The following is a 288,358-nucleotide window of genomic DNA, read 5'->3' as shown; positions in this document are numbered from 1 at the left end:
ATTTTGTCTTCCAATTGTAAAATGTTAAGAGGTCACACTCTTATTATTTTGCTTAGAAGAATTAATAATGCCATGGGAAATGAAAGCTTCACCTCAATTCCTGTTTTGCTTTTGGTGGTTGTTGCTGTTACTTGTTTTGCATGGAACACCATCAAAATATACATAGAATAATAGACCACTTAAATATGTATCAGTCAGGATATTGTAGGTCATGTACAGAAAAATAAAAATATCTAAATGTCAGAGGCCCGTAACACTCAATGTTTATTTTTCTACTCTTATTTCCTGTCCATTATGGATCAACCTGGGGCTTGGATTTATGTCATTTTTGCTGCAGTACCCAGGAGGCTGATAAAGAAGCCTTTTTCTAAGACGTTGCTACTGTCATGGCAGTGGAAAGTAAATGATGGTAAAACACTAACTGGCCTAAAACTGCTGATCAAAATTGATACATGTCACTTCTGTTTATCTTTCTCAAAACAAAGCCAGATGCATCGCTAAAACTAATATCAATAGGGTGGGGACATATGCTTCCACACAACGGGCACTGCGAGGAGGGACTGTGAATATTTTGACACTAAATATAGTAATCTTCCACAGTCTTAGAGGATAAAATATGTAGATTACTTCAGCCATACTGTGGTATTTGTAGTTTCTCCAACTGACCATGTGTTCTCTCACATTTGCACCTGATATTTGTTATTTTTTTCCACCTGAAGCTATTTCTCTCCCTTCTTCACACAGCTAGTACTTATACAACTTCCAAGTCTCAGACTAGATAATACATCTTCTTAGAACTCTTGCTTGACTCACTAATCCCATGCTTTTCCTGAGTATTTCCATAGTTAACAGTTTTCAAATAGATCTTAACATCTCCACAAATATTTCTTGCTTTATTTTTTGTTTTGTATTGTATTTTCTTTTCCATTCCTTTTGTTGCTTCACCACTCAAAGGTAAGCGCTTTGAGAGCAAAGAGTGTATCTGGTTCACCTAACATAAAACCTGGCACGTATTAATTAATCAGTCAATTAATATTGTTAAATAAACATTATATTGACAGCTTCATGCAATCAATTTCTGTTGTGTTGTGAGGAAATATGGCATGGAAAAATAAAGACTACTAAATATTATTTGCCAGTCACATAAGTGAATCATCTTGGATATCCCACCAGTTGAGACGTCAGTTGACTCTAGTATCACCTGACATCTAACTGCAGTGATATGAAAGATTCTCAAGGGAGAGTGTAGAAAAGGCAGGGACCACTGGTAGGAATTTGGAGTTGTGATTGATTATTTGGGGATGGTTGGGAAATGCTTCATATAAGCAACCAGGCCTTCATAGGTTGAATAAAATAAGGTTCCTGGTTATAATTACTACTTTTTCTACTTCTCTTCTTCACTTGTTGGTAGCTCTTCATTAATAGACACGTATGTTTTGGCTAAATGATGCAATTTAGATAAAAACATTAATTTATTTGGACTAAGGTGCAGCAGTGTCACTTAAAAAACACGTATGTCTGTACACGCACATATTTGTGCTGAAACTGGCAGATATCATGAACAAAGCATCCTTGTGTATAATTAGCATGTTTTAAAGATCAGTATAGGCAAGGAGATATCAAAGGAAATAAGAAAGAAAGGTACTAGAATCATTATGGGCAGAATATTTCTTAACTTTTTAACAGATAACTAGAACAAAAAGTTTCTGGTGAGATAGAAAATCTATGTTGTTAGCAGTATTTTGACATACTTCTTATCACCTGATCTACCTGATCTGTGTTTTTGCACCCTGGTTTCACATCAGAATCACTTGGTAGGCAGGCATTTAAAAAGTACTAATGACAGGGCTGGGCGCGGTGGCTCACGCCTGTAATCCCAGCGCTTTGGGAGGCTGAGGCAGGTGGATCACAAGGTCAGGAGATCGAGACCATCCTGGCTAAAACGGTGAAATCCTGTCTCTACCAAAAATACAAAAAATTAGCTGGGTGTGGTGGCGGGCACCTGTAGTCCCAACTACTCAGGAGGCTGAGGCAGGAGAATCGCTTGAACCCAGGAGGCAGAGGTTACAGTGACCCGAGATCACGCCACTGCACTCCAGCCTGGGCAACAGAGCAAGATTCTGTCCCCCCACCCTCCTCAAAAAAAGAAAGAAAGAAAGAAAAAAAAGTACTAATGACCACACTCTGTTAGGCTGGGACAATAGTATTTATAAAAAATTCCTTGGGTGTGTATAATGTTTAGCCAGGGAGGAGAATTGCTAGTGTAAATAATCAGGCACTCTAGCTTAATCATTTAAAAAAAAAATGAACTTGTATCTAGTAACAAGAGGGTCTAAACTTTATTTTGCCCCAGATGCATATAAAGTAAAACTAGAGAAGATGCTTATGTTCCATGAAGCTTTCAGATATCCACTTTAAAATGTCTGCTGACAGCAGCCAGGTTTAATTCCAAGAGACTAACCACTTCTGGCAACTGGATTGCAAAAGAGAGAAAGGATATGAGAAGAAAGTCCTTTGTAATAGATTATGGCTGATATCTTTGCCTGGGAAAAGGATGATCACTGCCTCATCGTCATGGGCACATAGTGAGAACAGCATTGACAACATCCCGAGTATGTAGGGAAAGCTTTATGTGGATTTGGAAAACATAAATAGTGAAAAAAGAATTGCAAAGCTTTTGCTGCAGCTTTATTGGCATTATTAGACAGGCATATGTGTTGTAAACTATTTCCTTCCACCTTCCACATATATTATGTAATATAAACTGCATGGAGATAAGTATTTGCCCTGATATTTTTCTTTGCTCAACAATGCAGGTCATCTCTTTCTCAACAATTCTCTGTATGACATTTCATCACAATGCCTAGTATCCATAAATTTCAAAAATCCAAGTGTTTGATGCAACTTTTCATTCTGTAATCTATTTAGTCAGATAATACCTGCCAGGATCAAAAATATAAGTGCTACTTTAATCACCATAGCATTACTATGGCAATTATTACTATATAATAATTACACAGTAATAATTAATAATTAATATTAAAAATATCAGGGCAAATACTTATCTCCCTGCAGTTTAAGTTACATATTAATATATTAATAATCACTGTGGTAATTACTACATTGCCACAATTTTAAAAATATATTTTTGTTCTTTCACAGTTTTGAATCTGGTGGATTTCAGACACAGTTGGAAGTTATTTTTGGTGAGCTAATTTTCCTGGGAAGATATAATAACCCTGATGTTGAAGGTCTTGTGGCTGATATGGGGGCATATCTATTTCAATATTAGCAGCATTACTGTCTGTTCAAGTTACCCACTTCTACTTTTAAGATACCACAATATATAGGCTTGTTTGCCTACTCCTCTTGAAGGCAGCAGGTTGGGTTAGATTGAGAAGATGGTATGAAGGTGGAAGGGGCAGACATAGTTGAATTCTTGGTATCTCTGTAAATTTTTTTAGGGATTTCAAATTCTGCTTCCAGTTCCCAAAGTTCAGAGATCAATGCCATTATTAAAAATTACCATTAACAGCACTTTGGGAGGGCGAGGTGGGCGAATCACGAGGTCAGGAGATCGAGACCATCCTGGCTAACATGGTGAAACCCCGTCTCTACTAAAAATACAAAAAAATTTGCTGGATGTGGTGGCGGGTGCCTGTAGTCCCAGCTACTCGGGAGCCTGAGGCAGAATGGTCTGACCCCGGGAGGCGGAGTTTGCAGTGAGCTGAGATTGCACCACTGCACTCCAGCCTGGGCGACAGAGCGAGACTCCGTCTCAAAAAAAAAAACACAAAAAACAAACAGACAAAAAACACTATCATTAACAGTATAGAGACTTTACCTAGAGTCTTCTGCTTATGCTTCATTTGTTCAAAGTAACACTTTCCTTAGATTGTTTTCTTATATCATTTTAGAAGTTATAATTATTTCTTTCCAAGAAAAAGCTTGTTTTTTGGAGGGTTAACACTAGAATTTTGTGATTCTGTATTGCTTCAGTAATGACAGCAAAAAAGGAACTTTATGGAAAAATAAGAGGGAAGCTTATGGGAATTGAGGGATAGCTAGTGAACCAGGTTTGGAACAAGTAGGTCATTTGTCTTCCAGTTGCCAAAAATGAGGAAATGAAACTTTACCATTTCTTCTGTCTTTGCAACACTCTGATAAAGATTCAAAGTTGGGGAGGAGAGAGTAATTGACTGGATTTAGTTCTAGGCCTAAAGCAATCTATAGAAAAGAATAGGAGGGAAAGCACCTAGCTTATAACCCCACCAGCACTGCACACAATGGGGAAAAGATATTTCCCCAAAGGAAATAGCATACTGATAAGAATGGAGAATGGCTGCTGGATGGCCAAGAAGCAATAAATGCCCCCGTCTGTATTTTTGCTTTTGTGGGATAGATGACAAGACTTCTACCTCTCAGCAGGGACATACACTGAAGAAATAGAAATAACAAATCTTATTAAATAAACTTGCAGATGAAGAACATGGTGTTTTCATGTTAAAAATAAAAACCAAACCAAAACAAAATAAATCAAAACACAAAACCTACCTCTGAGTTGGAGTAATTTCCTCAATTTTAATATCACAAGCATTTTCTTTTTTTTTCCATCATTCTTTTCATCATGTGATTCTGGAACAAAACTTGGCAAAGCATGAGTCTAAAGGTATTTCCAATTTGCTTGGCCGGTTAGGCTATGGTCCTTTGCGGTACCATTCATGTCACTTATTTACAGTGGTCCCTCCTTATCTGCAGTTTCACTTTCCGCAGTTTCAGTTACCTGCGGTCAGCTATGGTCCAAAAATATTAAATGAAAAATTGCAGAAATAAACAGTTTACAAAGTTTAAATTGCTCACTATTCTAAGTAGTGTGAGGAAATCTCATGCTGTTCCACTCCTTCTTGCCCAGGACATGAATTGTCCCTTTATCCAGTGTGTTTATGCTGTAGACACTTCCTGCCCTTTAGTCACTTAGTAGCTGCCTTGGTTATTGTATCAGCTGTCTCAGTATCACAGTGTTTGTGTTCAAGTGACTAATGATACGTAATAATGGCCCCCAACTCAAGAATCATAATGCTATCATTTTGTTATAATTGTTATATTTTATTTTGGTTGTTGTTATTCTCTACTATGCCTAATTTATAAATTAAACTTTATCATAGATATGTATATACAGGAAAAATATAGACATGTAAGGTTTGGTATTATTTGTGGTTTCAGGCATCTACTGTTGTGTCCTGGAACATATCCCTTATGGATAAAGGGGAACTACTGTACCTCTATTTTTAAGCCATGATGATATAGTTTTGTTTGTTTTTACTCTACTTCTGTGACAGATTAATGATGATAGAGTTTTGAAGGCTGAGTAGACTTCAGTTGAGTGGACAATAGACAAGACTGGGTTTGGAAGACCCCTCTAGCTCCAGAAAGTCAGTGCAGTTGGAGCATGGAGTGACGCCTAGGAGATCTTGGGTTTTGAACTGAGATGTGATGAGAGAGGCTAAAAGCACAAGTAAAGAGCAAATCGGAAAAACATATGACAGAACCACAAGATCTTATGGTCATCATAGAATCACATTGATTTGGGATAGCAAATACTTGGCTCATAAACTCATCTGATCTCATCTTCTTACTCAAGATGCATCACCAATCAATCAATACACTGCAACTGATGAGCTACAGAGAAATTTACCTGTGGCTCTGTCCCTTTCAAGCCATCTATTTATAGCACTCTTCTAATCATCTTTTTAGAACTTCAAAGTGGATCTCTAAATCTTCTGACAGTCTTGCTCCAAAAACATTTATCCCCCAACCCATACCCTGAACACTCATTGTTTCATGACTTTATGTATATAGTTTCCTTTTCTCAAATATTCTTTACCTTCTTGCTCATTGGTGAACTCCTTCCTATCCCTCAAAACATTTTGTTCCTTTCTTACACACCTTTCTGATTCCACCAGGCTAATTATTCTAGCCCTCTGTACTTTTAGAACACTGCATTTATCTCACTTACAAGATAACTTTCCTTGAATTTTAATGTTAATATAAACCGTAATTATCTTTGCACCAACCTAATATGTCTGTATTTTTCGTTAGACTTCACACCACTTGAAAGCAGAAATACATCTTATTCTTCTTTTTATTTGCTCTAATTTAATCCCAATTTTGGCCCCATTATAGATGCTTAGTAAATCATTATTGGTTGAGTAAATGAATGTCAACCAAGTTTTGTGGTCATCCTGTCATAACACTGAGAAATATAGGGCATTTTGACTCAATGTTGTATTTTCTGTATTAATTAAAAGTTTATGTTTTGGGACTTCGATGTAGTGTATGATCTACCTTCACTTGAAATATTAAATTGAAGTTTATAGTTTTGCTTGTTTCATCTTGCTTTAGCCTAATTTGTGCATTGCTCCTTATAAATGTAAATTAATTAAAGTTTTACACTATTTAGGGAAGCTGAGATTAATCAAAACCCCTGTACTCTAAAAAGAATATCCATAATTATTATTTGAATTATATTTAATTCTGCTTATTTTAACATTTTTCTGCATACACTTTTGAATCTCATTGACTAGATGTCCATTTTCAACCTCATCTCATCATGCAATATTCACAGGAGTGTTTGTTTTAAAAATGCACAAAGGTATCTTATTAAATAATGTCACAAACATGAAGTTCATTATTATGCAAATGCCATCCTTGGAACAGATTTGTTAATTGCAACTCATTTGCATAATTAATGAACTCCCAAATGAATTATGCCTTTGCAGATTTGTGCAGCATTGTTTTAAAATAAATTATAAAATACATGTCAAAGGAAGAGTGCTTTCTGGGTTCCCATAGCATTGTTTGAAAATTAATTACCAAATGCTTGTCAAATTAAAATGAGTTTGTAGTTTTTACAATGTTATTTTAAAATTAATCACAAAATAAAATGTCACTGCATTAAAGTAAACAACTTGTTATTTTCTCTAAAAAGAACCACAGAAAACAGCATTTTAACTTCAATTACATTGTTTGGTATAGTGATTCTAGTGTTTTATTCATTTCATCTTTACACTGTGACTTAACAAAGTTGATAGTTGTTATTTGATAAATTGAGATTTAATTTAATTTTATTACATAGCTTATTTTATATGGCAGATGATTAATACATTGAATATGAACTCAGTATGGGTTTGTTCATGATAAATTAGAATTTAAAAAAAACTTCAAGGTCATTTAAATCTATTGTTATAGCAGTATTCTTAAGGTTTATTTTATTTGAAGTTTTGACTGCTGCCAGTTAAAATGATTAAAAGCATATAGTTTAATCATTCTGCCTCTTCTGACTAATATAGTAGTGTAATTCCTTTCTTTGATACAGAAAAGACTTTGCCCCTCATACTACTTTCTTCACACTATGGAAATTCTCTGTTCTTGCACAGAAGCCACGGCTACTCCCCAGTCCTAGATTCCCAGCCCACAGGGACTGTCTATTCCCCAGCAAATTAGATGGAAAACCATTAGACTTATAAAATGATTTGGCCAAAATAATTTCCAAAACAATAGACTTGGTAGAGAAATTTCAGGAATTCAGGTTGCTTAACAAATACCTTTTCAAGATATAATAATAATAATAATGAATTATTATCCCAACCTAGTAGTATGAGAACATTTAATAGTGAGACACCCACTCTCTTAAGAAGTCCTTTTTTTTTTTTTAACGATAGTATCCCTTCTGCTCACCTCTCCCTCTCCCCATCCTCTGAGAACTACACCAATTGTCTGTGGTTTATATTCCATTTTGTCAGTTCTTGAACATGGAATGCAAATCCATGGGGCAAGGTCTTTGTTTGACATGATTGCAACTGTGCAGACTGACACCAACTAGACAATAATTCTTAAGTAAAATGATAAACCATTTTGCCTCTTAAAAAATTCCTGTATATATCTGCCTTTCTAAATGCCTGTGAGTGATTTCATGTTGCCCTTTCTATAAACTGCTATGCATAGCAGCCCTTTTTGAAGAGGCAATATTTCTTCCACTTCATACCTGGTGTGTGAATAAACCCAAGTGGTTCATGCAGATACATAGATTTGACCTTTTGCCATTCTGTATTTCAGTCTGGCACAGATATTACTCAAAGACTTAAAACGTGTTTTACAAAAAAAAAAAACAAAAAAACTCTACTATTGTTTAAGCTTTGATGCTACCCTGTACTTATTCCTTTGTTTAAATTCCTTAGGATATTCCAACTTGACATTCTCTTCTGAAATTCTAAATCATTATATTCATAAGTATAGGACAATAAAACACCCAACACAGACAAACTGCCCTCACGGCAAAAAAATTTTAGTGGACCAATAACTACATACGACAGTCTAAATTATTTTGTACAGATGCACCATTTTTCATTAGGAACATCACTTACTTGGAGAGGGCGCCCATAGAATTAAAATAGCAGTGTTCTAAATGACAGAATTTGATCCACAGATTATGTTCTTTAATAAGCTACAGTCTGAAAAGCATTCCAGTCTTTGGAAAAATTTCACATTCGTGAGAACAAGAGTGAATAAAGCCACAGTTTTTGTTGATTGAATGTAAACCTTTTGTGAATCTTTGTAAGGGTTACTGGTCTACTCTGGATATAGTCTTCATGGCTACTTTCCTTCCAAACTGCTTTCATTTCTGTATTTTACTATACAAAGTTCAGAAACATGGGTAGAATGGACAGCCTATAGAATAGATCAGCATCTACATTTTCTTTATTAAAATCATGGCTTTTTTTTCCCTTCCAAAGGGATTCTCTTTCCTTCTTTTATGCTTTTTTATTTTAAAATATTTAACTGAAAAATAAAAATTCTATCTATTCAAGGTATAAAATATGATGATACATGTACACGTCATAACAATAACCACAATAAAATTAATTAACACATTCATTACCACCCGTAGTTACCGTTTGTGTATGGTGGGGTGTTAGGACACTTAAAATCTGCTCTCTTATCGAATTTCAAGTAAATAATATAGTATTATTAATTATAGGCACCATGGATTAAAAATGTCGTATATATAATGGAATATTATTCAGCCATAAAAAGAAGAAAATTCTCCCATTAGTAACAACATAGGTGAAACTGGAGGACATTATGCTAAGTGAAATAAGCCAGACACAGAGAGACAAATACTGCATCATTTCACTCATATTTTGAATCTAAACACATAAAACTCCTTAAAACAGAGAATACTACTGTGGTTGCCAGGGGCCTGGGGGTGGGGGAAATGGGGAAATGTTGGTCAAGGTAACAAAGTTTCAGTTATAAAGTTAGTAAGTCTGAGGATCTGATGTGCAAAATCATGGTATTTTAACTGAGCTTCAATGTCAGTTTGCACAGACTGTCACATAAACTGGATTTAAGAAAATAAAGTTTGCTTTCAACTTCCTTTGGAGATCTTTTCAGTTCCTTCCAAAAAATATGTTATTGTTTTTTCTGGAGCTTTTTCCAAGTAGCTTTGTTGTCCAGATCAAGATCAAAGACTATAAAACCCAAATCTACCAATCCTTTATTTAGAAAAATCTACCAAAGTGTAGTAAGTTTAATGGTGCTTTGTAAACCAAAGCTATCCTTGAGGTTGCAATATCTAAAATGTCAATTTCCCATAATTTCTGTTTCATTTATTGAAAATCCATTGTTTTCTTATTTTTTATGATGGTATTCTAGGCACTTCATATACTATTCCAATTTGTAAGTTAAATATATATTTTATGCTACAAGCAGAAAAGTTTTTATTTCTCCCAAAACAAGTGCTAAAAGCTTTTTTTGTATTATCACTGGGCATTAACAATCACTTTCTTCAGAAACAGTTTTGGTAAAAATAATAATTCCTTCCTAGAAAAGATTCTCCTACACAGGGTCTTTATACAATATTGAATGTGTTCAAGTTACTAGAAACTTGTCTCTTTAGTAAAGGGAAATTTCTAAAATTGCTCAGTATTATATGGCAAAACAATTAAACTGCATTCTTTAACTTTTTCAGTTAGATATATGGGTAATGTAGATACATAACCCGAAAGAATAACAGGCATTTTGTGGCTTTGACAGTAACACAGAATTTCATTTTATTTGTTAATTTTCTGATTTGTGAATACCTATTCTCCTTTCTGAACATTAACTGTGACTGAAAGATTCATAGGCTTGTTGAATATTCATGCAAATAATTTGAGGTCTTTCTTCCCTAGAGTCCAAGTTGAAATACATTGTTGATGTATGTCCACTGTGACATACTGTGACATTGTTGTGCAGTTATTTTTAATTAGAAATAAAATATTAATCTATTTGAATTTGTATATAGAATGTATTTGGAGGGAGGAAGAACTCAGAGAGGTATACAGTGACAGAATTTTAATTAATTTATTTTAAAGAGAAGTCACTTTAACTTGAAGGTTAGCCCTGTTTGTGATTTACAGAAGGGAATTCACCATGACTACAACTTACAGAGAAAACTGAAATCACTTATGGCTAGGTTCCTCTTATTAATACAAAATGAATAAAGGGCTTGTTTTCCTCAAGGCTCAAGAAGTGAGAAGCTGAAATTGTGAACTGTTCTTTGGATCTCAGATTTCTGCTATTAGAGCTACTACTCTGTGCTAAGTTTCAATGAAGAGCTTCTAAAGCTTCTGAAGGAATAATTGTGGTGGCTGGGTTCATGTCATGCAATTTCAGGTTTCCTTCTGAGCAGAGTTCCAATTCTTGAAATTTAAGGAATTTGTCAAGTCTTCTCTGCTGAAACTATTAGATGACTAATATTAAGGAAAAAGAATCACTTCTATCTCAATGCCATTTTAGATATGTGATTATTTGGAACCCCATCTTGTCAAAGTTTTTGCCCTCTTAAATCATTGAACAGCATCAAGAATGTCACTAATGTAGGCTACATGCACACTATTAAGACTCTCCATGAATTTGACAGTAACAGTTGATTCATACATTCTGATTCTTAAAAGTTTGTTAGTTTTTTCAATTTGGTGCTCTCTACTAAAATGGTGGGGGTGCAGGGATGGGGGAAGCAAAGGTCCAATCACTTCTCCCTAGAGAAACCAATAACCCAAACTGCTCCAAACTCTACACTTGTATTCGATCCTTTTTGGATTGCTGGCCTTAGGATTTCCGACCTTGTGGTCATAATGGTTCACTGTCAAGTTCTGACTTTCTTGGAGACCACTTGGATATTTCCCTAGTAGCCTATAGTTTATTAATCTTAAAATGTGAAGGAACATTCAGTTCTGTTCAACTGAAGTTCAGTTCAACAATGGTACCCTTATTCTGGGCCAGCTACTGTACTAAGCACTGGCACCACCCAGATGAATAACACATAGTTGATGTCCTTAAGAACCTGACAATCTGTGGGGCAGACAAACAACTGAAATGGGCAATTGTCATCTGAAGCAGGAGGTTTAATAATGGTGATGTGCGGAAAGAAAGCCTCCTAGCACAACTTGTAGAAAAATGAGTTGGAGATGCCCAGAAAGTGTTCCCAACTGTTCCAGCATCCTTGAAATTTTCCCTGCAAAATATGGGGAAGTCATCCGACCCATCTGACTATCTGATGCCATACAAAAGGATCATAGCAGAAAGCTAATGTAAGACTGGTGATTGTCTTGTGCCAAAACCCAGCACCCTGCTTCACAGGTAAATGTGGAAATAAATTTTACTCTAGTTCATTAAAAACAAACTCAGCCAAACCTTCCCACTGATTCGTTTACATGATCCTATGTGTTTTATACTTAGAGCTCCCCAAATAATTCTGAGTGGGAGTTTTATGGAGATTTACTATAGATTTCATCACTGAAGTGGTTTTGACCCTGTTTAGTCATCATTCCAATTTCTCCCCTGATTAAATGTTGAAATTCATTCTTCTTTTATAAAATCAAGTCAATGCAGACATATACACTATTAGTTTTGGACTGAATCTCCATGAGAAGGAAACTATAATGGCCACTTCATAAAACAATGAATAGCTAAAATATATCACGATAGCTTCTTAGGAATAAGTGCCTAAGTGCTTTGGGTACTTAATTTGAATTGTAATAATTCTAATTGATAATTACTATTATGCCCATTTTACCAGGAAAATAATCTAGCCCCAGAAAGGTAAGAACTTTGGCCAAAGTCATCAGCAAGTAAGTCATACAAGCAGTATTGTGTCCTTGAATCTGTACTTGTAACCACTGTGCGACTGGTTAGACAAAATAGCCATACCAACCTGCTAAAGAAACTATTATGTTGTATTTTGCTTCCCAGAGCTCTCCTTAACTTTAGTATTTTTTAATGATTTAAGTAGTAGAATGACATATCTAAATATAAAAGAAATTAAAATCCCTATATTAACATAATATGATTAGACATATTGTATGTCATATGCTTCTGATATTCATAACTTCACAAAATGTGCTAGGTATCTATTGTCATTCAGTTCCAGTCTTGGCATATTTTTCCAGTAAAGGGGCAGAGATCTCTCCACTCCAGTGTTCTATGCTAAACTTTCATGTTTTTGTTTGTTTGTTTGTTTGTTTGTTTGTGAGCCCAGACCAGAGTCCCACAGACAGCATGAATGATGATTCCTTCATGTACTCAGCAGATACCTATTAACTATTTGGCATGGGGATTATACCAGTGAACAGATCATTCTTACCCTCCTGAGTTTATGGTCCAGTAGAGAAGACAGATACAAACATGTATGTGGACATCAGTGTTTTAATGGTAAAGTACATACAACCATGGCTGGGTTGGCTTTCCTAGAAAAGTGACGTAAAAGCTGAGCTCTCAAGTCTGAGTAGGAGTTAGCTAGATGAAGGTGGGAAAGATGTAGGAAAAGGGTAAAAACTATATTGAGAAAACTGAACATCTGAAGCTTCAAGAATGGAAAACCGTGATGTTGCTATGGTCTGGAGTAGGCTGGTATGGTTGGCACTAGGGCATCCAACCAAGAGAAGAAACTGGAGAGTTAATAATAACCCTAATAGCTGATATTCTTCTGGCATCTACCTATTTTAAAATGTACTATCTCATAAAATATTCATAACCACCCTAAGAGGGAGATATTATTATTACCTCAATTTTTCAGACGAAATAACTTAAATGGTCTTATCCAGTGAGTAAGTGGCAGAGCTTTTAATCAAAGAAATCCAGTTCCAGAGCTCACATCCTCCACCAGCAACCTTGTATCGGATCATGATGGGCCTTGTAAGACATAATAAGAACTCTAGTGTTTATCCTATAGTCCAGAATTCTCAAAGTATGTTCACCACCCAAGACCTACTGAACTGGAAACTCTGGGGCAAGGCCGAATAATCCACGAGTTCAAAAACCCTTCAAGTAATTCTGATGCTCAATAAAGTTGGAGAAACTCTGATAAGGGCAATGAGAAATCCTGTAACATTTTAAAGCAGAGAAATACGACTTAACCAGATGAGGTTTTCTGAAAGCTGATCATTCTTTCCACATGTGATCCCTGCAGAATGAAGACTCAAGCATCCTCATTGCTGCTCTGCACCCACAGTTACACACTGACTCCCCTTGAGTTATGGAGAATGAAGTTAAGAGTAAAAGCCACCCAAAGTGGCAGGACTAACGAGTGATGCAGCCTTCTATTAGGGAGCCCTAACCTGACTGCTAAATTGAAAGAGATAAAAATATCCTTTGTAATCTGATTGCAAGAAAATGCTCCTAATTGGATAGTTGTGACTTAGATAAATTTTAATCTATTAGGCTTGCTTAGTTTTATGGGCAAAAAGTGTGCATATATAACAGTTGTTGAAATTTATCTTTCTCTTTGAGGTATAGTTTTTCACTAGGAATAGTTGCATTAATAACAATGACTAACATATGTGCATATATTTCTTAATTTCAAAATATATTCCATGTATCAGAGTTACATAAAATTTTCACTTTTCTAGAAAGGAGCCAAATCATAATATGAATAAAAATACAGTAACTCTACCTTATTCACTGTCGACTAAAGAAAGATTGCCGCAGAATAGTAATCTTTAATTTTAATCATTTTGTTTCTTTTCAACTAAATTACCCCTATTTAATTAACTTGTAGTAAAGGCTTCTTGCCCTACCAGTTTTAAAAAATATTTTAATGCCCTTTAATGTTACTTTTAAGTATATTTATACTACTATAATTTATATACTGAAATTTCAATTACCCTAGAAACCAGAAATTGTGAAAAACTTTTCTAAAAAGCAACTATTTAAAGGTTGATTAAAATCACTAATATGAAAATGATTAATAGTGTACATTTTATTGAGAATATATTTGAAAATCCAACAGAGGCAAGGACTAGTTTTTCATTTAACTTGACCTTGAAATACTCTTAAGGATAAAAAATAAAAAGGATTTTGTCTGATGCCTGCCCCTGCCCCAAGGTGTAAGCAAAGAGAGACTTCCAATTTAGTCATATGGCCAGGGTTCAACATGTTGCACTTTATTTTTAATTCAAGGGAAAAAATATAGGCTTTAAAACATGTATACAATTTTATATTAATGTATTTTTGTGCTTTATATTTAATGAGTCAATATCTCTTTAAGCTAACCTAACAATTTGAAAAAAAGGAATTTTCATTCTCATTAACCGATAGATATATACAGTAAGCCAAAGAGAAGTGACCACTCAAGGCCACACATTTGCTTTCTTCTACCTGGAATACTCCCCCCTCTCTCTCTCCTTCCCCCAGCCCTCCCTTCCTACTAGTTTGTCATCATGACTCAGTCTTAACACCATTTTTTCAGGTGACCGTTTCCAGACCACCAAAACCTATCATCCCTTTCCCAGAAAACTAGGATAGATTTCTTTAAGCTCCCAGAGTTATCTGTACTTCTTTATCTATCCAACTTTTATAATAGTTGGAATTAAAATAGTAAAAAATAGTAGTTTAATGTCTGAATCTCTTCTAAGAGTGTAAATTCTAATAGAACAGGAAGAGACACTTCTGACTTGTTCCTCATTATATCTTCAGCAAGTAGTATTGCACCTTGCATAGGATGGCTGTCAATAGATACTAGCGGAGGGAGGATGAGAAGGGGGGAGGAAAGAGGGTAGGAGGGAAGGAAAGAAGGAAAGGAGGAAGGATGTTGCAAAATAAGAGCTCCAACAGAAAAAAACAAAGCACAGATTTGTGTTCTAAGCTAAACTTTCATGTGACTAAATACCACCGTATTTGGCTACATGAACTCAAAATATGCTGGCTTAACCAACACCTCCATGATTAGGTGAATTATTATATGTTTATTAATGATAAGTGAATGGAGACATAGTTATTCACTTAAACACAAAGTGATTAAAATGTATTTTGGAAATCATCACATGAAAAAGGGTATTTCTAAAGGAGGAGGCACATGGCATATACCTCAGAATGGCCAGAGAAAAACCACTTAGTTGTGGGAGAAATGGTCTAATCCATCCACACCACTGAGATGGAACATTTCCAAGTGGAGGCCTCTCTGATCTGGCTGTGGTTCCTGAAGGAGACATGCCTAAGATAAAGTGAAATGGGGATTGTGGAGAAGATGCCTGTGTCTACTTAACCTGCCTGTTTTTGCCTAGCTTAACCAAGAGTGGACATTGCTTTCTACTTTTTCTTAGCTCTAAAATCAGCTCCTGGAAGTTTCTGCCAAAGAGTCAACTTTTCACTCAAAAATTATGAGAAGTTTTACTAATCATCTATCCAACCACATTCAACAAATATTTACTGACTTATTATGTGCCAGATAGTGTTCTAGATGTTTAAGATATCTCAGGAACAAAATAGAATCAATAGATATGGAGCACTGTTCTGAGACTGACAATAACTACTAAATATATAAATAGTACTAAAGGACAGTAAGTACTAAAATGTGTAAAATGTGATCTCTGCCCTCAAAAAGTTTACAATCTTGAATGGGGGTATTAATAGTTGGTAAATATAAAAATGGTGACCTACCACAAGGTAGCACATGAAGACTCGAACCTTTTAGATGTTGAATACATGAGTTTTTGTCAGGGAAGAGACAACTTTGAACTCAGGGGTCACGGAAGGCTTCATTAAGGAGCTAAGTCTTGAATGGGGACTCAGAGCCAAGTTTAGAAAAGCAAGGAAGGAAACTGGGGGAGAAAAGAGAAGGATGGAGGCTCTCTAGAATCTCATGTACAAGAACTTTTCTTGAAAATTGTGTACTGTCTACATTTATCAATTGAGCACCTACTGTGTACTGGATATTATAATAAACTGTATGGAGTATGCCATCAAAAAGAAATTGCACTCTCAAAAGTTTATGAACAAATGAGGAACTTAAAAAAGTATATTAGTCACTAAACTACAAAGTAGAAAGTTCAAAGAGTCATAAATAAGAGAGGTGCTGAAAAAATTCTATGGCAGTTCGGTGGAGGGAGACATTACTTAAAGGTAGCTATCAGAGAAGACCTCACAGAAAACAGTTAGCATTCATCTGGGCCTTAAAAACTATGAATATGTGAAAAGGAGAAAATGACTTAAACACAGAGTCAAGAAAGGAGCCTGATGGACTAGCAAAGAAATCAGAAATGGGAAAAGTCATTTCAAAGGTTATTGCAGTAGTTGACACAGATGAAAAAGACCAAGATATTTTTTGATTGATTGACTTTAACCGGCCACATATACTTTCTTATTCTTCTACCATCTCTTATAAATTATTTTGTTATAGTATTTGAATCACCAAGTCATAATATGAAATTTTCTTTATATTATTTATCATTTAGCATTTCCATCCCATTAGGAATTTTCTTGCTTGATTTTATTTATTTATTTATTTGGACAGGGTCCTGCTCTGTTGCCCAGGCTGGAGTGCAGTGGCTCCACCTCGGCTCACGGCTCACTGCAACCTCCACCTTCCAGCCTCAAGTGATTTACCCACCTTAGCCTCCTGAGTAGCTGGAACTACAGGCATATGCCACCACCCCTGGCTAATTTTTGTGGGTTTTGTTTCATCATGTTGCCCAGGCTGGTCTCGAACTCCTCAGCCTCCCAAAGTACTGGGATTACAGGCATGAGCCACCATGCCTGGTCTGAATTTCTTAATCTTTAGGTATTTTTGAGTCCACATTCCATCATCAGATTTGATTACTGTCTTCCTGACTATTTAATATTATTTTTATTATTACAACCTGATTTTTGACATACATTTCCTTAAATAGTGGTTAATGCTCATTTTAATGTATTTTCACCTTGTTTGTTGAAGCCTCATATCTGCTTCATCACTGGACCCACCTAGACTTAGTATGTTACATATATAGTTTTAATGATTTGTTTTAAGCTGTACTGTATATGGTGAGTTATTTATGTTAAATAATCAGAATAAAACAGTAAAATATAAAACTCTGCTAGAATTGTATTCCAGCCATCTTATGTTCTATTTCTGACAATGACACTAAAGAGAATTGGGTGAATTATCCTGCTGGTTCTCCTCCCTGAGGTGAACTTCAAAAGGTTGAGGATATACTCAAAGTAGTATAGTTGTCCACAATAAATTTTGTCTACAAAAGGGGCTAAGTGTGTGCTACATAAATGTTGGCATGAAGTGTGACAGTGACCTTGACCATGTGCATAAGAAAGGAGGTAATGAGGTGGGGTTTTTTTTTTTTTTTTTTTTTTTTTAAATTTTGGCAGTGCACCAAAACTTTGGCTAGTCTCACAGTAATCATATCCTCATCTGTGTATGTCCACAATGGCAGGATATTTGACACCTAGAGCCAAAGTGGGAGGGATTGAGGACAGATTGAGCAGAGGTTTTGGTGGGAAAGGAGCTTGCTGCCTGGGTCCCCTCTGCCTCCTTTTAGCCCCAACTACTCACAGCAGTCCTAGAAAAGCTAAGGCAAAGAGTAGAGGAAAATATGGATTCCCCACCCCTGTCTATCCATTCTTTAATTTTAAAAAATATTCATTGATTACCTGCTTTGGGCTGAGGCCATAGCATGAGTTAAAAACTTCTGCCATGAACCTTGACTGCATATCGTTTATAATATAGTAGTGGTGACAAATATAAAATGAATCATTACAGGAGTCATTATACCATTATAATTGTGCTAAGTGCTACAAGGTGAAAGTGCAGAGGGCTAATAGGAGAGCAAGGCTAGGGTGCTATGCTTAAGCAGCATCCTGTTCCCCAGAATAGAAGACAGTAGAGGCGGTTTTGTTTAAGCATAATGATTGTCAGAATAAGAGCTAAAATTTTATTTTCTTAGAATAAGTGTGATATAGGTAATATTATAACAATGGCAAGAAATTTAGAAAACTGTTGGCTATTTGATAAACTATGCACAAAATCTCGTTATTCTAAAGGATGACAAGGAACCCATAGAATTTCCCGCTATAATCTTTTAATAGTACATATTCCACACAAAAGAAGGAATTTTCATCTGAAATCTTATGCACCTGTGTGGCTAGTCAATTATTCACAAAACATCATGGATCTGATATATATTTTCCCTACTTAATTTTGTTAGACAATCAATTCGTAATGCTAAATAAAATATGCATGAGAACCTTAAATATAGCATGGCAGATATTTTCTGAACATTCACTTCTTCATTTACTGTGGGCTGTTTAGAAAAATCAGGTGTGCACACTGATCATCTTAGCACATGTCCATCTGTCATCTAGAATTGCCAATGAATACATTGTTTAAATATTTGTGGTTAAGAATAGAGACCCTGAGAATGAGAGAAGCTAGTAGTAGATTATGTAAATAATCAGAGAGCTACACCAAGATAACTTCCAGGTCAGCCACAAAATTATAATGACATGAGTAGCCCTCGCTTATTTGTTCATTTGCTCCACTTCTAAGGATTCTTGAGGTACATCTTATTGTATATGATTGCTAAATAAATAAGAAAAGAGGAAGTTAGTAAATGCATATCACTGGAAGCAACTTAATCCCAGAAAAAAAACAAAACAAACTCTGAGTATAAAAAAAAATCTTTTTTTTTTTTTTTTTTTTTTGGTAGAGCAGTTTTAGGTTGAAAGCAAATCTAAGAGGAAGCAAAACTATGACAGAAATTTGTTATATACTCCCTGTCCCCACCCATGCATAGCCTCCTCCATTATCAACATCCCCCACCAGAGTGGTACGTTTGTTACAATTGATGAAAATACACTGACACATCATTATCACATAAAGTCCATATTTTAAATGTGCACAGTCACACAGAGTGTGTTTAGACAAATGTATCAGAATGACATGTATCATCATTATACTTCATACAGAGTATTGTCATGGTCTGATAAATCCTCTATGCTCATCCTATTCCTTCCCCCACCCCCAGTTTGGTAACCACTGATCTTTTTTATCATCTCCATAGTTTTGCTTTTTCCAGAATGTCAGACTGTTGGAGTCATACATGTATTCACCACCGGCAGATATGTAGCCTTTTCAGATTTCCTTCCCTCAGTTAATAAAAATCGTGTAAGACTCTTCCATGTCTTGTCGTGGTTTGATAGCTCATTTCTTTTTAGTGCTGAGTATTATTTCATTATCTGGAGGTATCACAGCCTATTTATGCATTCACTTACGAAAGGACATCTTGGTAACTTTGAAAAAAGCTGCTATAAACATCTGTGTGCAGATTTTTGTGTGGGCATAAGTTTGAGTAAATAGTAAGGAGCCTGACTGCTGGATCATATGAGAAGAAGATACTTAATTTTGTAAGAAACCACCAAACTGTCTTCCAAAGTGGCTGTACCATTTTGCATTCTCAGCAGCAACGAACGGAAGTTCTTCTTCCTCCACATCCTCACAGCATTTGTTGTTAGTATTCTGGATGTGGGTCACTGTAGTAGGTACATAGTGGTATCTTGCTTTAATGAAACCCAGATTTTATGAGCTCCTCTTGGTCACTCACTGGAGGTGGAGGCTACTTTTTCTCAATATGTTAAGTTCTTTAGTTACATCTGTTGAAAAGCTGAAACTAGATATATTATTATTGCTGGCTGACGTCAGCCTCTTATGTGCGACCTTCCAGTGAGGAACCAGGAAGTCTTGCTCCCCAAGAGGGTGTTCCTAAATTCCAAGCACCTCTGGCTGATATTCCTTTCTTAGGCTATAAAAGTGAGCTAGTGAGAGAGGCCTGCTTTAGTCAGAAAGGAAACTCTTCTTGTCTGAATTAGGGTCTCCAGGATAATGAGTGTAGAGGGAGCAGCAGTATTTGGAAGTTTCCTGTTCTTGCTACACCTACCGTTATGATCAGAGAGAGTAAAAAATAAAACATGAAACACCTCTGAAAAGCATCCTTAACTTCTGGGTTACTTTAAGCAGAAATAAATGTGCTTCTGTCTTTGCACTGTAGAAGAAATAAATCAAAGGAGCAAATAATACATCCTTCCAGAAGAGAAAATGATTCCAGATTCCTGTATTGTAACACTCTTTCTGTTGTCTCCAAAAATTACAAAAATATAACACACACACACACACACACACACACACACACACATATATATATAACACTTTCATTATCATATATAATCTCAGTCATACTCTAACAGGGCTAGAGCTAGTGATGTAGCCACTCTACACTTGGATAGTAACAACTTTCCTATATGTTAGAGCATGAATACTCACATTCTTTATAGAGTAAAAGAATTCTTATAAGATAGGTACCAACAATCAAAGAAGTAGGTTAAATCAAACCTACTTTAGGTTTAATCAAGGAAGTAGGTTAAAACTAAAATAATAAAAAGATACACACATATCATAACATATTAGTTTAACTTAAGATATATATCTATTCATTTGCCAAACTTCAAATGTAGGGCCAATGCCATTTCTTTGGTATAGGGCCAGCGGCTGGAGATCTGCATTGACATGTTACACAAACAAATCCATTATGTATCCTCAATAAATGCCAGTTGTTTTATTTTATTTATGTGAATTAAAAACTTAAAGCCATAAATGAAGCAATCCAAAGCAGAATTCATTTAGGTTTTCATGGTATTTCCCCAATATTTTCTGTTTTCTTACCTGTAATTTATTTGAAAGCAATTTTAAAGCAATTTTCAGTACTTTCCAAAACATTAAATTTGATTTTTATCTAGATCATAGCTTTTAAACAATTAAATTTCTTTATTTGATAATTAAATTTTTAAAATTACAAAATGAGAAATAAGTAGCATAAATAAGTTTGAGAATAAACACAACTGATTCATGTTAACAACAAAACTCAGTAAGTGGCAGCAGAGGTATGCATTTTATCCTTAAGAAAGCCCATTTCCACAGCATCTGGGTGCTATAGGTCAGGGAGACTTGACAGAGTTGGCAAGTTTAGCAATTTGGTCAAAGGGGGTGGTCTCTTAAGAAAACATTCATGGTAATTTTATTCCAGCATCTTCCCAAGAATTATTGTGACATGCAAATTAGAGCTAAAGTTGCTTAAAAATTATTTCATATTTTCATATCAAGTATACTGCCTTAAGACAGAATATTTTAGTATTATTAGGCTTGCTTAATATGACCCAGTGCTTTTCTTCATAGAATCAGTGATGACTTGCCAAAAAAATAGTAGACTCTGGCCTATTTATTATTATTGGTAGTAGTAGTAGTAGTAGTAGTTACTTTATTTATTTTAGATTCAGGAGGTCCGTATGCTGGTTTGTTACATAGATGTATAATGGTGATGGTTCTACTGAAACCATCACCCAAATAGGTTATAAAAACACAAATTATCTTTTGGGTACAAACACAAAACTTTGAACTCAATTCAAAATACTATCATCAAGGCTTATTCTCTTCCTTTCAGCCAGCCTGCATTCCTTTCGTTCCTGGAACAAACTATGATCTGCCCCTCCTTAGGACCTTTCTATACACAGTTCGTCTTTCAGGAAATATTTTCCCATGCTTTTTTTTTTTTTAACTAAAGTCAACTTCTTCAAGTGTAAACAGCATTTCCCCAGGGGAATCTCCTGCCCTGTAGACTAGGTTAGCAACTCTTGCCATACACTCCACCATCCTCTTTAGCTCTCCTTTCCAACAGGTAGTACTCTTGTTCAGTGTCTGTTTTCCAACCTGCCCCGATCTCCAAATCAGCTCTATGAAAGAACATACTATGTTTGTATCTGTCACCATTGCATCCTCATTTCTCCCCATAGTGATGGGCAGAGTGGCCACTCAGCATTATGGAATGAATGAATAAATGAAGGAATCTTAACATGCAAGTTTTCTATGAGAGGCAATACTACCGGTAGTTACTTCTTTAGCTGTCTTTCAGATCTATTTCATAAGAACAGGATTTTATAGGGAAGAGGATAAAGGTATATATTTTAAGAGTTTTTATTTTCGGAGAAGGACAGGAGGAGGTGAGCTCAAAAGGAAACACAAATGGCTCACTCTTCCATTTACGCTAGAGCTTGACTTGAGACAAAACAGTACTACCTATATTTAGCTAGGTTGTAAAAAGTTTTTTTATTCAGTGCTTATTTATGGTCTGCAGATCATTCTTTGACGGCTACTTATCTTTATCAGAAGAATTTCTTACTATTAAGAATGGTTAAGGCTGGGTGCGGTGGCTCAAGCCTGTAATCCCAACAGTTTGAGAGGCCGAGGCAGGCGGATCACAACGTCAGGAGATCCAGACCATCCTGGCTAACACAGTGAAACCCCGTCTCTATTAAAACTACAAAAAATTAGCCGGGCGTGGTGGCGGGCGCCTGTAGTCCCAGCTACTCAGGAGGCTGAGGCGGGAGAATCGCGTGAACCCAGGAGGTGGAGCTTGCAGTGAGCCGAGATTGCGCCACTGCACTCCAGCCTGGGCGACAGAGCAAGACTCCATCTCAAAAAAAAAAAAAAAAAGAAAAGAAAAGAAAAAAAAAGAAAGAAAGAACGGTTAAACACTAAACAAGTCAGGGCATCAGGAGAGGCTGTGGAAATTATTTCAGGACAGCTTGGGACAAAAAGATAGGCCACCATCTCTAGGATGATTAATTACAGGTTAGTTCATTGAATGGCCCTTTTTATTTATTACACATAGAAGCTCTCAGTTAAGGCTATTAGCATGGTATCTAAGTACAACAAAAAAAGAGAGAAAATATTTTCAATGACTTCTTTATTCATGAAACCATCCAATAAAGATTAAATAAGCCTCTACTGAGTGCTAGACACCAGGGATTTAATAAATGAGTGAAACAAAGGCCCTGTTCCCAAAAAGTTTTTAATTTGGTTGGTGATTGTGTAACAATAACCCTCACACCTCAGTGATATACAATTATTTTTCATGTGTTTGTGAGGTTCAGCTTATCTACACTGGGTTCATTCACGTGTTTGAATGTTATCTGAGGGCAAAGTAATCTAAGCTGGTCTTGACTGGGTAATTGTAGGTCTACTTCACATGTCTCTCACCTTCATTCTGGGGCCAGCAGGCTAGGCTGGGACTGCAACTTCATGGCAATTGCTGCAGCAGAAAAGAATAAACCTAGTCTCTGGAGTGCATCTTCAAGTCTCTGCTGCATCACATTGTCTGATATCCCATTGGCCAAAGCCAATTACATGCCTGAACTCAGAATCAAGAAGTAAGGAAAACACTTCACATCTTGATAGAGAAACTGCAAAATCACATAGCAAAGGATGGAGGCATGAGGAGGGGAAGAGCTGGGGCCGTCAATGCCATCTGCTATAGTAACATCAGCAAAGAACAAAAGATTAGGATCCAGTAAATGCTGACGGGTATCAGGATCAAGAAAATCAAGCTTATTCCTTAATTTCTATACTCTGTTTTTAGCATAACTCTGGAGACTTATTTTAAAACATTAGTGGCAGGCAAATATGTTTCCTTACACATTCCTAGTTGGTCAAATTTAAAATCTATGTGAGAGATCAAGAACTCTCCATAAAGCCCTTCAATCTAAAGCTTGCTCAGCATTAGAAAAATAACAAGGAGTAAGAGGTTTACCACCACTAGACAACAGCTATAAAAGAAAGTTCCTTAGTGCTATTTTAAAACTATTAGGCATGAGAAAGCACAAGGAGGATGTACTGAATTGTGTTTCCATTCTTTATTAAGATGCTTTGTGTAATTAGTAGTGTTTCTATCTGAATAAATAGTAATTTGGAATTCATCCAAATTAAAAGCCTAAATGAAAAAGGAACATTAGTGGTGACTAGAATGTTAAAAGACTCAAACTTCTCTAGGGCAGATATGTCTCTGTAAGTTGGTGTAATTTAAATAAAATCTCTAGAATCAACATGGAGTAAAGGCAGCATGAATAGGAAGATGGCAGAAAGAGAAACCCGAACAGACTTCTAGCCAGAAGGGTAATTCACTTCTAGTTTTCTGAAAACTCTGAAAATCCAACTAAATTCTTTATATGCCATTGTGAAATCTGCATTGATTTAAAATATAAAACAGCAAATATATGTAAAATAAGGCATTATGCATTTTTGTGACTTAGTATCTTGCAGTTTTGATGAAAGTAGATGTTACAAAATGAAGAGAAGCTTTTTTCATAAAACAATACTAGGACTATGGATGCTGCCTTCTATCAGGGAAGTTGTGAAGGTATTGCCAATATCACTAACCTGAGTATGCAAGAGAAGAGACTATACCACATCATCTAGATCTAATTTCCTACGATATTACTAGCACCATCTTATTTCAGTGTCTGTTGGTCACAGAACAGTGATATGGCACATTGCATCCAGGTAATGATGACAAGTCTGTGATATCTAAAATTAGGGTTACTCATAATGTCTAGGAGGAAGTCAGTATGATAGTCCTGGCCTATGCCTACCATAAAAGCAAATAATTTGGGGATCACGACCGTGTAAACAAATGTGGATATTAAATACCTGTCAGCTCTTACAAATCAGATTTTTGTACAGTGGAAAGGAGTATAGCCTAGGAATACATTCTTATGCAAAAAAAAAAAAATGAACCTCTAGCATTATATCATACCATATACAGAAGACCTAAAACTATACAACTTCCAAGAGAAAACACATGAGAATATATTTGTGACCTTAGGTTAGTGAAAGATTTCTTAGGGCAATAACAACAACAAAAAGTATGAGTCATAAAAAAATTGATACATTGGACTTTACTAAAATTAAAAACTACTCTTTGAAATATAGGAACAAAGATAAGCCACAGACTGTTAGCCAAGCAACTACCTCTTAAAGGAATTCATCAGAATATATAAAGAACAATTATAACTCCATAAGAAGACAAATAACACAATTTTTTAAAATTTCCAAAAGATTTGAACAGATACTTCACATGAGAAGAAATACAGGTAGCAAAATAAGGACACAAAATTTTTCTCAACATTATTATTGCTAGTTAAAAGCATAATGAGCTAGTACTACATTTCTACTAGGTTAACTAACATTTTAAGAACTGAAAATGCCTTTCAGATAAATGGTTTTCTACTAAAAAACACCCTGAAAATACCAAATGTTGACAAAGATGCCGAGCAACTAAAACATGCATATATTCCTGGTGGAAATACAAAATGGTTCAGAGGCTTTGGAAAACAGTTAAGCGATTTCTTGTAGAGTTCAATATACATCTACCATATGACCCAGCAATCCCATGTCTAGATATTTATTGAGAAAAAACATTTGTCCATACAATGATCTGTATGAGAATGTTGATAGAACCTTTTTTTGAATAATACCCCCAAATTAAAAACAATTCAAATATCTATTAATCGATAAAGAAACAAATTCTGGTTTATCCATAATAATATTATTCAGCAATAGTAAGGGAAAAAACAGCTGCTACATGCACCAAGATAGATAAATATCATGATTATTATGCTCAGTGACAAGCTAGTCACAAAAGGCTACATACTTCAAAATTCCATTTATATGAGATTCTTGAAATGGCACTACTACAGGGCCAGAGAACAGACCAGATATAGCCACTGACTGGAATGAGATGAGGGAAATGGCTACAAAGGGGCATGAGAAAGCTTTCTGAAGTGATGGAAATGTTCTGAATCTCAGTTGTGATGATGGTTATACAGCAGTTCACATTTATCAAAAGTCATCAAACTGTGGAACTAAACATGCAAATTTTATTGTATGTAACCTGTATCTTAATAAACTTGACCTAAGAAAAGAAATGATGGTAGTTTACACCAGGGTCATAAGAGAAGAAATGGAAAGAAGTGAAGGAGTGGATGGATTTTGAATATATTTTGAAGGAGAGTTGACAGTACTTGCTAGAAGCAGAGTGAGGGAAAGGGAAAAATTAAGAATGACTGCCATTCTTTTGGATTGAGTACCTAAGATTAAATAAGATAGTACTTGTAAAGAATTTAACATGATGCTTGACCAACATTATAGATTCAATAAATGTTAGCTATCATCATTTGTAGTGAGCCTAGATTAAAGTGTGTTTAGTAGAGTGCCCAGTATGAACAGTACCAAAGTACTGTACAAATTGCATTAAGGAGGTTTAATGTGGCTTGTGGCTGATTTGTCTAGTGACACTAGTTCAGTTTTTGCTTCCTTTTAAACAAAACTTTATAGAGGAATGCATAAAATGTCTATTATTAATTAATTCCTCCAACAGACATTCATTGAGTGCTAGGTATCATGCTACATGTTGGGGATATATCTAATGATAAACAAGATACCATTTTTATTCTCAATGAACTTGCAACATTGTGAGTGAGAGGTATAAGTAAACATGCAATAACAATAGAAAGAACACTTACTACCACAGTAACTGACCCCCCACAAAAGACTTCAGCATATGAGTCAAGAAAGTCTTTATTGTGGAAATCCCAAGTAAACTGAGGACCTGGTGAATACTCTGAGTAAGTTGGAAAGGCAGGTGATAGCAGGTTGTGGAAGAGGAAAGGAATATTCTGTTTAAGGACATAGCTTGTTTGAAAGCCCAGAAACAAAGGGTGCCCAGGTACATTCCCAGTATTACTGCAGCTGACATGGAGGAAGGAATAGGGCATAGAGTCACAAGGGGTGTGCTGGAGAGGCAAATGAAGTCCAGGTCCAGCTGGGCTTGGGAAACATTCTAAGGGTTTTGGACTTTATCCTCAGGATAATGAGGAGCCATTAAAAGGTTTTAAACTAGACGTGATCCATTCTAATTTGTGCTTCAGGAAAATTACCCTGGCTTCTTTATGTAGGATTAGAGAAGGAGAACACCAAATTGATGGAAAGACCAATGGAAGTAGTGTAACAGGAATGAAGAAAAGAGAAAGGATTCACAAATTCTTATAACAGTATAAAATTCAGGAATTGATTGGGCATCAAGGCTGAAAGAGAGGAAAGAATCAAGACTGGTGACTACTTTTCTGACCTGGATGACTTAGAGGATGGTGATAACAATGATTGGAACTAAGAAATATTGGAGAGGGAGCATGTTAGAAGGGAAGATGATTAAACATACTTTTGTCATATTGTGAAAATACAAGAAATATGATATATTCCACCCTTTATAAAACAAATGCTTCTTATAGCTTGAAATGTAATTTCTAGAATTTTTTAAATCTTTGAGGTTTTTCTTTTACAAATTATTTTCTTCTTAAGTGTATGTGATACTTTCATTATCAGCAATGGATACAAAGGATATGGGCAGCAACAATGGTGGTTCATGGATTATGTTCTTCCTCTTCCTTTTTGTGCTCATGAAAGAAATCAGTCATATATCTGAGTTTTAGGTAGAACCAAGTTTTATTTTCTAGTAAATTACCCTCTCCTTTCTCCAATTTTATCTATGACTGTTTTCTTTCTACATAGCTTTGCAAATATTGTAATAACCTGCTTATACTCATATCATTTTCTGTTATTCAGTACTACTATGTCCTTCTATCTTGAGATCAAAGATCATGTTCAGTTATTTCAAAGTACCCAAGTACCTTGGAAAACGCTTTGAATTACTTGAGTAAGTAATCATTTTTGCTACATGAATGAAGAGTTCCTATCCTGCTTCCTCATTTAATATTTGGCTCCAAAGTCATTCCATTTCCTTATACTTTTTGTCAAATCCTTTGGTACCAATCTATATTATTAGAACCGATGAAGTCTTTAAAAATAAATCTTTGCTGGGTGCGGTGGCTCACGCCTGTAATCCCAGCACTTTGGGAGACCTAGGCAGGCAGATCACGAGGTCAGGAGTTTGAGACCAGCCTGACCAACATGGTAAAACACCATCTATACTAAAAATACAAAAATTAGTCGGGCATGGTGGCACACACCTGTTATCCCAGCTACTCAGGAGACTGAGGCAGGAGAATCACTTGAACCCAGGAGGTGGAGGTTGCAGTGAGCTGAGATGGTGCCATTGCACTCCAGCCTGGGCATCAGAGTGAGACTCCATCTCAAAATAAAAATAAATAAATAAATAAATAAATAAATATTTTATCTGTTTGTCCTTATTTTCTTTCTACCCATTTAACTATAGTCCTTTTAAAAAATACAACTTATGAGAAAAGACAATTTATTCTCCAAAATGCCTAATTGATCACATGTTAAAAAACTTAAGCTGTAGTTGTCTAAGACGTGAGTGAATGGGTGCCCTTTTGAGTGCTGATACCACAATATATTTTTCCAGTTGCAAAAGCACTATGAAACACATAAACCATGAAAACCAAAATGTATGACTTTCCTCAACCATCACACATCAGTTTTAAGCAGTCAATGTGCTCAGGTGAAGCCACAGTATGACATTATCAGAACTGGATGAAAATGCTATAATCTGGATTTGAATCGTGTTTGAACACTGGCTATAAATGTGAATCGTGGTATAGATCAAATGGATTCATTTCACATTTGCTGTATTTACATACTGACATGATACCTGATTCTTGGTTTTTAATTTATTCTATCTGATTAAGAAAAAATGCTGTGTGATTTGGGTTCTAGTAAATGATTTGGTTTGTTAATATACATGCTATATGAAAAAAGATACTCATAACTCATATCTTCTATCCTAAATGAAAGATACAAAAAGCAAAAGGACACTGAAACCCAGTGTAAACCTTGAGTCACTACTGAATCGGATACAGCAATGGGAATGACTGCAGTGGCATCAAGAACATGAATGTTATTTGAGTAGGGCTTTACCTAGCAATAATGCAGAATGTTTGACTCATGGAGGAATTCATTTTGGTATTAAAAATATATATATTATAGAACTTCTACCTATTAATATTTGTTTTAAATTGATAAAATAGTCCAGAAATTAAGAACATATGGGCAGCCAGGCATGGTCACTCACACTTGTATTCCCAGCATTTTGGGAGGCCAAGGCAGGAGAATCACTTGAGCCCAGGAGTTTGAGACCAGCCTGAGAAACATAGCAAGACTCTATCTCTACAAAAAATTTAAAAATTATCTGGGCATGGTGGCATGCTCCTTTCGTCCTAGCTACTTGAGAGGCTGAGGCAGGATGATTGCTTGAGCTCAGCAGTTTGAGACTAGCCTGGCCAAGATGGTGAGAACCTGTCTCTAATAAACAATTTAGTAATTAGCCAAAAATTAGCCAAAGTGGTGGTGCATGCCTGTAGTCCCAGCTACTTGGGAGGCTGAGGCAAGAGGATCCGTGGAGCTCGGGAGTTTAAGGTGGCAGTGAGCCATGATCGTGTCACTGCACTTGAGCCTGGGTGAGAGAGCAACACTCTGTCTCCAAAAAAAAAAAAAAAAGAAAGAAAGAAAGAAAGAAAGAAAGAAAGAATGAACGGGAAAAAAGGAAACTATGGGCAAAATTTTGTTGTAAAATATCAATGAACACCCTTCTTATTTGGAAGCATCTTTTTTCAATATTATGCAAGTTTTTTATAACTCATATGCCTTTGAATAAGAAAACATCAAGCATTATTTGACAATAGTATAGCAATTATGAACAATTGGTATGTGTGCTTCTTTCCTAGAGTACATAAATGCATAAAGATGACCCCAGAGAATTCATGCTTCAAATCTTTAATAATTCAAAATTTGGTCCTATTCCAAGGCTTACAGGTCTTTTTTTGGTAAAAACCCAATGGCCCCCAAATATATAACATATTGGGCTTTTTATAGAATGGAATGTGTCTAGTGATAATTTTTCTGTATTTGAGAAATTATATATTATAAAAATATGATTTAAGAGTTGGTGAACACTGAGCCAGGTATTAGTTGCTTGCCTCCAAATTTCATAGATGCAGTTGGATTCTGAAGTTATACCAGCCAGGAATGGACAAAGAACTAGCTCATAAATGGGAACCGCTTATCTTCTACTCAAGGGCAACACTTACAACAAAAGAAAGAAGGACATGGGAATTTGCTTCTTTGTGAAATAAATTAGGTGTTTGCCTACCTCTAGTTTGGTTCTATATGAAATGAAGAACCTATATCAATTATTTTCCCATACTGTCAGTTTTTCTCTGTTAAGATAAACAATCCTGGTTTCTGAAAATATATCAACTTTTTAAACGGCTCTGTGCCCAGAAAAGTAAACTCTTTGGTATTTAAATGAGCACTAAATATGTGGAAACAATTACCTGATGATTTCCAGGAAACATGGAATAATTGACAGTTTATAAATGGAATGAATGAATGATGTGATTGTGATATCTGAATATGCTAGAGAGTTAACGCAAAAAGAATGCACTTCTGGATAAGCTATTACAAGAGTAAGGAAGACGAGAGAAGACAGGAGTAAAAAGAAGAAACTGAGAGAGACCTTATCTCTACAAAAAACTGTTTTGTAGCGGCACAAAACTGTGATCCTACCTACGTGGGAAGCTGAGGCTGGAGGATTGCTTGAACCCAGGAGTTTGAGGCTGCAGTGGGCTATGACTGTCCCACTGTACTCTAGCTTGTGTGACAGAGGAAGACTGTCTAGTTTTTTTCTCTCTCTCTAAAAAAACAAACAAACAAAAATAATACAATTATAAAATAGAGCAACTATGCAGTCAGTCTGAGGAAATTTGCCACTACTTTGTGTCCCAGTTTAGCATCTTTTAAAGGTATAAAAACATCTACTTTGAATGCAACTATGCACTTGAGGCAAGAGAATAGGGTCTGGAGGTAGGGAACCTATGGCCAATTCATGCTGACTTCCTAGAACTGAATCAAATGGCAACACTTCAGCTAAGAGAGGTAATATCTTCTTCATTTACACAGGGCATACACCAAGTAAATGACTTCGTAACTTTACTTCATCCTGTTCATTTGCATAAAGTGTACACCAAGTAACCAGTGGAAACCTCTGGAGGGTATTTAAGCCTCAAAAACTTCTGTAACAGGGCTCTTGAGCCCCTATGATTGGGCCCCCTCCCACCATGTGGAGTGTACTTTCATTCAATAAACCTCTGCTTTTGTTGCTTCATTCTTTCTTTTGTTTGTGCGTTTTTTCCAATTCTTTGTTCAAGAAGCCAAGAACCTGGACACCCTCCACCAGTAACATGCTGATATAGGGGCCTGCCTAATCTAGAGTCTACGTATAAGTAATAGCAAAGAAAAAGCAATTAAAATGAATAATTCTGCACATAAAGTGTCATCAGATGACACTTTCTCATAAAACTCAGCCACTCATTCTCAAGAGAGCTAGATAGTCTACATTTAACTTATTTAGTAGTAATACTGAATATTTATTAAGCTTTTGGACATAAATTGGGTTGAAACATTTTGTATCTCTGAAACTTTTTGTCAAATTAAAATGTTATGTAACAAATAACATCTATCTGAAACAGGTAAAAATGGAGTTTCTTAGATTTGGGGTAGGAGGAGAGGTTGGTGGCCCAATGATCCACCTACTAGCAGCCTTTTTATGTCTTTTCCTATGTGGTAGTTCCCCAGAGAAGTGCTGTGGAATCTCTATAACTCTGAGGAGAAGGGATTAAAAATTACTGAAACATTTATAAATAAATTGGGGAGTTTCCATTATATAGATTGGAAATATTTTCTATTCCCAGTAGACCTACTATTTGTTGACTGCCCAAATGCTTGACTAAAAGACAAAGCTTCAAAATAATCAACATCTAGTTAACATAGCAGACAACAAATCTGTTTATCACTGCTTCATTCCTTACTACTACTGAAGTGATAGATAAAATCATTGTCATCATGATGCACAAGGACAAAAAGAAAGAAGAGGAGCCAATGTTAACAAATAGGAAGATGGAAAAAAAAAGAAAGAAAGAAAAAAGAAAGTTGAAATCTCTAAGTCCCAGGAACATGAATTGATTCATGACACAGAGACCCTGAAAAGCTCAGAAATTAGAAGCACCAGATACTGAAAGCAGCAGTCAATGGTAGAGTTAAAAACAAGAGGATTATTTGAGTCGATTATTAAGCAACTACCTCTTAATTATTCTTCCAGGAATTATAAGTTTTAATCTCTAGAGAGGGCTCAGACTCAAGGACATCTTCCTATAAAGAAGATGAAAAGAAAATCTATATGGTTTCCTCTAACTCTCCTTTTCTATTTAGCTTTCAGAACACTGGAAATGGGTGATTCAATACAGGGCAGAGGCCAAAGGAAATCCTAAAAAGGCAGATCTGTACCACTCCCAGAGAGCAGTCAGTCGAGACTGCAACAGAGAACAGAGGGCTGCCAGAAGGGCTTCTCCAGGAATGATCTTTATTAGCTTTACTGTATTTCTTTAAGTATGCATATGTGCTAGTATGATAAAAATATATGCCATTAAAAATAAAGAATACTCAATGTTTGAATATCATTCAAGTGGAGAGAAACAGACCTAGCTTTTAAAAAACAAATGCTTATTTCTTCTTGTCCTTTGAAAAATAGTTACCTTACAAATTATGTCTTGTCTAGATTACTAAAAAAATTCTGTGTTTTATATTAATACTTTGGAAAGACAGAACAGGAAAGTTTATGGGAAAGCAACGACTAGCCAGTGTGTAGTAAAAAATTGTCGTGGATGATTCATCCACAGATAATTCCAGATCTTCTTTTACCATTCAAGTAGACCCTTCAATTGTTCACGTATTGCCTGAACTAAATGTTTGGACACATGATATTATCTTAGAGTACTAACGTAAAACCAAATAAGAAAATATATAACTGAAATTTGCTCTTTTTAAAGTCTAGGAAGGCTACCTACTTTCTGGCAAAACCATCTGCAAAGATTTCCAACTGGAAATGTATTTTGCATGATAACAGGTTGAAGTCATGAATCACTTGGTAACTCATTAGAGTGACTAGCATCAAAAGATCCCTTAGGAATTTAGGGAAAAGGTAGTTAAGCAATTAATGAAGTTATTTAAAATCCTGATATGGTTCAGCCTGCTTTGAAGACTGCTAGGGTTTAATATTTATTTAATAGATTGTCAGTTTCATGCCAAAAAAAGAAATGTGACAGAAGTCACCCTAGTCTAAATGTAAAAAAGGTAGCCCATTTGAAGCATATTTTATTGCGGTAGTTGACACTATTATAGTCTGTACCATTATATCACCATACAAAAGCCATCATTCTCAAGCTGAAATTAACATTGCTGTTATTTTCGATTAGAAGAATTGGCTCTAAATCCAGTAATTCTCTACAGTGATTTATATTTTAGTAGCTGCCATCTTGCACCTAGAGGGAATGTGTCAGAGTATAACCGCTCTCTGATGAGACATAAGGTATTAAAATTGATATGAGATGACAAAATGAGAGAATAGCATTTTAGGGGTATTGTTTTCACTTGTCATGGGCAGTTTCTGTTATGGCTTCATTCCTGAGACTATCTGTTAATCTTTGTGTTTGATTCAGAATCTAATACTTCAGATGGAAATGTACAGGATGTGAGCCTGGTATTATGTAATGAGCTCTTATCTCTTATAGAAAGTACTGAAAATGTATTAAGTGCTAGAAAGATTTTATTTGTAAAAATATATGATGGCTGAATTGATGACAGAATGAAGTCACCTAAAGACAGTTTAGTATTTTCCTTAATTTCATTAAGTTTTATTTTCATATGTTGTAGCCCCACCTACTTTTATATGTTTTAAAGAGCAATATAATTTGTGAGTTTTACTCTGAAGTTCAGGACTCTCACCTCAGAAAATTTCATGACATGTAAGATCATATTATTTAGTTTTTAAAACTATTTTTATCCCTGAAAATACTCAGAGGCCTCAAAAATCCCTAGTTTGGATTTCTCTTGCTCACCTATAAAGCACTCTGAAATAAGACCTCCACTAAATGATAACATATATGACTTTAAGCTTTGGAGGGCAAAAAACATATCTTCTCCTTAGTACAATGTCAGATATATGAATTAATGAACAAAGTGTCACAGTCTTTAAAATGTATAACATTATTATTATTTTACATAAATATGAAATACCAATAAAAAGATGTTGGATGTGATTCCTATCTCTAGGTCATGAAGAGAGTGTATTTTGGAACTGGGATGTTCCCCATGCCCTATTGCTATGGTTTGAATGTGCCCCACAAAGTTCATGTGTTGGAAACCTAACCCCCAATGCAACAGTGTTGAGAAGCGAGGCTCTAAGGGGTGATTAGGTCATGAGGGCTCTGTCCTCATGAATGGATTAATGCTGTTATCATGGAAGTAGGTTAGTTACCATAGGAGTGGGCTCCTGATAAAAGGATGAGTTCAACTTTCTTCCACTTACTCTCTCTCATGCTTCTCTTGTCAAAGGCATTAGTTAAGTTGCTGAGAAGGGTGTGAAAGGTAGAAACAAAACATTTGGCAACAGCAACCAGTCATCAGTGAACCACCTGTAATGCCTACATCACAATAAGGTCAGGATCCTGAAGTGTGTGTTCAGTGCTCTGTGAAATGCCCTACACATGTAAGACAAGTCAGACAAGTCAGACAAACAAGTTGTGTAAACAAGAGGTCTTAGTTATGATGACTTATACAAAAGACACATTTCATGCGATAGCATCAGGTTATGGCTCGCCATCCTGGAATAATCCTATGCGCAAATGCCAAAATGATGTTACCTATTAATAAGTTAGAGAATCTATTAGGTTCATCCCATGGTAATCATTTTTCTCACATGTAACACTACAAATACTGTGAGAATATGGGATAGCTAGCTATGTGTATGCTGTCCTCTTTACCCTACTTCTCACCATCTCCTTTCCAAATTCTCATTTAAAAATAGATAAGCCAAGAGTCTAGTGTTATTTTCCATGAAAGATAAAGTAATTTTGTTCCTAGGGAAAGATCATTGTGTAAAAGGATTATCTAATTAATATATTCAAGAGGAAAGTTCTGAGGATGATTTTCACCAAGTTTGTTAGGAGGCTTTATACCATTCACCAGTGACTACTAAGAAAACTTAGAAGACATTTCAACCTTTCTGCTCAACCTTTGACAGCCCAGGTCTCTCACAGGTGTAGCTTCCTCTTCTCTATGGTTGTATCCCTCTTGATGATCAAGCAGCTGGCACCTATAACCTAGTCTACTTAGAATAGCACTCAACATGTTTTCCCGTTCTCATCCTCCAAATCCAGTCTTTCTCAGACATTGCTAATATTTCTCTGTATAATCACTATATTTTTTACTTTTATTTTTGGTTTTGGAGTACATGTGAAGGTTTGTCATGGGGGTTTGTTGTACAAATTATTTCATCACCTAGGAATTAAGTCCAATACCCAATAGTTATCTTTCCTGCTCCTCTCCCTCCTCCAACCCTTCACCCTCAAGTAGATCCCAGTGTCTGTTGTTTCTTCCTTTGTGTTCATAATAAATTCTCACCATTTAGCTCCCACTTATAAGTGAGAACATGCAGTATTTGGTTTTCTAATCCTTAATTAGTTTGCTAGGGATGATAACCTCCAGCTCCATACGTGTTCCCGCAAAAGACGTGATCTCATTCTTTTTTATGACTGCATAGTATTCCATGGTATATGTACCACATTTTCTTTATCCAATCTGCCATTGATGGGCATTTAGGTTGATTCCATATCTTAGCTATTGCAAATAGTGCTGCAATGAACATTTGCATGCGTATGTCTTAATGGTAGAATGATTTATATTCCTCTGGGTATATACCCAGTAATGAGATTGCTGAGTAAAATGATAGTTCTGCTTTTAGCTCTTTAAGGAATTGCCAAGTATGATTGCCAAGTTCCATAATCACTGAACAAATTTACACTTGCACCAACAGTGTATAAGTGTTCCCTTTTCTCTACAATCTCGCCAATATCTCTTTTTTAAAAATTTATTTTATTTTATTTTTGAGACAGAGTCTCGCTCTGTCACCTAGGCTGAAGTGCAGTGGTGCAATCTTGACTCACTGCAAGCTCCGCCTGCCGGGTTCACGCTATTCTCCTGCCTCAGCCTCCCGAGTAGCTGGGACTACAGGTGCCCGCCACCATGCCCAGCTAATTTTTTGTATTTTTAGTAGAGACAGGGTTTCACCATGGTCTTGATCTCCTGACCTCGTGATCCACCCACCTCGGCCTCCCAAAGTGCTGGGGTTACAGGCGTAAGCCACCGTGCCTGGCCAGCATCTCTTATTTTTTGACTTTTTAATTATAGCCATTCTGAATGGTGTGAGATGGTATCTTATTGTGGTTTTGATTTACATTTCTCTAATGATCAGTGATATTGAGCTTTCTTTCATATGCTTATTGGCCTCATGTTTGTCTTCTTTTGAAAAGTGTCTGTTCATGTCCTTTGCCCACTTTTTAATGGGGTTTGTTTTTCTCTTATAAATTTGCTTAAGTTCCTTATAGATGTTGAATATTAGATCTTTATGTTAGTTTGCAAATATTTTCTCCCATTCTGTAAGTTGTCTGTTTACTCTGTTGATTGCTTCTTTTGCTGTGCAGAAGCTCTTAAGTTTAATTGGATCTCACTTGTCAATTTCTGCTTTTGTTGCAATTGCTTTTGGTACATTTGTCATGCAATCTTTGCCCATTCCCGTGTCCAGGCGGGCATTACCTAGGTTATCTTCCAGGGTTTTTTTTAATACTTTGGGGTATTACATTTAAGTCTTGAATCTATCTTGAGTTGATTTTTGTATATGGTGTAAGGAAGGCCTCCAGCTTGTTTTCTGCATATGGCTAGCCAGTTATTCCAGCACCATTTATTGAATAGGGAGTCTTTTGTCCACTGCTTTTTTTTGTCAGCTTTGTTGAAGATCAGGTGATTATAAGTGTGCCTTATTTTTGGGCTCTCTTTTGTGTTCTGTTGGTCAATGTGCCTGTTTTTGTACCAGTATCATGCTGTTTTGGTAACTGTAGCCCTGTAGTATAGTTTGAAGTTGAATAATGTGATGCCTTCAGCTTTGTCCTTTTTGCTTAGGATTGCCTTGGCTATTTGGGCTATTTTTTGGTTCTGTATGAATTTTAACATATTCTTTTCTAGTTCTGTGAAGAATGTCATTGGTAGTTTGATAGGAATAGAATTGAATCTGTAAATGACTTTTATTAGTATGGCTATTTTAATGATATTGATTCTTCCTATCCATTAGCATGGGATGTTTTTCCATTTCTTTGTGTTTTCTCTGATATCTTTGAGCAGCATTTTGCAATTCTTTGTAGAGACCTTTTACCTCCCTGGTTAGATGTATTCCTTGGTATTATATTCTTTTTGTGGCAGTATGAAGGAGACTGCCTTTCTGATTTGACTCTTGGCTTGGCTGTTGTTGGTGTATTGTAATTTTATCTTTGTGACTCCTTTCTCTTGATGGATATTTTTAATTAATGTCTGAACTATTTTCAGGCTTCCATTATTCCTTTTCTTTGGTGATTCTCCTCTGAAGGGCATTCATATTCCTCTAAAGTAAAAAGTTGTTACTTCAGATATTTAAGGTTCTTCATGATTGACTCCTATCTAAGCCAGCACTGATTAGGTGCCAGGCCCCAAGTTTAGCACTTTACATATAATATTTCATATAACTCATTACTTTTTATGACAACCTAATGAGGAACACTGAGGCTACAAGAGGTTAAATAATTTACACTAGCTCACACACCAACAAAATGGCTAGAACTAATTTCAAAGCCCATACTCTTTCAACTACACCTGATATTTCTATCCTTTTGTTAGTTTTTCTTCCTGGAGATGTTTAAAAATATGTTCTGTATTCTATTAACCTTGAGATTCTGGAATGCTATGCCTTTCTTCATCTGTGGGTTTAGTTGGAAATAGGGCCTTGGGTGCCTGGGAAAGATTAAAAGCACTGAGGAAGGTATTTCAAATTAGAGAGGATGCCTATTTAGTCACACTCATTAAAAAATCTAGACCATTATGGAGAGGGGAGGCAGGTGAATGTATCTATGCTATGCTGGACATGGGGTTTTGTGCCAAAGGAGTTTCTGAGGCTACAGCAAGTCTATCAGCAAGGGATTGTACTTCTCTGTTAAAGGACAAGGCAAGCCAGCACATGTAAAAGTGTCACAGAGGGTAAAATATTTATTTCTCCCTACTTGTGGGCAGTAGTGTCACTCAGTCACTGAGGTAACAAATATTAGGACCCTTCTGTCCTGACTTTCAAACTTATCTCATGATGTTTCCATTAATAGATGGCAAAGCTCCGCAGGAGCTGTAATAATCCCAGGGGCCTGTGCAAGTCATTCTAAAGAATGTGTGTCGGTAAATGGCAGAAACAAAGCAGAAGCAAAAGCTCATCAACAGTCTTGGGCAGATCCAGCTTCTAGGGCAGAAAGAGGTTTTGTGTTCAAAGATTCCTATTATCCTCCTATTTGGTTTGTTTAAATGGAAAATCTCTCTTGGTAGCTATACAACTTTCACTAGACATAAGATTTTCTATGTGTTACTTAGAATAAGGACATGCAAAAGTTTCCTAACATGATATTCTTGTAACTTGGAGAAATTAGTAACTCCCACCATGCCACCCTTGTAGGATCATGTGCTAATGAAGACGATGCTCTAATAATTAGGCCTAGAGCCCACTGAATGTAACACCTTCCAATTAGCACTCCCCAGCATGAATACTGCCATTATCATTAAACAACAAAGACAAAAATGGGTATCAGTCCACATAATAGAAAATAATTGATGAAGTTGGAGGGCGTGATTATTTGTGATTACTTTACAGTCATGCACAGAAAGTAGGAGAACCACAGCTAGTGGTTAATCTCTGGCTACCTCTTTGAAGATAATGAAATTGGCTTCCTACTGATGATTATTCATTAACAATTAATTCTTTCTCAGTGATCTGCCTCATTTTCAGCTTCTCACTACAAACATGCAATGGAATAATTACAAGTGGAAATGAAAAAGCAATTAGTGGCAGATAATGCCAACATCTGATTAAAAAACAGTAGAACAGATTAGCAGTTCCGTAACTGCAAGTCTGCTGCTTTCAGCAGGGAGGTGTAAGTCACCCAGTTATACTGCACTTCAAGCTGTGCTTTCTCTTTTATTGCCTCCCCTCCATCATGGTCTGCCACATTAAATGCTCTCTTTTATTCTAGGGGGCATTAGATTGTTGTAAATACTTTCTCAAGATTAACTAGCATTCCAGATGATTTGTGGTCCCACACACTGAAATTCTAAAAGGCACTATCTCATAACATAATGGCTAAAACATATGGCTGTATACTTTTCTTTGGGGATTCACAGAAAATATCATCATACACTCACTCACTTGAGTTTCAGCTTAACTCTTGTTTAGTTAAGTGCCTTCAGCAGAAGAACATCACTAAATCTAGGAGGCCAAAAAAGAGCACCTTCCTTGCATACTTTAGCTCTTTTCCTACCCGCATGCGCAGTTGCTTTGGTCTCATAGGCTGGTTTCTCACCTTTCATAAGGTGGAATATAAACTGTCAGTTAGTGGATTTTTATTTAACATTGTCAAGGGCTAAGATAGTTCTGAGTTCTGTATAAATAATCTTTCAGTAAAAGGCTTATAATTTCATTGATCTCAGCTGTGTCAGAGGCCAGAAAAAAAGCACTTCCTGTAAGAAGTACAGGAAGAGTGCCAAAACCCTCACTTTAGAAATGGAAAAAGCAATGATCTTTTAAATAATTTGGAAGATGTGTTAATATAAAGGTCTGGTAAGATTTTGTCATGGAATTTGACATGTTATAAAGGACAGGAAAGAGAGTGTAAGAGTGTAGACCAGCACTGTTTTTGTTTTTGTTTTTTTTTGAGACAGAGTCTTGCTCTGTCGCCCAGGCTGGGTGCAGTGGCGCCATCTCAGCTGGCTGCAAGCTCCGCCTCCCGGGTTCACGCCATTCTCCTGACTCAGCCTCCCGAGCAGCTGGGACTAGAGGCGCAGGTCACCATGCCCTGCTAATTTTATTTATTTATTTATTTATTTTTTAGTAGAGACAGGGTTTCACCATGTTAGTCAGGATGGTCTTGATCTGCTGACCTCGTGATCCGCCCGCCTCAGCTGCCCGAAGTGCTGGGATTAAAGGCGTAAGCCACCGCGCCTGGTCAGACCAGCACTGTTTTTTAAAAAATATGTTTTGAAAAGAAATATGTATTTAACTATAAAATCATTGGTTATATATTATTTCACCAGATCCACAGAGATCAAAATTATAAAGAAAGAAGGAATGAAATGAAAATAAAGTGAAATCTGAAGGGCTGAAATTAAGCTGATATGCCCCAGTAAGGTTTCCCTTTAGATGTTCAATTGATCATTTCAGATTGGTCATTTCTTGTTCAGTATTGAACAAGATATTCAAAATTTTGAACTAAGCTTTGGAGGAGGAGTAGAATTTTTTTTTTTTTTTTTTTTTTCCCACAGGAAACAATGAGGCCAAGAGCATTCCAAGAACTGGGGAGAATACGAATAAAGGCATAGAGGTAGAAAACAGCTTGGTATGTTTAAAGAATGTGAGTAATTAAATACACTGGAGAGCAGGGCATCAGCATGAGACCAGCAAAGAGAATGCTGAAGATTTAGGTAGGATTCAGCTCATGGAGAGCTTATATACTATACTTATGAATTTAAATTTTAGGAAGTGAAAACCCTCTTGTTTCCTCAAGCAGGTATTTACTAAGGTAAAATTTTTATATTTCTACGGAATTCAAAACTCACAGATCACATACACATGTGCCAATAAGTTATCTATAAAATCTAAGCATCTGTGAAACATGGTTGTGAATATTTTAAAGTAATCTTACAACATTATTGATGATGATGATGACATCTTGGATTTTTTTGCCCCTTTATTCTAAAAAACTAAAAATTCTGTCACATCAACAAAAAAAACCTGAAACATAAGAATAAGAATATTATACCTTTTAGAAATTAATCACTTTTTGTGACTCCGTGGAAAGCAAAGTCTAACAAGGTCTCACTTATTAGCTATGTGATCTTGATGAAATTTACTTAACATCCATATGCCTCTGTGTTTTCACAGGCCGGTTGTATCTATTAAGGAACTTAACTCAGTGTCTGACACCAGGGAACAAGATTAACAAACCATATACCTAAATGAAATATGGCTAAATATAGCAAAGATAGGACCAAATGGAATAAAATATGACTGATCTTCTTAAGAGAATAATGAATTGTGAATGAAAGTAATGACATACATTTTGGCAAAACCAATTAGGTACTCATTGAAATATCTAGATTAGGAGAGGTGAGAGCTGACATGAGGGCAGGCCACGGGAGAGATAAGAACCACCAACCTTGGAGAACTTTTCCTTCTGTTGTGGATCAATAGCATTCTTAAACTCCCTATTGGAGCTAGAAGAAGAGAAATGCATGGCCCCCATCCAACTCAAAGCCAGGGGTGGCATAACTTCTCTTGACTTGGATTTTCAATATTGTGAAGGGTCTGGCTTATATTAAGAGACTCTTTCGACATCATTAAGTAAGCCTGTAATACGAAGAAGTGGGGACTAAATTGTAAAGCTATGAAAGAAAGTTGACCAATCCCCTACTTGAAGGTGTATTTTCTTTGTCTTTAATAAATACTAATCAGAGGTGGCTGCCACAAAAAAAGAGGAAGCCCATTTTGTACCAATTTTCTTTGCTTAGTGTTTGGACCTCTTTTCATCTTTGATCTACATTGACTCCTACATGTTTTAAATTATCATCTATATATGCTGATGCCTCCCACATTTATATCTGCTTGTCTCACCTCTACTCTGAACTTAACTTGTAAATGCCAATGCCCACTCAGCATCTTCACCTGATGTCTAATAAGCATCTAAAATCAGCAGATTTTAAACTCAACTCTTGATTCCAGTTCCTTCCCCCATGTGTCTTTCCCTCTAAGTTTCCATCACTAGAGATTGATAAAATCTCATGAGCTGTCTTGGATTTTTCTCTTTATCTCATACTCAACATCTAACCCATCAACAAATATTCCTTACTTTACCTTGAAAAGGTATCAGAATCTGACCACATCTAGTCTCTTCCATTTCTACCAGTTTCTTTCAAGCCTCTGTTATCTATCACCTAAGCTTCTGTGATATATTTCCTACTGACTTCTCTTCTCCACTCTTGCCCATACTATTGACAAAGGAACCGTTTCATACACAAATATTATTACTTCCATATTCAAAAGTTTCAAATGGCTTTGCATCTCAAGGTAACATCCAAAGTCCTTGCCATGACCTCCAAGGCTTGTCTTGATCAGGTGCTGGGCAACTTCTCCCAGCTCCTTTCCAACTATTCTTTTCATCACTCACTCTTGGCTTTCTCAGAGCTCTATTTGTTCAGGGATGAAAGAATATGTTGGTTCAGGGAGAACAATCAAGAATTCGGTTATGGATGCATTGATTGTAAGGCACGTTTGACAGTTCCTTGAGATGTCAAGAAGGCAGTTGCAAGTATGAATCTGGAGTCCTGGGGTGGGCAAAGAGGAGGCCTGGGACTAGAGATATCTATTTGCAAGTAATTTGTATATAGTGTCATTTGAAACTCTTGGCATAAATGTCCCAGAGAGAAGAAATAAAGGACCTAGGATTAACTCTTAAGGAATTACACACATCTAGGTCTGGTGGAGGAGGATGGCATTATAAAGAGGACTGAGAAGCAGCCTCCCAGAGGTAAAAGGAAAATCCAGGGAGTAATGTGGCAGAAGCCTAGGGAGGTGAGAAATGAAGACAGCTAGAATTGACAACTCTTTCTAGAAATGTGGTAGTGAGAAGGAGATGAAGCCGTTGCAGGACAGAGATGTACAGTCAAGCGAAGAAGTTTCTTTTTATGGATAAAATTAGAACATACTTAAAAACCGATAAGAACCATACAACTGAAGAGAGAGTGACAATAAACAAAAAGTGGGGAGTCAAGAGGGATAAATAGTATCACTCTACTGAGAAGGTGGGATTGCCGTGAGATCACAGGCATAGCTAATTAATTTTTAAAGTTAATAATTTAGAAAAATAAACATTTAAGGCCTTTTTCAAAAATGATTTAACAGTTAAACTATCTAAATACAAACCTTATACTTTAAAATTACTAAAGAAGAAACAGAAAATCTGAAATAATACAGTTTAACAAAAATAAAATGAAGAAATAGTGAGATGTAATAAATTAAAAGACAAAAGTAAAAGAAACGAGACACAGAGAGAAAACAGTCTATAAAAATGATAAAAATAAGTAGGATACCTTCATTATTGAAATAGAGATTCCCCAAATTTGATCAAAAATGAATATCTGTATGCTACCCTATGTATGAAAGAGCTACAAAAGATATATAAGACAAAGTCAATTCAGAGTAGACAAAAAGAAAATGTTGGATAAATGTATACATAAAAGACACAAAAATAAAGCATAGGAAACAATACTAAAATCGAACAATGTAGAGCTCAAGGTTAAACATTCTTTATGAACAAAAAGTTTAACTTGTTATAAAGATAGCTACAGTCTAAGATGAAGGTAGCATTATTGTAACCTTAATATGCTGAGTAACTTAGCAAGTATTTACAAAGCAGAACTGTTGAGTGAGTGAGTGAGTAAATAAGAAAGAAAAAACAGAAGAGTAAAGGGAAACTTGAAACTTGACCATTAGCTCCCCCAGGCTTTGAAAGAACAACCAGATAAAAATTCATAATATAGAAGTCATGAATAATATTATAAACATTTATTTAATAGCTACATCATGAGTGCTATACTCTACAAAGAGTGGATTCACCAATTTTTAAGTGTCTATGGAAAATTTACGAAAAAAATTGACAACAGGTAGTAACCTCAAAATCTTTACAAATATCCTAATGTGGACATAAAATGAGCTACTTCATAGATCACAGTGCAATAACATTCCATAACTTTGGCTCAACAGACTTTTAGTAGAAATTCATTTGCAGAATTCATTTTAATATGAATATTTCAGTAATATTTGGTAATATGGAAAAATGCGGCACTCACCCATTCGCCAAAGTCATTCTCTTTGGAGATATTTATCAAGTTAATATTCCCAATTTTCAGAATACTTTCAGTTACTTCTTTTCATGAATTCTTAAATAAGTTCATTCAGAGCAATATAATAATTCAGTTTACTCCAATCAGGGTATGTGTCCCACAGATTCATATCTTCAACCACCACATTCATTTTCAATTTCATGTGGAATAATAGTGAAAATTTGCTTACCTTGAAATGATAAGTTTATGAGTTATTTAAAGGACAAAATATAACCTCAATATGCTGATTGGCAAAGTTAATTAAATTATGCATGTACTCTTTTACATTGTGAAAGTTTTGTTACCAAAGACATGACACTTTTTTTCAAGTTACTGTGAGAGGTAGTAATTGTTTGTAATCAATGCTAATATTTTCTCAAAACAGAGAAAAAATAGAGAATTCAATTTCCAATCCTTAACATGGTTAATAGTCTTTATATAGCTTCATCATGACTGTTTCTTAAATTTTAAATAGCATCTCTGGTGGTGAGAGCTTCCCCTATGCATGGATAGTGAGTAGATGTTGTTTCCAGTACAACAGCTTGAATACATGGAACAAGTCATTCTTATTGGATACCGTTGCCTTAGCACCATCTGTGCATACCCAATATATTACTTGCATGTCATTGTTTCTCTTGAAATTATCAATAATTTTAAAATCTCTTTCGCAGTTGTAAGAGTTAACAAAGATTGGCCAAACAACATGTCTTCTTGGAACCCATTATTCAGCTCATATCTGACAAACATGATAGGATCAGCTGAATTGCTATTGTCAATCAATTCATCTTAGAGTCTCCAGTGAATATCATGGACTTCATTGTACTCAGGATAATAAACACTGCTCTCCATTTAGGTCATATCTGTCACTGTCTGATGAATTGTTGTATTTGATGGAGTTGCCCCAAAAGATATTATTTCCCCTTGCTTTGTCCCACTCAACATCACTTGCGACTGTTTTTACAGCTGATTTGGTGTCTCACCAATTGAGTATCACTATCCTGGGCAATAGAAACCAACATTATAAACAGTGCTTCTGCAACAATGAAATTTCTTCTCCCACCACCCTGTATGATGTTTCTGTGGTGCCTGAATATCCACCTGCTTGGCTTTTAAAAATTCAATGCTTCCCATGGTAGTCTTTGTACATTTCAAAACTGGTGTTTGAGACAAAATGCTTTCTAACTAGAACTTTGAGTGTCCCCCAAACACACTATATCTAATGAAGAAGTTTACACTCATTGACAGTTTACTAAAATCCAAATTTCAAATAATTTTCAATATATTTGTCTATTTTTATTTTCTTTGCAGCTGGTGATTTTATAACAGTAACATGGTTTCAGGTGATTCATTAATTTGGTCTTCCTACCATTCTGAAAGCATACACTGATTTCACTGCAATAGCCATAGCACCCATACTTCCATCAATGTCTTCAGTATTATGCCTTAAAGGACTTATTTATAAAGGACTGGTCTATGATAGGTTTAAGAGAAAAGGAAGTCAAAGAGTGTATAGTCCCAACTGCAATTTATAATTGATACTTTGCATATTAAGTGATATGTAGTACATCACTGAAAAGAACTGCATAATAACATGGAAATTCAGTATATGAAAATTCGTATTAGCAACCAAACAATCTACATTATACTTACATCCTAATAGTTTTACTTGTAAAGGTTTTAATAGGTACACCTGAGCACCACCATGAAATTTATTTGGCTTACATAGGGCATATTGCCCACTGGGCTAGCTACCTTAGCCTCATCCCACACAAAAATATTTTGAAATCATGAGTTTCATTAAAAGTTTAACTTTTAAAAACACAAAGTTAAATAAATAATCTGCATAACTTCTCTAAGCTTTAGTTATTTTACCAGGAAAGGAATAAAAATAGTACTTTTATCAGAGTTATTGTAAAGATTAGATGAAACTATTCATGCATAGTACCTGGAAGATCACAAATTCTTGATAAATTATAACATAGACACTAGATTTTTTATAGACTTTTTTGTTAACTAAGAGTATCAGGATTCATATTTGAATATTAGTTCTCAACCCCAGTAACTAGGTAATTAAGCAGCAAGCAATTCAGAGAACAAAAGACAAACTAGTCTGGCTGTGCAAAAACATCTTCCAGCCAGAGGAGTTAATGGCTAGAGCTGAACTTTTTATTGCCAAGGATTTTGCACAGTTTTATTTGCATACACAGTTATATACTTTTCCATAGTCAAGCAATCATTAATATTGATAGCTCATACTTAATGAACACTGGCTATTGTTTCATATCTATTATCCAAATGAATTTCTACAACAGCCCCAACATTGAGTGTGTATTATTACTTTTCCTGTTTAAAAAACAAGGTATCTGTATGTAGGGTAGAGAAGTCATGCTACTTGCTCATAACCACATAGCTAGGAAGGGAGAGAATCATGATTCAAACACAGTTCATTTATAATCCCAGGAAATGAGGTTGTAACTATTTTGTGGCCACTTAGCAGAAAACAATGCCCAGAATTCAGCTGCATATTCCCTAGGATTTAATAGTTTCCAAAATATTTCCAAAATATTGAAGTTTCTAAAAAAAGTTCTATTCTATAATTAAGAGATAATTTTATAGTTTTTGTTTTAAATTTAATACACGCATGAATTTCTCTTTGTTGAAAGTTTTACTCACTTTGAAGTACATGCATACAGATATATTAATGATAAATGACAGAGAGACTTGAATAATTCCCAGCAATCATTAGGATTATTTTGCTAAGCATTTTGTACTCCTGGGAGATGTCCCTTCTGCAAACAATTATCAAGTTTCTGACTTCAAACCTTTGCAAGAGGCTAACTTGATCAAAAAATTATATTTTTAGCTGATGTGCTGATAGTTTACTAAATCAGTCAAATCCTGCCTGCCTTGTTTTGCAAATTCCACTTCAACTGAGTTCTGCATGCCCCCTTTCACAAATTCAAATTCTTTTCAGCTATCATCTACACAAAAGAATGGAGTTTTTTTTACAAGTGTCTATAATTTACATTCATATGTTTTTTTTACGAAGGAGTATTTCAAGATAATAAGATCTTGCATGCAATCTACTGGCAAATATTTTAGTCTGCTCCTATATCCATGTGTTCAATAACAATGGAGCTAGTTCACATAGCATTTGATTCTGAACTACTGCCCATAAGTTCAGAACTAGGCTGATGCTATCATAACAGGCTTTACAGGATGAAGTGACTGTAGCACAGCTCACAGGCTTTAACTGAAGGTGTGCTTGTGGAATGCTAGGTCCTACTCAGTACAATCACCCAACTTCTATAACATGGGTAAATATAGTACTACAATTTGTCTGAAAGTTACAGTAGCGGTATCTGTTTCAAAATGTTAAATAGCTGCCATGTTGCCATTGCCAATGGAAAGAATACTTGGTGGGCCAAGCTTACATTATAGCTTGAAAATTTTCCCCAAATGTGAAAATAATTTTTGGTTTTAAAATTATTTTATATTTTAAATTAATTCAGTAATCTAATTTTAGAATTATTTGGGAGTAAACAGAGACAGAAAAAGGACAAAATTCAGGGTGATTGAATTACAGCTTCACTTTATCATTAAGGAATTTTACTGTAACAGAGCTATATTGTACTTTGAAATATTTTGTTATAAATTTCTATTTTCTTTCATTAAAAAAAGTGCATATGAGCCAGGCATGGTGGGTCATGTGTGTAATCTCATAACTGTGGGATGCTGGAGCAGGAAGATCTCTTGAGTTTGAGAGGTCAAGGCTAGGCTGCAGTGAGCTGTGATTGCAACCCTGCACTCCAGGCTCATTGACAGAGTAAGAACCCTGTCTCAAAAAAAAAAAAAAAAAAAAAAAAAAGCATGTTAGTTATTTTACTGGACATTGAAGAAATGTAGTGAACAAGGCAGATTGGTGCCTGTCCTTAAGGAACGTATTTTCTAACTTGCCAATACTGCCAACTGATAAGAGAATTTCAGTATTTTGGAAAAAATAAATAAAATCATAAAGGAGGTAACTTTTTAATAGCTTAAATGTTAATAAAACTTTGAGAGCTGTATGGTTTAGGTTCTGATATCTTACAAACAGAATACAATTATGTAGCTGATACCAAAGACTCCAGAAAAAAATCCCATATTCTATGAGTAATTTTTTCCTTTTGGAAGTTGGGTAATTTTATAAGCCACAATTTTATTTTATTTCATTTCCTTATTTCTGAATCACCCATATTTTATGACTACCATCCAATCAGCAATGAGTGTTGAAATATGGAGCTGAACATTGTGACAGAAAATAGAATAAATTATGAAAAATGATAGAAAAATTGAGAGGCTGAACATTGGCTCCATGGAATACAATGACGTATAGTAAGAATCAACTTTTAGTGGTATTTTATAAAACTAGAGCTTATCCAGAAGAGCACAAAAATTTTATTAGTATGTTTATCACAGTTCACTTTTATAGCACTGAGAATATTAGGGGACAAAAAGATCTATTTTTGTGACTTGTAAAGGCATATTCTTTAAACCAGTACTGTTGGTTACCTTTAATTTATCATAGTCATAATATAAACAGATTTACAACTTCTATTTGCTCTATTCAAAGTGCTTTAAATGCTTCTTCCTGGCCAAAATTGGAGGACAAACAGGAATATGGATAAGGCTCTTTGTTCCAAAATTTGGTGAACAAATTTAACCAAGCAAAGACTAAATTTTTTTTTTTTTTTTCTTTTTTTTGAGACGGAGTCTCGCTCTGTCGCCCAGGCTAGAGTGCAGTGGCCGGATCTCAGCTCACTGCAAGCTCCGCCTCCCGGGTTACGCCATTCTCCCGCCTCAGCCTCCCGAGTAGCTGGGACTACAGGCTCCCGCCACCTCGCCCGGCTAGTTTTTTGTATTTTTTTTAGTAGAGATGGGGTTTCACTGTGTTAGCCAGGATGGTCTTGATCTCCTGACCTCGTGATCCGCCCGTCTTGGCCTCCCAAAGTGCTGGGATTACAGGCGTGAGCCACCGCGCCCGGCTAAATTTTTAAAAAATATTCCTTTAGTTAAAAAGTCCAATCTTCCAACATATTTGGCATCATTCAACAAAATAAATGTCCCTGCCTAGTTAAGAAATGCAAAACTTAGCATCAACATATTATTAAAAGAAATACCTTTTGAAAAATTAAGTTTCTTGCACAACCCAAATAGGCTCAGATAGTTAGAGCAGTTTTTCTCTTCAATGGCTTCGTATTAGAATGCAAAATTCAAAACATTTAGAAAGAAAGAAAAATAGTGATGCTGGGACCTCAGACCAGAACATTAATTTAGAATCTCTGGTAGTGGGGCCCAGGTATTGTTTGAATGTTTCTCAGGTGACTCTAATGTACATGAAGGACTAAGAACCTCCATGCTAGAGAAATCATGCTGGAGGAGAAGCAAGTTAAGTACAATGAAACATGAAAGCATTCAATTATTGTTGTCTAATAGAAATATAATTTGAGTAATCTTAAATTTTCTAGGAGCCACATTAAATAAGTAAAAAGAAAAAGGTTATTTTATTTATTTATTTTTTTAGACAAAGTTCTGCTCTTGTTGCCTAGGCTGGAGTGCAATGGCATGATCTCCACTATAACCTCTGCCTCCCAGGTTCAAGCGATTCTCCAGTCTCAGCCTCCTGAGTAGTTGGGATTACAGGTGCCCGCTACCACTCCTGGATAATTTTTGTATTTTTAGCAGAGATGGGGTCTCACCATGTTGGCCAGGCTGGTCTCGAACTCCTGATCTCAGGTGATCCACCTGCCTCGGCCTCCCAAAGTGCTGGGATTACAGGCATGAGCCACTATTCCTGGACAATGTATTTTAACAATATATTTCTTTAATCCAATAAAATCAAAATATTATGTCAACATGAATCATTATAAAAGTGTTAGTAAAATATTTTACATTCTGTTTTCAACACTAAAGTCTTCAAAACCTGGGAAGAATTTTACCATTACAGCATATCTCAATTTGGAAGAGTCATATATTAAATGTTGAAGAACAGCCTGTGCCTAGGGGCTACAATATTGAAGAGCACAGAATTTTACAAATGCTTTGCCATGCATGACTTATAGAAACCCTAACTTCTAATTAAAAAAATACTTATTTATTGAATATATTAGAAAAATGTTGTGCATTAGCAAATAATAAAATACTTAGGAAGGCATATTTTTAAAAGAATTGTATTCTTTAAATAAATTAAGAATGCAGATTCTGTCCTTTTCCTTCTTTCTTTCCAAATGTATTTCTCTTACAAATGGACACTCACTCTGTATACCTGATAGTTGTTTATATAGTATAACACAGTATAAAACTACCTGGGTTTTTATAAGGGCCTACCTGCATTCTATCTTGATCACTATAGGAAACATCTCCATTTCTCTGTCTTCTTAACTATAAAACAGGATTTATTTTATATATATATATATATATATATATATATATATATATATATATATATATACACATCATAGGGATATTATGAGGGTTAAATGAATTTATATATTTATTTAATAAATTCTTACTACTCAATAAATATTAGGTATTGTAATTTTAATAGCTGCATCATTTTATTTGTTTTATTTATTTTTTTAATATGTCTATGTCATTCCACACTATGGACATAGAAAAACTTATTTTACACATTTTCTATTAATGACATTTGGGTTGTTTCTAATTTTTGGAATTATAAAAATGCACAAGTAAATATCATCATATATGCATCACTGTGCACATAAACCTGTATATGTAGAGGTTAAATAAATATCTAGAAGTGGAATTTCATGATTACATTTTATGTGCTTTTTCCCTTTGATCTATGTTGGCAAATTGCTCTTCACAGACATTCCAACAATTTATCTCCCAACAACAATATATAAGAATGCTTTTCTTTTTCCCCAGTATGTTAACAAATGAAAGGCTATTTTTTACAATGACATATGAAATGCAATTGGGTTTGAGAAACATTCTGTGCTTGATGAAGAAAACATATTGAACTGACTTTGAATGAAAGAAAATCATCGAATATTCTCCATTTTAAAAATGTAGATCTTGGAATTCCTGGAGAATTAAGCAAAAAGAAATAGGAGAAAAATAAGAAAAAAAATCATCACTTAATTTGTCCAATATTTTTTTCTATCTGAAGAAAAAAGAAATAGGAGAAAAATAAGAAAAAATAATCATCACTTAATTTGTCCAATAGTTTTTTTCTATCTGAAGAAAAAATAGGAGAAAAATAAGAAAAAAAAATCATCACTTAATTTGTCCAATATTTTTTTCTATCTGAATGGAGAGTACTAATATTTCAATGTCTCACAATAATTAGCAAGTTAAATTCACTAATTTATCACCTTATAAAGTTTAATTATTTCTATAGATCATTTTAGATCACTTTACATCCAATTAGAAAATAAAAGTAGTGGACCTCTGGTATTATAATTTAATTTATACCACATTATGGTTTTATAAGTAGCTCATATTATTAAAAATAAGTTGTCTCAGAATTGGACTTATGATTACTGATCCGTGGATTCCTACAGACTATGATTATAAAGGACTAATGATGAAGCCCCTGGGAGGCCTCTTTGTCTTTATTCTAGTTAGGCCCATTACCCCTGGGTCAGAGCTTGAGCTGTGCCATAGGGGTTTGCTGCCTAGGGCTTCCCTCTCATTAGGAAGAATGAGAAAAAATAGTATGTCCCAGAAATTTTCTGGCAAGTCTGCAGGTAGTATGCACTCCCAGTTAAGCAAACTGAATAAACCTACAGTATAATATCTAGGAAGGCATATTTTAAAAAAGATTATGCTCTAGATAGATTGGGGGTGAAGATTTTTTTTCTTTCTTTTTTTCCAGTTGTGGCCACTGAAGCTTTGAGCACCTGCTTCCCCTTCTGGCTTTGTTACTCTCAATAAAGAAAGAGATTCCTGTTGAGAAGGAGGGACAGGTTAAGTGTCCAGAAATACTGCACTAAAGCATGAAATTATAAAGGGAGAAAATCAACTAAAAAATAGCTTCACTTAAAGAGCTATTGTTGAGTGGAGGTTTCATTTTGGAATTTGTCCAAATAATGTCTTAAAGGAAAAAATAGAGGCAAAAATTCAGCACTGAGAATGAATGTCTTCTCTGAGAATCTTCCTTTATGATTAATATTAACCTTATCATCCTATAAGTTCTTTCTGAATATAATGAATGAATAAATAAGTAACGTATGGAACAGATACGAGACGAGTGAGTGAGAAAGGGAGTGAGATCCTAAAAATAAAAAAGTAAGAGGAACACTGGGGAAATAATAGCTAAAGAAAAGGGTAGTGAGACCAGATGACTCACTGAAAAAGAAAGCACATTGTTAATAATATTTACAGGTCTAGAGTCTCTAATAATGGATAATGATAAAACTACCCATGTCATATGCCTTCTGGGAGTGATCTGTGTGTTCGTCTCCAGAGTGACATAACGGGGTAATATCCCCAAATTTGGTAAAATATCAGTTGTATATTCTTTTCTTTGTCATGACATACACATAATATTTAGGTTACATTACCTCATAACAAAAATTATGGTTCTTTAGTTTGTCTTCTCTTATATTTTATTATATCTGAATACCAGACCTAAAATTATTTCTCATTACATAAAATTGTAGCTGAGCTAAAAAAAATAAAATTCTATATGAGAAGATTAACTTGACACAAGAAAATGTTTGTAGATGTTTAGCTATGTAAAATTAAGTACCCAAATCAGGAAACAGGGGAGAAAATAAAATGGATTTTATAGTTGCTGTAAAGTAACTCAAAAGCATAGTCAAATCTGAACAAAACAAATTTCCAAATTGTATGACTTTAGGGAATTTTCTTTTTAGCAAATATTTGATCTACACATTGATATTGCACTTCTGCACTGTACTATAAAATACAAAATTTCATAACTGATGTAACTATTCTTTGTCTGTAATGTGTAATTTCACAAGTCCTTTGTCACAATCAGACATCTCTATGCTGTGTGTTATGATCACTAAGAGAAAAGACAATGAAGCTAAAGAGGTCACTCAGAGAAAGAAAGAGGGAAGGGAACAGAAGGGGAGGGGAGGGGAGGGAAGGGGAAGGGAGAGGAAGGAGGAGGAGGAGAAGGAGGAAGGTAGGAAGGAAGGAAGGAAGGAAGGAAGGAAGGAAGGAAGGAAGGAAGGAAGGAAGGAAGGAAGGAAGGAAGGAAGGAAACCCTGAAAGTTGTTTGTGTTCATTGGAATTTAAGATAAGCCAAAGTGCCGCATTAGAAGAGGGAAAACTGTAGAAGACTGAACAAAGAGCTTGTCTTCCTACTACATAATGTTGAGACTTTTTTTTTTTTTTAACGTAAAGTGATTGTAATCACTTGCTCGAATAAAGAAATCTCACCACTCTGGCAATACATTTAACAAACTAAAGAAAAACAAATATTGGAAATTACAGTGTGAGAAAGCTGAACTTGAAATATGTACTTGAGTGTTAGCATCTCTGAACTTTCAGCAGAGTCCCAATTTTGAAGGTGGTGACCCAGAGCATGGAGCAGGTGTGAGCCTGGTGACTTTTCCCATGTTCTTTTTTAAGAGTCTGCTGCTGGTATCACTTTTGTCTTTGTTTCTTTACTCAATTTCCTCATTTGATTGGGTGGTTTCTAGAATCTTCTCCAGCTCTCACGTTCTTTAACCCTGTATGACAACCTCTTTGGGGTAGCTATAGTGTGGCAGGAAACACTAGTAGAGGGAAATTCACCTCTGCTGACCATTGACCCACAGTTCCATCCCCGGAAACCACACTTACCCAATAAAACTCTTCTCTTTTTGCAGATAAACGAGCTAATGCTCAGAGAAGTTGAGTAGCTTTCCTTACTCGGTTGAGGGATTGGAAAAGCGGAAAGTCCAATCAGTCATCTATGCCCCCATAGAGCATTTGCTGTCTCTATACCAGCATTAACATTTTATTCGACTTTGCCCAAAATTGTCTCCGAAGATCTGATTTAAATAATCTTTAGATTATGAGAAATTCTTATAAAATTCTAATTTCCTCCTTTTGTTGCTGTTGAGCCCTCCATCTGATGTTCTGCTTTCCTGAAACCAGTGTTTACTTAAACCATTGAGAGTGTATGTTTCCTCAAAGACATATTTCTCCAGAGAAAGGCTGAAAATACTATTTTAAGAAAGCTCTCATTTTCTTGAGGCAGGTGAATACATATGTTTATGTCTGCTCTTGTTTTTTACTCCCTATTATCTAAAAACAATACTCCAAGTTTTATGTAAATTAGAGTGAACTTTTGCAGAGGGAAAAGCCTTTGCAAGAAATACCTATTACAAGCTGCAGTTCTCCTCCCTGATCATGCCCCATCCTACCCCACCCTTAGCAGCTGCTTCCGATGCTTCTAAGCATCTACATCCAGCACTGGGGCATTTAATCTTCTGGTTTGGAGCTGCACATCAGGGTGCAACCAGCCCTCCTGCTATACATCTGTAATAGAATTAATATGGATTGGAAATAAAAAGACCAGTCATCCCTCAGGCACTATGCTAGACACTGATGTGAACTAAACAGACTTGGACCTCTCCTGGAGGAGCTTAGAGTATAGGGTAGGATCATCCAGTAGCGTCCCCACACACCTTGTATGACTATTTAAACATAAACTAATTCAAATTAAATAGGATTTTAAACTAAGTTTCCCAGTTACACTAGCTATAATTCAAAGACTCAATAGTCACATATGGACAGTGACTTCCCTAATGGACAGCCCTGATTTTAGAACATTTCCATCAATACAGAAAGTTGTAATGTACAATGCTGGTAAAATCGATCACTAGAAGCATGGAATAAAATCAAGGTTCACCTGCCAGGACAGTAACACCAAGTCAGTGCAGGAGAGAAATTCCCAAAAATGGGTTTTCAGGTTTGGCAGAGAACTTGGAAATATGCACAAATGTACAGACATGCACATACATACCCAAGTTCAATATGTACCTGGATCTATTTCTAGAATTTCCACTCAGTTCTGCTCATCAGTCTTTTTATCATGAGCTGGTAACACATTGTTTCAATTATAAAAGATTTATACTAGGTTTTAACATTTGTTATAACTACTTCCCATTTATAGCTTTTCTTTTTAGTGTTTTTTTGTTTGTTTGTTTGTTTTGAAACAGGGCATCAATCTGTCACCCAGGCTGCTGGAGTGCTCACTGGCTGCCTCACTGCAACCTTGACTTTCCAGGCTCAAGTGGTTCTCCTGCCTCAGCCTCCTGAGGAACTGGGACCACGCTTGGCTATTTTTTTTTTTTTTTAATGTTTTGTAGAGACACGGTCTCACTAATGTTGCCTAGGCTGGTCATAAACTCCTGGGCTCAAGCAATCCTCCCACCATGGCCTCGAAAAGTGCTGGGATTATAGGCATAATCCACCATGCCAGGCCCTATTCTTGTATATTTATTTTTCTGCATAAACTTTAAAATAAACTTGTCTAGCTTCACAAAAAATGCATGTTGATATTTTTATTGTACTTTTCATTTTTTCACATATTTTTGTTTGAAATATTTTTCCCCATTGTAACCTGATTTTTTTTTTCAGAGTATCTTTGGTTATAACATAGATTGCTATTTTTCTTTATAAAATGCAACTTTTTAAATAAATAATAAATTAATAAATACATCCATATTATGAAATAGTTATTTTCTTTTTTCATTTTACAAAATTTTAATTGAACTAAAACAACAAATATACCATTTTATACCTTTTTAAGTGTACAGTTTGGTAGTTCACTATACTAATTCCATAGAATTATGAGAATTTTATATACCATCATTAGGATGACAGTCTTATATTTGTGTATATATTTGCCTTTTATAGAGAGCTTTATATTTTCATATGGTTTCATATGAAATCATATTATTTCATTGTTTCATTTTTCAACATGAAGAATTCCGTTTAGCATTTTTTTCTTTTATCATTATTTATTTATCTATTTTTAGTTCTGGGATATATGTGCAGGGGTGCAGGTTTGTTACATAGGTAAACGTGTGCCATAGGAAATAGTTGTTTTCAACATCAAAATTATGTAAATAATATTTATTGAGCCTATTTTATATTAAGAACATTATATGTATTCTTAAATCCTCACAAATATAAAACACAAATTATTATCTATTTTATAGATGGGAAATCTGAGGCATGTAGAGATTAAGCCACTTGTCTAGAATATTTAAGCTGGGTCTATCTAAAATTAGAACCCTGCACATATTGAAAATGTGAACTATTGTTTATTTTATAAAGTAACATTTATCAGAGTCCAAGTCATACAAGATTCCATAAAGAGAATGCATTTGGTTTCAGTTGTGTTATAACAAGCAGAAGAAAGATATAGTAATTATTTTTACTGAATGTGATTTTAAATGGTCAGTGACCACTAAAGTGCATATGATAGTCTACAGTGAAATAATATCAGACTCAAGAAAGTTGTGTTCCAGCCTGGTCATTATTACTGCTTAGCCAGCCATGTTTTGGGGGATAGTTAATCCCTCTCTGTAGCTTCTCTACTTTGAAATGGCATTGAATGTCTGTTTATCTCTCAAAGTTCTGTGGCAATAAAATGAATGACAGTACATAACAATATATGGAGATAAAAGAAATACAGTCAGGCCAATGATACCTAGAGACCATTTCAAAAGTTGGCCTGGTAAATTAATGAGCTTCAGGTTTTTAAAAAACCCAATTTAATTACAGGTCAACGCTTCTTCCTAGATCATTCTGCTTCACTTAGTACTTTTCATTTTATTTGTATTAAGCCAGAAAGGGTGCCTAATGGTCATTTAATGTGTTTCTAAGCCACTACGCTTAATTTAAAAATAGCTGCACTAATATATGCTGCCATGTAGATAGTATTTATCTAAAAGTCTAACAATTTCAATTATTTTGCTGTAGAAAAAGTATACCAAGAGAATTTGGAAGGACAAATTCTTACAAAACGTATGTGGCTTTCATTTTCAGTACTTCCTATTTTCATTTGACTTTTTTCTCACGGGACTTACACACTTCTGCTTCTTAATAGGAACATTTAAAAACACTAAGTAAACTTTCAACAGAGTCATTTCTTATTTTGCACAAATTGGCTCATGAGTCTCTAATTTGATTTTTGAGTTAGTGGAGTCGGTTTTGAGGGAAAATACATTAGTAGTCTTTGGGAGGTAGCTGAGATTTGTTTTATAAAATAGCAGCTTATTAATTCACAGTGTATTTTATTTATAAATTTTTGAATTATTATTTTTCTAGGACTATATGTGAAGCATATGACTTGCTTTTGTTCCCTTTTAGGCACTTTCATCTTCTTGTTTCTGTGGGAACACCACCATTTTCCCATTCATCTTTAACTCATCTCTTTCTTTCACCATGTCCTTTTGTCCCCACACCTTATGAGAGAGCTACTTGGAGTAGAATTATTTTACATTTTATAGATAAGAGGTCTAAGGCCTATAGAGATTATGCAACCTTTCCCGGGAGATTTAAGTTGGGCATATCTAAAAATCAAAGCCCACGTATATGAGAGAGCTGCATGTCTATTACTTCCATTCCCATCTAGGCCACTCCAGTCAGGGACTTTGTTACGACAACCTTAATCTAGACTAGCTTCAATACAGCTCCCATTTGAACCACTATACATCCTTTCAAGGCCCTATACACAAATCATCCCCCATTACTATCCCTCTTCCCCTAAATCTTCCTGGAATTTCTTCTCTGTCTTCACTGACCATTTTATACCAGAGATTCTCACCTTGACTGAATATGAGAATCACCTCTGTAGCTTTAATACCACATAAAAGCCTGGGCTTCACCTCAGACCAATTAAATAATATTTTCTTGTGGTAGGATCTGGGCACTCACTATTTTAATGTGAAACCAGAGTTGAGAATGACAGGCTTAAATTTATATATTCTTTAAATATCAGCCTGAGCCCTACATTGTGAACTACATCAACCCATTGGCTCTTATCTCCGGAATGCCTACCTTACAGTGCCTTAAATTGCTATTATCATTTATAATTATTTCAGATATTTTCACTCAATCATTTCAAGTACTTCAGCGTTTATTAAGAACCTGTTATGTGCAAAATATAATCCCTATGTCTGTTATATATGTGGTCTTCTCTCTTCAACTAATTGAAACCACTCTGAGAGCATGGGTTACATCTTATATTTCTTCTTCAATCAAAATAGACCTAATGCATTTATAAGCTCATATTAGATCTCAATAATATTTTTTGGTGAATATCTCTAGGTTTATATTTTATTATTTTAGTTACCCAGTTTTTTTCAGCAAATATTTATTGAACTGCTATTACGTGGAAGATACTCTGATAGATTTAATACATAATTTAGGCTGGGCATGGTGGCTCATGTCTGTAATCCCAGCATTTTGAGAGACCGAGGCAGGTGGATCACTTGCGGTCAGGAGTTTGAGATCAGTCTGGCCAACATGCTGAAACCCTGTCTCCACTAAAAATACAAAAATTAGCTGGGCGTGGTGGCACACACCTGTAGTCTCAGCTACTCAGGAGGCTGAGGCAGGAGAATCACTTGAGAATCACAGAAGGCAGAGGTTGACGTGAGCTGAGATCATACCACTGCACTCCAGCCTGGGTATCAGAATGAGACTGTCTCAAAAAACGAATATATATATATGTGTGTGTGTGCGTGTGTGTGTATATATATGTGTGTGGGTATATATATATATATATTCATTTTAAGAAATAATCTTCACCTTTGATTACAAACATATTTGTTTTTTAAATGGCTTTCTGTTTTTATGTTTTGAAGTGATGTTTACTTGTTTCTACATTGGATAATGTGTCAGAATAACATATTTATTAAATACTTCTTTTATGTCATCCTTCTGAGTTCTTTGCATCTGTAAATTTATTCTATAGTTCAACACATGAGATAGCATCTTCAAAGAGAGTACCTTCTCAGAGGAGAAATGACTTTGCCCAAGGTTACCTGGACAGTAAGGGGCAGAGCTGGGACTCCAGCCCAGACAGTTTGGCCTCAGAGCACACCACTTTACCCCTCTGCCACAGTGCTGCCAGAGACAGTTTTCAAGTAGACAGACGATTCTCCAATTCAGGGAACATATTCATGGTTTCCTTAGATGTATTCTATTTAGAAATAATTCTAAAATAAAAATGCCATTAATGGTACTAGAAGTGGCTTTCACTCAAATGTCATTAATATCACAAAATATTTTACAGAGTAAGTTCTAAGAAATCTTAATAGCCAGTAAGAATAACCTAATTGTATTAAAGTTTTTTCAGTTTAGGTTATTAAAGAATATTTTGAATCTCTATTCTGTCCCCAGATGAGGTTTACATTTTTAAGTAGTTAAGAACAAACTTCTCCCTTCTAACTTTATGTTTCATTGTTCAAAGAGGAAAAAAGCAAAGGTTTCAGTTACTAAGTAAACAGTCTATAAATGTACATCCTGTCTAAAAAAGCAGAGAATATGAAACCAAAGGATCCTCAACATTGAAGAAAGGGCAGATTTATAACCATTTTACAAATACTTTTCTTCTTCTAGACATTTCTCTTTTACCTTTCTTATATAATTTTTATTCCTCTCATTTTGCCCTTTTTCATAATTCACTATCATTTCTATTTTTTCTTCTCTCACTCATTTATGATTCTCTTTTGTAGCTGTGAACAAAAATCTCCTTAAAATGTGTCTCTATTAAAGACATTACAAAAATTTTTAAAGTAATAAAGTTTATTTTGTTTTCCTTATTTATCTTCTTTACCCACCCTACTCTGATCATCTCCTTTGTTTCACAATACATCCTTTATTTCACAATAAAATCTCTGTCTCTAGGTCTCTACATACGTGAAATCACAAAGCATCTCCCTATTATAAATGCCAACTCCTAATTAGGAGCACTTAACTTATTAAAAGTTATTAGCCAGGCACTTTTCCCTTGGAGAGATGTTAATACTGTCTTCATGTATATTTAGTTCACAAATATTTATTAGACATTTAATATGTGATTTTCTAGATACTGTTAGGTTCTAAAAATCAAGTTATCTTGAATTTCCCAAGTTGCCCTTTAGTACTATGCACTGTTAACTATAATAAGAGTAATAATATTTTTGCGACATTAACTCAATAATATTTTTGCAGGGTAAAATTGTATTTGTATTTTATTTGACCAGGGAAGTAATAAACTTTCTACCATTTAGTGGTAATTTGGAACAGCCTTGCTCACAGCTGTCAAGAGATTGAGAAAAAGAATAATAAATCCATAATTTATCATCTTCTAACTGGCAGGTTCACATCACATGCAGGCGTTAACATTGTTCACTATTAATACTCACATTGCCAACTGAACACAAGCTACAAAATGAGGAAATGTCAAAACTTGTACTTTCCTTATAGGGTCCATTTTATCAACATAATCCAACTGTTTTAACTATGGTCTTGAAGATAAGAAAGCACACCACATTACAGATATACATGAGTACATACACTCGTGAATTGCGACAACAGCCTCTAACTGTCTCTATAGCTTCCCAAACCACAAACAGTGCCTCCACTATGCACAGAGAGCAACTGAAGTATTTTAAGCAATTCTCTCATACAAGGGTTTCCATTCTGTTGACAGCTACTCTGAGTCTCCGCCTTCGACTGAGGGTCAAGGGCACTGTGAGCTGTAACCTTTGATGCCTCTCACCTGCTGATTCCTGTGTAATCCCGCCCAGCCATTCGTAAGAGGGCTCCGAGGTGCAGGCAACTGTACTTTGTGCATTGGGTCCACAAGGAGGGGACGACCTTTGTGGGCTCAGGGTGTAAAGGTTCACATTTCACATTTGGGCTTTAATCTGCATTATAATTGTTTAACAAGGAAGTATTTAAGCCACTAGTACTTAGTTTTAACCACTGCACTTGCCTAAGTAAGTTATGCATAATATTCTGCATAATTTCTATGCCTTCAACCGAAAGAGTAAATAGCTCCCTCTAAAAAAAGCTCCTCTTTTAAAGTACATCATTGATGCTGGTGAATTGAAATGTGGAAATGATCAATATTTTAAAAAGTTTATGGTATTGTGATGGGCAAAGCACATTATTTTTAGGTCAGAATAACCCCAGTTTGGACTCCTCTTAGAGCCTGTGTAGCCTTGGGTAATTTGTCTAATGCCTCTGAGATTCCATTTCTTCACCAATAAAATAAAGAGAAGTAATATTCACCACATATACTGAGCATGGGCTTAAGTGAGGTAAAATGCCTGGCATATGCTGGACCCTCAGTAAATATTAGCTCCTACCCATAGTATGGTGGGAAAAAACTAAGTGAACATGTTTTGTTGATTTTAGGACAACTTTTCTATTAATCTTGAGGGAAATTACCAAATTTCAATTATAACATAAGGAAATAAAATTTCTGAGGCAATTTTTAAGGCTCTTCATTTTCTGAAATAACACATATGGTGATCTTAGGGAGTTCGAATACTAATTCAAGAGGCAAGAATAATTTAAATCCAAACAACTGCTTACGTTCTATTATTCAAAGTTCAGTGATAAAATTAAAAAAGAGTTAGTATGGTTACTGTCTTTTAAAACTCTGTTTTCTCCTGTAGCATAATTAGCCTTCGTTTTTGACCAGAAAAGTCTAATGTGTTTTCCTTGAGCTTGTGAAGAAGTATCTACAGTTCATCATCACTACCCAAAGAGAAACTAGATTTTTTTTGACTTAAGCTCTAGAAGATGAGAAAAACATCCTGTAGTAGTAAAGAGCAGTCCCAGTCCCTTGCTGAAGAAGCAAGCTCAAACTCCAATCTGTGAAGATCTGTATTTAGTTACACTCCCAAATTTACACTGTTCCTAGGGCAACTGAGAGGCCTTGCAGAGGTTTCAAAGAATTACAAAAGTCCTACTTATCATCAAAACCCAGTCTGTAACCAAGGCTAACCTAGTACTAAGGTAGCTGTGGTCAGTCAAAAATAACGAAAGGGTCATTTCTATGTTACATAAAGAGAAGGGCTGCTGTTTGATGCTAATTTCTCTTTATTGCCTACTGTCATAGTATTCAGCAGATAGGGCCCCGGGAGGAGGCAGGTAAGGCATGCCCCAGCTCCAAAATATCACACAGAGGGACAGCTGAAAGAGAGACTCCAGGGCCCTAGATGACCTGCCACTAAGCTACCAAGACTTGGCTAATCTTTTCCATGCCTTTGACCTCTAATTAATAAATAAAACCTGCTCAGATATGGCTGAATATTCTTTTCAAACAGTAACATAGACTCTGGAGTCATTTTGAATCCTATTCTGCCACTTTGTGGTCTGACCTTGGATATAAGCTACTTAACTTCTTCATTTGCAATTTGGGCATCACACTAGTAGATCCTGAATAGAGTTGTCAGTATGATTATCTGAGTTAATATTGGTAAAGTATTTAGAATTCTGCCTGGTCAGCAGGAGGTACTTTGATAGAGTTTTAAAAATAAAAGTAGTACATCCCCCCATATATGTCGCCAAGATATTCAAAAAATTATCTCTGATTTTTGCTGAAATCTTAATTCAGTTAGGCAATAAGTCACATAACCCAGTTTTTAAACATAAATTTAAATAAATATATCAATATAATATTGATATATTACTTTTATTATTTTAATAGAATTATTAAATATCTAAATGTATATTAGTATATATTTAAAATACATAAATACACAAATATATACATCACATTTACTATACAATGCTTATCTATTTTATTTAATATGCTAATGTATAGGGTTCTACTTTTTTTGATTATTAGCAAGCGGATCTTTTTTTTTATAAGAAAGAAGTTTTTTTTTATTATTATTATACTGTAAGTTCTAGGGTACATGTGCATAACGTGCAGGTTTGTTACAGATGTATACATGTGCCATGTTGGTGTGCTGTACCCATTAACTCATCATTTACATTAGGTATGTTTCCTAATGCTATCCCTCCCCTTCCCCCCTCCCCGCAATAGGCCCCAATGTGTGATGTTGCCCTTCCTGTGTCCAAGTGATCTCATTGTTCAGTTCCCACCTATGAGTGAGAACATGCGGTGTTTGGTTTTCTGTTCTTGTCATAGTTGGCTGAGAATGATGGTTTCCAGCTGCATCCATGTCCCTACATAGGACACAAACTCATCCTTTTTTATGGCTGCATAGTATTCCATGGTATATATGTGCCACATTTTCTTAATCCAGTCTGTCACTGATGGACATTTGGGTTGATTCCAAGTCTTTGCTATTGTGAACAGTGCCGCAATAAACATACATGTGCATGTGTCTTTATAGCAGCAAGATTTATAATCCTTTGGGTATATCCCCAAAGGAGATTCCCTTGGCTAGGAAAAAGAATTCCCTTCCCCCTTGCGCTTCTCAGGTGAGGTGATGCCCACTGACCAGCACCAACTGTCCAACATGCCCCAGTGAGATGAACCCAGTACCTCAGTTGAAAATGCAGAAATCATCTGTCTTCTTTGTCGCTCATGCTGGGAGCTGGAGGCTGGAGTTGTTCCTATTCGGCCATCTTCGGTGCCCCAGGGTTCTAATTTTAAGTGTAGTTAAGTTCCAAGGTATGAATGGAAAGATGTTTACTCTCTCGTGCACGCTCTCTCTCTCTCTCTCTATATATATATACATATATATATATATGTGTGTGTAAGAAAATAGATTGTTCTTGTATAATTCATAATGCTTTTTTTTTTTTTTGAGACGGAATCTCACTCTATCGCCAGACTGGAGTGCAATGGCACCATCTCGGCCTCCTCCTGGGTAGAAGCAATTCTCCTGCTTCAGCCTCCCAAGTAGCTGGGACTACAGGTGCGCACCACCACACCCAGCTAATTCTTGTATTTGTAGTAGAGAGGAGGTTTCACCATGTTGGCCAGGATCTTGACCTCATGATCCACCCACCTCGGCCTCCCAAAGTGCTAGGATTACAGGCGTGAGCCACCATGCCCAGCCAACTCATAACACTTCTACAGCTAAATCACTAAAGTTATGATTGACCTGTCACATTATACCATACTATTTTCAAGTAATATCTGATTTTAGAAAGTATCTGATTTTAGAAAGCAGTCTGTGCAAAGTAGAGTAATGCTCTAAAAAATCTACATGCAAAGAAACTAAATTATGATGTGGTTTCTGCTTGAAATAACAATATTTGTGGTCCCCAAGAATTTTTTTCTTTTACGATTTTTGGTGACATGATACAGTTCTTTCATAAAAAATATCGTAAGAGGATGATTGGTAATGAAACATAGGCCATAGGCACTATCATAATTTCCAAGAACCTTCACTATGTGTTTGCACATGTAAAATTCAAAATTCTTCAGTCTTGTTTTCAATGATTAGTACCACAGAGCTGGCAATTGATGCAGTTTTTCTCCTCTGCAAATGAGTGTCATGTTTCTGTTGATAGACCTACTGGTGGATATTTGAACATCTATATTTGAGGCATCATGGGATATTTTGCTATTTGTTTTTTAAATGTATGTTTGAAACTAGATTATGCCTAGAAAGGGAACAATAAGCAATCATAACCTAAAGATCAATTTAACAATAAAAAATATCAAATCAATAACTTTTATTCAAGACCATATACCACAACACCAGTTTAAGTGACTATTCATTTTTTTTACTCATGTTTGGTTGAACAGACTAAACTAACTTTTGGTTTCTAAAATATATAAAATATATAAAGCTCTATGCCTGGTGTTTCAAAAGCAAAAGCTCTTCTTTTAACTTATGGACAGATTTATAGAGGTGAAGAATACGGAGTAAGTGTGTTCTCATTTGGTACTAAATGAAATCAGTCCACCCAAGTGGTCTGATATTTTTCTTATTGATTAGAAGGGCATGCTGCTATCTTATTCTTCATTTTAACCAATTTTTACTTTAGTTTCCTCCGGAGTAGGAGTCATGTCTGATTTGTATTTAAATCTCCCCAGAGTATTTACCATATATTATTTACTAAATAAAAGTATATTAACACAAATTAGGCAAATTGAGAGTCCAGATATGCAGCTCACTATCAAAAGTGCTGAACAACACAGATATACTGAAGTGATGGTCATGTTATTTGAGACATAGTTGTATGGTACTAAATATCTTTATTTTCGAACATGAGAAAGTAATCATTTAGAAAGTTGATATATTCTTACATGTTGATAAAAATTATACGCTGAAAAATTTAGTGTTATTTTCTATATCGAACAATAAGAAGTACTCCTTGAGAATTATTCGACCCTCGACTTGAGTAGATGCACTATTCCTTAAAACACACACACACACACACACACACACACAAATAGTTGTCCTACCTAGTTTCCTCTTGGACTGGCATTTCTTTCATAAACTGAAAATGGTTCTCTAGCTATTAAAGCAGTCTAACATTGAATTAGAACTTGAATTAAAGTCAAAGCTCTAAAATGGCATATTTTGGGAAACATCAATAAGCTCATTTCACAGTTCAAATGTGGGATCACTGATGTGTAATGTACACACATTATACATATAGAGGTTTAGCCATATGCAGGGATAGGTTTTGCATGCCTGAATTTGTCATTCACAGCGAAAGACCAATACCAGCCCTGTTTATAACCAAGGCATAAGATACAGTTTCCTTTTGGATAACTACGTAACATAATAATAACTGCCTCGTTATATAAGCATCCTTAACAATTATATGCAAATGGTATTTTCAACAATTAGAAAACTGCTATAATGATACAGGGAAATTGGATGAGGGCCTGAACTACTGTAATGGTATTAAGATTGGAGAGAGACACTTTAGAGTCACAGTTTGGTGTTAGAATTGATAGGTCTTGGTGATCCATTAGGCATGTAGAAAAGGTGGAGAAATTAAAGATGATAATCAGGTTTCTGCTTGACTGCATGTGTAGCAAGTGATATTTACTGAGGTCAGGAGCATAGGAAGAGGAGAAGGTTTGGAGCTGAGAAGCAAGAAGACTGAGAAGATGAGTATAGTTTGGGAAGAGTTGGGGGTGTGCATGGACATCCAAGTAGAAATATTCAGTAAGCAGGATATCATTGATATGATAAGGAACTAGACCATGAGCATAGATCTCCAAGTTCAGAACATATGCAATCACTGAAGCCATGTGTGTGTAAAAGGTCACTCTGGAAGACCATGTAAAGTAAGAAGAAGGAAGAGCATAGGAAAATGGTCATCTGTATTATTAAACTGGTCATTAAAAGGTATTGCTTTATTGAAATATTAACAACGTGCTATGATAGCATCAGGTGGTGGTGTTTTAACAACAATGTAAAGCTGGCATGGTTGTAAATTAATTTTGCTTTCTAACCCCTTCCAACATCCTTTGCTACACTGTGTGGTTTCCTTAAATTACCACACGCACAACTCCATGGGCAAACAGACCCAGCTGGTTTCACTTTTTGCGACACAAACAAGCATGTGGCATGAGGTTCAGTCCTCCTAACCACACGTCCCGTTATTTACTCATGTTTTGTCAAAAATAGGCCTGTATAACCAAGTAATTCAATTGGAATTATAAAATCATTGAATTTCTCATAGAAAAATTACCTGGGAAATGATTGCTTAATACACATTTCACGATTACATTTATCAACTTCCTTTCTTTTTATTTTATAATTATTTTATTTTTTTCTTTTATTTTATTTTTGTATTATACTTTACATTCTAGGATACATGTGCAGAACCTGCAGGTTTGTTACATAGGTATACATGTGCCATGGTGGTTTGCTGCACCCTTCAACCCATCATCTACATTAGGTAGCTCCCCACTCCCTGACAGGCCCCAGTGTGTAATGTTCCCCTCCCTGTGTTCATGTGTTCTCATTTTTCGACTCCCACTTATGAGTGAGAACATGCGGTGTTTGGTTTTCTGTTCCTATGCTAGTTTGTTGAGAATGATGGTTTCCAGCCTCATTGATGTCCCTGCAAAGAACATGAACTCATCCTTTTTTATGGCTGCATAGTATTCCATGGTTTGTATGTGCCACATTTTCTTTATCCAGTCTGTCATTGATGAGAATTTGGGTTGGTTCCAAGTCTTTGCTGTTGTGAATAGTGCTGCAATAAACATACGTGTACATGTGTCTTCATAGCAGAATGATTCATAATCCTTTGGGTATATACTCAGTAATGGGATGGCTGGGTCAAATGGTATTTCTAGTTCTAGATCCTTGAGGAATTACCACACTGTCTTCAACAATGGTTGAACTAATTTACACTCCCACCAACAGTGTGAAAGCGTTCCTATTTCTCCACATCCTTTCCAGCATCTGTTGTTTCCTGACTAAGCAGTTCTTCTGAATCAGCCAAAAAGAAAAACATAACTGATTCAAATTTTTGCTTTGTTTCTAATCTCATGTGATGAAGACTTCTAAGAAAGTTCAAGAGCTCACTGGACACAGAATCTTTATCTCTGTTCTTTGTCTGATTACAAGAGACATATCTTTAAGCTCTACATTGTGCTTTACCAAAGCAGCAGGATTCCATATATGTCTTATGAATGTTAAATTAAACCAATGTGCCACAAACAAAATAATCCAAGATCATACATATCATTTTATGTAATTCTTAAACTATTTTCTGAGACCATTAAGCATCAAAATAATTGCTATATACCATTAAGAGGTTGGTTCATTTTCTTTTGGTAAAATTTAAAAAAAAAATGTTCAAGAGATCTGAATTGACTCATATCTTATTTACAAACCATTCCTATCCTATGTTATTGAAACCAGGTCTCCAAGTAAAAGAAAGTTACCCCTCTAGCCTGGTGACCTTATGAAAATACTTAACCCCCCTACACAGAAATCTTCATTCATAATTTCATAGATTGTAACATTCTCTGTTGAAAAGCTATTGGACCCTCCTTCTCAGCTATAATATCATTAAATTCTATGACTTAAAATGTGCCTATAAGAAAGTCATATTGATTATTTCTGAAGGGAAAAGCTACAAAGAGGGCATAATACTCACCATAATGGCAAGGGGAGAACACATGTCTGTGATATCTGGTGTTTTAAAAACATCCCTGCATCTAAAAGGAAACCAAAATGGCATGTACCTTTAGGATATTTAAGAAAGAAACAGAATCTGAAAATCTTAAGCTACAGCAGTGTGAAGAAACTATTAAGGTAGGATAAATTTGAAATATCTTCCTGGCTGTGTTTCTAATAAAACGTGAAGCTAGGTAAAATTTTTCAGGAATTGTCTTTTTTTAAATATAGTAATATTCAAACTCAGAAAAATGGTAGAGAAGCTATTACCTTGGTTTGATGCTAAAAAGGATTGAATTGCTTCTTCATAATCAATAGAAGTATTTATTCCATAATAAAAACAAGAGAAAAGCATATTAACTATGCCCCATATACTCCAACTGGGTTATCTTATTTAGTATCACCTTTCTGTAATGGAATTTCATATGGCTTGATAAATGATGATGATGACTGTGAGCAGGTCTGAAACCCAGTAATTTCAATTGGTTCTGGTGGTTCAATGTTTCTTTACTTTCTATTCAGTCCAAATTAAGCGAAATGTTTTCTCTGTCCTAGATGTTAAATGATTTTTAAAATTTAAAATTTAAATATATTTACTTTCTATTTAATGTCAAATATTGATCAGCTAATTTGTTATAAATATTCCACTTCTAGCTTCCCACAGAACTGTTTATATGGCAGTTTTTGTATTACAACTTAACAGTTTACTTAACTACTTTCCTTTGAACCAGCACCTCAGGAATTAGGAAGTGTACAGTTCTTTAAATGTTTGGTAGAGTTCAGCAGTGAAGCCATTGGTCCTGGGTTTTTCTTTAGTGGGAAATTTTTTACTATGGCTTTGATTTTGTTACTTATTATTGGTCTGTTCAGGTTTTAGGTTTCTTTCTGGTTCAATCTTGGTAGGTTGTATATGTCTAAGAATTTGTCCATTTTTTTCTAGATTTTCCAATTTATTGGCATATAGTTGCTCACAGTAGCACTAATAATCCTTTGAATTTCTGCAGTGTCTGTTGTAATGTCTCCTTTATCATTTTTTACTTTATTTATTTGTATCTTCTCTCTTTTATTCTATTAAGTTTGTCAATTTTGTTTAACTTTTTTTAAAAAAACAAGTTTTTGTTTCATTGATTTTTGTATTTTTTTTTTCATTTGACTTTTATTTATTTCTGCTCTGGTCTTTACTATTTCTTTTGTTCTAGTAGTTTTGGGTTTGGTTTTCTCTTGCTTTTCTAGTTCTTTAAGGTACATCATTAGATGGTTTATTTGAGGTTTTTTCCTCTTTTTTAATGTAGGCACTTATAAACTTCTCTCTGAGTACTCTTTTTGTTATATTCCGTAGATTTTGACATATTGTGTTTCCATTATCATTTTTTTCAACAAGTTTCTCAATTTCCTTCTTAATTTCTGCATTGACTTACTAGTCATTCAGAAGCATATTGTTTAACTTCCATGTATTTATATAGTTTCCAAAATTCCTCGTTACTGATTTCTAGTTTTATTCCATTGTTGTCAGGGAAGATGCTTGACATATTTCAATGTTTTGAATGTTTTAAGACTTGTTTTGTGGCCTAACATATAGTCAATCCTTGAGAATGATCAATGTGGTGAGGAAACAAATGTGTATTCTGCAACCACTGTATTAAATGTTCTGTAAATATCTATTGGATCCACTTGGTCTGTAGTGCAGATTAAGTCCAATGTTTATTTGTTGATTTTTTGTCCGGAATGTCTGTCCACTGTGAAAGTGAGGTGTTGAAGTCTCCAGTTATTATTGTATTGGGCCTATCTCTCTCTTTAGTTCTAATAATGTTTGCTTTATATAGCTGGGTGCTCCAGTGAGGGTTGCATATATGTTTGTTTATTCTCTTGCTGAATCGACCCCTTTATCATTATATAGTGACCTTCTTTGTCTGTTACAGTTTTTGTCTTTAAATCTATTTTATTTGATGTAAGTATAGCTACTCCTGTTCTTTTTTGGTTTCTGTTGGCATGGAATACCATTTTCCAACCCTTTATTTTCAGTCTATCTGTGTCTTTATAGGTGAAGTGTGTTTCTGTTAGACAAGGGGTCAATGGGTCTTGTTTTTTCATTGATTCAGCTTTTCTATGTCTTTTGATGGGAGAGTTTAGTCCATTTACATTCAATCATATTGTTGATAAATAAGAACTTACTCCTGCCATTTTATTAATTATTTTGTGGTTTTGTAGTCTTCTCTTCCTTCCTTCTTTCCTTCCTGTCTTCCTTCAATGAAGATAATTTTCTCTGGTCATATGATTTAGTTTCTTGCTCTTTTAATTTTTTTGTATCTATTGTATGTTTTTTGGTTTGAGGTTACCATGAGGCTTAAAAATACTATTTTATATCCATTATTTTACCCTGATAACAACTTAACACTGTTTGCATAAACAAGCAAACATATAAACAAAAGAAAACTAATAACAACTTTATGCTTCAACTTTGTCCCTCTCCTTTTTAACTTTTTATTGTTTCTATTTATATCATATTGAACTATGTCTTGAAAAGTTTTGTAGTTAATATTTGTGATTGGTTAATAACTCTTTCTACTTAGGATAAAAGTAGTTTACATACCACAGTTACAGTTGTTCTAATATTCCATGCTTTTCTATGTACTTACTATTACCAGTGAGTTTTGTATCTTCAGATAATTTCTTATTGCTCATTAACATCCTTTTCTTTCCAATCAAGGAAATTCCTTTAGCATTTCTTATAAGACAGGTCTGGTGTTGATGTTAGCTTTTGTCTGTCTGGGAAAGTCTTTATTTCTCCTTCCTGTTTAAAGATTATTTTCACTGGATATACTATTCTAGGGTAAAAGCACTTTTTCTTCAGCACTTTAAATGTATCTTGTCACTCTCTCCTGTCCTGTAAGGTTTCTATTGAAAATTCTGCTGCCAGATGTATTGAAGCTCCAATGTACGTGATTTGTTGCCTTTCTCTTGTTGCTTTTAAGATCCTTTCTTTATCCTTGATCTTTGGGGGTTTGATTATTAAATGCCTTTAGGTAGCCTTCTTTGGGTTAAATCTGCTTGGTGTTCTATAATCTTGTACTTGGATATTGATATCTTTCTCTAGGTTTGGAAAGTTCTCTGTTACTATCCCTTTGAATAAAATTTCTACCCTGTCTCTTTCTCTATTACCTCTTTAAGGTCAATAACTCTTAGATATGCCCTTTTGAGGGTATTTTCTAGATCCTGTAGGCATGCTTCATTGTTTTATCACTCTTTTTTATTTCACCTCCTCTGACTGAATTTTCAAATATCCTATCTTCAAGCTCACAAATTCTTTCTTCTGCTATCAACCAGCTATTAAAGGATTCTGATACATTCTTCAGTGTGCCAGTTGCATTTTTCAACTCTAGAATTTCTGCTAGATTTTTTTTAATAATTTGAATCTCTTTGTTAAATTTATCTGATGGAATTCTGAATTCCTTCTCTATGTTACCTTGAATTTCTTTTAGTTTCCTCAACACAGCTATTTTGAATTCTCTATCTGAAAGGTCACATATCTCTGTTTCTCCAGGATTGGTTCCTGGTGTCTTATTTACCTCAACTGGTGAAGTAATGTTTTCCTGGATGGTGTTAATGCTAGTAAATGTTCTTCAGTGTCTGGGCATTGAAGAGTTAGATATTTATCGCAGTCTTCACTGTCTGGGCTTATCTGTACCCATCTTTCTTGGGAATGCTTTACAGATATTTGAAAAGACTTATGTGTTTTAATCTAAGCTGTATCTGCTTTAGAGGGCATCCCACCCCCAGTAACACTGAGGTTCTTACATACTTGTAGAGGTACCTCCTTGATGGTCTTGGGCAAGATCTGGGAGAATTCTTGCGATTACTAAGCAGAGAATCTTGTTCTCTTCCCATACTTTCTCCCAAACAGAGCCTCTCTCTCTGTTCTGAGGCACCTAAAGCTAGGAGTGAAGTGACAGAAGCATCCTTGTGGCCACGACCACTGTGGCTACACTGGGTCAGACTTGAAGCCAGCACAGTACTGAGTCTTGCTCAAGGCCTGCTGTAGTCACTCCCTGGCTACTGCCTATGTTCACTCTAGGCCTTGAGGCTCTATAATCAGCAGGTGGCAAAGTCAGCCAGGCCTGCATTCTTCCCTGGGTCCAGAGGTGCTGTTTGGGAGTCAGGGACTAGAGTCAAAAACCTTAGAAGTCTACTTGGTATTCTATAGTACTGCAGCTGAGCTGGTACTCAAACCACAAGATGTAGTCCTTCCACTCTTCCCTCCCCTTTCCAAAGGCAGAGGAGCCTCAACCCTTAGCCACCATCATCCAGGCCATGAGGACTACTGCCAGATTACCTCCAAAATTACCTTATGGCTCCAGGACTTTTAAGTCAGCTTGTGGTGAATGCTGCCTGACCTAGGACTCACACTTCGTGGCAGTGGGCCCCTTCTGGCCCAGGGCACGTCCAGAAATGCCATCCAAGAGTCAAGACCTGGAACCAGGGACCCTAAGAGCCCACTTGGTGCTTATCCCACTGTGGCCATGCTAATACCTAAGGTGTAAGACAAAGTCCCCTTTACTTTTCCCTCTGGTTTTCTCAAACAGAAAGAGTTTTGCCCCATAGTCACCACAGCTTGTAATGTACCAAGTCTCATCTCAAGCCAGCAAGTCTCAGAGGCTCACCTAATGCCCTTGGTGTAGTACCTGGGTGTCACTGCTGCTTATTCAGGGCCCAAGGCCTCTTCAGTTAGCAGGTGATAAATGCTGCTGGCACTGGGCCCTTTCCCTCAAGGCAGCAAATTCCCTTCTGGCCCAGGGTGTGTCTAGAAATATCGTCTAGAAGCTGGGGCCTGGAATGGAGGCCTCATGACTCTAACCGATACCCTGTCTTGCTGTGGCTGAGCTGGTCTCCAAGATGCAAGACAAAGTCCTCTCTACACTTTCTGCTTCTCTCCTCAAGCAGAAGAAAGGAATAAAAGGATCTCTTTTGGAGTCACTGTGCAACCTGCTGTTAGAGGAGGGGTGATGCCAGCACTCCCTTAGCCATCCCAACTGATGTCTCAGTACGTCCTGTGCACCCCGACCCCACCCAGTCCACTGTCTCTGGACCCAGTTCAGCCCTAGACTTGCGTGAGAATTGCAGTCTTTATAGCTTAGACTGCTTTTCAAGTTTACTTGGAGACAGAGAGCACTGTAGCTTGCAGTAGTGAGGTTTGTGGGAACTCAAGTTCAGACCACTGAGACTGCAATTCCCCTCTGGCTAGTGCTGGTTTAAATGTTCCCTCCATGGGCAGGTGGCGGCTGAGTTAGGTCCCATTTTCCTTTTTGCCTTAATGGGACAGTGCTGAGTTCAATGCCTCACAATTGCTGTCTTCTCCTTCCTCCAGTGCCCAGAGATACTATCTGCATCAATTGCTGTTGCTGGGGTTGGGGAAAAGGTAGCATCAGTGATTCAGGACTTTTTTGTTTGTTTGTTTGTTTACCTCATCGGTGCCTCTTTCAGTGATATGAAGTTAGAACCAGGTGCCATGAGTGCTCACCTGATTTTTGGTTCTTATAAAAGGTGCTTTTTTCTCTGTAAATAGTTGTCAAATTGGTGTCCTTGGCCAGAGTAGGGGGATCAGCGAAGCCTTTTATTCTGTCATCTTGCTCCCCTTCCTTTGAAATTCTTCAAGAATTAGGACGTATACAGAGACTGCCTTATTCATCTTTACAAATACAACATCTAGGAAACTGCTGAGTTTACAATGGCAATAAGAAGTATTTGCAGCTAAATGTACTAGAAATAGTAGACCAAATGGATAATGATGGCATTAAGTTAGAAAGAGAATAGAAAGGCAGTATGTAGAGTGATTAGAGTATAGCTTCTGGCAACAACTAACTATAGGTTTAGTTCTCAAATCCGTTATTTGCTACCTGTATGATTTGGACAAATTATTTAGCTTTTTGAAACTTTAGTTTTCTTCCTTATAAGAAGGGGAAGGTAATCTCTACCTTTGAGGGTGACATGAAGATTAAATGAGAAAATGCATATAAAGCATTTATCATTGAGTATAGTTCCTAGCAAAGCCCTCAAAAATGACAGAAAAAATATGAATTTAAATAAAAAACATTTCTGAAAGTAGTATGGTTTTTTCTTCCCTATTCTTTGTTGTTAAAAGGGAACTGGACTTTTGGTTCAAAATGGTCGACTGAACACCCAGGTGTATTTCACTTCTTTCCCATGATGCCATTCAGTGACAGTAAAGCTATACCAAAAAGAACAAATCTGTAGATAGTGCTGAAAATAAGAGTGAGCGTGACATCAACAAACAGCAGCTTCCTAAACTATGTGGAAATCTGAAAACAAATGGGTTCATATTGATGTGCAAGCCACAGAGGAACTTTATCCTGGAAAATGTACCTGAGCAGGTTACATCAAAGATGTGAGTAAATCTAACCCATGGAGCTCCCAAGAGCTCTAAATTTGGAGATGAAACCATGGAGTCAGAGATTATATAACTAGGAGAAGAAATTGGAAATATAAGTATTAATATATGTGTAAACATTCAGTAGTCATTGCATTTTGAAATCTGAAAATATGACTATTACATTTTCTAAATAGTAAAAGCTGAATAATAAATTTCACAAACTATTCAAAAGAATCCATTTATCCATTTATCACTCCAGGTCTGTAGAAATCAATGTATAGATTGACCTTCATCATTTTGATTTCCATGGAGAAGCAATTAATCATTAATAATTACCTAGTTTGGAACTGTAACCATTTAGAATGTTTAGTTCTTTTCATTGCTATGCTTAACCCAAGATCGAAATGGGAACATTGATTTAATTTTACCCCTCATCCTATGTCTCTGGACACATATTTTCAACCCCCAAATTATAATAAATTTGAATCCTACAATTAAAATAGAGCCCCAAGAAAGTTTCCAAGCAGTGTCATGTAAACAAAGAACAAAAAAGAGATCTTATATCAGAACAAGATAAGGAAGAAATCTGAAAACCTTTATTTTCTTGTGTTTACCAAGCCAAGCCAAGTCAAAAAAAAAAAAAAAAAGTAAAGTAAAAATTAACATTAAGTAAATGGATATAAAAATAGAATCACTTTCAAAAGCAATCTCAGTTTGATATAAAACTTTGTGAAGACAAAGATTTGTTGTGACATTCTAGGTTTGTTAATTCCAATTTGCTAATTTTTGATGAGATTGTGGAGGCAGAAGTCATGAATACCAAAGTGGAGAGAAGAGGGAGGGTGTCTGGTTTAAAGTGCATTGATGGGGATGAGCTAGTGCTTTAGATGAATCATAGTTTTGGGAAAGAAAGAAGAATTTAGTATAAATAAAATTCTCTTACTTTTTCTACCTAGCATCTCTTGTTTTAGAACTCAAACCCCACCCACAGCATTCCTGCTCAGACCCGTAGTTTGGATTGGGTTGGCGCCAACCTGTACGCCCTCCTTTTCCCTGGCTTCACTCGAGGGCCTCACTGGACCTAGCCAAATAGAACACTTCTTTCCTTTGGCCATGATGATTTGTTCAGAGGGGAGGAAAGTAACCAAAGCTAATCCTTTCCAAGAGTTTTGGCAGGAATATCTGCAGAGATATGATTTCAGAAATGTTCAAAAACCACACAAAGAATTAGAAAGATATCTAAAAAGACATAAAGGAAAAGTTAAATACATGAAAAGGCATAGCATATTTGTTATGGGTAGGAAGATTTGGAATTGATAAGATACTAATTATCTCAAAATTAATTCATATATATTATTCATTTTGACCAAAAATCCAAAATGGTTATTTTATCTGAAGGCATAAATGCATGAGCATAGTTCTCAGATGAAACAGATGGGTGAGATTTTAGCATAAAAATATAAAGCTGTAAAAGTAATGGGAAAACCATAAGAATAAGTATTATCTAAGTCTTGAAGTAGGAAGCTTTCTAATTTGACATCAAAGGTTATAAAACATAAAGAAAAAGAGAGTTGACACATATCTGCATGGAAGAATATACCATATAATATAAAAAATCAAAAGACAAATGATAAATTGAAGAAAAAAGACTTATAACTTATGTGAGAGAAATGGAGTTAATATTCATAATATGTAAAGAAAGAGCACATACCAAAAGCATACAAAAATTTCATAAAAATAAATGGTTACATGACATAGAAAGGCAATCTCAAAGAAAACCAATGACTAATAATCACATCAAAGACAATCAACAAAAATGCCAGCTAATTCAATCATGTGATATCATCTGTCATTCCTCAGAGTAACAAAGATAAGAAAGTACTAGTAATGCCAAGTACTGATGAGAGTAGAAAGAAATCAGTTTTCTCATATTTATTGGTTTTGGTAGTATAAATGAGTTCAATATTTTTGGAGAGCAATATTTATTTTAACATTGTCATTTTTGCAAAAATAAATTTAAACCATTGAAATGACCATCTAGCAGAACTTATTAAAACAAGTTAAGATATAACAATAAAATGAATGCAAAATATTCATCAACACACATGAGAGATCTATATGATTATATGTGAAAAAATCCCTGCCACAGTATATAAAGAGTAAAAGGCATGTTACCAAAAAAGTTATGAGACCAAATATGCAATCGAGTCACCTATAAATTATAATTAAACTTGCATCTATTTAGTGCTTGTCATGTACCAAGCACTAAACTACATACCAAGTGCTACAGATGTAAGCACACACATATGCAAGCACACACCCACACATACATGTATACACATGCATCCAATTTTTATCTTTATGAAGTAGGAAAGCTGGAGTAGAGGGTGGGTGGAGAAGGAAGGTAGGGAGGTAGAAAGGTTCAAGAAGGGGTAAGGTTCAGCAGGATTGCCTGAATTTTTTTAGTATGGACATATATTTGCTTTGTTATCAGGAAAAAATTGATCAAGATATTTCCATTTGGGGAGAAAGAGAGAAAAATATGTGATATTTTGTCTGTTCACCAAAAATATTACTCATTATTTTCACAAGATTAACTATAATTTTGATACGAGCCACTTTACCAAAAATAGTGCCTTTTTCATCTTGGTATTTCATCTTAGATTTTTCACATGAAAAATTATTAATACACGGTGGCTCAGTTGAATGACAAGTTACTTTTATTAGACACTTTTGGGAATGATAAGGTTTTGTAAGTTGACTCTAGTTCCCATTATGTTAAGAAATTAATGTTATAAAAATATGCAGTTTTAAAAAATATGTTTTTCTTCATAAAATACTTATTTTCAATAATATGCAAAAGTACAGTTTTAGTTTTTATAAAAACTCTTTGGACATTTAATATTTTCAAACATATACATAATATTTATTCGATGTCTTTAGTGAAGTTCAAATAAATTTATAAACTACATACTATACACAAGCATGTATACACACACATATTTTGGACACCTTGAACATATATATTCTGAAATGGATATATTCTAAGATCATATAAGAAAAATCATTTGTTTTACAAGAATGCCTCCAGCAAGGAGGCACTGGGCCACTGCTTCCACCATGCTGTTTTAAGATATATTTGGGCTCACAAACACATAATTAAAAGCTTTGTAGGGTAATAAAACACTTTGACACTAGGGCAGACCTGTTGACCAAGACTGAAAATATGGAGAATGATGAAAAGGGGTCTTAAATTCAATTTTTAAATTCACAAAGGGTCACCGCCATAGAAACATTTATAACTCAAAGTTTGACTTTCAGCTTTTCTGTATTGCTATCTTTTGCTGCCAGTTGGTGTAATGAAATATGACCACCTCAACACTAAAGGGAAAGATCATCCCATTTAATCAAATGAAATCAAATAACAAGAAAAGTTCTCACCTCTAGGGGTATAGAACTGTCCTCCAACTGTCAGGTGGATATGTTTCAAGGATCCTCTTGATTAAGGCCTCCAATATCTTTAGAAAAGAAATATCAAAACCTGTCATATAATTTGCACTGAAGTCATGTACAGAAATATGTGGATTTTAAAATCACAGATACAACAGATTGAAGGTTTCAACGTTTGACATCAATTCACCCTCCTAAACACAGTGCTCTTAGTGTGAAAGTGTCTGTCAAAAAACAAACAGTAATGTTTTCTTTGTAAATTTCTGTACTATCTTCCAGGAATGGTCTGCTAAAACAAATGTGGCTATGCATTCAAGGATATGGGAGTCCAACTTGTAAATGAATTATTTTTTATGAATATGTTGCACTTACATGCTACAAGATATGTCAACTTCTAGCCCTAAAAACACTGCCATTTTGATTCAGAATTCATGTATTAAGTAGATATAAATAAATATAATTCTTCGTCACTAAACACTGCTGAGTCGCAACATAAGATTTTGATGAACTGAATGACTAGCTACAGTCCCTGCTACTTAGTACTAAATAAGAGTATCCAAAAAGAATGAATTTATTTTTACTATAGAGAAAAAAATCAATTAAAAACTGAGCATACCTACATGAAAAAAAGATCTTGTGAGTTAGAAATGTGAGGTAGATCTTGTTCTCCTGACATTATTTTTGCAAGGCATTGTGTAGATACTTTGTAAAAATTAAAGTCTTGCTTTCCCATGCCCACATGTTATTTAAAATTAAAGGTAGATCTTTAGCAGAAAAATCACTTTGAAGAAAAACATAGAGCCTATAGAAACACCATATTGAGTTGCTAGCTGTCCTAAATGAAAAGGTCTGACTGTGAATTTTTAAATATGATCTTAAAATCCTATCATACCTTAAAAAACTTAAAATGTGCAAAAGTTCTAAAATGAACTAGAAGCCAAGAAGTAAATGTTTGATATTCAGTAGTACCTGAAAATACAATGTAAAAAAAGTGAGTGTTTGGAAATTATTCCAACATCTTATGTCCTGTATCCATTTATTATGGAAAATGGCAGGCCTATCCCAATGTATTAAACGTAAAGCCAGAATTAACCAAATTTTAATCTTCTATATTTCCTTAAAGCTAAGCGGAGGCCTCGGCAACATGAACCCCTGACCACAGGAGTTGTTAGTGAAGAATATACTTTAAAAGTCTTGCTATTCCAAAACACAGCAGAGATCTATGCAGACTGTAATCTAATGAACTCTGCATGTAGGAGGAAAAAGAAGACCAAGTGTTGGTCATGATATTTTGTTGGAGAATATGTGGATTGTTCTTTGGTTCTGAAAGGTGAAAGAGTAGGGAAGTGGAGGAAATGATCTTCAAAAGCAAAGATCATCTCCAAAATGTTTCTGAGAAGAATTGACTTAGTCCGATGTTTCAAGACTTGTCTAATTATAAAACAATTACCTACACTCTTGTTAAAAATACAGATTTCCAACAACATTCACCTTGCCCAAATTATGATCCAGTAGGATTGGAGTAGTGGCATAATCTGTATTTTTGAGGAGCACCCCAAGTGAGTCTTATGATAAGATAGGTTTGACAAACACTTTCCTAATCTTAATTGCTCAACCTTGCACTTTACCAACACAGCCTGATAACTAACCATTCAGTGTTGAATAAAGAAAACCATGTTCATTTGACTAAACAAGATCGAAGAGAAAACAGATTTCACATTACTTTAATGGGTACAAATAAAGCCAAAAATAGATTAATTTATGTCATGTGCTTTTTAAGTAATCTACTATTATAATTTTGTCAGTGATGATGCTAGGAAAAATGGACTACTGTAAGTCACAGCATGTCTTTATACTGCTATTATCTGATAAAGATGTGTTTTAATTTAAATAAGTAGAGAAATACATTTGTTTTTTTTTTTTTTTTTTTTTTTTTTAATTTATTTATTATTATTATACTTTAAGTTGTAGGGTACATGTGCATAACGTGCAGGTTTGTTACATATGTATACTTGTGCCATGTTGCTGTGCTGCACCCATCAACTCGTCATTTACATCAGGTATAACTCCCAGTGCAATCCCTCCCCCCTCCCCCCTCCCCATGATAGGCCCCGGTGTGTGATGTTCCCCTTCCTGAGTCCGAGTGATCTCATTGTTCAGTTCCCACCTATGAGTGAGAACATGCGGTGTTTGGTTTTCTGTTCTTGTGATAGTTTGCTAAGAATGATGGATTCCAGCTGCATCCAAGTCCCTACAAAGGACTCAAACTCATCCTTTTTTATGGCTGCATAGTATTCCATGGTGTATATGTGCCACATTTTCTTAATCCAATCTGTCACTGATGGACATTTGGGTTGATTCCAAGTCTTTGCTATTGTGAATAGTGCTGCAATAAACATACGTGTGCATGTGTCTTTATAGCAGCATAATTTATAATCCTTTGGGTATATACCCAGTAATGGGATGGCTGGGTCATATGGTACATCTAGTTCTAGATCCTTGAGGAATCGCCATACTGTTTTCCATAATGGTTGAACTAGTTTACAATCCCACCAACAGTGTAAAAGTGTTCCTATTTCTCCACATCCTCTCCAGCACCTGTTGTTTCCTGACTTTTTAATGATTGCCATTCTAACTGGTGTGAGATGGTATCTCATGGTGGTTTTGATTTGCATTTCTCTGATGGCCAGTGATGATGAGCATTTTTTCATGTGTCTGTTGGCTGTATGAATGTCTTCTTTTGAGAAATGTCTGTTCATGTCCTTTGCCCACTTTTTGATGGGGTTGTTTGTTTTTTTCTTGTAAATTTGTTTGAGTTCTTTGTAGGTTCTGGATATTAGCCCTTTGTCAGATGAGTAGATTGCAAAAATTTTCTCCCATTCTGTAGGTTGCCTGTTCACTCTGATGGTAGTGTCTTTTGCTGTGCAGAAGCTCTTTAGTTTAATGAGATCCCATTTGTCAATTTTGGCTTTTGCTGCCATTGCTTTTGGTGTTTTAGACATGAAATCTTTGCCCATGCCTATGTCCTGAATGGTACTACCTAGGTTTTCCTCTAGGATTTTTATGGTATTAGGTCTAACATTTAAGTCTCTAATCCATCTTGAATTAATTTTCGTATAAGGAGTAAGGAAAGGATCCAGTTTCAGCTTTCTACTTATGGCTAGCCAATTTTCCCAGCACCATTTATTAAATAGGGAATCCTTTCCCCATTTCTTGTTTCTCTCAGGTTTGTCAAAGATCAAATGGCTGTAGATGTGTGGTATTATTTCTGAGGACTCTGTTCTGTTCCATTGGTCTATATCTCTGTTTTGGTACCAGTACCATGCTGTTTTGGTTACTGTAGCCTTGTAGTATAGTTTGAAGTCAGGTAGCGTGATGCCTCCAGCTTTGTTCTTTTGACTTAGGATTGTCTTGGAGATGCGGGCTCTTTTTTGGTTCCATATGAACTTTAAAGCAGTTTTTTCCAATTCTGTGAAGAAACTCATTGGTAGCTTGATGGGGATGGCATTGAATCTATAAATTACCTTGGGCAGTATGGCCATTTTCACAATATTGATTCTTCCTATCCATGAGCATGGTATGTTCTTCCATTTGTTTGTGTCCTCTTTGATTTCACTGAGCAGTGGTTTGTAGTTCTCCTTGAAGAGGTCCTTTACATCCCTTGTAAGTTGGATTCCTAGGTATTTGATTCTCTTTGAAGCAATTGTGAATGGAAGTTCATTCCTGATTTGGCTCTCTGTTTGTCTGTTACTGGTGTATAAGAATGCTTGTGATTTTTGCACATTAATTTTGTATCCTGAGACTTTGCTGAAGTTGCTTATCAGCTTAAGGAGATTTTGGGCTGAGACAATGGGGTTTTCTAAATATACAATCATGTCATCTGCAAACAGGGACAATTTGACTTCTTCTTTTCCTAACTGAATACCCTTGATTTCTTTCTCTTGCCTGATTGCCCTAGCCAGAACTTCCAAAACTATGTTGAATAGGAGTGGTGAGAGAGGGCATCCCTGTCTTGTGCCAGTTTTCAAAGGGAATTTTTCCAGTTTTTGCCCATTCAGTATGATATTGGCTGTGGGTTTGTCATAAATAGCTCTTATTATTTTGAGATACGTTCCATCAATACCGAATTTATTGAGCGTTTTTAGCATGAAGGGCTGTTGAATTTTGTCAAAAGCCTTTTCTGCATCAATTGAGATAATCATGTGGTTCTTGTCTTTGGTTCTGTTTATATGCTGGATTATGTTTATTGATTTGCGAATGTTGAACCAGCCTTGCATCCCAGGGATGAAGCCCACTTGATCATGGTGGATAAGCTTTTTGATGTGTTGCTGAATCCGGTTTGCCAGTATTTTATTGAGGATTTTTGCATCGATGTTCATCAGGGATATTGGTCTAAAATTCTCTTTTTTTGTTGTGTCTCTGCCAGGCTTTGGTATCAGGATGATGTTGGCCTCATAAAATGAGTTAGGGAGGATTCCCTCTTTTTCTATTGATTGGAATAGTTTCAGAAGGAATGGTACCAACTCCTCTTTGTACCTCTGGTAGAATTCAGCTGTGAATCCATCTGGTCCTGGACTTTTTTTGGTTGGTAGGCTATTAATTGTTGCCTCAATTTCAGAGCCTGCTATTGGTCTATTCAGGGATTCAACTTCTTCCTGGTTTAGTCTTGGAAGAGTGTAAGTGTCCAGGAAATTATCCATTTCTTCTAGATTTTCCAGTTTATTTGCGTAGAGGTGTTTATAGTATTCTCTGATGGTAGTTTGTATTTCTGTGGGGTCGGTGGTGATATCCCCTTGATCATTTTTAATTGCGTCGATTTGATTCTTCTCTCTTTTCTTCTTTATTAGTCTGGCTAGTGGTCTGTCAATTTTGTTGATCTTTTCAAAAAACCAACTCCTGGATTCATTGATTTTTTGGAGGGTTTTTTGTGTTTCTATCTCCTTCAGTTCTGCTCTGATCTTAGTTATTTCTTGCCTTCTGCTAGCTTTCGAATGTGTTTGCTCTTGCTTCTCTAGTTCTTTTAATTGCGATGTTAGAGTGTCAATTTTACATCTTTCCTGCTTTCTCTTGTGGGCATTTAGTGCTATAAATTTCCCTCTACACACTGCTTTAAATGTGTCCCAGAGATTCTGGTATGTTGTATCTTTGTTCTCATTGGTTTCAAAGAACATCTTTATTTCTGCCTTCATTTCGTTATGTACCCAGTAGTCATTCAGGAGCAGGTTGTTCAGTTTCCATGTAGTTGAGCGGTTTTGATTGAGTTTCTTAGTCCTGAGTTCTAGTTTGATTGCACTGTGGTCTGAGAGACAGTTTGTTATAATTTCTGTTCTTGTACATTTGCTGAGGAGTGCTTTACTTCCAATTACGTGGTCAATTTTGGAGTAAGTATGATGTGGTGCTGAGAAGAATGTATATTCTGTTGATTTGGGGTGGAGAGTTCTATAGATGTCTATTAGGTCTGCTTGCTGCAGAGATGAGATCAATTCCTGGATATCCTTGTTAACTTTCTGTCTCGTTGATCTGTCTAATGTTGACAGTGGAGTGTTGAAGTCTCCCATTATTATTGTATGGGAGTCTAAGTCTCTTTGTAAGTCTCTAAGGACTTGCTTGATGAATCTGGGTGCTCCTGTATTGGGTGCATATATATTTAGGATAGTTAGCTCTTCCTGTTGAATTGATCCCTTGACCATTATGTAATGGCCTTCTTTGTCTCTTTTGATCTTTGATGGTTTAAAGTCTGTTTTATCAGAGACTAGTATTGCAACCCCTGCTTTTTTTTGTTCTCCATTTGCTTGGTAAATCTTCCTCCATCCCTTTATTTTGAGCCTATGTATGTCTCTGCGTGTGAGATGGGTCTCCTGAATACAGCAGACTGATGGGTCTTGACTCTTTATCCAGTTTGCCAGTCTGTGTCTTTTAATTGGAGCATTTAGTCCATTTACATTTAAGGTTAATATTGTTATGTGTGAACTTGATCCTGCCATTATGATATTAACTGGTTATTTTGCTCAATAGTTGATGCAGTTTCTTCCTAGCCTCAATGGTCTTTACATTTTGGCATGTTTTTGCAATGGCTGGTACCGGTTGTTCCTTTCCATGTTTAGTGCTTCCTTCAGGATCTCTTGTAAGGCAGGCCTAGTGGTGACAAAATCTCTAAGCATTTGCTTATCTGTAAAGGATTTTATTTCTCCTTCACTTATGAAACTTAGTTTGGCTGGATATGAAATTCTGGGTTTAAAATTCTTTTCTTTAAGAATGTTGAATATTGGCCCCCACTCTCTTCTGGCTTGTAGAGTTTCTGCTGAGAGATCTGCTGTTAGTCTGATGGGCTTCCCTTTGTGGGTAACCCGACCTTTCTCTCTGGCTGCCTTTAAGATTTTTTCCTTCATTTCAACTTTGGTGAATCTGGCAATTATGTGTCTTGGAGTTGCTCTTCTCGAGGAGTATCTTTGTGGCGTTCTCTGTATTTCCTGGATTTGAATGTTGGCCTGCCCTACTAGGTTGGGGAAGTTCTCCTGGATGATATCCTGAAGAGTGTTTTCCAACTTGGTTCCATTTTCCCCCTCACTTTCAGGCACCCCAATCAGACGTAGATTTGGTCTTTTTACATAATCCCATACTTCTTGCAGGCTTTGTTCGTTTCTTTTTCTTCTTTTTTCTTTTGGTTTCTCTTCTCGCTTCATTTCATTCATTTGATCCTCAATCGCTGATACTCTTTCTTCCAGTTGATCGAGTCGGTTACTGAAGCTTGTGCATTTGTCACGTATTTCTCGTGTCATGGTTTTCATCTCTTTCATTTCGTTTAGGACCTTCTCTGCATTAATTACTCTAGCCATCAATTCTTCCACTTTTTTTTCAAGATTTTTAGTTTCTTTGCGCTGGGTACGTAATTCCTCCTTTAGCTCTGAGAAATTTGATGGACTGAAGCCTTCTCCTCTCATGTCATCAAAGTCATTCTCCGTCCAGCTTTGATCCGTTGCTGGCGATGAGCTGCGCTCCTTTGCCGGGGGAGATGCGCTCTTATTTTTTGAATTTCCAGCTTTTCTGCCCAGCTTTTTCCCCATCTTTGTGGTTTTATCTGCCTCTGGTCTTTGATGATGGTGATGTACTGATGGGGTTTTGGTGTAGGTGTCCTTCCTGTTTGATAGTTTTCCTTCTAACAGTCAGGACCCTCAGCTGTAGGTCTGTTGGAGATTGCTTGAGGTCCACTCCAGACCCTGTTTGCCTGGGTATCAGCAGCAGAGGCTGCAGAAGATAGAATATTTCTGAACAGCGAGTGTACCTGTCTGATTCTTGCTTTGGAAGCTTCCTCTCAGGGGTGTACTCCTCCCTGTGAGGTGTGGGGTGTCAGACTGCCCCTAGTGGGGGATGTCTCCCAGTTAGGCTACTCAGGGGTCAGGGACCCGCTTGAGGAGGGAGTCTGTCCCTTCTCAGATCTCAACCTCCGTGTTGGGAGATCCACTGCTCTCTTCAAAGCTGTCAGACAGAGTCGTTTGCGTCTGTGCAGAGGTGTCTGTGTGTCTTAGTTTACTGTGCCCTGTCCCCAGAGGTGGAGTCTACAGAGACAGGCAGGTTTCCTTGAGCTGCTGTGAGCTCCACCCAGTTCGAGCTTCCCAGCAGCTTTGTTTACCTACTTAAGCCTCAGCAATGGCGGGCGCCCCTCCCCCAGCCTCGCTGCTGCCTTGCCGGTAGATCACAGACTGCTGCGCTAGCAACGAGGGAGGCTCCGTGGGTGTGGGACCCTCCCGGCCAGGTGTGGGATATGATCTCCTGGTGTGCCTGTTTCCTAAAGCGCAGTATTGGGGTGGGAGTTACCCGATTTTCCAGGTGTTGTGTGTCTCAGTTCCCCTGGCTAGGAAAAGGGACTCCCTTCCCCCTTGCGCTTCCCAGGTGAGGCAATGCCTCGCCCTGCTTCAGCTCTCGCTGGTCGGGCTGCAGCAGCTGACCAGCTCCGATCGTCCGGCACTCCCCAGTGAGATGAACCCAGTACCTCAGTTGAAAATGCAGAAATCACCGGTCTTCTGTGTCGCTGGCGCTGGGAGTTGGAGACTGGAGCTGCTCCTATTCGGCCATCTTGCTCCGCCCCCCGAAATACATTTGTTATCCCATCCCGTTATTCCATTTTCCAAAATCTTCTCCAAACCAACAATTTAATAATTCTTAACATGCAGCACTGCTACTTATATAATTAGCATATAGTGGTTTTCAGGTTTTTAAATTAACTTATTTATGTATTTATTTTTTATAATTTCAACTTTTATTTTAGATTCAGGGGGTACCTATGGCAGGTTTGTTACATGGGTATATTGCATGATGCTGAGGTTTGGGATATGAATGATTATATCATGCAGGGGCTGAGCATTGTACTCAATAGGTACCTTTTCAGTCCTTCCCCATTCCCCAGCTCCTTCCTCCATTAGTCTCCAGTGTCTATTGTTCCCAGTTCCCATTTATAAGTGAGAATATGTGGTATTTGGTTTTTTGTTCCTGAGTTAATTTGCTTGGGATGATGACCTCCAGCTGTATCCATGTTGATGTAAAGGATATATATTTGTTCTTTTTTATGGCTGCATTGTATTCCATAATATATTTGTACCACATTTTCTTTATCCAATCCACCATTGATGGGCCCCTAGGTTGATTTCATGTTTTTGCTAGATCCTAAATTAACAATGTAACATCTCAGTTAAAGGAACTAGGAAAATGAAAACAAACTAATTCCAAAGCTAGCAGAAGAAAAGAAATAACTAAAATTCAAGCAGAACTGAACGAAACTGAGAACCCAAAAATCCAAAGGATCAAGGAAAAGAGAAGACTCAAATAAGCACAATCAGAAACAACATATGTAACATTACCACTGACATCACAGAAATACAAAAGATCCTCAGAGATAGTATGAATACCTCTGTGCATACAAACTATAAAACCTAAAGGAAATGGAAACAATCCTGGAATACACAACCTCTCAAGATTGAATAAGGAAGATATTGAAACCCTGAACAGATCAATATTGTGTTCTGAAATTGAATCAGTCATTAAAAAAGACCCTACCAACCAAAACAGGCCCTGGACCAGATGGATTCACAGCTGAATTCTACCAGATGTACAGAGAAAAGCTGGTACCAATTCTACTGAAGCTATTCCAAAAAAATCAAAGAGGAAGGACTCCTCCATAACCAATTCTACAAAGCCAGCACCACCCTGATACCAAAACTTAACAAAGGCACAATAAAAAAAAAAAAAATAGGAAACTGCAGGCCCATATCACTGATGAACATAGACACAAAAATCCTCAACAAAATACTAACAAACTGAATCCAGCAGTACATCAAAAATTTAATTTACAATGATCAAGTACGCTTTATCCCTAAGATGTAAAACTGATTCAACACATGTAAATTAATACATGTGATTCATTACATAAACAGAATTAAAAACAAAAACCTGATGATCATTTCAATAGATGTGAGAAAGCTTTTGGTAAAATTCAACTCTTCATGATAAAAACCCTCAACAAAAAAGACATCAAAAGATTGTACCTCAAAATAATAAGAACCATCTGTGACAGACCCACAACCAACACCATACTGAATGGGCAAAAGCTGGAAGCATTCCCCTTAGGAACAGGAATGGCCGGGCGCGTTGACTCACGCCTGTAATCCCAGCACTTTGGGAGGCTGAGGTGGGCAGATGAAGTAAGGGAGACCCTCCTGGCCAACATGGTGAAACCCCGTCTCTACTAAAACAACAAAAATTAGTTGGGGGTGGTGGTGCATACCTGTAGTCTCACTTACTCATGAGGCTGAGGCAGGAAAATTGCTTGAACCCGGGAGGTGGAGGTTGCAGTGAGCTGAGATGGCGCCACTGCACTCCAGCTTGGAAACAGAATGAGACTCCGTCTCAAAACAAAACAAAACAAAACAAAAAACAAGAAGAAGACAAGGATGCCTACTCTCACCACCCCTATTCTACACAGTACTGGAAGTCCTAGCCAGAACAATCGGGCAATAGAAAGAAATAAAAGGCATCAAAATAAGAAAAGGAGTCAAATTATCTTCCTTCACTGATGGTATGATTCTATACATAGTAAACCCTAAAGACTCTGCCAAAAGGCATCTAGACCTGATAAATGACTCTGTAAAGTTTCAGGATACAAAATCAATGTACAAAAATCAGTAACATTTCTATACACCAGTAATATTCAAACTGAGAGCCAAATCAAGAATGTAATTCCATTTACAGTAGCCACACAAACACATAAAAACATACCTAGAATTACATCTAACCAGGAAGTTAATAATCACTGCAAGGAGAATTTTAAAACACTGCTGAAAGAAGTCAGAGATAAGACAAGCAAATGGAAAAACATTCCATGCTCATGGATGAAAAGAGGTAGTATCAATAAAATGGCCATACCCCACCCCCATGCAATCTACAGATTTAACATATTACTATCAAACTACCAAAATCACTTTTTACAGAATCAATTTCACCAAAGCAGCATGGTACTGTTACAGAAACAGGTTTTTTTTTTTTTTTTAATGAAGTATCCCTGTTGTCTCATATTGAGATTCTGAAGCCATGTACATATTCAATTTAATAAAACAGACTTTATATTAGAAAAAAATTCAGAAAACAATATTTTGCTATTTTAAAACTTTTGAAAAGGCTAGTTTTCCCCTCTGTAAGTAATTCTTCTTATCCATGATTATTAAAAGTATTTTATATTGAGTAGTCCACTGAGGATTTTGGTTGGTCCTCTTAGGAACCCAATCATCCCAATTGCTCCTTTGTTCCTAAAGTGCATGAATCTACCCTCACCTCAGACGATGGGTTCACAGCTTCTGCCACCAGCTGTCATCAGAAAGCCAATGAAAATGTTGTATTAAATAAGATAATTGCATATTCCAACTATCTCTCAAGTTGCTCTAAATTCTTCCTTGGATCAATGAACTGGACTACCAAAAACCTACATAGTTGAATTCCATGAACTTTATCCTTCATGGAGTTTGCATCACTGAATTGTCCACTGGTGGTAGGACGGGCTTTTATCAAAAGATCAAACAGAAAACAATACATTAATATTTTTGCTTCAGCAATCAAGTGTTTGAAACCATAATGTGTATTTACTGTAATATGCTCTCTATATAAATCCTCTTATAAGAAATCCCATTAACAAATTATTGTTAAGAAAAATATTGCTTTATCTGAATAATTGGCATACTTTTCCCATATAGATACTGAGAAATGACATGACTGAATATATTCTTCTTTTAAATTGGCTGTCATGAATCTTAAAGCCAAATTTAAAGCTTAAATTTGAAAGCTCAAATATACAAAGATACCTCTCTCTCATATTTAATCACACAGATATACATAAATTCACACATATTGACTCTAGTCTTTCCTTTCTTAACTCTTATATACTAAGAAAAATATCCTGATTATTTTCTACTATCATTTTTTAAGTTTTAAAAATAATTCACCTCAATTATTTTGTGGGACAAAAAAGATTTCCTACTTCTACTACTGTCAATACTAATACTATCCAGCAACTATTAATGAGAATTACTTTGAGCTCAATTGCTAGGACTATTTCAATATTAAAAATGAAGTCATTAAAGTTTAAGGGGTTAAATAACTGATTCACAGCCTCACCACTATTAAATGTCAGACTCAAGTTTTGAAGCTAGGTCTTAGATCGAATTTAATCTCATATATTTAACCACTGTGGTATGTTATAAATAACAAACATAGAATTTACTAATTTCTCTAACAGAAATTAGTAAAAAAAAATTCTCTAATAGAAATTTTAACAGTATACTGATTTGAAATCATAAACCATTGTTATGTGTCAATCTTTATTTTCCATTTTTAGTCAGTGATATTTGTATCTCACAAATAGAGCTTAATACTCACTCTATTGATTACAGGCTGATATATTAGGTTAAGCACAATACTTTTGCACCAACCTAATAGTTTGGATGTCCCATCCAAATTTCATATTAAGATGTAATACCCAGTGTTGGAGGTGGGGCCTGGTGGGATGTGTTTGGGTCATGGAGGCAGATCCTTCATGGCTTGATTCTGTCCTCATGATAGTGAGTGAGTTCTCATGAGATCTAATTGTTATAAAATGTGGCACTGCTCACCCAGCTCTTGCTCCTGCTTTCATTATGTGACATATCTGTTCCCAATTTACCTTCTGCCATGAGTAAAAGTTCTCTGAGGCCTCCCCAGAAGCCAAACAGATGCTGGTGGTATGCTTCCTGTACAGCCTGCAGAACCATGAACCGATTAAACCTCTTTTCTTATAAATTACCTATCTCAGGTATTTCTTTATAGCAATGCAAGAACAGCCTAACACAAAGGCCATCCCTTCTATCTTTGTACCTCACACCGTAACAATTCAGGGGCTTATACACAGTTGTAAGGCAGAAAATTATCAAAAAGTTTTTAACTTAACAAAAACAACCAAAAACCTAGTAATTAAACAAAAAGAAACTATTCTTGTGTTACTCGACTATTAAAGACTGAAACTTAATAACCCTACTCTGCTTCATTGGCCTCCTTGGTCACTAGCAAACTCATACTGTGTTAGATTCCAAAATCAAATGCCTGAAAGAGATGTCAGAAGTTATGTATAGTGTTTCTGCCTCACTTGATTTCCCTCAAATCCTAGCACCTAATTCTAAGCTGCCATGTACAAGAAGTGTACTCTATTATATCAGTCTTAACATAAAGTTAGTTTCCTTGCAATAGTCTTCCTTTGAAAAATGGATCTGAGAATGACAAGAAGAAGGTGGCTGCCTACATTTCCTGCTAGTGGTAAGCATAATTTAGATTGTGGATTCTTGGAAGACTGCCATGTAGACAGGTGGTTCTCTACATTTTTATTCAGAGCTCATATTTCTAAGTGCTGAGAAACCACAATGATAGATGGTATAAAATACATGGCTAGATATTCAAGGAATTAGTTTAAGTCAAATATTCATCAATTCTGTCTTCTAACATTTGCTCTCTGGAGTCAGGAACTAAATATTCAGATGCCCTAGTCTATCAAATCATGGTATGTTAGACCTCAAAGCTTTGTATGGAATTTTCTATAAGTGCTGTTTCTCATTCCCATAGGGAAGCGAAAGCTATCCTTTAAATATAAACTATAGACTGTCAATTTAGACCAGCTTTCTCAACCTATTTATTAGCAAAAGTGAAACAACAAAAACCAGTTTTTAAGCTTGTTTGTATCACATACACAGTCTGAAAATGTACTTTGTTTACATGTATAACTTGATAGACAAAGTTAATAATCTTTAACGATTACTTTTACTGTTATAAGAGCAAATTGAAGTTATGCAAGGTTCTGTATATGCTTTATTTTACAAGTCAGAAATCAATATTATTATATGGATCACTATCAAAGCAGGCTTCTTTCTTGGCCTCCAAATCTAATCAATTACAAGCGAACTTCCTCACAATTTCTCAAACCCGTCCTTTCTCTCAATCACCACTGACATGGCCTTTGTTCAGGCAACCATCATTTCTGGTCTGATTAATTACCATTGTCCTAACTGGGCCAAGTTTATCCTCTTTTGATCTATGCCTCACATTACTACCAGGGTGTTATTTCTAAGACCTAATTATACCACTCCCTTGTTTAGAATCCTTTAATAACACCCAAAAGACTATAAAGGATAAATCCTAACTGCTTATTATGTCACACAAGGCCATTTTAAATCTGGTATCTACTACTCATCCAGCCTCATCTCCTATCACTCACTCCCACTCCTTCATCCCAGGAATTAGCAAAATGCTTTGCATGTAGTTGACAATCAGTATGTTGAATTAATGGTTGAATTGTTTTAAGTCATTGATACACAGAAAGGTTAAGTGACTTGTTCACTATCAATACAAGCTGCTATGACTACTGAACCATTTTTTGCTACTTTATAAATCCACCAAATAATAAAAGAGGTAAGCAATTGCCTTGCTCTCTACATGATACATCCATTAGAGCACACTTAAAGTATTGAGTGTTCAACCCTGAGTAAAACATTTTTCTCCCTTAAATAATACAGATTATAAAAATTGGATAAAAATGGGGTTGGTCTCTGCACCAAGTTAAGGAATTGTTCCTGTATTCATATTCTTCATTAATACCTTCTCCCAGTCTGGTCCTTCACTATATAGGCACATCTATTCAAACCATATGCTGTCAGTTGCCTTGCATATGCTTCCCCTATGGGCTATTTCAAGGAAATTACCAGCTTTCAAGTGAGGTCTTGGAGTAATGTGTAGGCTTCAAGCAAATGTGTGCTATTTTACCATTATCCCTTATGTCTTTGACAATTTGCAATTTCATAAATCACAACATAAACATAATTTTAAAATAATTTTAGTCATATGTTTCAACTCTCATAGGAAATTCTGCTATGCTTAATGTATTTAATAAATCATTAAATAAACCAAATGAAAGTAGAATGTGATATAAATAGACATGAAAGGCTTTCCCTGGATGAAATTTAACTTTACAAATGAGTCAAGAGACTCGACCAAGGGTAAGGCAGCCAGAATGTCTCAAGGGGGAAAAAAAGCAATATACAAACAATTGCATATGACTCCATGTTAAAATAACTCCAGTCTTTTCCCCCTGTCATATGGATGCAACTATTTTGTCTTATAAGTTTATGTATCATTCACTCTGAATCTTAAAACTTTTTCATTTCACCCTTTGACAAGGCTCATCATAGAATAAATTTCAGGCCCACATAAGTTTTAAACAGTGAATTATGATTCTCTCTTTCTGAAATCTTTAAATCTCTCTTTGCTTTTCTTCTGTTCTTGCTAGCCTCCCCAATATTTTATAAACATACAATAAATTATATGTGATCTCTGTCCTGGATATTCAGTGCTAAATGTGATGGAAACTAAGGCTTGTACTATTCTCTTCCCTCTTGAATCTCCAGTTCTGGTTTGGTAAAAGTCAAGGATATCATTTGTTATAAGCATCCTTAACAATATAAGTTTTAATTAATTTTATTAAAAAGCATATACTATGCAGTGCTTCATGGTAGAAACAAAGTTACTATGAATAAAATAATTTGTTCATAATTTGTTTATATGGACAAAGAAGATTCAACAATTTTCTCTCTCTTACACCCTTAAGTGATGTCATATTGATGAATTATTGGGTGAACAATAATTTCTAAGAAAGACAGAGAACATAAAGATTTTAATTTCCCTGATTTACTTTTTAAGGCAAGATTTTGCTATTTTGCTTGTATTTGGAATTACAAGACCGAGCACTAGCTCAGATGCAAACTAATTTTTAGAAAGCTACCTAATCTCCCCTAACCTTCAATTTCTTAACCTGGAAATTAAAAGGGTTGGATTGGACCATTTAATCTCTGAATGCTCCCCAAAGCCCCTTCAACTTACAGCATTCTGCAATTTCATTTTGCTTTTTGTACATAATTTCTCACTTCCACTGTGGTACTTTTCATATATCAGAAATGTCTTATTTATTTTGTTTGTGGTTCAATGTTAACATAAATATTTTATTTGCATAAACATTCAGGGAGCATAACATTTTCTTCTTATTCAGAAAGAAGAGTACAACCTCAGGGGGATGAGATACACCATAATATCTCTCACAATTATTGTCACATTTTTATCATGATCATACCTTGAGAATGGGAGTCTGAACCCTTTATTTCAGATGGATAAGGAGACCAAACAGTTATCTAAAACAAAGTTTTTTTTTTTTTTTTTTGAGATCTCACTTTGTCCCCCAGGCTGAAATTGAAATGCAGTGGTGCCATCTAGGCTCACTGCAGCCTCAACCTCCCAGGTTCAAGTGACCTCCTGCCTCTACCCCCCAGGTAGCTGGGACTACAGGCGTGTGCCACCATGCCTAGCTAAGTTTTGCATTTTTCTGTGGAGATGGCGTTTCGCCAGGTTGCCCAGGCTGGTCTTCAACTTCTGAGCTCAAGCAATCTGCCCTCCTCAGCCGCCCAAATTGCAAGGATTATAGGCGTGAGCCACCGCACCTGACTAGAACAAACACTTTAAAAAAAATAATTGGACCTTAAAGACAAAAAAATTAAAAGACTTATAATGGCCATAAATAATATTTATATAGTACTTATCATTAACAGACTCCATGCTTTCAAAAATAGGCTCCAGAGTAGAAATAGGTTTTCTACATGAATTAATGTGATGGAGCTGAAGCACCAAGAATTACCTGCTTCTTTGCTCAAGAACAGCAACTGAATCCAACTGCTTTCCACTAGGTGAAGAGTCAAACATTGTAAAGTGGAAAATATCCCAGGATGTCTGCCCATCCCACTTCTCCTTCTTTGAGAAGGGTCACTCACTGCCCTTAGTAGCCATTTTTGTACTTTGCTCCCTGTCCACAGCTGATTGGACTGTAAGTGGAAACCCTCCCCTTGCATAGTCAATCCATTGGCTGAATTATAACAAAGAATATTTCTAGTAATTGGGTGAAGAGACACTAGCTAGTTGGTCAGTGGCACTCAAGCTGGAAGTCTATGTAAGCTAGGAGTGGGTACCACATGTACCCTGAACTATCAAGAGAAAGATGGAGGAAGGGAGGGAAACAGAGAATGAGAGGGGTAAAAAGGGAGAAAGGGGTGTATAAGAGACAGGGAGAGTAAGAGAGAGAGGAGTGAAAGAGACAAAGATAGGGGTGGGGATTCAGACTTAAAAAGAAAGATAAAGAGCTATATCTCTACTCTTGAGTTGTATTTTAAAAAGTATGCATCCCAATAAATTCTCCTCTTTAATTCAATCTAATTTGAGTTGATATTTTTTTCTTGTAAGTTATCTTTCCATAAGACCTAATGACTCTCGAATCAGTTCATGATTCTTTCCCTAAACTCTCTACTACTGGGTCAGTGTGGTATCTAGTAACTACTACTTATATTTGCAAAAGTAGATAAGTGGGTTCCACTAACTATGAAACAGTTATCTATTTCCATAAATGATAGCTCGGCACCAAATACATTTAAAAGTGATGTGATTTTTTTTCTTTTTCTTTCACTGTGAAAGATCAATATTCTTTCTAGTCAACTTCCAAAAATAAAAAGAAGCCAAAGAATGACTTTAGTGAGATCCTGGATTTTCCCTTTCTCTACTTTTTCTGCAGAAAGTAAGTTTTTGCTCTACTAGTTGTGATTAGGAAAAATATATTATGTAAAAGTGCTGGAAACTACAATTGATTCATAAGAGTTTTTGTTATTTCTAATAATTTCTTATGCCCTGAGAGTACAAAACTACTTAAAAATGCTTTTTGCATTACAAATTTTAATACACCAGCATGGGAATGATTTGGGTTGCATTGAGTTTGAAAACGTGCAGAAATATTGCTTCTGACATCAACAATTGATCCCCTAATTTTAAATCCTTTTTCTGTATATATCTATCAGGTTATTTGAGTATACATTGGTATATGACATCAATTAGAAAAGGAGAACCATTATGAGTGACATAGAATAAGAAAAAGGGTAGGCAGCGGTAAGGAAAGATGGACCTCAATGGAGAGCGGAAGGCAAGGATAAACTGGATCTGAGGCCAGCTTCTCATGACCTTCGACTTCAATGCTGTGGGCGTTCTGTGATGGAAACTACAACTGATTCATAAGAGTGTGTGTTTTTTCTGATTATTCCCTAAGCTCAGACAAGCACAAAACTACTTAAAAATGGTTTCTGCATTATAAATTTTAATAAACTAGTGTGGGAAAAGCTGGTGCTCATTATCACAGAGCTCAACATGCACCTTACTTGGGAGTCAGAAGTTGCAGGCCTTGCCAGGAGCTGGAGGAGCTGCAGGCCCACCACTGCTCAGCACCAACAAGGTGAGCCCTCAAACAAACAGCAACATTAGAAGGCTGCAAACAGAGAAGTGCCCTCAATTGACCTTCCCAGCATAAAAGAACATGCTTTCTGCTTTGCTTCCACTTCCACCTACCACATCTCATGCACTGTGTCTTTTGCATCTCACATTAACCTGGAAGTATGTGGCAAAGAATAGAGGGAAATATCCTTCCAGCTTAGTTAACTCAACATCACGTAAATCTACCACACTGTGGTTCTTGCTTGCTACCATCCTCTTATTGGTGAAATACCAACAAAGCCCAAATCTTCCTCATTGATTTGACAAGTTATTCTTGGGTTAAAACAAGAAAAATTATAACATTACAAAGTTTCAAGTTTAGCTTTTTTTTTCTCACCAGAAACACAGTATTCTGCATACCGTAAGTGCTCATAAATATTAATAAGTTGAATTACATGAAACCAGGTGTTTACAACCCACAATATGTGCTTGACCTAATCCCTCCTTGTTACCTATGTTATTGTCCCTTGACCATCAGATTGAGCCACATATTTATTTTTCATTTACTGTCTCTTGCCAGTTCTTTCTTGAGCACTTGCCAGTAATATGCAACATAATATAACCTATGGTTAGTTCCCATGGCTCTTGAAATTTTTCAGATTATAGAGAGAGAGTGTCTGATGACAAATAGCTGGATTTATAGTAATAAATCATGTAATTTATTCATGTAAATAAAAACTGTATGACTGGAGTTGTTGTGCTATACTTTTCTGAAGGGATAAACAAAGCATTTAATTCATTTTATGCTTTGGCTGTTTGCAAAGCTTTCCTGGGTTGCATGGGTCATTTTTATGTAGGATAAATCGACATGTCTCCTGCTAGTAGAGCTCTGCTCTTTTCAATGGTTTCTTAATGTTTGCAAAGTCATGGAACCCTCATAAGAATATATGAAAGTTATGTACCCTCTCTATGTACACATATATATATAAATTACATATGTATATATATAAATTACATATGTGTATATATAAATTATATATGTGTGTATACACACACACACACATATATATATATATGATTTTATACAATTGTAAAGGAGTCAGAGATCTTCTGTAGCCATCTACAGATCCCTTCTGGAAAGCAAATAGACCTCAAATCTAAAAACTTCTATTCTTGTCTAATGATGATGGTTATGAAGAAGATACTTGAAATCTCTAAGATATTAATTCAAATATATCATAACTACATTGAAATCTCCTCGTGGGGGTGGAAATACTTTACATTTAAAAAAAACGCTGCAAGCCTCTCCACCAGGCAGTGACTCTGTGTCTCTGACACTGTTTTGGTGTTTACAGGCTGCCTTTTCCATACTATCTGTGTTTTTATTTCATTTCATTACCATTTTGACCACCTGCTTGGTGTTCTAACACAGTTCTTTCTAACTTAATTGATGCCCAATTCGTGTGTTTTAATACATTTTAAATTACCATATATTATATGGATCTTATTCATCTTTATGAAAATGTTCTCAAATTTTTATATCATGTTTTTACATTTGATGCATGAACCTCAAAGTTATTTTCATTCCATGTGGTGCTGATCTGCTGGTAAGGTTTGGATACTGTTGACAATCTCCAAGCAAAAGAAGAGATTTCTGTTTTAGTAATTTTGAGCCCAGTTGATTTTAGAAAGTAGATGCTCACAATTTAAAAATGTCCAGTTTCACAAGGAGAATTTTTTCAGCCTACACACATCTGTATAGATTGTCCATTGTTTAAATCATAAAGCAAGATTCTGATTTTTAATTTGTTCTGGCATGAAATTAAGTGCAACATCTGTTTGGCACATGTTTTACCTTTTTTTTTTTTTTTTTTTTTTTTTTTTTTTTTTTTTTTTGAGACGGAGTCTCGCTCTGTCACCCAGGCTGGAGTGCAGTGGCCGGATCTCAGCTCACTGCAAGCTCCGCCTCCCGGGTTCACGCCATTCTCCTGCCTCAGCCTCCCGAGTAGCTGGGACTACAGGCGCCTGCCACCTCGCCCGGCTAAGTTTTTGTATTTTTAGTAGAGACGGGGTTTCACTGTGTTACCCAGGATGGTCTCGATCTCCTGACCTCGTGATCCGCCCGTCTCGGCCTCCCAAAGTGCTGGGATTACAGGCTTGAGCCACCGCGCCCGGCCATGTTTTACCTTTTTATCCCTTTTGCTCATTACTGCAGTTTTCCTACCCAAAGATTTCCAACTGAAAATGTTTTTGAAACCTTGATTTGTATTCTTAAAGATAAGAAAATTTTTAAAATAAGTTTTCTGTGCTTAAAAACTAATAAACATGTTTTATTGCCAAAGTGAGTAAATCTTCACTTTGGTAAGGTGATCCTCACTTGGTAAGGTGATCTTCACCAAATTAAGAAAAAAAAAAAGAAGCTTTTCTATATCGCTGTGTCTAAAACTGGCTTTTCTTTAGCAAGGTGGTAAGGAAGATACAAAGTATTACTCAGGTGTTACCATGCCCTCCTGACATAGCTGTAGTTTTGCCTCGGATGAGGCAATGTGGACACCATACCCTCCTGCATGCGTTCTGCTTTGGGGGTTGGCCAGAGCTCTGTCTCCCTGAACTCCATCCAGCTGAAGTCTGTGACTCCCAAAAACGTAAGAAAGAGGCAAAATGGGTTGAGAGACTTACTGATATGCTGCATTAGAAGATGAAAACTTCATAGTAAAATATCATAGGTGGGGACAAAAGAGAACAGTATATTCTAAAAAATTTTACTGAATCATTTTTTTCCACATACAGTCAGGCAGCCATGGGGATATGTTCTGAGAAATGCACTGTTAGGTGACTTCATCTTTGTGCAAACATCAGAGAGTATTCTAGACAAACCTAGATGATATGGCCTATATACACCTAGGCTATATGGTATAGCATATTGCTCCTTTGGCTGCAAAATTGTCTAGCATGTTACTGTATTGAATAATGTAGGCAATCCTAACACAATGGTAAGTATTTATGTATCTAAATATAGCTGAACATTGAAGAGGTACAGTGAAAATACAATATAAAAGATTTAAAAATGGTATGCCTGCACAGGGCACTTACCACGAATGCAGCCTGCAGGTCTGGAAGTTGCTCTGAGTGAGTGAGTGAGTGAGTGAGTGAGTGAGTGAGTGAGTGGTGAGTAAGTGAGTGAGTGATGAGTGAATGTAAAGGCCTAGGATATTACTGTACACTACTGGAGACCTAATAAACACTGTGCACTTAGGCTACGCTACACTTATTTTTAAAACTTTTCTTTCTTTAATAATAAATTAACTTTAACTTACCCTAATTTTTAAATAAACTGTAATTTTTAAAACCTTTTGACTCTTTTGTAATAACATAGCTTAAAACAAAACACATTGTATAGGTATACAAAAATATTTTATTTATATCTTTATTCTATAATTTTTTTCCAATTTTTAAAATTTTCATCTTTATACTTTTAAACTTTACATTTAAAATGAAGACACAAACACACACATTGGCCTAGGCCTACACGGGGTCAGGATCATCAAAATCACTATCTTCCACCTCCACCTCTTGTCCCCCTGGAAGGTCTTCAGGAGCAATAACAGGCATGGAGCTGTCATCTCCTATGATAACAATGCCTTCTTCTTCTGGAATGCCTCCTGAAAGACCTGCCTGAGGCTGTTTTACAGTTAACTTTAAAAAAAAAAAAAGAAATGAAAGCAGTACATGCTAATGATGATAAAAAGCGTGATAAATACATAAGCCAACAACCTAGCCTTTTATTATCAAGTATTACATACTATGCATAATTAAATGTGTTAGACTTTTATACTACTGGCATTGCAATAAGTTTGTTTACACTAGCATCACCACAAACACTTGAGCAATGTGTTGTACTATGAGGCTACCATGTCCCTAGTGACAGAAATTTTTCAGCTCCATTATAATCTTAGGGGACTGCCATTGTATATGCAGTTCGTTGTTAACTGAAACATTGATATGCAGCACATGACTGTATTTTTCCTTTCTTCTGCCCTCAGATTTCCAGATGCTAAGCAGATTTCTTTTCTTTTCTTTTTTGTTTTTTTGAGACAGAATTTCGCTCTTGTTGCCCAGCCTGGTGTGCAATGGTGTGATCTTGACTCACTGTAACCTCCGTCTCCTGGGTTCAAGTGATCCTCCTGCCTCAGCCCCCCAAGTAATTGGGATTACAGGCGCACACCACCATGTCCGGCTAATTTTTGTATTTTCAGTAGAGATGTGGTTTCACCATGTTGGCCAGGCTGGTCTTGAACTACTTTCCTCAGGTGATCCGCCCACCTCGGCCTCCCAAAGTGCTGGGATTACAGGCGTGAGCCACCGTGCCCGGCCTAAGCAGATTTCACTTCTAAATTCCTTGCTTAGAGATACTTGAAACCCTTTCCTTCTCTCCCTAAAGAGATTCTTCTGGGTGATGGGGAGGGGAGGAAAGAGGTAGATGGCTCTGAGAAGACTAAGACGGGGAGGAGAGATTCCTTGGGACTGGAGAGAAAACTGTGTGGGTCCCTTGCTAGTGTGTGTGGGGGGAGGGTTTGTCTCCAGGGTCAGAAGTCACATACATATGATACCATTATGTGAAAACAATAACCATCACCCACCAGTGTCCAGAAGGAAACCAAAATAAATATGCCTGAAAATTTAAGGAACTTGTATTGAAATAGTTCGCTCTTCTTCTAGTATATAATATTAAAACTTTTATGAGCATTGCTTTCCTTTTAAATAAAAAACATTCACAAAATGAAGATGATAACCTTTTTTAGCTCTGTTTTCCAAAAGAAGTCCAGTTGGATCCACATAACTTAGGTGCCTCAAGCTATCTTTCTCCTAATTACTGCATGAATTCATATCATCATTATTATAAGGTAACTTTAAATGGACCCACACAGGCTGAAGCATTCCTGGAAGTGCAATTCTCTATGGAAAATAATGCTAGACACCACAATAAAAGAAGCCAAATGTGTTAAAATGCAAGGTTAAAATTAATAAGAAAGTATTTTTAGTATCTTTTAAACACATTAAATATTGTACAATTGTGCACATTTATCAAATTTCTGGTTTCCCCCACATACATGATTAGAAAGCTCTAATTTGAAAGATATCACTTTAAATAAATTTTCTGTTGTTCAATTCTTTGAGAAATCTCAGAAGCTGAAAATACTAATTTATGATAGGCGAGGAAATCACTCACTAAGAAAAACAACCTGATATCCACCCTAAAACAATGCTGTGGTTTGGTTCAACTATCCCTTACTAAGCCACTTTCCAAATTAACATTGAGAAAGGGTTTTTTTGATAGTATTCCTTTTGCAAAAAATTAAATAACTACAGAAAACACAAAGTTTCCTAAACGTTCCTAATTATGTCTTTACTTATATGCATTTTTAATGAAGAAATCAAAGTAATTGCTAACTCTGGAGTAGTGTATACAAATCCATTTATTTTTGTTTAAAAAACATGCAGCTGTCTCTTTGAGAGCCTTTAGGAGGTGAAGTTATATGACTCCCCAACATGGGACGTTCTTAGCACTTACAGCTTACACACAGAATTTTTCCACCACTTGTTCTTTACACTTAGCAGTGAATGGCTAAATCTGGAAATACTGTGTCTTGTTACTAAAAAAAAAATAGCACTACACTTGGTAGTCCAAAGACTTGTTTCATATTCAGCAAATTTCTGAAACCCAGAGTGTAAAATTGGGTGTAAAAAGGTCCATGACAGCCAACTATTGCATTTTTTAAGTAGCTTTTAAAAATAAACTTTTAGAGAAACTGCAGCTGTTTTTGTTTGCCAGCTTAGACCTGCATTACTTTTCATCAATATTAGGAGGGTTTTGAATGAATGCAGGGTTATGTTCTAGGCAGTTAATAAAATATATGTGAGCGCAACTATAACTAATGAAACATTTTATCTACCACACATGGACATGTTGGCATTCTATCCAATTATCTTACATGATGATATGGTTTAGCTCTGTATCCCTACTCAAATCTCACCTTGTATTGTAATAATCCCCTCTTGTCATGGAAGGGAGCCGTGGGAAGTAATTGAATCATGCGTGGGTGGGTTTTTCCTGTACTGTTCTCATGATAGTGAATAAGTCTCATGAGACTTGATGGTTTTTATAAAGGGGACTTCTCCTGCATAAGCCCTCTTGGCTGCTGCCATGTAAGATGTTTCTTTGCTCTCCCTTCCTCTTCTGCCATGATTGTGAGGTCTTCCCAGCCATGTGTAACTGTGAGTCCATTAAACCTCTTTCCCTTATAAATTACCCAGTCTCAGGCATGTCTTTATTAGCAGCATAAGAACAGACTAATACACATGGCAAGTACATGGCATTTTCAGCAGATAATTTGAGGTAGTGGGCAACGACATGGGACAAGGAATTGGCAGCATCTGCGGGTGGGAAAGACTGCATCAGCAACCGGCTGTTCCTGCGGTCACTTATTTTCCTTTGAGCCCCATTCCTCCCCTCTATATAATGGAGATTGTACTAATTATAATAAATCTGATGTGATGATTGACTGCTAATAGCATATATGGAAAATAGGCAGTTCAGGGTCTTGTGCAGAGTCTTTGATGACATTGAGATTACTGTGGCTATTACTAAGATGACAACGACTGTAGCACATGCTGTCTGTGTTCCTCCCAACTCTCTCAAATCTCTTTTGATCTGCCTGGGTATGGTGCTTCCATTTTCAAAAGCCATACCTGTGATACTTCCTCAGAGGGTTACTCTCTGGCTGCCACAGCCTATGATTGCTGTGGAGAGAGAACAGAAATTAGCTGAAAACTTATATCCTTACCACTAATGGGACTTGTGTGGGTATAAATACCCCATTTCCCCAGCACTTGCCAGGGCGATCTCTGAGGTATGGCCTGCATGCTTCCAGAGTTTCTTCATCTCACTGGAACTTGGCTTAATCCACCCTGGCTTGGCCTCCTTTCCTTCCCAGTCCCACTGTCTGTTCCTCTTATCTTTTTTCCCTTGGGAATATTTCTTAGTAAATGACTTTTCCACAAATTCTCATCTGAGAGTCTGCTTCTGAAGAGCGCTAATCTAAGGTAGCAATGAAGAAAGAGATCAAGAAACAGAGAAGAAAGATGGATGTAATGGTTAATTTCATGTGTAAATTTGACTGAGACACAGGTGCCCAGTTATTTAAGTATTATTTGACTGTGTCTAGGATAATGTTTCTGGCTGAGATTACTATTTGAATTAATAGAGTAAAGCATATTTTCTTCCAATGTAGGTCTCTTCCAATATCTTGAAGGCATTAATAGACCAAAACACCGAGAAAGAGAGAATCCACTCTGTCTGCCTGATGGTCTCTGAGCTAGGACACGGGTCTTCTCCTGCCTTCAGACTTGGACTGGAACATACTCTGTTGACCCTCCTGGTTATCAGGTCTTCAGACTCCAGAATTGCATGATCCAATTTAATACATTTCTCTCTCTCTCTCTCTCTCTTTCTCTGTGTGTGTCTGTGTGTGTGTGTGTAGTGGAGGATTCAGAAGTAAAATTATTTCTAATACTCTTCACTTAGAGTAACAATAGAGTATGTGTGTGCTGAATTAGAATTAGAGTAAGAATAGAGTCTATGAATTAGCATAAGAATAGATTGTGTGTGCGGTGAATTAGAGTAAGAATTAGAGTAAGAATAGAGTGTATGAATTAGAGTAAGAATAGTGTATGTGGTGAATTAGAGTACGAATTAGAGTAAGAATAGAGTATATGAATTAGAGTAAGAATAGAGTGTGTGTGGTGAATTGGAGTAATAATTAGAGTAAGAATAGAGTGTATGAATTAGAGTAAGAATAGACTGTGTGTGTGGTGAATTAGAGTAAGAATTAGAGTAAGAATAGAGTGTGTGTGTGGCGAATAAGAGTAAGAATTAGACTAAGAATAGAGTGTGTGTGTGTGAAACAGAGTAAGAATTAGAGTAAGAATAGAGTGTGTGTGTGGTGGGAAGGACAGTGAGATACAATACAGAGATTATTTCTGTGGTAGTAGACGGAGCCAGAACCAGTCCTCCAACATATCCACAAGGAATATGTAGGGTCACAAATAATATTATGGATCAGAAGATTCACATTCTTTCCCTGGTGGATTTCCAGTATGTACAATTACTATGCATCTTGCAACATTTTTCTGGATTAGTCTGCTGGACTGTATTCGTCTGCTCCTTGGAGCTGCTTAAGGTCAGGGGCTTTGTGGTCAGGAGCCACCTGTGAATGCCCAGTGCTCACTGAATGGTTGATAGATAAGTTAGTGACTGAGTAAATTAATAGTAAGAACTTCACAGAGTCATCTCATCAATGCCATATTTTGAGCATTCTGTTTTATAACACTTTTCTTTAACTAAAGACCGACCACATAATATGATGAAAAGAACAAGGGACAGGAATCAGGAGCCTTGAACATGATTATTGTGTGTTGCTGCCAACTGATCTGACTTGGAAAATGTGTCAGGTTTTTGAGCTTTAGTTTCCTCACTAAAATACTAAAATATTTGAACTTATAATATTACATTAGCTTTAATATTACACATTGGCCACAAGAAAAGAAATAAGAGTAGAAAACACAATTTTTCTATTTGCATTTTGTACAAAATCTAGATAGCCAGTGATCGATCTTGACACCTTGAGTATATAAAATTTTTCAGCCCTCTTTAAGATTACAAAATTATAAATTCAAAACTACAAAGGTAAATATTAATTTAAATGAGATAAATGCTACAAGGTACATAATTGAAAAGTTAAAAATGCAACAAGTTACATAATTGAAAAGTTAGAAAATAGCATAGATATCAAAAATTCAAAAAAATGTATTTCAATAATTAACCACCTGACACAACTTTATTTTCCCCAGCTTTTTGGCTGCATACTCTTTGATTGCTTCACCATATGATAATGATTTTACAATGTTATAGAGAACGTAGATTTAGTCTTTGCTTTTGTATGACTAAAAGGTTATTTTTTAGTTGATAACATAGAAAATTTTTAATTGATTTTGACATCTGAGTTTCTAAATTTCATTACAATATGCTAAGTGAGTTTTTGGCATTTTGAAGCTTCTGCCAGTATTCTGTCTTTTACTTTGTTTTTTTGGCTTCCATCAACATACTTCATTTCAGTCATATTTGAATGCTGAGCTGATGAACAATCATGAAAAACATACAAAATTAAGCTGAAATTAAGTAATACACTATAGCAAACCAAATCCATTCTTGAAATGCCACCGTGTAGTATGAACCAGTATGATTGTATAATCAAATTCCTTTTTTACCACATATCAACTTATTGATATATGTGCTCATTTCCTCTCCTACAAAGTAAATGGATTTTGCAAGGTGGTGTTTTTAACTTTTCATTATGAAAACTTTCAAATATAGAACAATAGCACAGCAAGCATCTATGTGCCCACTGCCTGGATTCAACAATTATTAACATTTTGCCATATTTACATCATTAACATATTATGCTTACATTTCACAGTGCCACTGAAAATTTTGCATACTTTCTCTGAAGCTGCCAAACTTCCTTAGGTAAAAATGAGTGAGATTCTCTAGAACATGTTTAGATGTATAAAACATGCAACATCTCATTCAGAGGCATTCAGTGTAGTACAACAACAGGTTTTCTGATTATTATGATAAACTATATTTTGTGCAATTCCCCAAATAGTATGTATAGTGCATATTTAACTGTATGCATTATGTTAGCCAGTATATTCCTGAAAGGAAAGAACTTGCATTTTCATTAGGCATGCGTGACAGCCAAACCCTCACCTTTCCGATCTACATATTGACTGACTGGATGTCTTTTCCCAGATTCACTGCAGTTCCATTCATGTCCATCTATGTGTTTCTTCCATGCCTTACATTTCTGGCACCAGCCACTGCAGGATGGTGTTTTAAGACTTCTAGCCATGGACAGTAAGAGTATTTTTAGAAGTCATTTGTACCTCTGAAGAGCTAGCCATAATCTCACTATGCACACCAGTGATGGCAAAAAAAAAAAAAATTATTTATCCAACCTTTTTTTATATGGAATCCCAAAAATGTTCACAGCCCTTCCTATGTTTCCTGATATGGGGATGTGCGTGTATAGGAGGTTGAGGTGTAAGAGAGGAGAAGCCAGACTGAAAAGAGATAATGGTCTTAGCCAGTTATGGCTAAGATCATTTTCCTTGTCAATAAGTGAGAAGTCTTGAAGTTAAAGTTGCATGCACTTCATGGTATATCTGTCTCTGTTCCTATTTATCTCCTCACATATGTCTGGTAAAAACGATGTCTAAGACACCCAGAGATAAAAGGACTCTAGAATTATCCTGTGAATATCCCTATGGTTATGTAGAAAAATGTCCTCAATTTCTGAATATACAAGCTGAAGTATTTAAGATGAAATGCCCTGACAGTTAAAATTCACTTTAAAATGGCTTGGCACATTTTAGATAGATATGCATGCATTAGTGAAGCAAATATGGCAAAATGCTAGCAATTGTGGAACCCAGATGGTGTGTATATGGATGTCCATTGCACCCTTTTTCTACTTCTCTGTGTGTTTGAAAATTTTCATAATAAGTCTAAAATAAGGTACCATTTAACAACCATTTTCTCAGGAGAAGATGAAACTGAGGCCCAGAGGAGCCAAGATACTTGCCTAAAGTCACAGCACACACTGCTTCTCCTTTTCTCTGGCTGCTCTCCTGGTGAGATGATCCAGAATTTCTACCTTAGGTGATTTTCTTGCCATAAAGGCCAGGTTTGCATTTGACTTCTCATTCCGTAGCATCTCCCATTCAACACAACATAAATGTCCAGGGTTTGTGGTAATACAATGCTAAGAAGTATGACTTTTGTCTTCTTCTATTCGTGAGTAAGACCTGGGTAGTAGAGGTAGCTAGGTGTATTAATCCATTTTAACACTGCCATAAAGAACTACCTGAGACTGGGTACTTTTTGAAGAAAACAGGTTTAATTGACTCACTGTTTTGCAGGCTGTACAGGAAGCATGGGTGGGAGTCCTCAGGAACCTTACAATCATGGCAGAAGGCGAAGGAGAAGTGAGCACATCTTACCATGGCGGAGAAGAAGAGCAAGAGAGCATGAAGGAAGAAGTGCCACACACTTCCAAACAACCAGATCTCCTGAGAACTCACTCATTATCACAAGAACAGCAAGGGGGAAGTCTTCCCCCATGATTCAATCCCCTCTCATCAGACCCCTCCCCTGACACAAGGGGATTACAATTCACAGTGATATTTGGATGGGGACACAGAGCCAAATCTCATCACTAGACTGGAGTACTGTTTCCATTGACAAGCCTGGAAGTTGACAGAGGGCACTTTACAGGACCTGTTGAGCTGACCTCCAAGAGTAAATTTGCTGGCGACATGCTAATTCTGGTGTTTAGTTTGTAAATGTGCTTAACAGTTTTTTTTGTTTGTTTGTTTGTTTTTTTTTTTGAGACGGAGTCTTGTTCTGTCACCCAGGCTGGAGTGCAGTGGCACAATCTCGGCTCACTGCAACCTCTGCCTTCCAGGTTCACGCCATTCTCCTGCCTCAGCCTCCCGAGTAGCCGGGACTACAGGTGCCTGCCACCACACCCGGCTAATTTTTTTGTATTTTAGTAGACACGGAGTTTCACCGTGTTGGCCAGGATGGTCTCGATCTCCTGACCTCGTGATCCGCCTGCCTTGGCCTCCTAAGGTGGTGGGATTACAGGTATGAGTCACCGCACCTAGCCAGCAGTTTTCTTTAATAAGCTCAATGGGATATTATTCTGCCCCCCACAAAAAAACAAATAACTAGGAGAAATCCAGAGGATACATTCCTCTGTGAGGAATTTTTGCAACCATATGAAAATGGACAAGGGAAAAAGGAATAGAAAGATAGGCTTATTCAACCTCAGCTACACTCTCTATAGAACTCAGTGGTTTTGTTGTAAAGAAATTTCTTGGCAGTTGGTCAGTTCACAAATATGTGTTGAATGTGTTTTAGGGGTTTACATCTATGCTAGTGGATGTTGTCACAGGGTGATAGCAACCGAAGAAAAGATACCAAGAGCAAAATGGTACAGGTGAAGAATACAAGAACTCACCTGTGAGCAAACAGTCCCCAGAACTGGGGACATAGTAGGAGTCTTGTGGTGGAGCAATTACCTTCAGATACCCAAAGAATGACCGATACCATCCTGTTGGGATCAGGAGTCTGTCAGATCTGAGAGATGATTACTTTTGCTATTCTCACATTTTTAAATAAAATCTCTGCCCCCAGGACTGCTCCTAGAGAGACTGGCTCTATGCCTGCTTGCTCACCAGGTCAAATAACCAACACAAAACACTCCTTTATATTCCTGAAGCATTTACTGTGAGACTCAGTGAACCAAAGGTCCCAGGCATTCCAATGCCTAGCAGGTTAAATGAAGCCGGCCTGAGAGCTTTTCCTTGCAGCTAGCTTCTGGTAATGCAGCAGTGAACAAAAGACAGCCTCTGCCCTTATGGAACTTACAGTTTAGTAATCATGGAGACATTAAACAATATATATATTTTAAAAGCAATTGTGAATTATTTCAAGTGCACAGAGCTTTGCAAAAGAGAAAAATGAAACTTGAAGCATATAGACAGGGAAATCTTTCTATTTGTCTATTCATCCATCTGGCCAACACACACACACACACACACACACACACACACACTTTACTATAAACACCCTGTGAGCCTTGCTGTTAGGAATAATATCTTTGGTGAAAATTAAAAATAACTTTTAAATAATAGTACTTTAGAGTACTATGGGAACCCAAGAGTCTAAAAAAATGAGGAACTTGAAGATCATCGGTTTTACAGGATAGCTCTTTCTATTCAATTAATTTACTGCACCCACAGCAGAAGGGTTGTGTCAATATCAATAATAATATTAAACATATACTACATTCCAGACATTATTCTAAATACTTTGTACACAGGAGGAAGAAAATTAAGCACAGAAAATTTAGGTGACTTCCCAAGTACACGGAGCCAAGATTTAAACATAGGAGTCTAGCTCCAGAGCCATTACTTTTAGCCATTTATTTCTATTATTATAGTCATTTAACTTTTCTCTGTCTTTTGTCACTACCAACTAACCAGCTCATCCTCTGCTCTGGGTATTATACACACTCTCATTTGTTACGAGGTTATACTTCACAGCCTCTGTCACTGACTTTTCTCCATCAATATCTTTATGATCTTGTTCCCATTGACAACTGATTTCCCTCTCTCTGTAATTCCAGTCAAAATTTCAGCAAAAGAAAAATCTAATTGTTTCTATCAGAAAAAGTTATTATAGTAAATTACCTCCTTTTTCTATCTTTGGCTGTCCTCAGATCAGATGACTATCTATTTTACCTGTCTATTGCTGTGTCACAAGTTGCTCCAAAACCATAGTGGCATAAAGCAGTGACTTGTGCTTATTAATTCTTTAGGGTTAGGAACTGCAAGGACCACTTGCCCCTGCTTCACTATATCTGACCTCCTCTGGTTTGAAGTATGGGGACCTGTAATCGTCTGAAGGCTCATTCACTCACGTGTCTGGTGACTGATACTGAGAAGACTCCATCTCTTGGGGACAGGCATAACTGGGCCTCTCTACTTCTGTGCACTGTAGTCTCTCCAAATGATGCCTCCAGGATGCTAACTTCAGGGCATATGGATTTCCTCATGTTACCTCCAGGTTCTTAAAGTATGCATCCCAAGAGAAAAAAGATGAGGGAAAGCGCTGACTTTTTTTATGAACAAGCTTTTGAAGTCACAAAACATCAGTTCCCTCTTTGTCATAGCCTCACCCAGACTCAGGGAAAAGAACTCTATTTTTTTCTCCTATGGTTCAATCTATTTTATAATTATTCATATTATTTATATATTCATCTATTTTATATTTTTCTATGGGCTTCACTGGCCTCAAAGTTATAAATGTGCATCTTCCCTAGAAGTCCACTAGCCCAAATGTTTGAAATATGATTATCCCACTATGAAATTAGCAATTGTCTGCTCTAGTTACTGTATTATTCCCCAAACTTAGCCTGAGGTCCTCATATAGTATGGAGCTTCAGGACTGTGAAGCAAAGGGGCTATTTATCATCAATGTGAGGTAAGTTTATTTGGAGAGAGAAGTAACTGAATTATTCCACATAGAAATTATTTGGGGTGCTCCTCTCCATCCAATGCCTCGATTATGTGGTATCTATTCCCAACCACCTGGAGAAGAGTCAGAAAAAAAATATTTACTTCAATTTAGGATTGGGCAAAAAAGATGCTGCAGATTCTATTCTGTCCTGAGACAAAAGAGACTCTATTTGTCTCCTATTCAAAATAATGAATTTGCATGTGTTTTATAAGTATGATTGTAATATTTCTTCTATTGTTACAGTTCAGTTGTAAGTTCTCCTATATAAAATTATGGTTATGTTCCCTAATCTACATTATGACAAGTATTTTGTATGATAATATTTTTAGAGAATAGATAGCAAGAGACTATGGCCTCCTGAACAATAGGAACATATTTGAGTCTGAGGAGTTTTAAAATAACAAATCAACCTTTCTCTCTTAGAGCTATTACTTGAAGTAAGATTTACAAAAGGCCCCAGGTGGTTTGTTTTCTTGCTGTGGTTTTTAGCAAGACATTTTCTTAAAAAGGTTGTATTATGATGTGGGTTTATTTTTAAGGAGATAGGTACCTCTTTGCTTTTTAATTACAAGACGATGCCATTTTTTTCTCCATATTAAATTTAGAAGCTAAAATCATTGACTAAAAATAGATAAAATGTGAACAGAAGCTTGTCTTTCAGGTCATTCCTCTCACATGTCATGAATATCTTAAGCATGAAATTATGGAAATTTGCAGCAAGCCCATTTTCTTCTCTCTCTAGCATCTCAAGCATACTTTTCAATGACCCAAAAGCTAGTTCTATCTATCATGGCTTCACTGGTAAATTCTACCAAAAATTCAAGGGAGAGACAATATCTATTCCTTGCAAATTATTTCCAGAAAATTGAAATTCATTCTGTGAAGCTAACATTACCCTGACATGAAAACTGGAAAAGACATTACTAGAAGAGTATAGATCAACATTCCTCATAAATGTGGACACAGAAATCTGTAAAAATAATACCAAATTTAATTCAACAATATAAAAAAGAATAATATATCATGACCAGGTAAAGGTTGTTCCCCAAATGCAGGACTGGTTCAATACTCAAAAGTTAATCAATACAATTTACTATATTGACATATCAAAGAGAAAAACCACATAATCATCTCAATAGTGAAAAAGTCTAAAACCATATACCATCTGTTTATAATAAAAACCTTCCACAAATTAGAAATAGAAGATATCTCCATCAACCTGATAAAGAATATCTAAAAGGAAACATATACATAACATTATATTTAATACCAAACGACTGTTTCCCTGTAAAATCAAGAACAAAGCAAAGATATCTACTTTGACAACTTCTATTCAAAATCGCACTACACGTCTTAGCCAGCATAGTAAAGTAATAATAAAAGGCACCCAGAGTTGAAAGAAATAAATAAAACAGTCTCCTTTTTTAGATGACATGATTGTCCACATGAAAAACCTCAAAGAATCTATTAAAAAGCTATTATAATGACTAGGTTGGTTTAGCAAAGCTGTAGGATGCAGGTTAAATAGCCCCAAATGAATCACAAGTTTATATACTAGCAATGAGCAATTGGATATTAAAATTAAAAGTACAATTTACAATAGCTCCAAAATATGAAATACTTTTATATAAATCTTACAAAATATGTGTAAGATCTGTATGTTGAAAACTACAAAGTATTGATGGAAGGAATCAAAGACCTAAATAAATGGAGAGATGTATCATCTTAATAAATTGAAAAGCTCAATTTTATTAAGATATGAATTCTCTCAAAGCTCATCTATAGATATAAATAAGTATGTGCAAATTAAACAACATAGTACTAAGTAATCAGTGAGTCAAAGAGGAAATCAGAAAATTAGAAAATACTTCAAGATAAATGTAAATGAGGACACAATATCCAAAAACGTATGAGATGCAAGTTAGGAAGTACTTCAAGGAAAACTTACAGTGTTGACAGACTTTATAATGTGACCACAATCTAATACCATCACAAAGTAATGTGTGACTTTTCGAGCTGTCAGATCGCAAGATAGACGTTTAATGGCAGAGGGACTCAGAGGTAATGGAGCAAAGCAGTGGTCTATTCCAACACAGTGATCTGCTATTGAATAAGCAACAGCTCCCTTTGGCTAACTTTCCTTGAAGTCTGTGGGTTTAATGAGCCACTGTTTTGTTCCTCTTCACTGCTTAATATTTTAAACATACTTATTACAGTGAAATCAATAAACAAAGGGTAACTGAATTAATACATGTAATGCATATGTATTATAGTACATATAATTGTAATACAATGGAGGATTTTTAGAGGCTATAACCTCTGTGATGGAAATATCCAGAGGTAAAAATAGTATAGAAGATATGGAGATGTACTCCCAGGTCTGGTATTTTCAAGATAAGAATATGGTCATATTCAACTAAGGCAAAGACAAAAAAACTTTACAGGTTTTAACACTTTATACTTTTAGATACAAATAATATAACTTCAATGATGGAAATAAATGTTCATATGTCTCTAATCTTTATTTTATATTTATATCATTATTTATTTACTATTTTCATCTGAACAATAATACAACAGAAATTCAAAGATAGAAGAGATCTTAGCTAAATAACCTTTGTCCTTTGTATATGAGGAATCTGAGATTCAGAAAAATAAAACTGTTAGCAAAGATTATACAAATAGTGAATACCAGAATTAAAACTATAATTCAGATCAACAGATTCTTTAAGAATTTTAAGTTATAGTTTTAAAAATGAATACTAGGTACCCTTAAAAGGAGAGGAGGGAATGGACAGGATGAGACTGTATAATTACAGTCTATTTATCATTAAAATCTTTTAATTATCAAATGTATAAGTTATTTATGTCCAGGTTTACAGAATCAGAAAAGATAAAATTCAATTTGGTAATATACCAAATAAAGGTTAAGAAAATTGTTTAAATAAACAAGATTTAATTTATGTTATCCAAATTAATGACTATGTTCCTGAATAACACCTTCCTTTTTCAATTTTACTATAGCGGTTTAAAATATACAGCCTTCATTTTAGGACATGTATCCACCTTTGAATTTTACATAATCATTAGTGTAAGTACCTTCAAGTCAAGCACACTAATGCCCTTCTAGAAAGATTCCATGGGAGAACTGATAATAGAACAAAGTAACTGAGTCTATTTCTAATGATTTATGTAATTAAAGTTTAATATAATTGGACATGGATTGTTACTGGAGTTTTATTTCTGTATTCTGGAGTACACATGGTGGGAAACTTTTAGTCATAAAGCATCTCTCTCTCAAGGATGTAAATGCCTTTGACATTGCTGGATGATACTGTCACTGAGGGAATGGGCACCATCTGTCCCTGTTTAGTTGTGTTGAGAATGTTGACCTGACAGCACATAGCAAAACTGGAGAAGCCTGAAAGGGTATCTCCATTCCTTTCTAATCTAGTAATAATTTATCTGAAGTGTTGCAAAACCATATGAGTTTGTCTGTGAAACGAAGACAGTAGAATTATTGTCAATCTGGAAATGATTAATTACAGGAGTTTAGAAAGAGAAAGACTTACACAGAAGTTATCTGGGTTCAGAACCAATAACCTTTTCCAGCTGTCATATGGGAGTAAAGTGGAGAGATAGAGATTCTTTATTTGCTTAGGATCTAATTGAGACTACTGGGTTAAAGACCCGGGTGATATATTAGTATGAAAAGGGACCACATTGATGAGGGTGTGGTATAGTTAGTTAGAACAATAGTCTACTTAATTCCCAGTAAACTTGGAAGGATAGGTTTGTAATCATAATTCATCTTTCACTTTAGGCTTTTATAGTTAAAACCAGAAGAGAAGTGGACACAGATGTCAGAAAATTAGCGAAGGCTTTATTTCCTCTGACCCATATGTCTAATTTTATAAGTAGTCTATTATCGCTACTTACGTTACATATGTGTAGCTAATTAACTCATTATATTTTCCCAGCAACATTCTCCTCCTCTTCCTTCTGTGCCTATATTTTCTATTCATGGAACTAGCATTACTTCAGTTCAAAAGTTTGTAATCTTTTAAACACCATCCCTCCCTCCCCCATCAGTTGCTTTGCCAATTGATTCTACATAGAATACATCTCCAAGTTGTTCCCTTCTGTTTGTTTTCAATGCTGCAGCCACAACTCAATACTTTCTTTTTTACTATATATTTACTCTTTAAATATTAGCTACCTGGATTCCCTATCCTCAATCTCCCTCTACATTCTGAGTTGTGATTCATTTTCCTAGAGAACAATTCAGATTATTATGATCTAAAATCTTTGATTACCCTTGAACTATCTATTTAATAAAGCCCAACTGCAAGCAGGCAATCATTATTTCTCATTCAATGGCTTCATGATATTTCTTGCCTCCTCTTTCATGCTCCAAGCACTGAGTTTCCCTGACTCTGTACCTTATTTATAAGATTTCCTTTGCCTGCAATGCCAACTCATTTTCTAATTGTCTTTTAAGATCTAGATCAAAGCTTATGTCCTCCACAGAACCTTCTGGGGTTCCACAGCTATGAACAACTTTTTACCGCCTTAACGTTCACAGGATGGGGCTTAAAGGTATCTACCTGAGAATATTATGAGGTCTAGGCAGTAAAATTGTAGAATCGTCGGCCAAAAGATGTATGTTTGCAGTTCAGACCACCATGTTAAAAAAGAATGATGGGTGGCCAATACAACTCCCTACACAAAGACACTTTCTCAAGAAGATTCTGGAAAATAGATTGTTGAGTCTTGTCCCACACCTGGAAGTTTGGTTAAATCTATAGTAAAAAGCAATATTATTGAACATTTAAGCACAAAAAAATATTAAAAAGGGGGATCATGTTTTTTAAAGGAAATAAATGGCTGTATAATCCAATGGCCTTTTTGTGAAAGGATAGATAAGCAGAAATGATGTGAGACCCAGTGGATACGATTGTTAGTCTTCTATGGCAAAGGAATGTCCACTCCCTCTCACTCCACTTCCCACATTCTATTAATATACCAGTAACACAATGTTTTTCATAATTCTCTAAGCCATGTCCTTTCATATTTCCATACTGTACATTCTCTTTTTGGTTCTCTGGACCAAATTAAATATTACTTATTTTTTGATATCTTCTCTCAAAACAAATAAATAAATGTACTTTCTTCTTTAATCTCCTGGCATATTGGTCCGGATATCTCAGTTATGATACTCCTCACAATGGTGCCCTAATTATTTTTTTACAACATGCTTCTACTTATGGGTGAATCCCTGGACTGTAGAACTGAGTTCTTATTCAATCTTTGTGTAACTAGAATGTTATAAAGTGTCTAACATATAGTAGATGCTCAATAAATATTGGATAAATGAAATAATGAATGAAAATATGGTAGGTACTACTAAGTTTTAAAACAAAATGAGGCTCAGATTTTAAATTGCTTGCTCATATTCAGCCAACTTATCAGTAGGAGAGCAAAGATTCATACCCAAGTTTTCTTATTCTAAGATCAATACTCTTTCTCCAAATAGACTTACTCACATGAACTTACTAACCAAATCCTTGAATATTCAAATTAGATGACACTCTTGGAGCTTTCACTGGATTGATTTTTTAAAAGCAAGAGATATTTTTATAGAGAGGTACAAATATAATAAACTTTAAATTTAAATATAATTTAAACAATTACATTCATTTATATAGCACATCCACAACAGATTACAGTATGCAGGTAAAGCAAAGAAATATATAAACACAATACTTAACTTTGAGAAAGCCGTGCTTACCCATAAATCTTCCCTTCATGTGACTGTCAGACAGGTAATTGGACTCGATGGATTTGGGTCTGAACCAATATTTGATTCAACTACATTTCAGCATGATAAAATGAATGCGGAGTGCCCTGGGTGTTTGTAGTACTAGGGGGATATGAAATGATTAATGCAGCCTGCTAACTATACCAATTTATTATTTTAGTCAGGCAAAAGAGCTATGTGACTTGGTTTCAAAACAAATTGATTATTTCGGGTTACTTGAGAATGTTTTAAGTATTTGTAAACAGAGTAATAGTAGTGAAAACTCACGTCCATATTGTAAACTGATTACCCATGTATCCCATTTCACAACTGATTCCAGCTGTGGCTACAGGCATGGCTGTTGAGAAATTTCAAGAAACATTTCCAGCTATCAGTGCTATCTTTCTAAATGGCAGGACTATTGGCAGAGATAAGAAAAATTGGTTATTTGTACCAGAACTGAGATAAAACATTCTAAGTTTGACAAAGATAAACTAAAGGAACCATTTGGCCCCATTCATAAAGGCATGAACTCCTTTACTATTGGATCTTGTAATTTACCACACCATATGGCATTGGCTGTTTTGGAAATGAGAGTTCAGACTACATGGAACATTGGTGTGATGCATTGTAGCTATGTGTGTTGTTACCTTATACTCTTCTGAAGCATTCTTTTTCTGTACTAATTTTAAAGAAACATTGTGCAATTTGCTGTCAAATTTATACAGAACTGTTGAAGTGTGGTGTCATTTCAGTCAAAATTAGATTGCATAAATTCAGAAACCCTAATCTGAGACCATTCAATTTCCCAGATTACTAGATTTACATATTAATAACTCCTAGGGTATATTTCTTTTCACCAGCTCTAATTGCACCAGAATTTATGGCTTGGGCTCTTTTAAAAGCCAAATGCAATGGCCAAGTGCTTAAAGCCTGGACAGTTGCCACACTGTCACAGAGACCCTCAGCAGAAACAAGTCTCAAAAGCTGGGGCTTTTATTTCATTCTGTTTTCTCCCACGGGATGGTTCTTACCACATTATTTAATACATACTCATATACTGTGTACTCCCAGCAAACTCCAATGCCAAATGATGTATAAAAGAGAGTATTCATGGCCTGTTGATTCAAAATGTGTTTGCTTTTCTAGTCACATTCATCTTTATCGTGACACATACTTAAACATATGAAAATCAGAATTTTTCTCCTTGGGTCGAACTTGTCAATTTCTATAATGTCTATGAATTGAAAAATTTTAAAAAGTAAAATTTGGTGTGTGGGTGTATGTGTGTTCTGAGCAATGAATTTTGGGTGTTCTACCTCCTCTCAAACAACAGGCCTCCTGCAGAAGGAAGGAGTTAGTGCAGAAGATTTTGATTCACTGAAAGCATGCTTATTTCCTTGGTATCTGGGAAAACAAGCACTGTTTGGTGGTATATTCCTCAATTCAATAAAGAGAATTTTTATCCCCATGTACATATGTAACAGTCAATTAAAGAGCCATTCCAAAGGCTGTAGTAGGTTGGGTTTTAATTCCAAACTCTCTTGCCTTTATTTAACAGGAAAACAAATGGGAGTATGTTTCTCATTGAATATCATTTTTCAAAGATGATATCTGCAATGCATAATTTACTTAGACAATGTTTAATGTAAAATCAGAGAACCAAGTGTCCAACCAGAATATGGCTGAGCTGAGGCTAAGGGGACTGAAGTGAAAATGTTATTCTTCCCCATTTTTTCTATATTAAATTATCTGCATAATTTTAAAATGACTACTCTGCACAAAGCACAATGAAAGCTGTGACAATGAATGTCCAGATGTAATATCAGTTCCTACATCTACATCATAGCAGGGAAGGCTCAGACAGGTTCACAATCACAATACAAGGTAGTAAGTGATTGCAGTCGGAGAGGTACAAACAAGCACTGTGAAGCTCAGAGATCAGAGGGTGATACATTTATTTAAGTAGATAAGAAAAGGCCTTGTGAAATATAAACATGTAAGATGGACTAACATTTTAATAGGTTGAGGAAGGGTGTGATTTTCCAGGTAGATGGGAAAGAAGAACAACACATGACTGGGGGACATAGGCATGGAACAAGTATGGGAGCCATTATATAGCCTAGATGCATTGGGACCTTAGCATACAAAGAGAATACCAAAGGGAGACACTATTAGGACATTACTTGGTAACGATATTCACAATAGTGAATATTGAAAGAGCTTGAACGCTCTAAGGATTTTTTTTTAATGTTTCTGTTAATCTTGAAGAAGTTTTCAGTGGGGAGCTGATTCCCATTTATTTTGCTATTAAACAAAGACAGAAGATTTAGAACTAAACCATAGTTTAAAGCTATAGCCTTTGGAAGGGCTTATTAATGTTAGATGCCTACATGAAAACACAGATTTGGGGAGTGTATCGGGGTAAATTAGGATGTATCATAGTAAAACAGTATATAATCTGGGTTCCAGGTTCATAATAACAATCATAGTAATAATGTAATAACAACTATATATTGAGATCTACTCACTATGTGACAAGTGCTTTACATATGTTATTTCATCTTATTCTTAAAACTGCCCTATGAGGTGGCTACACAATATTATTTTATACATGAAGTAACCAACACTCCAAATCCAAGTAAAATACCTAAGAAGTCAGGTGAAATGGACCAGACTCCATTCACTACTTGGCTACTACTCTCTTGCCTCCCATTTGGTCATCAGATAATTCTTCATCCCCTACAGTTGACAGTCAGTCAAGCATATTTGTCCAAATAGAGCCTCAGAAGGGTATCACCAAACCAAATTCTTTGTAATTGTAGAGAAGTCTGTGTTAATTGTCCTGTGTCCACATCTGAGACTACTTGAGAGAGTTGACTGCACACCATGACGGGTATAGCACGGGCTCTGAGGACAAGCTGCAAGGTGCAAATACTGACCCAACCACACACCACAAGTGTTCTTTATTTCTATGTAAGCACAGTTACTTGCAGAGAGACCTATAGTAGGTCAAAGGCAACACACCTAAAACTATGAGTCTTTTTCATTCTTCTAGCTAGGAGATCATAAATCATTTGCAGAATACAAAATAAAGTCCAGTCCTAATTACAGAAGAGAAGAAACACAATTATCTTTAAAAACCCACTCTTGCATCATGGAAAACTTTCATCTGTTTTATTTTAAATGACAGAACTGTTTTTTTGTGGATGCTCAGCAGTTATGATAACTAGAGAAGAAGCCCATGGTGATATCAATACGGTAATGGAATGGAGGGGGAAGGCTGGACTTAAGGCTAGTCCAGCAGCTGAAAACTCATGTGCCCCTAATTTAGACAGCCATTACATTCTCTGCTTTCAGTAGCATTTGAAAGTTGCAATTTTGTTCTGATTGCAGTTACAGATGAGAAATAAATATCAACTTTTTAATTTGTATTTATTTTCCAAAAGTTTCTCAGGAAGTTGCCATCAAAACCTTAAGTTACTCTGTGTTAGGTACCATGTAACAGGCTGACTATATGCCCCTTTTTGCTCAGACAGATCTGCTCCAGCCCTGTCCTTCCTCTGCCCGGCATTACAGGAAACCACACTTCCCAGGATCCCTTGCCCTCTAGCATGGAGGTAGGCTCAGCCAATGAGAGGCAATGATGGAAGATTGGTGGGCAGGCTACAGAGCAAGGACAGGGTATTTTTCCCTTCTCTGTGTCTCCAGGAGCATCTTGTGCTGGTGACCACAGCACCAGTTTCTGGGCTCTGGTCACACCACATCACATCTTCTGTGGCCCTCTAGTCCTAGGTGTATGGTGATTTCCTGCTGTTGCCAATCTCTGGGTTTGTTCACCATCTCCTGTTTGTCTCCTTGGCTCTTATATTACCTGTGTAAACAGTGTCCAGCATTAAAGTCCCTCTGATTGAAATGTTCACATTGAATATTTCCCACCTGGACTCTGACTGATACACTACACAATGCTTTAACCCAAATGCTGTTGGGTAGGGTTTTCTTGCCAAGAGTGTCAAGTAAGCACTTTGTTTTACAAAATTTCCTACCTTTCATGCTGCATCTACAACTTATTTCAGTGCCTCCTTTCAGTGTTTCAGTGGTTACAGTATCATTAGATTTTGCAGAAGTACTAATGACTCATCCTTCTCTTTTTCTAATATGTGATTTCTCAGAGTACCATTGGCAAGTAATCCAAAAGTGAACCCACACTCTTAATATCTGACAATATCTTACTGTGGAATCCTTCCCAGAGTTATTTGCTTCAAATTGTCATTTTCCTCTGTCTCTATCTATTTTTGCTGCTATAGAAGACCTAGAACTGGGTAATTTATAAAAAAACGGAAATTAATTGGCTCACATTTCTGGAGGCTTGGAAGTCCAAGATCAAGTGGTCGGCAGTTGGACAATGGGTTTCTTGCTGAATAATTCCATGGCAGAAGGCAGAAAGGCAAAAGACAGCAAGAGGAAACTGAGCTTGTTCTTTTTTAAGAGGGATGGGTCTCACTATGTTGCCCAAGCTGGAGCTCCTGGCCTCAAGTGATCCTCCCATGTCAGTCTCCTAAGTAGCTGGGATCACAGGCATGAGCCACCATGCCTGACTTAAGTTCATCCTCATACTTTTATAATGGCACCAATCCCACCCATGAGGGTGGAGTCTTTGTGGCCTACCCACCTCTTAATACTATTAAATAAAGGTCTCATCTCTTAATATTGTTACAATGGCAATTAAATTTCAACATGAGTTTTGGAGAAGACAAACATGCAAATGATAGCATCCCCCAAAGTCAGAAGCCTTCCAGCTTAGCCTGTATTTTTCAGTGAATTTTTGCCATCTTTACTGTACTCAAAATGCTACAGTATAATTCCAATCCACTCTCATCATTATTGTTATAAGCAATCAGTTGCCACCAATAGTTAATTTTCATAATGTTCCCTGCATTCCTCTCTTCTTTCAACGTTACTGCCAACCTCAGGCCCACTTCACCTTCACCTGGATGATTTTGTGAGGATTACCTGGACCGGTTTGTCTGCCTCTAAGTTTTCCCATTGACCACATCTAAAGTTTAATCAGCCTTAATATCATTTTCATAGTGCTTGATCTTAAGCTTTGTTTGTCTCATACCACTTGCTTATAGGACAGTTCAAATTGAGATTGGCATTTAAGATCTTGACAGTCAGTCAAAATATACATTCCCATTGGTAGTTATTACTCCTTCCTAAAATGTAAAACCTGTTATCTGGTCATCTGAATATCAGGAGTTAGACTATTTATGGTTTACTTCTCTGGAAGATGATTACCAAAGACATCATTTAGTAATACAGTTGACTGTATTCATTGAGCAATACAGTGATAGTCATTGAGCAATACAGTTGACTTTTGAGTTCTCACACTGTACTCAATGTTTACAAGTTCTAAACGTAGTTTGAATGTTTTGTTAATTTAGTATCTAGTGCTGGCCTGTATTGAATCTTTTGGGCTTCTGAATGAACCAGGTCAGATGAGGAAGAAGGCATGCATATAGGGTACTGATTTGGATTAGAAGTATCCATGGCAAACATAATAATGCCTTCTAATTCCCTTCTCACATATTCAGTCTGTATATCCCTTATATTCTGAATATCAGTTAGGCTCCTAGAGGCTTTTTGGACTAGGAGATAGAGAACCCATAGCAAATTAGATCACTTGGGAAAAACAACTTAGGACTATACCAATTCCATGAACTACTTTAGGAAAAGGCAAGGTCTTTGAGATGAGAGGAGCCCCATGTGTGGGGGATGGGGGACGGAGTTGGAGCTGGATTGAGCTTGCTTGAGTGACCTCTGGCCAGGCCACTAAATATTCTAAATATTCAACTGCTCTGATATTTAGAACCTTTAAATATTGGGCTTCAGTCTTGCTGATATACACAAGAACTTTCTAAAAGACAATTAAGCCAGCTGTTGATATTTATGAGACTTCTATAAAACGATCAAGAAAGAAAATATGAATCTGAACAGTTTAATATTACCCATAAATATTCTGCTAATTTACCTCAGCTAATGAGAGCTTCCAAAATAGTTCCTAAATTTTTTGCTGAACATCTGTGCTAAATGTGGGTAGTTATACTACCAAATAATCTCAGTTTTTGCTAATTTATTACCAGGAGTTAACATTTATAACACAGTTTTTAAATTTAAAATAAGGTGCTAAAATTACAGAACATAACCAATTATATGAAAATATATTATGTTTTCTTTATTATAATCTGTTTTGGTAAAACTCAATAAGGATTAGTTTTAAAAATCTTTTAGATAAAAATATCACAGAAATCCTTACAGGTGAGGATAACATGAATTACTTGCCTGTAATTGATGGCATCTCTAGTTGGCATAGCTAATTTGATTCTCTTTAGGTGAAGATATTCTTTGGCATTCATCATCTTTTCTCCCTTCTAGCTCAGTTTGATGTGCTCCTTTATGTTCCAAAATTAAGCCAGGTGGATCATCGACAGCAGGAAATGGGCCTATATAACAAGCAACTGGATCGTTTGCTCTGTTTGTAACCTCAAAGTTGAAAGATTACAAACTTCTTTGGTTCTTACAGAGGACTGTACAATACACCACCCAAATCATTGGTCCTTGCACTATCTCCCTTGTATATGTGGAGGACATGAAGAGTGAGAGTGACAAAAGTAGCCAATGCAATGACTTTGACTCTTCGTGGTGCAGAAGATCACTAGAGGAGACTCTGCAAAATCCATGGCCCCCAAGTCCCTCCAATAACTATAAATATTTAATCTTCTTTTGAAGTCACATACCACAGATAGTTCCTAAGAGAAAAGATTAAGTTCAAAGGGAATACGTAATACATAAATACATGCATACATAATTACAGGAGAAAATGAATCCATTGATTAGTTTGGGATTATTTTTATAAATCTAGGCCTAAAAGAATAAGTATTGATTGGGGGGAAAACCCAGTAATTTTGAGGACAATAATGAAATTTTGATATAATCAAAACAAAGAGATAAAGGAAAAAGGAGAAATAAAGATAAATTTGATAGCCAACTTCTATATTTTTTCCATCATTAAAATGACTGAAAAAGTCACATGAAAGTCTTGGAACTTAATCATTATAGCAAAAAAAACAAAAAAAACAAAAAAAACCCACAAACTCTGAAATCCGGAGAAAAGAAATGCTAAAATTCATACAAGTACAAATAAAATGTATATTATCTGGATGAGGCAAAAAACCCCACCTTCTTTGGTTTGATTCTCAAATATTGAAGTCACAAATATTTTTCTAGCTTTTTTACCTAGATAAGCCTTGACATTTCATTCTACTTTGCAATTTTTAAATTGCATTTTGTTTCTAACAGAACTGAATGATGAGGAAGATGGAGATAGAGGTAATTATTTCCATTCTCCAAATTAATGAATTTTAACAAATTCTATGAAGAAAAATAGATTTGTATTTTGTTATTTTAAAAGTTTCCCTTGATTTAATATTAAATTTTAACATACTATGAAGAAAATGCCAATTGGAAATCATCTGAGGAAAATTCATGAAAAGATCCCAAAAATGCTGACAAATAAAAGCAGTGGGGGAAATAGCTTGAACAGACATTAAAATATTTCAAAGCTAGGTTTTGAAAATATATTTTTGAACTAGTAAAGGAATAAACAGATATATCAATGGAACATGAAACAAAGGCCAGAAAAAAAACAAATAAGAATTTAATATATGGTAAAGTAACCCTTCAAATCAGTGAGGAAAAAAGTGGATTATTCAACAAAATATGTTTAGCTCAAGGGTTGGTTATGAAATATATGTATATATGTATGTGTATGTATGTAAAAACACACACATATGTATATATAGCTACCAAATGCCTCCAGGTAAAATTTTGAAAAGCCATAAAAATATTTGGAGAAAATTGATGTAAATATAATTTTTTCTTGATGAGGGAAAAGACTCTTTAAGATTTACAAAATTTAGAAACCATAAAGTTTGTAATTGGTAGATTTCACAACATGAAAATGTAAAACTTGTCTACATCAAGGAACATCATAAATTTTTTTAAAAAAGGAAAAACAAGGACAAAAACATTTGCAACATACATAACAGATATCGCTTCTGTCTAATTTGAACATTTGAATCTATATGTACATATATATTTATAAAACAAACAATGTCTGGGGAACATTGACACAATGCATCTTTGCCCTGTGTAATCTCTGGTTCGTAGTTGCCCTGAGGCACCCATTCTACCTTGCCAAGACTAGTCAATTCAGTTCAGGAGGTTTCTTCCATGCCTTGATGCTTACTGTCCCTAGGAACAGAATATGACATAAAGGAGATCAAATCCGACCAGAAGAGAAAGAAGAAAATCTGCCAATTCTATCCTAGTAGACTGTGGAAAAGGGAAAAGTGGGGAAGTAAGGAATCAGGTAAAAGTATCTTAGCTCTTCCCTCCTGAACCAAAATCACAGATAGGAGTGGGGTTTTAGAAAGGTAGAGAGAAAAGCCACAACAGAAGAGGCTTGTGCCTCACCCTTAATTTGAAACTCTGAAACAGAGATGAAAGAGTAAAAGTGGCCACCTGAAGTGGTCAGAAAGAGAAACAGCCCTGAGTTAAGGGCCTTCCCTTGACTCTTGTTTGAGGCTGAGAAGTTTCCAAGCCTGAAGAGTGGAGGGATTAAGCCAGAGCTAAATGGACAGTGACAGGGCTCCAAATCAGATGCAACTGAGGCAGGCAAGGGGGCTCCAGGCTCTGAACAAGACAAGAGACCAGCTACAGCTTCAGTAGAAGCTTCCAAGAGTATCAAAGAGTCAGATAGGCAATAAACCTAGCAGATGATTACACAGACGCCTTTGTACCCTTTATCCACATACTCCCCTCCCACTACATGGAATCACTTAAGTACTCACCACCAACACAAAAATATAATCAGATATCACTTGAAGGATCAGGGAAAAGGAAAGTATATCTTCAGCCTGAGCATTTACTTGAGATTGAGTTATCAGGGGAACAAAAGTCATTAAAACTAAAAATATCTGAGATACTTTCATTGATAAGTTTAAGTTCTTCCTCACCGCTACATCTACCAACTGCCTTCTCCAGATGGGGGCTCATGAGAAAAACTGGACTATTTACAGAAAATTAATAAGCAAAATTTCCTTTCTTTCTGGAGAGCAGTAAGGAAATTTGTGATTATTTTACATATACAAAAAGTTCTTTAAAAACAACTGAAAAGGCCAGGCGCAGTGACTGACACCTGTAATTCTAGCACTTTGGGAGGCTGAGGCAGGCGGATCACGAGGTCAGGAGTTCGAGACCAGCCTGACCAACATGGTGAAACCCCATCTCTACTAAAAATACAAAAATTAGCTGTGCGTGGTGGCAGGCGCCTGTAGTCCCAGCTACTCGGGAGGCTGAGGCAGGAGAGTCACTTGAACCTGGGAGGCGGAGGTTGCAGTGAGGGGAGATCACCACCAGTGTACTCCAGCCTGGGTGACAGAGTGAGATTCCATCTCAAAAAAACAAAAGGCTAAGAATGTTAACTCATACACACACACACACACACACACACACACACACACACAAATTCAAAACCTTCCATATAAAAATCATTCAGCTTCACTAATTTTAAAAGCGTAGTCATGAAAGGAACATGCATTTTTGTATACCGAACTATTAAACATTTTTTAAAATGTTGGTGAGGATACAGAGATGCTGACTGATATAAACAGGTAAATGCTTCCGGGACAATTTAGCAGCATATTTTAAAAGCTTTGAAATTCCTTTTGTGATATTTGTCCCAAGGAAATAATTAAGGAGTCATATGACCACGTAGCTCTGAGATCTTCTTTCCCCATCACTGATAACATTGAAAACATGAAAATACGAAGTGATTGGTAAATATATAGTTCTCTTATAAATAGGATAATAAAAATTTAAACACCCTGGAAGTATAGCTGTTGACAAGGGGAAGAGTTTCACAATGTATTGCTGTGGAGAGCAGTTACAAAACAATATGGATTCAAAAAAAAATCATATCTCTATAGATTTAGGTAATGCAAGGTGGGGTACCAATGAATTAGACTTTTTTATGTAATAGAGAAGTGATTCAGTAGCAGGCCAGGCGTGGTGGCTCATGCCTGTAATCCCACCACTTTGGGAAGCCAAGGTGGGCAGATCACTTGAGGTCAGGAGTTCAAGACCAGCCTGGCCAACATGGTGAAACCCCGTCTCTACAAAAAAAAAAAAAAAAAATTAGCTGGGTCTGGTGGCACACGCCTGTAATCCCAGCTACTCAGGAGGTAAGGCAGGATAATTGTTCGAACCCAGGAGGCAGAGGTTGCAGTGAGCCAAGATAGCACCACTGCACTCCAGCCTCGGCAACAGAGCAAGACTCCATCTCAAAAAAACAAAAAAATAATTCAGTAGCAATTTTTACCATTAGTGATGATGATGACATTTCTCCTTTCATTGTTCTGGAAGGAACCACGTTTAGAACCACTAAAGTAATAAAGGCTGACATTAATTGAGCACAAACTTTGTGCCAGGAACACTGTTAACTCTGTATTCATATATTTAATCCTTAGAAGTACATACGACAAAGGCGTGATTATTATGTGTCCTATATTACTGATGAAGACATATTAAGCACAGAGCCACTGAATAAATTTCACAAGATCATCAACCAGAAGATGACAGGTCAGAGCTTTAAATGTTAGCCACATGAATCCAGAGGTGGCTTATGTAACCATTATTCTGTATGTAGATCTTCCCTAGTAGAAGGATCACTGCAAGGCCAGTATTTATTGAATTCTGAGAGGAAAGAATGATAATTATATATGTTTGGGCATGGCAAGGCCTGTCTTGTAGATCCTCTTGATGGTTGAAACCAGATAGTAACCTTCCCCCAGGAACTTATCTACATCCACAAATTCATGTAGGAGTCAAGATGATTTCTAGAAGAAATAGGATGAAAATCAAAATTCAATTTCTTTTGAGATTCAAACATTCGAATAGGTCTGATGAACTGGAGAGATCCTGGCTGAGGCTGAATGGAGGAAAAACACAACTGGAACCTGGGAGCAACCTACACAGCCATATCCAGCAAGTCTTGACTGGTGGACTTTCTCTTGACACTAGCGTCAAGATCTAGGCCATCAGAAGTGTGGGTTTTGAGAGCAGTGTAAAACTAATGCCTGATCCAGCCACCTGGGCATACCTGATTTTTTTTAAAAAGCTACCTTGAGAAAAATAAAACATGACCCTGTGTGCAATGAAAACTGACTACTAAGAGCTTGAACTCTGGGCTTACAGGTTTGAGAAGTGTGTCAATCACTGAACTTAACACCTGGGGAAGGCTGCTCCTCTCTGGTACTCCAGAGAATTGCTGTGTGGAGTGGAAACAGTAAGGCAAACAGGGCATGCTAAAGGTTGGCCAATCTGTGCATCAAGGTGAAATATACCAGAGGAATCCCCTGGCTTGAGTTAGAAATCGTGAAATTCTTGCCTGCACCATAGAAAACATTGGGGGTGGCGGGGAGCAGTGCATGCAAAGTGGTTCATGTCTATAATCCCAATACTTTGGGAGGTCGAGGGAAGAGAAATGCTCAAGACCAGGAGTTTGAGACTAGCCTAGGCACCACAGGGAGATCCCATTTCTACAAAAAATTTAAAAAATTAGCTGGGTGTGGTGGTGTACACCTGTGGTCCCAGCTCCTCAGGAGGCTGAGGCAGGAAGATTTCTTGAGCCTAGGAGGTTGAGGCTGTACTGAGCTGTTATCACACCATTACATTCCAGCCTGGATGACAGAGCGAGAGCCTATCTCCAAAAACAAATGAACGATAAAACCACTAATGGGCAAGGAAAAATCAGGGCTTCATAATTATAGGCATGTAGGGGGCTTGGGAGTATCATGATTTTAACATCAAGGAAAATATGGCCTCATTTTGACTTCACAGACTAGTCAGTATTGAAGACATCTGGTTTATGTGTATATTTGTTTTTTGGAGCTAGGGAGTTAAGAGAGGCATCTATAAAAACCCATATGAAAGAATATATAGTATTTCATTATGCACAGTGGTTGTTAGGTGGTGGGATTCGTATCATTTTAAATGTTCTTTTGTCTATATTTTCTAATATCAAGTATTGAGTTTTCAACAAAAAGCAACTTTATTTTAGGAAAAAATAATCTTAACTGAATTCCAGTTAATGTTGATCATACTGATATTTGTTTCCTATGCTATTCAATAAAGCAAGCACTCTGTAACTCATGCCTTATCCAAAATAAAAACACATTTTCTTTTTTTTTTTTTAGTTGGAAGAACTATTTTTTAATTCTGAGACTATGCAAATATTTAGTAAACCTACACCAGACTGAGGAATAACTCTGGAGATTGTTATAATTTGAATCCAAATTAAGAATCCTTTTTGAAAATTTTTATAGGAACATATTTGTCTTTGTTCCTTTCACAAGATTCACAATTGCAATGATCTTTTATTTTTCAGCTTAGAAAAATCACTTCATTCAATGAATACGGCAGAGAAAATTTACAGAATTTTCTATAAAAGAAAGATGTTTGGAGATGAGACATGAACTGCTGCTTGGGTCATTCAAGTTTTATTATTTGGAGCTTGTATTGTACTCCCAAACCGGTGATAAAATAAAAAGATTTAATCAGATTTGTGAGATGGTGCTATTAAATGCTGGGCTGCAAAATGACCTATAGCTTTCTCAAGACATTAAGTTGTTGGCAAACAACCAAGTTCCTACGTAGGCAAAGCAATGAATGTAAATGAGAGACCTTTTATTCATGATACAATTTAGTGACGAGGCCTTGATTCCTTCATTCTCAAACAACAGTACGAAGGGGATTTTAACATTCATTTATCAACTGTAAATTCAAGAAACTTCTGTTATCTCTGAGCTTTCCTCTACAATGCCTACTGGAAAAGAAATACCTTCTTGCACCCAATGACTACACTCTTTAAATTTCCCATTAACCATTTAACCATGAGGACTTGCTGTGTGCTACAATATTGCATTGGGATCTGGTTAGTAAAATCCCTCTAGATTAGTGATATAATCAGAATGACCTTACTGGAAAGGTCTTTAGAGGGAATCATGGAATTAAGAGATTGTATAACCTACCAACTAACCCACCTTTGTCATTTTACAGTTGAACAACTGGAGACCTATAGAGATCAAGCGTTCCAAAGCTAATGGTATGCAATGCTGAGGCTAGAATGCAAACCTTCTTTTTTTTTTTCCTGAACTAGTTCATTTTTAAACTTTCAAGTTTCACAACTCACTAAGGAAGACTGCACCTTAACCTAGTTTCAATTTATTTGGGGTTCAAAGGTATTAAAAACCACTCTTTGTCCCCAAAGATTTTACTATTAAACTATTTTTTACAAACAAAATTCCTGGTACATATTTTTATTCATTGACTCATTTAATAATTCAGGGTTATTTTCATGAGTCAGGCATTATTTTAATTGTATTTTTAAGCAGCATATTAGTCAGAGTTCTTCTGAAAAACAGAACCAACAAGATGTGTATATATACATATGTATTTGTATATACTTGTCTCTCTGTGTGTGTGTGTGTGGAGAGAGAGAGAGGGAGAGTAACAGAGAAAGAGATTTATTTTTAAAACTTGACTCACATAATTGTGGAGGCTTGGCGAGGGCAGAATCGAATAGGGTAAGAAAGCAGGCTGGAGACTGGGGAAAGAAGCAGTCTGAGCCCGCAGGAACTCTGCTGGCAGAATTTCTACTTGCGCGGGAAGTTTGGTCTTCATCTATTACAGTCTTTGACTGGCTGAGACCCACCCACATTACGGAGGGTAATCTGTTCTACTCCGCCAATTTAACTGTTAATCTCATCCAAAAACAACTTCACAGAAACATTCAGATTAATGTTTGACAAAATATCAGCATCATGGCCAGCCAAAGTGTCACATAAAATTATCCATCATAAGCAAGGTCACTAATTAGGTCAGAAGCTATCATTTTTTATTTTTATTATTTGTAGAGATAGAGTCTTGCTTTGTTGCCTGGGCTGGTCTCAAACTCCTGAGCCCAAGTGATCTTCCCGCCTCAGCCTCCCAAGTAGCTGGGAAATACAGGGTCTGGCTATATTACCCAGGCTGGTGTTGAACACCTGGGCTCAAAGGATCCTCCCACCTCAGCCTCACAAAGTGCTAGGACTACAGGTATGAGCCACTGCATCCAGCCAGGAAATATCTTTAATGTCAGTTTTGGCTTTAAACCTCAAGAACGAGTTCTTGGTTCCTTTTTCACTGATGATGGCTGACTGTAGGACTAGTCGGTAGGCTCATTCTCTAGGACTCGCCAACACTTAAAAAGATTAGTAACTTGCATGTGTACGAAAGAGTATTAAAGAGCTGTAAACATTCTTTAATGTGTTGTCACAAAATCCAGGAAAATCCAGAGACTCATGCAAATTGCCATGTGAGGTGACAGCACTTAGGTTTCCATTCTTAGCAACAGGGGAAATTTTTAATCCAACAGCCTTTGTATAAAGCACTTCCCAATGACAGATGAAAAGCCTTAGTGACTCTACTCCCAAAACTGAGTTATCTTTGTATGGATATTAGGCATCCATAATGCCTGCGTGCTTGGCTATTTAGTGTTCTCTAAAAGTGCTGAAAGTTTGAAACAAAGAACTCTGTAGTATTCTAGACCTTGACAAGAAAATAGGGAGAGGGAGGGAGGCCAAGGATAATGCTCTCTTTTGAATAGCCTTGGTTTGTTTGACCTTATTCCAGACCATCTGAGGATGGAAAACAGCCACACTTCAGATGGTGGACAACTACTAGAGAACAGGGTGAAAAAGACATTTACATTTCTCCCCCTTCCTCCAACAATGCAGAGTCAGCTTCTAATCTCAAACACAAATCTCACATTATACCACGTAAGTTTAGGTAAGTTTCCTCAGAAGGAATATCTGTGTGTAAAATATGAATTGCCCATCTCTATAAAGTACTTTTAGTCTACTGCAAGGAAAATATGACTTTAATAAACAACAAATCATATTCACATTTAAAATATGAACTTTACAAATATAAATCACATACTAAATGATAATTGTATTTCAAGATGTAGCCAGACTTTCAGAGCTGCTAATTGAACTCAGATCAGTATCTGGTTTCATGCCCTGTTAAGAATAATTTTTCCTCCTGGGTTTGAGGAGCACAGCAGGTTATCCTGTTCAATATATTCCCTCCAGCAACACTATACACTGTCATTATTCCCACTAAATTCTTTTGGTTATTTTCAAATCTATCTGGACCAAGATAGCTTAAGTGTCGTATGATCACTTTGAGCATTAGCAGTATAATAAAACAATAATTAATCCTTCAAAATGACTTGTTAAAATAGCTTATCTTTCTTTATGATCTGCATTTATTCACGAATAAAGAGACACTTTAGGATAACTGGATGTTTTTTAACACAAAAGAGGTCAAGATGACATTTCAGTAACAAAGAGTCTGCAGAAAGCATTAAAACTCAGGAAAATGTCCTAAATTAGCTGAAAATTTGAATGTCTCAAATATCAGTGAGTGATTCTTAGAAAAATATGTATTTCAAGTATATATCTTTTGCACTTTTCAAAGCAAAAGGTAGTTGATAAAATTAATTTTGATGTCTTTCTGTCATCAGAACAAGCTCATAAATTCTAATACATTCAATGGGTATAAAGTTTTTGTCACAATTCATTTCTATTGTCATAAACATTCACTTCAAAATTTCCCTTTATTTTTTCCTGGGATATATGGCACCAGTCCTGAAATATATTCTAATCTTTTTATCACTTTACTCCTGAAAATCTAATCAGGGTCATCTTGAATACTTCTTAGTTTAATCCTGAATGAAAAAGATAATGGGCTTCTAAGAGTAATTACACTTTGTTCATATACATCTATTAACAGAAAAAACTCTTTGCACAGAATTCTTCCTTAAAACTTTTGGCAGTGTTTAATTACTAACAAAGATATTACTTATTATAATGTGGGCTCTGTGGTTAAGCTAGATTATAATAAACATCTCCTTGTTTAAGAAATAATGTGTGTAAACACAAAGAAATATTATGCAGAGAAAAGTGTTATCCACTTAAAACCATTTTTAGATTCCAATCTCAAAAATAGTAATTGTGGTAATTTAAAAAGTTTCTTTTAATTTGAGATGCATATAAATTGGGCTGGGCCAAAACTTTGCTTGAGCCAATGTTAAGTAAACTCATTAACAAAAACTGTCATAAAGTTGTTTTCTTTTTAATATTTTGGATGGAAAAAATTTACTTACATCAAATTAAATGAAAAAAAAATCTGAGATAAAGCTAGAATTTCTGGTGTGCAAGATTTGACAATAATATCACCTGAGAGACTGTATAACAAGCACTAAAGCGGTTTCCTCGGTGCCTCGGGTAGCAATGAAGAATCATCCCAGACATTAAAATACCATGTGCCTAACCTAGCATTATCATGCTCTCATTAGTTTCTAATCTGGACTGCATAGTTAAGTAGTCCTTCAAAAAGTATTTAAGTATACTTCACGTGTTTAAGTCTTTCATCTCAAAAGACACACACTCATACACTCACACAGATATGCACACACACACACACACACACACACACACACACACTCCACTCCCATAACCTGACAACTCTCTCAAATACTGCCCTTTATGGCCACATTTACCATTGTCAATATCTTAACAGAATTACATCTTACTTTCTCTTCATCTCAGTACAATCTGAATTCTGCCCCATACTGTAATCAGAATCATTTTCACCACATTTTTTGTTTACTAATCCAAGAAAAGAGTTTAGTGCTCATTTGATTCCTCAGTGTTTGGAATTGCTGACCACTTCTTCTTGCTAAAACACTTGACTCTTATGATGACATATTCTATTGCATTATTCCATCTATCCAGTTATTTATCACTTATTACTTCTACATCTCAGGTCTGTATTTTAAATCCTGAAGCACTTCTGGGTTTTTCCCTTCTTGTACTGTTATAGTTTTTATCACATGTTGATCACTTCCAAATTAACATCCCTAGAATAGATGTCTTCTTCTCTCCAAATTAATGTGTCCAATTGCGTATTATGAAATTCCAATTAAAGTCTCATAGGCACCTCAAAGTAAACATTTTCTAAATATCATCCTTTAAAAAGTAAGTCTCCTCCACCTTTTAAATTGCCTGTCTCAAAGCAATATAAAGGCACAAGCTCAAACCATAGATGTCATCTTTTCATTTTGCCCTTCATTCGCCCCACACATTTATTCTTTCTCTGGTCCTCTATTAAAATCCCACCCTCTTAACATTCCCTATGCTGTTTCTGTACTTTCTCTTTCTCCATGACATTTTCTACCATCTAATATACCACATACTTTACTTATCTTAAATACTGTTTTCTCTTTCAAGAAGATAAGCTTGAAAGAATATCTTCAGGAATATTTTTCTGCCTTGTTGATAGCTAAGACAGTATCTGCACATAGGAAATGCTCTACAAATACGAAATTCTTGTTAGTGCTGCCTCTAGGTTTGCTTTTATTGACAGTTTTAATCACTTGATTATCGGATACTTTTGGATACTTTTCCTTCTTCAAGTGTGTGATAACTTTTTTTGAATAGTGAACATTGTAGACAAATACTGTAGAAGCACTGTATTATGTTCTTATTCTGAGGAAGGTTGAGTTTTATTACAACGAGCAGTTAAATTACTAAAAGTGTAACTTATCTTGTTAAGTCTTGGTTTTAGGCTTTGTTAGGGTGGCCCATTCTAGTTTTTACTCTTAAGACATAGCACTTACTTGTCCAGTGTGGCCTTTCTGGGATCTAATTAATTGCTTATGTGTTTCATCGAGGTCTCTCCATTCCAGCTGGGCTTGCCCGTCAACATCTTTCCTGCACAGGGTGGTCTTCTCAGCCCTCAGCCTCTCAGAAGAGACTCTCTTCCAAACCTTCTGAAATCTCATCTTGTGCTTGCATAGTCCAGGAGTTAGCCAAATACCTAAGATGAATTTTCACTTAGATTTTTGTTTATTTGGATTTTTTTCTCTGCAGCTTCCTATTTTTGATGCTCTTGTCCCAAATCTCAGCCCACTTAGTAGCCACATGCTATTTCCTATATCTTGATCTCTATATCCAACTGATGCTCTCTACTGGAGTCTATCTCCCTATGCTATGGCCTGAAAAATGCTCTATGAGAGAAACTGTGTGTGTATCTGTAGCTTTCCTTATATGTTTCCTTTGTGCAAGGATCATAGCCCAGCACTGAGCTGCTATCCAGTGCCTACAAATAGTGTTTTAAATAGTTGGTCTAGACCTCATAGTTATTTACAGTGGGAGCATATGTCCAACACCAGCTACCACATAATGACCAGAAACAGAAATTCAACACTTTTTTTTTTTTTTGAGACGAGTCTCCCTCTGTCACCAAGGCTGGAGTGCAGTGATGCAATCTCGGCCCACTGCAACCCACACCTCCTGGGTTCAAGCGATTCTCCTCCCTCAGCCTCCAGAGTAGCTGGGACTGCAGGCGCTTGCTACCACACCTTGCTAATTTTTGTAATTTTAGTAGAGGGGGAGTTTCACCATATTGACCAGGCTAGTCTTGAACTCCTGACCACCCTCCTCAGCCTCCCAAAGTGCTGGGATTACAGGCGTGAGCCACCACTCCCAGCTCCAACATATATTTTTGAATGAACCAATCATCAAATCCTATTGATTCTGTCTCCTTAATAGTTCCTGAATCCATCTTCTTTTCTCTTTCCCTATTGCCTCTACTTTGATTTAACCCATTATCCCTTCTAGCCTAGCTAATTGTTACAGTTCTCTGACTGATCACCTTGTCTCCAGCTCTGCTCTACTCCATAACATTTGTCACATTCTTGCGTTTTTGGTTTGTTCTTAAATCTTAATATTGTATGTTACCCTTCTTATGAAAACCTTCCAATGTCTCTTCATTGTCCTCAGGATGAAACCCAAACTCCTTGTGTACCTCTAAATCCTCACCTCTTCCTACTGCTGTGTTCTTTCCTCTCCTGCTGAATACATACGGTGAGTTATTTCCTCTCCTGCTCAATACATACGGTGAGTTCCTGGAAAAGCATGGTTCTCTCACACCTCCAGGCTCTTGCATGAGCTGCTTATCCTGCCTGAAATAATCCTATATTCCAACTAACCCGGGTTGTCATCTGCTTAGATGCCATGTCTTCTGCGGAGTCTGTGTTGATCTCCGCGGTTGGATGAGGTCTCCACTTGTGTTCATCTTGCACTCTGCTTGTTCCCCAGTCATCATCTGTGTCACACAGTTTTATAATTATCTATTTGCTTTTCAGTACTCTCATTAGACCATAAGCTTCTTGGGGCAAGCTCCATGTGTTATTCATTGTTTTATTCCTATTTACTAGATGACTGAATAAATATTTCTTGAATTAATGCATGTTAATGTTAGCAACTTGCCTGACAAGAATATATTCCTTCTCAATTAAATGTCTGCATTTCATGCAGTAAATACATACATAAATAAACCTCCCTCCAAGAATATTAAAATGGTAGAAGATAAGGGACCCATAATAATAAGTGTAACAGTAAAATGATACAAAAGAATGAAAAGCTTTGATTACCTGTGTCAGGTACCTATAGATATTAAAACCTCAATATTTGGTTTTGTGTTATATATACAAACTAAACACAATTTTAAGAATTTTTTTAGGTCATAATATAACTGCTAAAAGGTCTACAGTTATGCTGATGCATAGTATCTTAAGAAAACTGCATGTTAGAAAGGAGAATACAGAACTAGCTCATTCTCTTCATTTTGTAGATTAAGAGCTGAGTTTGAAGGGAATCAAGTATCTGGTCCAAGTTCTTGCAGTTAGTTGAATGGTAGCACTATATACCTCAGGCTCCCTGGGCTCCTTCAATTTTCTTCAAGCTTATTATGTTCTGTATGAAAGAAACATTGACCACCACCACCACCATTTACTAAAGTCCTAGTATGTGTCAAAGGAAACAACTCCCTTACCAGCATACATTCATTTCTTACTTTAGGATCCAATTAGGTTATGAGAAAAGTAACCACAAACACATTAGAGGAACTGAAGATTGGGTGGGGTCACAAAGAACGGCCTTCTAAGAGGTGTCAAGAACTGCGATAACATGACCACTGTGGTATCAATGTATAGTTCATTTATAATAATAAATAACATGGCTATTGAATTCTGAACTCCCTAACAAGTGGCTTTTCCTTAGGAGACAGTTTCTTATTTTGTTTCTATTGGATTTTAATGAGTAACACCTGTGGCAGTCAAAGATCTGTGTTTAAGTGTAACATAGAAGAGGACTATTATTGACTTCTATTAAGTGGTGATATTGAAAGCCACAAGATGATAAAAGTATCTAACTCCTGTTTTCTGAATCTGTTCAACATGTGCCTTTCAGTGGCTTTAAATACTTTCTGGAACTAGGTGGGGTATATTAAAAATACATAAGTAAATGAGTTTTTGTTTTGTTTTTAATAAATGGCTGAAACTTAATACTTGTATTGATTCACAGTCTGGGAATCAGTTATACTTCAATAGCATTTCTTATTGTGATTCAGAGATCTAAATACTAAAAGAGTTTTCTACTAGAAAATGTCTCACGGCCGGATGCGGCGTCTCATGCCTGTAATCCCAGCACTTTGGGAGGCCAAGGCGGGTGGATCACGAGGTCAGGAGATAGAGACCATCCTGGCTAACACAGTGAAACCCCGTCTCTACTAAAAATACAAAAAAATTAGCACCGGTAGTCCCAGCTACTCGGGAGGCTGAGGCAGGAGAATAGCATGAACTCAGGGGCGGAGCTTGCAGTGAGCAGAGACCGCGCCACTGCACTCCAGCCCAGATGACAGAGCAAAGCAAGACTCTGCCTCAAAAAAAAAAAAAAAAAAAAAGGAAAAAAGAAAATGGCTCACATCATGGAGTTAATATTGTTTTTGAAGTTTTGACTGATAGGCCAAATTATTATACATTCCACCTTCTGATTCTGCTGCACCCAGTGGAGCTGAAAATATTTACAAGGTTGTCCTTATTTTTTCCCTCCAACATACCTATAAGCGGCATTAAATTATTCTACACTTTATAAGCAAGGACTGTTTGGCATTTAAGGTTCACGCTTCTCTAGCATCACCAAACCATTTGGCACCAGCCTCAGGAAAGTAAAAGAATCTTAAATTAGGCTCACAAAGTTGACCTGGTTCTAAGGAAAGATAGCCACTTGATAGTAAAGGGACTACCAGCACAGAGCTCTGCTTATGAACAGTAACATTTACTGAGTGCTTCTGATGTACAGGCACTATGCTAAGCACAAGTATTAATTCATTCAGTCATTAAACCCATTTTATAGATGAGGAAACTGAGGCACAGAGAGTTTAGTAGCTTGCTTGAGATTTATAACATGCAAGCAGTAAAGCTAAACGCCAGGAAGTCTGTCTCCAGAACCTCGCTTTTACCCTGGTTTTCTTCTCTACATATCCCACCTTTCTATTTTACTCTACAAATGTAGGCTTACTGAGTGATCAAGCTCTTCCTCAATTCCCATTTGACCTTTGTCTTCCTCACCAAGAGCCAAAAACAGCTGAAAATTTTTACTTTTATTAAAATAAGTTTACTTAGGGTAGCAAGGACTCTAAAACTCAAGGCTAGCAATTAAGTAAGTGGAGATTGGACAGAAAATGTTTATTTGTCCCAAGAGAGTCATTACAGCTCTCCTAGCTTAAGAAAGTGATACAGTATATGCTTTTGAGGGTTCCACATAACCCACATGTCAGCTGCCCCAGCTGGTATTCACCAGAGAATTCCCTGCATCTAAGGCCTTGTGCTTATGTTTTAAAATGTACTAATGGATATTAACATTATGATAATGCCAAAAATCAAATTCCAAAGCCTTATCCTAGACACATGGCTTTCATCAGCTACACAAACCTCAGGGGAGATTTTATCAGCCACTGATCAAAGGAAGCAGCAGGAGCTGATACAAGCACAAGAAAGGGCGTGTGGAGTGTCCTCCACTCAAGTACACCCCAGAGCAGAGCGTCTCTAGGAATTGAGACAGCACATCAGCAACTCGCTTGTAGCATTCAAATGAATGGAGTTCTCTTTAAGGGCAAATCTCTGAATAGAAAGTTTAAAATCTGATCCTGATTTAACATGATTATGTCCTCACCTGGCTGTATATTGCTGTAAGAGATACCTTACCCATATGAGGGTCATGTCAAATTGCTTCCAAACATAAATGAAGTGAAGGACAAAATCATGTGACTCCTCAAGTGCGCTTAGCTCTGCACGATAAAACTGCTTTATTTGGAATCACGGCGAAAGAAGAGGGAAAGGCATCTGCAGACCATGCAGCTTATTAAACAAATTTGTTTCCCAAGTCAAGTACTTGAGGTACTCTCAGTTCTAATTAATGTCTCTTGCAAATGCAGCCTCATAACTAACATTCATTCTTCTAATCGTAGCCATATGTTCCTTCCATCGTTTTAACGATATAAATGGAAATTATTGGTGTTTTTCACTGAATATTTCTGTTTAAGAAAAAACATTTTTTCAGGCTGATGCTTTATGCTAAGATCAGTGAGTGAAAATATCCCTCTCTGGAAATATGTTCTCACTTGCTGTAGTCCATAAGTAGGGGTGAGGCCTTATGTATGGTTTTTAAATATCGCATAAGAATTTTGCCTCTATTAGATCCATGCTACTAAAATGGCAGAACTCTTCACATAAAAAAGAAAAAAAAAAACCGGGGATAAACTGAAAAGGGGATAGCTGAGTCCCATATACAGCCTGTAGGTTGAAGCATAATCATTACATCTCTCACAAGGGAAGGGAGGTTGATAGTTTACAATAAACTTCAAGAAAATCGCTTGCTTATTTCCAGAAGCTAATAGCTTAAATCAAATTCCTTTACCTTTTCTAAATATGCCACATATGTTTTCATTTTAAGAAGTACTTTTTAATGTAGTAAAAAGATATGTACAGATATACAAGATTTCAGAGCGGGAAGAGACCCTAATGATCACCCAGTCAGGTGGTCCATAACCCTCACTGTGTATCTTAAACATCTGACGAGCTCGCAGACTGGTTCTTTACCAGAGAAATTACAATTCCATTGCTCTGAGGTGGACCTGGTGGAGAGAGATATACAGTTTTACAAAAGTAGTCTTGGTTATTCTAATATGTGGTCAAGCTTGAGAAGCACGAATCTTGTTTATCCATCTCTTTTGGAGCCAATGATATTAAATGATTTGTTCAATGTCCATAGACAGTTATTTGTGACAGGGAGGAGACTATGAGCTCAGGCTCAAAACTCCCACACCTGTGCATTTTCTTTTATAGTTTACTAATACCTCTTTAATACATACTTTTAAAAATAAAATTAATTTGGCAATAGAAATATCTTTGAAAACAAGACAAAACAAAACCCAGAACTACTCTTCTTCTATCCCCTTTTCAAGGGTCTGTCCCCATCTTTTATTTTTTGTCACTGTAATCTCTCCAAAATGCCAGCTGTGTGTTAGAAGGTATCACTGTATAGCTCTGGGATTAAAATAAAAATATTAGTAAACCATTCCAGAATCGCCAAGAGTGCAAAACCCAAAAGAAAGACTCCTATTTACTCTTGTATTAAAATATAACAATAGCAGACAAATCATCACCCTGTGGAAGGAACTGTATTCGAGTGTTGGACCCAGACCATCTCACCGCATCTCAGCAAAAACTCTGTGAGGTCATATATTATTATCATCTCAGTTTGACAGATAAGAAAGCCAGGCACCAAAATTTATTTCCCCAAATGAATTCCCACAATTTAGGTAAACTTTGCATGGCTAGGAACTGGTAGTCAGTTTAGTTTTTTTGTTTTTTTTTTTAAGTTTAATCTTAAAATCACAAGATGAAACTGTCCTTCAAAAGCAGTATTTTACCTTTAATCATAATAAACTAATATTTACAAAGTATTTAAAAAGGAAGATTATACTCCTTTTTCATCTGATCTCATTTAGGTATTACAAGGTTTATTACCATAATCATTTTGTTGAAGAGAAACTAAGGCTTGGGGAATACTCAATGTCCTCCCAGGTAGTGACCAAACCCAAATCAGAGTTTTTGTTATGATTCTATATACAGTACTGCACTCCAGCCACCATGCAGCTTTAAATCTGAAGATTGTTTTCCTGGCTCTGATGAGTATTTCATATGGTCAGTTCTGCTAGAAAAACAGTATAAAACTTACTTCAAACAGCCAAAAAACAAATTCCTTCCTGTTCAGATTAAACTGTTGATTGTGCTGAAATTCACGGGTACACTAAGAAACAAAATAAACTGTCAATTCTCCCCAAAGATTTTGTTGTGCATTCTTTTATTTTTATTCACATAATCTATGTTTACTGAGCTGCAGTAAAGGATGCATGTACTATTTTTATTCAGAGAAAGGCTATAACACCAGCCAAGCAGAAGGACCCATCCATGACCAGAATGCAATGGCCTTCATTATCTTCCAACTCACTCCTAAATGACTCACTGAGAGCTGCCAGATGGTGTTTTCTCTCACCCCTTGCCTTGCATTTATTTAATTATTTTAACATAGTTTTTGTTCTGCTGCCGTGATGCCTAATAGGCAGATACATTTGACAGTTAGTTTCTTCTTCTAATATTGACCAGTGCATTTAGAAAATTTCTCAGACTCTTCAATAATAACACTTATTGGGTACATACAATATACCAGATGCTAAGCCAATGGATTTTTATATATTCCTCATTTAATCATCCGACAACTCACAAATGAGGAGGCTGAAGTTTAGGGAGGTTAATACATGTACCCTGGGCTAAACAGCTGGTCAAAAAGGTAGAGGCGGATAATTGGAACTAAGCCCCCAATCTTAATCTTTATGTAAGACTTCTGTGGTAGAAGTTACAAGCACTAACACTTTTGGGAAATAAGCAAATATATTAAAATGATAAAGAAACCCAAAAAGTTAATATTCATGCATGTGGAGAATGATCAGGTAGGTGACTAAGTCATCAAGAAAATGAAAAGATGTGTGGTAGACCTGGAGATGTGCTGCCCTCATCCCCCGTGCAGCTGCAGGGAGTGCTGTCAGGAGGCAGCCTCTAACATGGGGCTCCTTTGGGATCTGCTTTAGTTGCAGGGAGCCACCTTGTTTGCAGTCTCACCCTGTCTGAGGCAGCCTGCGCAAAAGCCCAGCCATCCTGACTCATCAGCAATATTCTCTCTAGAGACACCTGCTGGGTTGGCCAAGGCTTTGCCAGGTCTGCTTCACAGTGTGAGATCTTTCTCCATCCAATCTTGCTTTCAACCATACTAGTCCAGATATTCATTCATTGTAAACCTTTTTCACCCAAAGGTTGGAGGAACGTGAGCTGTAACAATACTGCAAAGTTTTTGACAAAGAATAAAATTTATTTTATTGCTAGACTAGGAATTTTTGAGTCTCAAGAATCTTTACATGTAAACATACCAAATAATAATTTTTATGGTAGTCTCAAGACATAGAATTCCCCCAAATTGGGGTGGAGGCTTGGGGTGTGAAGGTAATAAGAGGCAGGTACCTACTTACCTCTTCTTCAGACTGAACTGATCAGGTAATTCAGAATCACATCTGGTTTTGACAACATGCTCACAATACCCCCCAAATGGAGGCCTATATAAACTACCGTATCCTCCTGGGTCTATAGTGTTCCTAGTTGGTGATTCCATATTATTATTCTAGGCAGTCTGACATATATACCTATGACATCAGTTCCATATCAGAATATTTCTATAAAATTACTTCCAAGACAATTATCAAATATAAAGAGATTCTCCTCAATATGCTTCAACAACAGTCAAACCTTATGCTATGTATAGTATCAATATTCTAAATAGAAAACATTGACTGACATATGATAAAGAATTATCAGAATCAGTCTCTATGACCACTCACTTTTCCACCCTCAGGTAGCCTCCCTTAACATCATGCCTGTTCTTAGTACCATTTTACTCTCTATTAATGTCAACTTTGTTTTATTAAGGAGGTCATGGTAAATTAAGCCATCTCAAAAGAATTCTCATTTTTAAGGAAAGGGACACTGGAACCCAAGAAAATTTTCTGGACCCCAGGCAACAAAGCAATTATAGGGAATTAAAAGGCATATGGCTCGTATCTGGGGACAAAGAACTTTCTGGCACTGACCAGGCTTGTAGAGGAAATGCATGTGAAAGGAGGAGGTGAGAGGAGCAGAAGGCTTTCCCTCTCCCTCTTTCTAGATCCACCTCACCAGAAATGATAAGATGGCATGCCACCCTGTGTTTGATAACAGTTTCAGATGGAAAAACATAGTCTTCATTTCTTATCAATGAAAACTACTTGGGTATTTTTGGGGCATTACTTGGGTATTAACTCAGAAAATTCATAGATACAGGATTCTAGAGAATTAGATAACTTATGCATAATATAAATATGCAAGTTACACAGCTAGTAGCTAATACTAGCAAACATGATAAAGAATCAGTGATAGATATCAAAAAGGGAGAAGAGAATAAAAATATTTGACGGTAACCTTACAAAAGTCACTCATTATTTTAATTACGCATATTTTTAAAAACTAGTCACAAATCATGGATATGGATATTAACCAAGTCATAAATTTTGAGCAAATGAAAAAATACATATATTTGAAACTAACATGATGTTTCTCTTAAACATAAAAATTTTACAAATTACTAGTAAATTATTCCAATTTTCTTTCAGTTTTTAATTCTGAACTAGTTTTAGCATCCTTTTTGCTCTACTGTGAACTTATTTACATTAAAATTAATCTAGAAGTCTACAATTAAGCAACTCCTAGATAAAATGGGTTACTCAAATGTGTAGTTTTAATGAATAATTGCATGTTGCTTGATACTTTTGTTCAAAGAAAATGTCAACAAAATCCTGTTTTGGATGTAGGTGTTTCTATTTAAGGACAGAAGCTGCAAAGGGGCTTTCTGCAGCACTAGGTGAGAATCTCCTAGGAATTAGGGATGACATTTGTGCTTGGGATCTGCCCCCAACAGGGAGTCCAGAGCTCTCCATTCAAGCTGTCTCATCTCCTGAGGCTGATTCACAAGGGAGGGCAACAGCCACTTTAGCTGCTCTTGTCACCACAAGGAACTGACCAGGCTTTGGCTCACATAACAGTGGAACACATTTTGGAGTTTCTCACTTCCTCTGTGCTCGGGAGTAGATAATGTTGCAAAGACTAAAATTTACAAACTCAAATCTATCTTATAAAAGAAGAGTAGGAAAGCCATGCTAACAGATAAAGACTTAATACTTTCAAAAAAGAATAGTCATTGGAATCACCATTTTTATATACCATATTTGAATCATGTAACACTTTTCTCAGGGTGGTTGAATTCATCAGGAAAAATACATATAGATATTTTTATGTATAGCTACATTCATGTGTTACTTTGATTTTACTTAGATTGTTTAAACTCCCCCTAAAACTTGCACAACTCTAATAATTTCAAGTTATTAGTGAAGGCTGATCTCAAGGTAAAAAATAAAATTATAGCTAACTCACTCTCTGAAGGACTTGACTTTAAAAAGCAACTTAAAGATTAAATAATAATAATAAAACTTACATTTGAGGGCCATTCTTCATTGTTTTATAGATCCCTAGCCATGCATTCTCCCAGAGCTAACATAAAACTGCCAATCAAAACATGTTGAGTTCCTACTCTATGCTCTCAACTGTATTAGCACTCTGTTGACTGTAGAATCATCCAGAGGGGAGGTCACTCCCATCAACTGGGTGCATGATTTAGGGCAACTGCCTTGGAATCCTTTTTTAACTTTTATTTTAATTTTTATTTTTTCAGACAGGGTCTCACTCTGTTGCCCAGGCTGGAATACAGGCATGACCATGGCTCACCGCAGCCTTCATCTGTTGGGTTTAGCAATCCTCCCACCTCAGCCACCTGAGTAGCTAGGACTGCAGGTGTGTGCCAGCATGCAGGCTAATTTTTAAAATTTTTGTAGAGATGAGGTCTCATTATGTTGCCCACACTGATCTGAAACTTCTGAGCTCAGGGGATCCTCTTGTCTCGATTTGCCAAAGTGCTGGAATTACAGGCATGAGCCACCGCACCCAGACTTGGAATGCTTTTTAACTGACCTGTGTTTAGCCCCTCTTAGCTTTGGTCTTCTCAAATGTAAAATGGGGATAACTAATTTCTTTTTTAGGGATGATGGAAAAAATAAACAAGACACTATATGTAAGGTGCCAGGCACAAGGCTTGGTATTTATAAATGGTGAATGCTCACAGTAGTTAGTAATTGTGATTGCAATAGTAATTTATGTATGTTGTATGCATAATGTATGTAGCAGCAGTGGTTATTCCATGTAGAAGCTAGCTGGGGCAGGGGTGGGAAAAACATGTTACAATAGCCACAGCTTCCCTAGTATCCCTGGATCTCTGTCAATAAAGTGGGTAGCTGCATTGTGTAGCTGCTTCTCCCGGCTTAATTTCTATAAATGTGTGAGAAAAGAACTCATAAGAGGGAGAAATATCTTCTGTCCACAACTCAGGTCACAGGCATAATCAGAGAATACAATCATTTAATAATTTCAGAATCCAAGGTATATACCTATACCTAAATTTTTCCAACATTGGTTATTTCTTGCAGGACAAATAAGAATTTGATCCCTCACATATTTCACCCAACATGTCGTCCACTTACAATGTACCAGGCACTAAATATGGTGGGGAGAGTTGAGTTGTGTTCACTCTTTTCCCTGAAGGAGCTAGTGTCCAATAGAAGAAAGACAGTCATGTAAACAATAAGAGATCATGAAAAGAGAACAGAAATCTAAAAGCCAAGAGGAAAACTGAGCAGCATAGAGCAGTTCAGAAATCTAGGGGACCTTGTAGTGAATAGACTGGAGCCAAACAAATGCTTCTACCATTGCCGGTGTTTCCATTTGTGTTCATTCCTTAAACTGGCTTTTTAAAGCATCCTTTATAAAAGGAAAATGTGGCACATTGGTATCACTTTTGGTTATATGATGCATCTTCATGCTATAATTTTAACAAAGTTGCTATGCTAGCTATAGGGAAGGAAATATTTCATTCCTCACTCATTGCTAGATTCATGGCTGAGGCACCAATAACAAAAGAGAAATTAATAAGAGAAAAGCATACATATTTATTTAATGTAAGCTTTATGTGACACTGTAGCCTTCATAAGGAAACAAAGATTCAAAAAAAAAAAAAAAACAAAAAAACAACAACAGGTAACTAGTATATTTTTATGCTTAGGTCTGATGAAGAGATGGATAGTCATGGAGAAGTATGATTGGATAAAGTGGGTATAATCTAATAATAATAAACTGCGGGGAATTTAGCAAGCCCTGCTTGTTCTGATTCTTATCTGTGCCCCTGTGCCTTCAAAGATAAAGATGTTCCTTTCCTCTGGGTTTAGGAAGGGCACCTCTCAAATGAAGGTCTCATGATCTGCTTCCAAAAAGAAGGGCAGGAGAAAGTCAGAGAGTGATCTTCTTAGGTTTTATGATATGCTTCAGGTGAGAAGAGTAAGAAGGTGAGAGTGGGCTTCCTGCTTCTGCTGTTTTCTCAAATGCCAAGATGCCATATTTTGGGTAACATGTCCTGAATCCCATTACCACTCTAATCAATTCTAATATTTGATAGTAGAGTACAGAGAATAAATTCAAATTCTTTATTGAGGTAGAGATATAATTATGAAGTATACACCAACACACATTTCCTAAGTTTATTTGAATATACAGTTGACCCTTGAACAATCCTTGGGTAAGGGGCACTGATCCTTCCCTGTGCAGCAAAAAATCCATGTGTAACTTTTGACTCCCCCAAAACTTAACTACTAATAGCCTACTGTTGACCAGGAGCCTTACAAATAACATAAAAAGCTGATTAACACATAAATTGTGTATTCTATTATACACTGTATTCTGATAATAAAGTATGCTAGAGAAAAAAATATTAAGAAAATTGTAAGGAAGAGAAAATGTATCTAATATTCATTAAGTGGAAGCAGGTCATCAAAAAGGTCTTCATCCTCATCATCTTCACGTTGAGTAGGCTGAGGAGGAAGAGGAAGAGAAGGGGTTGATCTTGCTGTCTTAAAAGTGGCAAAGGCAGAAGAGGTGAGAAGGTGGAAAGGAAGGCAGGAAAGGTAGTTATACTTGGTGTATCTTTTATTGAAAAAAAATCCATGTATAAATGAATCTGTGCAGTTCAAGCCCATGTTATTCAAGGGTCAACTGTAATGAGGATTGATGTATACAGGTTGAGTATCTCTTTTCTGAAATGCTTGGGATCAATGCGGGATTTTGAATATTTTCAAATTTTGGAATATTTGCACATATATAATGAGATATCTTGGGGAATGAGAACCAAGGTTAAACAAAAAATTAATTTATGTTTTCTATATGTCTTATACATGTAGCCTGAAGGTAGTCTTATAAAATATTTTTAATAATTTTGTTCATGAAACAGCATTTTGTCTGAGCTTCAACTGCAATTCATCAAAGGAGATCAGGTGTGAAATTTTCTACTTGTGACATAACAACAGAACTCAAAAAGCTTTGGGATTTGGAGTATTTTAGATTTCGGATTTTCAGATTAGGGACACTCAGCTTGTATTAAAAATGCAAAGCATGGATTTTTAAACAAAAGCGCAATGGGAAAATTTGGAAAAGTTGTTGATGGGAGAAATACATTTTATCTAAACTTTACTTATCTGGCAAAAGTTGAGTCTCCTGGAAAACACAGCTGCCATTAATGCCCATATAGGGGAGCTTTTAAGCAAGAAGGTGATTGTCTATTGTCATCAGGCTGAAAATGTCCAATAGAACCTTCCATAGTCATTGTAACTCTAAATTTCCTGACCCACTTTGTTAAACTGATATATAAACCCTTCTATTTAGGGATTTATTTAACTACTGGTTCTACTGTCAATTAATTCACAGGTCCCATCACTCAAACCTAAATTGCTAGAGAAAGAATTTTTCCTACTAACACTGTTCACTCTGTGGCATGAAGTGAAGGAAAACATCATTTCCCCTTCCATTCCATAGGCAACCTTCCACAGGTCTGAAAATATATACTTTAAAGTATATTTTTAATATTTACACTCATTTGCTTTGATTTCTCTTTCAGGACTTATGGGATTAGCAAATTTGTTTTAGAATTGGATACAACTCATCTATTTTAGGACCATATCAGTATGTCCGTCTACTATATCTTGTTAATTATGCAAGACATTAAATAATAGAATTTTTGCTTAATACAAATATGTTTGTGATTAACGTAATATTTTTTGTATGTCTGAAATAAAATTTCAAATGTATTGAACTGAGTAAAAGCTGTTTTATAGAATGACAGATGTCTTAGTCAAGGCTAAGCACATCTAGAAACAAAGCATGAATATCAAAAGGGTAACGTGTGATCTTAGTTTCGTGTACTCACATTTTAAGTATCATGTATAAATTGTGGTGGTCACCACACCCAGAAGAGTGATATGTTTCCATAGTAACTGTTGATCTACTTATAAAAAAACAAGGGTGGTGAGGAAGAAGAAACAAAGAGAACAAAGTAAAAAATAGAAGTAATTGGCCCTGAATATATAATTATTACAAGAGAAACAGTTTGGTAAAGCATGTTTAGAGGGCATTTTAACTCAGGAAAATATTAGGAACTTGTGATATTTTTGAAGACAAGAGTTATGTTTTCTGTTTCTTTTAAATCTTTTTGTAGTCTGAAACAAAGCCATGCACATAAGGGGCAATCAATAATTAAATAAGAGAAAGACAGAAAGAGAGAAAGAGAGAAAGAAAGTGGAAAGGAGGAAAAAACTGAAAAATGAAAACATTCAAGAAAACAAACCTCTCTCTACCATCAGATCAATAGGCTTGAAAATCATAGAACAAATACCAATGATCAGTTTTCAAAAATAATGATCAACTGTGAATGCTAAAGGGAGAAAGTGTCCCTTTTTAAAACCTATCATTGTAGGTGTTCACAGATGCCACTCAAGTCACTCTCAACTCTGGTTGCCACTTTAATAAGAAAGACTCAGCCTGAAGGTAAATTATATTCATAAATTTGAGCTTAATTCATTCAGCCAGTTTGAATTATGAGAACAGAAAAACATATGTCTGCTTCCCCAGTGGCATTTTTACACTCATATAAGTCAAAAGTAACTATCCCGTCAACAACTCAAGTAATAAAAAAATGCATGAATTTGAAGATTAACACACTTAAACACACATGGACATTTTACAGCATGTTTGTAGGTATTTTGGTTTTTTAAATTTAACCTTTGACGTTTAACTTTTGTACATTCTTTTCTAAGCTTAACTATCTTTAAACTTTCCATAGCAATTTAAAACTAAATTGACCATATTACTAAGATTAATTTACTTGTGTTGCAGATTAAAACAAAAATAATTCTGGCTGTACTTACAAAGCAGTTTGACTATGTAAACTTCAATGCTTTATAAGAAGATCATCTGAGATAAGTTTGGAATTACTCTGTTGACTGAATAGAAACTACGTGCTTCTGAGACTTGACTGTGCACACAAATCACCTGAGATCATTAAGATGCAGATTTTTACTAATAAGTCTGGAGTAAGGCCTAAGGTTCTGATTTTGGACATCCAGTTGATGTGAAACAGACCACATTTTGAGTAGCAAGGCTTTAGAGAACTAGAACCTTTTGTTAAATATTTTCCATTTTCTTTTTCTCTCTGATTTGTGATTTATTCTTTTACAATCTTAACTTGTAGAGGAGTGAAGAGTTCTAGCACTTTATGTTGCATAGTACATAAAAAGAACTGCACACATGGACTCTCCTTAGAAATTTGTAAGAATTCCCCTAAAACGTTTGATTGGTTTGTTTACCTACTTGCCTTTGGTAATAATGAAGATTGCTGATTAATTGGAGTTCAATTGTTACAACAAATTTTGCTGCATTTACAAAAATGTGCTGATGTAAAAGTCTAAAAAGTAGCACAGATTCAAAAGACATCTCCAGACCTGAAAATAACAATAACATTTTTGGCGACACACAAAGGGACAGGAAATTGTAATGAGTTTCTTTTAGCCCAAAAAGCAACCACAAACTATATTTCATACTGTTATTGGAACAACAGAATCAACATCCTCCATACGGGCCAGCAAAAAAGACACCTTTAAAATGCTATTGGAAGCCATAAATTGAAAAATGGGGCAGGTTAAGGGTGTAATGATACAAGCAGGACAAAAACAGGAAGCCAGCAAATCTTAAGGGAGATCTTCCATGGCCTCAACTCTATTAAAAAGTACACAAATACAACTGGAAGTAGTTTTTCATGATTTTTTTATTTCTGGTTCTAAATTTATTCAAGAGAAGAGCAGGAAAATCCACCTCAACAGATCCCTGAAACTGTGCAGTTGAGTTCTTTTATTACAACCTTGGTTCATTAAAAAATTGTAAAACTCAGGGTATGTTTGCCCCTGTGATTAAAGTCAGAAAATATTGGTATATGATCCTTCTGCTCTTTAAGACAGGCAGAGAATATGAGTCAAAACTTATAACTTCTTTTTCTCTGTATATATGTCCACAAGTTTTTAGTACAATGTTAAGTAGATATCCAGGCAATTCAATCTATCTTATTTATCCTGTTTTTTGATAAACTATAGATGGTCAATGAGCAGAATACTTCATAGAAGAGAGTAGAATGTAAGCATATTTATTTCATTTTATACTAAAATATATTTTTTCATTTTCAGGAGGTAAAGTTAACATATAGATATGACAGCAACAAAAAATATACTTTTTAAAAATAGTTGGGTTTTTAGTCACTTCTACTACAAATGTATGACTACCTGATTTTAGCTTTGTTAAAAGCTAGTGTGGATAATAAAATGCTGCTACTGACAAATAACGCATTCTTCTTAATCTGTCTCATTCATGTCCTTTAAGATGGAGGAGAAAATATGGTACATGATTAACTATATCAACTAATGTGAGTCAAAAACAAGTCAGGAACAAAAACTATCCAAAAAAATCAAGAAAGCAATCACATTTACGATAGCATTTTAAAAATGCTTAGGAATAAATTTAACCACAGTGGTAAAAAGATCCCTACACTAAAAAATATAAAGCACTGATGAAAGAAATGGAAGAGGTATAAATAAATGGAAAGAGAGCCCATGTTCATGGATTAGAAGAGTTAATAAGGCTAAAATGTCCAGAGGAGCCAAAGTGATCTACAGATTCAATGCAATCTCTAACAAAATTCCAATTGCATTTTTTACAGAGATAGAAAAATCAATCCTAGAATTCATATGAAGTCACAAAGGACTTCAAATAGACAAACAATCTTGAGCAAAAGAATGAAGTTGGAGGCATTACACTACCTGATTTCAAAATATTACAAAACTATAGTAGTGAAAATAGCATGGTGCTGTCATAAAAACAGACACATAGACCAATGCAACAGAATAGAGAGCCCAGAAATAAACTCATACCAACACAGCCAAAGAATCTCCAACAAGAATACCAAGAATACACAATGGGGAAATGACAGTCTCTTCAAGAAATGGTACTGGGAAAACCGTATCTCCACATGCAGAAGAATAAAGTTAGACTCTTATCTCATATCATATATAAAAATCAAAATACATTAAAGACTCAACCCTAAGATGTAGAACTCTAAAATGAGGAAAACGGGGAAAGCTTCAGGACATTGGACTGTGCAATAATTATTTTGGATATAATCCCAAAGTGCAAGCAATAAAGGCAAAAACAGACAAATAAGACTGCATCACACTACAAAGCTTTGCACAGCAAAGGGAACAATCAACAGAGGGAAGAGACCAACCTACATAATGGGAGAAAATATTTGCAAGCCATGTATCTGAGAAAGGGTTAATGTCTAAAATACATAAGGAACTCAACTTGATAGCAAGAAAACAATCCAATTAAAAAATAGACAAAAGACTTGAATAAACATTTCTCACAAAAACACATACAAATGGCCAATAGATATATGAAAGAAAATTCTCAATATCACTAATTTCTTTTTTGCAAAGAAAAACAAATTAAAGCCACAATAAGATATCACCTCACACCTGTTAGAAAAGTCTAACCTGTTAGACTTTTGTCGAAAAGACAAAAAGTAGACACTGGTGATGACACAGTAAAGAGAATCCTCATATACTGTTGGTGGGAATGTAAATTAGCACAGCTGTTATGGAAAACAGTATGGAGGTTCCTCAGAAAATTAAAAATAGAACTACCATATGATCCAGCAACCCCACATCTGGGTATATATCTAAAGGAATTGAAATCAACATGTCAAAGATGTACTTGCAGTCCCATGTTCATTGCAGCATTACTCACAATAGCCAAGATAAGGAATAAACCTAAGTGTTGTTTAAACTGATGAGTGGATAAAGAAAATGTGGTATGGGGCAGAGCAAGATGGCCGAATAGGAACAGCTCCAGTCTCCAACTCCCAGTGCCAGCGACACAGAAGACCGGTGATTTCTGCATTTTCAACTGAGGTACTGGGTTCATCTCACTAGGGAGTGCCGGACAATCGGTGCTGGACAGCTGCTGCAGCCTGACCAGCGAGAGCTGAAGCAGGGCGAGGCATCGCCTCACCTGGGAAGCGCAAGGGGGAAGGGAATCCCATTTTCTAGCCAGGGGAACTGAGACACACAACACCTGGAAAATCGGGTAACTCCCACCCCAATACTGCGCTTTAAGCAAACAGGCACACCAGGAGATTATATCCCACACCTGGCCGGGAGGGTCCCACAACCACGGAGCCTCCCTCATTGCTAGCACAGCAGTCTGTGATCTAACCGCAAGGCAGCAGCGAGGCTGGGGGAGGGGTGCCCACCATTGCTGAGGCTTAAGTAGGTAAACAAAGCCACTGGGAAGCTCGAACTGGGTGGAGCTCACAGCAGCTCAAGGAAACCTGCCTGTCTCTGTAGACTCCACCTCTGGGGACAGGGCACAGATAAACAACAACAAAAGCAGCAGAAACCTCTGCAGACACAAACGACTCTGTCTGACAGCTTTGAAGAGAGCAGTGGATCTCCCAACACAGAGGTTGAGATCTGAGAAGGGACAGACTGCCTGCTCAAGTGGGTCCCTGACCCCTGAGTAGCCTAACTGGGAGACATCCCCCACTAGGGGCAGTCTGATACCCCACACCTCACAGGGTGGAGTACACCCCTGAGAGGAAGCTTCCAAAGCAAGAATCAGACAGGTACACTCGCTGTTCAGCAATATTCTATCTTCTGCAGCCTCTGCTACTGATACCCAGGCAAACAGGGTCTGGAGTGGACCTCAAGCAATCTCCAACAGACCTACAGCTGAGGGTCCTGACTGTTAGAAGGAAAACTATCAAACAGGAAGGACACCTACACCAAAACCCCATCAGTACGTCACCATCATCAAAGACCAGAGGCAGATAAAACCACAAAGATGGGGAAAAAGCAGGGCAGAAAAGCTGGAAATTCAAAAAATAAGAGCACATCTCCCCTGGCAAAGGAGCGCAGCTCATCACCAGCAATGGATCAAAGCTGGACGGAGAATGACTTTGACGAGATGAGAGAAGAAGGCTTCAGTCCATCAAACTTCTCAGAGCTAAAGGAGGAATTACTTACCCAGTGCAAAGAAACTGAAAATCTTGAAAAAAAAGTGGAAGAATTGATGGCTAGAGTAATTAATGCAGAGAAGGTCATAAACAAAATGAAAGAGATGAAAACCATGACACGAGAAATACGTGACAAATGCACAAGCTTCAGTAACTGACTCGATCAACTGGAAGAAAGAGTATTAGCGATTGAGGATCAAATGAATGAAATGAAGCGAGAAGAGAAACCAAAAGAAAAAAGAAGAAAAAGAAATGAACAAAGCCTGCAAGAAGTATGGGATTATGTAAAAAGACCAAATCTACGTCTGATTGGGGTGCCTGAAAGTGAGGGGGAAAATGGAACCAAGTTGGAAAACACTCTTCAGGATATCATCCAGGAGAACTTCCCCAACCTAGTAGGGCAGGCCAACATTCAAATCCAGGAAATACAGAGAACGCCACAAAGATACTCCTCGAGAAGAGCAACTCCAAGACACATAATTGCCAGATTCACCAAAGTTGAAATGAAGGAAAAAATCTTAAGGGCAGCCAGAGAGAAAGGTCGCGTTACCCACAAAGGGAAGCCCATCAGACTAACAGCAGATCTCTCGGCAGAAACTCTACAAGCCAGAAGAGAGTGGGGGCCAACATTCAACATTCTTAAAGAAAAGAATTTTCAACCCAGAATTTCATATCCAGCCAAACTAAGATTCGTAAGTGAAGGAGAAATAAAATCCTTTACAGATAAACAAATGCTTAGAGATTTTGTCACCACTAGGCCTGCCTTACAAGAGACCCTGAAGGAAGCACTCAACATGGAAAGGAACAACCGGTACCAGCCATTGCAAAAACATGACAAAATGTAAAGACCATCGAGGCTAGGAAGAAACTGCATCAACTAACGAGCAAAATAACCAGCTAATATCATAATGGTGGGATCAAGTTCACACATAACAATATTAACCTTAAATGTAAATGCAGTAAATGCTCCAATTAAAAGACACAGACTGGCAAACTGGATAAAGAGTCAAGACCCATCAGTCTGCTGTATTCAGGAGATCCATCTCACACGCAGAGACATACATAGGCTCAAAATAAAGGGATGGAGGAAGATTTACCAAGCAAATGGAGAATAAAAAAAAGCAGGGGTTGCAATACTAATCTCTGATAAAACAGACTTTAAACCATCAAATATCAAAAGAGACAAAGAAGGCCATTACATAATGGTAAAGGGATCAATTCAACAGGAAGAGCTAACTATCCTATATATATATGCACCCAATACAGGAGCACCCAGATTCATAAAGCAAGTCCTTAGAGACTTACAAAGAGACTTAGACTCCCATACAATAATAATGGGAGACTTCAACACTCCACTGTCAACATTAGACAGATCAACGAGACAGAAAGTTAACAAGGATATCCAGGAATTGAACTCATCTCTGCAGCAAGCAGACCTAATAGACATCTATAGAACTCTCCACCCCAAATCAACAGAATATACATTCTTCCCAGCACCACATCACACTTATTCCAAAATTGACCACATAATTGGAAGTAAAGCACTCCTCAGCAAATGTACAAGAACAGAAATTATAACAAACTGTCTCTCAGACCACAGTGCAATCAAACTAGAACTCAGGACTAAGAAACTCAGTCAAAACTGCTCAACTACATGGAAACTGAACAACCTGCTCCTGAATGACTACTGGGTACATAACGAAATGAAGGCAGAAATAAAGATGTTCTTTGAAACCAATGAGAACAAAGATACAACATACCAGAATCTCTGGGACACATTAAAGCAGTGTGTAGAGGGAAATTTATAGCACTAAATGCCCACAAGAGAAAGCAGGAAAGATCTAAAATTGACACTCTAACATCACAATTAAAAGAACTAGAGAAGCAAGAGCAAACACATTCAAAAGCTAGCAGAAGGCAAGAAATAACTAAGATCAGAGCAGAACTGAAGGAGATAGAGACACAAAAAAATCCTTCAAAAAATCAATGAATCCAGGAGCTGGTTTTTTGAAAAGACCAACAAAATTGATAGACCACTAGCAAGACTAATAAAGAAGAAAACAGAGAAGAATCAAATATACGTAATAAAAAATGATAAAGGGGATATCACCACTGACCCCACAGAAATACAAACTACCATCAGAGAATACTATAAACTCCTCTATGCAAACAAAGTAAAAAACCTAGAAGAAATGGATAATTTCCTGGACACATACACTCTTCCAAGACTAAACCAGGAAGAAGTTGAATCCCTGAATAGACCAATAGCAGGCTCTGAAATAGAGGCAATAATTAATAGCCTACCAACGAAAAAAAGTCCAAGACCAGATGGATTCACAGGTGAATTCTACCAGAGGTACAAGGAGGAGCTGGTACCATTCCTTCTGAAACTATTCCAATCAATAGAAAAAGAGGGAATCCTCCCTAACTCATTTTATGAGGCCAACATCATCCTGATACCAAAGCCTGGCAAAGACACAACAAAAAAAGAGAATTTTAGACCAATATCCCTGATCATCATCGATGCAAAAATCCTCAATAAAATACTGGCAAACCGGATTCAGCAGCACATCAAAAAGCTTATCCACCATGATCAAGTGGGCTTCATCAGTGGGATGCAAGGCTGGTTCAACATTCGCAAATCAATAAACATAATCCAGCATATAAACAGAACCAAGGACAAGAACCACATGATTATCTCAATAGATGCAGAAAAGGCTTTTGACAAAATTCAACAGCCCTTCATGCTAAAAACGCTCAATAAATTTGGTATTGATGGAACGTATCTCAAAATAATAAGAGCTATTTATGACAAACCCACAGCCAATATCATACTGAATGGGCAAAAACTGGAAAAATTCCCTTTGAAAACTGGCACAAGATAGGGATGCCCTCTCTCACCACTCCTATTCAACATAGTGTTGGAAGTTCTGGCTAGGGCAATCAGGCAAGAGAAAGAAATCAAGGGTATTCAGTTAGGAAAAGAAGAAGTCAAATTGTCCCTGTTTGCAGATGACATGATTGTATATTTAGAAAACCCCATTGTCTCAGCCCAAAATCTCCTTAAGCTGATAAGCAACTTCAGCAAAGTCTCAGGATACAAAATTAATGTGCAAAAATCACAAGCATTCGTATACACCAGTAACAGACAATCAGAGAGCCAAATCATGAATGAACTTCCATTCACAATTGCTTCAAAGAGAATCAAATACCTAGGAATCCAACTTACAAGGGATGTAAAGGACCTCTTCAAGGAGAACTACAAACCACTGCTCAGTGAAATAAAAGAGGACACAAACAAATGGAAGAACATACCATGCTCATGGATAGGAAGAATCAATATCGTGAAAATGGCCATACTGCCCAAGGTAATTTATAGATTCAATGCCATCCCCATCAAGCTACCAATGAGTTTCTTCACAGAATTGGAAAAAACTGCTTTAAAGTTCATATGGAACCAAAAAAGAGCCCGCATCTCCAAGACAATCCTAAGTCAAAAGAACAAAGCTGGAGGCATCACGCTACCTGACTTCAAACTATACTACAAGGCCACAGTAACCAAAACAGCATGGTACTGGTACCAAAACAGAGATGTAGACCAATGGAACAGAACAGAGTCCTCAGAAATAATACCACACATCTACAGCCATCTGATCTTTGACAAACCTGAGAAAAACAAGAAATGGGGAAAGGATTCCCTATTTAATAAATGGTGCTGGGAAAACTGGCTAGCCATAAGTAGAAAGCTGAAACTGGATCCTTTCCTTACTCCTTATACGAAAATTAATTCAACATGGATTAGAGACTTAAATGTTAGACCTAATACCATAAAAACCCTGGAGGAAAACCTAGGTAGTATCATTCAGGACATAGGCACAGGCAAAGACTTCATGTCTAAAACACCAAAAGCAACGGCAGCAAAAGCCAAAATTGACAAATGGGATCTCATTAAACTAAAGAGCTTCTGCACAGCAAAAGAAACTACCATCAGAGTGAACAGGCAACCTACAGAATGGGAGAAAATTTTTGCAATCTTCTCATCTGACAAAGGGCTAATATCCAGAACCTACAAAGAACTCAAACAAATTTACAAGAAAAAAACAAACAACCCCATCAAAAAGTGGGCAAAGGATATGAACAGACATTTCTCAAAAGAAGACATTCATACAGCCAACAGACACATGAAAAAATGCTCGTCATCACTGGCCATCAGAGAAATGCAAATCAAAACCACAATGAGATACCATCTCACATCAGTTAGAATGGCGATCATTAAAAAGTTAGGAAACAACAAGTGCTGGAGAGGATGTGGAGAAATAGGAACACTTTTACACTGTTGGTGGGATTGTAAACTAGTTCAACCATTATGAAAAACAGTATGGCGATTCCTCAAGGATCTAGAACTAGAAATACCATATGACCCAGCCATCCCATTACTGGGTATATACCCAAAGGATTATAAATCATGCTGCTATAAAGACACATGCACACGTATGTTTATTGCGGCACTATTCACAATAGCAAAGACTTGGAATCAACCCAAATGTCCATCAGTGACAGATTGGATTAAGAAAATGTGGCACATATACACCATGGAATACTATGCAGCCATAAAAAAGGATGAGTTTGTGTCCTTTGTAGGGACATGGATGCAGCTGGAAACCATCATTCTTAGCAAACTATCACAAGAACAGAAAACCAAACACCGCATGTTCTCACTCATAGGTGGGAACTGAACAATGAGATCACTTGGACTCTGGAAGGGGAACATCACACACCGGGGCCTATCATGGGGAGGGAGGAAGGGGGAGGTATTGCATTGGGAGTTATACCTGATGTAAATGACGAGTTGATGGGTGCTGACGAGTTGATGGGTGCAGCACACCAACATGGCACAAGTATACATATGTAACAAACCTGCACGTTATGCATATGTACCCTAGAACTTAAAGTATAATAATAATAATAAGAAAAGAAAAAAGAAAATGTGGTATATATATGTTGTGTCATACTACACAGTCTTAAGAAAGACAGAAATCCCGTCATTCATGGCAACATGGATGAACATGGAGGACAATATGCTAGGTGAAATAAAGCCAGGCACAGAAAGACAAATACTATATAATCTCATCTATATGTAGATTCTAAAAAAGTCAAACTCACAGAAGCAAAGGGGAGAATGGTGATTGCCAGGGAATTGGAGGTGGGATGTTGGTCAAAGGGTACAAAGTTTCAGTCAGATAGGACTGATAAATTCTGGAGATCTAATGTACAGCATGATGCTATACTTAATAACATATTGTATACCTGAAAGTTGCTAAAAGAGTAGATCTGGCTGGGCACGGTGGCTCACGCCTGTAATCCCAGCACTTTGGGAGGCCAAGACAGGCGGATCACCTAAGGTCAGGAGTTGGAGAACAGCCTGGCCAACATGGTGAAACCCTATCTCTACTAAAAGTACAAAAATTAGCCGGGCATGGTGGTATATGCCTGTAGTCCCAGCTACTCTAGAGGCTGAGGCAGGAGAATCACTGGAACCCAGGAGGCAGAGGTTGCAGTGAGCCGAGATGGAGCCACTGCACTCCAGCCTGGGAGACAGAGCGAGACTCCATCTTGAAAAATAAAAACAAACAAACAAACAAAAAGATCTTAAATTATCTCATCACCAAAAAATGGTAAGTGAGGTGAAGGATATGTTAACAGACTTGATTTAATCATTTCACAAGATATACATGTATCAAAGCATTACATTGTATGCTGTAAATTTGTATAATTTTTAAAAAGCAAATTATATAGTGTTTTTGGTGTTTAACTATTTGCAAAACATCAGTTCAAGTACACTGGACTTCCAAATTTTCTGAATTATTATATATTTTAAAATTTAATTTGATCGAAGGGGCTAAAAAGTTTCAAAATACCATCAAGAATATAGTACATGTATTTATGAAGAGGATGCAATGATTTAAAATATTAAAGTGACACAAACATTCACATAACATTTATTAAGCAACTCCTCAAAGTCTAGAACTTTAATGGGAATCAAAACCTCCTTTTAATGTCAGAAGGCAGATTTTTTTTTAAATTTTCTATGAAACTAAGGGTAAAAACAAAAATCCCTAATTCATAAGGTTGCATAACCTCCAGTTTCAAGCACTGACTACCAAGAAAACTCGGAGTAATGAATTTCTTTTACATTCCAAGAATTTTCCTTTCTTTTCTAGACAGGGTCTCACTCTGTTGCCCAGGCTGGAGTGCAATGATGCTATCATAGCTCACTGCAGCCTTGATATCCTGGGCTCAAGCCTCAGTTTCTTGCCTCGGTCTCCTCAGTAGCTGGGACTACAGATGTATACCACCATGCCCAGCTATATTGCCAATATTATAAGTACTCATGCCCTTATGAGAAAATAATATCTTAAGCAGTAAGGCATTTTGCTAAATTCAAAATGGAACTATAAATTTTAACATCTGATAGCAGAATTTCTTACACAGTTCAACATTTTCAATTTTGCATAAATATTTGTACTTATGAATACAAAAATCTGACCCACATCATGATATAGTCTCAAGATTCCGATAGCAACTCACATAGTTTTAATTACAATAAGAAAAATGTATGCTAAATTTTATGCTTTTTATGCGTGTAATGAATCCATTTTTCAAGGATTACTATCAGACTTAAGTAATATAAATAAAGAACAAAATAAAGTTCCTGGTACACAATAAGGTCTTAATCTCACCATTAAGTAATCATGGCTATATGAAACTGCCCTTTCAGTTAACTCACATATCATTGGCTCCTCTGCAGGATAAGATTACCCTTTCTCTAATGCAGATATTGCATCCAGAAGGCCATGGGCCATATTCAATTGAAAGATATGTGCGGCCTGAGGAGTATGTTATGGTTTAGTTTGGGTTATGCAATGTGATATTTTGAAGAACTTTCCAATTTGGTATTCTCAGACTATGTTTTGGTTTGCTTTGGTATTTTGCAATTTGGTATTTGTTATTTAGATAGGACCTAAGCTGGCCACCCCAACCCATTTCTTATTCTTCCCAATTGTTTAATGACCCATCTAATCCACTCATTTTTGTCACCTGTCTGATCTCTGCACCAAGCCTTACGCTATTAGCAAATCTCAATGGAAACCCCTAAGTAAAATAGCTTCCACTGCGACATCTTCATATGAAAGAAAAATGTTCTTTTTCCTTACACGATGATCGGTACATATCCTTTCATTTTATATGACAGCAAGCCAATATTTGAAATGTTAGGGAATACTCAGCACAAACCAGCTTTGGCAGCATCTCAGCAACTCCCGTGACTCTGAGCATCCTGGAAAACTGTCTGCTGATCTGTATGCTGCTCAGCTTTGGATTTCAGTCTGCTTTTCAACATTATCTTGCTCTATTGAATGAAAATGTGAAGTCTTCCTTTTTTCCTATCCCGCTATTCTCTCAAACCCTCAGACAATGGAATTTTCCATTAGAAAGAGAGAATATAGCACTTGGAGGGGAAAAATCAGTTTTTTGTTCTCCTTCTTCTGTCCACTATAATACAAAGCTTTGCTCCTCCTCTCGGGAGAATGTAAGGCTGGCTGGCAGTCAGTTTGACAGAAGGAGAGCAGTGCAGCGGAAAATTGGATAACAGGATAAAAATCTATGGGGCCACAGGAATCCCATCAAAATTGGCTCCTCCTGTCAAAACCCAGACAAGTGACAAGGACAAATATAGAATGTTATTTATATTTAAATATTTCTAATGATATCATAATTATACTTCTGCCTCTGTTAGGCAGCCATTTTCCTGTGAGCCACAACTCTGCAAACCAAATATTGTATGTTGGAGAAAATATACATAAGAATCAGACAGCTTCAGTCAGACATCTGGGAAAATTCTATCAACTCCTCAAATAGCTATTTCTAAAGGACAGAGCATAACAATTGATTTTTTCAAAGACTTTTTTAGAGTTCAATAGCCAAATTCAATAAATATGGGTTATTCCCAACTCTTTGGGCATGGGAAAACCAAACTCTCTAGAAGATAGGTAAAAAATTAATTTTACTTAAAATTAAACTTGACATTTTGAAAAATGTCCTATTTAATTTTATTATAATGCATCATATTGTGTCATTGGGTAGGTCAATTTTCTGACTAAACTTTAGAGTACGTTCAATAAACTGACATTTAAATTGTCAAAAGATATACAGTTTCTCATTTTAAAACTTGGAAAATGGGTTTAATATAGGTATTCTATATGCCTTAAAATTAATTTTATTATTAAACCCAGACATTTCAGAATACTTTTTCAAGAAAGTGATATCAAAGAATTCAGCACCATAATGGAAGAAAAAAGTGAACAAATATATAGACTATATAGGATCTACTGTATATTATACTTCTACAAAACTTTAGTCATAATTCCTAAGGACTTATTGGTCATCTTTATTAAACACATAGTCTTCCTCTTTCATAGAGGGATAGCTATGCATATACATATACACACATCAGACCTGTGCAACAGAAAGCAAAGCAGAGGACTGTCAGCATGCAGATTCATTAATTTGTATCGAAAACAATATATTTATTGTCCTTAATATTGAAGACAATGTACCAAGTGCTGGCAGTAAAGGCTAATATTAAGGGATACTTCAGTCACAATAATATGTCATCTAAACATCTGAGAGTGCTCTATACAGACATCAGAGCAATTGAGGATCCTCCATTCTAGGGGTCACTTTCAGTTGAAACATCTCTGACGTGTAATCAATGCTTCCAATTCTCTGAACCCATTTTCCAGAACAAATTTAATTTCCCACTGCTGCCAACTCTCTCCTTCTACTTAGCTCTAACAAACAGATTTCCTCATTTTTGCTCATATATGCTGTCGTCATTTTTGCCTTCTCTTGTTTATGGTCTTCCTAGACCTAAAGTGGTCTTGATCATTTTCTCTTTTACCCAAAGCCCCGTCCTCTAAAGTCCAGCTGAAGTATCACTTCCCTTTGAAGCCTTTTGACAAATCCAACGGTTGTTTACCTTATGTAAGGCAATGTTTTCGGTGCTTAACGTATATGACCTTATTTAATTGCCATGATTCCATTAAGAATAGTAGGATCCCATTTTAAAGATATAAAAAGATCAGAGAAGTAACTTGTCTCAAGTAACACAGCTAAAAAGTAGCAGAAAACATATTCAAGCCCCATCTGCCTGACTCAAAGGCCTATGTCCCTAACTGTTCTGTTATGTTGCTCCCTCTTGTAAGATCTTTCTTCTCTAAACTCATGTTATAAATGGTACCATATGGTGTAGGGTTTAATTGTTCCTCGGTTCATATATTTCTATTCTGGTTTCTTCAGTTAGATAATAAATGTGTAGAAGTTTACTTATCCCCACCCCAGCCTAGTACCAGGCATTTAATTTGTTAATGGACCAAATCTAGCAAATCTACAGGAGTTTAACAAATAAAAGGGAAGCTGTATTTCTTAGATTATTGCTGTTTGTCATTGATATGGGTAATTTATAGTTCTATTAGCCCTTTGGGACTATTTGCACTCTAGTGCACTATAAAATGTGAAGTCACAAAAGAACATCTTATCCTGTATTCAGTAAGTCTTTCGTGAATAGCATTTTACCAGGTACATGGGGGAAAATACTAAAGACGTCTAAAACATAACCTCTGCTCTCAAGAAACTTGTGATCTTGTTGTAGAGGTTTCATATATATTAAATTATTTATGTGATAGAAAGTATACTGTCCAGCCAGGCATGGTGGCTCACACCTGTTATACCAGCACTTTGGGAGGCGAAGTGGGTCGATAATTTGAGGTCAGAAGTTCGAGACCAGCCTGACCAACATGGTGAAACACCATCTCTACTAAAAAAAAAAAAAAAAAAAATACAAAAACATTAGCCAGATGTGGTGGCACGGGCATGTAATCCCAGCTACTTGGGAAGCTGAGGCAGGAGAATCGCTTGAACGCAGGAGGCAGAGGTTACAGTGAGTGAGCTGCGATTGCACCACTGCAATCCAGCCTGGGTGATAGAGTGAGACTCTGTCTCAAAAAGAAAGAAAAGTATATGGTCCATGTAAGTACATGTGCTACGTATTATATATGTATGTGAGTTAATACATAAAACATGAGTTTATACATAAAATACATTTTAGTGCAGTGCCTACCACACAGTAAGAGCTCAAAGAATATATACACATCCAAGAGGTCTAATGTATAGCATGATGACCACAGTTAATAGTATTGCATTGTACACTAGGAATTTGCTAAGATCATAGATTTTAGGTGCTCTTATCACAAAAATAGTAATTATGTGAGGAAGTGGATATGTTAATTTGCTTGACCATAGTAATCATTTCATTATATATATCAAAACATGCTGTATATCTTAAATATACACAATAAAAATATATCCATCCAGTCATACCAAATGGATGCTACCAAGCATTATTTAATCTGACATTACTCAAGATTTGTAGAGATTTATTACTATGGTTATCATTTATTATCAGGTATCATTTAATAAATATTTATTGTGTTTCTATTCTGTGCTTCCCAGAATGTATAGTCTAGGAAAGTCAGTGTTGAGAAAGGAGTATATAAAATATAAGAAATTAAACTTTTTGTTAAGCGGCTATATGAGTTCATTTTCTGTTGCTTATAACAGAATACCTGAAATTTACAAAGAAAAGGAATTTATATTTTACAGTTATGGAGACTGAGAAGTCCAAAGTCAAGGGGTCTACATCTGGTGAAGGATCTTCTTGCTGGTGAGGACTCTGCAAAGTCCTGAAATGGCACAGGACATCACATGGCCAAGTGGCAAAATGTGCTAACATTAATCCATGAATGGATTAATCTATTCATGAGGCCTGAGTCCTCATGGTCCAATTACTTCTTAAAAACTCCCACCTCTCAATACTGCAACATGGGGGATCAAGTTTAAACATGAGTTTTGAAGGGGACAAATATTCAAACTATAGCAGAAGTCCTCTACTGCAAAATGCTTTGCAGATGAAGTCTCTCATATGAGCTCACTTTCTCCAATATCATTTTTTTGTTTGCTCCTTAACAGCTCAGCAAAAAAAGGATAATTTTTGTACCTCTAGTTTGGATAGACTCTGGCTATGATTTTATTTTACTGTTAACCGAAACATGTAAGTGCTCTCTCTCATGTTTGTTTTTAATACATGAATTTGGATAAATTAGCCTAGGGTTAGGTAAATTAAATGGGAAAATATCCCTGATAGGGCTAGCATCAAAAACAATATGTGGTTATTTGAATCTGTGACTTATTTAATGGATCACAATTAAGCACCAGCTAAAGGCTGGTAATTTAAATTACAAGCAGAGGGGTTCAAAGCTGTGGCTAATTCATTACTCACACATCTCTAGTTGAAGTAGTAATTTAAAGTCATGTGTGTCCCATTAATTGTAATCTTGTTTCCAAATGACAAGATAAATATCTTAAGGAACATAATATATTATGGTCATAGGTCAACCCAAATGAATGTCTAAAATAGATTAGCACTAAGTGCATGCAATATGTCATGTTTATAAATTTTAAAAAGGATAAATTGTATTAACATTTAGCAGATTGTTCATAACATATCATCAATGTTTAGCTTTAAATGCATTTTCTATTCAGTTACATTATTCTTTGAAAATAGTGCACACAGACATGCTACAAAATCCATGACTGAAAATCTAATATTTGAGAAAAAAAAATAGACTAAGATAATTGTGCCCCATTTCCACCAAGATTTCATTGCTTTGTTTCGCATAAATGTGAAATAGATGTATTTTGGCCTGAAGTGATTCAAACAAGGGCAATGTTAAAATTAGCAAAAGCAGAAAATTGCCAAAATGCCAGGTCCCAGCCAATCTCTACTCATATCTCTTTTTAATTTAAGCCTCTCCATCAGCTTGGAAAGGGTCAGCACTTCATCCACAGTCTTAGATCAGAAAACCAAATTGTTACCTAAAACCACATAGCAAAATAAGTGGAGAATCAGGATGCAGGCTGTTAACTGAGAGTTGGTTTTCTGATTTACGCTGAAATAAACTGTTGTGATTTCAGCATGGATGAACCAGTTTTCCCACCTATAAGCACTAAGACCACAGGTGAAGTATTTAACTGACTCTCATCATGCCTACATGTCATTATGCGCTGCTATTAAATATTTTCCTCCTTAGAATGATCTGAGGAGGAAAATATTTAATAGCAGCACATTCTAAGGAGGGAAGCAAAAGGAAGACTCAAAATGTGTAACAGGGAATTCAAAATACTTGTAAATATAACACAGAGTCTTATAAATAATATAGAGGCATAGAAATTTAATTTCCAGGAGAAGCAATACTGTGCTACGGGAAGGTAAAAGGAACTGGTGACAATTTACTTATGTGCTAAAACTGACTCCTGAAGCATCTGTTACTCAAAGTATTTTCTACATAATACAAATGAAGTTGAAGCGTACATGTAAAAAGCAATACTTGTCACCTTAATCTCATTACATCTGAAGTAAATGAGCACATTCAAACATTGCACAGAAAAAAAAAATATTTTCTTAGCCCTAGAATTCCTGCTCTGAAAGAGCCTCATATTTCTTGGGTGAATATTTTGAAAAATCATTTAGGGTAGAGTGAGGTACAGTGAAGAACAAACAGCAAACCAACTAATTCTGGCTCATGGAAATATTTTGGTTATCTAGCATAATGTTCTTTTTGCTTTTTACTTTTTGTTTGGATGTTTGTTTTTTACTGAATTTGAGTGTCTTTAAAGCAAGGTAGGCAGCCTGGAGTTGTTCAACAGTTTCCTCTACATCCTACTTTCTTGTACAATGCCCAGTCCCACACCAACATTACCTGTAGACAGTAGTTTTTTAAATAATTTTTAAAATAAAATATTGTTATTCACATTTTTTTACAATTTTATTTTAGTTCAAGGAGTACATGTGAATATTTGTTAGATGGGTAGGTTGCATGTCACTCAGGTCTGGTGTACAGACAATCTAATAATCACCCAGGTACTACGCTCACTAGCATAGTACCTGATAGGTAGCTTTTTGACCCTCACCCTTCCCCGACCCTCCTCCCTCAAGTAGGCCTCAGTGTCTATTGTTCCCCTCTTTGTGTCCATGTGTACTTAATATTTAGCTCCAACTTATAAGTGAAAAATGCAGTATTTAGTTTTGTGCTCCTGTGTTACTTTGCTTAGGATAATGGCCTCCAGTTCCATCCATGATGCTACAAAGCACATGATTTCATTTTCTTTTTTTATGACTGGGAGGTGTTCTATGGTATGTATGTACCACACTCTTATTATCCAGTCCACTGTTGATGGATATCTAGGTTAATTCTATATATTTGCTATTGTGAAAAATGCTGCAATGAACATACCTATGCATGCCTTGTTGTAGAATAATGTATATTCCTTTGGGTTTATATCCAGTAATGGGATTTCTAGGTTGAACAGTAATTTTGTTTTAAGTTTTATCAAAAATCTCCAAAGTGGTTTCCATAGTGGTTAAACTAATTAACATTCACACCAGCAGTGTATAAATGTTCCCTTTTCTCTGGAACCTCACCACCATGTTTAATTTTTTGATTTTTAAAATAATAGTCTTTCTGATTTTTTTAAATAATAGCCATAAGATAGTACCTCATTGCAGCTTAATTTGCATTTCCCTATAGTTAGTTATGTTGAGTATTTTTTCATTTGCTTGTTGGCTGTGCCTTCTTTAAAAAAATACCTGTTCATGTCCTTTGCCCATTTTTCAATGGGTTGTTTTTTTGTTGTTGATTTAAGTTCTTTATAAATTGTGAATATTAGACCTTTGTCAGATGCATAGTTTGCAAACACTTTCTCCCATTTTGTAGATTTTCTCTTTACTTTGTTGATAGTTTCTTTGGCTGTGTAGAAGCCCCTTAATTTAATTAAGTCCAACTTGTCTATTTTTGTTTTTCTCGCCATTGCTTCTGCAAACTTGGTCATGAAATCTTTTCCAAGAGGTATGTCCAGAATGGCATTTCCTCAGTTTTCTTCTTGGGTTTTATAATTTCATGTTACACATTTAAGTCTTTACTCCACTGTGAGTTAATTTTTGTATATAGTAAAAGGAAGGGGTCCATTTTCAGTCTTCAGCATGTGACTAGCCAGTTATCCCAGCACCATTTATTGAATGGGTAGTCCTTTCCCCATTGCATGCTATCAACAATTATTTACATATATTTATCACATATATTTATTTGTGTATATTAATTTGCATAGACTGAACAAATCTTACATTCCAGGAATAAAACTAATCATGGTGGATTAGCTTTTTCATGTGCTACTGAATTTGGTTTGCTAGTATTTTGTTGAAGATTTTTGCATCTATGTTCATCAGGGATATTGGCCTGAAGTTTTCTTTTTTTCCACTGTGTCTCTGCCAAGTTTTGGTATCACAATGATGCTGGACTCATAGAATGAGTTAGTGTGAAATCCTTTCTTCCAGATTTATGGGAATAATTTCAGTAAGATTGGTACCAGCTCTTCTTTATACATCTGGTAGAATTAACCTATAAATCTGCTTTGTCCAGGGCTTTTTCTGGTGGTCAATTTTATATTTCTGATTCAATTTCAGAACTCATTATTGGCTGGCTCAGGATTTTGATTTCTTCTTGGTTCCATCTTGGGAGGTTGTATTTTTCAGTACATTTCTTCTAGGTTTTCTAGTTTGTGTGCATAGAGGTGTTCATAATCATATCAGGGTCTTTTTTTTTTTTTTTGCATTTCTTTGGGGTCAATGGTAATGTTAGCTTGTCATTTCTGATTATGTTTATTTGGATCTCCTCTTTTTTTCTTCATTTAGCTAGCAGTGTATCAATCTTATTTATTCTTTTGAAAAACCAACTTTTGGTTTTGTTGATCTTTTGTCTGGATTTTTACATCTCAATTTCATATGGTTCAGCTCTGATTTTGGTTCTTTCTTTTCTTCTGCTAGCTTTGTGGTGATTTTCTCTTGTTTTTCTAGTTGCTCTAGGTATGATGTAAGGTTGTTAATTTGAGATCTTTTTAACTTCTAGGTGTAGGCATTTAGCAGTATAAACTTTAGTCTTAACACTATTTACCTGTGTCCCATATATTCTGGTATGTTGTATCTTTGTTTTCATTAGTTTAAAAGAATTTCTTGGTTTCTCTTTTATGTTCATTCTTTACCCAGAAGTCATTCAGGAGCAGGTTGTTTAATTACCATTTATTTTATGACTTTGAAAAATCATATTGGTATTGATTTCTGTTTTTATTGTGCTGTGATTCAAGGGTGTAGTTGGTGTAATTTTGGTTTTTTAAAATGCATTGAGAATTTCTTTATGGCTGAGCATATGGTTAATCTTAGAATACATGTCATGTGCAGATAAGAAGAATATATATTCTATTAATGTTGAGTGGAGTATTCTGTAGGTGTCTGTTTGATCAAATATCCATTTGGTCAAGTGTTAAGTTTCAGTTTTCTGCCTTGATTATTTGTCTAAAACTGTCACTGGAGTGTGGAAATCTTATTATTGTGTGGTTATCTAATTCTCTTTGTAGCTCTCTAAGAATTTGTTTTATGAATCTGGGTGCTCCAGTGTTGGGTACATATATATTTAGGATAGTTAAATCTCTTGTTGAATTGAACCCTTTGTCATTATATAATGCCCTTCTTTGTCCTTTCTGATCGTTGCTTGTATAATGTCTATTTGGGCTGAAATAATAGCAGCCTCCATTCTTTTTTATTTTCTGTTTTCTTGACAGATCTTTCTCCATCCCTTTATTTTGACCCTATGGGTATCATCATATGTGAGATAAGCTCTTAAAGACAGCATACAGTGGGATCTTGCTTCTTTATACAACTTGCCACTGTGTCTTTTAAGTGAAGTGTTAATACTATTTATGTTCAAGGTTAATATTAATATGTGAAGATTTGATCCTGCCATTGTGTTGTTAGCTGACTGTTATGCAGACTCGTTTATATAGTGCTTTATAGTGTCAATGGGCCATGTAGTTAAGTGTGTTTTTGTGGTGCCAGGTAATAATGGTCTTTCATTTCCACATTTAGCACTCCTTTAAGGCAGGTCCAGTGGTAACAAATTCCCTTAGCATTTGCTTGTCTGAAAAGATTTTATTTCTCCTTCACTTATGAAGCTTAGTTTGGCTGGATATGAAATTCTTGGTTGGAATTTCATTTCTAAAGATGCTAAATATAGGCCCCCTATCTCTTCTGGCTTATAACGTTTCTGTTGAAAAGTCTGCTGTTAGCCTGAGTAAGTTACCTTTGCATGTAATTTACCCCTTCTCTCTAACTGCCCTTAATATTTTTTTCTTTCACATTGACTTTGGAGAATCTGATGACTATGTGTCTTGGAAATGGTTTTCTTGCATAGTATCTCATAAGAGTTCTCTGAACTTCCTGAATTTGCATATTGACATCTCTAGTGAAGTTAGGGAAATTTTCATACACAATATCCTCAAATATGTTTTCCAAGTTGCTTGCTCTCTCTCTCCAACTCTTTCAGGAATGCAATGTATTGCAAGTTTGATCTCTACATCATCCCATATTTCTTTGAGGTTTCTTCTTCTTTAATTCTTTTTTCTTTATTTTTGTCTGCCTGCATTGATTTAAAGGAGCAGTCTTTGAGCAGTCTTTGAGATTCTTTCCTCAGCTTCACCAGTCCTGTTATTAATGCTTCCAATTGCATTATGAAATTCCTTTAGTAAATTTTTCATTTCCAGAAATTTGGTTTGTCTTTTTCTTAAAACAACTATGTTGTCTTTCAACATTCATTCTGCTATTTTCTTTGGTTTGGGTTTCAACTTTCTCCTGTATCTCAATGAGCTTTCTTGCCATCCAGATTCTGAATTCTACGTCTGTCATTTCAGTCATTTCAATCTGGTTAAGAACTATTGCTGGGGAGCTAGTCTAGTCACTTGGAATATAAGAAGACACTCTGGCTTTTAAAGTTGCCATAGTTCTTGTGCTCATTCTTTCTCTTCCATGTGAGTTGATGTTCCTTTAGTCTTTGAAGTTGCTATCTTTTGGATGAGGCTTTCTGCTTTTATATTCTTTAATATCCCTTGAAGATTTGACTGTGGTATAAGTTGGGTTTAGTCAATTGGCTTCATTTCTAGATGCATTTAGGGGGCCAAGGCTCAACTCAGCAGTCCTGAACCATGTGATCTAATACTGGGGGGCCAGTAGTAGGATTGCAGCTTTGTTGTTTTGCTCCTTGAGGTTAACCACCTGCTGTGCTGGAGTGGCTGAAGTATTCCGAGTCCACTGGCAACAAACTTTCAGTAGGGGCTGTCAGCAAAAGTGTGCCAGTAGGGCAGTGGTGAGTCCCCATGCACATGTGAACCAGCAGGACAGGAAGAGGTCCGTGCACACATCAGCAAGTCACTAGGGGGCTGGGGGCAAGTGGAGAGTGTGTGCCACTGGGGGAAGGCTTTGGGTAGATGTATGCTTGCAGGGGTCTGTCTATAAAAGTGCTCTGACAAGTAGGCTGGATCTGCCAGTGAAAGAGCTATTGCAGTGACCACTAGTGAGCCCTTTGGCTAGGCAGCTGAGTCTGTGTTGCAAATGAGTAGGGACAGGTAGTGACCCTGGCAGAGGCTGAAAGATGGGGGTGGGACACTCAGATCAGACTGGCCCCATCCCATGGACAAGGCAGTCCTGCCCTGTCTAGGTTGAGCAACTAACAAATGCTAAAGCCATCAGGAGGAGTAGAGAGAGCCTTGGGGTATGGGCATTCATGGCTGTGCTCCACACAGGTTGGAGTTCTGTCTCTGCCAACTGTCCAGGAAGTTCTCCCTGTCAGCTCAGATGTCAATGGGGGTCATGGCATTTCCCACAGCTAAGATCCCAGAGGTCCATAGCAAGAATGGTCCACTCTATGCCTATTTCACTTATCCCTTCACATTAGAGCCAGGAACAAGTCTTTGTGCTAGGCAATCCCATGCAGGGTTCCCAAATTCCTCCTCTTTCAGCCCAGGGCTTGAATCTTCCCTCTGTCCAGTCTCTATGCTTTCTTTCTAGAGACCTTTTCAGAATATGCCAGTCTACTTGATGGTCTGGTCTCTTTCATTTGGAGAAGCTCTTCCTGGCTACATCTAGTGGGACATCTTGATTCCTCACCTTTCCTTTAAATTTTAAAAAAATTGACAAATAATAATTGTACATATTAATGGGGTCCATAGTGTTGTTTTGATACATATGTATAGTGATCAGATCAATTAGCATATTATCTCAAACATTATTTCTTTGTGTTGAAAACATTCAATATCCTCTTTCTATTAATTTGAAATATATTTTATTATTACCTACATTCATCCTGCAGTGGCATAGAACACTACAATTTATTCCTTCTTGATATCTTGATATGGTTTGGGTCTGTGTCCCCACTCAAATCTCATCTTGAATTATAATCCCCACATGTAGAGACAGGGAGGTAACTGGATCATGGGGGCAGTTTCCCCCATGTAGTTCCTGTGGTAGTGAGTTCTTACTAGATATGATGATTTTAGAAGACAGTTTTCCCATTCTTGCTTGCTCTCTCTCACCTGCCACTATGTAAGATGTGTGCCTGCTTCCCCTTCCACCATGACTGTAAGTTTCCTGAGGCCTCCCCAGTCATGCAGAACTATGAGTCAATTAAATCCCTTTATTTTATAAATTACCCAGTCTTGGGTATTTTTTTATAGTAGTGGAAAAATGAAATAATACAGTAAATTGATACTGAGGTAGTGAGGCACTGCTACAAAGATACTCAAAAATGTGGAAGTGACTTTAGAACTGAGTAACAGGCAGAGGTTGGAACACTTTGGAGGACTCAGGAGAAGATAGGAGGATGTGGGAAAGTTTGGAACTTGCTAGAGATTTGTTGAATGGTTGTGACCAAAATGCTGATAGTAATACAGACAATGAAGTTCAAGCTGAGGTGGTCTCAGATGGAGATGAAAAACTTATTGGGTACTGGAGTAAATACGCTTATGCTAGGCTTTAGCAAATAGACTGGTGGCATGTTGCCCCTGTTCAAGATCTGTGGAACTCTGAACTTGAGAAAGATTATTTAGAATATCTGGCAGAAGAAATTTCTATCAAGATGTGTCCTGGATTATTCTAAAAGCATTCAGTTTTATGTGTTCACAAAGAAATGGCTTGAAATTGAAAAGTACGTTTCAAAGGGAAGCAAAGCATGCAAGTTTGGAAAATTTGTCACCTGACCAAATGGTAGAAAAGAAAAACCCATTTTCTGAGTAGAAATTCAAGTCCACTGCAGAAATTTGCATGAGTAAGAAGGAGTCAATTGTTAATCACCAAGACAATGGGGAAAATGTCTCCAGGGCGTGTCAGAGACTTTCACTGCAGCCCCTCCCATTACAGACCTGGAGGCCTAGGAGGGAAAAATGGTTCCCTGGGCTGGACCAGAGCCCCACTGTTCTGTTCAGCCTCCAGACTCGGTGCCCTGCATCCTAGCCATGACTAAAAGGGGTCAATGTACAGCTCAGGCCATTGCTTCAGAGGGTTCAAGCCCAAAGCCTTGGTGGCTTCCACATAGTGTAGGTCCTATGTATGCACAGAAGTCAAAAATTGGGGTTTGGGAAACCCTGTCTAGATTTCAAGGGATGAATGGAAATGCCTGGATGTCCAGGCAGAAGTTTGCTGCAGGGTTGGACCCCTGATGGACAATCTCTGCTAGGGCAGTGCAGAAGGGAAATGTGGCATTGGAGCCCCCACACAAAGTCCCCTCTGGGACACTGCATAGTTGAGCTGTGAGAAGAGGACCAGTGTCCTCCAGAATGGTAGATCCACCGACAGCTTGCACTATGCTCCTGGAAAAGGTGCAGACACTCAATGCCAGCACATGAAAGTAACGGGGAAGGGGGCTATAGCCTGGAAATCTACAGAGGTGGAGTTGCCCAAGACCATGGGTGCCTACCTCTCGCATCAGCGTGACCCAGATGTGAGACTCGTAGTCAAAGAATATTATTTAGGAACTTTAAGATTTAATGACTGTTCTATTGGATTTTGAACTTGCATGGGGCCTGTAGACCCTCTGTTTTGGCCAATTTCTCCCATTTAGAACAGGAACATTTACCCAACGCCTGCATTCTCATTGTACTTAGGAAGTAACTAGCTTGCTTTTGATTTTACAGGCTCATGGGCGGAAGGGACCTGCCTTGTCCCAGATGAGGCTTTGGACTGTGGACTTTTAAGTTAATGCTGAAATGAATTAAGACTTTTGGGGGAGTATTGAGAAGGCATGATTGGTTTTGAAATGTGAGAAAGACATGAGATTTGGGAGTGGCCATGGCAGAATATGGTTTGGCTGTGTCCCACCCAAATCTCATCTCGAATTGTAATTCCTACATATATAGAGAGGGAGGTGATTGGATCATGAGGTTGGTTTCCTCCATGCTGTTCATGTGTTAGTGAGTTCTCACTAGATCTGATGGTTTTATAAGGCAGTTTTCCCTGCTCTTGCTTGTTGTCTCTTGCTTGCCAACATGTAAGATGTGGCTGCTTCCCCTTCCACCATGATTGTAAGTTTCCTGAGGCCTCCCCAGCCATATGGAACTGTGAGCCAATCAAACCTTTCCTTTATAAATTACCCAGTCTCGGGTATTTCTTCATAGCAGTGTGAAAACAGACTAATACACTCCTGTCTAGCTGTAATTTTATATACTTTAACAAATCTCTTTCTATCCCTCCCTTCCACTAACCCTTCCCAATCTCTAGTATACTCTGTTCTACTTGGTACTTCTGTGAGATCAACTTTACTTTTTTAGTTTCCACATGAGTGAGAACATGTGGTGTTTAACTCCCTGTTCCTGCTTATTTCACTTAACATGTCCTACGGTTCCATCCATGTTGACTTGAATGACAAGATTCTTCTTTTTATGGCTGAATATTACTCCATTGTCTATACCACATTTTCTTTATTCATTAATATGTTGCTGGAAACCTAGGTTGATTACATACCTTGGCTATTATAAATAGCACTGCAGTAAACACGAAAGTGCAGATTTTCTCTTTCATATAGTTATTTTTTCCACTAACAGAGCTTAAGGGTTCCCTTTTCTCTGCATCCTTTCCAGCATTCATTACTTTTTGTCTTTTTGATAAAAACCATCCTAACTGGGGTGAGATGATACTTCACTGTGGCTTTAATTTGCAATTCCCTGTTAATTAGTGATACTGAACTTTTATTTTCATATATTTCTTAGCCACTTGTATGCCTTCTGAGAAATGTCTGTTCAATTATCACTTATTTGTCCATTTTTAGTCAGAATTTGTTTTTTTTTTTTTTTTTTGCTGTTGAAATGTTTGAGTTCTTTCATATTCTGGATATTAATCTCTTGTCACAAGAATAGTTTGCAAATATTTTCTCACATTCTGTAGGTTGTCTTTTCACGATGTTGATTGTTTCCTTTGCTTTTTAGTTGACATAATCCCATTTCTTTATTTTTGCTTTTGTTGTCTGCACCTTTTCGCCTTATTTATAAAATGTTTTCCAAAACCAATTTCCGGAAGCATTTCCCTCATGTTTTCTTCCCATAGTTTTATCTTTTTGGGTCTTGCATTTAGGTCTTTGTTGCTATACTGAAGATATGGCATTCGTTTTGTTAACTAATGTTTGCACAGAACTGAAAGAATCAAATAGCCAAGGGATTTTTTCAGGGTCTGTGTAAGTGAAGGAAAAAAAATAACAGTTGAAGCTAAAGGCAAGGAGAGGAACTTTGAGGATAAAAATGAAACAATTTAAAGTAGAATTTTATAAGGTTTCTGCTGGGCTTTATGCAACAGCAATCCTACCCTCCATAAACAATATTTTTAGAAAAATATAAATTTATCATATATTTCTCAGTATATTATACAATTGGATGTGTTCTAGAGAACCAACAAAGTGCTGAGTGTCTCAGTACAAGGCAAGTGTTGAGAATCTCTTGAACCACATTTGGGTTGCATTCACACAACAGGGTAAATTCTAGCATTTGGTTCTTTTTCCCCTCTCTATTCAAGGATATGACAGATAGAAATTGGGTTTGACCAAGGCTCAACCCATCAGATGCTTCTTCTGTCTTTTGGACACTTTACGGGGTAAAACAAACAAAAAAAGAGAATACAGTGATAGGGATTATTTATAGCTCAGCATATCTCAGGCATGCATTCAAACATTTCTAAAATAAAAATTTTCAAATAGTCCAAGAAATGCAGAATGGATTATTTAATCTGTTCCAGTGAAAACCAAAATAATTTTTTAAACTTCTTATTAAGCCCATTTAGAAGCTATACCAACAATTTCTGTTTTAAAAAGGTACTGGGTATAAAGTTCCTAAGGCAAGCATACTTTTAAAATCTCCTTACCTGGTTGAGATACAGCATAATAGGTTCATTTAGAGTTCAAATCCCAACTTATCACTTACTGTGTAATCTTGGATACCTTACTTAACTTGTCTATGCCTTAGATTCTTTATCCACAGCCTCATCATCAAGGGCAAGGGTGGGGTAATTACTGTAATTGATAGCAGTTAAAGCAGCAATCTCAATAGTCTGCCTCATGCATGCTTATGGCATTAGCTAGTATTAGTTGGATGGGACTGCCACAACAAAATGCTACACACTTGGTGGCTTGCATAACAGGAATTTATTTCTCACAGTTATAGAGGATAGAAGTCCGAGATTAAGTTGCTGGCAGTTTTGGTTTCTGCTGAGGCCTCTCTCCATGGCTTGCAGACAGGGTATTCTTGCTGTGTCCTCACATGGTCATACATCCCTAATGTCTCTTCCTCTTCTTATAGGGACATCGGTTATACTGGATTAGGACCCCAGCATTATGAGCTCATTTATGCTTAATTACTTCTTTAAAGGCCCTATCTCCAAATACAGTCACATTGAGAATCAGGGCATCAACATATGAATTCGTGGCACACATAATTCAGTCCATAACAGATACTAATAGTGCCTACCTCACAGGGCTGCTATAAAGATTAAATAAGTTAGTATTTGTAAAGTTTTTACAACAGTGTCTGATAGGTAGCAGAGCCATGCAAATGTTCATTAAATGATTTTGAAAAAAAATTAGAGATTATTTTCTAATCTCTTTGAGTTTATTTTCTCATCTGCAGAAAAAAAATCAACTTCTCTCTTTCTGACAAATAAGAATCAAGCATGTGTACTAGTTATTTCTACAAAAAAAAATTACCCTAGGCTGGGCACTGTGGCTTATGCCTGTAATTCCAGCACTTTGGGAGGTGGAGGCAGGTGGATCGAGACTATCCTGGCCAACATGGTGAAACCCCATCTCTACTAAAAGTACAAAAATAAGCTGGACATGGTGGTGCATGCCTGTAGTCCCAGCTACTAGGGAGGCTGAGGCAAGAGAATCGCTTGAACCCGGAAGGCAGAGGTTGCAGTGGGCCAAGATCGCACCACTGCACTCCAGCCTGGTTATGTATGAAGCGAGACTCTGTCTCAAAAAGAAACAACAGAAAATAATTACCCTAAAACATAACAGCTTAAAACAAAAATAAACATTTATTATTTCACACAGCATCTGTAGGGTAAGAATTCAGGAGCAGTTTAGCTGGGCCATTCTGGTCCAGTCTCTCATGAAGTTACGATTAAGACATTATCTGAAAGCTTGTCTGGGGCTGGAGGATACACTCCAAGATGGCTCACTCACATGGCTGACAAGTTGTTGCTAGGACTGGCAGAAGGACTCAGTTCCTCACTATGTAGACCTCTCCAAAGGGATGCCTAAGTGTCCTCACACACGGCAGCTGGCTTCTAAGGAAGTTATCCAAGAGAGAGCAAGGCAGAAGTGACAATGTTATTTATGATCTGGCCTGAGAAGTCACATGCCATCACTTCTACTGTATTCTATTGGCCGCAACAATGAACCCTAATATCACAAGAGAGGGGACCACACAAGGGCATGTACACTAAGCAGCAAACATCAGTGTGAGCCATCTTAGAGAATAGATACCATACTTGCCAGTCAGATGCCCCTGTCAGGACTCTGAAACATGAGAAAGTGAAGGAAGGACACAGTGACAGTAAAAACTTACAGTTCATCACAAATATCAAATGGAAACAGGGCCAGTGATAGCATCCCAAGTAAACAATTACCCTGATGCTTTCTGGACTGTGTTTTCCATTGTCTTACATTTTTAAGTCCTTTCTCATTGTCTAATCTTGTTTTACAATCCCCCAATTGATTCTGTGACATGTTTAATACTCTTTCAATAATTTCATTTTGATCCACTGGTTAGTCATTTGGTTCTTATTGTTTGTAAACAAGAACCCTAACTCATACAATGTAGAACTCTCCTTCTCTGCCCTCTACTACAATTTCTCATCTTCCTTCAGACTTCACATCGTAGGACACATGTTATTTCCTCCAGGAAGCCTTCCCTGATAAATCACAGTAGAGCCAGCACCACACTCTATGCTTTAATTGCACTTTTTATTTCTTGTTTTCATCTGTTATTAAAAATTAAAACCAGTTAGCTAACTGTCACAATATAATCAATTTTCCTCCAGTATAATTTTTCTCCATAAGGGCAAAGAACATGAGTATCTTGTTCATTGCTATATCCCAGGACCCATATAGTAAGTCTCCCCAAAAATGAATAATAAAAGCCAAACACAAATTTTGCTATTCTTTCTATCTTTATGAGAGAGCTATCGCCCTTCAATTATCTGTTTTAGTTTGAATTGAGAGTTATATTGTCTTCATTTACTTTTATATTTTCTAATGTATTTTTCTATCAATTTTTATTGTACTCTTGAATAATTTTTACATCAGCATTTTCAAAGGCCAGCCTGATGTTGCCATCCTTTGACACCAAGGATTCCCAAAGAATATGTTCCTTATTCAGTGAATTCTTTTCCTGTGGGGAACCCAAAATATAATTAGAAGTTTGCTTCATGAACATGAAATTCGAAAATGAACTGAGTTAATTATTTGATTTGATTGTTCAATGGCATCTGGCTAAGGGAGCTTGACAGAGAACTGAGATATTCCTGCCAAGATGTCTGACAGGTCCATGAGCCAGCATTCCCTCTGCAGGGATAGGAAGTGCCAATGCTTGACTCTCTGGATCTCATTTTTCTCTGCTGACCAACTATCCCTCCCCTGTTTCTCTTCTTCATTCTTTCTTTATTGTGTTATTACCATCCAAACTTACATTTGATTATCTGGGAACAATTTATTTTAAAGAAAATTTTATCTTTAATCAGGTTTGAAGTTGAGAAAACAGGAAATGCAGAATTTTTACTAATAACTCCTGAAGTTTTGAATTTTTTTTTTAATCAGGTAAAAATCAATGTGACCTGCATTACAAGCTTGAGGTATAATTATGATCATAAATATTTTTAATCAAATTAATCATTCAATCCCCCACAGGACCAATTTAAAAGGAAATCCAGTGGCTACCTCCTGAAACGTACCCTCCACTTAACCAAGTTGACAAGAATCACAGAAGCTAACACAGTCCAAAGGGACCATCTCAGTTACTCATCTTTTATAGTAGTAAAACAGTTAAGAAGAAGAAGGGAAGAAGAAGGGAGGGAAAGAGAAAGACTAAAGGAAAGAGGAATGGAAGGAAAGATCTCAAGCTATCTGACCCATTTCTTTCTTTCTTTTTTTTTTTTTTTTTTTTTTTTTTTTTGAGACAGAGTCTCCCTCTGTCGCCCAAACTGGAGTGCAGTGGCGCGATCTTGGCTGACTGCAACCTCTGCCTCCTGGGTTCAAATGATTCTCCTGCCTCAGCTCCTCAAGTAGCTGGGATTACGGGTGCCTGCCACCATGCCTGGCTAATCTTTTTGCATTTTTAGTAGAGAAGGGATTTCACAATGTTGGCCAGGCTGATCTCAAACTCCTGACCTCAAGTGATCCACCTGCCTCGGTCTCCCAAAGTGCTGGGATTACAGGCATGAGCCACCACACCCGGCCTATCTGACCCATTTCTTATCAGCCAATTGCCATTTCTGCTGCCGCTGCCATATGAATTGACTGCACCTAACTGACTCAGTCCAGCACATTCCTTTGAGCCCTTTTGCTTCTCTCACAGTGATACACAAGCTGCAGAGGTATACTATCTGTCTTAGTCCATTTTCTGCTGCTCTACCTGTGTATACCACAGACTGGATAATTTGTACAGAAAAGTTTATTTGGCTCATGGTTATGGACACTGAGAAATCCGAGAGCATGGTTCCAGCACCTTGTGAGGGTCATCCTATGGTGGAAAATAGAAGAAGACAGATGTGAGCACTGAGGCAGAGAGAAGTACCAGGGACAAGACTCACTTTATAACTACAGACTCATGATAACAAACACACTCGCATGATAGTGACATTAATGTATTCATGAGGGCTTCGCCCTCAGGACCAATCACCTCTTATTAGACTCCACCTCCCAACATTATTGTACTGGGGACTGTTTCTAACACATGAAGTTTTGGGGGACACATTTAAACCATGGCACCATGCTTAGGCTTCCAAATTTACAGCTTTTTACCCTTCAAGTCTAGGCCATTATTCCCACAAGGTGCGTATTATGAGATGGAGGTCTTCCACAGACTGTTTACACAATCAGTCTTCCTTCATGATTTCCTAAAATTCACTATCATTCTATCTGCCTTCCCTCAAAACAAGGTTTCCATTGGGGATACACTCAATTTTTATTTGAAATCATCATAATGTATCTGATGCTGTGATAATGTAGACTCAAATTTAGTAGGGAGGAAATTCTATTTCCTTCTAGAAGGCTTTGATGACGCAAACTTACTTGGACTTTTCTCCGAGTTCGTATAGCAAAAGATACACAGGGAAAAGTTTGTCAAGTCATGAAGCATCCTAATACCTGCTTTTCCTGAGTCAATGGGTTGCTACTTCATTTACAAAATACAGGTAGACCCGCAGCAACTCTTCTCTCTGAATTAAAAAATCTGGTGCAAATTGACTGCTTATTGTCCTTCACCTGGCAGAAAAGTGGCTTGCAGCCTCTTCACCAACAAAGAAACAAAATAAAACTGTTCTCTCTTGTCAAGAATCCCTCTATAGCCCAATAAAAGGAAACTATACAGCCCACAATGATTTAGAATATTGTAAGAAAATGTGAAATAGATTTGAAAGGTATAATATAGTAGATAACTAGATAATTTAGCATAGATTTATCCCTAGTAATGGTACCCTAAATTCTGTGTAAGTCTCAATCCTTCCTAGATGTAGTCTATGTATTTGGACGCAACTGACTCTCCACTCCCATGTTTTTAGAGGCATGTTATCTCAGGCCTTAACCAATTCAATTTCCCACACACAGTGATTGGTTAGGGATGAGCCCACGACTAAATGTAAGCCTATGAAACCAAGTTTTAGCTCTGCTCTTGAAGTAGAGGAGCTTTCTTTCCTGTTACATAAGACATGTGCCTGTTACATAAGAAATGTGCCCACCACAAAACAGTTTGCTTTGAAGTAGAGCCAATGCAGAGGAAGCGGAACTAGCAATAAATCCTGCTCATATCAGATACAGAGTACTCCATTAAACAATAACATTCGCTTTTGGCTGACTTAGTTTGGATAGGGATTTCTGATACTTTCTATCAAAAGATTTTCTTCTGATACACATGAACTCATCTGTGTATTAGGTTCAAATTGGTGATGTACTGTGTAGAAGGGAAAGGGTGGGGACACACATTTTCTTTTTCTCTTTAAACTTGTGCCTATTGTAACCACTATAACAACAGGAAGTACAGTTTAATTGGAAATAGGCTAAGATGGTTCTAAGAATAATCATCTAAGGCTAACTGCCTGGGTAGTTTTCATGTCAGATAAATTGGCTCTCCTATTATAAAGTACATTTCTCCTGATTAGTACTTGATTAAACAACAAAAACAAAAATAACCTCTTCGAACTGAATATCAACAGCTTTCTGGATTACCTTTTTCTCAGCAAGATAATGAGCATAGCACATTGTTTAGCATGTTTTTAATTGGATGAATATCAGATATACAATGTTTTTCTATCATTGATGCCTTCTGTGCTAAGAATTTCATTACATTGTAGAATTACTACATAAAGAATTTCTTTGTATTTGTCACAAACGTTCCTACATACAAAAATAATTGTCACAACTTGACAACTTACGTATTAAATTTTTTAAAAGTTCCAACTTGAACTCATAGAGCACTTAACCTGGTTCAAACACTCTGCTTTTGATCATGATTTATTCTTTCCCGAACAGATATTTTTGTAAGGAGTAAAATTCAAGTGAATTTTTTCATCATAAAGTCCTAAAGTAGTTACTGACTTCTTACTCTATGTAGTTCTAGAAAAGAAAAAGGCACCTGAAAGTATGGTTCTTGCTCTCCAAAAGTTTGTAAGTTGGCTCTAGTTAGCATAGTAGGCAGGGTAAAAACATTTTAGTACTATTCACATAGCAAAACACAAATGAACATAACTCAGAATCATTGAGTGATGAGAAAATAATTGGTAAAGTGGTTCTTAGTAAGGATTTGTTATGTGACTCATCAGAGGTAAATAGGTTAGTCAGGAAAGACTGCTTAAAACCTAGTCAGTCACATAATACTCTGAAATTGATTATTTTATCATTCATTTATACAACAAATGATTACATACATTCTCTGTGTTAGGTGCTGTGTCAGATACCCTTGGTCTCTATTGTTTCATTTGGTCTTTTATTTTGGATGTACATCAGTTGCATAGAATCATTATTCTTGATGCAAGACACACTACCATTGTTGATTTATTCAGGGACCACAATGGGTTGTCTCCAGTGTGAGGCTATTATAAACACATGCACAAGCTTCCTGGTACACATGGCTGTATACACATAAGGAAGTGGAATCGCTGAGTCAAATGGTATATAAATGCTCTAATTTACAAGATAATATGAATTTATTTTATAAAGTAGTAGAACCCATTTATTTTCCTACCAGCAATGAATAATACAGTCAGTTGCACCACATCCTCACTAACACTTGGTGGTGATAGACTGCTTAATTTTTGCCAGTTTATTTTTTGTATGTGTCAGATGGTTCTCATTTTGGTCTTAATTTGTTTACCTAGTTAAATTCAGCTTGAGAATCTCTTCCTGTATTTTCTGGTAATATATAAGCTTTTTTCAATTCTCCATTTTTGACTCTGTTAATATGCTTAATATTATAGCTACGGGTAGATACAGAATAGCAAATACTTGCTGAATATATTCCAACAAGTCACCAAAATATGGAGGGTCACTTAAGAGCTCTCATATTCTTTACTTCTTGGGCAATATGTGAAGAAACATCAGCACTTTGATCCCCCAACTATCATTCACCTTATATGACATTAGGCAAGTTTGTATCAGATTCCTCAATTTCTCAGCCTTTCCTATATCTTATCTCATTCTTCCCAAAGCACATAGAATTCCAATCAAACCAGAAGAGGAATATATGGACAGAATACAGAATGACTCCGAGTGATCTATCTATATACCATTTGACTCAGCGATTCCACTTCCTTATGTGTATACAGCCATGTGTACTAGGAAGCATGTGCATGTGTTTATAATAGCCTCACACTGCAGACAACCCAACTGTGGTCCCTGAATAAATCAACAATAGTAGTGTGTCTTGCATCAAGAATAATGATTCTATACAACTGACCATGACCTTTACAGACTGAAGGGCTCATGAGTTCTGGTCACGGTTTGAAGACTAGTTTACTGGTCAGAAACAGAATCCTCAGGACATCCTGGAGCCACCCCAATAGCCACATAAGGAAGATCTGTACTGTAAGACCATAGAAAATCACTTCAAACAAAAGTAGAATTGGAATATACATTAGAGGAAGGAGGCAAGGGTCTTTTGCTTTGTGCACATGGTAGAATACCAATGAAATTTATGCCCTTTCACTTTTTCAATTTTCAAATATGAAAGATAAAAATGATTGTACAAAACTTGCTGCTTCAATGAGTGCCTGATGCTAACTGAAAGCATAAAATACTAGAGACATTTTATAGCTATAAAGATAAAACAAAAATAATTTAATAAATTAACATAAACATTGAAAATGATTTTAAAAGGTAGAAAGAAAAGTTTACATATTCCACCCATTTTCAGAACCTCTACACTTTTAAGATCATGAGTATTTTCCTCCTCAAATAAAAATTAGAAATTACAAAGTATCAGAATCCAGAGCTGCCAAAGTAAATAATATAAAAGATAGAAGTTTCAAATGTAGTGGTCTTTGTTTGATTCATAGGTTCTATTTCTAGCATATTTTCTTTCTTAATATTTCAGTATATTTGGAATAAAGACGTATTTAAATTTGCTTTTTAACCGGTGGACAAATTGAGTCAAATAGAAACTAGGCAATTTTCCCAAAGCCACTTTCCTAAATCCCCAAAGGGGATTAATCCCACAAACAGACCTGGAAGTCACATCTCTAAAATCCTACTATGGCCATGATTAGGCAATCCTCCTTCTGCTCTTCTCATGATAAATAGGTTAGGAAGAAGAAGGTACATTTCCAATATTACAAAATTTAAAGCTTCTTTTTAAAAAGAGCATAAAAGTGCCATGTGATCAGCGATTTCAACTCTATGTATATACAAGGAATCTGTGAAAAGCTTATGTAATCAGTTAGCAGCCACCTGATCTTTTTTTGTATGTGTCTTTATAAACATTTCCAGATGTCATAATTGACACACCTACTTGTTAAACTGAAGAAATTCTTGAAGCACAATAAGCAGATGCTAGAACAGATGGAAATTTTCTTTTTGGGCTGAGAAAAAAGAAATTTCTAATTAAGAAATGCCTGGACACTATTTTATCTCCCTTCTAGTTGACTGAACTATGAGATTTCCTTATGTCACAGTTTAGAATTTTTTTAAAAAACACTTTCTATTTCCCTCAAAATCTTTATCTTTCATATTTCCATACGCATTAGCTTAAAATCTGCTCATTTTATGTCCTTCTTATAAAATTACTATGGCACTTTCAAAAAACGAAATTAAATGAAATATTTCCATGTAATGGTTATAGTTACTACTTTTATCCCTATCCATCTGGTGTCAAGTTTGCCTCTTATGTTTTTCTCCCCATTCACTTACAACTTTATACAGTATCTATTATCCACCTAACACTATTTCTTCAGTACATTATCCTCCATATATTCAAACAGAGGCATTACAAAATGCAAAATAAAATAGATCTTTTGTACAAGTATGGAAGCAGATGACAGCTTTTCTGTCAACTCTCTTCCCAACATGCCAAATGCAACATCCAATGGTTTGTTAGTATCATTCTGGGAAAAAGAGAAGTGGTCTCCATTCACTCCTGAGCCATCCACCTGGCAGCTGCTTCTCTGACAGGTACTCTCGCCATGCCCTGATTCTTCCTGAGAGCCCTTTCCATGCTAGGTTTCTGCCATCATTCCAAGCTCTTTACTCCCTCCTAATTACCACTAACTAGAGAATACGCAGAGCACACTGCGTAGATGGTCTGAGGCAGTGGAACAGGTGCTGTACAGCTGCTCATAGCCTAACATGTATCTTATGATAAAATATCAGTCCTGTTCCTTAAAAGTCCTCAGCTATTTTTAAGATAAACTTTATTTTCAGATCAGTTTGAGTTTCATAGCAATATTGAGTAGAAGGTACAGAGATTTCATATGCCCCCTGCCTCCACACATGCATAGCTTCCTCCATTGTCAACAACCTGCACCACAGTGCCCCATTTGTTATAATCAATGAACCCACACTGATACATCATTACCACCCAAAGTCCATAGTTTACATGAAGCTTCACTCTTGATGTTGTACATTCTTTGGGTTTTGAAAAATGTATAAATGACATGTATTTACCACTGTATTATCATGGAGAATAGTTTTTACTGCCTTAAACATCTTTCATGTTCACCTATTTACTTACCTCCTGGTAACCCTGGTAATCTTTTTACTACCTCCATAGTTTTCCTTTTCCAGAATGTCATATAGGTGGAATCAAACAGTGTGTTGATTTTCCAGACTGACTTCTTTCACTTAGTAATATGCATTTAAGCTTCCTCCATCTCTTTTCATGGTTTGATAGTTTGTTTTCTTTTAGTGCTGAATAATATTCCACTGTCTGGATGTGCCACAGTTTATCTATTTACTTAATGAAGGAAATCTTGATTGCTTTCAAGTTTTGGCAATTATGAATATGTAAGAATGTAAGAAATTGGCTAGCCATAAGTAGAAAGCTGAAACTGGATCCTTTCCTTACTCCTTATACGAAAATTAATTCAAGATGGATTAGAGACTTAAATGTTAGACCTAACACCATAAAAACCCTAGAAGAAAAGCTAGGTAATACCATTCAGGACATAGGCATGGGCAAGGACTTCATGTCTAAAACACCAAAAGCAAGGGCAACAACAGCCAAAATTGACAAATGGGATCTAATTAAACTAAAGAGCTTCTGCATAGCAAAAGAAACTACCATCGGAGTGAACAGGCAAGCTACAGAATGGGAGAAAATTTTTGCAATCTACTCATCTGACAAAGGGCTAATATCCAGAACCTACAAAGAACTCAATCACATTTACAAGAAAAAAAACAAACAACCCCATCAAAAAGTGGGCAAAGGATATGAACAGACACTTCTCAAAAGAAGACATTCATACAGCCAACAGACACATGAAAAAATACTCGTCATCACTGGCCAGAGAAATGCAAATCAAAACCACAATGAGATACCATCTCACACCAGTTAGAATGGCAATCATTAAAAAGTCAGGAAACAACAAGTGCTGGAGAGGATGTGGAGAAATAGGAACACTTTTACACTGTTGGTGGGATTGTAAACTAGTTCAACCATTGTGGAAAACAGTGTGGCGATTCCTCAAGGATCTAGAACTAGAAATACCATTTGACCCAGCCATCCCCTTACTGGGGATATACCCAAAGGATTATAAATCATGCTGCTATAAAGACACATGCATATGTATGTTTATTGCGGCACTATTCACAATAGCAAAGACTTGGAATCAACACAAATGTCCATCAGTGACAGACTGGATTAAGAAAATGTGGCATATATACACCATGGAATACTATGCAGACATAAAAAAGGATGAGTTTGTGTCCTTTGTAGGGACATGGATGCAGCTGGAAACCATCATTCTCAGCAAACTATCACAAGAACAGAAAACCAAATACCGCATGTTCTCATAGGTGAGAATTGAACAATGAGATCACTTGGACACAGGAAGGGGAACATCACACACTGGGTCCTATTGTGGGGAGGGGGTAGAGGGAAGGGATAACATTAGGAGATATACCTAATGTAAATGACGAGTTAATGGGTGCAGCACACCAATATGGTACATGTATACATATGTAACAAACCTGAATGTTGTGTATATGTACTCTAGAACTTAAAGTATAATAAAAAAAAAAAAAAAAAGAAAAGATTTGAAAGACCAATTACTGATATTTTGTTTGTAAGGTATAAAAGTTTGTTAATAAATTATATATGATTTCTGTCCTATAAAATGTAAAAGGAAAGATAAAGTAGTAAGAGAAAGTAATCAATGGCTATCACAATATAACTGAACTCTCAGAAGTGTGAAGAGAGCATTAAAACAAAGTGGGTGTATAATTAGAATTGAGAATTACACAACGAACCCCTTTTCTTGGAATTCCAACTACTATTAGGGACCATTAATTTTGGGCAAATGAAGTTCCACTAATGTTTCTTAGAGTCTTTAGCTTCAAGCTTCTATAAAAAAAATCTTAATTGATTTTGAAGATTTAGGAAGATTTCACAGACACTAACTCCTAATGAAATAGGAATACTCATTATTCATTTTCTTTCAACATCACTTGTTAAGGCTTTAGAACTATTGTAGCCAACAGTACTTATAAGTATTTATAAAGAGTTTCTCATATCCGGATTTACTCTGTTGTTTCCTTGGCTTCTATGAAAGTAGATAAACAGAAACATGAAAAATTAAATAAATTTTTATAGGTAAGAGAAGGGTAAAGATACAAAAGTAATCAATCTTAAGCTATCTTCCCTGGAAACTGTCTCCTTTCTACCAAGCTTCTTAAAAGGGTTTTCCAATATTTTAAAAAAGATAAATGTCTAAATTTCAACAAGGGTAACATATAAACATCAACACATTATTTTCCTCTGACAATTCAAGCAATAAAGTGCTAAGGCTTTGTAAGAATGGCTCTAAATTAAGAGGTGGTGTCAATATAAAAGACTAAAACAAAAACTTTAATCTCATTACAGAATTAATGAGATTAATCATTCAGTTACCCCCTTTCCCTTATTTCTACTTAATTTTCCACAAAATGTTGAGGTATTCTGTTATTTTTTCAATAATGCCTTTGTTTTTTCCAAATAAACAATGTAATGATCCCACAATTCTTTTCAAATTAAAGTTTTACAGCAAAACTGCCATTACCTCTTTATTTTCATTACTTTTCTTCAGAAAACAAGTTTGAAAGTTAAATACCTCTATTATAAGCCAACAAAATAAGATCACTTCTTAAACTTGTGCCCAAAGCTCCATTTGAGGCTTCCTTTGCAAAAGCCTGATTACATTTTCATGCAATCGAAGCGATAACAATTCTCCAAATTACTTCGGATCCCCACAACCAGGAGGACTTTAGTATGTAAAAACAAAAGCTTACTGAGTTTGGGGGGATTGTCCCATTCAGAGCCTTTGCTGCTTTAATTTGAAATGAGCTCCTCTTCATTTTTTTTACCCTCTGCAAACAAAGAGTCCCTAGATTTTAGCAGAAACATTGAGAAACAATTAAAGACTGGTGAGTAGCTTTTCAAGTCATCGGCCCAGCTGAGGAATCAGCTCTTGACAGCTGGACTGATGGAATATATGAGTAGTCAAAGGAAGCCATAAGAACCATATGGAGTGACATACCACCACTTTCAAAGTGCCCAACAGAAACTCCCACAGCTGATGGTGTTCACACAGCTGTGGGTTATTAGGAAAGAGCTTTAAATGAATGCAGGAGCCCTCTTTAGGGTCATTCACTATCATAATAATGCTAACTAAAACCTGCTGGTGGTGAACCAACTTAGTGGAGAAGGACAACATATGACTGCTGTTTGACAGCTGACATAAGCTACAGGGAGTTCTCTTCATTCTGTGTGTTTTGAGAAATTAATTTTATGTCTGAGTTTTATGGTTATCTAGTGGGGCTAATATAAATATGGCTTTTTACCTGACTTATATAGCTGTTAAAATTCTAAGATATGCCTTTATTAAATGTATTTTTATTTGAATTACACACAAAAACAAACAAAATACAGAGAGTCTCTACAAATTTTCTTGAAAACCTCAAGTGAATAGTCAAATAAAATTATTTTCAGCCAACATGAGGGTTTTGGAATAGCATCATGCGTAGCCAAGACTCAATTTGAAATGATTATGTAGGGGTAGGTGTACTTCTCCCCAAATTATTTCTTTGATGTTATTGATAATGGGTTAGAAATATATTACTCATTAGCCAAACACAATCATTAAGTAAAAAATACCTTTAAGAGAAACTCAACCTAAAACTGTCATTTTACAATGGAGAAGCCAATTTATTTTCTCCCATTGAATTTCAAGTATGCCATATTCAGAAAAAAAATTATAATAAAATAAGGGTCACATATCACAGTCTTAAAATAACTGATGACTCTCTCTATTGTCCTTCAACAAACACTTAGGAGCACCTGTTATGTGTAAGAGCCTGAGATCCCCTGTAATTAATAAATGTGGCTTAAGGTAAGCATTTCTGTTTCTGGACATAGCTAAGTGAAAAGTCAAGTGTTTAGCCAAATGCACTGCCTTCTGCTTCAATCCAAAAAGAGGAATGCCAAAGAATCACTCTTTTATTTCATTATAAAATAATGATCATATTTTTCTTATATGTGTACTTTACTCAATAAGGTTAATATTGTGGAATCAATAAAAGTATGTAAATGAAAGCACGATTAAGAAATCTATTAAGTAGAAGAAATGTTGTGTCTTCAAGTTATCTTTTTCCATTTTAGTGCTTGTCTACAAATGAATGGCACTTGAATCAGGACAAATTCTAATAGAAATGTGTTACTTTTATGCAATACCATTCTTTCTCTTTACTATGTACAGTTGTCATTCTTCATTCACAGGCAATAGCAGGTGACATTCATGGCAGACAATGAATTGTGCATTGAGGAGCAGGGTTAGCTGCTGCTGACAGTTGGATGAACAAGTCTGAGAACAACATTTTGCTGCTGTTTGTTGGAGAGTCTCTCCAACCTCAGAACAGTCTATTAATTCTCCTTTTTCACTTGATTTTTAAATATTTATTTTCAAATTTCTGGACTTAAAATGAATTCAATCCAAAAAGACAAAGACAAGCCTTACATTCATCTACCTTTTCACAAAAATAGTAGCCAGAATGGTCACTTACAGAAAGCATATTTTTCAGGATGCTTTAAGAAGCTGGTGTTGATTTGTTCCCATCATATGTATTTTTAAGCAGCAATTTTTATTATTATAAGTCATCAGAGAAGCCAAATAAGGATTCAGAAGTCACACTGGTCTCAACTTCACAGCTCTCTTCACTTTTGAGCTATAAATTTCAGAAACCCCATTATTCTTTCTTTCATCTTATACTGAGTGAAGGCTAGGATATATAATATTTGTTTCTATCTAAAAGGGAGCACACTGTGACAACCAATTCTCCTGAGACACACACAGGTTAGTGATGAGGCTTCACTGGCCAAAATCCAGGCCTCACAAGAAGACTTGGAGTGGGGAAAATTTGAAGTCTGCTTTGGTAGGGCTCCAGGTGCTGGGTTTCGCACTGTTCTGATACCTAAATGCATGAATGATTGCTGGAGGCTAGATGGAAAGGAACTAACTACACGTTTCCACAAATTAAAGGATGTGAACACTCACAAGAAGCAGATTATGTTCACCAGTTCCAAAGTGATAAAAATCCTTGGGAAATGTTGCTTTCTGCCTGTTGCATGGCTAGGTCGTTACACAGCTTGGTTTGTCTGATTCCCTGCTGGTTTACACGTGTTTCCCAGAGTTCTTGGAATAGTATTCCCTTTGTTATCAAGTGTATTGACAGCTTAAGTTCAGATTCTAGCTCCACTATTTTCCAGGAGAACTAGGACAAAAAGAAAATGGAACTCTGTCCCCTTTTTATCATGTGTAAATAAGGACAGTGGTGCCTACCTCATAGGGTTGCTCTGAGAACAGCGTGTATTAACATCTACAAGGTGCTTAACACTGCCTGGTACTTAGCAAGCACTCAGGAAAAGTTAGATATAACTTTATGTCATGGTATTAGTTTTATTACTTTAAAAGTATTACATAAATTCTTTCTTGCATTTTGGATTTACTATTAGCTATCTGGTTATATGTACATGTGAAATACCAGAAGTTATAGATACCTTTTCTCTCAAGAATACCCGTATTCTCATTGCATATAATGTGTAATTTTTTGGCCTGGGAAAAATAGGAAATTATCAGTTGACTAAAATTGGAGTTTCTTGTGTACTAAAATAAGTCTAGAATGCAATATTTCTTCAATACTAAGGTGAAATTTTTCTTTCTTTTAACAATTCTCAATTCCAAAAACAACCTATAATGAGTCTGTATACATGCTTTGGTATCCTCCATTCTACAAATAACTTGTTTTTGGAATCATGAGATTTGGAATCATGAAAATAATCATATAGCAAAAATATATTCACATATACACACATATTACATGCATATATATGCCCAATACTTGTGTGTGCACATCTTTTTGTACAGCTTAATTCATAAAGGAAGATATTGATAAATTTGACCATATTACAATTAAAAGACATTGTAAAGATGACAGGCTACAAAATAGAAGATAGCTCCAACAGATATACTGAAGGGATTAGTATCAAGTATATAGAAAAAGTCATTCGATCAGTAAGAAAAAAAGAAATTAAAATGCAATGGAAAACTGGGAAAAAGACATAATATGTATTTTAATCAAAATAAATATATTTGACAAACAGATAAAGCTGATCAATCTTATGAAAAACTCTTGAAAATGAATATCAGATCACAATATTATTCTTCAAAGATTTGGCAAAAATTAAGAAGTTTGACAATACCAAGTGTTTGTTAGAGAGTGAAGATAAATCAGTTTGTCAAAAATAATTTGTTGAGTTGTAAATCTCGTAGAGTTTAATATTTCGTACCCTGGCCTTCCAAGATACAAACACAGAGAAAGAGCTGCATGTGTGCACAGAGACACGCATAAGAGAGCGCCTACTAAAATTAACAAAAACTTTGAAAACTCCAAACGTCTATTGACAGGAAAATGGATAAATAAATTGTAGTATATGTTTATTGTATATTGTAAAGGAATTGAAAACAAATAAATCACAGATACAGCAACATGGATAAATCTCAATAACAATGATGAACAAAAAGCAGCAAAACCAAACAAACATAAACAATGTATTGTTTAGTATATGCATGTCTGTTTGTTTATGTGTATGCGCTGAAACTATTTTTAAAAGAATAATATATACAAAATTTGGGATAGTGCTTATCTCTGAGGGGAGAGAAAGGGATTCAAAAATAGTGTATACATATAAATAATATTGTATAGATAAATATAAATTCCACTTCTTGGGGGAGGTTGTAGGCTCATGGGCATTTTTATGTCATTAAAACAAATAAAAGATGGTCATGCTTAGTCAAATGATGATAGTGTATCCTGGACTAAGAATGATAATTAATCTAATTCCAGATATTGGGCATCCAGAAAAGATGGCAGCTCCCTTTAAGAAGGTTAGCAGGTTATTTGTCTTTATTACTGACTTTATATGTTCCATTTTGTGTTGTATTTGGTATCTTAAGTGAGTCACTCCACAAGCTATTACTTCTTTTTATAATATATGTCAAAAGATAAAATTACACAGAATTTCCTTTTACATTTTACAAAATGTACTATGGTGAGCCCTAACTTAGTTGGCAATAAACACTACTGCTGATCCCTTCAAAGATTCACCAAGCAACCGGGAAACTCAATGAGATGGCAAAAATAACAAGCTTATTTTAAAAAGACAACTTGAAAAAGCTTATTTGCTTTCTTTTTCTTCCTGTCAATCACACTTATTTTGTGATACATTAGCTGCTGCACATGCCATGTGCTCCATGTTTGTAGTAGTAAGTATTAATCAGGTAGAGGAGAATAAAGTCTACTGTTCAACTTTAAAATATAAATGTAAATATTTGTTTTCAGATACAGTCAGAAAGTGTATGGCACAAATAAGTTTTTTAAAAGACTCAAAAAATCTCTTGAAATTCATTAATCTTCTAATTATTACTATCCACATTTAGGTTAAAACATTATAGAAAAGCACAGCTTTTAGGCATGTTATGCTTTGCACTTGATAATTTTAACTTTGAAATTCAAAGTTGATGTTGTAATCAAATTCATGTCAATTGAACAAAGAATATATAATTCAGAGACGCAGTAAAATGTCGATGAAATATCATGGACATACCAATGTAGAGAACATAGAAACATAAACCCATACATTTGAACCAACCTTACAAAACCATTCATAAATATGTAGCTAATGATTCACTCTACATAGTATGGTCCACAAATGAAAGAGCAGAAATGATCTCCCCCAGAACCTTAAGCAGGCTATGACAATAGACTTGGCATTTAATTATGATCTCCAAATTGGTAATATCAAATCAGCTGAGGTGCATATGTACATCTGTCTGCTCACATGGTTGCTCCTGTGCACACGCTTCACGACTGATCAGATTTTAGCCAGAGAGTTTTCTAGTTCAGGAGGAGCTTGGAGTTAGGTATAATGAGTACGAAAAGGAACCTATATATGTCATTCCCTCGCTTACACAATATTGTTTTCTTTATCCTCTGCGTGCCATGAACTGTGTCAGATGCTAAGGAGTAATGTTGGGCAAACATGGCAAGGCCTCTGTCCTCATGTAGGCAAGTGAATGGAGAAATGTGATCAGAATGGTGTGTGTTTTGAGAAAGAAGCACCATGTGCTCCAATACTTTCGGCAATCTGGACTTTAAGAATCCACAAACAATTCCCAAATCAAAGTCTCCTCGTGAAAGAGGAAGCCGAACTTCATGGAAGAGCTCTCAGGGCTTGGTGCTTCTCAGAAACGGGGAGTCCTAAGAATGAAGCTTAAGTGGTGGGCTGACAAGAGTTAGCCCGAAGAGGCAGTGGTTAAAACATAAAGAAACTTCTAAAGCAAGTTAACAAGTTTAGATTTCATCCCAGGGCTATGGGAATCTCTGCATGATCAAGAAGTGAAATGAACACATACATATTTTATGAAGATCACTCTAGTGGCTGTGTGAAGAAAGGATTAAAAGGGAACAAGTTAGGGTGCAGGGAAACCGGTTAGAAAACTATTGCTGTAATCTGGGTAAGAGATGCTGGTTTGAACTAAGGTAACAGGGAGAAGCAGGAGATTCAAGTCCCTTAAAATGTAGTATGAACTGAACTGGGTGAGTGGTTAAAGAAAGCGGAGAATCAAGTTTTCTTGCTAAGCTCTATGTGAGGCTTTAAGAATAAAATGAGGTTTTAGTTAGGACATGGAAGAAATTATGTTAACCTATGCTTAGCTTCTACTTACAAGGAATAGTGCGAAAAGATCCTCTGCCTAAAACACTAATCTAGGATATGATAAAGAAGATATTTAGATATTTCCCCATCCAATAAGTATGTATGTACATAATACATTTTACCTATATACATCTAATTATATATAATTCAAAAATAATTTATATTTAATACAACTCATGTGTTAACAAGACTGCATTTTGCAGACAGCTATTGGTTATGAGACTGTAGGAAAAAACTTTTTACACTTTGTTTTTTGTTTTGTTTTGTAGTACAATTATCACATAATAGAAAGTAAATTATAATATCAAAATTGCATTTGAATTTTTTAAATTCAGAACTGGTCATCAGGAGTAGATAGATGCCTTCTATTTTGGAAAGGCACAGAAATGAGCCATGTAAGTTATATATTGACAAACCATTGGAAACGTTCTAGAACAGTGATTCCCAAACATAGCTGCACATAAGACTTGCTGCCTTGCTGCATCCTCACATCGTGGAAAGGGCAAGAAAGAATGAACTCATTCCGTCAAAGCCCTTTTAAAAGGGCACCCAATCCCCTTCACGAGGGAGGAGCCCTCGTGGCCTAATCACTTAGTAAAGGCCCCACCTCTTAATACCACCTCATTGGCAGCACCTGGATTGGAGCAGTCATGCATTGAAACCATAGCACCCGCGGATCATTTTAAAATGGCAGCGCTCAGCACACACTCCAGATCAATTCAACTGACAATCTTTAGCGATGAGACACAGGCTTTGGCAGCTTTTTAAGCTCATCCGGTGATAACAATGTGCAAACAAGTTTGGGGACCACGGGTGTAGAACAGGAAGATTAATAAAAGAGAACTGAAACTGCTCACTGTACATATTGGAGCTGGTATAATTTTCAGGCCACACACTCAGGTGTGTAAGAAATGTCTGTAATTTCTCTTTTAAGTCTCCTATTCCACATGGTGACTGAAATCTACTCTGTCAATCCAGGACTTCTTTCTTCGTTCTCTCTGTTGCCCCTTTCTTTTTTTTACTTTTTCAGAGACAAGGTCTTGCTCCATCACCCAGGCTGGAGTACAGTGGTGTGATCATGGCTCACTGCTGTCTTGACCTTTTGGGCTTCTCAAAACTTCCTCAGCCTCCCAAGTTAGCTAGGACTACAGTGTACACCACCATGCCATGCAGGGCTTCTGTTGTTTCTTATTTGGGGATTGAGGGAGTTATAAAATACCAGGGAAAAGGGGTTAGCAGGGATGAGTTTCCAGCTAATATCAATCCATATTGGTTCCACTAAGTCCCCTCAACACATGGCTTCTTCGGGTGTCAGTTTCTGAGATCCCTAATGCATCTGCCTCATCCCATCCACACGGTCCCCATGCTTGCTGATCACAGCCTCACTGCTCCTGGATGCAAGGCAGACATTCTGCTCCTTCCCACTTCCCACTCAAGGAATAAGAGCAGGCTTTTAAAATAGTGTAGAAAGAAATTGAGAATGGAAAACACTATTTAATAACATATCAAGATACAAATCATGATACTCTGCTTATCGCCTGCCATTTATGTGAAGAATTTGTATATTTGTTAAAATTTGCTTGGCTTCTGTTATTATTATCTTCAACTTTTATTTTTTTTCTGGAATCTTTTAAAGCCACTTATCCCTTTTGTGAGGGCAAATTTTTCAAATTAAAACATACAATCCATAAAGCTACTTAACTGCATACACAGGACAGCAATACTACACAGTATATTAAAGCTAACAGCAAGGAGGATGGTCCTGCCAGCCTTGCCACTTTGGGGAATTCCCAGGATTCCCTCAGGAAACCTCCTAAGGAAAACTCTTTGACCATAAGGGACTCATGACTGGCTGATATGACACCAGTGTCAATTCTTTTCTAAGAGTAGTCAAATTTTTCATAAATACAAGTTACACTTGTTTAAAGATGAATACTGACCAGCATCTGCCTTTCAACATTTCCTCAGCTCCTCTACGAACCTGTTCTGTATAGTGATCTCAGGACTGCACTTCTAGCATCAGCAAACAATACACTATTGAAGCGAGAGCCTGTATTTTTAGGGAGAGCCTATAGTCATTGTTGATTTACGATTCTATATTTTTTATTGATTTCTATAAAAACAGCATCCTTCAAAATATAGATATTTAGGTACTATTATCTATAGATAATTTTCCATCAACAATCTACTGGAATATGGGAAACGTAAAAGAGTAGTCTAGCAAAAGTTTACATAAAGTATACTTAAAACTAGGTAAAAAGTATTTGCATATTTGGTGTAAAACTGAAAGAAACTAGACGACATCAAATTAATGACTATGTGTTAGGTGGTTGGGAAATGGGTATTTTTATTTTAAATATCCCTGAATTTTTAAATAATTTTAATGCTGAATATTTTTAATGGTCCCTTGATGTTTATTATGCTAGATATAAACAGAACTACAACTCTGCTCATTAGAATATAGCTTAGGGCATGTCCTGGCTACAGTAAAATTTCTTAAACTATAATTAAAGCCCTCAGCTTGGTTAGTGAGTGGAATAAAGCATGACTTTCTATAAAGGCTTTTTTACAGTTAAAAGTTGAGGGATTAACTACCGGGATGTGTTTAAATTTAAATAGCAAGATGGTGGTGTAGGTATGTCAAAGCATTTATCATTCATCAATAAAAATGTGCTCAGGCTAAGTGCTTTTAAATATGCATGACTAAGTTCCCAGTGTATTCTGTGGTCATTTACTTGCTGTGCAGCAGCCTGCCTGATTGCCTGTTATCTGACCAGGAGCTCAGAACTTAATGTGGTATAGCAAAGAAAGTTCAGGCCCAAAACATCAACTCTGAATATTGAATAATATTTCATGGTATCAGAAAGAGGAATAAAAAGGGCTCTAAATGAGAAGAAGAGTGAATACATCTGTTGCCTTTTTATTGAGGAAGGAATAGGCACATCATCCTGGCTAGAATCAACTTTCTGTATACCAGCTGATCTTCCTGTACAGTGATGCTTTTCCTCCTTAAAAGTAGATTCCACATCACATTATATGCCACAAAAGTGAGTTCTGACATACACAGTGCAATAGTATCTGGGCTATGGGGAGAAAGAAGGGGATTGGATGAACCCACCTACTTTTGATAAGCACATGACCTACAGTTTTTAAGTGGAAACAAAAATTCTCAAACACAGAGAATATTCCTTCCCAACTCTTGGCAAGTTCAAAATCAGATTTGAGATTCATCTATATTTAGGTGCTATTTGCACAGACAGTGGAGTTTCCAGAGATGGTCTTGCCTCATGCATCTTATAGTGAAGTAGGAGCATAAAAGTATCAACAGCAAAGGTACAAGGCAGAGTTAAGCAATGGACCACAAAAGAGATTACTCAGGAAATGTATAAGGAAGTGAGATGCCTGGCAGAGAGGATTGAGAGGAGTTTTATGGAGGACATAGAATGTGAGGTAGATTGTGATGGTAGGTACGTTTTCAATAAACTGGATGTAAATAAGGCTTTCCTGGGGATAAGAACTACAACAACAAAGGCAAAGAGGAAAGACCGTAGAAGTTATGATAGGAGAAAGGTGGAGCATGGAACATAAAGCCTATACAGGGAATAAGAGATACGTACTACAATACCGAGGGAGTAAATGTCAGACCAGAGCTGAATTGAGCAAAATGATGACTTGTTTGAGCTGCTCAGTAGTTTCCTAACTATAACAAGAAGGAGAGAATGAGCAAGAGAAAGAACAACCAGTATTTAAATATTTGGAGATTACACGTACAACTCTCAATGTTAGGCTTCTCTTGAAAAATCTAAAATTCTGATATCAATGCTGGGTTTGCATCCTCACATGTCAGTAATCAATGAATTTGAGCAAAAGTAGACTCCTGGAGGACAGGGCAGGTACTCTGTTGAAGGCCACGGTCCCTAACACTTCCTATTCCCTCTGCAAATGTCCACTGCCATTTTTTTTATGACTAGTCTGAGTTTTTGTTGTTGTTTTGTAATAAAGATAAACATTTTTCATAAATTTTGCTTCAACAATTCTCAGGTAACTGATATCAGCGGTATTTGAGCTTTCTGACCTCCACCATAAAGGAAAATCAGAAGATATTGAACACCAGCTGGAAGCATTTGTTCTTCATCTGGTAGCTAATGACAAAGCTTTGAAATATTTTGAGGATTTAAGTAACTGATTTAAGACATGTTTTAAGAAGCATAATCTGAAAAAGAAAAATAGATTTCAAACAGGAATATCAGTTTCATTTTGCTATTTAGCTAATTACTTCTGCACCTTGTCACATAAGTATGCCTTAGCAAGAATGTCACTGAATCACCCCAGTCCTCAGTTTAATAGATAAGAAAAAGAGTTGAGTAATTTGTAATAAATGACCTCTAACTCTGAGAACTTTCTAAGTCTGACAATTTCTGACCATCTCTATATGTGGATTCTGCAATAGGTATTGTGTTCATGTCACATTCTTTTTTTTACACTCCTTTAAATTGTGTATTTGGAATAAGTAAAAGAGTCTCAGCTGCCTTCACAGAAGACCTTGATTTCTGTTAATCTCCCCCAGTGCTAGGCTTCAGAATGACTACTAAAAATGGAGCCATCAGATGAAGCCCATTTCCCAAGGCTGCTCATTATGTGTGAGTCTGGAGGTTGCCTCCTAAAAACAAGATATAATTTTGAAAAATTTATAACTAGCCAAGAGAATCACGAAGGGTCCCTTTCAGCTGCTTCTTGTACACAATATAGTTTCAGCCCTTGGCCTTCTACTTAGTTCCTCGACAGAAGCCAGCATCTACCTAGATTTTGCTATGTTTGTCAGAATTTTCTGATTCAAGCAAGAGCCAGCAGCTTAAAAGATTCTCCAACACAAAACCCCAAAGTCCCCTAAATTAGGATATATATTCTGTTTTTGTGATTCAATTATAGTTATTGACCAAAACCTTGTTAAAGAGAGGGCAGCACAGGTTGCAGGGCCTGGTCTCTAGCTTTCTTTACAAAGTTAGATTCAGCTTGAACAGATTTACACAAAAAATAAAATAATCAGAACTTTTTTTCCCAGAGATACATCGATTGCTCTTTTGAACTTAATTCGTATTCTCTTAGTATACTGAAAAGTGGCTTGTGGTGAGAAAATAAATGGATATTTGTCCAAAATATTTTTATAATTTTAAAGTTGAGGAGTTGAAAATATATTTTGAAATATTTAACCTAAATAAGTTAAATTCTGACTAATTTTAGAATATACATTTGTAGGGCAAAGTTCTATTCTCTTTGGCTCCCATCAGAAAAATGTTCACAATCCACAATGTTCCAAAACAAAACCATTCAATGTTAGACTCAGAAATCTGCTCTGCTGGCTGGATCTGACTGCTAAAACAGAAACATCTTCAACACATAAAACATTTTATTGATTTGAGATGGGCAAGGACCCCTTACAGATATTACAAAGCATGCCAAATTGATTTCAGGTAATTAAGATCATAGGAAGAAGTACGTCCAGAATATCAATATTTTACAAGAAAGAGGCATATTATTTCTGACAAATTTATGGCATGTACTTTTAACAAGTTCTAATATTTCTTCCTTGAATAAAATGTTCACAATGAAATTGGATAATAAGAATTATACTCTGGGTCACAAAGTACTTGTGAGATTTTTTGGAGTAGCATCTAAAAATGTTAATGCTACTAAATACTCCCTTCCAGGTTACAGCTCTCTAAATTTAATACACGAATCAAACAAAGCTATTTGGAGGCACCCTGATTTTTCTTGCTTCTGTAGCAAGAAAATTCAATCAGGTTTTGGATGACTTGTTTCTATTCTAGGTAGTGCCTGTGTTAGAATGGTTTAATCATACTAATAATGGTTGGCTTGATTCTCCCATCCTATGCCCATGTAACTTCCCTAAAGTCAAAAATCCCTTTCAAAGTGCCTTAACCTTGAGAATTCATGTGTTGCCCATATGAGAATATTTGTACATCTTTAAGACGATTGCTTCTTTGTTGCTATTATCTTCTTCTCAAAACAAATAGAACAAACAGTGCATGTCATGCCCATATTTTTCAGAGACGAAATCTCCAGAAAGTACTTAATAGTCCAACTGGAAAATGTTGTAATAATACAGTGTTTCCTGATTTTCCAATTTACTACAGGTGAGTAATCTCTGAAAAACCGAAGACAGTGACCAGATTGAATCAGTTTTAACAATTTGAATCTTGAATGATTTCCAGCGTGCTTGTATCCAAGCTGTTTTTGCCCTTATTAACTACTACTTCAAATAAAGATTAAATACTTTTTCTTTGAAAGTTAGCTGAAAGTACTGGAAAATTGTGTGCTTTAGAAAACTACATTCGTTATAAAATGACTGAGCATTGTAATTACACTGATATTTTAGTTGGTTTTGCCATAAATTTGGGGGTAGGGATTTTCTCTTTAAATTCTTCTTTGGTGTGCTGATATTCTCTAAAAAAGACATAATTCCAATCAATTCAGACATTTCAACATTACCGGAACATTTAATTATATAAGTATTACAATGGGGCTTTGGAAAAAAGTTGCAGACTTTCAACACTGAATATACTAAGGTATTTTCCAGTCTTCCAAATGGGCCTTAGAATTCTAGTTTGGAATAAAGTCCTCCACCAGCACGTTACGACTACTCTAAATTTAGCACCGACCACTATATTAAGCTGAATTTGCCATATACTGAAACAAAGGCAGAAAAAGTAAAAATATACATGGTTTTGAAAGATGGTGTATGTTCTATTAAATTATAATGCATCTAAAGAAAGTAATCAAAATATAAAGTTTGAATAACTGGGATGCAATTTCTAAAATTTGATTTCAGTGTATCTGAATTTTAATTTTTTTTTTTTTTTTTTTTTTTTTTTTTTTTTTTTTTTTTGAGACGGAGCCTCGCATTTTCGCCCAGTCTGGAGTGCAGTAGCAAGCTCCAGCTCCGCCTCCCGGGTTCACGCCATTCTCCTGCCTCAGCCTACCGAGTAGCTGGGACCACAGCCGCTCGCCACCAGCCCGGCTACTTTTTTTTTATTATTATTTTTAGTAGAGACGGGGTTTCACCGTGTTAGCCAGGATGGATCTCAATCTCCTGACCTCGTGACCCGCCCACCTCGGCCTCCCACAGTGCTGGGATTACAGGCGTGAGCCACCACGCCCGGCCTGAAATTTTTTCTTTTTTTTTTTTTAAGTGCATTTAGATGTCTTAAAAATTTACTTTGGATTCCCATTGTTAATGAACACAGCCAAAATCACCTTTTACTTCTTTAAAAACAGCAAATGCTAAGGAGAAAGATTACTGATTCTGAACATAAAGGAAGAAAGCATTAGCAATCATGCCTGGTAGATTCATCAAAGAATATGAAAAAAAAAATGAACTTTTTATGATCATCTTATGTCAAGGAAAACCTTTCACTTGGGCGATCTCATTCTACCACATGCATAGAAAACGCTTACTGTCATAATCACAGGGTCACTGAACACTGAAACCACATCAGGAGATCAAATGAGCACAGACTTTGTAAGCTTTGTAAGCTGATAAGCCCTGGCTAAACTTACATCGATTCTTGAAGAATACGACTATTTGGGGAAAGGACAGGGCACAGTATACAGGAAATTTTTCCTAGCAGTTGTTTTGAAATTTTAACATTTGAAAAAAATATCAAAATTGGCACCTGTGTTGTACAAAATGCATAGCTACTTAAGAAAATCTTATTTTTTTCTTGTAAAAACTTGTTTCCCCAGTTGCACTGTTTGAAAATGAATCATGTACCAGAAGGTTGTTCAGGATTATGAAACTTAATGCATTTTATCACAAGCAAATATAAACATTTTCAAGGAAAGCACAGGCAAGAGACATGAAAGACCATATGTTTTCAATGCACTCCATGTCAAAACAATACCAGTCTCCAGAAAATAACTGCTAGTCATATTGAATTATTTTGCCTGATATCTTCCAAAAGTTACTTGGAAGAAATTACAGTGCACTCATGTACCATATAATGGGTAAAAATAGATTTCCCCAGACCAAACATATTACATTCATGAATTATTTTATTGGCCATAATACTTTATAGGATTTCCCAGTTTTATTGCTCATGGGTTAGTGGCAAAGTTAAAAAGAAGATAAGAGAAATAGAGGCTTAATTTTCTGGAAAATATTTCTCAACAAGCTATATAAACTTTTATTACATGAATAGTCTTACTATACAAAAATAGGCAGGGCATGTTCTCTTCCCAGAGACAGATATATTTTTTCTTCTGGTGAGAGCCTGTAACCATACACAGGTTCACACTTCTCCTGCCATGCTCCACTTTGAAGCTCAAACACACACATGAACAGAAAAAGAGAGAACAGCAGCAAATCCACTTGAAAAAGAAGAGGCTGAAATAGTGCTTCTCTAAGCAGCCTTCTGGCTTTAACATTTCGCTAGTCTCCCTTTTTGACCCATGTCAAAACACCGCTCAGGTGATTAGATGGAGCACTGCAAAGGATTTGTTCAACATATAATCCTTTTCACTCTGCTCTTAGAAATGGCCTCTTGCATTGCCAAACCATTTTCTAAATAATTATATCAAAAACATGGTAAAATAAATCCTAAAAAAAAAAAAAATCTTCAACATCAAAGAGACAAATCACACCCTAGAAACAGCCTCTCACACTGCAGGGAGGAGGCAGGGCAGGGAGAGCGAAATGGAAGGATCCTTCCCTAGTGATGCTGGTAGGATTCCTTGTCCCTTTCACAAGATCATTCCTAATCTTTTTCTGTGTTTTGGGCCCACGGTTTACTTCCAATATTCCTTCTATTTTTGAAGGCCTAATGTGTACCAGACCCTTTGCTAGATGTTTACTATCCCTTACCTCATTTAATCTTTTCAGCAACCTAATGCACATCTTGACACATAGTGTGAGCTAGATAACTTGCAGAGCTTAATACAAAATGAAAATTTGGGGTGTGTGGTCCTAAAGGCAAGGAAAATTGTCATGACAGATTATAATATATAAAGCACTTACTTTTCTTTCGCAGCCTCTTTCTTAGGACATTCTTCATTTGCTAATTAATGTTGTGCTCCTGGGGCACGGGAACACTCACCAGGCGAGTGAAGATGCTCACAGGTGTCCCCAGTCTCGCCCTGTGTTGCGTGCACTCACCTGAACACGTGTAGCTCATCAGGTGCTAGATTGCCCCTCTTGCTGACTACCCAATCAAGGCTTCATGCCCCAGCTCTGGGGATAGGGGCATTGGGCCAGGCATCTTCCCTTCCTACTAGCCCAACTCCAACCTGAGGCAGATGGGACACACTAGGAAGGTACCTGGATCGCAAGTGGGTAAAAGTTTCATTCCCATCTGTGCAATGTACCATGACACCACTCCAAGACACTGCAGGACACGCAAGACCCTCCCCATGCCTTCACCCTGGCCCCTGACAAGGAAGAAGGGTCCCAACAGGCACCACGAGGTGAGGGAGGCCAGTCAGGGCCCAGGGTGCAAAGGGGAGGGGAGCTGGCAGCCAGAAACACATCTGGGGTGGTGGGGAAGCCCCCAGCACTTGCTCCATTGTTATTTCTGACTTTATTTACAAATCAGCAAATGAAAGATATAATTACTAAGAATTTATAATGGTGACTATACAACCTTAAACTAAGTTCAGGACACTTCTGAGGGGGCATGGAGCTTTGGGTGACTGCACTGGTCACACTCCCATGAAATCAGCTTTGCTAACGAAGAGAAGACATCTAATAAATATTAGTTCCTTTCTCTTCCTCAACTATTCTCTCTAATAGCCCTTAGGGCCCCCACCCACCCAATTGAAAGCATGAGGTTTCTTTGACAAAAACATAGTAGATATATTTCCACCAAGAGAAAAAAAGAATCATTATTTTCTATTTCCTCGTTTCTTACAAATGAGAAACTGACTCGGAGAGAGATTAAGTAACATGGTAAAAGATCCATCTGGTATGCACGTGGTAGACCTGAGTCTGAAACCAGAGTCCTTGGCCTTTGTGTTACATGCAGCTGTCGGGTAGTAGGAGTGACAAATGCATGATGAACACTTCCTAATAAACGTGTTGATATCTGATAATGTTTTTACCTACTTTTACCACTGACTTTTAGGGAAAAAAATAACCAAAACATCTTGACACTTTAAGCAGATGTTTATGAAATGTCCAACTTGTATGTTATGGTTTTAATGTGAATGCATCACTTTTTGAGAAAAATAAATCTCCTCATAGATAGCCATCACTAACCTGTTAATTGTTCATGTATAGTATAATGTATAATGTTTCATTGACTCATGCTTTAGAAATAAAGGGTACCTAGTTTTTGTAAACTTATTTTTGTAATAGTCTTAAAATATATTATAAGCTTAACCTTGCACATAGTCTTGAAATGCACATACATGCCATTATATAAGCCTATAAATTTTAGATAAATTTATGTTTTATTCTTTAATTAATACTAATCAAAACAGTATATTATATTATCAAAAAATTGGAACATAAGGAAAAGATAACAAATCACTCACCTGACCACTCTCACACAACCACACTTAATTTTAGTGTATTTTTTTCTAGTATTGTGTGATAAAAATATGAAATTATAGTCTAGCACTTTGTTTTAAATGAACGGAAAATCTAAAACCAACAAGCAAAGTCCCCACATATGATTTTATTATTTTGCCAAAGGCACAGAAGTGGACTAGAAAGTTTTAAAGTATCTTTTCTATATTGAAACTAAAATTACAGCTTTTTATTTTGAAAAATGTGAAAAAGAAAAAGTAAAAATCTCCCAGAACTCACCTATGAAGTAAAATTTTCTTCTACTCCACGCACTTAATTCTCTATGCTAGACTTAACTATTTTTAAAGTTTTTATACTCTTTAAAAATAGTTAAGTCTAGTATAAAGAATTAGGTATAAAGGTATATATCTTGCTCAAAAAAGTTCTCAAATTCAAGATAGATAGATATATGTAGATACATATGAATATACACACTATTGTATTATAGGAGTCATACTATACATATTGATGTGTAACTGTATTCATATACTCAATAGCTTGTAACCTCCATCTAACTAACTAAAATGTTATATTTTGACCTTATATGTTTATTAATGTCTATAAAAGTAATTAAAGCCTACAGGGTAAGATATTTTCAGATCAGAAAATAACATTTTTCACACTGATATATCTAGAAGTCTGTTGGACATGCAGATCCTTTTTTCTTTTCTGTTTTTTTTTTTTTTTTTTTTTGAGACAGGGTTTCACTGTGTTGCCCAGGCTGGAGTGCAGTGGCACAATCACAGCTCACTGGAGCCTCGACCTTCTGGGCCCAAGCAATCTGCCCATCTTGGCCTCCCAAAGTGCTGGGATTACAGCTGTGAGCCACTATGCCCAGCAAGATACTATTTTTACCCATTATCAATGGGGCATCCTTTCGAAGCAAAAATACTTTGTTCTACCTCCTAACCTCTCTTGACCTTCATATGTACCTTTCTGGTAGAACTTACTACAGTCTGTTTATATTACTTACAGTTAAGAACCCAAGTCAATCCTCTCAACTAAATTACAAAATATTGTGGAAAAGAACAATATATCTTGTTTCTCCCGTACTCTTTAGAAAATAGTGTCTTTATTTCCTTGGTTAATGTTTATTGCTTAAACAAATGCATAAATCAGTAACTCAATTTACTTTGACTTGCTTCACTAACAGTAGTATTAGGTTTGCACTAATCAAACTCCTAATGTAGTTTTTCTTTGTGATGCACATTTGAGATGACAGGCCAAGTTCAGTGTGTGAGCATTGCCAAAACAACGAGTGCACCCATGTAACAAGTAAGCCTGAAGCTGTGTTCTCATATCCTGGTAATTAGCAGGGAAATTTCATTATCACTGTAGCCTTTTAAAATACCCCCTCATACATGACCATTTTTAATCTACTTGAAGAGATCATGACAGTGATAAGCTTCTAAAAACCTCAGCCTTTTCAGTCTCTGTAAGTAGAGACTAAAACCTTTTATTAATCGGAAAAAACCTGTAAGATTTTGAACTCAGTTTTATCGAATTGCACACATATGCTTTAATTTCTTAGTAAACACATATGCCATGTCTTTATGTGTTTGTTTTTCTATTCTCATATATGCTCAACCTTATAAATAGTATTTTTCCTTGTTTTGAGTCCCAATTTCTTCTAGATTTTGACTACATAAATTTTCAAATATACCTAAAAAAGAGTAGTATAATAAACTCACCCCACAAACTTCAACCATAATTTAATAAACATTTAGAGTTCTAAAAGTTAGATAATTTTTTTTCCCAGAAAATTTTATGACATTTCTTGTCAGCCTCTCTTTCAAACTCTAGACAAAGTTCTACACAAAAGTAAACAGGAGAAGAATCACCTCAAAACAAACAAGCTTCAGGAAGTGAAAACCAGAACCACATGTGCACCCTGAACTGCATCTTTCAAGGCAAGACTGGCCTTATACTTAGGCACCTTGTTTGCAATATAAAGCAGTGGAATGAAGAGTTAAGAAAAAAGGATGCACATGATTAATAGGTCCTAAATGCTAGCAAAACTTTATGCACCTGGAACTGCACTGCATCCTGTAGACTACACAGAGGTGGGATAAGGCATGAGCCTTGCCATCAAGGAGCTCACACATTTGTAGGAAATGAGAAATTACCTAATTACCAGGAGAAAGGTATACATTTAATTTGAAAAGTCAGAAATATATCATTATGATGGTGTTGAATCATTTATTTACAACCTATGTATTTTATTTTCTCTTTCAAAGCAATAATTCCTTTTTACTTTATATTACTAAGAGACATATTAATGATAATAAATATTTAGTAGTTTGGTAGAAGATTCCCACTTTCCTGCCTTTAACTATCAACAAACTATATCGTTAAAAAAGTTTTCATGCAGTACATATGTTACCAATGATCTCTTGTTTCTCCTGTAGCCCATGATCAACTTTGGCAAGCTAAGTGAAAAGGCATGTAACTTCTTTTTAGTTGACTTATCCACAGCAAAGTTTTATAGAAACTCTTCCTCAGCTTATCCTTTCAGTATGACAATTTACTCTGACCTCAGGCTGACTGCTGGGAGAGAAGGGGGGTAAAGTAAAATCAAGTGGAATTATGAAACTTACTCCAAATCATCACTCGCATTACGTAGTGTGGTCCAAGGGCCAGGAGCATAGGGATTCCCTGGGAGCTTGTTAGAAATGTCTTATCCAGCTCTCCTGGAGAAGAATCTGCATTTTAATAAGATCCCCAGCTGATTTCATATGCCCATTAAAGTATGAGAAGTACTCTTCTAAATTGTATTTGATCTCTATGCAGATCCTGTGACATCATTGCATGATTTTACCCCTCCTCTGACAATATGGTTGCTTAGGATTAGAGAAACAGGTTTCACTTACCTTTTCTAAATGATATACACACTCATGGATAAATTTGATTTAATAATCTTTTACATAGAAATCCTAGGTTTAAAGCCTTTTTAGCTACTGTCTATGAAAATTAATACTTGATGATAATACCTTTGATTTTTAGAAATCAATTAGAATTCTCAACTAGAAAAGAAAGTCATTTCACATTTCCATAATAATCAACAGATTTATCTATCTCTCTATGTAATACTCAGCAAAAGAAAGTAAAGAAAGATTAAACACTAAAACCAAAAATATTAGATAGAATAAATAGAATTCTTGCCATTAGCATACTCTAACCTAAGCCATTTTGAAAACGCATACGCACATAATTTCATAGCATATTCCACACCCATTTTCTACAGAGCAAATGTGGATTTAGTGTTTAAAACCTTTTGTTTTCTGAATAACTGCAAAATGTTTTTTCCACCTTGATTTTTTTGGGGTTTGTTTGTTTGTTTTGTTTGTTTGTTTTGAGACAGGGTCTTGCTCTGTCACCCAGGCTGGAGTACAGTGGCGCAATCATGGCTCACTGCAGCCTCAACCTCCCAGGCTCAAGTGATTTTCCCACCTCTGCTTCTCTATTAGTTTGGACCACAGATGTGTGCCGCCACACCAGGCTAATTTTGTTTTTTTGTGTTTTGTAGAGACTGGGTCTCACTATGTTTCCCAGGCCAGTCTCAAATTCCTGGGCATAATCAATCCTCCTGCCTCAGCCTCCCAAAGTTTACAAAATACTTTTAATTGGAGAAAACCGAGAAGGCTAAAGTGCTTTTCATTTTATTATATTCCCCTCTCACATTTTAGTGGAGCAAACTCTGGCTTTTAAAATTATTTAAAATGTGAATAAAATACTTCTTAGTTCACTATTTGTTTCTTGTTTATCTCTAAATATATTTGCACTTCAGCAATGATAGCAATATATGTAAGTAACAACTATCTGCATGAGTTCACAAATATTCAACAAATCTCTCCAGAGTTACCCCTACTATTCAAAAGACACATCTGATTTCAATAAACTAACAGGTCCTTAGGAAAACTATAATTGAAGGGGTAGAAATGAGATGAACTGGTAGAACCAAAGGAGAATTTGGTTTTGATGGTAAATGAATGGATCCAGACATTAGTCATGTGGTTAACTCTAGTGTGGTGATGTGGTTTGGCTGCATCCCCACCGAATCTCATCTTGAATTGTAGCTCCCATATTTCCCATAATTCCCAAGTGTCGTGGGAGTGACCTCACGAGAGGTAATTGAATCGTGGGGGAGGGTCTTTCCCATGCTGCTCTCGTGATAATGAATAAGTCTCATGCAATCTGATGGTTTTATAAAGTGAAGTTTCCCTGCACATGCTCTCTTGCCTGCCACCATGTAAGATGTGACTTTGTTCCTCCTTTGCCTTCCACCATGATTGTGAGGCCTCCCTAGCTATGTGGAGTTTTGAGTCCATTAAAACTCTTTTTCTTTATAAATTACCCAGTCTCAGGTATGTCTTTGTTGGCAGTGTAAGAACAGACTAATACAGTAAACTGGTACTGGTAGAGTGGGGTACTGCTATTAAGATACCTAAACATGTGGAAGTGACTTTGGAACTAGCTAACAGGCAGAGCTTGGAACAGTTTGGAGGGCTCGGAAGAAGACAGGAAAATGTGGGAAAGTTTGAAACTTCCTAGAGACTTGAAGGGCTTAGAAGATAGTAAGATGTGGGAAGGTTTGGAACTTCCTAGACACTTGTTGAATGGCTTTGACCAAAATGCTGATAGTGATATGGACAATAATGTCCAGACTGAGGTGGTCTCAGATGGAGATGAGGAACTTCTTGGGAACTGGAGTAAAGATAACTCTCGATATGCAATGAGACCAGCAGCATTTTGCCCCTGCCCTAGAGATCTGTAGAACTTTGAACTTGAGAGAGATAATTTAGAGCATCTGGCAAAAGAAATTTCTAAGCAGCAAAGCATTCAATATGTGATTTGGGTGCTGTTGAAAGCATTCATGTTATATATTCAAAGATACAGTTTGGAATTGGAACTTACATTTAAAAGGAAAGCAGAGCATAAAAGTGTGAAAAATTCGTAGGCTGACAATGCAATAGAAAAGAAAAAGCCATTTTCTGAGGAGAAATTCAAGCTAGCTACAGAAATTTGCATAAGTAGGGAGGACCCAAAAGTTAATTGCCAAGACAATGAGGAAAATGTCTCCAGGGCATGTCAGAGGTCTTCATGGTACCTCCTCCTATCACAGGCCTAAAAAGAAAAAATGGTTTTGTGGGCAAGGCCCAGGTCCCTCCCTGTTGTGTGCAGCCTAGGGAGGTAGTGCCATGTCCCAGCCATTCCAGCTGTGGCTAAAAGGGGCCAAGGTGCCACTGGGCCCATGGCTTCAGAAGGTGCAGGACCAAAGCCTTGGCAGCTTCCAGATGGTGTTGAGCCTGCAGGTGCACAGAAGTCAAGAATTGAGGTTTGGGAACCTCTGCCTAGATTTCAGAGGATGTATGGAAATGTCTGGATGTCCAGGCGGAGGTGTGATGGAGGGATAGAGCCCTCATGGAGCACCTCTGCTAGGGCAGTTGAGAAGGGAAATTTGGGGTTAGAGCCCCCACACAGAGTCCTCAGTGGGGCACTGCCTAGTGAAGCTGTGAGAAGAGGGCTATCATCTTCCAGACCTCAGAATGGCAGATCCACTGAGCTTGCACTGTGTGCCTGGAAAAGCCATAGTCACTCAATGCCAGCCTGTGAAAGAAGCGGGGCTGGGTGGGTAGTTGTACCCTGTAAAGCCACAGGGGCAGAGCTAAGTCCTTGGGTGCCCACCTCTTGCATCAGTGTGACCTGGATATGAGACATGGAGTCAAAGAATATCATTTTGGAACTTTAAGTTGTAATGACTGCTCTATTGGATTTCAGACTTGCATGGGGCCTGTACCCCCTTTGTTTTGGCCAATTTCTCCCATTTGGAATGAGTATATTCACCCAACGCCTGTACGCCCACTGTATCAGGTAAGTAACTAACTTGCTTTTGATTCTACAGGTTCATAGGCAGAAGGGACTAGCGTCGTCTCAGATGAGACTTTGGACTGTGGATTTTTGGGTTAATGCTGAAATGTGTTAAGACTTTGGGGGACTGTTGAGACAAAACAATTGTGTTTTGAAATGTGAGGACATGAGATTTGGGAGGGGCCGGGGCAAAATGATATGGCTTGGCTTTGTCCCCACCCAAATCTCATCTTGAACTGTAGCTCCCATAATTCCCATATGTCATGGGAGAGACCCGGTGGGAGGTAACTGGATCATAGAGGTGGGTCTTTCCCATGCTGTTCTCATGATAGAGAATAAGTCTCATGAGATCTGATGGTTTTGTAAAGGGGAGTTCCCTGCACACTCTCTCTTGCCTGCTGCCATGTGAGACATGAATTTGCTCCTCCTTTGCATTCCACCGTGATTGTGAGGCCTCCCCAGTCATGTGGAGCTGTGAGTCAATTAAACGTCTTTCTGTTATAAATTATCCAGTCTTGGTTATGTCTTTATTAGTAGCATGAGAACATACTAATACAGGCGGGGAGTTGGAGATGGAGGGGGGTAAAGAAAGTGAGACAACTCTTCCTCTTCTTCCTCCTCTTTCTCCTCCCCTCTTCCTCCTCCACCACCAAATTCTACATTATTTTCTTCACAGTTCAAAGGACTTCTGTCCTCAGCACTTGGAGAAAGCCAAGAAAAATATTCTATAGACTATTCTCTACAATTAGCCACAGGTAGTTTGCTACTAACTGTCCCTAAAGACAGAGATAGCTGGAGGTCTCCACTGTAAACTAATTATATTCATGTTTTTAATACAACACAAAATAACAGATATGATCTTAGTAGTTAGGAAACCCCCCTTAAGTTTGTACTAGGACAGGTGTATACCCAATCCTGAACCATAAACGTAAGAGCAACTCAGCATCAGGCTTGCCCAGACCCAGGCTGCCTAAGAAAGGGATGACAGACCTAGGGCTGAGAAATGAAACTAACTTTATCATGGTTCCAGAGGATGTAGGTAAAAATCAAAAGTAGACCCTCTAAAAAGGATATAGAGAGGTCAACTCATGCTTGGTCCATTTTAACATCCATAAACTTTGGGATCCAAACCTGTAGTAGGTGGCAACAGGAGTTGCTGGCAGTGGCCATCCTGTAGATAGCCAGGTGGCAGCATCCTTCTGAAATATTTTCTTCCTCTATTAAATGATTTTATTCTCACATTCTACAAATACATGTATCTTCAATTCTATATTCCCTATATTTGGGAATCGGAACATAGGTATCTGAGGGTACAATAATAGTTTCTAATTATTTTTCCTCCTGAGAAATTCTTGGTATCTTCCTCTTTTTGGTTTCCCTATGCCCAAACCCTCTCAATTCCTAAATACTCTTCACCAACCTAAGGTTATTTTGACAGACTTGCATTCTGTAACAAGATGTTTCCTCCTCTTGTCAAACCCATGTGTTTTTCATCATGAGCAATGGCATTTTTAAAAATTATGTTCTTCAACATTATTTGTGGGCTCAGTGTTTCACTTCCCTTATTCTTCTTTCTATGCCAGACTTCACAAATGCAGGAGGAGTTTTATTGTTGTTTTTAAAATTCCACCTGTAAATCCAACCTTTTCAGTTTCTACCTTAGAATTAAAATTTATAAGAAATACATTCTAAGCCATTTTCTCAGTGATATCATTTTCTTCTCAGTATATTCACAAAAGCATGAAGAAGTTGGTGGGTTGTAAGAATCTTGGTATGCCTCATGACTTACCATGGAAACTACCCAGAACAGGTGGTCTCCAAATATCACCAGGATTTTTTCTCCAGGGCTGACATAAAAAATCATTATTATTCCATAGAATGCGAGAACCTTCCATTTCATCAAAAGACCAGAATTTATAGTTTGTGAGAAGAGCCTCATCAAACTCCACAAACACAGTTTCTTCAAATTTTTCTCTGCGGCATAATATCTATCTTCACTTCCCAAGATTTTAACTCTAATATTTGTTTTCATCTGTCTCCTCGAGGTAGTTTATAATTTATTTATAAGGTATTTGTAATTTATTTTGTTTCTGTGTTGTGTGTGCTAGCATTTTGCCTAGCTCTTCATTCTTCTAAATAAACTGAAGCCAAACCAGATATTCCTCAAGAGGTTTCTTAAAGTTTTGTTGTGTTTTCCTCATGTAGTAGTAATATTTTTTACACACTTTTAGTGTATTTGAAAGCACTCTATATTTTTAAGCCTACCTTCTCTCTCAAAATGCTATATTTTCCCCAGAATATACTATTTATTTTCAAATACAGCCAACCACCATCACCACCACTGCACCTAATACATTCATGACATCAACTAGTGATCCAACAAGTGCTTGTTGAATTACAAAATGGAAAAAAAACCACACACAAACATTCTTTTGGTGGCCATAATTACAAGTGAATTATAATTCACTTTAGTGAATTATAGTAGAGCACCAGTGAAAATTCTTGAATGATCTGGGGTGGTGGGTGGTTCTTTGAACTCTGACTCTTCACTTCTTGGGTATAAAAGCTACTAATCTTCTGAGTGTTAGAAATTAACACTAATGTGCATCACCCAATGAGGCCAAACTCTTTCAGAAACCACAATAGCGTTGTAACAAAATCTACCCTTTTCCTGCCTTTATCTGTATTTCCTATTGCTCCTTGCTTTTGGTATATCAGATTCCTGGAAATGCTGTTTTAAAGACTTATTTGGCTACTTTCCAATCTCTTGATCCTTTCTGTCAGAAATTTTTTCATTTTTAATTGAAGAAGACATTAGATTCCTAAGAATAAAGTGTATTTATGTCTTATATTTATATATTTTTACTTTTACATAATCACAGTGAAACAGAAAATAAAACTATAAATCCTTGTGTAATATTTCGGCACCTTGCTATCGGTTTTCTTTCTTTTTTAAATTTTTTTAAGATAGGGTCTCACTCTGTCACCCAGGCTGGAGTGCAGTGGTGTGATTACGGCTCACTGCAGTCTTGAATTCCCAGACTGAACTGATCCTTCTACCTCAGCCTCCTGAGAGGCTGGGACTACAGGTATGCACCATCAAGCCTGACCAATTTTTTTTTTTTTTTTTTTTTTTTTTTTTTTTTTGTAGAGCTGGGGTTTCACACTATTGCTCAGGCTGATTGCCAACTCCTGCGCTCAAGTGATCCACCCACCTCAGCCCCCCACACTGCTGGCTGGTATGAGAGGTGTGAGCTGCCACACTTGACCCAGTTTTCAAATATTTTTAAAAGCCCTTTTACAATTGTATAACAGCAACAGGAAAAAAACAACAGCAGATTCTGAAATAGATCAGAGAAACAGTAAACTCTAATAGTTAGAATTAGAGATCAAATTCCAAGGAATTTACAGTTAAATAAATACTAATTATCATCAACATACTGCTCATTGAACCCACTCTTTGGTCTATTAATCTTTATAAAAATTATTCATCTTGAAATCTCCAGGACTTAGCATTGGGTCTAGTATCTGATAAGTAAGTGTAGCGAATCTATAGACAATATTAAATCACGTACCAAGGAGAGTTAATGATAGAAATAGGGAACATTGATTTATTCTTAAGAAATTTCAGTTTAACAAAGTTGCAATATGTAACAAATGTAATCTGAGTGTTAGAGTATATATATATATTTATAAGATTGCATACAGAGTGAAATTAGTTTCTTCATTTATAAAGCACTGAAAACTTTTTTTTTTTTTTTTTTTTTTTGGGATGGAGTCTCACTCTGTCACCCAGGCTGGAGTGCATTGGAGCAATCTCGGCTCACTGCAAACTCTGATTTCCTGGTTCAAGAGATTCTCCTGCCTCAGCCTCCTGAGTAACTGGGATTACAGGCACACACCACCACGCCCAGCTAATTTTTTTTTTTTTTTTTTTTTGTATTTTTAGTATAGACGAGGTTTCACCATGTTGGCCAGGATGGTCTTGATCTCCTGACCTCATGATCTGCCCACCTCAGCCTCCCAAAGTGCTGGGATTACAGGCGTGAGCCACCGCACACCTTAAAACTTTTAATGTGTTTAGGTACACTGAGAAAGGTAGATAAGAGTGAGCAGAATTACCCAAGTTTAGTTGGGTACAAATTTCTTCCCTCACCCCTCCCAAGGAACACTTATTAACATCTTTCAAGAAAGCAATGTTTCACGGCCTGGTGCAGTGGCTCACGCCTGTAATCCCAACACATTGTGAGGCCGAGGTGAGTGGATCACAAGAGCCCAATAGTTCAAAACAAGCCTGGGCAACATGGTGGAACCCCATCTTTACTAAAAATACAAAAATTAGCTGGGTGTGGTGGCACACACCTGTAGTCCCAGCTACTCGGGAGGCTGAGGCAGGAGAATCACTTGAACTAGGAGGTGGAGGTTGCAGTGAGTGAAGATCGGGCCACTGCACTCCAGCCTGGGCAACAGTGTGAGACTCTGCCTCAAAAAAAAAAAAAAAAAAAAAAGAAAAAAGGAAAGGAAAGAAAAGAAAAAAGCAGGGTGCAGGGTTCCATAAAAAGCCCTTTCTGAAACTGAACTAATGTGATGGCAGTGACTGAAATAAGACATGACTAATCAAAAAAAGATTCACAGGCAGGAGTCCTGAACTGTGTCTTGAAAAAGGTTGGCATGTTTAGAGAATATGGGAAAAGGTATGGCAAGACAAGACTAATATTATGTTCTGTAACTCTTACTTATTATGTAAGGGTGTAAATAATTGACTATAGATTAGCTTAACTTTAATTTATGAGTAAACCAAAGATGTCAAGAAAGGAATGTTTAAGTAGAACTTACTAGAATAAATAAAGAATAGTCCCTACTTTAGAAATAGGTTTCACAAAGATTGTACTTGTGAGTATACCTGTATAGATGTGATTATGGGTACGCAAACCATAAAAAGATGAAAATAGATGCAGTTTGCTAACTATACTAGGAGATATAAATTTAGTGGTATATCCTGCTAGTCCAAAAATGAGTTCCATTATCTGCTTGAGAGACTGAGGGTCATGTTTCAGAGTGCCTATTTGGGTGAGGTGAAATGCATTTAAGATTTTGTAATTTTTTACTGAAAGGAGGAAAAGGAAGTATGTGGGAGTTGGAAATTGGAGGAAGATGAGGAAAGATATGAGAAAAAATATAATGGGATGGCCTGGTGTTATTCTGCCAAACAGTTCTAAGGATGGGTTGGGCAATGAATGAGGAAGAATAATCAAAGTCAGCACTAAAGAAGCCGTTGTCCAGTGAACCTCTAAGAGTATGGGCTCTGGCACCTAGTAATAAGTTTAAAACTAATATGGAAAAGGAATATCCCCACCTCTGGACTGAAAGAGAGTAGCAATATCCGGTGGGGTCTGAACGGCACCGGCCAAGCAGTGGTAGCCACCCTTGAGGGCAGTGGAGTCTCAGTGAAGGTGCTTTCCTCACGAGGGCTGCAGTCCTACCTCAGCTGCAGAGGCTGTGGTAGGACAACTCCCTCCAAAGAGTTTCTGGCAGCAAGGTAAAAAACATGAGTGTTTTTTTTTTTTTCTTGTACGTGTGTGAGATATCCCTGGACATATGCAGAAATATGTGGGGCTGAAGTTCTACAGTCATATATGTAGAATAAAAGAAACATAATTAATTAGTATTAACATTAATGAGACTTTATTTGAACTTGAAGCGTGGTTAGACCTGGTGATGTTTATGTAATGTAAAGATATAACATTTCTGGCCGGGTGCAGTGGCTTACGCCTGTAATCCCAGCACTTTGGGAGGCCGAGGCAGGAGGATCACGAGGTCAAGAGATCAAGACCATCCTGGCTAACACGGTGAAACCCCGTTTATATTAAAATTACAAAAAAAAAAAATTAGCTGGGTGTGGTGGCAGGCGCCTGTAGTCCCAACTACTAGGGAGGCTGAGGCAGAAGAATGGCGTGAACCCGGGAGGCAGAGCTTGTGGTAAGCCTAGATCGCGCTACTGCACTCCAGCCTGGGCAACAGAGCGAGACTCAGTCTAAAAAAAAAAAAAAAAAGAGAGATAATATTTCCATATGGTCCTTGAAAACATACTTCTGGATCAGGGATTGCAAACACTAATATCTACAGGGGATGTGCAATAACCACAAATATTTGTGATGTGTCAGATAGAGCACAGTTGGTGCAAAACAACTCATATTCTAACTAAGCATCACTCTTGTCATGGGATATCACCTTTTAAAACATTATCCAGGTATGATCAGAAGGCTGTATAAAGCTAACATACCTCCACAATTTCACCATTGCTTTTGATGCTTCTCTCAATTCTTTGATATTCTAGAATCCAGCTGAAAACATATTATGAATGAATAAATAATAAATACATATTTTCTTACTGCTAAAAGCATGGTGGTGATAAAAACTAAATTTTGTAATTTTTCTTCAAGAGTTTGATCCCGTATTTCTCCATGAAATGGACATCAACTATAGAACAAGGATATGACTTAATTAATGCTACAAGGGAAAGTAAGAACACTTCTAATTCATTTGCAGTGTCCCATCATTTGACTAAGAGACATGTACACCAAAATTTCTGCTCCAATTCCTCACAAAACTGCAAAACCTTCCAAAATGGTTCCGCATTCTTCTTTAGCTTATTCAAAACTAAAGAGACTGACTTTTGCCCTATAGACTGGTCTTGTGCATAGACGCCGTAATGTCTCCATCATTTCAGCATCACCTTCCTCCATGGCCCCAAGATCCAGCACATCAAACTTTATCCCTATAGACCATTTCCATTCCATCCAAATAGATACACACCAAGGGCAGTCACTATCCCCAAATACCCAATTTCAATGCATGCTGTAATGAATTCACATTGCTACAAGTCTATAGAAATATTTTTTTCTCTAGTTTGGCTAAATTAATAATGTTAATAATATTCATTCCATATTACTCTCTATAATAGTCATTGAAATAAAATCCATGCACCATAAAGAAAAGAGTATAGCTTTGAACACATTCTGTCTTTGTGAGTGGTGCCCATCACCATAATTAAATGGACAAGCAGCCTCCAAATTCTCATCAAGATGCTATAGATAAACTACTCCATTAAAATATAGCAAATGTATTTGGTTGAAATCACCAAGACTCACATATCACCAAAGTAGAAACAGCTTTTCTGAGTTTTAGCCTAGGAAAGTTCAAAAGCAGGATTTTGAAATACCATTTTTGGCCACTCTGATTTCTCTCACAATAACAAAAGCTGAAATGTAATAGCATCTTTTAAAATTTGTTTCTCTTAAAATTATTTTGAGTCCTTAGATATGTTTGAAGAAAATGAACAATGGCCAATGCGTGACTATTTACCAATTGAGCCAGAAAAGTAAAATGGTGCTAAATGTAACCTTGAGGTTATGGAGTTACTTTCTACAAGAATCTATGTTGTAACAACTTGGCCAGGTTCATCATCCCACTTTTACTGATGAAAAGTCAACTCAAGAAGCTTCCTAGTTCTCTGGTGCAGATGCTGCCTCCTGACAAGTCTTTCTTGTCTGTAACTGCCCTGGCAGACATGCCGATTACATACGCTTAGTGCATGGATGAAGTTTCAGATGCTTGAGTCTTTAAAAGCACCCAGCCCATAGGATCTGGAAAGGTTACACCACAGTGACCCCTCTGATAAAGCATAGCTGACTCCACTCACCATTCAAAAGGTCGATTCAAATCCATTGTATTTTTATGTCGCATATCCAACATCCATTTAACAGACTAAGTGCACTAAATCTAAGAGCTTCAAAGAACCACAGGCTTCAGATGGACTTTGAGAAATCGCTGAAGACAAATTCTTGCATATAAGCAATGCTATACTTAAGCCACCCCAGAAAACTACCCTGTTTTTAAAGACCATCATAATGTTTTTAGTCTGCCTATATATCCCATTACAAGCCCCTAGCAGTCTTCTTTCTCAAAAAAAAATTATTCCTTATAGATTATCTAAATCCTTCATATCCTGGCTGAAGCATGCTTTTTCTACTTCAATTCTTTGCCAACTCACCATCTCTCCTACAAATTTTCATGGTTTATTTCAGTTGATGGCATCATTTTCTTAGTTATCAATGATCCAAATTGTAAACATCTATCTACTGTGACGTCTTAGCCAACACTTGACAATGATCACCAGTCAGTGATTACTTTGTAACTTTCCTGAATCCATTTGCCTCCTCTATATATCCAGAGTCCCCATCCTAGTTCACTACGCTGTGCAGTAAGTGTGGTACAGTGGAAAGCATGTTGAACAGAATCCTGGAAACTTATCTCTAACATTGGTTCTGCCCCAAAACATGAATAGCGTCTGATAAGTCCCTGCACCTTCCAACTCAGTGTCAATTTTCTCCTCGGGAAAGTAAAGTAATTAAATTTCTCAGATCGGTTTAACCTCTATTGTTTTGTGAGTTTTGAGGCACTTTCAGATCTCGTTAATGGACTCTATTTGTGTGTTCCCTTCACCCTGCACACTGTCATTACATTAAAATTACTGTTACCTCCTCCTGAGGAAACTGAGGCTTAGAGAGAGTCACTTGCATTTCCATGGTCACACACTCCACAAATGATAGAACTGGGATATATTGGGGGTCAGGACTAGGGTCAGGCAGGCAAGGTGTACAGGGTACAAAATTTAATGAGATGCCCTAGGCTAGCACAAGTGCGGAGCTGGAATCTGAAGGTGCACCCTGGGTACCTTGCTTGCCACATCTTAAAGACACATGTTCTCTTACCTTTGTAATCATGTGATCATCAAGTTTTTAAATGCATTTTACTATTACTTGTAGTCTATTAGAATTAGAAAGATACATAATTTGTTTATAAAAGTATTTACAGTATTATTCATTTGAATAAAATGAAGAAACATGCATTCTGCTTCATTTTGAAATACGATAGACTTCCAAGGTAACTAAACAGTAGGGTGAGACATTATATTTACAATATTTCTCTGTTTACCTATAAATAAACAAAAATGACTTATACATGATATTCACATTATTATATTTTGGACAATACACCATAATGAAATATGTAATACTATATTTTGTAACCATCCCTTGAAACCATTAAATCAGACGGGTCAGCTTCCTTATGAGGGAAAAATGAAGTTTCCTCACAAAGACCCAAATGGAATCACTAATCTTCTGATGTGCAATGCTGGTATAAATTGTGGTTAATGAACACGTGCTAGGGTGAAGTTAAGTTGTGTTCACTCTAGGATTTAAGTGTGAGTAGTCATAGCTACTTGGTTCCTGAAGAAACCCAGTCTCCTAGACTGTCTAAGAAGTCTCTCAGATAAAAAAGAGAAGAGAAAGTAGAACTGTAAATATCTCATTCAAGAAAAGCAGGTCAGCTTCTAAGGACAGACTTTCTGTCAAGTGGATTGCCCCCTGCCATGGGCTCATGAATCTATATAAAAGGCTAATAATCAGAAAGCATGGAAAAATAAAGAGAAATGCTTCCCAAGAATTTCCACAGGCTATTAAGAAGATAAAGTATCAACTTCATTAGTACTAATAGTTTCTGCAGTGACAAGAACACAGTACCTTCAATGTCTTTGATGGATTAATGAGTATTACTGATATAGTATAGATAATTTTCCCCTCCAAATCTCACATTGAAATTTGACCTCCAATGTTGAAGGGGGCCTGGTGGAAGGTGTTTGGGTCATAGGGGTGGATTCTTCATGAATGGCTTGGTGCCACTCTTACAGTAATGAGTTCTCACTCTTTTAGTTCCCTTGAGAACTGATTGTTTAGAAGTGCCCCGAACCTTCCTCCCCTTCTCTCTCTCTTGCTTCCTTCCTCTTGTGATGTAGTGCAAATCCCTTTCCCCTTTCACCATGATTGGAAGCTTCCTGAACTCCTCACTAGAAGCAGATGTTGGTGTCATGCTGCTTTTGTACAGCCTGCAGAACTGTGAATCAAATGAGCCTCTTTTCTTTATAAACTACCTAGCCACAGTTATTCCTTTATAACAACACAAAACAGACTAAGACAGGAATCAACACTAATCTTAATGTATTTAGCTGACATTAATAACAAGTATGTGTAGTAAAGAATTTGGCCTAATGTATCAATTTAAAATTTTTAAAAATATACGTTAAAAAATAGAATTTGATCTTGCCCACCAAGAAGCGCTGGCCTTTAGGAGGTAATTTCAGCCAGGAGATTTGTGAAGGGTCTCTCCTGATAGAAGTGTCTTTGTTTACCTTAAGCCATGCCAGATTGTCCAACAATATGATTTAAGTTGGAAGCCATACCAGATAGTATTTAGAGTGGGGGATAACCACGTGAGAAAGACCAATTATTACAATGTAGAGTTGGGGCTTTAGGTCATGCCCAGAAGGGTTGAAGAATTCATAATGGAGCCACCAATAGAAACTCTGAACACCAAGGCTCAGGCAAGCTTCCCTGGTTGACAATACTGTATGTATATTGTCATGCACCAATGGCAGGAGAGTCATGCATCCTGACTACACAGGGAGAGGATAACAGAAGTTCCACATTTGGTACTTCTCCTGGATTCTGTGTATATGTTTCATTTCTGACTTTCACTGATTATAATCTGAATCTACTCTCTGTAATGAACCAAAACCATGAGTATAATAGCTGTTGGTGAGTTCTGTCAGTCCTTCTGAGAGAACACAGTGTTCTTAGGATAAACATAACATAAACTACAGTTTCTATAATAAATCATTCATGATGATAATGCTATAATATAAAACTATTTAATATACCAAATAAAACCCAATAAAATATAACCCATTATTAAGAGAACAGAATTAAAGCCCACTCTGAGATGACACAGAAGTTATTATAACTATTCTCAAGAACATAAATGTAAATATATGTAAAATGAATTAAAAAACAACATCTCAGCAGAAGAATAGAAAGTATAATAAGAACCAAATGGAAATTCTAGACCTGAAAAAATCAATACCTGAAATTTTTTAAATTTACTGAATGAGCCTGAGAGCAAAACTGAAATGACAAGAGTCAGTGAACCTGAAGATAGATCAATACAAAGCATCCAATCTGAAAAACAGAAAGAAAAATAATTAGAAAAAAATAAAGTGAGACTCCGCATTTTGTGGAGTATTAAAAAGGTATAACATGGATATAACTGGAGTCCCAGAAAAGTGAAAGAGAAAGAATGGAATAAAAATTGGAATAAATAATGGCAAAAATTTCCTGAAATTTGGTGAAAAGATAAATTTATAGATTTATGAAGTCAACCACAAACAGAATATCCTCAAAAAACCCATATGCACAAATATCTAATCTATTGTAATAAGCTGCTGAAAATGAAATAAAAACAGAGAAATGTTAAAAGAAGCCAGATAAAAATGATATATTTTATATAGGAGAACAATTCAAATGACTGCAAATTTCTTATCAGAAACAGAAGGGGCTAGACACAGAGAAAGAATATCTTTAAAGAGTTGAAAGAAAATAACCTATCAACCCAGAATTCTATATCTAGTGAAATTTGAGAATGAAGGAAAAATACACACTGGTGGATACCATGCCAGAATGCCAGGTACCTAAAAATTATTTTCTGTTTTTTTTGTTTTGTTTTGTTTTGTTTTGTTTTGTTTTTTTGAGACAGAGTCTCGCTCTGTCGCCCAGGCTGGAGTGCAGTGGCGCGATCTCGGCTCACTGCAAGCTCCGCCTCCCGGGTTCACGCCATTCTCCTGCCTCAGCCTCCCGAGTAGCTGGGACTACAGGCGCCCACAACCGCGCCCGGCTAATTTTTTGTAATTTTTAGTAGAGACGGGGTTTCACCGTGGTCTCGATCTCCTGACCTTGTGATCCGCCCACCTCGGCCTCCCAAAGTGCTGGGATTACAGGCGTGAGCCACCGCGCCCGGCCAAATTATTTTCTGTTTTATGACTAAAAATAATTTTCTGGTTTACCACTGCCTCCTTGAATTCCATAGAAAAATGTTTCCCTAATACACCTCAAAGACTAAAGATTTATAACTATTAATGTAAAGCATTCCCCACTCCTTCAGTCAGTATTGTGGGGGTTAACTGCTGGTTTACCCATTATAATAATAACATTTATGGGATTGCAGATCTCCTTCTACAGGTTTTATATATCTGCTACATTTATGTCATTGAGTTTTATGAATGTGAGGCATGCTTCTAACCTCTAATTTCCTACCAACAAGAAAGCTGCTAATATTTTCCTTAAGAAGAAAGGTAGATAAGGCCTTGGGTTGCCTCAATATTTTGAGAACCATATGCTAAAGGACTTCAGGATGTTTTTTACAGCAATGTTAAAAGAGCAAGCTGTTTGGCACTCATGTGGATACATAGGGGTTTAAATTTATATAAAATGTTTTTAATTCCTAGTATAAAATAATCATGTAAATACAGCACATTATTTTAGACAAACTTAACATGAAGATAATATTAATAAATATGAACAATACTATGTCCACTTTTGACCTCTCTCATTCCTAAATTTACCAAAAAAAATCTTCTTTTCAGAAATCTGATCCAGATAAAATTTTCTTTTTATTTATTTTTTTCTTTTCACAATTATTAATCCTTAGTGACAGGAAAACGCTAAGTGTGTAATGGCCTTTTTATGCTTAGAGTATTTGCTAAGATTCCTGAAGCCTATTTTCCTTTCTGAAACATGTGAATGTGAAATCAGAAATGCTAACTGATTTCCAAGTTTGAGAATCAAAGTAAGGAAAAAAATTTTTTCTCAGTGATACTTGTTTCAGAGAATTGCCATTAGCATTTCTGGTGGGAGTAGCGACTCTAGAACTGAGGCAAGCCACATGGAGAATTCTGTTGCTGGCTGAAAGGGTCTAAGCCGAATAATGTATGGAGAACTTTGGCTTTGTGGGTTGGTTTTATACATCAACCATCTCATGTTACATTCACTAGTGTTAACTTTGATATGAACCCTTTAAAATTGAAGAGTGATTTTTAAATAAGTATTTTCCCATCACACAAAGCATTCTGTAAGAACTCTGTAATCACAAACCACATAGTAAGATTGATGTGTTTGAAACTCTTCCCTCATATTGGGCATTTTCTTTCTCTTTCATCCTACTACCCTAAGTTATTCTTTAAAAAATCCACCTCAGTACTTGTTTGAGAACCTCAAATTATTTTCCTTGTCTTAGAATTTTGTAATCCATGCTTTGCTTCTAAAACTCAAATTATATATCACAAAGTAGTTCAATGTGATCACTAGAATTAGGGCCATGCCAGTGAATATCTCCACACTTACAAAGCTTCCTCCAGCTGTTGAATATTGCCCCCTCTCTCCTGCTGCTAAACATTGCCTCCTCTGTCCTTGGTCTTTTATCTACCGTTTACTGTATGCTTACCAAGTGCCAACTACCTCACTAAGAATTTTGTATATGTCCCTTATTTCATTCTCACAAAAAACCCAAGACAATGTTATTTTTGCCATTATAAGGTTGAAGACTAAAACTTGGGGAAATTAAGGAAAGTACCCAAAATAGTGTAGTTATTAAGGGTCAAACCTAAACTCTGATACATGTGGAGTTAATAGTAACCCTTGTATATACTTATATAGTCTAAATTTTTCTGTTCTTGTGTTAAAGTGACAAATATAAAGCTTTAATAAATAATCCTAAGCCTCATATTTTATGCATTATAAACATTTGGTTTAGAAACAGCAGCATGTTTCTTTGTGGTCCCTTCAACTCACTTTTAAAACACATGAGTTTAACTTAGTATTTTGACTTGATTAGCTTGTTTCTGCTAGATAAAAGCACATAGTCTAATGAAACATGACATTGAAATAAAGGAGATTGAGGAACTAACTTCTTCAAGATCAAAATTTTAAAGGACTAAGATCATCTTGAAAAAGATTATTTAGTTTTTTAAAGGTATGCACTAACATCAATGTACATATATGTAGGACTGATAAATATACCTTCTTTTTTGTGGCAGATGAAAAAGGTTTAAAACACAAATTTGACAGTTTGCAACATTCTTTGCATAAGCTGATGCTTGGAAATATTTTTTAAGCTGAGATTGTAACTTGCCAGAAATGAGATTCCTTATATTTACCATTCCTTAATAGCATGGCATGTCTAGCAACAATTTCAGACAGAAATGTCATTGTTTCTGCAGAGTTTTTGGCAGGGCAGGCTGTTTTATGGGGATTAAGCAAGGAGGAATACAGGCAGAATACAGGAAGGAAAACTGTTGAGCTCTGGTATTAAAAATAAAGTGTGAATCCAAATTAGCAGTTGGTGAGAAAAATACACACAAAAAAAATACAGGGGCAAGATAGGAAGATAGGCAGCCATTAGTTTATTAACAGGTGTGAATATAACTTAAAACACTTGAAGGGGAAAAAAAAGTATAAAACAAAGTGTCAAATAAATTAAGACCATGTTTACAACTGTGAGTCCTCAAAGAACACTCACCAACCAGGCTAAGTAAAGGTCAAGGAGCCTTAAAAATACTGTCTACCCAGAAATGATGTAATTTCCATAGCTGTAACAAATAATAGTAGTCCTGAAAAGGCTATGAACTACAATCTTCACTGGGTTACTGGCTGGGGGAATTTTGACATTTCCTGTTAAGCGTTTTTATAACTTTAAACTCTGCTCTGTTTAACTTACACTTGAACCATGAAGAATTACAGTATGCATTTCATTCCCAAGAGATTAAAAAGTATGTCTAAGTGGGAAGACACAGTTTAATTTGTAATTTAGAAGAAGTGTGGGAGACAAGACAAAAAGATGATGGGTTATCACTTGAAATTTTTGAGGATTTTTTCTCTAGTTTAGATTTGTCTTGTACTTTTTATTATTAACAAAATTCATACTTGCTCTTTTGCAATTTATACAATTTTTGGCTGTAAAATAGCTTATAATTCTTTACAATCAGTGAAATAAATTATTTATTATCGTAGACTCTTCTGTTTTAATTTCACCATTCTATATATTTATCTTTTCTAGTTCTCCATTATGGATATTGGAAACATAAATGACGTCTGATAAAAAGTAAAAATTGGATTGCCACATTGATTTAATTAGTGACCACTAAACGAGTTCCTTAAGTCAGAATTTTGCTTCTGAAGAAGCCCTTCTCCAATGATAATCCTTCAGCAGTTTTCACCAATGTGGTCTCCGAGGAGCATAGCTTCCATATTCCCCCTGACTGCATATAGAGGCTGGGAGAAGTCTCATTGTTTTCTTTCCCAGTAATCTATCTCCTGTATTTTTCCCCAATAGGCTTCTCTATCTACAGAGAAGAGTAGAATTATCACACAAAAGGACTGTTATTTTTAGACTTTTCTATTAATTTTTTAAAGATCTTCCATGAGGAAATTTGAGAATGTCACAAAACGTAACTATTTTGTCTGTTTTATCGTTTTCCTCAACTCCATCCTGCCCAGAGATAGCAGGATAACCTATCTAAAATGGAAGTTGAGGGTTTAAAATTCTCAAATAATCATTCCCCTCCCTTCAGAATATCCGGTCTTCCCACCTCACAGATAGGCACCAACAACAGAACTAGCATACCAAACTCTTGTTGCTTCCGGAGTTTGGTTTATACATCTTCTTCCACTCTCCATTACCTGACTCCTCAGGGTCATACAATTCAGTGTCTGCTCCCCAGGATTCCTTCCCAGAAACTGTACTCCCCACCCTATCTCAGGTGGTACTACATTTTCTTTCTTGAATGTTCTCAAAACCTGTGTCTAACACACGTCACTGCTTTTGCCATGTTGTATTTCATTATCTATGTATCTGTCTACATCATTACATTGTGATCTGGAGGGCAAGGACTTCACAAATTATTTTATTTTTAAATTCCAATGCCATAGCAGATATTCTAGCATATAGTAGACACTTAGTAAGTACTTCTTAAATTAAAAAAAAAATCAAATATATTGAAAACTCAGCTGAACCATCTGAATTTAAGGCTGATTCAATTTGGCTAATGCGTATCTCCGTGGACGCTGTTTGCCTCAATTCTAGTATCACAACTTTTCTTTACCAGAGTATCTCTTATGAACGCTAGAGTGTGTGTATGTATGTGTGTGCGTGTGTGTGTGTGTATGTGTTTAATTTTATATTGTTCTGCTTCTTTAGGGTGTTTTTTGGTTTGGTTTTGCATTTTTCTCAAACATTGTCTGTTTTCCATTTTTCTTTTGATCTAAGTTTTAACATAGCTATTATATGGTTAGTTAGTAATGGATTAGAGTAGTTGGCAAAAACTACACCACAATGTAAATCTTAAAGACTGCCTTCAAATAACTCTAAATGCAAGATGTTAGAATAACTATATCAAAATTATTTCAATGTATATGTATTTGCATCTATTTTGATCATCTTAACACTCAAAATCAAAATCACTCTATAAATAAGCTTTATTAACTATTGCTTTCAGATTATAATAATCCATGGGAATTTCAAATTTATGTGTTCTTAAAGCTGGGAGTTTTGTTGACTTTTCCTCCTCAACCTCAAATTTTCACAGCTATCTTTCCCTCCTTAATTGTATTAATTGTATTAAGGTATATGAGCAAATAACATACTAGGGAGAAGAATATTTTGGTTGTTTATAAAGTGATTGTTCATATATGATTTATAACATATAAATCACATATTATATATCATATATGTTATATATCACATAAGATATATTATAAATTACATATACTATAGTATATGATATATTATAATACATAGTGTCTGATTTGATGATGAGATTGAAGGTAAATATGGCTATCTTTATGATAGTTTTTAGTATCTAAGAGTAAAACTCTTCATCATCCACAAGTATAAAACAAAAGTTGTGCGTTATATTACACTGAAAGGCAAACAAAGCAACACATAAATCATGCAGAAAAAAACACATTATAGCACAAGTAAAATAATTATCTATCCTCTCTGTGATATACACACATACATTCCAGATGTGCCTATGCAGATGTGTGTATATATACACATGCCTGTGTAATATATAAAAAGAGAGATTGACAATCATGACTGAAAGAATAATTGTTTAAATTATGTTTTAGATTTGGTATGCTAGCAGTATGCCAAAATTAAAGCAAGGCACATCAATACCATATTACATTTCTATTTTATGACTTAAATAATATAATAAAATGCATAGGAAAATAAATTTAAATATAACAAAATGTTAACAATACTTATCTATCAGCAGAAGAAATACAGATTTTTTTCTTCTTTCTGCTTTTCTGTATTTTCTAGTTTTCAAAAACAAATCTAACAGAAAATATAACCTCTGTTTAAAAAAGAAACAAACAAGGGTATGGTCTTTTCCTTTCTAGCACTCACACTTCAAGCTACTTGCATATTTTAAAGCATTTTCACATTAATATATCCTTTGATCCTTACAAGAAAACAGATTCCTACAAAAGAAAACACAGTAGGCTGAGAAATTAAGGAACTTTCTCAAGATTGCCCGCTATTGAATGGCAGAGACACTTTTAAAACAAATTGTGGATGTATTCTAAGCACTGGCTATTTGATGAAAGAGGGAATCATAGAACAGTGAAGAAGGTATAAGAGGAAGAGGGAGAGCCACAGACTCAGGAAACAGGAAAGGCCCCTAGGTAGTAAAACCAAGGAAAAACTCACATGGAATGAGGGTATACCATGTGCTCCACTGAGTTCTAAGCATTTGGTACACATAATGACCTTTAATTTTCTATGAGGCACTTAATATTACCAACCCCATTTTACAATGGGAAATTGAATTACAGAGAAGTTTTTTAAATTGGTCATAGTCACAGAGAGATAAGAGTCAGAGCAGGAACTCAAACCCAGGCATTCTGATCTGTTAATCTAGACTCTTAATCACCACCCTGCAGTGCTCTAGCGTAAGCCACAAAAGTCACCATCTAACGCCCTCCACTGAGTTTCAGGTTTTCCTGAGAGACCTAAATGGTCAGAAATAAATCAACTGTTAACCATTTCGGCAAACTAAAATGCTTAAAATGTATTATTTTCCTAGAATATTATTTTTAATTTCTTTTAAAAGGTAAAAGGAAACCAAAAGATTAGCACAATGTAGGGGCAATTTAACAACCTAATTAAAAAAAAAAAACTCATTATGGGAGAAAAATGCTTTAATTGCATGAAAATAGAAATCATCTAGATATATTCGTCATATATTCAATAGCTGAGTAAATAGTAACAGAATAAATAACAACCAACAACTATCTAAACTTGAAACCACAATATACAAACACCTTTAACATAGGCATTTATCAATAAATCTAACATCCTGCCTTTGGTTTTTCTTCTGCTCAGAGCTGTAGCTGTAATCGTTTTAAATGGAGATGGGGTAATAGATATACAGTCTAATGTATTGATATCTGTGGGGGTATCCAGAAATAATATAGCTGTCTGTGGATCTGGTATCTGTGGAGGTATCCAGGAACCCCCACAGATACCAGATCCACAGATGCCCTCGTCCCTTATATAAAATGGTATAGTATTTACATATAACCTACACATATCCTTCCCTATACTTAAAATCATTTTTAGATTACTTATAATATCTAATACAAGTACATGCTATGTAAATAGTTGTTGTATTGTTTGGGGAGTGACAAGAATAAAAGTCTGTACTTGTTCAGCGTAGATGCAGCCATACTTCTTTTCTCCAAATATTTTCCATTCACCATTGGTGGAACACAGGGATGTGGAACCCCTGCACACGAAAGGCTGACTCTGTGTGTGTGTGTGTGTAACAGAAATATAATGAGAAAGAGACTTTTTATGAGTCTTCTTTTCTCATCTAAACCCACAGAGGGAGCAATTTTAACCTTAGACTTTTGCTAGACTTCGTTGAAAATAAAAACATTTTCTCACCTGTGACTACTCAATAAATCAGAAAACATTTCTTTAAATCTTTAATTTCTGTAAAACTAGACTTGAATTTAACCACTTAGCTTTTCCAGATTATATATCCCTGTTCCTACTGGCTGCAGACCAGTTGAAGATAAATGATTATCTATTTCAATCACATTTGAACATGGTACAGCCAGTAATAATTAGTACAAGAGCAATGCAACTAGATTCTAGTATAAATAAAATAAAATGCCTCCACTTTATTTCATTTTCTTTAGGCTTTCTTGCAGAATTTAGTGAATCAATTATTAAATATTAGTATCACTCATTGAGTTAGATAACCTACTATCTTCATTATTCTAGTCTTAATGTATTCATTCTCTTTGTCTGGACTGGTTTTTCATAGAGATACAACATAAATTGGCAGGCTAGATTTAAAACTCTTTACCTTTAGGTATTTTCTTTACTATTCTTTTTTTAAATATAATCCTTGCAAATTTAGACACCACAGAAAACTGTTATTTGCCTCATAATAGCCTCTTCAGTGTGTTTCACAGTCTTTTGTGGAAAATAATGACATAATGATAGTGTTCTCAAACCTATATTTCTACTTGATAAACTAGCAATTATATGATTAAAGCATTTTTAGAAACTCACATTAAGTATATGATACTCTAGAAACCAGTCCATCATGTAATTACACAGTCAGGGGAGAAATAATTTACATAACTAAAAACCATCTGAAACACTGTTCAAGACCAGTATGTGATTTTTTAATGAATAAAAATTTAAGAAATATTTAAATATTTATACATATAATATACTTTTAATGTTGATTAGAGCTATGAATTTCATATTTTATAAGTTGGGTTTAAATTATTATATTATAAAAGATTTTACTAAAGGGATGGGTAAAAAGAAGCTATGTTAAACTCTATTGGAAACAAGTGTTAATGTGCTGAATACATTAGGATGAACCCAGATAAACCTGATGATTTCTCTTTAAATAAAACACATGCTTATTGAGAACAGAGGCAGGCAATGCTTAGGCATTTGAGCTCTGTAATGCACACAAATTTTGCCAAGGATTTTTCTTAGCTATATATTAAAGGCTAATTTAACTAGATCTTTGTGATGTCCTTTAATGTCAAATCATTACACCAGCATTGTGGTGAGGTGTAAGAGATATAAATATATTTATACACATCATTTATGAGTCTTTTTAAGAAAGAAAAATAAAATATATTTTTATTGAGTTACAGCTATTAAAAAAATCTATCTCTTTAAGAATACAGAAGAAACCTATAACACACATTACCTGTCTGTGGCCATGATGGGGAAGAATGTGTAGAAATTAAACAGCGGGATGGGAAGGAAAGAAGGCTTTTCACAGATATCTATATACTTTCTGGGTTTTGAATCATTTGAATATATTACCTACACAAAAACTATGTCAATCATAAAAAAGAAAGAAGCTTGGTCCTTGTGTGGAATAGGGACTGTGAGCTAGATCAAGTACATTCTTGGCTAAGATGCAAAGTGAGCTTTAAGAGTAAAAGACACCAAAGTTAGATGCCACTTGTTACTGGCATATTCCACCACTACACTCCTCAATGGCATTGGCTTGTATGTTTTCTAACTCAAGAGAAATAGGAAAACATGTCATATTTTATTTTATAATTACAGCAACATGGCAGAATCAGGCCACCACAGGGAACCTGGGTATCCATGCCTAGTGATCAGCATAATAATACATACTTTTGACAGTTTTTGACACAGATGGTGAGGAAACCAGTAATGGCCAACAACTAAGTACCACTATTCTATATAATGCTTAACCTCAGCCCTCAGTAACGTCATTGGGACAGCCATTCTCAAAACCTCTGCCATTTAAAGCACTACAAAGGGCTGAGAATAAAAATAAAGACAGCTAACAAAGTACACCCATAACATAACAACCATGCTGATCTCAGCAAACTTATGTGCAATTATCTGGTTCTTCTAGACCTACACTTCCTGAGTCATTCATTTTGTGACTGTGCTGGTATTTCGAAGCAAGGTAAAAGAATTGTTAATTTGTGAGCTATTGTATAAAAGATAAATATGATTGAGAAAGCATGTGACAGTAGTGTAAAGCTTCACAGAGTCACCATACACAAGATGGTGTGGCTCCACTATAGCAATGGGAATTAGGTAGGGCTGGAATTATTAGCTATATTTTTCTGTCACTTAGCAGTGAAGAGCCTGTCTTAAGACTAGTAAGTAGCAGGACTAGAACTCCCTCCCAGGTCTCTGAGCTCATGTTCATTGCTATCATCTATCATGTGTCCTTTTCAGCATCAGGGTTTTTTCTCCTTTCCCAAGTAGCAAAGGCTTTTCACAATTGTGTTGCAAAGACCGCACCAGAAACAAGATATATAATACTTAATAACATTTTCTGCTTCACCGGGGGAGGACTACAACAACATGTGAGGTTTTCTGGTCTTTAATGTAATTTCTTTGAAAAGGTCAAAACCATTAAAAAGGAACTACTGTATTTTGCTAAAAAACATAAACATCGATTGCAACATTTGAGCTTTCAACTCAGAATATAAGAACATTGCCTCCTGTGATTTTGATTTTAGATAACCAACTGCAAATTCTGATACAACTCCTGGCTGACCTATCAGTTTATATCTAGGGATGTTCAAATTAAAAATAAAATTGAATTCATTTCTTTATCATACTTTTACACAGCCATAGATTTCCCATCTTCCTACCATAGTAGAAGGCACTGCAGCAGCGTATCAATATAACACGCTATGGAAGATTCAAAACCAAACCTGATGGGAAATGCAGATCATACTATTCTTTGGGCTAAGAAAAAAAAAACACACAACCTTGAGGAAGTCTTTTCTGATTTTATTTTCACTGCACTTTGCTATATGCTGGTAGAGTTTCAGTACATGCAAGCGCTGAGTCCCTCAAAGTAAAAATATGGAGGTCTTGAGGTCAGACCAACTACCCTGTTGTCATTCATTTCCTGTGCTAATGTTACACTGAGGAAGTTTTAAAACTTTGATGTAAACAGAGCAAGATTAAAAAGAAAACTGGAAGAAATCAAACTTTCAGGAAAATAAAGGTCATAATTATTACATTACAAATTCTGCCCTTTGTGCCTTAATAATATGACATATCATAAAATGCCATTTTAATTGTTTTACCATCTATTTAGATGTTTTGTATTTGTTATTATTCCCAGCAGCTAACAATAAGAAAATAGCAACATTAAGCTCGGTTTATTATTTTCTAGAAATCATGATTCTAATGAGCTCTGAAGAAAATGTTGTTAATCATAATTCCTTTGCAGTCTTGTAAAATAAATACTAATGCTCATGTATAAAGTATATATAAGAAAATATATATGTGTGTGTATATCTTGAATGGTGATTCTCTTTTTAAAATGATTTCATTTTTCTCTTTTCCATAGGAAAAATTGTTTAATCAATTTTACTAAAATTTCACAGCAGAACTCAAACAAAACAGAACACATTGCAACAAAATATTTCAGCATATACTGAATAGTGCCCACACCCTGTCTACGCAGATGTGTATTCCAGAAGAAGATTGTTCTATAAGTTTCATGCAATTAAAGGGCTTTGTCATAGAAAAGCCTTTGCACTGGACCAAAGTCAGAGAATCTATAGGCTAGCCCTAACTTAGCCATCTACTGTATGCTTGAGAGCTCTAACACTCACCTTCATATTATTAAAATGGATATAATTATGAAATATTCAGAAGAATTAAATCTACTATATAAGTAAAAGCACTTAATAAACTGTAGAATAATAACACAAATGTAACTTATTCATATTATTAATACTACCTGGACCTTAATGCCAAGGTCAGTATTAAGATTCCAGTGTATAGATTCAAATAACTCAAAAAAATTTTAAGTGAATTGAAAGAATAAGATAGGTTATCATTTTAATTTTTATTTCATTATATTTTTGGAATTATAATGAAGATGACATTTATATTTGGGGAGAGCAAAAAGACTCCACTTATTCTTAAAGATAAGTGTTCTTCTCATGCTTCTACTTATGACAAAACACAAAATGTTCATTTCCTACTCCTACTTCCTATACAAAACTCAAAAATGTTAATTTTTTAAAGAAAGCAGTAGAGCAGCTGGGTTTTAGAATCCTGTGAATCCTCAAATCCACCAATTACCTCTGTGACCAGGAGGTAAGTTACCTAACCTGTTTCAGTTTCTTCTTCTCTGAAACATAGATGGCAACAGTACTAATATCTCAGAAGACTGCTGAGAATATAAATGAGTTACATAGGTTTAGAACTTAGCATGTCTGACACGTAGTTATAACTCAACAAATGTTGTTACAGTATGACTACCTATTTCCTCGCATTGGCATTTTGGACACAGTGATCAATTCCTAATCTCTATTTGTGAAGACCAAAAAGATTAGCATCCATCCCAGATTCGTCTTCTTTCATGTGTCAAGGCACTTTCCATGTAGAGTCCGTTCAGATGAAATTACAGCAATCCCCTCTTTCAAGTTCAATATTTTTGCCAAAATCATCTGATCCAAGAAAACTGTAATACACTTAGGTAGCTTAATGCCCATAATTTCTAGTCTTAAATAATCACAATAGACTTAGTAAAGATTTATTTCAAATTCTTGCCATGTGACTTCATTTTTTTTTTCATTTATCTGAAGGAAAAAAAGGTGTTTATAGAGCCGCTACCACATCGCAGGCATTATTTTAGGTTGTGGGATACAAAGTTAAGCAAAATCAAACAAACAAACAAAAACTGAAAAGCATAATCCCTGCCTTTGTGTAATAAGAAAGATCAATATTAATCAAAGTAATTACACAAAATAAATGTAAATTTTCATCTATATTAAGTGATATAAAGGAGAAAAACCCAGTGCTATGGGAGTATAATTCTGTGGGAAAAGAACAAATTATGTTGGAGAGGGAAAGCTGCTCTGCGGAAGTCATAACTGAGTTAGTATTTGAAGAAACCGTGAAACTAACAGAGCAAAAGCTATGAACAATCATGTTTCAAGTACAAGGAGCTACGTGTGGGTAACAGCGAGCATGGGGCTTTCAGGGCATGAAAGAGGGAAAGTGAGACTGGAGCTCAGAGAAGGGAAAACATGGAGTAAATGAGATGAGGCTGGAAGAGGAAGCCAAGCCTTGTAAGCCATATTGAAGAGTTTATTTTCTTTTCCTAAGAACAAAGGAACACCATTAAAGAACTTTAAGCATAGGTATATAGAAGAGAAGAAGGGGTTAATATAATCAAATATGAATTGTTCATGCAAAAACCAATTTAGGGGGCATCAGAGTAGCTATGGAGAAACTAGTTGGGAGGTTGTTGCTGGAATTCAAGAAAGAGAAAGTGGAATATTAGACTGAGCTAGAAATTTTGCTAGTGATGGAGGAAGAGCTTGGTTTTCCACAAAATATAAATTATTTTCTTTCATTGCCCAGGCACATTTTTTTTTATATATAAAGACATTTCCCTTTTAAAACATTCTAAAGAGTCAAAGTAGAGGGTAATAGCGAATAAAAGGATCCCATATGCATTTGAAGCCATGAGGGAACAGTTAAAATGCCAGTTTCAAAATAATCAGTACTATTTTCCTCCAGGTGAAAGTCCTTGTTTAGTATTAATATAAAACAACACTGAAAATGAACCAAAAGGAAACAATTTTCATTGAAACACATTTTTATTATGAAAATGTCATAGGTAAACAATCATTTATGAGAAATCAGGTGAAAGAGTAGTAATACCTTTGACTTCAGGTTGAAAGAAAGGAAAACACATTCAGGAAGTTAAGAGAGTCCCAGGCAACAGATCCTATAGTAACACTTGCAAAATAACCAAAGGCATCATCTTTGGAGCCAGCCAAAAGACCTAGTTGCTGCCTTAGAGAGAATATGTCCCACGTTTTGGCCACTAAGCAACCATGCTTTATATGCAAAAGTGATACATATAATAGCCAAGGCACCTTCTTAGTACTTCACAGAAACTGAGCAAATGTAAACATATATACACATACACACACACACCCCTAAAATACATAAGCTCACAAAATACACAATCTCACAGATGTGAAAAAGTAAATCAAAAGGAATGGCACAAAACAGACATGCAGAAACATTGGTTACAATTTTCTCTAATAGTATCTCTCCCTAAAAAAACAAAAAACAAAAACAAAAAATATCAAATGAAATCATTGGCAGTCTAGTTCTCCCTGAGTAGAAGTGAGACATCAATTTAGATCATCCTGCACATCGAAAAGTTACTGCACTGCAGGGATTTCCAATTACATAATGCAGAATCAGAACTCTGGGTGTTACTTGGCTGCCAGCATCCATGGGTGAGTTGCGTAACACTCCTCTGTCATGTAGCTCATGTGAGAAAAGACTTCTGCTGTTCCAAGAAATGGCACTCTTCTTGGAGACCTTCCCAGTTACACAAAAGAGCATAATTTCCACATTATCCTCTGGCATACTGTCTAGGATAAGTCTATGATAGCTTTATGTATAAATTATATACACAGTTCTGCTAATGACAGGCATACAGACTGCATTTTGATGGTAGTGGTGCAGAAAAACAAAATCAATTTGTTTTCCAATTTTTATAAAATGACACCTGAACTATCTATAATAATCAACAGAGACTCTGAGGGTTAGATGGTAGGTAGAGTAATTGCAGTTATTATCTAACAGACAAGTACTGGGGTTGGCAAGCAATGTCAAAAGGGTGCAGACTTACCAACCACCTCATAACTGGCTTATTTCAGTATTTTCATTTTAAGTCTTTCAAACTTTTAATTTCATTCTTATCTCAGCTTTTCATCAGGGACTGCACTCTTTTGCATGGTGGTTTAATTTTTTACATATGAAAGAATATTTGCAAAAGAGAGACAAAAAAGTAAGGGAAAATGAATATTTCATATATTTATTGTCTCTTTGATGCCAAAATTCCATATGTAGTGCATACTGTTTGCCGAATATGAAGGATAATCTGGAGGATAAGACAGTGGTCTTTTCTGTAGAAGCTCACAATTCTCTCATTAACAAGTCTAAAACATGAAAACTTTTGTATACTGGCTATCAGCATTATTTGGAAAGTTTCTTTTTAGTTTATTAAATTCAACAATTTTAAACTACATAAAAATGAAAACTAGAAAATAGAAGTAGTTATTATAATACTTAATATTTCTTAAGCATTTACTATGTATACAAGTTTTGCACATGTCCTTATGTTATCACTAGATTTTAATCTTCATTTTAAAGATGAAAAAATTGAGGCTCACACAAGTTAAGTTTCACATTACAAATCTCATAAACATAGCCTGAATTTAAATTACTGTTGTCTCATGCCATGGTCCTCTCTCATTCATTTCTCTATATTGCTCCATTTTAACATTTGCCATAATCTCAACATTAAGGCATTAGTGCCTCAGGTTTTTTGTTTGTCTATTTAATTATACTGCTTGACTTGAAAAATTTGCTTCAATTTATTGTCTTTTTCTCTTTTCATGAGGATGCTATTGAGGAAGCTTCTGAATGTTTCCATTGTAGTTGAAAACATAACTATGTGGCTCTCTCAAATTATTATTCTAATGATTTAACGCTAAAATTTATGTATTGAGCAGCTGCTATATGCCAAACACTGTGCTAGATGCTTTATGAGTAAAGATGTGGTCTTTGTCCTATACCTGCAGGAAAACCAGAATCAAATAATACATAAAATAAAGGTCTAATCAGTGACATGGTAGGAAGAGTACAGGGTGCTAAGGAAGCATCTGCCAGCAGAAGACTCAGCCCAGACTTCCTGTAGGAAGTGGAATTGGAACTGCTGCTTAAAACTTGAGGAGGACGTGGGCTAGTTTTAATCTTTGCTTTTCCCACGTTGGCCTCACCTCCCAGAATTTGGCTTCTATACATATATTCAACTGAATTTCCATTCTCCATGGCCACCAACCATCACCTAATTTCCAAATGCAATGACTCATGTGGCAATATACACTGTCCACCAACTGCAGCTCTTGAGATTTTCTCTTCCCTGGATAGCCCTACTTCATATCTGTTTTTCCTCCCTCCATTCCTGACCATCTGCATTCACTTTTCTGTCTCCTTACTCTTGCTGTTCCTCTTCACACTTCTTACCTGAAATTGTCCTCAAGTCTACTCTCCTTTCACTTTTTCTATTTTCTCCTAAATTCTCTCTCTTTTAAACTCATGATTTAAATGATTTTCTTTTTGTAAAATTTTTATTTATTCATTTTTACCTCAGTCCTGCTCCTTCTGTATTAGGTGATTTTATTGTTTTTCATTTTTATGCTTATTTCCCTCTTATAGCATAAGGAGATTCATATATATTTGCACATAAGATATAGTGTATATTATATATATTCTATATATAATGACATAAATAAAACCAAATTGTAAATTGTTTTAAAATGTTTAAAATTATAATCTTATCTTTAAAATTTTTAGTAAGTTATATGATTCACTTGTGTATTATATATGAAACTAACATATGCCAGAATTTTTTTAAAAAGAGAGAGATTATCTGTGCTTGGAAAGAACGAGAGAGAGGGAACGACAATGAATAAATAAGGCTCATGCCTAAAATGCCATTGTCCTCCCTTCCACTCAGATTTACCTTTTGCATTGTCAAGGGACAGAGACATTAATCTCTTTGACTAGATAATTAAGGGCAGGGGAATCAGTGGCATTGTTTCCCACAATTATTAAAGTTTAAGGAAATATTATCATTTCATCAGGGAATATACTTCATGTGGAAACTTCTATGGCTTTTCAACAGCTTAACCACTTGAAAATATCAGAAAAGTGAAATAAACACTAGATTGAATGGGATAAAGTTAAAAACAAAATGTTTGTATTCTCACAATGATTAAAAAAAAAAAAGGTTTTCATGAAGTCAGTTGAATTTATTACCATTTCTTATTTTGATATGCCTATTGTCCTGGCTTGGCCAGTAGGAACTCTTTCATGCTGGCTTCTGTGTATTTGAGTATGTCCCATTTATTCATTAAGTACTTTCTTACATTCTGGCACAAGAAGGCTCAAGGTGTACATTCTCTTCCCAAACTCTGGGATTAGCTATTTCTCCAAGTATCTCTGTTTTCTTGTATGGAGGATGGTATTTATAAACAAACATCTGGGTGATAGATGTATTTATTGCAACTGGGATATCAATGTTTCCAGGTTCTCCCAGTGAATGGAGCTAGTCTCTATATATATGCATACATATATTTATACCTATTTGTATTTTTGCACATGTCAGTATATATTGAAAACCTTGACTTTACATTTATACTTCCAATTCTAATCCAACACCATGAAGTTCTTTCTAATGTCCTCCCTTTCCATATGGATATCATATGGATAGTAAAAAACCTGGCTCTCAATATCTTCAGTATATGTACTAATCCGATGTCCCTTACATGTAAAATCTTTCAGCACTATGCCTGGCTACTTCTGCCCTCAAAATGAATATCTTCTTAAATCTTTCACAGTCTGCAATTGTGTTCCAGGCTGTCTATCGTCATCTTTTCCTCGACACAGCCAACCTCCTAAACTCGTGTGGGCTCTCATCTCATAATATCATGCATCAGACTGAGCCACTATATTCCCATCATCCCTTATGGACCCCTACCTCACTGGGAAGGAAGAGAGGACAGAGTCAAGGAGAGAAAGAGGATTTTCTTTATAGGCAGAATATATCCCATGAGTTTCTGATGGGCTGTTAACACCCATAATCTCAGTGTTCTCCTTTAATCTACAAAGATGGCAAATTTAGGAAGCATATACAATCTTAAGTCACATCAAATCATACCACTTCCTTTTTATAGTAAATTAAGTAAATATGGCAAAATACAGATACATCTATTCATTTCCAGCTTTGAAGTCTGTTTTCAACTAACAGAGTAGAAGCCATACCTTTGTATTGCATGGCTACCATACTGCTCAACTTGTCACTAATGTGAGTATGCCTAGCTATAGTTGGTTGAAATCTCCCAGGGGCAACAAGTTACATCAGTGTGAAGAAGAAATAAGCCTGTGTTACCTTTGATCTTGTCAGTGCAGTCTGGTCTCCACTGAAAGAAGAAAAGGGCCAACAACTTAGATCATAAACTTTGACAAACCAGTTTCTATGTGGAATTCCAAATATTAAAGTGTGCCACATTTTTAAATGATTGTGGAGAGGTTAATCCCTGAACCCACATTCCAACAGACAGGTAACCATGCAGCAGTAAGCAAACAAAAAATGGACCCAAAGGCTGATGTTAATTTAATAGCTGTACTTTTATGATTTCTAAATATTCTAGGAGAGCTAGACTCATCATTAGCTGGCTAATATTAAGTACGAAATATTTGGCAACTCACAGAATCTTGACACACACATATATGTATATACATATGTTGTTTTCATTACTAGAACTTTGTAATATAATTTGAAGTCAGAAAGTGTGATGCCTTCAGCTTTGTTGTTTTTTATCATGATTGCTTTAACTATTTCAGGATTTTTTGTGATTCTATAAAAATTTTAGGATTGTTTTGCTATTTCTGTGAAGAATGTCATTGTTATTTTAATAGGAGTCAAATTAAATCTGTAGATAATTTTGGGTAGTATGGACTTTTTAACAACATTAATTCCTCTAATCCTTGATCATGGCTATCTTTTTGTTTTCTATACAGGTGTGTCCTCTTGAATTTTTTTCATCAGTGTTTTACAATTTTTCTTGTAGAGATCTTTCACTTCCTTGGTTAAATTTATTCTTAGGGGTTTTTCATAGTTATTGTAAATGGAATTGCTTTCTTGATAACTTTTTCAAATTGATTGCTGTTAGTATATAGAAATGTTACTGATTTTTGTGTGTTGATTTTATGTCCTGCAATTTTCATGAATTTATTTCTCAGTTCTAAGAGGTTTTTGGTGGAATCTTTAGGTTTTTTAACATATAAGATCATGTTATCTGCAAACAGGGACAGTTTGACTTCTTCCTTTCCTATTTGGATACCATTTATTTCTTTATATTGCCTAATTGCTCTGTCTAGGACTTCCAGAACTATGTTGAATAAAAGAGGTAAAAGTAGTAATCCTTGTCTTGTTCCAAATGTTGGTAGAACAACTTTTAATTTTTATCTGTTCAGTATGATATTAACTGTGGGTTCATCAAATATGTCTTTATCATTTTGAGGTATGGTCTTCCACACCCAATTTGTTGAAAGTTTTTATCAGGAAAGGATGTTAAATTTTATTGAATGAATGCTTTTTCAGCATTTATTAAAATGATCAGATAGTTTTTGTCCTTGATTCTGTTGATGTGATATCTCATGTTTATTATTTTGCATGTATTGAACCATCCTTGCATCTTTGGGATGAATACCACTTGATCATGGTGAATGATCTATTTAATGTGTTGTTCAATTCAATTTGCTAGTATTTCACTGAGGATAAATCTTTAAGGTAATATACGAAGAGACCAAGTTATTTCTAAGTAACTGAACTCTACCCTAGAACAAAGCTCAGTAACATATATAGGAATACAAAAATACTGGCACCCAACAAGGTAAAATTCACAGTGCTTAGCAGCCAGTCAAATGTTACCAGAGCTTGGGAAACAAAGTGAGACCCTGCTCTAAAAAAAAAAAAATTAAAAAAAATTAGCTAAGACTGGTGACACATGCCTGTAGTCCCAGCTACTGTGGAGGCTGTGGTGGGAGGATAACTTGAGCCCAGGGAGTTAAGGCTGCAGTGCACCATGATGCACTCCAGCCTGGGTGACAGAGTAAGACCTTGTCAAAAAAAAAAAAAAAAAAAAAAAAACAGGCATGGAAAGAAGTAGGAAAATATGACCTATTTTAAGTATTACATTTTAAAAAAAGAAAGAATCAAAATGAATCAACTGAAACCAATTCAGAAATGATACAAGTGTTACAATTAGCAGACAAGGGTATTTTCCATATTTTAAAAAATTCAAGTAGAGACATAGAAGAAGATATTAAAAAATAAAACTTCTAGAAATAAACACTAGAAAGTCCAGGATAAAAAATATAATGAATTGTATGAATAGCAGATTAGTGATCGCAGAAAAAAAGATTTAGTGGACCTGAAGATATGGCATTAGAAACTATCAAAATGAAAAACTGAAATAAAGATAATTGAAAAATAGAGTTTCTCTGAGGTATGAAATTCATCTAAAAATGCAAAGACATAGACTAGTCAAAACAACTTTCAAGGCAACTTTTTAGGCGCGGTGGCTCATGCTTGTAATCCCAGGCGTGGGAGGCCAGAGCGGGCAGATCACGAGGTCAGGAGATCAAGACCATCCTGACTAACACGGTGAAACCTCATCTCTACTAAAAATACAAAAAAATTAGCCAGGCATAGTGGTGGGTGCCTGTAGTTCCAGCTACTCGAGAGGCTGAGGTAGGAGAATGGCATGAACCCGGGAGGTGGAGCTTGCAGTGAGCCGAGATGGCACCACTGCATTCCAGCCTGGGCTGCAGAGCGAGACTCAGTCTCAAAAAAAAAAAACAAAAAAAAAAAAAAACTTTTTAAAAAAGAAAATAGTTGGAACACTAATAGTACCTAATTTCAAGATGGATAATCTATAGTAATCAAGGCAGCATAGTTTTGACATCAAAATACCCAAATAGATCAATGGAATAGAACAGAGAGTACAGAAACAGACCTACATATACATAGACAACTGCTGTTTTGGCAAAAGTCAAAAGGCAATTCAACTGAGAAAGAATAGTCTTTCAAAAAATGGTTTTGGAACAATTATATATCCATATGTGGGAAAATAAACTGATCTATACCTCATACCATATACCTAAATTAATTGAAAATGGATTGTAGACCTAAATGCAGAGCATAAAACTATAAAACTTCTGTAAGGAAATATAGAGAAAATCTTTTTGACCCTAGTTTAGACAAACAATTTTTAGATATTATGCCAAAAGCATGATACAGCAAACAGAAAACTGGTAAATTATACTTCAGCAAAATTGAATATGCCTGCTCTTTTAAAGACACTGTTAAGAGAATAAATGAACAGGCCACAGACTGGAAGAAAATATTTACAAAGTATATATCTGCCAGAGAACATGTATCTCCACCAAAAAAACTATATTACATATTCTCAAAACTCAATATTAAGAAACAACCAACCCAATTTAAAAACAGGGAGATAATTTGAACAAATACTTCTCCAAAAATGAATACAGATAGCAAATAAGCACAGATAAGATACTCAACATCATTTGTTACTTGGGATATATAAATTAAAACCAGGACACTAACAGTACACACTTATTAGAATTAAAATTACAGTACTGACCATAGCAAGTGTCGCAAGGATGGAGAACAGCTAGAGGTTTCATACACTGGTAGTGAGAATGAAAAAATACTACAACTATGTTAAAAAACAATTTGGCAGCTTCCTAAAAATGTAAACATATACCTACCATATGATCCAGCCACTCCAGTTTTAGGTATTTACCCCAGAGAAATCAAAACCTATGTCCATACAAAGGCTCATATGCAGATGTTCATAGCAGCTTTATTTGTAATAGCCCCAAACTGGAAACAACTCAAATGCCCACCAACAGATGAATGAGTAAACAAATTGTGGTATAGTCATGCAATAAGATATTACTACTCAGCAGCGAAAACGAGTGAACTACATTCAATAACACATGCGACAACATGGATGAATCTCAGAATAATTGGGTTGAAGAAAAAAAGCCATAAACAGAATGATTAAAATACTATTTCAAATGGTTGTTTAATATTGTATCTTTGTATTTTGCAGTTTTTAATATTAAAGCTGCAGATAGCCTTGAAATCTTGAAAATACTATGAAAACATGGGTTGAAGAAAAAAAGCCATAAATAGAATGATTAAAATACTATTTCAAATGGCTGTTTAATATTGCATCTTTGTATTTTGCAGTTTGTAATATTAAAGCTATAGATAGCCTTGAAACCTTCAAAATACTATGAAAACATTTCATTCATTTATCAAATTATTCCATTTTTATAAAATTCTAGAATATGTAAACCAGTGTATACAGAAAGCAGATTTTTGGATGCCTAGGGACTCATGATGGGGCAGGGGAATGGGAGGAATTACAAAAGGCATGAGGAAACTTGTGGGGTGATCATTATGTTCACTCTTTTGTTTGTAGTGATGGTTTTATGGGTGAATACATATGTAAAAACTTACCAAGTTGTACACTTTAAATATGTGCAGTTTATTATATGTCAATTATTCTTCAATTAAGCTGTTACAAGGAAAAGAAGGCAGAGAATCAGGAGGAAGCAGAACAGGAGGAGGAGGTGGAGAAGAAGGAGGAAGAAGTTGATATATGCGTTTAGAGAAGAGTGGTTTGCTAGAAATATAAATTTGGTAGTAATCAATGTATAGATGATACTTCAAACCTTGGGAATGAATGAAATCACCTAGGACAGATTAGTCAGAAAAGAGAGGTGACCTAGGATACTGCCTTAAGAGAACACCAAAATGTAGAAGTTTAGGATGAAGCAGGTCATGGTAAACTGTTCAGTTTTTTTTTTTTTTTAGGTGGTTTAAATACAATATCAAGTGAAATATCTAATAATTTTGTTCACTACAGGCTGAACCAGTAGGACTACAGATCCATTCACAATAGTTTGTAACTTCACTATTTTCATGATTTTTCATACTTGTTTCTCTTCATAAGTTCAGGATATTTACAATTATTATTGATGCAAATTTATAGGAGTTGTCCTTTCCCCCCCATGTTAGTATTTATAAAAGTTCCATTCAAAATTCTCTATAATAATGAAAATATTTCTTGGATTTCTATGAAATATGCTAGCATATTCTGAAGATACAATGAGTTCTAACTTAACATTAAAATAACAGCATTATAGATGGCATATGTCATCAATAGAACATAAAATATTAAATATTCACAGAAATAAAGATGTGGAAATTTGTCATTTTAATTATTATTTATGAAACACGTGCCAGTACATCCTAAATTAACCTTGTGAGAGTTTAAAAGTGACTACAATTTTGTATTTAAGCTTAGTGTAAATTCTTTCAAGTGGCTAAGTTAATTTTGTCTGTTTATTTCTACTATGTCATCTTAAAGCTACAGCCCTGAAACCTTCTAAATAATACAGAAACATTTCAGATTAAATCCATGTATTTATATCAGAAATGGAATTCTCTTTTCAAAAACTGGAAAATCAAATGCATCTCTTGCCTCAATCTTCCTTCCTGCTCGGACTATGTACTCTGTCTCTTTCAGCTTCTCACTCAACACTTTCGAGTCACTTTATACTCACTGGCTCCACATCCCATCCTTGCAGCCACGTCAGTCTTCTAAGACTGCTTTCTAAAAGGCCACCATGAATTGTCAGTGGCTGGCATCCCTAAACCCTGTTCTGTTTTCCAGCTACTTGAGCTTTCTGCAACAATGGATAATGCGGATGGCTCCGTTCTTTTCACAATTCCCCCCTTTTTTGTCATCTGAGATGTTACTTCCTTTTACTTTCCAGATTATCTCTTTTCGGTTTCTGAGTTTTTCTTCTCTGTTTAAATTGTGAATTTGCATGGTTTTATTTTCTACTCCTTTTCTTCTCTAACTTCTTCCTGGACAGTCTTAGCTCTATACATATTTTTAGCTCCCACCTCCTTAATTATTTGCATTTTCATGAAATAAAAACTGTTTTTCCTCTTGGAGCCAAAGCAGCTTTGCCTACCTCAGTTTCTTCGCTAACTCCAACTGGACTTGGAAGACACAGGTCAACATAATATGGAATTCTTAACAGCTTAGAAGTCATATCTATTCAATGATAAACAAGTCTGTTAGCAAAACATAAAACTTACTAAACAAAATGACAATCAGACGGTTACTTCTAATTTTTGACAAATTTACTTGAGCGGTAGTTTTCAGGAAAACAAACAAATATATAAACTTGTAGTTGTCAGACAGTGGCTACTATATAAAAGCTGTGAGTAAAGGTATTAGAGAATAAAATAAAGGAAAGGGTATGAACTCACTTTGCCTGGAGCCGGGACTCATTTTACATTAATCTTATATTGAACATGCTCTTTAGCTGAAAGTAAACAAAAGTAAATTAAGGTAAAATTTGCAACCAAAGCATACTGCATTATGCTGAAACTTAGAGAAGCTCTGTTTGTAGTATTTGTGATGCTTCACTGTTGTAGATGAAACCGACTTAAAGTGCTGACACTGATTTATGAAATTTACTGGACAAGGTCCAAGATGTTCCTATAGTGAGGTCCATCTTAGTGGTTAAGGAACCCAGAGATTTTGAAGAAGCTTTATTCCTGTAGATGCTGCTAATGGAAGAATATGTCTTATTTTCACAAAGCAACAATAACAAATTTATCTTAATTTTTAATGTACTCACTGAACAAATTTTTCATCTAAATCACAGTTTATGAGCAATAAAGCATGTAAAATTTGCATCTATGAGTTATTATATGTAGTCATTAAAATTAGCCTGTACCAAGTAATCAGCTTTTATTTCTTAGAAATATTTTCTTTGCATTTTCTAAATAAAATTTTAGTGCTTATATCTGTCATCATCTGAAATTTCATATAAACCTCAATTTTTACATTTCTATCAATATATTACATTCTTGCATTTGATTTAAAAAAAATATGTGTGTGCTTATGGAGAAAGAGATAGAGATAAGGACAGAGAGAAAGAATACAAAAGAGAATGGGTTTAATAGATAATATATAAATTTAAAAATATTTATTCAAGTTAATTCTTATATAAGATAATTACTGTGTATCATAAAATGAAATACTAGAAATTTTGCTACGCATAATAAATTTTAAATTATAAAATTTAAAATATGCTTATTTTAAAGATTTCCATATTCATGTATGAAAACATTAGTATACTGTTCATTATGTTTTCCATAGCATGCCTGTTTTCCTTGAGTTTTGTGATCATTTTTATATCTGAATCCTATGAAAACATTTTTCAAGCTCTCTAAATAAAAATTATTTTTATTACTATTCCTCTCTCAGCATTTCTTATTTATATAGTAACAGAAAACAGTATGATGTAGGATTTTTCTTCCCAGTCACTTTGCAAGCCAGCGACCTCTGGCTGACGACACCCCACCCGGGCCCCACTAGGCCACGCTGGTGTGTCCCAGCTCACTTGTGTTATAGCTTATACCCACATTCCGTGGTTCCTCAGCTCTTGTCCTGCACCCAAGAAGAATGAGGATACGCTGGACACTGAAGGGTGAGGAGGACAGAGAAGAATTTGATTGAGCAATGAAACAGCTTTCAGTGGAGAGGGGATGTGGGAGTGGTACCCCTACCCAAAGGCAGGAAATTTCCCCGTGTGACTTGGTCCAAGGCCTTTGATGGGTTGGGAATGGGGAATGCATACTAACTGGTTTGTGAGTATGCAAAAAAGGTTAAAGTGAAGATACCACTCAAAGGTGGGCAGGACAATGTAGAAAACCAATTAGGAAAGGGTAGGTATATGCAAAACAGGTGATGGGTGGGGATGAGTCAGAAGAATGCGCCAAACAGGAAGAGAAGTTCTCAACCCAGTCTGAGGATTTAATCTGTAGCTTGGCTATCAGGCTTTAAACTGTCTTTGACTTGGAGGTGTGGTTTAACCAAAAACACAGCCCTATCTGCCTAGGCATTTGGCTGCCTCCTGCCACTCTCAGTCAGTACATATATACATTTAAGAAATAAAGACATTGTGTTTTGTATTATTTGATGGAGCTTACTAGAAATAAATCATATGCATTCAGTTTTAACATGAGAACAGAAAATTATAAATCTTAGTGGAGAGACTACAAGTATAGAGTAGGTAGGTCAATGATATTTATAAAGAACATTATCTGAAACAACTGTCCATTAACAAGCTCCTGAGCATACTGCTTGGCAGACACATTTAAAATACAGAGAAGAGCCTGCTAAGATCTTCATTTCAATTACTCTGAAGTTTCTTGTGGGGTTACCTTAGATGTCCATGATGAAAGGCCGTTGTAGTTAGTACATTTTTTATAACTAATAAGATTGAAGTACATTATCTAGTTGAGTTTTAGGTTTCAAGAGTTTAAAAGGGGTAAAGATGTTAAACTTTGCTACGAAGCAAAACCCTGTAGTACTGGAGATTCCTCTCTGTAGAAACCTGTCTTGTCAAAAGTTTTTGAGTTGATGTCTAATATCTATACTTACTTTTACCAGAACATAACTGAAAGTACTGTTGCATATTAATAGTGAAAGCAAGCTTCTCAGCTAATCAACAGATGCAAACTTCCCCCATGGTTCTAATAATGTGGGCTTTCAGAATTGTTTTATGATTCAAAAAGTCCAGGTCATTAATTTTGAAAAGGACACTGCAAAACATATACAAACAAAAAACATTTTGTGAAAGAGTTAAAGCAACAAAAGGAGAAAGCTCATCATGAGTCTGATGGACTGCTCTTTATGCAAAAAAGGTATTTGCACTTCTTTATTTATTTACATGTTTCCTTTGAGTTCTGTGGGTTCAGGTTCACATAATCAAAAAGACTTCTGTCCTAAACAAGTGATTGTCACAGCCCAGCATTTAACACAAAAGCAAACAATTACAAACTGCTACAATTTGTTGCTGTTTCATGATTTTTAAGCATGCATGTGAGAAAGTTAAAATTGTTACATCACATTAGTCTATCACTCCCGACTTCTCTGCACATTATATATATTGTTTGAGAAAAGAAAAGAATTTGGTTTTAAAAATGTGTTGATGGAAGAAACTGCTCAAAGAAAAGCTCAGAAAAATAGACTCTTCAGATTATTTTGCCCAACAGCAGGGCTTCAACATATTTTTTTCCTCACTCAGAACAATTACTTTTTAAACTAATTTTCTAATACCCAAAATGACTTATGACGTGAATTGATACAGTTTCTTATTGTACTAGAATAATCTTTAATGTTCTTCACAAGTAATGCCATTGATGTTCATCTTTAAAACAGTAATAAGCTGGAAACCCTCTAAGGATATAAGTAACACACTTGTATATTGGCAAAACCTTTGTATCTTCTCAAATGAAAATCACTACAAAATCTTTATTTTGCCTCAGCTTGAGTTTAGAACTAACATTCCTAAATTATTTTATTTAAAGTGAGAATAGATAGGTGCCTGAATATTGCAATCCAATGTTAACGAAAAAAGTACACACCCCTCCAGCTCCTCCTTAGAGTTGGTGGAAAATACAACCAAATTAATGAATATAAAATTTCAAATGACTGAATGCCATGATAAAGGGGATATAGTCTTACTCTAAAATATAGGGTTTCTCATCATTAATTATATTCTTAATTATCAAATCGAATATTTTGCCTCTGCCTTCTGGCATTTCTAAGACAGTGCCACTTTATTTGCAAAACATTTACTGTTTCTAACTTGAGAATGTTTCCATAACTTTCCATCGGGGGCTGTGCAGAGTTCTCTTTATGTATGTGGAGCACATTATCATTGAATAAATATCGTTATTCTCCTAGTCACACTTCCCTGGCTCAGGAGTTTTATGGGCCCCAGTGAATCACAAAAGTCTAAATTGTCTAGAATCGATTTCATAGTTTTTCCTCAAAACCCACCAAAAGTGATCAGCAACAGTCGTAACAACATCAAGGACTCATTGCATAGGCAACACGGGCAAAACACATCAGTAAGAGACAAATGCCTTTTTTCAAGGAATGCAAAGAGGTTCTAAATAGTAGTCAAAGACAAGACAAGTTGACTGCATGGAACCTGCATTTCAGCATGGAAGCGTTGAGCACCAACACGGAATTCCAAAGGAGAGTAATTAAGGAAGGCCAAGGCAGCAACAATGGGTCAGAGTTTGACACTAAGTCACAGTGTGGGCGGCAAGGGAAGGAAGATATGACTGAAGTTGCTCTGAAGTGTATCTAGCAGAAGCAAGTGAAGATGTATCTCAAACTGGCAATCATTTTACATATTTCAGCCAACTTTGAGTCCTCTAGTCTCTGTTTCCATACCCTGTTCAACAAAATCACACTGCACAATTTCCCTACAAAGCTAAAGCTTACAACCTGGTGAATATCCTACGATATCCATCATTCTTATGCGATGATAGATGGATCAAATAGATGGATAGATAGGTATATATGTAGATCATTGCTCAGGGTCCTATTATACAAACTTTTCTGCATCTCCACTTCTTCCTGAATAATAAACTTTGAAACTCCCTGGATGACATAGATCTAATTCTATTCTTCTCAATGACTTGATCATGTTATTGATATGCCACAATTTATCTAACGATTCTCTTACCAAGTATATTATATTTGTTTATTTTTTCATTCATTTGCTACCACAAATTATTCGTGCAACAAGCCTTTACTTAATACCCTCTATGTTCCTGTTCAACTCTAGGAATAGAGTAATGAACAAAACAAAGTTCCCACTTTCATAAAGAATCCATTCTAGTGGAGGGGACAGGCACTAATTTAATATGTAACATAATGTTATATTTTATGAAACTAAATAAGGGGATATAAAGTTACATGAAATTACTTACTACTTTGAAGGGGGTGGCCAGGGAAGAGCTCTCTGAGGAGGTATTTGATCAGAAACCTGAATGACTTGAGGGAGTAAGCCATGAGGCCTGTTAAGAGAGGAGCAATCCAGTCAGAAGGAACAGCAAAGCACCTGAGTTCTGAGGGAGAGATACTCAGCGAGACTGTGAACACTTGTGAATGTCACTGCAGTAAATGCAGAGTGACAGAAGGGCAGGAAAAGCGGTCAGACATATATCTTGCCCAAGGTCCAAGTGATGCTCTGCCTGATAGACTGTAGAAGGAACTTCAGCAAATGCCACAATAAATAGCCATAGATATTGCTAGATTCATCTCCAAAAAGGCTATCAGAACTCACACTTCTATAAGCAATCTATAAACATAGGCAGTCAGGCACCAAAGTCTATGCAGCAGCTGTTTGTCAGCCATTTGAGTTTGCTTTTAAAAAACATGTATCTATAACTCGAAATAGTATTAGGAGAGTGAAATATCTGTATATAAAAGCTATACAAATGCAAATATTCTTGTTAGTTTATCACATATGTCAAACCAGAGAGCTCTGTATATTAGACCCACCAGTGGGAAACCAGACAGTTTCACAGTGAAAAAAAATCCTCCGGCTGAGAAAAATAAAAGAAAATTGTGGTATAACCTCTGGTTCAGTTTCCTATGGAGAAATAGTTGACAGGACTAGAACTGGGGACTCCAAATTGGCAGTGTCAACACAAAGCTATAGGACAGAATAAGTTGCTAAGAGGCCTCACATGTAACAACATGAGATAGAATTTTCTAGGTTGGAAGGAAATGGTCTTTTTAATATGCCAAAATGTTGACTTCCAACTATAATCATAATAAAGCAATTTATATCAATAAAAACGCATAAAATGGTTAAAAATAAAAGCTAAAGGAGCTTGTTTTAGTCATTATTGTCCAATCTTTTTTTAAAACCTCTGGTTTCATCTTCTTTCATTGACATCTTACATTCTGTGAAGGAGGAAGTAGGGGGATGGAAACGGCTTTAAAGAAGCACAAAAGGCTGAAGGTCAATAGGGAGGCAAATACTCAAAGAATAAGAACCACAGATATCTAATAAAGTCTATGTTGCCTTTTCATGCAAAAGGCATGAGGAATGCTTAATCATCCAATATTTACAACGTAGGAAAAAGCTATTTCACATTGAAATTTGTAGCATTTTTGGATGATTATGAAACACTCATTTAAAATAGCTATGTATCCTGTATTTAGCAAAATAAGACTACAAGAAATCTTAGACATGACATTAATTCCCCAAAGTTTAAAAGTCCAGATGTGAAAAAAAGCCAGAGAATGCCTGCTGTGTAATAAGGCCTATATCTCTTCGGAATCATAGATTTAATTAAGTTTTAATTTGCATATTGGACAAAAAGATAGACTTTTAGAATGAAACAAAGAGGGAAAAAGCCTTCTAAACAACAAAGCGTCAATAAAATTTTAGTTATATTCTCTAGCCATCGTTTGGCTTTTAAAATTCTGATAACATTCCCTCAAAAAACAAAGCATTTCCTTTTGTCTAGACAACACAGCCTGCTTCTGTCTCAGATAGGCCACTTGGGAACCCAGGATCTGACTCATATTCCTCACACCATATATGATTCCATATAAAACAGGGCTATATGTCCCTTCCACGGCCCAAATAAGGATCCCCAAAAGGCGGTGCTTCCTATCATTCTTGGGCCAATGTTTTCACCAAGTTCTGTTTGAAAATGTATTTGTTCCTGTTTTCTTTGCACTTACCTTGTGAGGTCTCATTCCCATGACATCTGACAGTGGCTTTGGGTGTTGCCTAAAGAGAAAGCACAAGCAACAGTTACAGAGGTGGTTTCCTGTGGAGCAGGTAACTTAACATAGCTAAGTTCAGGTCATTCTCTGAATACTAAAACCGAGAAGTCAACAATAGTGTAATATCAGACAGCTAATGTTTCACTATACCCACACATGGAGTAGTAAAGAATTTAGGCTACTGAATTTTCTTTAACTACAGAGTTCTGCTTTTTAAAAAACATTTTTTTTTTTCAACTTACAACGACTTTTATAACAGACTGCCTTTTTGAGACTGCCTTTTAAAGAAAGCCTTCTTTCTTTAAAATATGTTATCCAGGAACCATTATATGCATCCCATATAATGTACTGCTGATACATCTTAGAAATATCTTCAGGAAAGGGTCTTATATTTATTTGCATTCCTTACTGTACCAGTACAATGTGTTCCTAGGAGTTGAATGTATGCATGCATATGGCATTTGCTTATTTGTTCATTGATTCATTTATTCATTCAATGAATTTACTGAACATATATTGAGTTTTTTTGTGTGTGCCCTGAGGATATAAGCACAAATAAGACATAATCTCTGCCCTCAATAAGTTCATAAAATCTTATGATTTTATGGGAAATCATAAGATGGGAAAAGAAAACTGGACAAATAATTATGAATATTATGTGAGAATTACAACAATAGGAATTTATACAGAATACACTGGACTCCAAGTGGGGAAATGGACATTCTAATTAGGGTAAAAGAGTTGATCAAAGGAGTTGATTCTTGAACTGTGGTAAAGAATATTGTGTAGTCATTTCTCATGCAAGGAAGTGCATTCCCAGCTGGCAGTCTAGCATATTCAAAGATCCAGAAGCACAAAACAATACAGCACTTTCTGGTAACTGCAGCTAGTTCTATATTGATAGACTGTAGAGGACTCTAAAAAGGAATAAGACAGATATCAGCAAAATGATTTTTAACATCAGGAGGCATTTCTTTCAGAGAACAAAAATAAATAACAAGTATATCCATGAAATACTTCTTGAGAAATATTTTGGTTAAAGATTGAACACTTTAAAGAACAATGTTAATTAAAAGTATTGAAATGCTTTCAATACTTTGGCTCATATCTGAAAAATACATAGATATTGCATATTTTCACAATGGCAAATATTCAGACTAAGTGCTAACACATGAGGCTGAAGTAGATTATAAAATGCTAATCCCTTTTGAAGAAACTATGTTCACTTTATTTTTATGTATCAGAATGGCTTAGAGCCAATAGAAAATTACAGCCTGTATAATAGTGTCTGGCACAGAGTAGGCTCTCAACAAATAGGTGTTGATGGAAATACCACATTGAGGCAGCTTTTGGCAAACAAAGAAATGCTTTGGGCACCAACCCAGGCTCTCCAGCTTAAAACTGTTACTGCTCCTTCTGCAATTAGAGACTTTTTCCCTTGGGATTCATAGAGTTGCATTCATTATATCTCTTTTTGGTCTCTGCTCCTAACTAACCTTCCTCCTAGCTCACACATACCTAGAGATACCTGAAAATGTTTTCTCTAGGTATGTCTGGGCAGGTTTGAAGGATATAGCTATTATATCATTGGCCTTGGAGGCCAAAGAGGCACAAACCAAAGAGGCACAGTTGCAGTTGCTTGGTGGCAATTCAAAATGCTCAAATCAAAAGGGGAAAAGCAAGAGATCCATGAATAACCACAATAAGAGAAGCAGAGCATCTCCTCCTTATTCTACCTTCTACCATTCGGGTGCATCTAGTTGGGGTAGAGGAGGTATGACAGGGAAAGAAGCGTAAAAGAGAGAAAAGGGTAACTAAAGAACAGGTATGCTTAGCAGAAGGGGATCGAAGGCAGCAACACAAAGTCCTGGGTCAGACCCAGATACCATTTCAAAATGCAAAATGTCCCTCAAGACTCACTGATTTCTCTACCTAGTGCATCACTTCCCAGTATGTCACCAACCACTCCGGCTTCCTTCTGGTCCTCTGAAAAGTTTTCTCCTTTTGGTTCTGCAGCTACTTCACTTCTCTATTTTCATCAAAAATGAATCCAAGGTCTTAGAAATTGTGTGCTGCGTGGCACTTTAGACACTAAATTCAAACCTTTTGTTTCACATTTCAAGAAACATTAGATAAGAGAAGTTGATCGTTTTATTCAAAATTGTATTTCTGGTATGTAAAAGAGATGAACCTCTGTATCCTGACAACTATTCCGTCCCCAAGTCCAAGGCCATTTTGACTATATCAGGCTATTTCTGCCTCTACTCAACTGGTTAGAAAATGATTGTGGCTTACTATAGGTTTCACACATGAAACCTGTACTTCTCCCTCTCATTGACTCTTTCCAATAAATCACCAGTTGGTATTCAGTTCTTTTTTTCCCACATTCTGTACTTTTGTTTCATTTTCATCCACACTTAATCAAATAGTTTAGATCCCAGCCTCAGTGATCCTGCCTTTCCACGGGTCGTCAGTCAATCTCAATTCTAATGTATAGCATTCTTTCCCTCTTCTGAGCTTGTGTTAGCTCATCTAAATCATTTATTTTGCAAGCATGTATTTACTTTCTTAATTAAACTCTTGAATTGTTATTTGACTTTATCTTCTCACCAAAAAGATAATCTTCTTGAGGGCAAAAACCACATTTTATTTGTTTCTATATTTCCCCATCAACTGGGATCATGCACGAAGGAGAGAAATTCAAGAAATATTTGCACAATGAGTAGACTCTGGTAACAATGGATGCTTTAATGAAAGAAAGTTGTAATGAAAGATAAGCATTGCTTGTCACAGGGCCTTCAACTATAACTGTCTTGCTATATGGCTACCTTGTACCTTACTAACAAGTAAAATAGGCCAGTCAAAGGTGTGGATATTCTTTGGCCCTAACCCATGCTTATGAATTAAATGAAGAGGGAGGAGAAAGAGTTGTTATTCAGCTTGTTCAGTTTAGAACGATATGCGGAACTTAATCATATCTAAAATTCCATCCAGCTCCTAAATTCTAAGTGCTATGATCCACATTGATTGTCAGAATTTGGATCTCTTAGATTTGCAGTTTTTCAGTTGTCCTAGAAACCCATAGTAAATCTAAGTAAATAGCTTCATCCTTCAGCCCCTTACTTGATGAACCTTTGTCTTATTTCTGAGAAAATATAGGAGGATGTGCTCTAATCTGTGGGTATTCAGTTTATTCATTTTATGTCAAGACCAGAGGTCTGAAACCAAATATGTTGCAGAAAATTCATTTAAAATTCAGAATATTTTCCCTTATTAACAATATACTACATGGAGAATAGGACCTAAAATAGAATTAGTTCTATTGTTGAAGTACATTATGGGTAAAATAAATTTTACTAGTAAAACTGAGGAACTACTCATTTCATTTTTATGTATAGAAATTTGCATATAAAATTCTAGAATGCTGAATTACAAATTAATATTTGGAACAAAATCTGTTCATAATCTAGGGACATATATGTTTATACACTACCTACATTTTATCTAGTGAAATCAATGTTCTTGAACTTATCTTTCTAAATAGAATGTGGTTATGTATTTGCATGTGTTTACAGTCTCACTTTGATCAGTCCCATAAGAAGGAAGAAAGCTTGATTAGCATCAATTTGAAATTACTTTGCAAAATCTCTTTTACTTCATCAGGAAGAAATCGACCACCACAGAGCACTTACTACATGTTACTGCTCAACACAAATTTCACGTCTATATATGAATATTTTAAACCTTAAATCTTTAAACCAAGCTTGTCCTATGCACACCCAACACAAATTCGTAAACTTTCTTAAAACATTAGGAGATCTTTTCCTGCAATTTTTTTTAAGCTCATGGGCTATTGTTAGTATATTTCATGTGTGGCCAAGACAATTCTTCTTCCAGGGTGGCGCAGGGAAGCCAAAAGATTGCACACCCCTGCTTTAAATCTTCCTTACAATTTGAGATTTAGTAATTTATATTCATTTTGAGTTGAAGCAAAACTTGATCACTTAGTTTGGTTCAATTTAAATTACCTCAGCTGAAAAAAAATAATACTACAGAGTACTGCAGAGGGTGTTTTTCTTTTTAAAAATAGTGTCTTGCTCTTATTTACAATTGCATCGTATCTAAAAAGATGGCTTGCATATGTCTTACAAACATCTCTCTATGTAGAAGTGCAGCAATAAAGATTTTATTTTAACAAACTTATTAACTACCAATTACATGTAGGAACGTGTACCAGTCTAATATCAAAGAACCAGTTGAGTTTGAAATAGATTTCCTCTGCTCTTGCTCAACCTTTATGACTTACTGGCGTGTATCTGATGTCTTTATCCACATCACTCAGAGGGAATCTCAGTCTTTGGAGCGAGATAGATATGGATTCAAATCCTGGCTCTGTCTCCTGTTAACGGGATGATTTTTGAACATGTTAATTTACCTGTCTAAGTCACAATGTCTTCATCTGTAGGATAAGGCCCGCCTCTGGGACTGATGGTCAGCCAGCACGCAGAGGTACTGACTGCCATGCTGGTTAACCAACAGTGAAACGGTTTCATACATTGGTAAATAGCTGCTATGAAAGCCCACCAGTTCTCATGTCCCATTCTACACCAGAATCCTTTGACCTCCCTAAATTCAGGAACCAAAGCGTCAATGCTTCAACAAGTAATGAGGCTTCTGGGATTATACTCCAGTGCTGCTATCCTGATTGGTCAGTCCCCTTTCTACTGGTTGTTAAATATTTTTAAATTCCCTCTTACCTACCTCATAGAGGTTTTGTTGTTGGTTGTTTGTTGTTTTAGCACTTAGTGAGGCAGCAATACCTAGGATTAGCAAGGATTTACTGTCTTATCTCTGCCCAATCTCATAAAGCTAGATTTGTCTGCTGTGGCTTATCAAGAAAATTCTCATGTGAAAATTCTTACAAGAAATTTCTCACGTGAAAAGGTCATAGAAGCTTTTTACACTCAAATTATTTCCTCCTTTCTTGCACTTATACTAAAGATGTGCAGTCATCACTGGTAATGCTGATCCATGCCTGTAGTGTAAGTGTAATTAGCAATATTAAAACGTAGCAAAAAAAATGTCTAAACTAGATTAAAATGGGTTAGCAGACTCAGTTTGAATTTTGAATGACTTATTTTTTACTTTTACACAAATTCATTTAATTAATGAAAGGCTATACATTATTTCTGTTTATATACTTGTATGGTTTGTTGATGCTGTATAATCATAAGTTAAATACACACAAAATAACAGAGAGAAAGAATGGTTAGTGATTGTTTTTAATTATAAGGTATTAACACAAATAATTGTAATTTCTTCATTTTAGCCAAAGAAAGGTTTAGTTCTCAAGATAAATCATAAGATAAATTTCCTTTCTCCAAGTTTATGGTTAAAAAAAATGGCTAATTCAGAAATACAAAAATTTAAAAACCATATCAGTATTTGACTTTGAAAAGATCAAGTGTATAATTAAGTAAATAGATGCACTGTGAAGATGTTTCTTTCTTCCTAAGTTTACTTACTACTCCGTTTTATCCTGAGATGATCATGTGAATGCACATCTCTATGTATTTCTACTCAAAACTGATCTGTGTGCATTGGATTAGAAGTACTTCTGCTCCCTCACAATTCCTGCTGGTCTGATAGGGTATAATTAGTGTAGAATATTAGGTAGGGCAGAGATCAGGTAGCTTGCCAATCAGATTTACTATTGAAACAGTGGGTGTTGCCACTTCTAGTCATTTCTGACAGTACTGTTAGGAATTAAATCATGGCATTAGCTGAGTGCTATTTGGCTGTGGAAGCCTAGTAGGTCATCAGTTTATTCCCCCACCCTCCAGACAAGTGGCAGGTGGAGCAGCACTAGCCCCTGCTAATGCCATGAGCTGGAGGCTCTGGCCAGTAGATGAGAGTTTACGGGGTTTTGTTTTTTTTAATTCATCAGGCCATATGCTGCCAGGCTCTCATGCAAACAGACAAAATTACAAATAATAAAAAAAGAACCAACTGTTTTAGTGGTTGGCTGTTTTCTGTCATCATTGCCATCTATGTGAGAGGCCAGTTAATGAAAGAGGGGTCTTGGACTCCCAGTGACATCGACCTAAAGAGATAGATACTTCAAAATCCAAGCTTCATTCAAACCATGTTAAACCTCTGCCCTAAGGTAACTCAGTGCCAAGTGTCTCTTTGGCTGACAAGCAGGGAAGCTGGCCTTCCAGCTGGCCTTGAGACTGGGCAAGCTTCTCTAATGCTCCCTGCAGCTGAGGCCCATTGTCCACTGATGTGAGAAGAGAGAAAGGCTAAGTTTCGCTTAGGTTGTGTGAAGTTGGGGCTCATGGGTTTATCAGATTCAGACACACTTTGAATAAACAGCTTTAGAAATAGGAAAGGTGAGTCAATGCAACTTTCTGTTTTAAAATTATAAGTAAATTATATTTGTATGCTGTTCAGAAATCCCTAACTTTTTAATATCAAAGACTGCAAGAAAATCTCTCCAAGTAGATTCTCAACTCTTGAAATACTTGCATTTAAAATTAAAATGTTGCTAAACTTTTGTATAATTTCTGCTATTGCTATATATTCATAATTATTACCAAGTTTCCAGTCTGTACAAATGGAGAATTTCACACCCTTGATAGAATTCACACATTTATTTCCCATTTTAAGGCAGTAAACCCTCAACCAAAAAATGAAGTAGACCAATTCTGAATTCATATCTATATGCATATATTTAAAATAATTCCATTTTAGAAATGTTGTGCTAACATTCATTTGCACCTCTATCAGGTCACTTTGAAACCATAATTTGCACCTTTTAAAAAGACAATTCAAAACCAGTTTTACTCAATTAATATGCAATGTGTTGCAGTTCAAAAATAGTCAAAATAAAAGTATCGCATAAATATGTATACATGCATGTGTGATAGTGAGAGAAGTTTATGATGAGAGTCTCTTGTTCAACTCTTGCTACACAGCAAGGATATACTGAAGAGTGATTTTGTCCACAGTGGCCAAGGCACTACAAATGTCTTACAGGCAGGCAAATAATTTTCTATCCTGTTTTCTCTGCCACGTCACCAAAACCTGTGTTCCTTAAAGTCTCACTGGTTTTGTTTTTACCTCTTGGCTAATTTGTAATCTAAAGTGTGGTTATGAAACACACATAGGCTTAGCTTTATTGTGAGGAATGGTTCCCAGATCCATTGGGGAACAAATCATAATAGAAAGCTGCAAATGTTTGCCTCTAACAAACTGTCATAGTTACACTCCACCATAACTTGACAGCTTTTCAATGAAGAAAAATTGTTAGTTCATTGATGAAACTGGCATTGTTAGAAAAACTAGTTCCTGTTGTATATAAATAATGACAATGAAAGATAATGCCTTTTGTAATTTTTCAAGAGACTTATTATTAGAAAGTCCCACAACAGGGAATAACAGGCTCAGTTGTCACTGATTTTTGTGATTCTGTATTCCAAAGCAATTTGATTTTTTTTTTCTAATTTGAAAAGGTTTACTTCACTGGGAGAAAAGTTTCATTGGTGATGCTCACTGTTTAATGTCTTACAAATAGAGATCTACTATTCCAACCAATTTAAAGCCAGAAAATAGCAACCAGATTGACCTTAACTTGAATCTATGTTGACAAAGTAATTCAGTCAGTTTGTGAAGGATAAATGACAAGATGTTCAAACATTTTTATGTTATGGGAAACTACATGAGTGAGATGTAGAAAAGAATGTATATTCTAATAACTCAATAGGAAATTTCAAGATATATTGCTATTCACAATGAATTCTAAAATTTACAATTCAATTTTAATGGTGACAAACATTCTTCTGTCATAAGACAATACATGCCAATAACAGGCAAATTTATTTACCTAATGTAAGAATGTATCTAGATATTACAATGTACTCAAGTATATTGAGTACATTGAGCCAATCATAAATTTTAAGAACAAAATAGCTAATCAAATTTAGTGTTTAAAAAACCAAATGCATTAACAACTTTCTTATGAAAATCCCACTCTTGATTAGCTAAAGTAATAAAGCCATAAACTAGTAAAATATAGATGGTTCTCATACATAGAAAGCAAAACATTTAATCATTTCCTCTATTAATTATTTTACATAAATAGTAGATTCAACCATTGCTACATCCTACTGAACTCCCAGTGATGTTATTTTAAAGAATAAAGACATGGCACCCTGGAGATAAAGTTGAATTCATTCATTCATTAATTCAACAAATATTTACTGTACTGGACACTGGCCACCTGTGATCAAGACAGTCTCAGGTCTCACAGAAAGGCCAACCCTAAACAGGAAAATAAATAAATATACATGATAATTAGAGGCTGTGATAAGAGCTATAATGGAAGTGAATAAGTTAATGTAAGAATAACTTCTAGATAGTTTAAAATGATTCTTTTCCTGATGTGAAAGCATCGTTTACTTATGACATACTCAAAGACACACAAGATCACAAATCCAAATCTTTTCAGAGCCAAAAAAGGCCTTAGAGATCATTCAATGCCACTTTCTCACCTTATAAGAATAAAGCTGAAGTTTGAGTGGGTTAAGTGGCTTACCTAATGCAGACATTAGCTGAACAATTAGATTTTACTGTTAAAAAGTAAAGAAGCATCATTGATGTATATTAACTTACTAATTATTTCATGTTGGTGAGACATGCATTGAAATGGCATATCTAAATCTGGTTATCAATCTAGTTACAATGGCGAGAACCTATATAAATAATGGTCTTCATCTGATTAGATTGTTTTATAACTCTTAGATGGCAGGTGAACCTGGATATTTAACCAAGCTCCCACTTTCTTTCCTTCATAATAACGATTTTTCTTTCCAGAATGATCTAAAAAGATTATATTCCTTGGATACTACATACAAACGTAGAGGCATAGCAAATATTAGCAACAAAATGCTCCTCTAAACTTTGTAAGAAGGATCATACAATATGAAAAATTTATAAGGCTAGATCATATTTTAAAGTTTACTTACTATTAATAATAATAGAGGGCTTAAGACCATTTTATAACTATAGAGCATTTTATTACTATTTTCATAATTGAATTTGATCTTCAAACAAATTAGAATGCTATAAATAGAGAAGATATTATTATAGTTCTTTTGATCTTCAAACAAATTAGAATGCTATAAATAGAGAAGATATTATTATAGTTCTTTTAGAGGTGATAAACTGAGATTCGAAGAGGTTAAGTGACTTGCCCAAGTCACACAGGTGGTAAGCATCAAAGAGAACTGAAACCCAGCCTTCTCATCCCAATCTTCATGTGCTTTCACTAGAACATCTACCCCTCATAAACATGAATTACAGAGTCATTGGGTACCCAACATAGTGCCAAGATCCAGAGAAGTTATGAACAAAGAGATGTTCTTGCAAGTTCATAGTCGAAATGTAAATATGACTGTGTACACACACACATACACACACACACACACTGACCAGCTAGATAGAATAATTAGAAAAAAAATGGCCCTCAATGGCAAGGTCTTTCTACATAGTATCCCATTCACAAACATCTCCCTCTAAAAATGGTCCACCAGTAAATTCTAAGGTATTAATAGTTTCCAGTATTGAAGCACTATCTTGCCAACTTGCGTTCTTGCTTTTTAAAGGCCGTGTTAAAGATGACACCAAAGAAGAACATGTAAATAGTTATAATAGGCTAATTTGCTTCCATTATTAACCTAAATGCAGTGTATTTAAACTATAATGAACAAACAGAGGCAGTATGAGAGAGGGAAGTGCTTCAGCAACAAAACAGTTTCATTAACTAGGAAACTTGTCCTACCAGGCTAAAGAACCCACTATGGAAAATCAATTATTCCACCATCTTGCAGCTACTTTTAGTGTTATTCAAGTCCAGCTCAGTACAGCATCCCTGACTACAGAAGAGCCTTCCAATGGGATTATCAATTGCTTGCTCAGAGATTTGTAAGTAAAGGTCTAAAGTAGCCTGTTAAATCATGTGGTTTGGAGGCATTTCATGATCCTGACTTCTAGAATAAACATAGATAATTAATAAGGCTGACACAGCCCATTATTTTTATACTCAAATGCATCATGTTAAATTAACAGAGGTCACATGAGGCATGACACTTTTTCCACTGATAATCATTTCTGTGGTGCCACCTTTGCTACCACACTTTTCTTTTCCATGGGCTGGACTCCAGTAGCCAGTCACTAAACAGCTATTCTATCAGCTCCCACTTTTTTTTTTTCCTTAATTGAGAAAGCTATTTTGAGTCCTTCTCACTGGTGGTACTCTCATGTGGTGGGAAAGAAGTTTGAATGAAAACAAAGTATGGGCTAAAAGAGAAACAAAATATAGAGCTGACACTTCTTGAGATCAACATATTTAGAAAAAAAATATGAAACTAACGTTAAGGTTAGAAAAATAATTTTGACTCTACACTTCATATTTACAGAAGTGACATTTGTTGATCCTAATGAATTTTCTTTTAAAATGCAGCTATCTTTTGAGGAATAAAGGATAATATTCTACTCTATAGTTTCTAATTATATGATCTGTTATTTTATAAATTCTCATTTTCCTACATGAAAAAAGCTAAAAATTATATTATTGGTAATAATATAGATAGTGTACTAACGTATATAGTGTGGCTTTCATTATAGAAATAATGATCGATAAGTGATTGTTAAAATTAAGTAACATATAAGCATGAAACCAACTGCAGAACAGTGAAACCTATTTGGGACAACACATTGGAACTGGAACACATATATTCAAAGGTTTGTGGCCATGATATGATAGTTTCTTGTGTTTGTTTGTTTGTTTGTTTGAGAGACAGTCTGGCTCTATCGCCCAGGCTGAAGTGCCATGCTATGATCTTGACTCACTGCAACCTCCACCTTCTGGGTTCAAGCAATTCTCTTGCCTCAGCCTCCTGAGTAGCTGGGAGGCGCATCACCAGGCCCCGCTAATTTTTGTATTTTTAGTAGAGAAGGGATTTCGCCATGTTGGCCAGGCTGGTCTCGAACTCCTGACCTAAAGTGATCTGCTGGCCTTGGCCTCCCAAAGTGCTAGGATTACAGGAGTGAGCCACTCCACCAGCCACAGTTTCTTAAGAAGGAATCATGAAGCCAGTGCTGTTGCCATTTGGAATGAAAGAGAATTTTCAATACAAATGAGGAAAATTGTTCTTACTTCATAGTCACAGTTTCTTTCTTTTTTTTCCCTTCCTTCTGTACATCCTTCCTTCCATCTTCTTTTATTTTTTGACCTAAAACAATATTTTAAAAAATCAATCATTTGAGTAATTTACTATACGGTATATGGCTCCAGATGACCTTCATAAGTAAAATTTCAAATCTACCATTAAATATTGAAGATTTGCCATCAGTGAAATATTCAGTTGCCATTTAACTCATATTTGTGGTGTTACAAACATCTTTACTTGTAGAACTCAAAGTAATAAAAAATATTATCCCTGAAACACTGTACCTTTACTAATGTTCAATATAGCTACTAATTTATTTCATGATAGGACATTTCTGTGGCTATGTAAAAAAAACATTTACCCCAAAACATGAGCTATCTGAATTACAATAAAATAATTTAGCTTTCAAAGCAGCACTCTGACTTATTAGATAATTAACCTTCTAAGTCTGCTATAAAACTTTCACCTAGGGATGCTACCTCTAGCTAGCAAACTCTTTTTTCCAAACCCCTACATAGCCCCATTTACTTCTCCAGCTTTCTATACTTAGGTAGTATTATTGGCTAAGAATATATAATTCTAGATTTACCATTCAAGTGATTTCAAAGCACTCTATTCAGAGAAAACATAATTTATCATTGTGCAGATACATTTGAAGCATTAGCAATGAAAATATTCTGATCATCTCTGAGCTTTGTAAGGTAGACTTTATCCAAGACACTGCTCTAGGCTCTATGTCTCACTGATTAAGTCTGTCATTTATTGGAGAGCTGCAGGCTTCTCCCTGTCAGCTCAGGTTTGTGTGCAGATAAGTCATGTGTTTAAAGCACACTGAATGTTAAAGCCACACTAACAGATGTAAAAAAAAAAAAAAAAAAAAAAAAAAAAAGACAGGAGATATGGTTGTCACTTTTAAAGCATCTCAGAAATGAAATCATCTGTGGAGGCAGTCTTAAGGACCCAGTGAGCAAAGGTACCTTGTCTATGATTGTCACAAGCTGTTTGGGTTACACAGCATTGGCCCCTTAAATTCTTTCAGACCTGTGAGGGGAAGTATCCCGGTGTAGAGGACTTGACCTCACAGGACAGAAGCCAGTTGAGATCCTGTGATTCAAAATGATGCGTTTGCCAGGTGTGGTGGCTTACACTTGTAATCCCAGCATTTTGGGAGGCCAAGGTGGGAGTATCACCTAAGCTCAGGAGTTTGAGACCAGCCTGGGCACCATAGTGAGAATTCATCTCTACAAAAAAACTTGAAAAATTAGCCAGGCACAGTTGTGTGATTCTGTAGTCCCAGCTACTTGAGAGGCTGATATGGGAGGACAGCTTTAGCCTGGGAGGCTGCAGTGAGCTTTGATCGTGCCAATGCACTCCAGCCTGGATGACAGAGCAAAATTCTGTCTCAAGCAAAAACAAAAACCAATACATTTGAGGAGGTCACCAATCCCTCAATATTATCCTTATTGACTTCTAATCATAATGGTGTCTTGATTTCCTTGTGTTGGATTACAAAAATTGAGAGGAAGAAAACAAAAAGATGATTGAAGTATGTAAAGCCACTACAGATAAACTTCATTTTCTCACAATCTTGTGTGGGACTTCTCTTGATTCTGAAGACATAACTCTGTGTAGATAAAGATGTAAACAGTCTTTCTCCATTAAGATTACCTCCTTTTCTTCTCATATTTAAGGTCCAATAAATTAAACATATTTTGAAAAAACTGGCATATATAAAAACATTTTACTAGATGGATTTGTATCTACTTACTAATTTTCACTACAATTTTAGGATTCAAAAAGTATAAATCCTAAAAGTTAATTAAATATCACGTGTGAGAATATGAGTGTTTACCTTCACATGCTGGGATGAGAAAGTCTGGCCTCTAGCCACTGCATCACCATTAGTATCCCATTGCTACTTCTAGAGTCTAGAATCTAGACCATTCATCCTTCTCTCAGCTTTGAATGCCATATTATCATACATTATCACCACTACTCTCCCTCTGGATCATCACCAACTATTGGGTCATTTCCCATCATTGTTTGAAGAATCATTCCCAACTAGCTCTGAAAACCCCATATCCTAAATTAGATTTCAGATTTTATCCAATCCTTTTAAACAAGTCTTCCTTCCTCTTTTAATAAAACTTGATGATATCTACTTATTTCAGCTCCTCCACAAAAGCATTTCATAATCCTTCTAGCCCAGTGATTTTCAAACTTTACTTTGGATCACTTGGGCACTTTGATAAAATGCAGACTTTGATTCAACATATCTGGATGGAGCCTAAAATTATTTATTTCTGAAAAGCTCTTAGGTGATGCCAGTGCTCCCAGTTCTCAGACAAACGTTGAGGAACAAGGTTCTAGCCTACCATGGTATCAACTTACTCTAAATTCATACAAGGCAGGCAGGCACCATATACGATTTATTCATCTTTGTATCTCCAGTGAGTCAGAATGCTTTACATATCACAATGCTCAATAAAATGTTTGCAAAATAAATTGATGGGCTGAATGAATAAATGTGTAACATTCCCTCTGACATTTAGAAAATTCTACTTAAGACAGATTTTTTTTTTCTTTTTTTGATATAGTCTTGCTCTGTTGCCCAGACTAGAGTGCAGTGGCACAGTCTCAGCTCGTTGTAACCTCCCCCTCCCTGGTTCAAGAGATTCTCCATATCTCAGCCATCGGAGTGGCTGAGGTTACAGATGTGTGCCACCACACCCAGCTAATTTTTGTATTTTTAGTAGAGACAGTTTCGCCAACTTGGCCAGGCTAGTCTCGAACTCCTGAGCTCAAGTGATCTACCCACCTCAGCTTCCCACAGTGTTGGAATTACAGGCATGAGCCACCACATCCAGCCCAGACAGAATATTTTTATATGCACTTTTTCTTTGAAATGTAATTGAGGGCAGGTATCATACTTCTCTGTATCTTTAAAGGCCTGTACATGCCCTTTGTGCCCACAGAAAATAGGCAATCAATATAAATATTGACTAAACAATCAATTGATAAAAGGATTGATGGAATTGATTGAATAAGTAACTGAAAAAGAAGGGGCACCAGGTATAGTCTGCACTTGAGGTACCTAGAAGGTACGAGTCATTTAACAAGGTGGCTGTACTTATAGACAGAAAGCTTCAAGTCCAGCATAGGCAGAGCTAGAGAGCAGAAATATTAAAATGAGTAACCAGGAAAATGCATTTTGTAGACACAGACACAATCTAATGAGAAAAGTACTTCAGTTCGTTAAAATGCCAAGCCAGTGGTTGATATGCTTGGGAATAAAAACCAAGCATTATTGCATGGGTAGGCAGATGGTGCTTTTTTTTTCTTAATTCAACGTTTCATTTTTGTAAATAACAATGGAAATTGAAAAACTGGCATATATTAAGCTTTACAGACTATGTTAAGGGTTTTCAGAAGTGAATTTCCTCAACAATTTCTGCCTTTGGCATATTTAAATGTATACTGGCTTGTTGTATTATTTATTCAATATTTCACATCTATGTGTTATCTTCTCAACTGGGCTGTAGCCACCCAGAAATAGGGACTTTATTCATGCACATGGTGGGCACACAGTGATACTTGCTGAAAAAATAGAAAATTAGAAAAACTTGGATGATACACAACTCTAGTTTCTGGTATTGAACAGAGAAGAGCAAGGGTGGGCCTGGAAGTGAAACTTGAGGCATGTTACTTAAGAACTTCTCAGACTGGAGAAGAAAACTCCATGTATGTTAGATATGAACTTCTTTCTTTCTTTTTTTTCCATTATATTCTCAGAAGATGAACTAACATAGAATTCTGGCAATGACTGGTTCTTTAAAAATAGCATACCATGTAAATAAATGAAAACTGTAGTGCCCCTGAAGCTTTCAGAATCATTTTACCAAATATTGATTCTGCCACCAAATTACAAATAAGCCAGACGCAAATAATTTATCAGTAGGAGCAATAAGAGATTATGTTTTGACTACATTATATTTGTCAGAAAAGTAACTAAGGTGTTGATTCTGAGATAGGGAATACACACACACACACATATACATATGTATGGGTTTAGAAAACTATACAGTTCAAAATATGCCTATGATGCTTCTGATTCATATTTTAATCTATTAACTACCTATTCTATAATTACTTAGAAAATTATGCTTTGATTCTGGTTAAAGATGGATTCTGCGAGAACATAGAAGCTTCTCATGCATACAGTATTTAAAATAGAATGAAATTAGCAATCCGTATCTTGAAATTATACATAACATTTAGCTTCATTTAAAATTAGAGTGCTAGAAGAAGCAGATTTCCATGGCATTTTCATTATGCAGAGAGGTAAACAACAAATAAATAAGCCATACATGAATAGGAAATTAACAGCATGATAATTGCTTTACTCCTACAGTTTGTACAATATTAAATCCTCAAATAAACACTTACTTAACCTCGTTCTCATGTGTGCCTATTGCTATCATCAAAAGCAGTATACCTAGAACTCAAACTAAGACAACTTCCATGATGAGGTACGAAGTCCACAGAAATCATTGCCATGCCCTGGAAATTTCAGAGTGATTTCTTAGGAAGTTCTGGTGCTGGTGGTACGTTTGAAAACAGTGAACACGAGAGAAAATTTAGAAACGAATTAAGAACATACATTTCACATATTATTATTATCTTGCATATTCCATCATACTTAATTTCTTTGCTAATTCTTAAAAAGCTTCATTCAGATCATCCATATAGGCACTCCAGGGAAGTGCTACCTTCCTGCTGAGACCACCTCCAAACTCTCTTTCACTCTAACACAGACCCCTGCTGACTTGTTTTACAATATTTAGGCAGGAAACTGTTAAACCTTATTTCTGTTGAATTGTTCCTTCTCTGCATAAGACAGAAATGCTTTTCATAGTTTTCTTACGGCTCTTAACAACAGCTAAAGCCTGTCTTGTGCTCTGGGCCCAGCCTTGCCCTAAATTTAACCCTAAGTAATGCTTTCTTCGTCTTAGTCATAACCTGAAAGTGAGTCATTTATAAAGAGGCCACTGGTACAACTGGAGTTTTCCAGTAAGTAAAGGTTAAAAGGTCAGCAATAATGTTACTGCTACCCTTATGAGTATGCAATTGGTGGAGTTCAAAGTTATTTGGATGCAACCTGACAAAAACATCTTATCATTTTCCACAAGGTACTCAAGAGTAAGATTCAGAAGAGATCTATGGCTTGTGTACACATGAAACCATCTTTCCTAGCCAGAGACATTAACCGCTTCATTGGAAGCCAGCGACTAAAAAGTAATATAAAATAAATTAAATTAAATTAAAAGAAAAAGAAAAATAAAACAATTATGAGATCCAAAGAAAGGAAAATCTTGTTGTCCCAAATAAGCACTTTTAAACATAATTGTTTTATTGTTCTAGTGATAAAATTAGTATGTCTTTGTTGATCCACTTAAATTTGACTCAATGGGTAAATTTAAGCCTGAGGCTTTTATGCCGTTATCAGAGGCTCTGTCAGTGAGTGCTTTAACCTAATTACATTTGATGCAGCAAATCAACAAAACCACTGCTGGTATGACCTCTGCCAAGAGGACTAGCGAGCTAGACAAATGGAGCTTAAGATGTTATTAGTTGTTCTGTTGCAAAGTTCCAGATACATCCCGACAGGAGGCTGTTGCATGACTTGGGCATGCATCCTCCAGATGGCATTCTGCATTGGCTTGTGGCAAGGCTCACAGGGATACTGGCACATTTTCTCTGTCAAAATGAAAGTTTTCCAATTACAAGGAGATAATGTGAGGAGATGCAAACTTAATCTCTTGAACAAAAGGTTGCAAGCTGTGTAATAGTCATTTCAGGGGAGAGATTTCACTATAGTTCAATTGATTTAAACGTTGCAGATCACAAAATGGGCTATCTTTCCTAATAAAACCAAAGAATCAGCTGCAGTTGGTGCTATTTACTGGAACAGTGCTATAATGCTTTCATCATCTAAGAGATGCTTCTTTTAACAGTGTTCTTCCATGGAGTTGAAGTCTGTGCTCATTTTTTGTTTTTCTCCTAACGTATAAACAGGTACAAATAAGCCATTTTCCTTTTAGTTAAACACCAAATGCCTTAAATGAAGTCTTCAAGTTTAATGTTAAAAGATACCAAATCATAGAATTTCATTAGGAAGACTACAAGTTAAATGGTAAGAAAGCCCTATTCTCATCAAAACCTGTAAGACAACTTAGCTAAAATGCTAACAGTATTTTCTAACCCAGGGAATGCTAATAAAAATGGCATGTAGAACTCTCAGTCACTACGAGAATGAGGTGATACGCCTCAACACTTATCCAAAAATAACTGACTTATCCAAGTAAATCAGTAAGTACCTTGTTGTAAGGTTACTTCTTAGGAAGATAGGGATTTGCAAGTTGACATAAAGACGCTAAGACAAAGCAGGGAAGCACTTGTAGATCCCTTTCTACAAATCCAACGAGGACACTACATGAGAATGTGTGCCAGCTCTAAGAAGAATGTTTTACAGGATAACTACAACCACATTCTTGTGCTAAATGCATTAAACAGAATTTCAGCAGAGTTTAAGTGTTGAAATGATCATACAGTTCTAACGTAAGCAAAGATTCTTCAATATTTATACTGGATTCCTTTCTTCTGTGGTTTAAAGAGAATTAACTGATCCAAAATTTCTAACCACATATTCAGAATATTAAAAGAGAAAAGGCACATTTCCAAAAATTAAGGTAATTCATACACGGAAAAATATTTTTACCTCAAATTTCAAAACATTTAAAAAATATATGTTAGCCATTAAGATGGAGATCAATGACACAAGGTCATGCAAAAACACTGAATTTTAGTCAATAGGGTAAAATCATAGTGGGCAGCTGCCTTTTGTCATTTCCATAGAAAGTAGCTAGGAAACTGTCATGTCTTTACTGAAAATTCAGTCAGCTAAATAAAGCAGGAATATATATTCTAAGTAGTCTCAACTGCAACATTGTAAGATCTGTAAATCAGCCAGAAATATAAGCAAGGCCTTTGAATCTCTCAGAAAACTTAACAGATTCCTACCGAAGAGTTAACGTTTTCATGCAAGGAGCATTTTTTAAAAGCCTCAGCATCAACATAAAGTGGTCTATAACAGCTGTTGTAAAGCTCAACATCAATTTTATGTTGGCTCAACTACTAAACAGCAATCACAATGGCATCCCTTAGGAGGTATTTAAGGGCCCAAGAGTATAGCAATTTAAAAACTGAGTTGGAAATCAAAACAAATTCTCAGTCTGTTTACAAAAATATTTCTCCCTATGTTCTTGTACCACCACCTAGTGGTTACATGGCTCTCAATCTGACCATTGATAGAAACCAAATAGAAGAAAGGAAGAGGGAAGGAAGGGAGAGGGGAGGAAAGTAAGAAAGGCAGGACGAAAGAAAAAGAGAAGACCATGAAAATAAAAAGAAAAAAAAAGGAGGAGAAAGTAAAAACAAACAAACAAAAGCAAAAGGAAGTACACATATAATTTTCAGATCTTAAGATCTATTTCCTAATAAAATTCATAGCATGTTACCAATTTGAACTAAAACACCATTTAAAACTATTTCTCTTTATACATTTATTAAGTACATGAAAATTCTATAGTCAATATAACAACTCCCTCATTTTTTTTAAAAAAGGAGTTGAATTTCTAGAGATGTATTTTACACTAGAGAACCTACAGCTGTATTTTCCTGTGTGTGACCTGATATAAGTACAAGATTATACCATTATTTTGTAATAGACTCATTATTGATCAGTAGAGCTATTTATATAAATTATGGTACATTCATAAGTAAAAATGAAGTGAATATTTATGTCTTGCTATGGCACAATCTCTAAGACATTTGGCTAAAGTGGAAGAAAAAGCAAGATGTGTAATCCTATGTTTTGGGACCTACCCCTTGTATAATGATATATATTTTCTTTTATATGTGTACGATATCTCTGGAGGGATGGACAAGAAGCTGGAAAAATTACCTCAACGGAGAAGAATTAGGTGAGCTGGAAGCTAAGGTATAAGGGAGACATTTTGTTGTTTTGTCGTTTAAACCATGTGAATATATTACTATTTAAAATTAAATAAATTTTAAATCACAAATCACAATCACAAAGGATTGTGTTTCTTAAATTTATTTAAAATTAAATAAAATTTATTATATTAAATTAAATTTAATTTAATAATTTAATTTAGATTAAATACATTTTAAATTTAAAAACTGGCACATGATTTAACAAATCTCTTATCTGAAGATTTTATAAATTAACAAAACCACCCTCCAAAGTTTCCATTAAAAGAAATATTTGTCACATTTAATGTGAATATAAATTTATTGTAAATGTAACAGAAATAGAAGCTTCACTCTTTCTCTGTAAAAAGAAATGCAGTAGTTTAAAGGGAGAAATTATTTGTAAAAGGCAGAAATTAAAGTAATAAAATACTAAAACCATTTCCATCTCATACTTTGACAAGCTCTACAGGCCTGGGTTGAGGACTGTTCTCAACAAGAGAGTTGGAATAGCTCAGGCTTTCTGTGCTCCTGATTGAACCGTTAAGTACATTGGAGACAGCAGTAGCTGATGCCCAGATGTCCAAAGGTAGAAAAGTTGGGAACTATTAGGAGATGAAAAGAAGTAGGGAATGCATAAAGGGCAGTGTCTCTTTATGCCCTGGAGGAGGAGAAAGGGGAATGGAATTGGGACCATGTGAACCCAGCCTCAATTTTCACAAAGGATTGTGTTTTTAGACTTCAGCCTTTATCTTCTAAAAGAGACTGCACCCATTGCCACAGGGAGAGGCAGATAGGAGTAGCAGAAGAAAAGGGTCCATTGTAAAATTATGTGTTAAAATATTCATCTGTCAAATAAAACACTTAACATAAAGCATTATTTTTGTACTCCTGATACAGTAGTTCTTTATTTTTCATTAGTCTTTAAGCCTTAAAAAACGAACATATCTGAGAAGTCCTAGAGAAAATCTTGAGTACTCAGGGGAAGCTGTAAAATAGGGTTGTAGAGGAAAAAACTCAACATGTTTTGGCTCATGCGACCTGAAGAAACCAACATAATGGGACTGGAGCAGGCATACAAGATCACCAAAGGAAGCTCAGCATGGGTGAGGCACAGAAGAGGCAGTGTATCTGCAGCTCCCTAATACAAGAAAAATACTTTGGAATACTTGATTTTTGTTTCATGCCCTGATAAAAACTTTCTACTACTGATATGCCTATTTTCTTCATTTGTTGATATTCATATTATTCACAGTGTTTCAAAGGTCAATATAAGCAATGCCACTTTTCCAGGTGCTAAATTCTATAAAAAGTTCTTAAATGATATGTAAAATACTTAAACTTATTAACTACAAATAGATAGTTGTTTGGAACCAGGCATGAAATCAACATTATATTCAACTGAGGTTAAAAGATGTCCTTAATTAACACATGCTGTGAACTCAGTATTTGAGACACTGAAAATATTATTGAATAATATAGACTATTCTCTAATCAGAAGTGAGCGGGTTCTGTTTGGGCAAAGGCATAGGGAAGAACATGTGTCTAAGAAGTAATCTTACAAAACGAGATATTCTCACGACAAGGTTGGTCTTTGGTTCAGCCTCATAGCTAGCTTTTGGACAAAATTGCATTGATGCTAACTAGCATAAGCATTGACACTTAAAAACATTAGAGCAAACTTACTTCTGATTTAATTTACATACTATTTTTATATGATTTTAAACATTTTTAAAAACCTTTAATTTTATTGTATTTTGACATGCAGTTGTAAGAAATAATGCAGAGAGATCCTATGTACTCTTTACCCAGTTTCTCCTAATAATAACATTTTTAAAAATTATAATGTAATATCACAACCAGTATATTGGCATATGAGAATACAGAAGATTTTCATTATGTCACGCATCACTCAAATGGCCCTTTTATAGCCATACACAATTATCTCCCCACTCCTTCCTTAACTCTCAGCAACCATTAATCTGTGCTCCATTTTTATATTTTACCTTTTCATGAATGTTATATGAATGGAATAGAACAGTATGTCATCTTTGGGCTTGGCTCTTTTCACTCAGCATAATTCTCTGGAGATTCATTCAGGTTACTTCCTGTAACGAGTAGTTCATTCCTTTTATTGTGAAGTAGTACTCTATCACACAAACGTATCATAGTTTGTCTAACCATTCTCTTGTTGCAAGGTATCTAGGTTGCTTCTAGTTTTCGGCTATTACTACTAATGAGGCTATAGGCATTTGTGAACAGGTTTTTGAATAAACATAATTCTTCATTTCTCTGGGATAAAGTCTCAAGAGTTTAATTGCTGGGTCATGTAGTAGTAGTTGGAATCATATACTATGTAGCCTTTTCAGGCTGGCTTCTTTTACTTAGTAATATGTATTTAAGGAGCTTCTATGTCTTTTTACTGCTTAGTAGCTCATTTCTTTTTAGTGCTGAATAATATTCTATTGCCTGGATGTACCACGGTTTATTCATCCATTCACCTACTGAAGGGCATTGCAGTTGCTTCCAAGTTTGGGCAATTACGAATAAAGCTGCTATCAACATCCATGCATGATTTTTTGTGTGGACATATGCTTTCTACTTCTTTGGGTAAATATCAAGGAGTGTCACTGCTCACTGCTGGAACATATGGTAAGAGTATGTTTAGTCTTTTGAGAAACACCCAAACTGTTTTCCAGAGGGACTGTACCATTTTACAGTCCCATCAACTATATATGAGTGATTCAGTTTCTCTGAATCCTTGCCATCATTTGGTATTGTCACTATCTTTTATTTTAGCTGTCCTAATAGGTGTGTGCTGATATCTTATTATGGTTTTAATTTGCAGTTCCCAAATGACTAGATTGTTGAACATCTTTTTATGTGCTTATTTGCCACCAGTATGTCTTCAGTAGAATGCTTCTTCACATCATCTGTCCATTTTCATATTGAATTCTCTTTAATGTTGACTTTTGAGTGTTCTATGTATAAGTTCACAAATATTTTACATATAAGTTCTGTTTCAGATATCTTTGAAAATACTCTCTCCAGGTTTACCGCTTGTCTACAGCTTGATTGTTTTTCTTTTTTAGTCAATTGGACTACATTGATTGAATTACATTGATAGATTTTCCAATGTTGAAGAGGCTTGCATACCTGGAATAAACCTCATTTGATCATGACAAATTCATTTTACAAAATGCTAAATTCTATTTGTTAATTTTGTAAAGCATTTTTGTGTCTATATACAGGACAGATACTGGTCTGTACTTTGTTCTGTGTTTGATTTTGGTATCAGGTTATTGCTAGTTTTATATAAATGATTGAAAATGTTCCCTCAGCTCCTCTTTTCTAGAAGAGATTGTGTAGAAGTGGTGTCAAATCTTCTTTAAATTTTTGGTAGATTTTTTTGTATGTAAAAATATCTGGGCTTGAAGATTTCTTTTTGGGGAGTATTTAATTTTAAATTAATTTTCTTAAAAGACATAGGTCTATACAAGTCATTTACTTCACAACAGGTGAGTTGTGATAATTCATGGTTTTGGGGGGAGAATTTGTCCATTTTATCTAAGTAACCAGATTTATGTGAGTGGTATTGTTGATGGTGTTCTCTTACCATTCTTTTGACATTTATAAAAAGAAGTTTATAAATATTATTGAACCTTTCAAGGAACCAGCTTTTTTATTATTTTCTTTATTGTTTTCTGTTTTCAATGTTATTGTTTTCTGCTTTTAACTTTATTATTTCCTTCCTTCTGCTTGCTCTGGGTTTATTTGGGTCTTCTTTTTCTAGTTTCTTTAGTGGGGAGCTTAAATTATTGACTTGAGATTTTAGGCTACATATTTTCCTTTTAGCATTATTTTAGCTGTATCCCAAAAGTTTCTATATGTTATATGTTTATTTCCATTCAGTTCATTGTATTTAAAAACATTTCTTCTAAGACTTACTCTTTGACCCATGGATTATTTAGAAGTATAATATTAGTTTCCAAGTATTTGAAAATGTTCTTGTTATCTCTTTGTTGTTTCTAGTTTGATAGCATTGTGGGCAAATAACACATGTTGCATGATTTCAATTCTTTAAAATTTGTTAAAGTTTGTTTTATGGTGCAAGATATGGTTTATCTTATATGTTTTGTATTATATGTTCTGTGGACACTTGAAAAGTAATCTGCTCTTGTTGGATGAAATTTTCTTTAACAGTTAATTAGATCCTGTTGGTTGACGGTGGTGTTGAGTTCTTCTGTATCTTTAATAATCTTTTGTCTAGTTACATCAATTGGTATGGGGGGATGTGAACCCCTCAACTTTATTGAATTTAACCATTTCTCCTTTCAGTTCTAGCAGCTTTTGCTTTACATATTTTGCATCTCCATTTTTTGGTGCATATACATTTAAGATTATCATGTCTTGATGGTGGATTGACACTTTTATCATAATATAATGTCCCTCTCTGTCTCTGGTAATTTTCTTTACCCTGAGTTGATTTATCTAATATTAATATAGCTACTCCTGCTTTCCTTAGATTAATGTTAGCACTATATATATATATATATATATATATAGAGAGAGAGAGAGAGAGAGAGAGAGAGAGAGAGAGAGAGAAAAGGAGAGGGAGAGACAGACAGAGAGAGAGAGAGATACTTTAGCAATAGATAGTTAGATAGATAGATAGATAGATAGATAGATAGATAGATAGATAGATGCTGTGTTTGGTTTTCTGTCCTTGGAATAGTTTGCTCAGAATTATGGTTTCCAGCTTCATCCATGTCCCTACAAAGGACATGAACTCATCTTTTTTTATGGCTGCATAGTATTTCATGGTGTATATGTGCCATATTTTCTTAATCCAGTCTATCATTGATGGACATTTGGGTTGGTTCCAAGTCTTTGCTATTGTGAATATTGCTGCAGTAAACATACGTGTGCATGTGCTTTATAGCAGCATGATTTTTAACCCTTTGGGTATATCCAATAATGGGATCGCTGGGTCAAATGGTATTTCTAGTTCTAGATCCTTGAGGAATCACCACACTGTCTTCCATGATAGATGAACTAGTTTACACTCCCATCAACAGTGTAAAAGTGTTCCTATTTCTCCACATCCTCTCCAGCACCGGTTGTTTCCTGACTTTTTAATGATCCCCATTCTAACTGGTGTAAGATGGTATCTCATTATTGTTTTGATTTGCATTTCTCTAATGACCGTTACCACGATGAGCATTTTTTCATGTGTCTGTTGGCTGCATAAATGTCTTCTTTTGAGAAGTATCTGTTCATATCCTTCACCCATTTTTTGATAGGGTTGATTTTTTTCTGTAAATTTGTTTAAGTTCCTTGTAGATTCTGGATATTAGCCCTTTGTCAGATGGGTGGATTGCAAAAATTTTCTCCCATTCTATAGGTTGCCTGTTCACTCTGATAGTAGTTTCTTTTACTGTGCAGAGGATCTTTAATTTAATTAGATCCCATTTGTCTATTTTGGCTTTTGTTGCCATTGCTTCTGGTGTTTTACTCATGAAGTCCTTGCCCATGCCTATGTCCTGAATGGTATTGCCTAGGTTTTCTTCTAGGGTTTGTATGGTTTTAGGTCTTAACATTTAAGTCTTTAATCCATCTTGAATTAATTTTTGCATAAGGTGTAAGGAAGTGATCCAGTTTCAGCTTTCTACATATGGCTAGCCAGTTTTCCCAGTACCATTTATTAAATAGGGAATCCTTTCCCCATTTCTTGTTTTTATCAGGTTTGTCAAAGATCAAATGGTTGTAGATGTGTGGTATTATTTCTGAGGCCTCTGTTCTGTTCCATTGGTCTATATCTCTGTTTTGGTACCAGTACCATGCTGTTTTGGTTACTGTAGCCTTGTAGTATAGTTTGAAGTCAGGTAGTGTTATGCCTCCAGCTTTGCTCTTTTTGCTTAGAGTTGTCTTGGCAATGCGGGCTCTTTTTTGTTTCTATATGAACTTTAAAGAAGTTTTTTCCAATTCTGTGAAGAAACTCATTGGTAGCTTGATGGGGATGGCATTGAATCTATAAATTACCTTGGGCAGTATGGCCATTTTCATGATATTGATTCTTCCTATCCATGAGCATGGAATGTTCTTCCATTTGCTTGTGTGCTCTTTTATTTCATTGAGCAGTAGTTTGTGGTTCTCCTTGAAGAGGTCCTTTACATCCCTTGTAAGTTGGATTCCTAGGTATTTTATTCTCTTTGAAGCAATTGTGAATGGGAGTTCACTCATGATTTGGCTCTCTGTTTGTCTGTTATTGGTGTATAGGAATGCTTGTGATTTTTGCACATTGATTTTGTATCCTGAGACTTTGCTGAAGTTGCTTATCAGCTTAAGGAGATTTTGGGCTGAGACGATGGGGTTTACTAAATATACAAACATGTCATCTGCAAACAGGGACAATTTGACTTCCTCTTTTCCTAATTGAATACCCTTTATTTCTTTCTCCTGTATGAGTGCCTCGTCCAGAACTTTCAACACTATGCTGAATAGAAGTGGTGAGACAGGGCATCCCTGTCTTGTGCCAGTTTTCAAAGGGAATGCTGCCAGTTTTTGCCCATTCAGCATGATAGTGGCTGTGGTTTTGTCATAAATAGCTCTTATTATTTTGAGATATGTCCCATCAATATCTAGTTTATTGAGAGTTTTTAGCATGAAGGGCTGTTGAATTTTGTCAAAGGCCTTTTCTGCATATATTGAGATAATCATGTGGTTTTTGTCTTTGATTCTATTTATATGATGGATTACATTTACCCATTTGCATGTGTTGAACCAGCCTTGCATCCCAAGGATGAAGCCAACTTGATCATGGTGGATAAGATTTTTGATTTGCTGCTGGATTCAGTTTGCCAGTGTTTTATTGAGGATTTTCTCATCTATGTTCATCAGGGATATTGGTCTAAAATTTCCTTTTTTTTGTTGTCTCTCCCAGGCTTTGGTATCAGGATGATGCTGGCCTCATAAAATGAGTTAGGGAGGATTCCTTCTTTTTCTATTGATTGGAATAGTTTGAGAAGGAATGGTACCAACTCCTCTTTGTACCTCCGGTAGAATTCAGCTGTGAATCCATCTGTTCCTGGACTTTTTTTGGTTGGTAGGCTATTAATTATTGCCTCAATTTCAGATCCTGTTAATGGTCTATTCAGGGATTCAATTTCTTCCTTGTTTAGTCTTGGGAGGATGTACATATCCAGGAATTTGTCCATTTCTTCCAGATTTTCTAGTTTATTTACGTAGAAGTGTTTATAGTGTTCTCTGATGGTAGTTTGTATTTCTGTGGGATCAGTGGTGATATCCCCTTTATCATTTTTTATTGCATCTATTTGATTCTTCTCTCTTTTCTTCTTTATTAGTCTTGCTAGCAGTCTATCAATTTTGTTGATCTTTTCAAAAAACCAGCTCCTGGATTCATTGATTTTTTGAAGGATTTTTTTATGTCTCTATCTCCTTCAGTTGTTCTCTGATCTTAGTTATTTCTTGCCTTCTTTTAGCTTTTGAGTGTGTTTGCTCTTGTTCCTTTAGTTCTTTTAATTGTGATGTTAGGGTGTCAATTTCAGATCTCTCCTGCTTTCTCTTGTGGACGTTTCGTGCTATAAATTTCTCTCTACACACTGCTTTAAATGTGTCCCAGAGATTCTGGTATGTTGTATCTTTGTTCTCATTGGTTTCAAAGAACATCTTTATTTCTGCCTTCATTTTGTTATGCACCCAGTAGTCATTCAGGAGCAGGTTGTTCAGTTTCCATGTAGTTGAGCAGTTTTGAGTGAGTTTCTTAATCCTGAGTTCTAGTTTGAATGCACTGTGGTCTGAGAGACAGTTTGTTATAAGTTCTGTTCTTTTACATTTGCTGAGGAGTACTTTACTTCCAACTATGTGGTCAATTTTGGAATAAGTGCAATGTGGTGCTGAGAAGAATGTATATTCTGTTGATTTGGGATGGAGAGCTCTGTAGATGTCTATTAGGTCCACGTGGTGCAGAGCTGAGTTCAAGTCCTGGATATCCTTGTTAACTTTCTGTCTTGCTGATCTGTCTAATGTTGACAGTCAGGTGTTGAAGTCTCCCATTATTATTGTGTGAGAGTCTAAGTCTCTTTGTAGGTCTCTAATGACTTGCTTTATGAGTGAGGGTGCTCCTGTATTGGGTGCATATATATTTAGGATAGTTAGCTCTTCTTGTTGAATTAATTCCTTTACCATTATGTAATGGCCTTCTTTGTCTCTTTTGATCTTTGTTGGTTTAAAGTCTGTTTTATCAGAGACTAGGATTGCAACCCCTGCTTTCTTTTGTTTTCCATTTGCTTGGTAGATCTTTCTCCATACTTTATTTTGAGCCTATGTGTGTCTCTGCATGTGAGATGGGTCTCCTGAATATAGCACACTGATGGGTCTTGACTATCCAATTTGCCATTCTGTGTCTTTTAATTGGGGCATTTAGCCCGTTTACATTGAAGGTTAATATTGTTACGTGTGAATTTGATCCTGTCATTATGATGTTAGCTGGTTACTTTGCTTGTCAGTTGACACAGTTTCTTCCTAGCATCGATGGTCTTTACAATTTGGCATGTTTTTGCAATGGCTGGTACTGGTTGTTCCTTTCCATGTTTAGTGCTTCCTTCAGGAGCTCTTGTAAAGCAGGCCTGGTGGTGACAAAATCTCTCAGCAGTTGCTTGTCTGTAAAGGATTTTATTTGTCCTTCACTTATGAAGCTTAGTTTGGCTGGATATGAAATTCTGGGTTGAAACTTCTTTTCTTTAAGAATGTTGAATATTGCCCCCACTCTCTTCTGGCTTGTAGAGTTTCTGCAGAGAGATCTGCTGTTAGTCTGATGGTCTTCCCTTTGTAGGTAACTAGACCTTTGACTCTGGCTGCCCTTAACATTTTTCCCTTCATTTCAACCTTGGTGATTCTGACAATTATGTGTCTTGGGGTTGCTCTTCTCGATGAGTATCTTTGTGGCATTCTCTGTATTTCCTGAATTTGAATGTTGGCCTGCCTTGCTAGGTTGCGGAAGTTCTCCTGGATAATATCCTGCAGAGTGTTTTCCAACTTGGTTCCATTGTCCCCATCACTTTCAGGTACACCAATCAAATGTAGATTTGGTCTTTTCACATAGTCCCATATTTCTTGGAGGCTTTGTTCATTTCTTTTTACTGTTTTTTCTCTAAACTTCTCTTCTTGCTTCATTTCATTCATTTGATCTTCAGTCACTGATACCCTTTCTTCAACTTGATAGAATCGACTACTGAAACTTGTGCATGATTCACGTAGTTCTCATGCCATTGTTTTCAGCTCCATCAGGTCACTTAAGGTCTTCTCTACGCTGTTTATTCTAGTTAGCCATTTGTCTGGTCGTTTTTCTAGGTTTCTAGCTTCTTCGAGATGCGTTCGAACATCCTCCTTTAGCTTGGAGAAGTTTGTTGTTATCGATCTTCTGAAACCTACTTCTGTAAACTTGTCAAAGTCATTCTCTGTCCAGCTTTGTTCTGTTGCTGGCGAGGAGCTGTGATCCTTTGGAGGAGAAGAGGTGTTCTGATTTTTAGAATTTTCCGCTTTTCTACTCTGGTTTCTCCCCATCTTTGTAGGTTTTATCTACCTTGGTCTTTGATGATGGTGACCTACAGGTGGGGTTTTGGTGTGGATGTCCTTTTTGTTGATGTTGATGCTATTCCTTTCTGTTTGTTAGTTTTCCTTCTAACATTCAGGACCCTCAGCTGTAGATCTGTTGGAGTTTGCTGGAGGTCCACTCTAGACTCTTTTGCCTGGGTATCACCAGCCAAAGTGCAGAACAGCAAATATTGTAGAACAGCAAATGTTGCTGCCTGATCCTTTCTCTGGAAGCTTCGTCTCAGAGGGGCACCTGGCTGTATGAGGTGTCAGGCAGCCCCTACTGGGAGGTGTCTCCCAGTTAGGCTACTCAGGGGTCAGGGACCCACTTGAGAAGGGAATCTGTCCATTCTCAGATCTCAAACTCTGTGCTGGGATAACCACTACTCTCTTCAAAGCTGTCATACAGGACGTTTAAGTCTGCAGAAGTTTCTGCTGCCTTTTGTTCAGCTATGCCCTGCCCCCAGAGGTGGAGTCTACAGAGGCAGTCAGGCCTCCTTGAGCTGCGGTGGGCTCTACCCAGTTCGAGCTTCCTGGCTGCTTTGTTTACCTAGTCAAGCCTCAGCAATGGCAGACACCCCTCCTCCAGCCTCATTGCCACCTTGCAGTGCGATCTCAGACTGCTGCGCTAGCACAGAGCAAGGCTCTGTGGGTGTGGGACCTGTGGAGCCAGGCATGGGATATAATTTCCTGGTGTGCCGTTTGCTAAGACTGTTGGAAAAGTGCCATTTTGTTTTTTGTTTTCCTTGTTCTGCTCTTCATTTCTCTGTTTCCTTTTTCTGGCTTCCAGTGAGTTACTTGAAATTTTTTTTTTTTTTTTTTTTTTGAGACGAAGTCTTGCTCTATCACCCAGGCTGGAATGCAGTGGCGGGATCTCAGCTCGCTGCAAGCTCTGCCTCCCGGGTTCACGCCATTCTCCTGCCTCAGCCTCCTGAGTAGCTAGGACTACAGGCACCTGCCACCTCGCCCAGCTAACTTTTTGTATTTTTTTTAGTAGAGATGGGGTTTCACCATGTTAGCCAGGATGGTCTCAATCTCCTGACCTTGTGATCTGCCCATCTCGGCCTCCCAAAGTGCTGGAATTACAGGCTTGAGCCACTGCGCCCAGCCTGAAAATTTTTTAGAATTGCATTCTGATTCATCTGTAATAATTTTTAATATATCTCTTTGTATACCATTTTAGTAGTTGCTTTAAGTATTACTTTATATACATAAACAATTTATCATAAAGTCTACTGGTGTTAACCTTTTACCAGTTCAAGTCAAATATAGAAACCTTACCTCCCTTTACTTCCCTTTACCTCCTTCTGTTTATAATTGTCTCAAATATTTCCTTCGCATACATTTAAAATCATATCAGGAAGTGTTATAATTTTTGCATCAATCATCAAACATAATTTAGAAGACTTGTTTATTAAATTTTATTTTATTCATCTATGTTTTGCCTATGGAAAGGCTCCAGAACTGGAAGCACTGGTACCTTGAAAAGGAGGAGCATGGCACAGACATGGGCTCCTGAAAACAGGAGCATGAGTTGAAAGTTAAGTTTGTCTAATTAGCAATCAGACACTTAGATTTCCACCCCCACCTTGTGCAGCTTGCCACTATTTCTCATATTATGGGTGTCTGAGGGACAACAGACATAGCTGAAGAAAAGGTGAGACATCTAAGGAAAGCAAGGGTATTATGTAAGAATCTGCACACCAGCAATAACAAGATACATACCTCTCTCCCTATGCTCTACTCTGCTCCCAGTTTTTGGCAAACAAGAGACTATTCCCAGGCTGAAAACAGAAAGATTCCTTTGATTGCTAACTTAAGCCTAAAACAAAAGGCCTAAATATACTGGCATCTAGGCGTTTTATCTTTGAAAATACTTATAATCTTAGGGTGAATCATACCCAGTCAATATGCACAACCATGCACACACAGAGCTTCCAAACAGCATTGTAGTGACCAACTCTGAAATATGAATGGACAGCCAAGAATCAGCTGGCATTTAAGAACATTTTCTGATGTGAAAGAGGAAAATCACGGCAAATAACAAGAAAAAAAATTTTGCAAGAATCAGGGACAATGCAGTAAGGGGAAGAGAAGTTAAGAGAGAGAGATTTTGAGAGAGAGAGAGATTGTGATTGCATTCATGAAGAGCAAAACACCAGAAAAGAAAAACATTCAAGAAAGAGCTCCTGAAAATTAAAAAAAATAATAATAACAAAAATAAAGGATTCAATAACAGGTGGGAGGTAATTTTGAGATGTCTCTTAAAAGAAAATAAAAACCACACACTGAGAAAAAGCATGAAGAGTAGGAGAGACAAAAAAATAAGAGAATCAAATTAGGAGTTTGAACATCCATTAATAAGAGTTCCACAAAGCTGAAGCAGATAAAGTAACAAGGAAGACATTATTTGTATTAGTTCATTATCACACTGTTATAAAGAACTACCTGAGATGACTGTAATTTATGAAGAATAAAAGATTTAATTGACTGACCGTTCCTCATGGCTCGGGAGGCCTCAGGCAACTTACAATCATGGCAGAAGGCAAAAGGGTAGCAAGCATATATTACCACAGTGAAGCAGGAGAGAGAGAGAGCAAAGAGGGAAGTGGCACACTTTTAAACCATTAAATCTTATGAGAACTTACTCACTATCACAAGAAGAGCAAACGGGAAATCTGGCCCCATGATCCAATCACCTTGCACCAGGCCCCTACCCTGACATGTGGGGATTACAATTTGACATGAGATTTGTGTGGGAACACAGAGCTAAATCATATCATTCTGCTTCTGGCCCTCCCAAATCTTATGTCCTCACAACATAATCATGCCTCATCAACAATCCCCCAAAGTCTTAACTCATTCTGGTACTTACCCAAAAGTCCAAGTCCAAAGTCTCTTCTGAGACAAGGCAAGTCCCTTCTGCCTATGAGCCTGTAAAATCAAAACCAAGTTATTTACTTACAACGTATAATTGGGGTACAGGCATTGGGTAGATGTCCCCATTCCAAAAGGGAGAGACTGGCCAAAACAGAGGGGCTGCAGCCCCCACCCTAGTCTGAAACCTAACAGGGCAGCCATTAAATCTTAAAGCTCCAAAATCTTCTTTGACTCCATGTCTCTCATCCAGGGCATACTGATGCAAAGGGTGGGCTCCCACAGCCTTGGGCAGCTCTGCCCTGTGGCTTTGGAGGGAACAGCTCCTGTTGCTGCTCTCATGTGCTGGCAATAAGCGCCTGCACCTTTACCAGGTGCACGAGGCAAGTTGTCAGTGAATCTACCATTCTGGGGTCTGGAGGATGATGGCCCTCTTCTCATAGCTCCACTAAGCAGTGGCCCAGTGGGGACTCTGTGTAGGGGCTTCAATTCCACATTTCCCCTCTGCACTGCTCTAACAGAGGCTCTCCATGAGGGTTCTGCCCCTGCAGCAGACTTCTGCCTGGAAATCCAGGCATTTCCATACATCCTCTGAAATCTAGGCAGAGGCTGCTAAGCCTCAACTCTTTACCTCTACACACATTCAGGCCCAACACCACATGAAAGCCTCTAAGGCTTGGGGCTTGTACCCGCTGAACCAATGGCCTGAGCTGTACCTTGGCTCCTTTAAGCCATGGCTTGAGCTGGAGCTACTGTGATGCAGGGCACCAAGCCCCAAGGCTGCACAGAGCAGCAGTGGGGCCCTAGGCCCAGCCCACTAAACTATTTTTCCCTCCTAGGCCTCTGGGCCTATGATGGGAGGGGCTGCTTCAAGGATCTCTGACATGCCCTGGAGACTTTTTCCTCACTGTCTCGGCTACTAACATTCAGCTCGTTATTACTTATGCAAGTTTCTGAAGCTGGCTTGAATTTCTCCCCCAGAAAATGGGTTTTCCTTTTCTACCACATGGCCAGTCTGCAAATTTTTCAAACTTTTATGCTCTGCTTCCCTTTTAAACGTAAGTTCCAATTTCAGACCATCTCTTTCTTCATGTGTATGAGTGTACACTTTTAGAAAAAGCCAGGTCACTTCTTGAACATTTTTCTGCTTAGAAATTTCTTCCACCAGATACCTTAAATCATCTCTCTCAAGTTAAAAGCTCCACACATCTCTAGAGCAGGGGGAAAATGCCACCAGCATCTTTGCTAAAGCATACCAAGAGTGACCTTTACTCCAGTTCTCAAAAAGTTCTTCATCTCCATCTGAGACCACCTCAGCCTGGATTCATTGTTCCTATCACTATCGGCATTTTGGTCACAACTATTCAACAAGTCTCTAGGGAGTTCCAAACTTTCTCTTATCTTCCTATCTTCTTCTGAGCCCTCCAAACTCTTCCAACTTCTTTCCATTACCCAGTTCCAAAATCACTTCCACATTTTCAGGTATCTTTATACGAATGCCCCACTTCTCTTGGTACCAACTTTCTGTATTTGTTCATTATCGCACTGCTATAAAGAACTACTTGAGACTGGGTAATTTATAAAGAAAAAAGATTTAATTGACTCACAGTTCTGCATGGCTGGGGAGGCCTTATTAAACTTACAATCATGGGGGAAGGTGAAGGGGAAGCAAGCATGTCTTACCACAGAGAAGCAGGAGAGAGAGAGAGCAAAGCGGGAGGTACCACATTTTTAAACCATCAGATCTTGTGAGAACTCACTATCATGAGAATAGCAAGGGGAGAAATCTGCCCCCATGATCCATTGCCTCTCACCAGGTCCCTCCCCTGACCCCTCACACATGGGGATTACAATTGGACATGAGTTTTGGGTGGGTACACAGAGCCAGACCATATCATTATTAAATAACAAATAGTGTGGAATTCAAACTGGAATTGGAGGACAAAGGATCCAAGAGTGCTGACTTCGAGGGAAAAAATGAAACTGATAGATTTTTTTATTTTAATTTTTAAAATTTTTGTGAGTACATAGTAGGTATATACTTATGGGGTACGTGAGATTTTTTGATACAGGTATGCAATATGAAATAAATACATCATGGGGAAAAAGGTATCCATTCCCTAAATCATTTATCCTTTAGGTTACAAACGATCCAATTACACTCTTTAAATTATTTTAAATGTACAATTATTATTGACTATAGTCACCCTATTGTGCTATCAAATAGTAGGTCTTATTTATTCTTTCCCATTCACAATCTCCATCTCCCCACTATTCCCCCACTATTTTTTCTAGCATCTGGTAACCATCCTTTTACTATCTATATCCATGACTTCTGTTTTGATGTTTAGATTCTTCAAATAAGTGAGAGCATGAGATGTTTGTCTTTCTGTGCCTGGTTTATTTCACTTAACATAATGATTTCTAGTTCCATCTGTGTTGTCACAAATGACTGCATCTCATTCTTTTTTATGGCTGAATAGTACCTCACTGTGTATATGTAACACATGTTTTTTAACCATTCATCTGTTGATGGACACTTAGGTCGATTCCAAATCTTAGCTATTGTGAATAGTGCTGCAACAAACACAGGAGTGCAGATAACTCTTTGATATACTGATTTCCTTTCTTTTGGGTATATATCCAGCAGTGGGATTGCTGGATCATACAGTAGCCCAATTTTTAGTTTTTTTCTTTTTTTTTTTTAAATTTTTGAGGAACCTCAAAACTGTTCTCCATAGTGGTTGTACTAATTTACATTCCCACCAACAGTGTACAAGGATTCCCACTACTCCACAGTGTCATCAGCATTTTTTATCACTTGTCTCTTGGATATAAGCTATTTTAACTGGACTGAGATGGCTGAGATGATGTAGTTTCGATTTGGGTTTCTCTGATGGTCAGTGATACTGAACACTTTTTCTTATGCCTGTTTGCCATTTGTATGTCTTCTATTGAGAAATGCCTACTCAAATCTTTTGCCCATTTTTATTTCTTTTTCTTATTTATTTATTTATTTTTATTATTATAGTTTAAGTTCTAGGGTACATGTACATAACGTGCAGGTTTGTTACATATGTATACTTGTGGCATGTTGCTGTGCTGCACCTATCAACTCGTCAGCACCCATCAACTCATCATTTACATCAGGTATAACTCCCAGTGCAATCCCTCCCCCCTCCCCCCTCCCCCCTCCCCATAATAGGCCCCGGTGTGTGATGTTCCCCTTCCCAAGTCCAAGTGATCTCATTGTTCAGTTCCCACCTATGAGTGAGAACATGCGGTGTTTGGTTTTCTGTTCTTGCGATAGTTTGCTGAGAATGATGGTTTCCAGCTGCATCCATGTCCCTACAAAGGACACAAACTCATCCTTTTTTATGGCTGCATAGTATTCCATGGTGTATATGAGCCACATTTTCTTAATGCAGTCTGTCACTGATGGACATTTGGGTTGATTCCAAGTCTTTGCTATTGTGAATAGTGCCGCAATAAACATAATATGTGCATGTGTCTTTATAGCAGCATGATTTATAATCCTTTAGGTATATACCCAGTAATGGGATGGCTGGGTCATATGGTACTTCTAGTTCTAGATCCTTGAGGAATCGCCATACTGTTTTCCATAATGGTTGAACTAGTTTACAATCCCACCAACAGTGTAAAAGTGTTCCTATTTCTCCACATCCTCTCCAGCACCTGTTGTTTCCTGACTTTTTAATGATCGCCATTCTAACTGGTGTGAGATGGTATCTCATTATTGTTTTGATTTGCATTTCTCTAATGACCATCACTACGATGAGCATTTTTTCATGTGTCTGTTGGCTGCATAAATGTCTTCTTTTGAGAAGTATCTGTTCATATCCTTTGCCCACTTTTTGATGGGGTTGATTTTTTTCTGTAAATTTAAGTTCCTTGTAGATTCTGGATATTAGCCCTTTGTCAGATGGGTAGATTGCAAAAATTTTCTCCTATTCTGTAGGTTGCCTGTTCACTCTGATGGTAGTTTCTTTTGCTGTGCAGAAGCTCTTTAGTTTAATTAGATCCCATTTGTCAATTTTGGCTTTTGTTGCCGTTGCTTCTGGTGTTTTAGACATGAAGTCCTTGCCCATGCCTATGTCCTGAATGGTATTACCTAGGTTTTCTTCTAGGGTTTTTATGGTTTTAGGTCTAACATTTAAGTCTCTAATCCATGTTGAATTAACTTTCGTATAAGGAGTAAGGAAAGGATCCAGTTTCAGCTTTCTACTTATGGCTAGCCAATTTTCCCAGCACCATTTATTAAATAGGGAATCCTTTCCCCATTTCTTGTTTCTCTCAGGTTTGTCAAAGATCAGATGGCTGTAGATGTGTGGTATTATTTCTGAGGCCTCTGTTCTGTTCCATTGGTCTATATCTCTGTTTTGGTACCAGTACCATGCTGTTTTGGTTACTGTAGCCTTGTAGTATAGTTTGAAGTCAGGTAGCATGATGCCTCCAGCTTTGTTCTTTTGACTTAGGATTGTCTTGGCAATATGGGCTCTTTTTTGGTTCCATATGCTGTTTTTTCCAATTCTGTGAAGAAACTCATTGGTAGCTTGATGGGGATGGCATTGAATCTATAAATTACCTTGGGTAGTATGGCCATTTTCACGATATTGATTCTTCCTATCCATGAGCATGGTATGTTCTTCCATTTGTTTGTGTCCTCTTTTATTTTGTTGAGCAGTGGTTTGTAGTTCTCCTTGAAGAGGTCCTTTACATCCCTTGTAAGTTGGATTCCTAGGTATTTTATTCTCTTTGAAGCAATTGTGAATGGAAGTTCATTCATGATTTGGCTCTCTGTTTGTCTATTACTATTTGGCTCTCTGTTTGTCATAAGAATGCTTGTGATTTTTGCACATTAATTTTGTATCCTGAGACTTTGCTGAAGTTGCTTATCAGCTTAAGGAGATTTTGGGCTGAGATGATGGGGTTTTCTAAATATACAATCATGTCATCTGCAAACAGGGACAATTTGACTTCTTCTTTTCCTAACTGAATACCCTTTATTTCTTTCTCTTGCCTGATTGCCCTAGCCAGAACTTCCAACACTATGTTGATTAGGAGTGCTGAGAGAGGGCATCCCTTGCCCATTTTTTATTGGATTATTAGACTCTTTCCTAGAATTGTTTGAGCTCCTTATATATTCTGATTATTAATCCCTTGTAAGATGAGTGGTTTGCAAATATTTCCTCCCATTCTGTCGGTTGTCTTTTCACTTTGTTTGACTGTATCCTTTGCTGTGCAGTAGCTTTTTAACTTGATGTGACCCCATTTGTCCAT

General features: G+C 36.2%; 1 long non-coding RNA gene across 2 annotated transcripts; it reads right to left on the bottom strand.

Annotated features, from left to right (window-relative positions):
• Window positions 1–78,147: 78,147 nt before the first annotated feature.
• LOC102126529 (uncharacterized) lies at window positions 78,148–251,314 on the bottom strand. Of its 2 annotated transcripts, XR_001483981.4 has the most exons (4): window positions 251,238–251,314; window positions 249,467–249,553; window positions 244,934–244,989; window positions 78,148–78,234 (listed from the first exon to the last, which is right to left on the bottom strand). It is a non-coding gene; the product is annotated as an uncharacterized lncRNA (long non-coding RNA). The 2 variants fall into 2 exon arrangements; XR_010579957.2 differs by lacking the exons at window positions 78,148–78,234; window positions 251,238–251,314 and adding an exon at window positions 244,610–244,715 and having other exon boundaries at window positions 249,467–249,671.
• Between the last annotated feature and the right edge of the window lie 37,044 nt (window positions 251,315–288,358).

The sequence above is a fragment of the Macaca fascicularis genome, chromosome 12 (assembly GCF_037993035.2).
Source record: "Macaca fascicularis isolate 582-1 chromosome 12, T2T-MFA8v1.1".
Lineage (NCBI taxonomy): Eukaryota > Metazoa > Chordata > Mammalia > Primates > Cercopithecidae > Macaca > Macaca fascicularis.
This window is presented reverse-complemented; position numbering and strand designations above follow the sequence as displayed.